The 288,358-nt window shown below is 41.8% G+C and overlaps 6 protein-coding genes across 7 annotated transcripts; 4 read left to right on the forward strand and 2 right to left on the reverse strand.

Annotated features, from left to right (window-relative positions):
* Positions 1-20,005: 20,005 nt before the first annotated feature.
* Positions 20,006-105,147, forward strand: TBC1D9 (TBC1 domain family member 9). The gene is made up of 21 exons (XM_079772830.1): positions 20,006-21,018; positions 56,775-56,885; positions 64,894-65,012; positions 72,257-72,485; positions 72,920-73,181; positions 74,857-75,064; positions 80,279-80,485; positions 81,390-81,560; positions 82,457-82,607; positions 85,501-85,715; positions 88,033-88,150; positions 88,411-88,696; positions 88,995-89,124; positions 90,692-90,790; positions 90,957-91,025; positions 94,901-95,141; positions 98,400-98,465; positions 99,007-99,093; positions 101,903-101,977; positions 102,069-102,172; positions 103,040-105,147. The coding sequence occupies exons 1-21, from the start codon at positions 20,889-20,891 to the stop codon at positions 103,748-103,750; spliced, it is 3,789 nt and encodes a 1,262-aa protein (XP_079628956.1). The 5' UTR covers positions 20,006-20,888; the 3' UTR covers positions 103,751-105,147.
* An 11,354-nt stretch (positions 105,148-116,501) lies between these two features.
* Positions 116,502-122,919, forward strand: UCP1 (uncoupling protein 1; the record flags this gene model as incomplete). The annotated part of the gene is made up of 6 exons (XM_079773308.1): positions 116,502-116,627; positions 117,525-117,723; positions 118,380-118,574; positions 118,679-118,780; positions 119,952-120,132; positions 122,333-122,919. 6 exons carry the CDS (start codon positions 116,502-116,504, stop codon positions 122,445-122,447), a joined length of 918 nt encoding a protein of 305 aa, XP_079629434.1. The 3' UTR covers positions 122,448-122,919.
* A 1,107-nt stretch (positions 122,920-124,026) lies between these two features.
* ELMOD2 (ELMO domain containing 2) lies at positions 124,027-142,205 on the reverse strand. The gene is made up of 9 exons (XM_079771648.1): positions 142,078-142,205; positions 140,847-140,995; positions 138,613-138,641; positions 137,613-137,710; positions 135,655-135,784; positions 133,152-133,285; positions 131,128-131,196; positions 129,884-130,017; positions 124,027-127,732 (listed from the first exon to the last, which is right to left on the reverse strand). Exons 2-9 carry the CDS (start codon positions 140,986-140,988, stop codon positions 127,587-127,589), a joined length of 882 nt encoding a protein of 293 aa, XP_079627774.1. The 5' UTR covers positions 140,989-140,995; positions 142,078-142,205; the 3' UTR covers positions 124,027-127,586.
* A 9,286-nt stretch (positions 142,206-151,491) lies between these two features.
* On the forward strand, positions 151,492-178,717 carry MGAT4D (MGAT4 family member D; the record flags this gene model as incomplete). The annotated part of the gene is given in 12 exon segments (XM_079770772.1): positions 151,492-151,585; positions 159,934-160,092; positions 162,595-162,735; positions 164,299-164,432; positions 167,231-167,277; positions 169,180-169,293; positions 169,628-169,703; positions 172,785-172,899; positions 174,654-174,784; positions 177,075-177,182; positions 178,648-178,691; positions 178,693-178,717. Coding segments are annotated over 12 exon segments (1,188 nt in total).
* Positions 178,718-188,455: 9,738 nt separating this feature from the next.
* Positions 188,456-236,823, forward strand: CLGN (calmegin). 2 transcript variants are annotated; one of them, XM_079770750.1, is made up of 15 exons: positions 188,456-188,551; positions 201,671-201,823; positions 204,363-204,436; positions 205,099-205,157; positions 209,882-210,023; positions 213,647-213,728; positions 215,176-215,368; positions 217,691-217,880; positions 222,331-222,444; positions 222,571-222,721; positions 228,959-229,174; positions 230,078-230,203; positions 230,664-230,823; positions 231,831-231,931; positions 233,821-236,823. In XM_079770750.1, exons 2-15 carry the CDS (start codon positions 201,680-201,682, stop codon positions 233,899-233,901), a joined length of 1,833 nt encoding a protein of 610 aa, XP_079626876.1. In that variant the 5' UTR covers positions 188,456-188,551; positions 201,671-201,679; the 3' UTR covers positions 233,902-236,823. The 2 variants fall into 2 exon arrangements, with proteins under 2 accessions (XP_079626876.1, XP_079626877.1); XM_079770751.1 differs by having other exon boundaries at positions 231,834-231,931.
* A 169-nt stretch (positions 236,824-236,992) lies between these two features.
* SCOC (short coiled-coil protein) lies at positions 236,993-242,593 on the reverse strand. The gene is made up of 4 exons (XM_079773059.1): positions 242,501-242,593; positions 240,733-240,804; positions 240,285-240,368; positions 236,993-238,901 (listed from the first exon to the last, which is right to left on the reverse strand). Exons 2-4 carry the CDS (start codon positions 240,752-240,754, stop codon positions 238,759-238,761), a joined length of 249 nt encoding a protein of 82 aa, XP_079629185.1. The 5' UTR covers positions 240,755-240,804; positions 242,501-242,593; the 3' UTR covers positions 236,993-238,758.
* Positions 242,594-288,358: the final 45,765 nt, after the last annotated feature.

The raw sequence follows: 288,358 nt of genomic DNA on the forward strand, positions 1-288,358 counted from the left end.
CTCAGCTGCAGAAGGGACAGCTGAGGCTCTGCGGGGTGCCAGGCGCTCTCTGCCCCAGCCGGCTTCTCTGGCTGGGTGCCAGAGGCAAAGGGCCCTGCAGGGGCAGCAGCAGGCCAGCAGAGGAGCCCCCCAGCTGGGTGTGGGGGAGCCAGGGACTCGGAGGCTCCCTCGACAGCTGTGTCTGGGAGAGGTGCCTTATGTCTCACCAGGAGGTTTGGCCATCTGTTCATCTTCCCGGGAAGATCGGCAGTCTGGCCCTGCATGGGGCCTCTCCCTTTGACCTTTCCCCATTTAAAGAACTCGCTTTATTTGTTTTCTGATCTCATTAGGAGCTATTTCTACGAGGCTTGTCCCCTAAAGCCTCTGTATTTGTTAGTCAACCCGGCAGGCGGTGCGGCTCCCCTGTTTGAAAGGGAATGTCTTACCTCTCCCCTCTTTCCCCACCGTGTGGTTAATTTTATGTGTTAACGCGGCCGTGCGGGTGTTTCTTTGGAGATTAAAATTGAAATCCGTGGACCCTGAGTTAGGTAGATTAACCTCCATTCTGTGGATGGGCCATCAGACCAGGTGAAGTCCTTTCGGACACAGACTGACCTCCCCTGAGCAAAAAGGAATCCTGCTAGCAGACTGTCTTTGAATTTGCACTGCAGCTCTCCCCTGAGTCTCCAACCTGTAGGTTTTGGCCTTACCAAGCCTCCAGAATCATGTGAGACAATTCCTAAAAATATATGTCTAGATCAGTGATGGCGAACCTATGACACGCGTGTCAGCACTGACACGCGTAGCCATTTCCGATGACGCGCAGCCGCTGAGGCGGCCGCATGCCGAGGATGAAACATTTGCTGCTCCTGAGGATGAAACATTTGCGAAATAATGTTTTTTTCCTCAAAGTGACACACTACCCGAGTTATGCTCAGTTTTTTGGCGAAGTTTGACACACCAAGCTCAAAAGGTTGCCCATCACTGGTCTAGATAGATAGATAGATAAGCATAGATATAGATACAGATACACACAGAATATATATACTGTGTATATATGTATATATGTATATATATGTATATATATATATATATATATATATATCCTGTTGGTTCTGTTTCTCTGTAAAAGCCTGACTAATACCCCCTGTTCCTCTGTTCTGACTATTGACTGTTCCCCTCTGGCTGTGAGGTTTAGAAAATCACACTCAGAGGCCTAACTGAAAGCATGAGAGACAAGGTTTGCTGAGCCAGGCAGGTCCTCGCCCTGAATGGCTCTGCACTGGCACTGAGGCATGATTTCCTGGTGCATGCCCGCCCCTCCCACTCCCACCCCCAAGACAACAAGCCATTTCTGAGAACCAGTTCTGGGCCCAGCCCTGGGCTAGACCTACCTGGAGCTCACAACCCACCACCCAAGTCTTCTCAAGGGCCAAGACGGCCCCCTTGAAATGCCTGAAGAGCACCGGAAGCAAGGACCCCTCTCCAGGTGTGGTATAGGATGGGTCTAAGCTGAGTTATGAGAGTGTTCATGTGCGACCGACCACAGGTCCTGCAGGGGTGGGGGCAGCAGAGGCTGCTTTCTCAGAAGGGCTGGCATCGGGCTGCGTCTGGACCGATGGGTCGGGCTAGAATGGCTGGAGAAGAGCCAGGAGAGGGCCTTTGCTTGGTCAGGGAGGAAGGAGGTGAGATGATGGCAAGAGATTTTTAAGTGCCGACTACCAACCAGACAGCCAAAGTGCTAGGTAAGCTTACTTTTAGATTTGATTTCAAAATTAATATCTATCCACATGAATTCCAGTATCTTATTCTGTGAATCGCATAAGAAGGAATTCCACCTGCAGTCTATAAACCTCAGAGAGAATGTTGATCTTAATACCAAAACGTGAATTTCCTAATGCATCAATACATGAAATTCTCACCAAGTGACTGAAGCAAAAATATCCACCCTCCTGAGATGGCTTTTCTCTTCACAGCCAATGTAGGCTTAAAAGGCGGGTTGAAACTACCACAGGGGAGACCTGCAGGCAGGTCCCTGTAGTGTCTCCCACCTGCCCTGTGAGTAACCTTAGGGCCTCTGTCCTTGACCCTCAGCCCACAGCTCAGGGGGGCCACAGGGCAGATCACAGCTCAGGTTCCCTGTATCCGTGACCTTCCGCACAAAGTTCCTCCATCTCTGGGCTTCATACTCTGTCTCCTAATATAAAATCTGCCCCGTGTTATTTCTGGTCTGCTGGCTTCACTGGTCACACTGCCCGGCAATATTTCCTTGACCAAACTTTTTAGGTTAAGGGCTAGTTTCCCCTTCTCTAAATGGTGATAATAATACCTGCCTCACAATGTTGCTGTAAAGGTAAATAGCACGTTGGATATGAAACACTGAGCCCAATATTTGGTGCATAAAAATGTTAACAAATGTTGATAATATTATTGGACATTATGTGCCCGAAGAAGAGAACTGAAACCTCGAGGAGGAACCCACAGAGCCAGGTTGCGATGCTCGGCTCTCTTCTGATGGAGCGTCCACAACCTTGTGAAATAAGTAGAGGAGCTGAGACATACCCTCCTCACCTATGCAAATGTTCCTTCACAAACATCATGTTACTCTAGGAAGCGAAGACATCTGCAAGTCAGAAAGGACTGGACACTTGAGCAGGAAACCAGACCCAGAAAAAAAAGGAAATATTTTTTTTCTTTTAAGTATATTTTTATTGATTTCAGAGAGCAAGGGAGAGGGAGAGAGAGATAGAAAAATCAATGATGAAAGAGAATCATTGATCGGCTGCCTCCTGCACGCCCCACACTGGAGATCAAGTCCGCAACCCAGGCATGTGCCCTGACCAGGAATCAAACTGTGGCCTCCTATCTCATAGGTCAATGCTCAACCACTGAGTCACATTGGCCAGGCAAGGAAACATGTCTGAAATTGCAAATAAACATAGGCCATAATGAAAAATGGTCTGGCCGGTGTGGCTCAGTGGTTGAGTGTTGATCTATGAACCAGGAGGTCAGGTTCAATTCCTGGTCAGGGCAGGTGCCTAGCTTGCAGGCTCAACTCCCAGTGTGGGGCATGCAGGAAGCAGTCGATCAATGAATATTTCTCATTGATGTTTCTCTCTCTCTCTCTCTCTCTCTCTCTCTCTCTCTCTCTCTCTCTTCCTCTCCCTTTCTCTCTGAAATGAATAAAAATATATTTTTTAATTTTTTCCTTTAAAAAAAATAATGCAAAATGACCTTATCACCATCTCAATGAAATAGGGGAGAAATCCTACAACTGTCTAGCAAGCAGGAGATGGTACATGGCGATGAATTGCCCGGTGCCCTTTAACTGAGAACGTGTTTAATGTCACCTATGGTCTATTAGTGTGCCCTCCATCATATGAGTTTAGAAAATGTGATAATATCTGTAGGTTCCCACAAGGTCAGTTTCTCTGGCCTATTTTCTCTGAAGGCCTTCAGTTACCCATTTATAGACTTTCTTACTATTTTTAGGCTAAGTTTCAGGAAAAAAAGTATGGAGGAGGGAATTCTGTTCTACTGTTGGCTACTATCTAAGTGATTGTTTATTCCCAGTGAGTTTAATTTAGCTGCCACCAGTCATACTTGAGAAACAGGGAACTCTGTTTTCTATTTCTAATCTCCCCTTTGGCTAATCTCAAACAAGGTCTGGCCTTTGGCTTTTGCCACTGTGATAACAGCTCTCAGCTCCACCTTTGGTCTTAAGCAAGCAGTAGCCACCACCAACACCCCCTCCCATTTCCACTTACCTGCTCTAATACCTGCAGATAGACGAATTTTCTACTATGCATCAAACACACCATGACTCAAACATAACTCACCAGTCTCTCTGCTAAGCAGACCACCTCCTCTGCCACCGAGGACCCCAGTTTCCAGGTGGGACACCAGGACGACCATCTATGATGGATGACTGGACGGGAGCACCTGGCAGAGGGGCCAATGGGAAGCTGAAGTCCAGCCTGTACCCAGAGAGGTGACTTTATCCAGGTCTCATAAAAGGCCCGCAAGACAATGGCAGATAACTTTATCTGTGCAGCTTCTTCTCTCAGTCACATCCATTGGCTGCCAAGTCCTGGAAATTATACCTCCTTATTAATTCCCACATCGGGAGTCTCTGAACAGCCCTGTTCAGGTGCTCAGTCCTTCCTGTTTCTAGACACAACATTCTAACCGAAGGGTATCAAAAGCATCCCTAAAGGGTAAGTCAGCAGACCGGGGATGGGCCTTGGATTCGCAACACTAGACAGAGCAAATAATATGCCCATTCTACAGATGAGGAATCCATTTTTACCCAAAGGACTAAAGAGATGTGCCATGCATGACCGAGCTAGCAAGGAGTGTGGCTGAAATCCTCAAGGAAGGCATGCCCCAACAATGCAAGCGTGGTCCTCTCAGCTGAGAATCTTTTCCAGAGAGGACAGCTCCTGTCCTCACAGTGAAGAGGAAGGAAGTAAAAGGGCATGAGGGGCACACGGGGGCAGGACTCGGATTTTCACTTCCACATTCTGAAGGCTGATGCAAATGAGAGGAAGCCAACAGAGCAGGCCTAAAACACAGCGGAAATGGTTAGCTAGCCAAAGAGCCAGGCTGCCCCTGGGCCCCGCCTCCATCCTCCACACCTCGCTTAAAGCTGAACTTGGTAGGGGCAGAAATAGAATATTGGGGACTAGCTAGTAGTTATAAGAAATGTTAATCATGCTCTGTTAACCGTGATTTTTTGTTGTTGTTCTGATTTAAAAAAGCACATTCTAGCCTGGCTAGGGTTTGTACATCTCCAGGAACTGGGAGTCAACCTTGGAATGCGGTTCCATTTAAAAAGTAAGATGAATAACCTTGGGGCCGAAACAAAGGAGTCCCACCCCAGCCAGCACTGCCTGTAACACCCATTTCCCATACCCATTCTTATTCCTTTTGCTATTTCCACATGTAATCCTTGTCCAACCGCCCTAAGCAGCTGGTGTATGGGGGAGGGCAGAGCAGATTTTCGTGGGTGACCTGCTGCTCTCCCCCACTGCCGGCGGTATTGGATGGAATAAACGCTCATACATGATTCAGCCCTGTCTCTGCTGAATTGGCTCAAGTAGTGACAGGCAGCCTCAGGAGGGCAGCGTTCCGGGAAGTTCCTACCCCAAAACCCCTTCGGTCTCCTAAAAGGAAAGGGGTAGTTAGACCCAGAAGGTTTGCTCTAGGTAAGCCGAGCCATGTTGGGGAAAATGCATTTCGTTACACACACCAAATCTAACTGAAGATCCCCAACGTAATATTCTGAGAGTGCCGTGATACAAAAAGGATAGGCAGGAAGACCAAAAAAGGTTGAGGGCGGGAGGAAGAAAAGGGCCCAGAGGAAGTGGCATTTTATTAAGCCTTACCCAACATTGGGGTCAGTCATTCAGAAAAAAAATCAGATAATATGCTAATAACTATCCCCTGGCCAAAGTGCCCCACCCCCCCTCTCTGCTGTGCCTCAGTGTGACCCCGGTTTGTCCTTCATCAGGAGAGTTCGGCAGTTGCACTTCCCATATTCAGTGAAAAAGACAGATGAAATCCTGGGGGCAATGAGAACACGTCAAGGGCATGTGGAGATCGGGAAAAGCTGAATGAAAGCAGCACTGACGGTCAAGGATAAACAAAGCTGGGCTCCAGCAACCGTGGTAAGGGTGGATTTCGCGCAGTAATAGCCACTGCAGTCGGGGAAAGTCCACGTGAACTGAACTCCTCTTGGCTGCCTCAGGCAGGAGGCCTTTCAGAGGTGGGGGTGTACCACGGAAAGGCACTGAGGGCTAGGAAGAGCGTGGGTCCGTGAGCCTAGGCGACCGCTGTTTATTCATTGGTGCTCATCCAGAGGGCAAACACCTCTCGGGTGCTTATGACAGGAAGCCCTGGCATAAATCACAGCAAGGTGCCCGGTGGAGCAGAGAGTGACACTGCCTCCTTGAATGTTTGCATCTCAGAGAGACAGCTCCCAGGTCCTTGGAAAGACAGTTCTGGGTAGTAGACGATGCATGTCTCAAAGGGCAGAGACCGGATCTGTAATTGCAAGCTTCCTGGAGTCACTGCCCTAGGAGGCGGTTCAGCAGCCTGTCTGTCAATTTCCAGTTTGGCCTGGAACACACTGTAAATGCTCCTGGCAGCACTGAGCTGTCTTGTGTGGGCCCTTTGAGGGGGGCTGGAGTCATCCTGGTGATATGGGATTTGGGGGGCAGGATGGTTCCCCGGGCTTTTTGTCCCTCGGAGTCGAAGAATGAATCCACGGACGGAAGATGGTATAGCAAAGGAGGAAATTTATTGAAGAACAAGTACAGACTCCCACGTGGGGAGGGAGAAAGAGTCCCACAGCACAGACTCCTACGTGGGGAGGGGAAAAGAGTCCCACAGAGTTCCTTCCCCGCCCCACCCCCATTTGTAAAGGCTGCAGTTCCTGGGCCTCTATAGCCCCTCTGAGTGGCCACTATTCCCCTTTGATTTGGTCACTATTTGATTTGGTCGCTATAGTAACTTCTGAGCTCAAAGGTCAAAACCTCACTTGGGACCTGTAGGGCCCTCCTTCGTTTTGTAAATATAGACCTTTAGCTACTCCCAGTTCCCTTATCTTATGGAAATGTAACTTCTGCCTTTTCTTGTCTTATGGAAATGTAACCTTTGTAGCTCTGTAGCCCTGTGTTTCTCCCATGGACGCCCTTAATCTTAAAATTCCCTAAACCTGCTTTTTTCACCCCTAAACATTCCTATTTCACTGGGGATGTGGCCTTGAGCTGTTAGAAACCATGCCAGTGTTTGCTCAAGTCTCTTAGTACCTGGGAAGGGGGGTTGAAGGTTTATAGGCCAAGTTTATCTCCTTACGGCTACAATTTTATTCAGTGGTTTTGTGAGGAAGACATGAAGCAGAGGAAGGGATTCATCTAACAGCAAAAATGAGAAGTGGGAAGAAGAGGGACCAGCAAGAGGGCCCTCCGATAACTGGCTGGCTCTGTGGTGAAGGTGAATTCAGTTCTGACTAAACTGAGGATCTGTGACTCCTCTTTGCAGACTTCCCAGGTCCGGGACTCCCTAGTAGTCTCAGGTAGAAAGTTATTTCCATCTTCTATTCTACGAGAGCACAGTGTGTAGTCCAGACTCATGGGGTGGCTCAGGGTCCTCAACCTGAGCCAAGTATTGACCCAAGGCCCTGGTGGGCCTACCTGGATGGCTGTTCGGTAGTGTAGCTCCTGGATGGCTTAGTTCCTCTGCTGCTTCTGTCTCCTCCCAGCTAAGAGAACTCAGTGAATATCAAATTCCCTCCAAGAGCTCAAAGATGATGGCAGCACTGCCCAGGCCAAGGCACCGGATACCCTCGGAGTGCATCCGTGGACTGGTGCTGGCCTGAGCAAAGATTACATGTAAGAAAGGAGTGAACGACAGCCTCATTCAAAGCAAACTCTGGGTTAAAAGAGCTAGGAAGAAGAAACAGACAACTGGGAAAATGGGGAAGATCCTGTGGAGCGATGGTGTTGGAGGAGACGACACCTGACAATAGAGCCGGGAGGCTGGGAAGGAAGCTTTCAAGGCACCTAGCAGGTCCTAAAGTCATCCCACAGAGCCATTAAAAGGCAAAGCAGAGTATTACCCAATAAACGTTCTGAGTAACACAACCTAGTGCTGAATAGATTTTTATTTTTTGGCTCTGGGTACAGATTCCAGTTTTCATCCTCATACTACTAGTAAAATATACACAGTGTCAGCTCAAGTCGAGGTGATGCTCCTCAGACCCCTCCCATCTGTTATAGAGGGTGAGTGGGGTGGCAGGGCAGGAACATCGAGGCAGAGAGAATAGCCAGTTCTAGACCCCTCTTTATGCCCCATCCCTAGTGCCCAATATAGAAACAAACTAGCCATCACTAGCAGTGTCCAGAGCCATTTAGCTTAAACTTTTGTTTATATTTTTTTCTGATCTTTAGGGAACAATCTCAACCTATTTTACATAATTTTATTTTATGACTAGGGGTCCAGTGCAAGAAATCGCACAAGGCCCAGGACCCAGAGTCCCATGGCCACCACTGCCACAGGAGGTGGGACCCAGAAACCAACCTGCACCTCCAGTCAAGTCCTCCAGAGTCAAGTCCCCACCCACCCATGCTTGCCTCACTGTGCACGCAGCTTCCTGTTGATCAGTCATTGTGGCGTGATGGCATGACAACCACAGGCTTTTTATATAATAGACTAGAGGCCCAGTGCACAGATTCGTGCACCAGTGGGGTCCCTTGGCCTGGCCTGCATGGATCAGGCCAAAACCGATCTCTGAGTCCGGGGTGCTGGTGAAGCATATTCGGGGCAATAGTGCCCCAGCAGCAACCTAACCCACAGCTGATTCCACGAGGAATTGGGCTCCCTCTTCTACTGGTCAGAGTGTCTGCCCCCTGGTAGTCATTGTGCATCATAGCTACCAAGAGAATGGTCAAACAGTTGGATGGTCACTTAGGCTTTTATATATATAGATACTTATAAGATTTTTTAAGCTAATTTTTTAATGTCAGTAAACATTATTAAGGTAATCTTAAGAATTATTTATGGTTTAACTTATTGGGTAATTGTCATTCTTTAGCTTTTGCATATATTATTTGATTTTCTTCGCCAGCTCATTTTAAGTCTTTATCTGTGTTCACCTTGGAAAATGTCTTTAGAAAGGAACAGATACCAGTCAACACTCCAAACCTGGGGATAGAGATGTCTTCTCTATACTAGGGATTTAAACAGGCACTTTCATACTCCTGAGCAGATTCCCAAGATGATCTCAAAAAAGACCTAACTATAGTCAGATAGGAAACGCTAAATGCTGCATTTTGAACCATCAGGTTGCTTGGGAGACACTCCATCCAACATCGCCAAAGGAAATTCATGGAAACTATTCAAATGATGGGGTCATTTTGTTCCCAGGAACATTCCATCTCCGTCTGGAGATTGTTCTAAGTACGTCAGGCCAAATCTCTATCATAATAGGCTGGAGGTCAGACCTGGAGAAGGATGTGGGCCAAGGAAAAGGGAAGTGGCAACACCAAAGCAGAAACAGGAAGTGCGCGCCTGATGATGGCTTATTTTGAACGGCTTATTTGCGTCTGGGGTTGCTGAGCCCAGGACCTCTCTCTTCAGATTGTCAGAGCGTAGACAAGGCGGCTGGTCCTGGAGGAGGTCTATGGCATCCTCAGCCATCATAGCTGACAGCACCTTCAAAAATTAAGGAGTGTTAGAGTAGCAATTCATAAAGGAGGAGCATTAGTGAATTTCTGTATGTTCTATTTTTAAAAAATAGATAACTGCCCTTATACTGGCTGTCTTCTCTTATGAGTCTTCAGTGGTTTGATAATTAAAGGTAATTTTTTTAACATCAAAGTACTAGTTTTGAAAATAAGCTAAGCACAAATCCAATTCATTACTCTATTGAGATCAATAAATAATTCTTGAATTTTTTATTGCAAGAGAGAGTTTAATCTTTTTAGACTAGTCTCTGTGCTATGTTCACAAATCTTGAGTCAAAGAAACTTCTAAGTATCGTAAAATAAAGTTCTGGAGCACAAATAAAATGTCCCCCTAACAGAGTTCTGAGTTAATGAGGTGTTTTCCTGTTGGGTGTGCTACACATCACAGACACAACCCTTGCAGGATGCTGAAGGCCTTTGACTTGGGCAAGCCACAGCACTCCACAGCACCCATTACTGCAGCCCCGATGTGCTCTTCACAGACATCACAGGGGCATGGCAACCCCCTCCCCACTCATCCTCACCTCACCTCAACTGCGGGGAACTGAGAGAGAAGCACAGACCCAATGGGCTGAAAACAGACCGGAGAGCATATGCACAGTTCTAAATCCCCACATACACGTGCCTGAGTGTGCCCTACAGTGACCGGCCTCATCACAAGATGTCCTAAACAGAAGATACCTGTTCCCTCTCTAGGTTACTCAAGACCAAGCAAATGTACCTCACAAAAGGGACACCTGCCATTTCACTGACTCACAATAACAGCTGGCATTTACTAAGCTTTTCCTATGTGCCAAGCACTGTTCTACATATGCTATACGTGTCTCAAAAGAGGAGGAATAATTTGCTAAACGGACACAGGTAAAGGTAGTCTAGCTGGGACTTGAACACCAGCAGTATTATTACTCCAGAACCAGATGCTTTTCATCTTTACATCATTCTCCCTCCCTTCTCTCTTCCTCAATGTCTTCCAGTAATAACAGTAGTACCTTCGTATAGGATGTTATGAGGATGAGAAAAAAAGGAAAACCCTTAGCATGCTGCCCAGTACAGAGTCAAAGCTCAGTGAGTGTTTGTTGCCAGATAACCTGCCCAAAGTCACAGGGACAAGTGGCTGAACCAGGACAGCAACCCGAGAGCCTGCTCCTGGAGGCCATTCCTAACCCCGCCAGTCCTGCTGCTGCGTCGCTGACGTCAGGTGAGGTGCCCTGCGCCCTCCCGGGAACAAAACCAGCACTCAGGAAATGTCAGTGGTGTCCTATTCCCACGTCTCCCTCCTCCTCTTCGCCGAGGGATGAACCAAATCACAGAAACACTGATTTAATAAGATAGCGAGCAACTTTGAAAAGTCTGATCCAAATTCCACGTCATACTTCCTTTCTCATGCTTACACACGAGACAAAAAGTCAAGTACGTGAAACAGAAGACACAATTTTTAAAAACATGCCATGATGTTAGCACCCTCTTCCTTCCCCATTATCATCTGGCCCCACTGTATGAAGACCAGCAGGATGGGATGCATCCCCTCTTAGTCATGCTATGTCATGCTATGTCATGCCAAAGAGGATGCCTGGGTTACTCACACACTCACAGTTCTGTGCTGGGCACTTTGCTCATAGGACAGCATCTGCCTTAAGCATGTGCATTCATTCAAGTTTCAGTTCTGAAGGAAGTTGGCAGTCACCTGATCTGTCTTTAATAATTTAATGGTGCACTTCTGGGTTTTTTCTCCTTAAGCAATCTCATAGTCTACACATTATGGGAGACAATCACCTGACTTTGTCCTCGGATTTTCTCACGAGGAGATCCCTCTGGCCATCTTGGCTTATCTAGATTGCAAATCAAACCTTAGATATATTCACAGAAGAAACTTACTGGCAGCAGCTGCGTCCTTCCAGGAGGAAACTAGCTCCTCTCTAGGAGCCAATATTTGCATGACTGGGTCTTGTTCAGAGTCTGGGCTTTGGGAGAAAACAGAGGATATGCTGCCTGGGTTGTGGGCTTCATCCCCAGTGCGGGGTCGGGGGGTGCAGGAGGCAGCTGATCAACGGTTCTCTCATCATTGATGTTTCTCTCTCCCGTTCCCTTCCTCTCTGAAATCAATAAAAATATATTTTAAGAAAAGAAAATAAAGATGAGTTGTTTTTTCAAATACCTACTGTGTATCAGACACTATGTAGCTGTTTAGGATACAAAAGTAAGTGAAAGAGAGAGAGGCCAGAAGTGAGGAGACACAAAAGAGTATGTAGCCTCTAGTCTGAATAAAGGTTCCCAGAGGTGATGACTCTTACACTGGATGCTGATGGAGTTATCAAAGCAAATACAAGGAGAAAGGAAATTTCAGGCTCGGGATACAGTAGAGTGGAGACAAAGCATCTAAAGTCAGTGTGAAGGGGGTGGACGTCAGCATCCAGAGCAGCTGTGTTGCCAGAGCACAGAGTAGGATGAGGGAGTCCTCAGGGTGAGGTCCTTGCAGACCAAGCTGAGACTTGATTTGTAAAGCTGTGGGGTACCAGTACAGGATTTCAAGTAGAGTGCGTGGTACCCCTCTGAGTTGCCACATGACCTCTAACTCCCCCGTTGACCTCTCATTTTCCTCATCCTTCACCTCTGGGTGTGCTTTCCAGGCATGTGCCCTGACAGGGAATCGAAACCTGACCTCCTGATTCTTTAATCAAAGAGTTCAAATTTAGTAAGTTCAGAGCGATGAGAATTTCTCCTAGTTAAATTGGAGCTTGGGGAAGACTAGACTTGGGCCTAGAGGTGGAATTCCTACATACGATATTATTACTCACAAGGAGTTCAGTGCACAGAGGTGCCTGCCGGCTTACCTATCTTGTTGCTTGCTTTCTGGAAGTCAAACTAGGGAAACACTTCTTCACAATGTGAGAAGTAAGAGAGCAGTTGCAAAGCCAAGTGCTCTTTACCCTGGAAGATGGGTAAACACTGGCACATTCATTCATTCATTGCAGCCTTATTTCAAGGCAGGCCCAGTACTACAGCCTCCCTCTGCTCTCCTGGAATTCACAATCTTGTTTGGATAACAGATGTGTAAACAGACCAAACCGATCCTTCTCCTCAAGCATTTAAAATGTACTATTTTGCCGAAACCGGTTTGGCTCAGTGGATAGAGCGTCGGCCTGCAGACTGAAAGGTCCCAGGTTCGATTCTGGTCAAGGGCACGTACCTTGGTTGCAGGCACATCCCCAGTGGGGGGTGTGCAGGAGGCAGCTGATCGATGTTTCTCTCTCATTGATGTTTCTAGCTCTCTATCCCTCTCCCTTCCTCTCTGTAAAAAAATCAATAAAATATATTTAAAAAAATTTTTTAAATGTACTGTTTTGACCTGAAGGCACATAATAAGTGGTGATTTGTCTTTCTGCTGATATCACAGTGTCAGAGAAAACTCTTAGCTAGTGAGCGAGCAGAAACAACAACCCAACACCTAAGTCTAAATTGGCTGTACTCTTATCATTCTCTCCTCAAAATTGAGATTGCTGTAGGTTGATATGTTCCTGAGGAGGGTAAATTAAAATGGTCACTATGCTGCATTTTAAAGGAAAATAAGTTTCATCACACTTTTTGAGCATTTGGGCATGCAGAGCAAATTTGGAACATCTCCTGTCATTACTATGCACTGTGAAAAGTACATGTTTAGTATCTTATGGCTGTTTCCCTAGGGAAGGGGTAGACGAATAGTGAGGTTTTTGTGAGGAAAATAAAGCAAAGATCCCATTTTCAGCATGAAAAGCATATCCTTTGTTTTCTCCCAAAGCCCAGACTCTGAACAAGACCCAGTCATGCAAATATTGGCTCCTAGAGAGGAGCTAATTTCCTCCTGGGAGGACGCAGCTGCTACCAGTAAGTTTCTTCTATGAATGTATCTAAGGTTTGATTTGCAATCAAAATAGCCAGAGGGACTGCCTCATGAGAAAATCCGAGGACAAAGTCAGGTGATTGTCTCCCATAATGTGTAGACTATGAGATTGCTTAAGGAGAAAAAACCCAGAAGTGCACCATTACATTATTAAAGGCAGATCAGGTGACTGCCAACTTCCTTCAGAACTGAAACTTGAATGCTCATGCTTAAGGCAGACGCTGTCCTTGCACAATTCAATGAGGGAAGTGCCCAGCACAGAACTGTGAGTGTGTGAGTAACCCAGGCATCCTCTTTGGCATGGGGCGCATGACATAGCGTGACTAAGAGGGGATGCACCCCATCCTGCTGGTCTTCATACAGTGGGGCCAGATGATAATGGGGAAGGAAGAGGGTGCCAAATCCACGATATGTTTTTAAAAAATTGTGTCTTCTGTTTCACAGCTTAGACAATCAAGCCTTCTCCCCCAGACACTTTGTAAATTAGCACATGGGACAAGATCACTTCTGGTGCATTATGGTTCACAGGCTAGAATGCTCTGATAAAACCAAGGACAATCACATGGAAGATGCACATCCAAACTTTGTGCTTAACAATGGATTTAATCCCACTAAGACCCAAGGTGGATAAGATGTTCATTCAAAACTTAACTATCATGTACAGCCATCCCCATTAAAGTACCAAGGTTGAGGGGAAAAAACTGTTAACATGTGGTTTTAAAAATTAAATATCTATCTCATGAACTTAAAAAAAGGTTCCATGAGACATCAGTTTTCAAAACATGTTAGATTCATGCAAACTCTGAAGCAGCTGTGCCTGTAGGGGACCCTCTGCTTCGTGAACCTGGGCCTGCCCTGATTGGAAACATTGTCTCGGCCTTGGCAGGAGCCCAGGGAAGTTTACCACGAGCTTTACATAGGAACCCTGCATGTCTCTTAAAGGGGAAATTAGAGTCCTTGGCATTGCCCCATTTGTTTCCCTTTCGCCTGTGAGCAAGATGCTGGGGAATCACTGACCTGTTTAAACACAGTGGCGATTCTTTCCAGTGCCTAGTCTACACATCTGGAAGAAAGGGGAACACAATCAGATCTCCCAGCACCCGGACCCGCCCTTGTACCCAGTGAGAGGTACAGCCTGCTCTCCGTGTGGGGAGGAAGCATCAAAGAAATCTTTGATCCAGAGGCAGCGTCACATTATCTCAAAATAGCACTTAGCCACGGGAATAAAGGAGGGGTCTTTGTCCACATGTGTTTATATGCACAGGCCGATGTTTGCAAAGATGTTCACCAAAAAGCCAGTTGTTATCTGTAAATGGTGAGATCTCTAATAATCTTGCTAGCAATCTCTAATGGGCCCTAGCCGGTTTGGCTTAGTGGATAGAGTGTTGGCCCGGGGACTGAAAGGTTCTGGGTTCGATTCCAATCAAGGGCACATGCTTGGATTGTGGGCTCGATCCCCAGTGAGGGGCATGCAGGAGGCAGCTGATCAGTGATTCTCATCATTGATGTTTCAATCTCTCTCTCCCTCTTCCTTCCTCTCTGAAATCAATAAAAAGATATTTTAAAAATATTTTAAAAAAAACAACCAATCTCTAATGGTTACCTCTAAATGGCATTTTGGGGAAATTTTACTTTCTCTCTTATGCTTTTCTATCAAGATCACTTTTATAATAAACATCTATTCTTTTTATAACCTGAAAAAGGGAACTATTTTCATATTGGAAAGAAAAGCATTATTGTGTCGGTTGAAAGCCCTAAAATGTCATGGAAATTGCAGTAAAATGCAGTCACATAACTATGTTCTACCCCAAATAAAAACCAGTGCAAGACACTTTCCTACAAACATGTTAGATGAGGTTGTGGAGAAATAGGCATTGCTCCATGCAGCTCCTGGAAAGGACTGGAAGAATTTCTAAAGAGTCACGGAAGCACCTCCTTGTTGGGCATGCTCAGAGGCCCTGTGCTAAGCCTGGGGATTTAACACCATCTTCTCACAGTCTTGCCTTCTGGGAACTCACAGTAGAGAACTTTGAAATAGGCAAGTGTCTCCCAACCTTCCCTTGTAGTCTAAGCTCTTTACCTTATCACTCTTTCCTACCCATTAATACTTGCCATGACTAAGAGTTAAGCAGCAAACGAATATCTGCTAATACCTTGCTTCATTTTTTTTTCCTTCTGAAGAGGTTGCTGTCTTCTTTCCTTCCTTCATTCTAGGAACTCAGATGCATTTGACACAGGTCACCTGGCCATAGTATCTCCAACATTCTCCAACATGGATAGAAATAAAGTTTTATTTCTTTTCAGTTTCCAGAGCATCTCAGGATTCAAAAGGTGGAGCGATCCACCGAATGAAGGCAAGGTCATACTATCACTGATCACCGCTATGTCGAAGGATCCTTTCCCTCCAACCACACTGTATGTAAGGAGGGTCCTGCCGACAGACCCGTGCAGCCACTTAAAATGGAAAGAACCAAACTATGGCTTCTGTATCATCAATTAGCTCTATTACTTGCAGAGCAGACATTTTAATGACTGGTTGATCTAGTTTTTCCTGCTGGATTAGCAAGCAACTCAGGTGCACGGTATAGGTCACTATGTCAGATATCAAAGCTACTGCAAAGTCTTGGATCTTGGAAACAATATTACTCTCGCCTGCCTGGACAGGCCACTCTGCTCCTTCTACCTCACGGGACACGAGACATTCCAAATACCCTACTGGAGCTACTGCCCCTCCAGGCTAGTCAGGGAAGATCTTTTGCTTTTTTTTTTTTTTTTTTTTTTTTAATGGTCCATGTTAACATGTTACCTTTAGCTAGAAGGCAAGGGGAGGTGTTGCCTTCTCCCAGGGAAGCATTAAGTGTTTTATTATTCTGCTGGGTGAATTCTCACTGTGGGAACTCGAACTGAATTTTCTACTGGCCTGACCACACCTGGAGTACTGGGCAATGGAATGCTTGGTACGACTAAAATTTTGCAGCTTTTAGCCCTACTTCTGGGCCATGGAGGAGGGCACAGCAGTGGGAGGTAAGGGTGTGGGCAGAAATCAAGTACGCTGAACTCCATGGTATTTCCAGGGGTGGGCAAGTCCCTAGGGGGCAAAGTAGAGGACTCACTGGGAGAAGGGTGAAGATGGAGTGGAAAATACATCACTGTGAAGGTGAAAAAGCAGAAAAGGTGGAAAAATGATACACATGCGGGTGAAAAGTTTACTACCGACATAGTATAGCTTTAGGTAGACCTGCCTATTAGGTAGAAAACATATTGATTGCTCCAGGGTGGGGCCATCAGATCTCTATCAGTGTTGATACTTTCCCTTTGGGGTAGGGGAGAGGGAGAGATCTCAGCAAGACACAAAGACTAAATCACTCACCCCTATCTTATCTAGGCATCTGCTCAGTGCTTTTCCTCTTTAATGGTTTAAGATAATCCTTGGACTTAATAACAATAAGAATAAATTGAAAGCTAAAAATACTCATTTCACTGAGAAGCTGGTTGGATTAGTTAAGTTCTCTTTGCATTATTTCTAGTTCAGGTATATTTATTTGATTTTAAAAAAAAACCACAAAGCCACATTTTAATAAAGGAGCAGTTAGCAGTATGGACCAGCAAGCTGCCATAACCTTTGTAATTTATTTTTTTAAAGATTTTTTTTATTGATTTCAGAGAGGAAGGAAGAGGAAGAGAGAGATAGAAACATCAATGATGACAATCATTGACCTGTTGCCTCCTGCATGACTCATATTGGAGATCGAGCCCGAAACCCGGGCATGTGTCCTGATTGAGAATCGAACCGTGACCTCCTGATTTATAGGTTGACACTCAACCACTGAGCCATGCCATCTGGGCACCTCCTTGTAATTTCTGTGAGTCTTTGCAACATCCTTCTACTACAGGTTATCACAATTCATTATTATAATGGAATCCCTGATTTTCTGAAGAAAATGCTCTCTGATTCTTTCAAGAAAGTAGAAAGCAGCTAACAATTAAAAATAATTTTTTTCTCTTTCCTCTTGGTGTCCAATCTTGTTTTCAAAGCAGGTCTTTGTAAAGTTGATTTGGATTTGATTATTAATTTTACATATAAATCTTCATGAAGGCAGAGATTTTGTAGGTTTTGTTCACTTGTTATTCCCAGGGCCTAGTGTATAGCAGACATTCAACAATTACATGTTGAATGAATGCATGAAAGAATTATGTAAGTAATCAGCATTTTGGCACCAATAGACAAAAATGTTAATCTAGCCCTGACCGGTTTGGCTCAGTGGATAGAGCGTCGGCCTACGGACTGAAGGGTCCCAGGTTCGATTCCGGTCAAGGGCTTGTACCTTGGTTGCAGGCACATCCCCAGTAGGCGGTGTGCAGGAGGCGGCTGATCAATGTTTCTCTCTCATCGATGTTTCTAACTCTCTATTCCTCTCTCTTCCTCTCTATAAAAAAATCAATAAAATATATATATTTTTAAAATGTTAATCTAATTTCACACTTTAGGGCTAGAGTAGAAATGTCAAGTAACAACATTGAGCAGAATAATAAGGACACTCCAAAAGATAGTAGTAGGGAGGCACTCAGTAGAGGTTATAAAAACATTAGTTACGCCCTAACCAGTTTGGCTGAGTGGATAGAGCATTGGCCTGCAGACTGAAGGGTCCCAGGTTCGATTCTGGTCAAGGACATGTACCTTGGTTGCAGGCATATTCCCAGGAGGGGGTGTGCAGGAGGCAACTGATTGATGTTTCTCTCTCATCGATGTTTCTAACTCTCTATCCCTCTCCCTTCCTCTGTGTAAAAAAATCAATAAAATATATATATTTTTAAAAAGCTAAAAACATTAGTTACATAAAATGAAAGAATATCTATGAAAGCACTTCAAAAATATTAAAAGTTATAAATTCTATCTAATAAAAGAATAATATACAAATTGACCGTCAATCCAAGTCACAAGATGGCTGCCCCCATGTGGTCAAAGATGGCTGCCCCATGTGGACACAAGATGGCCACCACAAGATGGCCTGCAGGGGAGGGCAGTTAGGGGTGACCAGGCCAGCAGAGGAGGGCAGTTGGGGGTGACCAGGCCAGCAAGGGAGGGCAGTTAGGGGGGACCCAGGCCTGCAGGGGAGGGCAGTTGGGGGGGACCAGGCCTGCAGGGAGGGCAGTTAGGGGTAACTGGGCCAGCAGAGGAGGGCAGTTAGGGGAGACCAGGCCAGCAGGGGAGGGCTGTTGGGAGGACCAGGCCTGCAGGGGAGGGCAGTTGGAGGGGATTAGGCCTGTAGGGAAGAGCAGTTGGAGGGGATCAGGCCTGTAGGGGAAGACAGTTTGGGGGGGGACAAGGATAGCAGGGGAGGGCAGTTGGGGGAGACCAGGCCTGCAGGGGAGGGCAGCTGGGGGGGACCAGCAGTCGGACATCCCTCAAGGGGTCCCAGATTGGAGAGGGTGCAGGCTGGGCTGAGGGACAACGCCCCCCCCATGCATGGATTTCGTGCACCGGGCCTCTAGTATATTATTAATAGAGTGCAAGTGTCCCACGTCCCTCGTGGTTCAGGGTTCAGGTTCCGGCTCTGGAGGAGGCCACACGCAAATGAAAGAAACAAGGCAAGAAATAATAATTTGGAAAATGGGGGCCAGGTGGAAGTCCAAGGAAGGACTCCGCTTTGCTTTGGCCTTGCCATCCTTTTTATTTTATACACCCATAGCCCTTAGGCAGGCAATTTCAGTAATAGGCAGACTATCTCATCAGTAAGGATTTACATGACTGTTTGGTAGGAAAGTTGCTTCAGCTACCATTGTCTCGACTAAACAGTGGGTGCATAGCTCTGACCTTTGCCAGAGTTCAAGGTATCCAGCCTTCCGGGTTCCTTGTCCACACCTCTCTGCTAGTGAAGACGATGGGCGTATCCAGCCTTCCGGGTTCCTTGTCCACACCTCTCTGCTAGTGAAGACTATATTCCCACAATATAGTTTTTACATATGTGTATTTTGCAATTGTATTGTGTATTGTTTTTTATGTGACTGTGTGACTGAAGCCCTGTACTGTGAATGAAGGTGCCGAATGGCATTTTTGAGTCTGTGTTATGTATGTGAAATTCCCATAAATGTCTGGAGGTCTGAAATGTTTTGTAAAGAGGCAGAAGAGCTGTCCATGCGGTAATGAAAAGGGAAACTTTCATTCCTTGAGAGCCCACTGGGTAGGACCCCACAGATGCAGAGGCAGCCTCATGGAAATGGCTGGGTGCGCTCACTGGGCCACTTGAAGGAGTTCAGCAATCCAACTGTGACAGCTGCCTAAATAAAAAATGTAAGTCCACCCAAGAAAGTGTCATTGAATGCTCTGCTCACTGGGGAAGGGAGAAGCCCCTAGGATTGTCCAGCTTCCACGCCAAAGCAGAGCTTGGTGAATTCTCATCACCTGGGAAGAGGCGTCCCTTTGTGCGGAGCTATCTGCTGCTCTCCTGGGTGTAAAAAGAGCTGAAAGGGTCATCAGATACCTAGGCAGATGAGCTGTGATCACAAGAGAATGGAAGTAGAGGGGAGAAAGCAAAACCGTCTAGGGATCAAGCTGGCCTGGTTTGTGTGTCTCTGATTTCAATTATTTAAAAAAAAAATCTAATTCACTTATTAAATGTGGATAAATCCCAGAATTCTGCCCTGCCTAGCCCCCGAAGCTCCAAATGCCTGAGATAGGAAGCTGTGGTGTGAGTTAGTTGGTCTAAGCTTTTGGGCTGCTTCCAACTTCGCTAATGCTCATGCCCTACAGGTCAAGGAAAGAAGTGATGTAATGCACTTAGCTGGGCCACTTTACAATGGAACGGAGAGGAGGAGGGCTCACAGGCGGCGACAAGTTTGGCGCATGACTTGCCCCAGGGATGCAGGAAACAAAAACATCGACAGCCATTGGCTGCGTCCCCTTCCGACCGGGTATCCAGCTCCCAGTCTGGAACCTTGAAACACTGATTTCCTGGGAAGAGGGGTGGCGCCAGCTTACGGAGCGTCAGCCGTAAACACACACCACCCGACGGAGCCTGGCAGCGTCCTCTCCGCTGGGATGGGCGTGGGGCCGAGGGTTTGCCACACGGTGCCCAGAAGGTTCCTCCAAAGCCAGCCGCAGAGGCAAGTCGCGGCGCCCAGAGCCCACGGAGGACCCGCGCGCGAGGAAACTGGGGCCACCTGGGCTCGCTCCGGGTGAACCGCGCTGCCGTCATTCATTCGCCGCGTCCGGAGCGTCCCGCCCGCGGGGAGCTGGGCTTCGCCGCGGGTGCGAGTGGTGCCGACGCGGAGTGTGAGCGCGCGGGGGGCCTCTAGGGCTCTGAGCGGCTCGAGACCGAGGCGGCCCGGAGTTTGGGTCGGCGCCGCGGGAGCAGCCGCACCCCAGTCCGGCTCGGCCCACCCCGCGGTGCCGAAGCAGCTCGTGTAGCCCGCAGCCTCGCCCACCGCCGAGCCGGATCCCGAGACTTAGCGACACCACTTCCTCCTCCTCCCGCCGCCCTGGGCCGCGGCCGAGCTGCGGGCGGCAGGCCTGGGCGTCTGCGGCCGCGGGCTCGCGGGAGGCGGCGGCGGCGGCGCGCGGGGAGGATGCTGCTCACGGTGCCCGCGTCCTCGCCGTCCTCCCCGGCCGCCCGCGGGGGCTTTGTTGTGGCCGGGGCGCCGCGGGCCGCCCGCTGCTGAAGTCGCTTTCCGCCTGGGCGCGGGCGGGCGGGCGAGCGTGTCCGGGAGTGCGCGCCCGTGCGCGCCGGTGTGTGCAGCAGCCGCCCCGCCGCCCCATTGTGCGTGCGCCCGCGGCGCCCGGGAATATGTGGGTGAACCCAGAGGAGGTGCTGCTGGCCAACGCGCTGTGGATCACCGAGAGGGCCAACCCCTACTTCATCCTGCAGCGGAGGAAGGGGCATGCGGGCGATGGAGGCGGCGGCGGCGGCCTGGCTGGTAAGAATCCGCGGCCGGTCCCTGCGGGAGGGTGGGGGCCCCCCGAGCGCTGCGGCGCGGGCCGCGGCCCTGGGCTGCGGGCCCCCGAAACACCGCCCGGTGCCCTGGGGCTGAGCCACCCGTCCCACTCTGACGCTGGGAACGCCTCGGGAGTCGTGATTTTCAAACTGTTGAAAGAGACGCTTCTTTTCTGACCCTGCCAGGCTATGGGCGCTTCGGGTACTGGGCGCCCCATAAGTGGGTGATGGGGATGGGAATGGAGACGAGCTAGTCTGGAGTGGGGGTAGTATCAGCTTTTAGGAACCGAATGCGGCACTGCTTTCCTCCCCCCACCCTTTAAAAAAGCAATCGCTTTACATGGGGGCACGAGAGGTGGAGGGCGATTCATCTCTACTTCATTCCCTTTCGTGGTAATGGCAGGATCAGGTATAAAATGCTCTTTTGTTTGCAGGGAAGCAATCAGTAAGGAGCTGGTGCGGTCATTTCCTATAGTAGTTACGACCGAAGGGAATGAATAAGGAAAAAGGAATTTTTTGCTGTTGCGCCGAATTAGACATAGCAAAACAAGTTAGGTGGTTGTAAAAGGAATTAGCAGTCTTAACTGCATTGTAACTATTTTAACTCAATCACTTCTCCCCGCACCCTCTCGCAAGGTATTATTAATATTATAACGATTACAAAAACCATGCCATATCACTCAGGATTGTAAAACCAGACCCATATCCCAAGTCGTGCCATATCAGAAAGGTCTTCCTTTATCAGCTAACAAGCTTGCTTGGTGACAGGTTTTAAGTAATCTTGAATTGCATACTAGAGAAAGTGGACCTTTGCTCTCCATGTTGGTCAGAATGAACAGAATTGGATACTTTTTTTCAATGAAAACGTCACCAGAAGAAACAGGCAAGGTTCAACCAGGAGAGAGACTGCAGCAAAGAGAGGACCCTTGACCAACCACTTGAGAAGGTTACCCTCCAGGAGCTTGTGTGCTAGGTAGATTTTTGCTTTTCAAAAGCCCTTAGAAGAAAACACTCTTGATATAATATGTATTCAGTTGTGATTGTAACTTATAAACTAGTTTTCTCAAGATTAAAATTCTAGCGTCATGTTGTATGGCATTTACTGGTTTGAAAGATCTTGGCTAGTGCATCAGATTGCCCCTAAGTAATCTGATTTTTCTGCACTTTTCTACCACAGAAGAGAAGGAATCTGCAGAACTGCAGACCCCGCTCTGTAAACTCTGACCAGGGTACTAGCATCAGAATTTCCCAGTTCATTTTGTAGAAGTTGTTGAACTACATACATGAATATGTAACTTGCATGTCTAATATTGGGATCATCCCAGATTGTCCTTGAAGTCTAAGACAGCAATGCGGAGTTGACAGTGTATTGTGTTAACAAAGAACATTTCCTGCCTGCGGTTAACCCTCCTACACCATGTTAACTACTAAGTATTTATTTTCCAGAGTCATTTGCAATAGGTTGTGAAATCTTCAGAGATGCAGAGCCTTCTTTTTCTAGGTAACATTTTTATTGTGTGCCTACTGACTCTTAGAGCTATAACTGACTGCAGCCCACTTGGAATCTCATCACTGATGGCATTTCAGATAAAGTTGAATCTTTTTAATTGAGAAATCATAGCTTTTACACATATTGCTGGAATAATTGAAATTATTGTCATTCCTGCCAACAAAGACTATTTTCAGCCCACAGGAAAAACTGTTTGCTCTGCTGGGTTGGCGCCACATCAAACATGGCAGGAGCATTTCAAAAGTCCTCATTCTGTACAGTATATTCTGATTCCAATGTGAATTCATTCATGCATTCATTAACTCACTAAATCACTTAACAAATATTTGTTGGCAACTTCTGAAGGGCCGGTGTCACGAAGCTCACAGCCTAGTAGCAGTAAAGAAATGTTGATAAAATAGTCATACAGATAAATTGATATGAACTTGCCACTGCACAGGGTCACAGCCTTGTGCAGAAACCAGAATCCAGCCTAGGTGAAGTGAAGGGATTTCTGTGGAAGGACAGCTCAGATAGGGTTACCAGAGCCAGTGAACAGCACAGCAGTGGGGCACGGTCACCTCCCTAGGTGGCAGGAATGATGATGCTGGAGAGTGTGAGCTGGAGCCAGGCAGGAGGGGCTTGGGCCTCTGAAAAGCAGCCACCCCTAGAAACTCCGACCACAGCAAAAAGGGAATGGGGAAAACACGTCACTGCCTCTCATCAGTGGAACCCAACAGGCCAGCTGGGCAGGGTGTCCTGGCCATCTAGTCCCTAGGGATCAGCCTCCGAGGAGAGATGTGGGGGGTGGGGCCTAATTGAGAATGACCAGCACTGTCTACGGCCATACCACCCTGAACGCGCCCGATCTCGTCTGATCTCGGAAGCTAAGCAGGGTCGGGCCTGGTTAGTACTTGGATGGGAGAATGACCAGCACTAAATCAGGAGAAGAACATGACGTTGCCCACCCCAGTCAGGAGTCGGGGTAGGAGTGGGGGCAAGGAAAGATTCCCTGAAGAAGTGACACTTGAGTTGACAGTTGAAGAAAGAAGAGCTTAATTAACCTGTGAGGAGTAAAGGGAAGAGCAAGTTTTGGGTATCAGTTGTTGGAGATTTTCTGGAAGCGCTCAGGAGCTTTCTATAATGTGCATGCATCGGGACCAGTACACATGGTCTACTCCTCAAATGAATGACAGATGGGTAGGAAACCTGCTCGGGGTGCATTGGCCAGGAGTGGTCAATGGTCCATGATACTTGGTAACATGTGAGTGCAAAAGGTGTAAAAAAATAGTGGGCCACAGTTTTAATTCAGTTATTCTCTTCCTGATTCCAGGCAATATATGAATATATGTAGGTATTGACACAATGATGTGTTTAAAACAACAACAACAACAACAAAAATACCTCTGCTCATCTTGACCAGCAGGCCTGCACCTTATCCACTGAGCCAAAACAGCTAGGGCCTTTAAGAGTTTCCTGGCATTCTTTGTCTTTTACATTTACACAACATTTTCAAGTCCATTTATTAAATTCCACCAAAACAAAAACAACAGCAGCAATAAAGACCTTTGAACTGTTGGGATTTTGATTAAGCGTAAAGTCTAGTATAAATAAATTTGGGCAAAATTGATACCTTTATAATATTGAGACTAATGGTCCATGAACATGGTATGTTCCTCGATTTATATAGATGGATCTTTTAAATTTTCTCTCAGTGATGTTTCGTAGTTTGCTGTTCTAGGGACACTGCATATACTTTCTGCTTTGCTGTCCTCGTGCACAGAGGACCCACTTTATGAAGAGATCAGGTTCGAATGGAGGGGTGGTTCCCAGGCCTGCACACAAAGCCTGTTGTGTCGTTGTGTACAAATCAGGAATTTGTCATTGAGACTAGGCAGGCTGTAATACTAACAGCTGTGGCAGATACCACCTTGAGGTCTGGGGCCCCCATGTGTGCTTCATGGCCAGTGGATACAGGCAGTGCCACAGGGGAATTAGAAAGCCACCGGGGCTGCTCTTCACACAGCTCTGTGTTCCCTGCTCCTCAAGGGCTCTGGTCTTTTCCAGTCCTTCCCTTAGTAAGCAGACAGCTGGAGTCAAGCCCCGGCCCGCCTGTTACCAAGAGATGTGATTTGGGAAGTTTCTTCCTTTCTTAGCTTGATTTTTTTATATATGTATAAGATGGTTTAATAACCTCTCAGCAGTCGATGTGAGGATTATGGGAGATGCGTGATGTCAAATACAGGAACTATAAAGAGCCATTCATAGTTGACATCCCATCATTTTCCTCCCCTTGCTGATGCTCTCAAGTAGGTGTTAGAAGGCAGCTGCTCTAAGCAGTTCACAGCCAAGTGTGAGCCATTCAAGAGTTCTGCAGTTTACAGAGACATGGCATTTTTAAAAGGGTGCTGTTAAAACAGATAGTATCTATCTGATACTTAGGTAACTTTAAAAAAGTTAAGTCAAATATTCAGGCTTTTTGTAAAGGGTAATTTTTGATCAGCAACTTTAAATTGTGTCTGCATACCTTCTTTCCTCCCCGCCCCCCTCCTTCCCTACCAGGACATGCGCATTTTGAAAGCTTGGCCAGTAAACACAGTACAGATGCTCCTTGACTTACCATGGGTTACACCCTGATAAAACCATCCTAGTTGAAAATATCCTACCTAGAAAATGCATTTAATACATTTAACCTACTGAACATTGTAGTGTAGCCAACATTAAATGTGCACAAGCACTTACCATTAACCTGCAGTTGAGTAAAATCATCTAACACAAAGCCTTTTTAATTAAAGTGTTGAATATCTCAGGTAATATCTTATGCATATCACGTTCTCAGCATTGTATAGTCAAAAAATCATAAGTTGAACCATCATAAGTCAGGGATCCTCTGTATTCTCTCTCCTTCCCTCCCTTCCTCTCTTCTTTCTCCTCTCTCTTCTCCCTCTCTCTCCTTGCACAAATGACTCTCTGACAGTGGCAAATGGGACTACCAGAGAGAGAACTGGGGTAGAAGACAGTTCCTCTCTGTATATATAGATACAGATTTTGATAGAGATATGCAGCTATAGATAGATGGTTAGTTCGTTAATTGGGAATTTGTAACTTAGAAATATTGGTTCTAGTACAGTAGTCACCCCTTATTTGCAGTTTTGCTTTCCACGGTTTTAGTTACCCCTTGTCAATCGCAGTAAAAAGTATTAAATGGACAATTCCAGAAATAATTCATAAGTTTTAAATTGTGCACCATTCTGAGTAGAGTGATGAAATCTTGAGTTATCTCCTGCTTGGAAGGTGAATCATCCCTTTGTCCCGCAAATCCATGCCGTCTGTCTGATATCACAGTGTTTGTGTTCAAGTAGCCCTTATTTTACTTAAAGACCCTAAAGACATTCATGTAACTTTTATCACAGTATATTGTTGTAATTGTTCTATTTTTTTAAATTGTTCTATTTTTTATTGTTAGCTATGGTTGTTAATCTACCATGCCTAATATATAAATTTACGGTAACTTTATCAGAGGTATGTATGTATAGGAAAAAGCAGATATAGGGTTTGGTACTACCCATAATTTTAGGTATTCCCTGGGCGGGGGTGTCTTGAACTATTCCCCATGGATAAGGGGGGACTGCTGTAGTTAAATCAGAGAGCCATGAAGAAGTCATTAACCCATTTCCCCCATTTCTTTGTGTGTTGTTGTTATTGCTTTCCTATTAGATGTGTGTTCTAGAAAGCTCAAAGGATAGGCCAGTTATTTTTTAAGGTGTTCTGAAATTGTCAAATGGCTTCTGGTTTGCTTCAAAGGGCATCTCACAGTTTTGATTTCCACATCCCTAGGAGCTGGTTTCCTATCGGTGGGATCCATTAAGGTTCTAACTCTCCATGGGAGATTTGGATTAGAAATTTTAATTGGGATGAATCAACTCTTCTACCTTCTGTTTGGTCCAAGTTGTACAAAGCTTGGTGAATAACAATCCAGTTCATGAGATGAGGTCTGTGATATGCACCCCTAACCTTTCAGCTCAGGTATTCTAAGACTTGCTGGGCAAGTATTTGCTGGAGGGAAGGTCAAGTAGAACATTGGGAACTTGAGCTCTGTTTACACTCTAAACTAAGGTGACCAGATTTTAACATTGGTAAAGCGGGACACCATTGACCGGGGTGGGGGTGGGGGGCGGTTCTTGATTAAAAATTTGGTCTATATGGAGCAACAAAAATTTTCATAGAACGCAAAAATAGTATTGTAATATATTTTTTTAAATTTCAACATAAGTACAATTTACAAATATAATAAATAAAAAATTATGTATAGTATTATTTTATTCTTTGGCATATTTCTCATTTAAGTGAATTTTTTTTAGTAGATTGCTGTCGTTGTTTAAAAGGTCATGAATTTGCCGTAACGTAAGTCGTGTCACTTTCAAGGCCGGCGCTAGACTTTTTGCTGCCACTATAAAATCTAAATAATACGAGTACTGTCTGCTAAATTCAAGAAAATTTATGTATTTATTAAATAAATAAATAAATTACTTACCTAAATTATCTGAATAGCTGATTTGTAATGACATCACTTGTTTAACTAGCTTACTAGCACGCAGTACGATGTGTATCGTCTGAGAGACAGTTACAAAATGTTTTCATCGTTGCCAATCCCAAAAAATGCTATTGTTCATTAAATCCAAACAATGGTGGTCGAATTCTAACAACTGATCAACAATGCGAACTTTGATAAGCAGTTCTCGATAATCAGTTCTCAACAATTATTTGTTATTATTAAAGTTTAACATTATAAAATTAACAAAAATGATATAAAACTCATATCCTGGCTAAATAGCCACATGGACGCCGAAAACCGTATATTCCCTTCCCGTTCTCCCGCCGTTCCCTAGCTTGTCATGCATTCTTTCCAAAAATCGGGACTTTTTTAAAACGCCGCGGGACGCGGGACAAATTGTTAAAAATCGGGACTGTCCCGCCAAAAGCGGGACGTCTGGTAACCTTATCCTAGGATGCTAATCCTGAGGATAAGAACCGCAAACCCCCCTTTCTTCCTGTCCTCTGTTTCACAATTGGATCACTTCTAATCTCTCAAATATGGCCCTGCCTGAGTGTAACCTGTGATCTTTAGGAAGAGCGTGCCATATGCCCTCTGACTAACCATTTATCTGCTGTCACCTGTTTACCTGAGCACACTGTCCCTGCCCCCTCCACCCCACTCCCTACCCCCCACCCCCACCCACACCCCCGTCTTTCCTCATAAAAACTCGTTTTCCCCTCTTCTGAAAACCCCCATCCGCATGGCAAATCCCATGGAGTCTTCATAAAGGCATCATGTAGTTTTGTTTTTTAAAAAGATTTATAAATTTATGGGCTTTTTTCCAGGGCTCTGTTCACCATGGCTATATACTAGTAATGAGGGTGTGTTTGACCAAGCAAGCTCTTGATGACTTTTTCACAACTTAAATAACTTAAGTTGTACCCTTGGTAGAAATATCTATGAGGATATAATAACTTCAGCTAGCAGAGGACACATCCTCCTCTTTTTGTGTGTTCATGTGTGTGTGTGTATGGCCATTTCAGTTTGTCTCAGGGACTGCCTATAATGGGATGGTATAGTTGTACTAAACTCTAGCATGTGTACTTTTAAAGGCCACTTAACAGATTTTTGCTGTGCCTATAACCCACTTTTTTAAGGTTTAGATGAGCACAAAGATTTTATAAAGTCCTAAATACCTTTTCCCCCCTTGTTGTAACTCATCATCTAGATCTTTGTCTTAAAGGATCCATAATGCTTACCAGTACACAGAATAGGAGAGAGCATTTTTGAAAAGCTTAGTAAATGGGGATAATCGTTTTTGAAAGGGCCTTGGAAATGTCCTTCCAATAAAGTGTAAATGTCAAAGAGAATATCTGTGTGCTTTAAGGTTGTTTATGGCAAGTATATTTATCTTTCATTGTAAATTGTATTTGCTGTGAAGGAGTTTAAACTTCTTTGGCGGTCGCTAAGCTAAAGGACTTTCTGGAATGGAAGGAGACGCAGCAATATCCTCTCCTAAATGTGTGACCATGGTGCTTACCTTCTTTGAGAGTGTTTTCCATCTGAAAATGGGGATGGTGCTCCCTCCCCATCTCACATGTTTTCTGTGGGGGTCTAATGAGATACTGAAAGTCCTTTGACAGCCAAAAGCATGTCAGGTATATTACAGTATGAGGATGCCGTGTTTCCAAATGAAGTCCTCTCTTAACAAAGTTTCATCCATCTACTCAGCAAATCTGGTTGACCGCATCGGCAGTATCAGAAATCTACTGAGCAGCCCTCAGTCCGGTGATCTGCGAGGACTAAGTCAAAATAATCTATAATAATAAAAGCATAATATGCTAATCAGACCGGACGTCCTTCCGGATGTCCTTCCGAACGACCTTCCTGACGAAACGGCGGCTGTGGGGTCCGTGGGGGCTGAGCCCCTTGCACTTTCGTGCATCGGGCCTCTAGTGTGTACATAAAACAGCCTCGCCCACAAGGAGCTGATAATCATTAAAAAGAAGGAAGGACAGAGGGGTGGGGGAAGGAAGAAGGAAGAAAAGGGAAAAGAAGAGAAAGGAAAAGAAAGGAAAGATGTTTGATATAGTAACTGGGATGGTAAATTCTCAGGCTACTTGTTTCTGAAATCCAGGTGAAATTATTGCTTATTTCTTTATAAGTGGAATAATGCATTATTTTAATATCACACACACAGTTAAACAGTCTCATGCACCGTGAGACTTTATGCACCTAGATTCTGTGTACTTTGCTTCTGGCACAAAGTAGGAAGCAGAGAGAAAGCCTGCTTAACTGTTATGGAATGGGGGGCAGGGCGGCAGCTTTTGTCCAGGTTGCCTAGGTATAATCTGGAAGAATCTGGGTTTATAGAACTGAGTGTGTAAATACATGTAATAAGCATTTAAATGTTGTTTAGTGTTAAGGTGCAGGATGGTTTGCTGGACTAAACAGGGAGAATGGAGATCCAGGCATTAAGAAGTATCAAACTTAGTCCCCCCCAAACCCTGAAGGATCTAGAAAAACATCTCTGAGAAAGAGAAATTTCTCTGGAAGGACTCTTGTGTTCCTGGGCAAGTCTGGTCCTGATACCAACTAAATAAAGGAGGGATTAGTACTTGGATATTTAATAACTCCTGGCATTTTAAACCCAATTAATTATTTTTTAAAATTTATCTTTATTGTGGAAAGTATTACAGATGTCCCCCTTTTCCCCGATAAACCCCCTCCACCATGGACCTGTTCTCCCCTCACCCCCCAGGCCTTCACCACACCATTGTCTGTGTCCATGGGTTATGCATATATGCATAAAGTTCTTTGGCTAATCTCTCCCCACCCACCCACCCCCACCTTCCCTCAGATTTATCAGTCTGTTCCATGCTTCTAGGTCTCTTGATCTATTTTTAAAAAAATATATTTTTATTGATTTCAGAGAGAAAGGGAGAGGGAGGGAGAGATAGAAACATCAATGATGAGAGAGAATCATTGATTAGCCAACCTTCTGCACACCCCCTACTGGGTATTGAGCCCACAACCCAGGCTTGTGCCCTGACTGGGAATTGAACTGTGACCTCCTGGTTCATAGGTCTACGCTCAACCACTGAGCTACACTGACCAGGTTGGGTCTATTTTGTTCATGAGTTTATTTTGTTCGTTAGATTACACATATGAGTGAGATCATGTGATACTTGTCTTTCTCTGACTGGCTTATTTCGCTTAGCATAATACTCTCCAAATCCCTCCATGCTGTGTCAAAGGGTATGAGATCCTTCTTTTTTACTACTGCATAGTATTCCATGGTGTAAATGTACCACAGCTTTTTTACCCACTCATCTACTGATGGACACTTGGGCTGTTTCCAGATCTTTGCTATTGTAAATTATGCTTCTATGAGCCTAGGAGTGCATACATTCTTTCTGATTGGTGGCTCATTTTTCTGCCTCTTCTATGAAAGTGGAGTCTTCACTTCCCTATGGGCCTCCATTGGGTTCTGTGCTGTTGTGATGGACAAGTTGAACTTAGGGAATGTGGTTGAATGCAATTCCATTTTCACATCACAGAATCTCCTAGCATTAGTAGAGTTTATTAAAACTATGGGGATTTGTTCAAATTACGCATATCTCGAACATCTTAAAAGAAACAAAATAACTGATGTACACCTGGACCATCATGACTTTTATGAGAGCTTCACATTCTCAAACCCGATGAGGTGTTTTCAGTGTGTTGGCCAATGATACCTGAAATGGGGAGGCGAGGAGGCGGGAGAGAGAGAAACCAGAAACCAGTTAATGGCAATTCTATATGAGGACTGTGTGATATAGGAAAAATCCAAAAAGGAGAAAGATTAAGAATTAAGGGTACTAAAAGGAACAAACAATACCAGCAGGATCTGGCATGGACCTCAGAATGGCACTAATGCTTCCATTTATTTGCATTGCATATGCCTTCATTTCATCAAAAGAAATAGATTTTCACCTTCTCTAAAATGGCTAACAAATTGAAAGCTCTGACAGAACTGTGACTTTCCTACCATTTAAAGTTTACGTATATATACACCCTCATGTAACTCAGAAGCTGCTTGAACTTGAGAAAATTGTTTCCTTTCCCCTTATATTGGAGAGAGGCCAACATTCCTGACTGTTATTGAACATGGTATCAAAAGAATGTGCCTGAAGTCTGTAGCCAGTGACCTTTATAATCACTGTACACTTTTGATGGGGAAGTATTTACCACAATACTTTCTTTAACTTAAGTGCAGTAGAATCTACTTGTTTTTAGCTTTAGCCTTGGCGACAGGCCAAATAGCACAATGATGTCCTGTACTGCTCCTACAAATATTTTAAAAATAAATACACATGAGAATCCTCGTGTGTGTGTGTGTGTGTGTGTGTGTGTGTGTGTGTTTATATACATACATATACACACTAGAGGCCCGATGCATGAAATTTGTGCACTGAGGGATGGCGGGGGAGCCCACGGGGAGCGGGCCTAAGTGGCAGTCGGACATCCTTAGCGCTGCTATGGAAGCAGAAGAGGCTCCCACCACCGCCGCAGCACTTGCCAGCCTTGAGCCCCGTTCCCCCTGTGGGAGCGCACTGACCACCAGGGAGCAGCTCCTGCGTTGAGCGTCTGCCCCCTGGTGGTCAGTGTGCGTCATAGCAACCGGTCGTTCCTCCGTTCAATCGATTTGCATATTACCCTTTTATTATATAGGATTTGGTAGACTCTGGTTTTTTAGAGAACATTATATGTGGAGAAAGAGTTTCATTAGAAAAAGGTAATATTGCTTCTGCAGGGCCATTGGGTAATGGAAGAGAGGTGTTGGAGGTGTAAAGAGAGGCCAGCTGATGTCTCAGGTGGAGTCTACAGCATGCAGTGGTTGGATGAGCTCTTTTTTATTTTGCCTTATCTCTATTTTTACTCTCTGCCTAATTCATCACTCACTAATTCATTTATTTATTCATCTGTTCACTCATTCACCCATGAAACAGATATTAGGTGTTTGCTACATTTTTTTTTTAAAACCAAAAATGCAGAAATATATGACATCATCCCTATGTTTGAGAAACTGGATTCAGCAAGAAACTGCACAGATGTTTTAGACTGAAATGAGTTTCTTGGGTTTTGTTGGGACTTAATGAGAGAGGCTGTGAAATGCAGATTGGATTGTGTGTGCCCTCTATGGAGAATTGTGACTTGTGCGGGATGGGGATATGTCATCGTGGATCGTCCACCCTCCCATCCTAGGTCATAGGTGGTTTGAGACTCTGCCCCAGGTTGGGGTCAGAGAGCCTGGCAGTGAGCACAGGAATGGGCCAGGCTGCTCCCCAGCTGTGGGCAGTGACACAAAGGGGGAGACCAAGGTGAAGCAAGACTCAGGGGTCGAAGAGTCTGACCCCCTCAGAGACTGGAAAATCAGGGTCAAGGCAGTCGTCATCGGGGGCAGTGAAAAGAGGCAGCTCCTCTCAAAGATATTAACTAGTTCCAGCTGCGTTCTGTGTACTAGGGTGTCTACCTGCTGGGGGTCTGGGTACATCCTCAGGCTGAGTTCTCCATAATTTTTAAACTTGATATTTCATTTTTATGTTAATAATAATATGAAAATAGCCAAGACCGGTTTGGCTCAGTGGATAGAGCATCAGCCTTCGGACTGAGGGGTCCCAGGTTCGATTCCGGTCAAGGGCATGTACCTTGGTTGCGGGCACATCCCAGTGGGGGGTGTGCAGGAGGCAGCTGATCGATGTTTCTCTCTCATCGATGTTTCTAACTCTCTATCCCTCTCCCTTCCTCTCTGTAAAAAGTCAATAAAAATAAATAAATAATATTAAAATAAAATACTCTTTTAAAAATATGTTTTTTATTGATTTCAGAGAGAGAGAGAGAGAGAGAAGATAGAAACATCAATGATGAGAGAGAATCATTGATCAGCTGCCTCCTACACACCCCCTACTGAGGATTGAACCTGAAACCCGGCCATGTGATCTGACTGGGAATTGAACCATCACCTCCTGGCTCATAGGTCCACACTCAACCACTGAGCTTGGACATAAAGTAATCTTAATACAAGTCATTTTGGGTTATTGGAATGACTACTGTGGGGCTAACACCTGGTGCTAGTGCTTCGGTTAGCACTTGCATTTATGACTGAGAGCAGCTTGAATAACAAAAAGATGCATTTGGCCAAAGGAAGGTCCGTTAATTGCACAACACACTACACAAGGTTTTCTGAATTTGAATAGAGGAAAAGGAGAGTCACCGCATTGCATAGCGAAAGGTAATGCATAAGCTGAATCCCAGGAACCTGTGCAGTGTTCCCTATGCAAGTGACAGTTTACTGTCAACAAAACAACCTCATTGTTCACTGTAATTAATGAGGTCTTTTCAGACTTTTGTTAGTTTTATAGTTTTGCTGCATTTAATTTGAAAATATATTTTGGTTTTCTAATTATGTTTGTATGTATTTAAATAACACCATTTGAAGTGGGGGGGAAAGGTAGTGTGAGGTGGGGTTGTGAGACGGTTTCTATCTTTAAGGTTTGTAGTTCACATTTGGGAAACTGAAAGAGAGAAGAGACCAGGAGAGATGATTCTTAGCTCCCCCCGAAGCCTCCCTAAATTCTTGAAGTTAATGATTAATGTTCTCAGCAAACAATGCCTTTGACACAGTCACGAAGACACTTTAGAAAATGTAAATGTTTTTAGTAACAATACGTTTATTTATATGGTTCAAAGATCCAATGATATTAAAAGGTAGACAGTGGAAAACTTCTCAGCCCTGTTACCCACTCACAGTGACCATGGTATTCACGCTTTGTGTATCGTCCCCAGATCCTTTTTGCATGTACAAGCGAATACCAGGTGTGGCTTTATCCCAGCCTTCCCCCAGCCCCTTGTACAGAAAGGTTTTTCTGCACTTTTCCGTGAGCAGTATGTCTTCTTATATCAGGACATAGATGTCGTCATTCTTTTTTTTTTTTTAGCTGCTATTATCCAGTTATGTGGCAATGCCATATATTTAACCACTTCCCTATTAATAGATACTTAGGTTATGTTCGTACATTTACTATAAAATTGGTGCTGCAGCCCTAACCGGATTGGCTCAGTGGATAGAGCATCCGCCTGCGGACTGAAGGGTCCCAGGTTCGATTCCAGTCAAGGCATGTACCTTGGTTGCGGGCACATCCCCAGTAGGGGGTGTGCAGGAGGCAGCTGATCGATGTTTCTCTCTCATTGATGTTTCTAACTCTGTATTCCTCTCCCTTCCTCTCTGTAAAAAAGTCAATAAAATATATTTAAAAAATTGATGCTACAATAAATAACCTTGTGCATGTCCTTTAGTCAAGTGAAACATGGCTAAAGGATAAACACCAAGAAGTAGAATTGCAGGGCCATTGGGTACATGCATTTGGAATTTTGATAGATATTGTTGCCAAATCACCATCCCGTGGGGTTTTAGCAAGTTACAGACTCACAGTGGTGTGTGCAGAGGGCCAGTTTCCCCAGTGCTGTTAAAGGGAATGTGTTATCAAACTTGGGGTTCTTGTCATTCTGATACGAGAAAAGGGCATCTTAGTTGATTTTTAATGTACATTTCTTTTATAAGTGATGTTGGACATTTTTCATATGTTTACCAGTCATTTCTGTTTCTTCTATAAACTGTCTGATATTGTTCTTTGCCCACTTTTTATGCGGTGGCTGCTCTTTTTCTTTCCAACATTTAGGAACTATTTATATATTAGGGACATGAGCCCTTGCCTGGGATTTGAACTGCATCTTTTTTTCCTAGTTTGTCTTTTTGTTGTTGTTGTTAATCCTCAACTGAGAATATTTTTCCATTGATTTTTAGAGAGAGTGGAAGGGAAGGGGAGAGACACAAAGAAAGAGAGAAACAATGATGTGAGAGAGATACATTGACTGGTTGCCTCCCACATGCACCCCGACCAGGACCGGGGATCAAGCCTGCAACCAAGGTACATCCCCTTGACCAGAATCAAACTTGGGATCCTTCAGGCCACAGGCTGATGCTCTATCCACTGAGCCAAACCAGCTAGGGCCCTAGCTTGTCTGTCGTGTTTTTGTCCTGTAAAAATATGGGGGTTTTGTGTAGAAGAATATACCCTTTTACATAAGTGGTTTCTTGATTGTGAATCATAGTTACAAAGCCTTTCCACTCTTAGATTCCAAGGGAATTTTGAAAAAGCCTTGCAAAAACAAGGCTGAATAGGTTGCTGTCCTGGGCTGAATCACAGCCACGTGGCATTGAACTCGCTGTGGCTCATCCTACATCATTCTTGTCTAGCATAGCTTCAGGGAGCTGAAGCTGGACAAGGACATTTCCAGTTGCCTGTTGAACCAGCAACAGACCCGCTCTGTTCTTAGTCGGCATCTTGTTTCCTTTTCTTGGCATATTTTGAGAGGGTGGAAAGAGAAAGGTAGAGCAGAAGAGACCAGCTGACCTTGGGAACTGTGCAGTGACTTTGCATTAATCAGGCCATTCATTACACAGTATCTTACCACTTGTGATTTTTATCACTTTTATTATCTTAAATTTATTCAGAAAGCAGTGCTACCTGTATAATTGAAAGGTACCACTTTGATCATCGAACTTGATGCTGTTATGGAGCCTATATATTTTTTATTTTTTTATTTTTTTGTTTAAAGTATTACAAATAGTAGTACATATGTCTCCTTTTTTTCCCCATTGACCTTCCCCCAGCCCCCCCTAGCCCCCGGCACATGCCCTCAACTCTCCCTCTCCTCCCCAGTGTCTTGCGTCCATTGGTTATGCTTATATGCATGCATACAAGTCCTTCCATTGATCTCTTACCTCCCCCACAACCCTCAAAAGCCTTCCCACTGTAATCTGACAGTCTGTTCAATGCTTCTCTGCCTCTGTATCTATCTTTTTGTTCATCAGGTTATAATGTTCTTTATTATCCATAAATGAGTGATATCATGTGGTATTTTTCTTTCACTGACTGGCTTATTTCACTTAGCATAATGCTCTCCAGTTCCATCCATGCTGCTGCAAATGTAATAATTTCTTTTTTTATAGCAGTGTAGTATTCCACTGTGTAGATGTACCATAGTTTTCTAATCCACTCATCTGCTGATGGGCACTTAGGCTGTTTCCAAATCTTAGCTATTGTAAATTGTGCTGCTAGGAACAAAAGGGTGCATATATCCTTTCTGATTGGTGTTTCTGTTTTCTTGGGATATATTCCTAGAAGTGGGATTACTGGGTCAAATGGCAGTAACATTTTTAAATTTTTGAGGAAACGCCATACTGTTTTCCACAGTGGCTGCACCAGTCTGCATTCCCACCAGCAGTGCAGGAGGGTTCCTTTTTCTCCACATCCTCTCCAGCACTTGTCAGTTGTTGATTTGTTGATGATAGCCATCTGACAGGTGTGAGGTGGTACCTCATTGTTGTTTTGATTTGCATCTCTTGGATGATTAGTGACTTTGAGCATGTTTTCATATGTCTCTTGGCTTTCTGAATGTCCTCTTTTGAAAAGTGTCTATTTAGGTCCTTTGCTCATTTCTTGATTGGATTGTTTATCTTCCTTTTGTTAAGTTGTAAGAGTTCCCTGTAAATGTTGGAGATTAAATCCTTATCGGAGATAACATTGGTAAATATGTTCTCCCATGCAGTGGGCTTTCTTGTTGTTTTGTTGATGGTTTCTTTTGCTGTGCAGAAGCTTTTTAATTTGATGTAGTCCCATTTGTTTATTTTCTCCTTAGTCTCTCTTGCCCTAGGATCTGTGTCTGTAAAGATATTGCTATGACATATGTCTGCAATTTTGCTGCCTATGGAGTCTTGTAGGATTTTTATGGTTCCCCATCTTACATTCAAGTCCTTTAGCCATTTTGAGTTTGTTTTTGTGTATGGTGTAAGTTGGTGATCTAGTTTCATTTTTTTGCATGTATCTGACCAAATTTCCCAGCACCATTTATTAAAGAGACTGTTTTGACTCCATTGTATGCTCTTGCCTCCTTTGTCAAATATTAATTGAGAATAATGGCTTGGGTCAATTTCTGGGTTCTCTATTCTGTTCCAATGGTCTGTATGTCTGTTCTTGTGCCAGTACCAGGCAGTTTTGAGAATCGTGGCTTGGTAATATAGTTTGATGTCTGGTATTGTGATTCCCTCCAACTTTGTTCTTCTTTCTCAGGATAGCTGTGGCTTTGCGGGGTCTTTTTTTTTTATCCCAGATGAATTTTTGGAGCGTTTGTTCTAGATCTTTGAAATATGCCATTGGTATTTTAATAGGTATTGCATTGAATCTATAGATTGCTTTAGGTAGTATGTACATTTTAATGATGTTGATTCTACCAATCCATGAACATGGTATGTTCTTCCATTTGTTTATTGTCTTCCTCTATCTCTTTTTTCAGTGTCCTGTAGTTTTCCGAGTACAGGTCTTTTACGTCTTTAGTTAAGTTTATCCCTAGGTATCTTAATTTTTTTGGTGCAATAGTAAATGGGATTGTTTTTTTCATTTCTCTTTCTGTGAGTTCATTATTGGTGTATAAAAAGGCCATAGATTTCTGGGCGTTAATTTTGTATCCTGCTACATTGCAAAATTCATTTATTAGGTCTAGTAGTTTTTTGATGGAGTCTTTGAGGTTTTCTACATATAGTATCATGTCATCTGCAAATAAGGGCAGTTTTACTTCTTTTCCAATTTGGATGCCTTTTATTTCTTCTTCTTGTCTGATCGCTATGGCTAGTACTTCTAGTACTATGTTGAACAGGAGTGGTGAAAGTGGGCATCCTTGTCCTGTTCCTGTTCTTAGGGGAAATGGGTTTAGTTTTTGCCCATTGAGTATGATGTTGGCTGTAGGTTTGTCACATAGGGCTTTTATTATGTTGAGGTATGATCCCTCTATTCCCACTTTGCTGAGAGTTTTTATCAAGAAAGGGTGTTGGATTTTTTCAAATGCTTTTTCTGCATCATTTGATATGATTATGTGATTTTTGTCTCTTGGTTTGTTGATGTGATGTATCACATTTATTGATTTGTGGATATTGTACCATCCTTGCATCCCTGGAATAAATCCCACTTGGTCATGATGTATGATCTTTCTAATGTATTGCTGAATACGATTTGCTAGAATTTTGTTGAGGATTTTAGCATCTATGTTCATCAAGGATATTGGCCTGTAGTTCTCTTTTTTTGTGGTGTCTTTATCTGGTTTTGGTATTAGGGTGATGCTGGCTTCATAGAATGAGCTTGGAAGTGTTCCTTCCTCTTGAATTTTTTGGAATAGTCTGAGGAGGATAGGTTTTAGTTCTTTGAATGCTTGGTAGAACTCCCCTGTAAAGCTGTCCGGACCAGAGCTTTTGTTTGCTGGAAGATTTTTTATTGCTGTTTCAATTTCTTCAGTAGTTATCGGCCTATTCAGGCTTTTTGATTCTTCTTGGTTGAGTTTTGGGAGGTTATATTTTTCTAAGAATATGTCCATTTCATCTAGGTTGTCTATTTTGTTGGATTAGAGTTGTTCAAAGTTTTTTTCATAATTGTTTGTATTTCTGTGGGATCGGTTGTTACTTCACCTCTTTCATTTCTGATTTTGTTTATTTGGGTCCTCTCTCTTTGCTTCTTGGTGAGCTTGGCTGAAGGTTCATCAATCTTGTTTATCCTTTCAAAGAACCAGCTCTTGGTTTTGTTGATCTTTTGCATTGTTTTTTTTTTTTTGTCTCTATGTCGTTTATCTCTGCTCTGCTCTTTATTATTTCCTTCCTTCTACTTATGCTGGGCTTTTCTTGTTGCTCTCTAAGTCTTTGAGTTGTAGGGTTAGATAATTTATTACCATTGTTTCTTGTTTTTTGAGGTAGCCTATAGAGCTATGAATTTCTCTCTCAAGACTGCTTTCTCTGTGTTCCATAGATTTTGGATTGTTGTGTTTTCATTGTCGTTTGTTGCCAATGAAAACAAAAATGATCAGTGGTCCATGGAACTTCTCAAATGACCAAACACCTTTTTTAGTCATGGCATCTATGGTGGTCATAGATGCTTTTTATTTCTTCTTTGATCTCTCTGGTAACACAGTCATTGATTAATAGCGTGCTGTTTAGTCTCCATGTGTTTGATTTCTTTGGATTGTTTGATTTTTTTTAACCCTTTGCACTCGCTTGCTTTTTTCTCGATTCCTTTATTCTACTCAGGATTTAATTTTTAAAATACCCCAGATTTTACAAAGTGCGGCAGTAGAATAAAAAACTGGAGTTTCTTTTCATACAAACTTATTTATTTGGATTTTTTTACATTTCAAATTATTGATACATTCAAAGAGTAATTTTAATCTCGACATCCGAGTGCAAAAGGTTAAATTGTTTTTTATTGTAGTTGATTTCTAGTTTTATGCCATTGTGTTGTGAGAAGATGCTTGATATGATTTCTATCTTCTTGAGTTTGAAGAGACTTTGCCTGTGACCCAACATATGGTCTATCTTTGAAAATGACCCATGTGCACTTGAGAAGAATGTATATTCTGTGGCTTTGGGGTGAAATGTTCTGAAGATGTCAATTCCATCTGATCTAGTAAGTCGTTTAGGATTGATGTTTCTTTGCTGATTTTTTGTTTATAGGATTTGTCCAGTGGTGTTAGTGGGGTATTAAAATCTCCTACTATGACTGTATTGCTGTCAATCTCTCCTTTGATATCCTCTAGAAGTTTTTTTATGTATTTGGGTGCTACTGTATTGGGTGCGTATATGTTTACCAGAGTTATATCTTCTTGTTGGATTGCTTATGGAGCCTATATTAATATTTTCTCACTTCGGTAATTCTAAGAGCTTGTCCAGATTGGAAGGAAGCTGTCCTAGACTGGGAAGTAATGATGTAAATCAGTTCGTTTGAAGCCAGGTCTGTTAGTGATGCCTCTCACATTAAACCCTTCAAGGAAGGCCTTAATGATGAAGTTGTGGTCTATGGACATCTTTCTTACTTAGTCACTCAGGGTCTTGAGAAGAGAAGCTGCGAGTGTATAGCATATGAGGGGTAATTACTAGGAGATATTAGAGTTTGTTACTCAAGATGCCATAATCACTCAGACACAGTACGGCCTTTCTCATTTGAAAGGACTCTAATGAGTAGGTACTGTGATTTCCATCATACAGTGTAATTTGATAGTCTTAAGAAAAAATGAAAGCTCACCCACCTCCGAAAGGAAGTTGAAAGAAATTAAGAAGAGGGAGGAAAGGGGGCAAGGGGCAAGAGAGGGAATGAGAGATGCTGAGAGAGAACCCCCAAGAGTAATTAGCCATAATTCAGTGACCAGGGAGGAGAGTTACAGGCAGAATCCAATGTTCGGAGAAGGAAAGAAGAGAGGAGGATGGGAGGCACACCCAGGAAGGGGCGAGTGACATTTCAGACAAGTGGTGCTGAGAGTCTTTTCAAACTAAAATGAAAATGAATAGCAGCAGGGAGGGGAAAATAATGGTTTGTTTTAATAATAGTTGAAGAATGAAAGGTTTAGAATGATATCATACTTTAAGAATTGTCATTAGGCCTGAATCATACTGTTATCTCTCAGATGTTATTTCCCAGACTAGTGATTCCCCACTAAACCAAAGGTTTCTTAAGACCAACGTAACATTTCATTGCTGGACACCAGATATATGGGAAATCACTGTGCAAATGTTTGCTGGATGGATGGATGAATGAATGATCTGTTTGGGGCATATTTAGACCTCTGGCATAAGTTCAGACTGAATAAAGATACTTAGGGTCTTGGCTTTATTGTAATAGTGACTCACCTCTCTGTTTGTAGAACGAGATGGAAAAGTTAACGAAAAGGATTTCAACAACCACACTTGGGCTCAGTATATACTGCCGCTGTACCTTCCATATTTCTGAGCCTTTTCTTTTTTTCTATTGATGGGGAATGAATGAATGAATTGAAAAATGATCGGTGGTCCATGGAACTTCTCAAATGACCAAACACCTTTTTTAGTCATGGCATCTATGGTGGTCACGCTGATAGAACAATAACTGGTTCATATGCCCAGATGATATTCTGTTCCTCTCCTTGCCTTCTGGCAGTTGGAACTATGCTGACTGTTGAAGGCTGGCCTGAGTAAATCTCTCATCCACCACAGGTCCCCCTGCTGCAATGGATTGGACACCAGTTATTACTTCCATTGATTGCAAAGCAGGCGTCAGGCCTGTGGGAATCCAGGATTGTAGAGTGTGTCAGTGCTGGGTTGATGATGGACAGGCCAGACCTGGGAGAGTGGAGCTAGGAACTTGGACCCACTGAGGCTAGGCATGGTGTCTGAGGAAGTATTGGCAGAAGGCAGTCAGGTAGGGCCTAGGCAGAGATGAGCGGGTGTTAGCAAGAAGGGAGATTGTGTGCTAAGGGAATTGGGATGTTGGGCAACATACCAAGACCGACAGTCAGCCACTGGAGAATGACTCCAGACATGGGGTCAAAATGATCCATTATTAACAAGACCAACAAGCAAGTTGGAGGTTCCTCAGGTACTCTGACACAAAGCGGAGCCTGTAGCCATGTGCCAGTATTTCGTGTTCCCCCCACTCTGGGACTTAGAAGGTGAAGAAAGAGAGAGGATGAAGGAGTTCGTTGGGACCACCACTGCAGGCTCACAGGCTGGGCGGCTGCATCAGGGTCAGAAGCAGGCTAACCGGACTTCCAAGGCAATGCCTGTTGTGAGTAATTCATTTCAAGGGGGAAGCATCTTTATTTATGAAAATTTCTTAGCAGTTAACACAAGTAAGGGTTAAAGAGCATATTGCCATCTTTATAGATTGTTGGTGAAATACAAGAAAGGAAATGGAAGGAGGCTGTATGCTGTGGGATCTAAAGTAGATAAGGACAGAAATAAGGTTGTATTTTCTAGAAGCTAAAGAAAGTCTTGATTATTACTCTTTGTATCTGTACTATTTCCCTCTGAGCATCCTCAACACCCTTAAAGACATTATTCTAGCCTGGCTGGCCTGGCTCAGTGGTTGAGCGTCAATCTATGAGCCAGGAGGTCAGGGTTCGATTCCCAGTCAGGGCAGATGCCTGGGTTGTGGGCTCGATCCCCAGTATGGGGCATGCAGGAGGCAACTGATCAATGATTCTCCCTCATTATTGATGTTTCTGTCTCTCCCTCTTCCTTCCTCTCTGAAATCAATACAAAATACGTATTTTTAAAAAAGGCATTGTTCTAGAAGCCGGTGTAATCAAAGTACCACAGCGTCGGCGTCCTGCTGCCCGAGGTCCAGTGCTGACACTTACGTAGCCATGTGCCCGTTGGGCCAGTTACTCCTCTTCTCTGAGCCCCAGTGTCCTCATCCATGCAACAGGGGGAACAGTTGTGTATATGTCAGAGGATGGTGTGAGGATTAAGGAAAAAATGCATACAAACTGGTTAGGAAAGCTGCTGGCATATGGTCACTGCTGTTCACCGTTATCGGTGAGATTGGCTGTTGTTTTAAGTGTCAGCTGGAATAGTATATGTATGGCTGGCATATATGGTGCATTGCTTTTCATTTCTCTAACCCCAGTGTGAACAAGGCTTCCAGTGGAACCGGTAGAAATGTGAGCTCTGTACCTGAGTTGGGTGTCTCAAGTCACACAGCTTCTCAGTGAGGAAGTGGGGACTTGAACCAACCGCCTCCGACGACTTTGCACAGCCCTGAGAGGGCCCTGCCGCATTAGGAACGTTCCTATTTTCCACCAGACGTTCCTAGACCAACGCCAACGTCTACAGGGTTGCCCTGCCTTGCTGGGTACTCGCCCGAATTTAAGTTAAAGGTTAGTTTTTCTAGGGGTTTCCCTGATGATTTTTTGGGGGAAATGATTTGAAATATGCATGCTGTTAATCCCCTAATCATTGGGCTCGCTCATTGTGAAAGTGTTTGGCCTTTGTGGTTGTTTATTCGTTGGACTCTCTGGGGAGGGTCAGTGGGCGTGAGGCCCTGAGTATAGTTTATATGGGTGGCCCCCACTTTTTCCCACTTTTCCTTGGGGTCCTTTCAGGGGAGTGAGGAATAAGCATCAGAGACCCTCAAACTTTTACAAAGAGGGGTTTTCCGATCCTAATGAAAATTTTCTGAGAACTAGCTCAGACAAGCAAAGGTCGGGCACATGTCACACGAGTCACCTCCCGATGCACATATTCAGTTGTATTGTTTTCTTATAAGAAAAAGAAAAAAAATCTATATTTCATGTACATAAAGTAAGACATGTATATGTCACCTGGGAAAACAACATACTGTCAACTGAACGATGTGAGTCTGCATTGAAGTGAAATGTATAGAAACTTGGTAATGTGCTACTATTTGAAAAGCATTTCGTGCTTAGTTTAGTCTAATGCAGAGCTTTCCACCCATGTTCACGTCAGCACACTTTGAAAATGGTAGCATTTGCAGGGCCCACAGGGTAAGGCCCCGCTCAGCTGCCCCCAGGGCTGAGGGGTCTGTATGCAGCCACACGGGGGGGGGGGGGGGGCTCTCCTGGGACGTGGTGGCCTAATAGATGCAGAGAAGAAGGGGCAGGCCCCTGGGAACCTCTGGAGCCCCGCTTTCTTGTCTCTCTCCTGGACTGCACCGTGTGGCACCCAGTGGGAACCCTGAGTGTCTGCAGCACGCACCCCTCAATCGCCCACCCTTCACGCCCTGCTGAGCGGCGGGAAGGATCTGTTTTCCTGATCTATGTTCTAGATTCCCCAGTTCCCTGGCTCTGGAGCCAGCAGGTGCCAGGTGAGGTGCCTGGCGCTGCCCAAGCCTGTTGGGAAGGGAGCGGCTGCCTCCGCCTCTGTGCCTAGCATCTTCCTTGCCAGCTGTGGGGACAGCTGACATGCTGTCGGGAAATTGATTTGATAGCCGTTAAGGAGACACTGTCACGACGGGAAAAGGGGAGTCCTGTGTAAGCCGATAAGGAGGGTGAATTAGCCGTGAAGGAAAAACCATTGTCTCTCTCGGGTCCTTTATGTCGTAGCTGTGGAACAGGATGGCCTGTGAGGTTTGAAGAGGCATCTTAAATACTGTTCATTTGTAACTGGAAAATTAAAAACAACTCGGGCTTTTTTCTTCACTCTTCCCCCAATCCTTAATACAATTTACAGAAAGGAAAGTTGGGGCAACTTGTCTGTTTTCTGGAGCTAGACAACATACATTGTTTGGGTGGCCTGGCAGAATCTGAGGGAGAGAGCGAAACTTTGATGTTTATTCAAAGGGAATATTGGTTGAGAAACATTGGCAGAAAGGGAATTCTTGCATGTGATTATCTTTTTTAAAAGTTTAAAGATATTTATTTTGGTATATTTGTTGTTGTTTCAGCCTTGTGTTCATTAAATTCAAAGAAAGAAACCATAACATGAGGTTTGTGTGTTTTTTTTTAGAGCCCCCACTACTGTACCCTCAGTGTAAATGAGCATGGTGTGTTGTTATATGCATCTATGCCTATGTGTGTATATACATGTACGTGTACATGTTATTCTCCTTAGAGATTAAGGAGTGAGGTATAGAAGATGTAATTCAAGGTGCAAGAATTATAATAAGACCTTCATTATTTTAATGGCTTCCATTTGTTAATAAAACAATAGCATAAGAATAATGTGCCCCATATTTCATCTTTGTTCATGAGTCTCTAATTGAGGGTCTGAATCAGTGACGTCACTGCTGTCAGAGTTGGTAGTCACCCTGCTCTGTGTCTTTGTGCACAGCGTCGTTCTTAGCATGAAAAAAAGAACAGTTTCTTGGAAATGATTTTGAAGTCTCTTTGCAAAGAAATGGCCCCTCGCCCAGTATACTGCTTTTGTTATTGCCAGTGACCCTTTTCCCACTCATCATTGATATTTTTCAGAATAGTTTACAAGCTATTTCTAGGACATCCCTGAACTATTTCTTTTTTTAAACAAATATATTTTATTGATTTCAGAGAGGAAGGGAGAGCTAGAAACATCAGTGACGAGAGAGTATCATTGATTGGCTGCCTCCTGCATGCCTCCTACTGAGGATCGAGCCCACAACTCAGGCATGAGCCCTGACCTAGAATCGAACCATGATCTCCTGGTTCATAGGTCAGTGCTTAACCACTGAGCCACACCAGCCGAGCTGAACTATTTCTTAGGAAATCTCAATGGATATAATGTATTCCATAAGGGACTCATCTACATTTGCAGGTTATTTACATATATTGAGAACCAAAATGGTATCATAGACAACTTGACAAAATAAGGGCATAAGGGCCTTACCTGCCACTGTGCACCTCATTTTGCAGTCAAACCATCTTTGGCTTCTTGTTTGGTGTCTCGCATTGGCTCCTGCCATGAGTTCTCTTTATTTTCAGGTCCTCCCAGCTTAGTTTTCTCTTCAAAGGCTTTATCTGGACCTTTGGTGATCTATTGCAAACTGAAATGTCTCTGTGAAATACCCCTTCATCTGATCCGGGTGACTTAGGACTGAGCTAAAACTGTAATTCTTCTGAAGAGAGAATTCAAGGGGACTTTCAAGCTCTCAAAGTAGTATAAGGTCAGACAAGACTCCTAGTAAGCCAGCCTGGCTGCCGCTGTATCTCTCCCCTGTAAATAGCCTGATTGTTTTAATTACAGTTCTGTAGTCACTATATCTATTCTGGAATATTCAGATGCAATAGAAAGCATATTATTAAATTGTTGTTAATGCCTTGATACTTTGTTATATAACACTTCTCCATGTCCTACAGAAGAGGGTGTTGACTCAGAGTCCCTCTTAGGTGCAGTGAAGGGGGTTAGTTAGGATGCTAACTGGGTGCTTTTGGTTGCAAGGAACGGAGACTCAAGTTACCTCATGTACCTGGTACTGTGTCCAAGATCCATAGGAATCAGAACTAGGCCTGCAAAGCAAGACAGCCCAGGGAAGTGGCTCCTCTCCTCCCCTCTCAGGTCCCGAGGATCATGTGGTCGCTTGTCCACCCTCCAGATTTCTGCCCACTTCTCTTCTTGCTCTTGACTGGCTTTCTCACCCTCTGCTTTATTCTTTGCCTTGGTGTTGCTGCTTCTGTATAATCTGGCTTGCTTGCTACATCCTTTTTCGAGGAATCCTTTCAGCGCCTGCTTCTCTAGCTTCTTGGCTTTTCTCTTAGCATTTCTCAGCTCCGATTCCCTTGGGAGGGTGCGGCCCTGCCTCATCCTTCACAGTGGCCACATGTGAGCCCTGTGTGTTTGCTCTGACTGTAGCCCCTGGTGAAAGGCAGCCTTGTTTTGCACAGTATGACATTCCTCCTCGCCACCCCCAAACACAGCATGCTAAGGGTGACCAGTTCTTAGGGTAGCCAGTGCCCATTACAGAATAATGAGAACTAGTTTGTTCTGTAGTTTCATCTTCTATAAAATCTTACATCAGGATCTTCATTGTGATATTCTGTTATTCATTTATTAGTTTTTTTATTGTTACTTTATAATACATGCCTGTTATAAATAATTATAAGAGCACAAAGTTTTATAAAATACAGTTCCAACAGCATAACAGTTACTTTTAAAAATATAGTTCTAATAGTCAAAAGAGTCTCTGATCTCTTCGCTAGGGGTGTCTCCCATATAGAGGTCCTTCCCCAGAGGTAACCATGAAGAACAACTAAATGTATGTCCTTGCAGACATTTCTTACATAGATGTAAGCACATAGAGCCTTGCATATACTAGTATATCCAACAGCAACACCTGGGGTGAAAGTAATGGATATTCACGATGAAAGTAGCAAACCTCGGTGATGGATGTAGTGAAACTAACTTCATTCATTTCAGATTTGTCGTGTTTATTTGGGGGCTATAAACTTCCTGACTCAAGATAAGCTAGTTGTTTAGCACCCTGTTCCTATACCTGGGTTAGACAGTATAGGACTGAGTATATGATATATATCAATTTGTAGCATTGATGCACTTCATATACCACAGGGGGAAAAATGAACTTAAAAAAAAAAATGTCTAAAAGGCAAAGGCCGGTCCCTCTCCATTGAGATGTGTTTTTGAGGATAACAGTTCTTTAGATACTGCCTCCTAGCAGGCATGTTGTGTCCTAGCAGAAGATTACTAACCTGTGGTCATCTGAAATGAAGTAGCAGCTTTATTGTAAACACAGTAGCCGTCTATTTACTGGATGGCATGATCTCTCTCTGAGTAAAGAAAGCCCAAAATAGAGGAGTGGAAGTAATTGAGAAAACAAGGAAAAAACATTTGTTTACATCATAAAGGTATTGAATGTTCATTTGAAAAAATTTTGAAAACACAGAAGAAAGTAAATATTTTGGATTTTGGGATACACTAGTCATGGTTATGTTAATTTTTTTAATCTTTAAAAATAATACATAGGTTATAATATAAATATATTATACTTATATTTTGACAGATTGGGATCACATAAAACAAAAATTATATATTTTTTTTTGCTTTCCCCCCCACATAACCTACTAGATGCATTTTGCCATGTCATTAAACAATTATTTGGGGGCATGATTTTAAATGTCTAAGTATCATTATAGAGATGTCTATAATTTACTTAAACTTTCCAGGTCTTTCCTAAATGTAATTTGGAGTTCTTAATTATTCTATTTCACAATATTATTTCATTGTGGAGAAGGTTCTGTGAATTAGAAGGGCTGGCAGTCAGCTGTGGGCAGTGAGCGGCTCCTACAAATTCCATCTGACAGAAGGGGCCCGAGGGCGTCCCGGTTCCCCTGTGGCATGTGGTGGGCTTCACTGCCCCACCAGCGCCGGAAGGGCTCCTCCATCCTTGCTGTCCAGGCTGACCTTGGCCCGCCCTGGCTGTCAGTTTCCGGCCGTACAGACAAGCTCTGAGCCATACACCTTCCTGTCGCATAAACAGCAGCAGCAGTGAATATAACAAAAATGCATTCCTCTTCCTGAGGAGGACTTGTTGGAGGAGTTGGATCACACAGGTGCTTGGAGTGTTTTTTTAATAAATGCATTCCATTGTCCTCATTGGTCTGTTTCAGAGCAGACTTGAATCCCCTGACAAAGGTCTGAGAACAACTAGCTTGTCTGTGGGGATGAAGTCCCCGTGGCACCACTGGGGTCAAGGTCAGCCTGCTGGCTATGCGGCCTGTCCTGTTACACAGGGACCTGCACCTAGAAGGCCTCGGGCTTAGTTTAATGTTCTGTGGCTCTCTTGAAATGCTTACGAATTTTTGAGCAGGAGACCTGCATTTTCATTTTGCACAGGGCCTTGCAAATGATGGAGCTGGTCCCAACGGGGCTCTAAAGTAAGGTGGAAAGAAAATATTTTAATGACTCCTTCTCAGACACCGCCCCGAAGGAAGGAAGAATCAATTCCAGCTGCCCTCCCTTTTTGCAGGAGGAGGTGCCTGTGACTTTAAGAGGCTGGCCGAGGGGTGAAATGGAGCAGCTCCTGGCCTGGCCTTCTGGGTGCCTGGGAGATTTGAGCAGCACATACTCACTAATCGGCTGATGACAAAGGCCTGGCAGACAACATGCTCTTCAGATTTCAGTCTTCTGTTTGCTTAGTGATAACCCAGCCTGTGCTTTATCTTTTGGGATAGAAAATAGGAATGCCGTGGCTGCTTTCTCTCCTTTTGAGCCCTGACTTTCTGGATTTTATAGAAGAAGCATGAATGTCAAAGACCCTGTGATCAAGTGGTTTGAAATGCTACAGAAGGAGAGCTCCGCCTCCCTGACTGTCATTCTGCCCCCCACCCCCTCCAGCGCCCTTGAACCTGCCCCCCTCTTGGTAACCCACTGCCCTCGTCCACATTCTCCACAATTTAAACCAGTGCCCCTTGGGATAGACAATGAAAACCTCATGCCTCCCCTGTTCATGTCTTCTTGCTTTCAAGTGAGAACTGATTTTGTTGAGTTTTATTTTAATTTGTACTGGGAAAATAATTTTTTTCACTTCCCAAATAAAAAGTCATATTATGGAATTTAGTGTTCTCTTAAAACTATACACGCGACCCTAATAAACACTGTCCCTAGGAAGTAAATATATATTTTTAAATCCTCACCCGAGCATATATTTTACTGATTTTTAGAGAGGGAGAAAGGGAGAGAGAGAGCAACACCAATCGGTTGCCTCGTGTATGTACCCTGACTGGGGATCCAACCCACAACCTTTTGATATGTGGGACAACACTCCAACCAACCAAGCCACCTGGCTAGGGCCTATAAATATGTTTGTGTGTGTGTCATATGCACCTTATTTTACAAAAGTATGTCTGCCACAGATTGGAAACTAAAAAACAAACAAACATAAACTGATTCTAGCCAGCAATTATTTTCTTTGCGATTAGACTTCTCATTCATTCAACTTTCCACAGAGAGATAAGTCCCTCTGTGTGTGTGTGTGTGTGTGTGTGTGTGTGTGTGTGTGTGTGAGAGAGAGAGAGAGAGAGAGAGAGAGAGAGAGAGAGACTTGTCCTATTTCAAGGCAGCCATGATCTACTTCTCCCTGGAGTGGTGTCGTGAAAGCATTCGAGTGGAGAGGAAGTGTTATGGATGATCTGTTCAAGCCAACAACAGTGGTTTGAATAACGGTTGAGATTTTTACAGAAATATGTTAGAGGGGATGGAGACTAGGCAATCCTTAGGAAAATAAAGAAACTCCCAGTCTATTCTGCACTGAAGGTGGAATCCCCCTGTGGGATTGGTCTCAGTGTAACCAGTAGTGCCCATACTGGAAAATCCCTGATACACTTTGATTGAGAAACTGAGGAAAACACTCTGCCCCCATCTCCAGTCCCAGCACCTCTCGCAACAAACCTCCCATGTCCTCACTCCTTACTCCTTACACAGAGAGCAGCCAGCACCTACAGCAGCCCGTGCGTACCTTCCCATTGTTCACCACCATTATTCATCATCAGAACTCAGGTGCATTCATAGGGACGGAGCTGACCCTCACCCGGCAGTGCCTGCGTGCCACTTCACGGCTGTGCACACAGGACAGTTTCCCTCGTCTCACCTGGGCCCTGGCCTGTATAGTGAGCAAACTAGTGTTTACTGATCTGTGTGTGGGATGAAAGAATTTAAATTGGTTCATTGCATCTTTTGGATTTTCTTGCTTATTGACAACTGCTAATTGCTGGACTGCTTCCAAAAAGTAGAATAGAAAGACTTGGGCTTTCCCTAAATATCTCTGTGTTTGATCCAACTTAATGTAAATCTCAATATTCATTAAAAAGTGACAAGTTACTTCAGAAACGAGAGAAGTTGATTTCCCATGGTGCAAAGTTTGAGATGTGAGTTTGGTCAGAGTCTCTAAGATGGGGTTTTCCAGCCTTTTTCTCTTATCTTGGTTGCTATTCATTGTAAGTTCGTAGACAATTTTAATTATTTAAGGCCAATTACCTAGAACTTAATATATTGGGTAATGTGGTATAAAGATGAATAAGTAAGCTCTGTGTAATAATTCTTGGTTTCTCCCAAAGTCAATCAAGTTGAAGGCTTTGTGGCTCATGTTGTAAATATTCAGCATAATGTGCTGGACCTGAGAGTAGGCTTCGGGAATTTCAAGGTAAATAAAAAAGCCCTGTCTGCCCTCAAGGAGCTCATAGGTGATCTTGACCTGGATATTGAGGGAAATAGACATTTGCCAGAGAGAAAAAAGAAAGGACATTTCCTTAAGACAATAGGAAAGACAACTCAGCACAGGACACTGGATCCGTTAGTAAACAGGAAATAGATACTCAAACTCATGGATAATCAGAGAAAGGCAAATCTAAACAGCAAATAGATAACATTTACCACCCTTAAGATTGGCAAAAATAAAGAAATTGGGTACTACTAAGTGTTGGAGACTCCAAGAAACAGCTGTTCCCTCACTCGCCTGGCAGCAATGTAAACTGGCAGTCACTTTGAAGAGCAGTTATGTCATATCTAATAAGGTTTAAAAATGCACCTACCCTCTGACCCACCCATTCCACTCTAAAGAAATGTGTTCACTCGCTTAAGGATCAGGTACAAAGAAAATAATTGGAGATAAACCCAGAAGCCCTTTATTAGAAAAAGGGATGTTATGGTACAGTGAAATATTACACAACATTTAAAATGAATAAATCAGATTTACAAGTACAGCCTGGGTAAATTTTGCAAACTTGTTATTGGGTAATAAAAATAGGTTGCAGAACCATATCTACTCTTTATCATCAATGTAAATTTTAAAATGCATCTCTATATAACCTATACTTATGAACATACACACAAGCCAATAGAAGGATAAGGACCCAGATGGGAAGGATACAAAACAACTTGAGAATGGTGAATAGAGAGAGGGAAATGGGATTGAGGAGGCACAAGGGGACCTTTGCTATGTATTGTTTTTTCCTCTTAAAAAGAAAAACAACAACCCCAAAAACAGATCTAAAGAGCATAAGGCCAAGTGTTAAAGTCACAGTGGTGGTAAATGTATTTTGTAATTTCCTCTTCTTTACTCTGGTTTTGTTTATTTCATTAAACAATCGTGCTTCACATACACCTGGCCGTCTCTGAGTGGGTACTATTATTGATTCCAGGCCAAGCCCACTCCCCGGACCACCCTGGCTTGGTCTTTGTAGATCTGGACTCATCTCCCACTGGTTACAAGGCTGAGGGAACAGAGGGAGGTCAAGAGGTCTTTAGGATTCTGTCCACTTTACGTTAAATTATTCCAGGATCATCAGTAGATGAATTGGTCTTTGTCCTGGCACATTCCTATGTGTCCAGCACTCTCTCTCCTGACAGATCCCTGCCTCCCCGGGGAAGTGCTGCCCAGGGGTGGAGACAGGACGACAGCCGGACTGTGCCACTTCTGCTGAGTGTTTTCTGAATCTTGAAAACAGCACTTCTATGTTGCAAAATGCCCTCGAACTAATGTAATAGGTGGATGCAGAGAAGAGTTCTTTTGGGGGCCATAAATTGAATTTGTCTATCTCCGACGATCCAAGACTGTTTAACACCCGAAACAGCTGACTAGAACAGCTGCTGAAACAACACTTTGTGTGGGAAATGACGAACGGTTCAGTATTTTGACAGCCGTTTCAGAGGTATGAGTAATATACTTCTAAGAAAATCCTGATTGCTGCTTTTTTTGGATTCTTTCAACCAGATTACCCATAGTCTGGTGTTGTGTACATACAGAGGACTTGGGGGAGTATTTTCTCTTTCCCAAAGTCTTGACTGCTTGTATGCATAAAGGTTAGCTAGCATGGCGATAACTTACTATTTTGGTTTTCAAAAAAATACCTAGCTTTTCCCTAGCTGGTTTGGCTCAGTGGATAGAGCATTGGCCTGCGGACTGTAGGGCCCCAGGTTCGATTCCGGTCAGGGGCACATGCTCGGGTTGTGGGCTTGATCCCCAGTAGGGGGCAGGAGGCAGCCGGTCAATGATTCGCTCTCATCATTGATGTTTCTGTCTCTCTCTCTCTCTCTCTCTCTCCCTCTCCCCTCCTCTCTGAAATATATTAAAAAACAAAACAAAAAACCTAACTTCTACAAATTGGTAGTTACAGAATATTCCCAGGGATGTTAAGTACAGCATAGGGAATAGTGTCAATAATATTGTAATAATGACATACAGTGCCAGGTGGGTACTGGACTTATCGGGGGGACTTTGTAAATTTTATGTCTAACCATCTAAACTAATAAAATAAATATTGACTTTCAACTATAATTGAAAAAAATAGCTAACTTCTCCATTCATCAAACATATGTTCAGAACTTACTGTGTTCCAAGCGAAGTGTGGGGCTTAGAATTCTGAAAGAATTAATTCAACTCTGCCATCAAGGAGCTCATAGTCTGGAGAAAGGAGAAGAATGGAAAAAGGCAAAATGTGCAAGTGATTTTAAAGAAATGCAATGGCTGCTACAGAAGCAGGACTTGGAGGGAGATCAGGTTAGAAAGAGGTGGCATTAGATAATTAGGTGTTTGTCATCCGAGGCCGTGGGAAGTGAGAGCTGATGGGCATGCACAACATTCCAAATGGAGGGGAAAGACTGGTCAGTGTCAAAGTGAAAGGGAACATCTGGGTTAATGTGGAAGAGTGTGTTTATTGATTTGACTGCTACCTCAGTTTGCAGTATTACTTTTGTAATAACTACCAAGTTGTAGAAGTTAGGTTGTTGTTGTTTTTATCCAGTTTTCAAATAATTTTTACAAAAATGTCCTACTTGTATGTGCATCTAATGCAATTAGCTGTCTAACTGCTTTTTTTTAAATGTTAAATTTTTAAAAAAGTATTTTTATTGATTTCAGAGAGGAAGCGGGGGGGGGGGGAGGGGGATAGGGAGAGAGAGAGAGAAAGAGAAACATCAATGATGAGAGAGAATCATGGATCAGCTACCTCCTGCACGCCCCCTACTAGGGATCAAGCCCACAACCTGGGCATGTGCCCTGACCCGGAATTGAACGGTGACCTCCTGGTTCATTGGTTGACACTCACCCACTAAGCTACGCTGGCCAGGCCCCTGTAATGTATTCTTCACTTCAGTGATTATATTCTTTATTTCAGACAGGTTCTTTTTCATGTTTTCTATTTCTATTTTTGTTTCCTATCTCTTTGTTGAAGTTCTCACTACGTTCATCTACTCTTCCCCTGAGTTCCTTGAGCATCCTTGTAATCGGTGTTTTGAACTCTGCCTCAGGTAGATTGCTTGTCTCCATTTTGTTTAGTTCTTTTTCTGGAGTTTTGTTCTATTCTTTCATTCGGGACATGTTTTTTTGTCTCCTCATTTTGGCTGCCTCCCTGTGTTTGTTTCTATGTATTAGGTAGAGTTGCTACATCTCCCAGGCTTGGTAGAGTGGCCTTATGTAGTAGGTGTCCTGTAGAGCCCAGTGGTGCAGCCTTCCTGGTCACACGAGCTGCTCCCCCTACCCCGTGGGTATACCCTCTTGTTGTAGTTGAGCCTTGATGGCTGTTGGCAGTCAATGGGAGGTATTTACCCCCAGGCCAATGTGAGGACTGGCCGTGACCACCACCATGGGGGATCTGCTGTGCAGGGATTGACCGCACAGAGCAGGACTTGTTTCAGCAGAGCTCTGGTGCCTGCTGAGTCCGCCCCTTGAGTGGGTCGCTTGTGGAGGAGGTTGGGTGGTGCTTTGATATGGCCTGAAGCTGTCCACTGGGTGCTCTGGCTCTGGGGCCTCCTGGGAGGTGCAGGCTAAGGTCAGTTACCTGTGTTCTGCCTGGGGCTACCTAGCATGAGCTATAAAGTGATCTGTAGATGGCTGCTACTTGTGCTGGGCTTAGCGGTGCCCAGGAGAGGCCAAGCTGTGAACCAAGGCCAGCTGCCGATAGTGCCAGGCTTGGGGTCTCTTAGTGAAAGGTAAGGGGTGGATACTCCTAGGCTAGATGCTACTTGTTTGAGAGATTTTAGAAAAGTCTGAAGGGTGAGCCAAGACAGGCTGTTTGTGAGGGAAAGCCACTGGAAACAGCTTGGGTGGGCTGGCAAGTTGGGTGTGGCAGGGTCTCAGGCAATCACCATGGCAGTTAGCCAGGTTAATGGAGACTCAGAAATGGCGGTCACCTGCCAGCTGTGTGAGGGGAGGGCTCAGCAAAGGAACAGTGGCCTCTGCCAACACTTGTATCGGGGAAAAAGCTGCCCCTCCAGGCCTCACCTTAATGCCAGACAATTCAGTTCTTCCTCATATGTCCCTGTTGCCCCACTGCTGGAGCTCAGAGTGAGTGTGTCTGAGTAAGTCCATGCACTGGCCCTTTAAGAGGAATTCCTGGGACTCTAGCAGCTCTCCATCTCACTCAGCCACAGTCCTTGCTGGTTTTTACAGCTAGACGTTATGGGGACTTCTCTTCCTGGCATGGAACTCTGGGCTGGTGGGCCTGATGTGGGGCCACAACCCCTTGCTTCCCAGGGGGGATCCTCCGCAACTGATATATCCCTCCAGATTTTTATCCACCACAAGTGGGTGTGGGACCAGTCTGTTCTGCGTCTCTGCTCCTCCTACCAGTCTTGATGTGGCTTCTTTGTTATATCCTTAGTTCATTATATCCTTAGTTATAGGACTTGTGTTCAGCTACATTTTTTGCGGTTCTCAATGATGGTTGATCTGCAGTTTGTTGTGGTTGTGGGAGGATGTGAGTACCTGTTTATCTACACCACCATCTTGGCCGGAAGCCTCTGGAGATGGATTTTAATTGGGGACATTTATTGTGATCAAAGATGTGTGGGTTGTTGGGACTTTTTCAGAGGTCTTCCTTCCTTGGCAGTACAGAGGTCTGGTGAGACATTAAGGCTGGAGAAACCGAGGCTTGGGGAAGCTGGGGTTGAAAGCCGGAAGTGGCAGAGTCAGGAGTGGAGAATTCCAGAATCAGGTCTGCCTCTGTCAGCGCTCTGCCCAGAGAGCTACACTTGCCCTCAGTTCATCTTTATCTCCCAGGACACTCTGTCAGAGGCTCATTGAATCATGTAAGCTGATCCTCGACTGCAACTCTCTGATGCCAGACTGAAGTTTGTGCTTCTTAGAACTGATATACGTGACACTCCCAGTATTGGGGAGATTTTATTTCTTCTTTTGATTGAGGAAGAGGGAAGGATTACAAATAGTTATCATGGGTGATGCACTTTTATTTCTTTTTCTTAATATATTTTTATTGATTTCAGAGAGGAAGGGAGAGGGAGAGATAGAAACATCAATGATGAGAGAGAATCATTGATTGGGTGCCTCCTGCATGCCCCACTCTGGGGATCAAGCCCGCAACCCCGGCATGGGCCCTTGGCCGGAATCGAACCCAGGACCCTCCAGTCCGCAGGCCGACACTCTACTCACTGAGCCAAACCGGGTAGGGCTATTTCTAATTGACATAGTAGAGAGTTCAGTTTAGCTGGCACTCATCTGCTTTTCCTATTAATATACTTTTCCACCTGCAGATAATTGAAAAGCAATTAGAGGTCTTTGCAGCAAATATGAGTCACTGTAGAGAAACAGACATGCACATATGTGTGGCATTATGTGGAAATCTTGGAAACTTCTGCAGGCTCTAAGGATTGTATTTTTAATGTACTTCGTACAGTCCAGAGCAAACCAACGAATTAGCTTCCACTTCAGGCAAAGTTTGTTTTTCCTGGTACGTTCAGGTCAGCTACTGGTCACTGTGGTTTGGAGTAAACCTAAATGGATTCCTGTCCTTGGACAAAGACCAAGGACAACTGTAGGACTTCCCCATGTTAACCTTCGTTAGGCTTCTTGATTAATCACCCTGGCTCAGGAAGGCCAAGTGCTATTGCGGTCACTTTACAACAGGCCGTCAAAGCAGCGAGACGCTAAATGGCCCGTCCACACCACAGAACGGGTTGTAATGGAGTCAGAGCCGGAACTGAGCTCTTCTGAACACTGACTCATCCAAGGCTCTTTCCATGGCCCCAGACCGCCAGGCAGAAGGAAGTGACTGGCAGTGGTATTATTGTCAGGGCGTCAATTCTATGGTCAGAACCAATCCTCAAGAGGACACTGGTGGTGACAATTTCAGAAAAACGTGTGGTTCAGATTCAGCAGAACTTTATGAAAAGCCTTCCCGGGGGCAGGTCCTGAGCTCGGTGCTCTCCACTGTGCTGTTTGTTTCCCACGCTGGCCAACCAGGGGAGGCGGGGCCTTCAGCCTTGCCCTGCCAGCCTCAAGCACCATCAGTTCCACCCCAAAGGCATCCTTGGTCATCATGCAACCTGCGTTAGCAGTCAAATTAACATTCCCACCGTGCCCCCGGAATTGGAACGCACCAAAGACACCCTTACACATTTCTCCCTCTTTCCTGCCCGTAGGCCTCCTGGTGGGTACCCTTGATGTCGTGTTGGACTCCAGTGCCCGGGTGGCTCCGTACCGAATCCTGTACCAGACCCCAGACTCTTTGGTCTATTGGACCATCGCCTGTGGTAAGTAGCAGTATTTGGAAATACGGAGAAACGTTATGATTAGCAATGTTCTGTCAGGAGGGTAGGAACTTTAATTTGTGGAATGCAGTCACTTGGTGTTTTAGGGTAGGTAACCGTAGCCATTTCAGCAGATGAGCCCCCAAATCTCAATGGCTTAACACCAGAAAGGTTTCCTTCTGACGCTGGTGAAGTCTTGTTTGGATCCTGTGGCTTCCACCACCTGTAGTGACACCCTCTGGGGGCACAAAGCCTCCAAGGTCAGCCTCCAAGGGGCAGGTAGGAGGTGGAGACACACCTGCGTTTAACTTCCTTGGTCCAGAAGTATCACCGCTTTGGCACTCCGTTGGCTAGAACCAGTCACATGGCCTCAGTCTAACTTCAGGAGAAGCTGGGAAATGAAAGAATATGGGAGGTGTCAGTTGAGTTAAAGGATAATAAAAGCCTAATATGCAAATCGACCGAACGGTGGAACAACTGGTCGCAATGATGCGCACTGACCACCAGGGGGCAGACACTCAACGCAGGAGCTGCCCCCTGGTGGTCAGTGCGCTCCCACAGGGGGAGTGCCGCTCAGCCAGAAACCGGGCTCATGGCTGGCGAGCACAGCAATGGCAGTAGCCTCTCCTGCCTCCGCAGCAGTGCTAAGGAGCAGCGAACCAAGTGGTAAGGAGAGAGGGCTCCCGGACTGTGAGAGGGCGCAGGCTAGGCTGAGGGACCCCCTCCCTAACCCCCAGTGCACAAATGTTGTGCACCAGGACTCTAGTGCTTATGTATCCTAGCACAGGACTTCCTACTGAGTAGAGATTCTTTGTTTCTCCTGATGATAATTTGCAATAATGTGCTGTGCCTAAAATGTCGATAAACAATTATGCTATTATTGGATATCTCACTAGAACATCCAATCCAAAGTGGCCAAGCCTGTTTTAGTTATTTGTTTGCATGTGGCTTTTCACGTAGCCATAGGAAAAGAAGGGCACTGAACACTCCTTTTCTTTTTTTTTTTTTTGTCTTCACTTCATTTTAAAAAATTATGAATGGATTTTATTTTAGAACAGTTTTAGATTTTAGAAAAGCCCAACAGATAGTTTGGGGAACCCCCATATACCTTCCACAGACATAGTTTCCCCTATTATTAACATCTGACTATGGAACATTTGTTCCAATTAATGAACCGATATCGATACACTATGACAAATAAAGCCCATAGTTCATTTATATTTCCTTAGTTTTTATCTAATATCCTTTTTTGTTCAGGAGCCCATCAAGTATACTATTTTATATTTAGTTGTCATATCTCTTTAGGCTCCCCTTGGCTATGGACGTTTTTTAGATTTTCCTTGTTTTTTATAATCCTGCCAGTTTTGAAGGATACTGTATATGGTAGAATGTTATTTCAATGGAATTTGATCTTTTTCTATGCTTATGCTGGGGTGACGGATTTTCGTGAGGACAATCACAGAGAAACAGTGATATTTTCATCACATTATACCAAGCAAGGGTACATACTATAGACTTGATTTATGACTGAAGTAGTGTTTTTTTAGGTTTCCCCACTTTCAGGTTAGTTTTTTCTTCCATTCTGCCCTCTTTGGAAGGAAGTCACTATGCAAAGCCCACACTTAAAGAGTGAGGAGTATTAATTTATTCAACTATCGTTATCAATATGGAATCATGGATATTCTGTTCTTTGGGGGATGCTAATACTACTTTATTTTGTTGCTCCAATCATTTCTGCTTTGGCCATTGGGAGCTCTTATAGTTGACTTTATTCCGTTTTTAAATTGATCTCTGCTTATGGGCACAGACAATAGGGTGGTGAAGGCCTGGGGTGGGGGTGGGAGTGGGCTAGAAGGGGTCAGTGGGGGAAAAGCAGGGGCATATGTAATACTTTAAAAATAAAGATTTAATTATAAATAAAAAAATAAATTGATCTCTGCTTGATAGGAAGTGCTATGCTGGGATAGCTATAATAATAAAAGCGTAATATGCTAATTAGACTGGATGTTCTTCCGGACATCCTTCCTGACAACCTTCCAGATGAAGCTGGGGCTGCGAGGGAAGCCTGGTTCCCGGGTGCCAGAGGGAAGCCGGTGCCAGCAGCCGGGGGAAGAAAGGCCTACTCTTGCACGAATTTCATGCATCGGGCCTCTAGTAAAGATATAAAGATAATTAGATCCAGTCTCTGCTCTTGAGAACAAGAGTAAGTACTCAGTTACAGCCCAGTGGGAACAAGTACCATTCGGTGCCATTTGATTATGGGGCTCCCAGCTAAATCCAGGAATCTTGGCTGGCCTTCTCCATAGGTAGGGGGAGTTATCTGGGTGTGGTGTCAGGCTGCTGGAGGGCTCCAGTGCCCTAGCAATGCTCCCTCAAGGATTTCACAGTACCTGAAATTACAGTTTTATCCCTTTAAAGTCACTCTGGTTAAGATGCAAACAACCCCCTGAGAACAATGGAATGTCAGTCATTGTGCATTCTGGTGAATGAAGGGATGGTATCAGGGTTCAGGGAATAGAGAAAACCATCTAGGAGTGAGGGATGGGGATTAGAGCGAGAGGGAAAGAATAAAGGGTACAGGCAGAGGGAAGCTGGGACCCCAAAGAAGACAGACCCTGTAGCCCAGGCAGAGGCGGTTCATTCAGTACAAAGTGAAACCCTCGGGAGCTACTGTAGAAGGGGAAGTATCACATTTACTTGGCAAACCATCTAGAATAGTGTTAACATAGACAGTGTGGCCAGCAAGTGAAGAAGTAAAAATAAAGGAAATTAAAAACCCGGCAGAGCCACGAAACCACTCAACTCATGGAGGGTGTGGAAAGGACACTTGGACACATTCTCACTCGCCTTCCACTTGTGCCCAGAGGCTTTGAGTTCCTCTGGAGCCTGGGTCTCCTCTGATCTCTGCTGGGTACTCTCAGCTCCTGGCCTTCCTAGATCATAGACATGGACTGCGACTCCTCTTCTCCTATCCCCTCAGCCCTAACCATTTTCCCTCTGACACCTGACATGACTACTCCTCGGTCTGTTTCTTTGATTTTGCCGTCCTACGAAGCCCATCCTCTGAATGCCCATGTGGGGGGAGAGCCAGAGTTACACAGCTGAGTTACTCCTGAAAGATTTGCCAAGCCGAGGCTAAGGAGCACTACCAGGCAGTAAATGCTGATGGCATAATTTATGCCACAGAGAGATGTACTTTCGTTTTTCCCAGTAAGTACTGTCTGTCACAACTGCATGAGCTCATAATAGAACAGGTTTAGCTTCTGTGTCTATTGATTGCCCATAGACACAGCTCCAGAATTTCCTGGGGGCAGACTCCACGGAAGTGACAACCATTGTGAAAGTCCCATTCACCCATTAGTTGTTCTTCCTTATCGATTTCTGTTTCCGTCCAAATTGCTGGCTCCCTTTCATGAGAAGATTTTAAGAGCAGAAGCTGTACCTTAAAGATTTCTTTGATATGCTGACCTTTCGGTTTGTAATTTTAATGTTGGTGCGACGGTCTCTTGGGAGCTTTATTTTCTTGAATTTCATGAATCATTGTTGTAAGAGAAGCTTCAGCAAAGAAGCGGGTGAGTCTAATCCACTGCCCTGTAGATGCAGAATACAGAGGATTCCAAACCTTGTTCTATGCCACGTCTTGTGACTCTTCCAGAGGTGTCAGTTGAGTTAAAGGAGCATCTAGAACCATTGTCTTCACCTAGAGCACTTTCTATGCGAGAGCGGTAGTCTAGTGGTAAATCCTAGTCAGGTGATTCTCCTTAGACCTGAGCCCATGGGTCCGGGCAGGAGGAGGACCTAGTCCAGTGATGGGCAACCTTTTGAGCTTGGTGTGTCAAACTTCGCCAAAAAACTGAGCATAACTCAGGTAGTGTGTCACTTTGAGGAAAAGACATTATTTCGCAAATGTTTCATCCTCAGGAGCAGCAAATGTTTCATCCTCGGCATGGGTACTCTCAGCTCCTGGCCTTCCTAGATCCATAGACATGGACTGCGCATGTCATCAGAAATGGCTACGCGTGTCAGTGCTGACACGCGTGTCATAGGTTCACCATCACTGAGTCTAACTTACTGCCAGTAGAATAAGGACTTGGCCCTTGGCAATGTGAACCACAGAGAAGGGGGGTGGCAGTGAGGGGCGCGTGCGCAAGTTATTTGGTGAGATGTTATTTTCCTGTGCTTCTTTTTATTATCTTCTAACAGTCTATATCTAGATCAGTTTGAAGAAATTGATTTTTTTTTAACATTTCCTTGGCATTGAGACCTTTAATTGGGAAGGGGAGCCCAAATCCTTTCTGTGTAATGACTCTTTCTTTTCACTACTACCCCAAACGGAGCCACATTGTCTTTGGTTGATAGGACAATGGGCATCAACTCTCGCCTACTGAATTGCTCAGTGGTTTGTGCAGTAAATGGTACTTTTCACCATAAAGAATGTAAAAGAAGCTGTACCATAGGAATTTTTTCAGCTTGCTTTGTTGAGCTGGTTATACTCTGACAATTCTGCCTCTCACTCCAGAGTCAGTGGACTGATGATTTTGCACCTGGGGTACTAGGCTCACCAGGGAGCCACACAGCTGCAGGTCTTGTCCCAGTAGCTGGTGCTTTGGAATTGATGCCTCAGAAGCAGGAGAGAGCCCAGTCCTTTGCCCTCCTTGGCCTTCAGTGGACCTAAGTAAAAGGCAACCCATTTGGCGGTCCCCATTAGAAGGACTAGAAGGTTCTAACAGTAAGATGTGTTATACAGCCTCAGTGGAAATGTGGACATGTAGAAATGCAGGTCATTCCAAGGACATTGTCTAAAGAGGTGCTCTGGGAAAGGTGGGGAAGAAAGTTCTAAACCAAAGGACAGAAGGAGCTGTTGACAATTCCCTCTGGGTACATCTGACCTTCCGACAGGCCTGATAAGGAAATGGGATGAGGGTGTTTGATGGACACCTCACTGATAACACAGCCCTGAACAGTGCCTTGACTTGGCTGCCTTTTAATTTAGTTTCCCTCTTATTTACCATCCCAGGACCTCCTCTGGGCCTAGATAGTCATTCATTTCAGAACGGTAAGACATTAGCCACCACCTTGTTCAACACTCATAATTTAATGGGATACAGAGCAAAGTGAATCGCCCAAGTTCATATTGCTAGTCATAGCCAGGTAGTGCAGAGCTTAGACTGAGTCCTCAGATTACCCCACTTCCAGCGAGTCCTTTTTAGGCAGCACCATGCTGGTTTTTAGGATTAAACATTCTTTTTTACTCAGCAGCTGGTCAGGCCCAGAGTTTAATTAAAGATTGCTAATTGGTTCTGCTTCTGCTATTCCTCTACAGTAGCTAGAGAAAATGTCAGGTAATTTAGTTGCCTTCCACATGAGACACATTCCATATCGGTCAGCATTAGATAATCCTTTCTTGGTTAGTGGAACTCAAGAACTGGTCTTGGATCCTTTAAAGAGCAGCCTAAGAAAAGGTTTTAGAAAATATAGATAAGCAAAAAGAATAAAAAATTAAGAAACAATAATACCACATCACAAATCACATTTCAGACTTTATCCTATATAATAAAAGCCCAATATGCTAAGTGTCTGGTCCATTCAACCATTCAAAGCATAATATGCTAATTGTGATGCTAAGGCTGCTCAACCACTTGCTATGATGTGCACTGACCACCAGGGGGCAGACGCTCCTACTGGTAGGTTAGCTTGCTGCTCGGGTCCAGAAGATCGGGACTGAGGGAGACGGGCTGGACATGCCCTGGAGCCCTCCCATGGTCCCGCCCCGGCTGGCCAATCTCCCGCGTCCCTCTCTGGCCCTGATCTACACCGGTGGGGTCCCTTGGCCTGGCCTGTGTCCTCTCGCAATCCGGGACCCCTCGGGGAATGTCGGAGAGCCGGTTTCAGCCTGATCCCGCAGGCCAGGCCAAGGGACTCCACTGGCACATGAATTCGTGCACCAGGCCTCTAGTATTATATAAAATGTGTCTGTACATCAGGGTGGGGCAAAAGTAGGTTTATAGTTGTGAGTACACAAAACAATTTATTATTGTATTATTACTTATCAATTCTATTATTTTCCATATAAACCACTGTAAGTCTACTTTTGCCCCACCCTGAATATATATATGGATATACGTGGATCCATATATGTGTATAGACTCTCCATGCCAATAATATATTTCTATAATGTCAATTTCAATAGGTATATAATATTTAATTGTGTATCTAACATAATTTAACTAAATGATATGCTATTGTTGGAAATGTAGGGGTTTTCCACTAATGTTAACTGCATTTTGAACAACTTTTTAAAAAAATATATTTTATTGATTTTTTTACAGAGAGGAAGGGAGAGGGAGAGAGAGTTAGAAACATCGATAAGAGAGAAACATCAATCAGCTGCCTCCTGCATACCCCCTACTGGGAATGTGCCCGCAACCAAGGTATATGCCCTTGACTGGAATCGAACCTGGGACCCTTGAGTCTGCAGACTGACACTCTATCCACTGAGCCAAACTGGTTAGGGCCATTTTGAACAACTTTAATGACCATCCTCTGAATAAAATCTTTCCCATTTCCTTAACTATCACCTTAGGATCCATTTATAGAAGAAGGTATACTGAGTCAAAGCATATGCATGCATATATATATATATATATATATATATATATATATATATATGGCTTTTAGTGTTTCTAGTCCGATTGCCGAGCAGAAAGAGAGCCATTTACATTCTCTCCTTTGGGGTAGGGGAGGACGTTGGCACTTAAGTAAAATAAGGACACCACCCACTGGTTCTTACTGCCACAGTTGGATGAGTTACCTGGGCCTTTCCTTTCTCAACGTGGCTGTAAAGCCACTTTGGTCTGGTCCTGCCAAGGCCTTAGGGGTGAGTTAATAACAGTATTATAAGCAAATTGTTATGACCCATCAGAGATTACAAGCAGAGTTATGTAAGAAGCTTGTAATAGTTACACAAGGAGTTGTTCTAGGCATGCCTTCCTCAGTTACATGTACACTTGCAATCCAGACACAGTGGTGCCAGGACCAGGGAGAGTCCTGCTGAATGTGTGTTAGTCGAGCAATGGTTAAACAGCTAGGACTTCGTTGTGTCCTGACATTTCAAGATGAGATCTTTGTGCTCCGTTACTTATGATGATGCCAGCAGTTGTGAGCAGAGAGCAGTGCTGGTGGCAAATGCTACAAGGCTAGGGTTGTTTCAGTCTGGGGGTTGCCAGGCGAGTTGACTTAATGTTTCTTATTGCTGGCCCAAGTGCAGTGACTTGGTCGGCAGCTGTGAGGATGACCTCATCCCATTACATTACAAGGCAACGGTGCACGTGAGCTCATGAGAGCCAGGCTGCTATTCCCTAGCGATAGTCCATTTTTACATCTCATTCAATATTGAAGTGAGTGAGGATCATTTTTTGCCCATTGTAGGAGGTGGTTACATCAGCTCTTCCCTGGCATACCAAAGCCCTCATACTGCTGCGACTTAACTATTGTAACCTCGTCTCCTAACAAGGTCAATGTTACCCTGTGAGGTGCAGGTTCTAGGAGGGAGAACAGAGTGAAGGGCTAAACTCCCCATCTGTAAAAGTGAATGTGGAGCGTGTTGCTGCCTTCCGATCTGAAGGTGGCCTGAAAGTTTCTGGGCTCACCCCGTCAGACTTGACCAGAGCACCATACAGCCGCTCCTTGAGTAATGTCATTATAACACTGATAGGAATTTGTAGGAACTCAGTTGTTTATATCAATTAGCCTATGATAAAACTGGCTTCATTGTATGCCATTTCACAAGTCACAGAACCTATTGCCAGCATTAAGTGAAGACTTACGGTCATTACTCGTGGGTTTCCACCTGCTTCTGTGTTTCTTTGGAGGAGAGAAATCATTTCAAGACAGAGTTGTTGGCACAATAGTCTCCTTCAGTGGCATCAAATATTGAAGACATGAGCCTGGCTTTTTAGGTATCTTTGAAATTCTGACATTTATTATTGTTACCATTTTTACATTCATACAGGTGGTTCTAGGAAGGAAATCACTGAACACTGGGAATGGCTAGAGCAGAATCTGCTGCAGACACTGTCCATCTTTGAAAATGAGAATGACATCACCACTTTTGTGAGAGGAAAAATACAGGTAGGGGGTGTTTTGTTTTGTTGTTAAACTTTTAAATTGGAAATTATGTAAAACAGAAAAGTTGTAAAAATAGGCAAGAATGTGTATTTTTCCTCTTTCTCTTTAATTCTCACACACAAGGCTCCATGGACATGTTCCTTTGCATTTCCCTTTTCCACTTAACTCCTGTGTAACATAGCAGTTGTCACATGTTGTTGTTTTTAATTTTAATAGTTCTCTTTTGTATTTTGAAATTATTTTTATTTTTTAATGTTTTTATTGATTTCAGAGAGAGGAAGGGAGAGGGAGCAAGAGATAGACACATCAATGATGAGAAAGAATCATTAATCAGCTGCCTCCTGCACACCCTGTACTGGGTGGGGATTGAGCCCGAAACCCAGGCATGTGTCCTCGCCGGTAATCAAACTATGGCCGGGTTCATAGGTTGACACTCAACCACTAAGCCACATCGGCCAGGCTGAAATTATTTTTAAACTTACAGAAGAGCTGCAAAGATAGAGCAGAGAATTCCCATAGACCCCTATGCTCAGCTTCCCCGAACGTTAACATTGTCTATAACCACGTACATTTACCAATACTGAAATTAACATCAACATGATGTTAACTGAACTACAGATTTTATTTGTGTTTTACAGTTTTTCCATTCATGTCCTTTTTTATTTTGCAGCCCAATCTAGGATCCCATGTTGCATTTAGTTCTTTGTTTTTTTGAAGATGCATATTTTGTGTGTGTGCACCATGGACAATTCTGCCAGTCTCCCATGCTTGGACATTTAAGCATTTTCTAATATTTTGCAATTATAAACAATGCTACACACCTATGTACATATATGTATTTTCATATTGTTGTGGCTGTATCTTTTAGATAAACTGGTAGAAGTGGGATTGCCAGGTCACATGGTGAATGTATGTGTCTTTTTGCCGAATGTTGCTAAATCCCCCTCCATCTTTCATTCCCACTGGTAACAATAGGAGCGTCTGTTTCCCTGCAGTTTCACCAAAAGGCTGGACTCTCAAACTGTTCAGTGTTTGCCAATCTGATGGGAAAGAAATATTTTAGTGTTGTTTTAATTTGTACTTATTTATGAGTGAAATTGAATATCTTCATATGTTTAAGGGCCATTTTTATATCACTGTTTGTAGACTGTCCGCTTTTTCTGTCTTTTGACCTATTTCTCTATGGGCCTTTCGGTCTTATTTTTCTTTAATTCTTAAAAGTCCTTTTTACATAAAGGATATTAGCCTTTAATTACAGTTTTTTTCTGTTGCAACATCTGGAGTTTTAATCACAATGAAAACCACTTTCTTTGCACCCAGGTTAAGGAGGAATTCTAGGAAGTGATCTGACAGTGTGCTTCTCATTAAATTTCCACAGAATGGTCTATTTTTATTTTATTTCTTCTTCTTTACACGAACACATAGTGATTTTATACTCAGAAAAAGAAGGATAAACATGCAAATGGTATCTCTTCTTTAGAATCTAATGTTTTGAAGAGAGAAGTAAATTTGAACTGCACCACAAAAAAAATTAGTGAGGACTGAGGAGAACAAAAGCATATATGATAATATCAACCTCTTCCTTGCTCTCACCCCCACCCCTCAAAGTGAAGATTTAATCACTGTTCGAGATTGATAATGTGTTTCTTCTCCATCCTTATTAAAGAGATTGGAAGAGTAGGGAAGAAAATAAAAGTGAGAGAAGGGGAGACATTGCAGATGGTCCGTGTGAAGCTAGGAGGAGTTGGCAGACTCCAGACTAGAAAAACAAGTTATTCTAGATTAATTGAGAGTTGTTTTATTGATTAAAAAACAATCAGATTGTCTTTTTTAAAAATATATTTCTATTGATTTCAGAGAGGAAGGGAGGGGGAGAGAGAGAGAGAAACATCGATCGGCTGCCTTCTGGATGCCTCCTACTGGGGATTGAGCCCGCAACCCAGGAATGTGCCCTTGACCGGAATCGAACTCAGGACCCTTCAGTCCGCAGACCAACGCTCTATCCACTGAGCCAAACCGTCTAGGCCAACAACCAGATTTTATAACATCTTCATTTTGTTTCTAAGTCATGTATCTGAATTTCTGGGAAGTAATGGAAGTGGAGAGAGTCTGAGGATCCCCGATTTGATCATGCAGGAGGGGCAGGGTGGAAGGGGCACCCTACTGATGTGGGAAACCCAGAGACAGGAGGCATCTTCTCTCCAGGAGCCACTGAGGTGCTCAGTTACCTTGTCATGTTATTGTCGTTGGGAAATAGGTACAGATGAAGAGCTGTAGCAAGACACAGGAGCTTAGAAGTGACAGTAGCCAGGAGAAACAAAACAAAAACAAAATAAAGACTAATTATGTCCAATAGCTATTCTTTTCACAATTTTTGTTACATCAAAAATGTAAGATTTAATATCCCTGAAACCAATTATGAGGAAGGAATTGCTATTAATGCAATTATGTGTGAAAGAGTGTCATTCATGTGTAATGAATGTTTAAGCTTTCACAGATTAATAAGAGAACCAACAAATTTATTTGTTTGAGATTTAATTAACTTTTATAAATTCTGAATGTAATAATTAACTATAGAGCCAAATATAAGTCAAACACCAAGAGAATATTTTGTGTTCCTAGATTTCTAATATGCATTTTATCATAATAGTAGTTTTACTATACATTTAATTTTGTATCATGTCTTTTTACTTTGACTAGTACTATAAACCACATATTATATAAATTTTAGTTGTTATTTTAATAACTAATATTCTTCCTTAATTAACTTTATCATCTCTCTCTCTTTAGGTGTCTCCTTGGCTTCTAGACTAGTGGGGGGCTGGCACAAGCAATAATACCCTGAATACTTTTGTTCAGATAATTTTTCCGATAGTTTTTGCTTTTTTCCTTTGGGATAAATTACAAAACGTTGGTTAATGGGGTAAGAGTTTAACATTTTTTAAATTTTTAAAATAAATCTTTATTGTTCAGATTATTACAGTTGTTCCTCTTTTTCCCCCATAGCACCCCTCCACCCGGTTCCCACCCCACCCCATGTCCTCTCTCCCTCTCTTCCCCCCCCCCCCCCCCCCCCCCGCTGTCCTCATCTATAGGTGTATGATCTTTGTCCAGTCTCTTCCCACACCCCCCACACCCCTTCCCCCCCGAGGACTGTCAGTCCTTTCCCTTTTTATGCCCCTGATTCTATTATATTCACCAGTTTATTCTGTTCATCAGATTTTTTATTCACTTGATTTTTAGATTCACGTGTTGATAGATATGTATTTGTTGTTCATAATTTTTATCTTTACCTTTTTCTTCTTCTTCCTCTTCTTAAAGAATACCTTTCAGCATTTCATATAATACTGGTTTAATGGTGATGAACTCCTTTAGCTTTTTCTTATCTGTGAAGCTCTTTATCTGACCTTCAATTCTGAATGATAGCTTTGCTGGGTAGAGTAATCTTGGTTGTAGGTTCTTGCTATTCATCACTTTAAATATTTCTTGCCACTCCCATCTGGCCTGCATAGTTTCTGTTGAGAAATCAGGTGACAGTCGTATGGGTGCTTCCTTGTAGGTAACTAACTGTTTTTCTCTTGCTGTTTTTAATATTCTCTCTTTGTCTTTTGCTCTTGGCATTTTAATTATGATGTGCCTTGTGTGGTCCTTTTTGGGTTCCTTTTGTTTGGGGTTCTCTGTGCTTCCTGGACTTTTAAGTCTATTTCTTTCACCAGGTGGGGGAAGTTTTCGGTCATTATTTCTTCAAATAGATTTTCAGTATCTTGCTCTCTCTCTTCTTCTGGCACCCCCATAATTAGGATGTTGGTATGCTTGAAGTTGTCCCAGAGGCTCCTTACACTATCTTCATATTTTTGGATTCTTTTTTCTTTTTGCTTTTCCGGTTGGGTGTTTTTTGCTTCTTTGTATTTCAAATCTTTGACTTGATTCTTGTGATCCTCTAGTCTGCTGTTGGATCTCTGTATATTTTTCTTTATTTCAGTCAGTGTCTGCTTAATTTCTAGTTGGTCCTTTTTCATATCCTCGAGGGTCTCACTAAATTTATCGGCAGTTTCTAGAAAATTCTTGAAAAACCTTATAACCGTGGTTTTGAACTCTATATCTAGTCGTTTGCTTTCTTCCATTTCTTTCATTTGTGACCTGTTTCTTTGTCCCCATATTTTGTCTGCTTCCCTCTGTTGATAGAGTGGCTTTGTGTGCTAGGTGTCCTATAGGGCCCAGTGGCTCAGCCTCCCCAGTTACCTGAGGTGGACACTCTTGGTGCACCCTTTTGTGGGCTGTGGACACAGTCTTGTTGTAGTTAAGCCTTGATTGTTGTTGGTATCACTGGGAGGAATTGACCTCCAGGCCAATTGGCTGTGAGGATCAGCTGTGTCTACACTGGGAGAACTTCTGTGCTAGAGACACTCTTATGAGGCAAGACTTGCTTCAGTGGGGCTTTGGTGCTCACTGAGTCTGCCCCTTGAGTGTGTCCCTTATGGATCTGAGGAGTTGTAATCTGGATGGTCCCACTCTGACCCCTGGGTACACTGGCTCTTGGATCTCCAAGGAGGTGCTAATTTAGCTTCTGCCTGAGGCCACCCAGCAGGAGCTACAGAGAGATCTGCAGATTCCTTTTCTTTGTTTGGGTTTTGGAGGTGCCCAGATGAGGCCCAACTGTGAAGCAATGCAAGCTGCTGTGGGGCCTTGGGCCTTCTTTTGGATGTTCTGGGTCTCACTGACTCAGCTGTAGTTTGTTAGGTAAGTTTAGATTTCAAAGGACCAGGCCATTCATATGCAAAAGCTTCTGCGCACAGCTTGGGTGGGGCAGGGTCTCAGGGTGGAGCAAACAGCAATGGCTTCCCATCAGCCCTGCTCTAAGAGGCCCCCAGGTTTCAGTGTCCCTCGGTAATCGCTGCAAGCACCTCTGAGAGAAAGCTGCCCTCGAGTTCCACCCAATGCCAGACAGTCCAGTTTCTCCCCGGATGAGTCTGGATCCCCAGAGTCTCATCTGAAACTGGAGTTCAGAGCAGTCAGGAACTTGTGTCTCCCTCCAGATTGAAAAAGACAGCTGCGTACTCAGTTGCCAGCCCTCTCCGCGTGCATACCTCCGTACCTCTGCCTTTACTTCCGCAGCTCCTCTGAGTCTCAGTGTGCTTTTCTCTTCCCTTCTAGTTGTAGAATTTCCACTCAGCCAGCCTTCCTGTGGTTCTGGATGATGTCTGTTTTGTCTTTTAGTTGTAGTTTTGAAGTGGTTGTGCGAGGCAGCAAGCTCAGGTGTTTACCTATGCCGCCATCTTGGTTTCTCTCCCAGTTTAACATTTTTAATGGACCTTAGTAGATATTGTCAGTATATTAGAATCCCTATATGATTACACCACTGCTTACTTTCAGCATTAAAATAGTTGTTTAAATTGTTTTTCAAACTGAACAGGTCAAAGTTGGTGTTTTACTGTTTTAATTTTCTATCTTTGATTGATTATGAGGTTGAACACTTTTTCATGTTTACTTAGTTAATTTTCTTTTTTGTGTGAATTACCCATCAATGTCCCTTGTTCATTTGGATTGTAGTAATTTTCCAAAGTTATAGGGAGCTGTTCCCTAGAACCAGGTGACCTATTTCATATTATGTAGAAACTGTAGAACATGCAGGAAAGAAATATTCTATCCTTTTGTTCCATCATCTGGTCAACCTGGCTGAAAAACTACAGCAAACCAAGAAGAGGTTCTGCATTCTAGATCCTCTCTGTTCCTAAAGGTGGAAAATTTGGGAATGTAGCTTCATGGAGACTATTATCCTCACTAGTTGAAACTAGTTGGCAAGGAATGGTCTGTTTTGTATGAGTGTATTAGATCCCAGAACGTTTCAGAGTGATGTTTCTCAGTGCTATAGCCGCATAAATCTTCTCATTTGAAAACATTTTCTTTTTTAAACTTTAAATGTGTATTCTAAATGTGGTATTTAGTAGATCTTTGGATAGCAGGATCTGAACTTAATGTTTTCCACTCAAAACCTATGGGTATCATTTGGTTTGTTATACCTCACTCGCTTCCTTATTCTCACTTTAGGTAAGAGCCCAATAGTGAATCGAAAATGTGAATGGTCTAGAATTTTGGATTTCAGACTGGTAGCAGTTGGGAACCACTCAGGATTTTTATACTAAGAATTCTGTAGTCAAAATAAGTATTAGGAAGATAAATCTGTAGGGATCATCCAGGCTGTACTGGAAGCGTAAGAGCCCAAAGGCAGGAATTCCATGTATGAGTCAGTTGCAATTTTCTGTTCTTGGAATATGGAGGGTTCATTCGCATCAAGGAGAATCCAAGAGGTTGCCCAACTTCACCCAGCGAGGTCGTGATATTGTTGGGATCTGAACCCAGAACTTTCATGCTTGAAAGCTCATGCTATCCAGTGGTACCCTGAGATCAGAGAAGATGAAGATGAGGTTAGAGGGATTTGATGTTACAAAGTGGAATTCGAGGGAGCATTATTATTATTTTTTTTTTACCAACAGATATATGTAGAAGCCAGTTTATAGGGAATTATGGAGGAATTGGATAACAATAAAATGGCCTCTCAAGCTACTCAAGTGATTAGATAGTAGAGTTAGCCAGTCACTTTCTGTGCAAATATTTCATTTTCTGTCCAGCTGACCTAATTTTTGCTCTTACATTCACCCTTTTTCTGTTTAAATGGGTGCTTGTTCCTTTTCTCTAAGTTCCCGAATACTATTCATGGCCCTGAGACAGCAGGTTTGTGGCCAAGTGTCAGTTAGTGGCATGCCTTCTGGTCTATCTTTCCTTCCTTGTCCAGTCATGATGAATTTTTGTTGATTTTTGAGAAAGGCAGAAATTGACCTTTGGCATAACTATCACGATAAGCTTGGAAAATCAGTAGAACTATCAAAATCTTTACATTTCCTCTTTTATAAAATAAAATTATGGGTTTTATTCTAAGTAAACTTATTAACAAAATGATTAAAACCAAAAATAGATACACCTAAAAGAAATTAAGAAAAAGGTGATTAGCAAAAATAAACAGATAATACAATCTATATTGTTATTTTGAAAATATTTTCGTACACAAATGCTGCTTGTTAATTGGCTTTGAATTTTGGGGTTGCCTTTGAAAAAAAATTTATCAGTTTAAAAAAATGTAGTCTTAGAAATTGTTGTTTTTTTTTCCTTTCCAGTATGTACAGTGTACAGAAAACAGCAGCTCTATTCATGGTAATACCTCTGTGTGCTTTTGTTTCATCCCTACTTAGGGCATCATTGCAGAGTATAACAAAATCAATGATGTGAAGGAAGACGATGACACTGAGAAGTTTAAAGAGGCCATTGTGAAATTCCACAGGCTATTTGGGATGCCCGAGGAAGAGAAACTCGTCAACTATTACTCTTGCAGCTACTGGAAGGGGAAGGTCCCCCGTCAGGGTTGGATGTACCTCAGTATTAACCACCTTTGCTTTTATTCTTTTCTTATGGGAAGGGAAGGTAAGTTGTCTAGGATTTCAGAGGGAAGCTTAGGAAATTCTACTGAGGTTTGCCCTGAACTCATAAACCACATACCAAAAAATAAATCTATAGTTATGACTGGGTCAGCATTGCCTTTTAACTATTTAACAAGTGAATCATTTTTCAGTTCAATATTTGTAAAAAAAAAATAAAAATGTGTCTATTAAGTAATAAAGATTCACCAAAGGCATGATTAATTTAGTAGACATGGACTTAAATTGACAATAATTATGAACTTGGAATTTATGTGGTTTGCATTTGTCTCTCATAACTAACAAACCAAACAATAATAGATGTGGACACGCAGAGGCAAAGGAATTCAGGGCACCTGGGAGTTGGGGTGTGCGGTCGCAGTATCTCAGAGGGGTTTTGAGGAGCCGGGAGCTGACCTGAGCCTTGCTCCCTGTGCTCAGCCAAGCTGGTGATCCGGTGGGTGGACATCACTCAACTGGAGAAGCGCGCCACGCTGTTTCTGCCCGACGTGATCAAAGTGAGCACACGGTCCAGTGAGCATTTCTTCTCCGTGTTTCTCAACATCAACGAGACCTTCAAGTTAATGGTGCAGCTCGCCAACATAGCCATGAGGCAGCTCTTAGACAACGAGGGATTCGAACAAGATCAGTCCCTGCCCAAACTGAAAAAGAAATCTCCTAAAAAAGTGTCTGCTCTCAAACGGTAGGTGCCAGAGACACGGAGTCTTACAGACTTTGGAAACAAGAAACCCATCCATTTGTTCAGGCAATGTGACGTTTTCTGAACAACTCAGGGTTCCGGACGCTTTCTGGGTAGAGATACCGAAGTGGAAAAGGCTGCCTGCGGCACACCCAGCTCAGGAAGTGAGGCCGAGGTGGCCAGCGCCAGCACAGCCTGGCGGGAGCTCTTCGGGCCCCGTGGGCACACACATGGGGAGATGGGCAGAGGGTAGGAAAGGCCCCTCAGTGGAGACTGCGAGGAGCTGGGGTCTCGGTGGTAGTGGAAGCTGCCCCTGCAGATTCAGCCGGGCGGCTGTTCCCAGCAGAGGGAAAAGCACAGAGAGAAGGAAGTCCATCCCACGTCTGGAAGGCGGCAGAGCACGGGGGCGGAGAGGCTGCTGAGAAGCCTGGAAGCCTGCATATGGGAGCAGAGCTAGAGAGAGAGAGTGAGGGAAACGTTGACGCTCTATAGTGTGTACGCATGGAACTGCCCTACACTGAGGTGGGGAATGAGCATGTCCAGGGGTGTGAGAGCTCAGTTCTGATCCTGTCCAGCAAGTTGCCTGCAGGACATCTAGTGGGGGATTGGACCAGTAACATATGGAATTGGAAGTCACTGGCTTACAGCTGGTAGTTGGAACCTGACATGTGTCACCACCACAATGAGTGTCTTTGGTTATTTGAGTCATGTTTCAACAGAGTGGTGGAGGATGAATGGGGTTACTGCAGTGGTTTAAATAGCAAATGAAAGGAAGGAAAGGGAACTAGGCAAGGATAGACTGCTTTTAAAAAAATTCTTTGGTAAAGGAGGGGCATTGCTCTCTTTAGAATGCAGAAGATTTGAATACAGGTTAAGGGAAGAGTGTTTGGATGAAGGTAGGTGCAGGTAGGGGTGTAGGAGGGTAGGTGCAGGGACAGGAGGAACAGAGATAAAAGTATAAGAAAACAATAACTTTAATATATGTGCCGAGACCTCTCCTTTTGTGACAGGGAAAGGAAGGAAGACTAGTGGGATGGAGGTAATTTTGGAGATGGAGGGAGGGAACTCCTACCTAGCTTCATGAGGCTAAGGTCGGGTAGAGGTTGAGGGGAGAGGTTTTAACAACCTATATGAAGAACAGGAAGAAAGTCAGGGGAAAAGATTGTAGTCAGAGGACCCAGCTGAGGCTGTGGAAACGAGTTGTCCATGAGGTGGGTTATTCCTGTATTTCAGGCCATTTTGTTGTCTATGGAGGGTGGCAGTGCGATCAGCAGACTCAAGAGGCTCGTTTGCATCCTTACTAGCTCTTTCTTAAAAGATACCCTCCCCCCAAGTGGCGCTGGATACGTGTCAATGTAACAGTCTCTTTAGAAATTACTGTATTCCTTTAGAAAAAGAATGCATTTCCTGTGCAGGCCTAGTTTCCTAAGACTCTTGAACATTTTCAGATATTGATTATAAAATGACTACAGAAGGTATCTAACTATATTAAGGTAATTTTATTATGCTTTTGGGTCATAGGTTGGCATTAGCGCCAATAGTAAGCCAAGAAGGTAGGGATAAATCCAGCAAGATTGAGGAGGGGTAAGGTGGGCTGGGGACCCTCCATGGCTGCATCATTTAGAAGGTATTGAAACATTCCTGTTGCATGATGTGAGTTATTATTATTGCTTTCCAGCGACCTTGACGCCAGGGCCAAGAGTGAGAGGTACCGTGCACTTTTCCGGCTGCCCAAAGATGAGAAATTAGATGGCCACACAGACTGCACCCTCTGGACCCCATTTAACAAAATGCACATTTTGGGGCAAATGTTTGTGTCCACAAATTACATCTGCTTCACCAGCAAGGAGGAAAACTTGTGTAGCCTCATTATCCCACTGCGGGAGGTAAGCCTCAGGTGAAATGGATTTTTAAGTTTCATTTGTGATACTTTTCTGTGTGAGCCAGGAATGTATTTACCAGAAGTTGGCTGGCTTTTAACCGTAAGTGAATGTTCGTAATTCTTTGGTGGCACCTGCCACCCTTTCATGTATTGCCATTGATCTGAATGGCGGTGGGACCTGAGAGAGTTCTTCCAATGGCAGCCTAGTGTTTTACATGGAAATCTCATTCTTACTCAGGTTTGGTGAGGCCCACGGATCAGGAGATGACTGCCATTGAACAATAGATTGTATCTTTGGAGTGGTGAACACACACTACAATATGCAGATGATGTATTATAGAAATGTATACCTGAAACCTGTATGATTTTATTAACCAGTGTTACCCCAATATTTTCAATAAAAGTGAATAAATAAATAAATGAAAATGCAAAAAAAAATTTAAAAAAAAAAGAAAGGTAGATTGTTAGACTCACAGATGCCACTGGGAGGGGCCACAGGGGCCACTTGGCTAAGCACCAGGCCGGCAAAGGGAGCAGGGGAAACTGTGTGAGAGTCTTATTGTGGTCTCCAAGGGAAGGAACAGGAGAGGCAGGAGTAAGCAGGCTGGTGTGAATAATTTCAGTGGATTCTGGGGTGTAGGCGCTGTTCCTAGTTATCTGGTGTCTGGCCCCGGGGCAATTAGGGCAGGTGAACCGTGAGCCTGAGTGCGAGCTGGATAGAGGAGCTGGTTGGGCTGTGGGCTCTGGATGGGTTGGCTTGCAGAGGAAAGGCCTGTTCCGGGTGAGTCTCTGGGAGTTGTCTAACTCTGGAAGGGTGGTCCTACCAGGGTCTGCAAGGCCCCAAGATATCAAAGCATCAAATACAGAAACTGGAAGATGTAGATGTTCCACCTGGCTCACAGCCTTGAGGGCAGCTTCGCCTGAAGGACGCGGCCTCGGTTGTGAATCCAGAAGCCAGGTGTTCAGATCTGGCCCTCCGATTCCCTGCACTGGGAGCACCAGGGCTGAGCCCAGCCCAGATCTGCCCAGTCTGAATCTCTGCAAGTTCTAGAATCTGCATTGTAATCAAGTCCCAGGCTGGCTCTCATGTACAGTCCAGACGAAGAAGCAGTCGTATTGTATGTGGGTGGAGGCGGGTTCTGTCGTGTCTGCCCAGGGTGCTCCTGTGGAAGCCTGGCTTGAGGTTTGGGCTTGAGAAGGAGCTCCAGGTTAGGGTGTCAAGGCTGGCAGACCTGCAGTTTCTAGCCTGGAAACTTGCAGCCTCCCCTAGCCCTTTCCTAGAAGTGAAGGTGGTTCGAAGCGTTGGTTGTTAAAATGGGCCCTTTGTTAAGATTCCCTGTAGTCAAGGATTCAGGTTTCCCTCTGCCTTCGTTTCTTTTTCAAAAATAATTTATGGTGGGAATGGCTTGGGGGGAGGAGGGGTCAAGTGGGGAAAAAGGAGACATGTAAAACTTTAGACAATAAATTTTAAAAAATAATAAAACAAAAAAAAATAATTTAAGCATTTTTTCTTCTTTTAAGAATAATGGCACCACCATTACAGAAAATATGTAGAAGTATAGACAAATAAGATAAAAACAAAATTCATCCCTCGTCCCACCATTCAAAGACAACCGCTGTGAACATTCTGCTGTACTGTTCTCCAGGTTTCTTCTCTACTTTGTTGTGTATATATCATTGATGTCATTCAGTTATAAAACAAAGAGAATTTTTATTTTTTGCTTATTTCCTTTAACAGCGAGTATATTTCTTAAACTTTTCCCTGTATCACTAAGTATTCTTTTGTGATATAATTTTTAATGACTGCATATTATTTCGTTCAATGGATATATAGTTTATATATTCAGTTACCTATGATTGGATCTTTGCATTATTTTTAGTTTTCTCCCAATCAGATGTAAAATTTTCCCTAAATTATAAAGTCCTGGAAGCTTAATTGGTGGACTAAAAAGAATGGAAAATGTCAGGCAATTGGCACATGTAGGTTTGTTTGTGTGTGTGTTTTTTTGTTTGTTTTTTGGGGTGTTTTTTTTTTTTGGCACATCTAGTTCTTATAGGATGAGCTAACTGGTATTACGACACCTTCTGAGGCCAAGATACTTTGTTGGTGGTGATTTCTGAGATGGGTAATTCAACAGTATTTACATTTGATTCTGAAATGGATTTTAAAGCTTTTCCAGCCAATTTACTTTCTTTGCCAATAAACTGTTCCTAACTTAATTTTCTTCATCAAGTCCGACCTGAGTGTAGGAAAGCAGAGCTACCTGAAGTGGCCAGGGAAACCCATCTTGGGATTAAGAATGTACTATGGAGGTGCCGTTTATGATTCTGTGCAAGGCACCATTCTCCGAACCAGAGGGAAGTGAGCAGAGAAGGGCGGAAGGCGCTGCTGGATCTTCTGCTCTCCTGTTCAGAATCTGCCAAGGTTTTGGGTCCAGCTAGCTCTGTGTACGTGTTAGTGCGATTACAATAATGAGAGCCAGGGCAGTTGGGAGAATGGAGACGGATATTCTCGGCCTGTCTTCCCCTCGCTAGTTTCCTAACAGGCAGGAGGGCAGAGATAGCTCCGTCGCATTTCAGGGTGAATCGGAGCCGGGACAGCAGTGGAGGCAGCATTTAGAAATAAAGCATGTTTGGGTTGGAGGAATGCAGCTCAGTGAAATGGCAGTGCCCTTCCCTTAACCTGGTGAAACGCGGAGAGAGATTAACAGTGGAGCCCTAACCCGCACTAATGGAAGAAGCAAAGGACTTAATGTAATTTTTATTACCTTTTGGTAACGATAATGACAAAGCTGAGGGGTGGGGCTCCCACCTCCCCACCCTCTTTCTGGAATCTGAGTAGAGAGTGGTCTCTCTGTGGACTGCGTACCTTTAGGAACTGAGTTAAGCTGACGGATTAGCAAGGGCCTCCATGGGAACGTTCAGTCCTGTTTGGAATGGACATTATTAGCATTAGCTAGACGAGGAATTGACTGGAGATTATTAACATATATTTCACATCTAGACTTAAGGTACACCTGCTCAACAGATGGTCAATGATTACACAGAATCAGTTGCTGTAGATTTTTTGTTGTTAATCCTCACCCAAGGATATTTTTTCCATTGAATTTCAGAATGGAAGGGAGGGAGAGACAGAGAGAGAGAAAAACATCAGTGTGAGAGAGACACATTGATTGGTTGCCTCCTGCATGCATGGGGCCAGGGATGGAGCCTGCAGCAAAGGTACGTGCCCTTGACCAGAATCGAACCCATGACACTTGAATTCATAGGCTGATGCTGTAACCACTGAGCAAACTGGTCAGGGCACGTTGCTGTAGATTTTGAAGAAACTTCTGAGGCAGCAAAGCCAGAGGATAAAGTGAGCTGATCAGATTCCTCATTAGATAGAGATTCCAGATGAAGCCCCCTACCTTTTTAGTCATAAATATCCTTGTGAATGTTCCATATTAAACTCGGAGATTTTATTAAGTTCCAGTCTACTTTATAACCCAAGGTAATGAAAATGTGTTTCATTAAATTGTAGAATACTCGAAGGTAGCTAGTACCTTTTCCTGGAGGCGCCAAGCTCACGGGATACAAACCTACTAGAATTCATTTGATGACAATATTTTGTAACCCACGTTGAGCGAGCATTCATAGGTTTTTATGTGGAGGTTGCTGGTGGTTTCTGTATTCAGGATCCAGCCAGATAAAGGACTTTCCTCTTGATCGAGATCAGAATGGCTCTTGAGCTTAAACCTTTAATTCCCTTGGCGTCTGTCACTTAATTCTGACACCTGGTGCCCAGAAATAAATTTTGTTGTGAGAAAATTTTTTTGTGAGCTTTTACAAGTCTTTTAAAAATAGGCATAGTTTAACTTTTTTCCTAAGTGCCCTGGGAGAATCCTATTCATGATAAGGAGGGTTTTTCCTGTTTCTCTAGCCTTTTTTTTTTTGCTTTCAGGAAAGAAAAGAACGTTTTTATGTGCAGCTCCAGGAATCGCAGAGGATTCCTTTAAAATATATATATATCTAACCGTGTGCATTTATAAAACCTGAGCGCAGAAGTCAGATCCTGCAGTTTGTCCCTTTATGGATCCCGGTCTGGTTATGGCCACTTTGCACTTGGGCTGTGAACTTCTTAGGCAACACCAGTAGGTTTTTTAGCCTTAAAAGGAAGAGAAAAGTTTTTCAAGTTCTGCTTTGAAGGAAATTGTATTTCACATGAAAATGCTGATGAAGAGGTTAAAGTTGGACCTGTCTAAACTGCTTGCAAGTAGAATGAAGAGGGGGAGGGGAGCTTTAATTATATAGTCAGAATCACTGCAATTAAGCCGTTTATCTAGGGCTTGCCTTGAGGTTATTTTTTTCCTAACGTGCTAAAGAAAAAAAAGTTCTAATGCGCTTATTCTAGTTTCCAGTTGGTGAAAATCCTATTATAAACCACCAAATGTATGTCTTCAGCTCAGAGCTGAAACAGATGTCTCCCTTCTGTACTTCTCTCCACACCCCCCACACACCACACCGTCCCCTAGTGCAGATGGGGTTGCAGTTAAGCCGCTTACATCATGTCTGTTCAGAATTGAGTGAAGCCTGCAAAGCCCTGGAGTCCGAGGGAGACGGCTGAAGGATTGCCTGTGTTCTGAAAACCACCCCAACATTGGGCTAGGTGAAAGGAACCAGCATCGGGACTGCGTTCTGTCTCACATGCATAAGGCAGCAGCTAGGGGTTCTCTCCTTGATGGCTCTATGAAATTTTAATGAAAATCAGAGAATTCCTTCACAGGGTTTCCCAGCCTTGGCACTGTGAGCGCCCTGAGCTGGACTGTGTTGGGGGGCAGGCTGTCCTGGGCACTGTAGCATGTCTGGCAGCATATATGCTAATCCGAGAGAAAAATGGCCTCCACCTACCAGATGCGAGCCGGACCCTCCACTGTGACAACCAAAAATGCCCCCAGAGGTTGCCCAGTGTCTCCTGGGGCCATAAAATCACTCTCCGCTTAGAAGAAACGGTTTAGAAAAAACAGCAAGATGATTCTAACTTCTGGTATGAGCTCCAGCTTGATTTGCTGTTTGATGTGGTTGGAACAGAGTCAACGAATCTGAATTTGCCTCAATAAAACAAGCATGGTTCCTGTAGGACATCAGAGTGCTGTGACCCTTCTTTGGTGCTGACCAGGGGCTGCTGCTGGGGACTCCCTGAGAAGTAATGCTCTTAATGTCTCCTGTTTCTTTTCAGGTGACAATTGTAGAAAAGGCGGACAGCTCCAGCGTCCTCCCCAGTCCTCTATCCATCAGCACCAGGAACAGGATGACCTTCCTGTTTGCCAACCTGAAAGACAGAGACTTTCTGGTGCAGAGGATCTCTGACTTCCTGCAGCAGACGACCTCCAGAATATACTCGGACAAGGAGTTTGCAGGGAGCTACAACAGTTCGGATGATGAGGTCTGTGGAAGACACCTGGGGTGTTTTGGTTTGTCCAGTTTGTCTGGGGTGTTCACCTGCTTGCCTGTTTGGATTGACCTTTGAGCTTGGCAGCTGTGCTAAGAAACACCACCTATCCTGACGCCCAGAGCAATATCTCATTTAAATCTCATGGCGTTTGTATTTGGGAACATAAAGCTGGGCAGAACCTTATAGATAACCTTATAGAAATCCTCTTATTTTACGGTTGAAGAATGATGAAGTCATTTATCCTGGTTACACAGCAGGTGACTCTGGTCCATATAGTGACATTGTTGGGAATGGTACAGAGGTCACTAAATGAAGGCTCAAACCTGAAATACAGCATCATTATGATGATTTTACTTTATTTTGATTGGATACATAATTGTGTCCCGCTTGAATTACACCTCCAGGGAATCTGGAGCCCATAAAAATATGCCACATGCTCAAGTAACAGTGCAAGTTACTGGCAGCTAAAACATATTGTAAAGGTGATGAGCTCACAGGTAACATCTCTGGCCCTGTCATCTGCCCCAAGCTTTTGTGGGAATTTTGGAGGCACCAGAAACGAGGGGGGGGGGGGGAGAAGAGGCCATCCTATAAGCAGTTGATTCAATTACAGCATGCTTTGCACATATGCTAATCCGAGAGATAAATGGCCAATCAGTTTGTTTCAAAAATACAGCTGAAATACAGGGAAAACCTATTTTGAGGATTGAAGCTCTAAAGCCTATAGCCCATGCACCTGTCTAATTCCCACTGAAATGCTGGCTTGCTGCCTTTCTTCTGTTTCTCTACAAAGCAACAAACTTCTTGAACCATGGCATGGCTTTTGTTATCTGTAGAGGACGCTGAAGGGTTGCTGCCCAAACCTTAAGTGTCTCATTCCTCTCTGCGACTGCAGGTGTACTCTCGGCCCAGCAGCCTCGTTTCCTCCAGCCCCCAGAAAAACTCAAGCTCGGACTCTGAGGGAGAGCGCCAGTTTAACCTAAATGGCAACAGTGTCCCCACGGCCACACAGACCCTGATGACCATGTATCGGCGGCGGTCTCCCGAGGAATTCAATCCGAAATTGGTGGGTCCCTCTTGCTCTTCCCCGAAACTTTCTATAATAGATAATTACCATTTAAAAATATCTATAATAATAAAAGCATAATATGCTAATTAGACTGGATGACCTTCCAGATGAAGCCGGGGCTGCGAGGGCCGAGGAAGAGGCAGCCGCTGTGGTGGCGGGGGCTGAGCCCCTTGCATGAATTTTGTGCATCGGGCCTCTAATCTATATATATAAAAGTCTAATGTGCAAAGTGTCCCCTCTGGAGTTCGATCGCTCACTATGATGTGCACTGACCACCAGGGGGCGGCATGGAACGAAGGGAGGCCCCGGCCGGCAGCTGGCAGCTGCTATGGACCCTACCCGTGCATGAATTTCGTGCACTGGCCTCTAGTTTTTTAAATAAAAGTGAACTCATATCTATGTAAATAGATATTTTCTTGTCTGTAATGCAGATCTTGTCTAAATGTGTCATTAGGTTTCAGAGTGGTTTTTCATGGATGGTGATTGAGTTCTAGAGGGTATAGGTGACATTTTTTTGGTCTTGATTTCTCTACCAAAAAAATCAACCATCATATAAGTTCTTAAGTCAACCATCATATAAGTTCTTAGTGCACATTTAAAAAATTTACTTGAACTTGGAGGCATGGACATAAAGCCATTACTATCATCTGCATTCTGCTGACCCGTCTCAGGGAAGAGGAATTCTGACTCGGGGCCAGAAGGCATCGTGACCGCAGGACATGATAGATGGGCCCAATTAGGGAAGGAGGCCAGAACGTCTGAGTCCTCCCTTCTCATGAGTTCTGTCCAGAACTTGGCTCTGTTCGCAAGGGGCAATGTTCACACTTTCCATGGGACCTCTCACCATCCTCAGAGTCCTTTGGGATGTCGTCATGTGTCATTATCCCTTTCAGGCCAAGGAGTTTTTGAAAGAGCAAGCCTGGAAGATTCACTTTGCCGAGTATGGGCAAGGGATCTGCATGTACCGCACAGAAAAAACTCGGGAGCTGGTGCTGAAGGGCATCCCGGAGAGCATGCGTGGCGAGCTCTGGCTGCTGCTCTCAGGTACGAGGGCTGGGCGGGACCCCGGGCCTCCCTGTCGCCCTCTGTCATGCATCAGAGTTCTTTCAAAGCTGCAAACCCCAATGCAGAGCTAAATCTTTCCTGGCCAGAGCATTGAAGTCCCTTAATAAAAATACAGGACACGTATTCAGCGACCCAACTGTCAAAGCCACCCCTTTTGAGTCCTGATAACCTCATCTATTGTTTACTGACATTATTTAGGGAAAAAAAGAACTCAAAGAACTAGAGTGTCATTCTCTGTGGTTTTGGGAGAACTTTTCCTTCCCCAGCTGTGTCATTGATTATGTTGAAGTGTGACAGTGTGGTCAGAGCAGTCATTGGTGTGGAGAGGGAGGGGATGGCAGGAGTAAGGAAGCCTTGTCCTTGATTTTGCCACGGGCTGAGTTCACTGGTTACCTCTGGAGACAGAGGAGAGACCAGAGTCTGCACAGATCACACTTCTCCTCCAAGCTGGAGATGTCAGGAAGGTCAGGGGACAGGTCATGCACCCGTAGGACCGATGTGTCCACCTTTCCTGATCCAAGCCATGCTCATGCCCAAACATAACCCGGCCAGGTCAAACCTGGGAGCCCTGAGCCCAGAGGTCCTCCCAGCCCCACCCTCCCAGCCTCGTCCCTCACAAACATCAGGGCCTTCCCTCGGGGGGTCACCAGTCTTGACTATATGGGTCAGGTGCTCTGTTCGGGTGGAGGCCTGAAATGTGCTCATTCTAAATAGGTGGGTGTGAATATTTTTATTTGAACCCAGGATGGTCCTGTTCTAGTGCTATTATGAAAACCTTTCATTTAAAAAATAACAAAATTAAAAGAGTTTCCAGACTTACAGAAAAGTCTTAAAAAACAACAACAGCAGCCTCAGAGCTCTTTCTAAAAGCAGATATAAATGGTGATTGCCCATAATGAGATGTAGTATTAGCATCTCAGAAGTAGGACAGATAGGATTTTGGAAAATAATTGGCTTTATCTGTTTTATGTACAAGTTGCTTGTCCTGCCCTAGCCAGTTTGACCCAGTGGATAGAGCGTCGGCCTGCGGACTGAAGGGTCCCGGGTTCGATTCTGGCCAAGGGCATATGCCTGGGTTGCAGGCTCAATCCCCAGTAAGGGGCGTGCAGGAGGCAGCCAATCAAAGATTCTCTCTCATCATTGATGTTTCTATCTCTCTCTCTCTCTCTCTCTCTTCCTTCCTCTCTGAAATCAATAAAGAATTTTTTTTTTTTTAAGTTGCTTGTCCTATCCTCATTTACAGGTCTTGTTTTTCTCGGCCTTAAGTAGACCAGCCATAGCTCCTCATTTAGAAACTCAAATTTGAGTCAACTTCTCTCTAATCACAAACCCAGCCCACAATGACCCTGACTGTCCAGTCTTCTGCCTTCCTGGGGTTTGGCGGACTAGTCTCCCTGACAACCTGATTCAAATCGCTGGCAGCGTAATAAAAAATTCCATTTCCATCTTCCTTATTCAGATTGGGAGTTATTTATAGCACGGTTCAGATGAAAATGAAACTCAAGAGGAGCACCAGGGAACAGTGTACGCAGCACTCTGTTGCGGAGACATTTAGGCACAGTATTTCCTCTAACTGGGATGAGCTCCAGGAGGCAGAGGGTGAGTGGCCTAAAGGCCACCTCGATTGGGAATAAAACAGCCCCCATTTTCAGCCTGTCCGCCGGGGGTGGGGTTCATGTGGAAGCCAGCTTGCCCATCTGGAGAGAGCCCAGCTCCTAGCAGGGGAGCCGCACCTGCTTCCCATGACCCTTAGGGACTCTGCACAAGGACCTGGCTCAGGGTCCCCACTGTGAAGGGAAGTGCAGGCCAAATGGCAAGTCAGCCTTGCAGATCACCCTTGAGAACAGAGCTAAAGCCAATGTTAAGTAGCTGTCTGACAGACTTTTCCAGGGCAAGTGTGAGGGTAAGGCTGGGCTCTCTGGGTGACCTTCAGGGACAAGGACTGGGTCAGCACAGGGCTCTAATTTCTCAATAGTAAAATGCAAATGAATATACATGCATATATATGTCTGTATTCATATATACATATATACACATTATATAATGTATATGTGTGTCGTTTGCATATATTTATATCATATATATTTTATACTTATATATAAATTATATTTATGTAACATATAGGAAAGTATAGTTTATACTTACATAAATTACATATAATTATGTTTAGGTTTAGATATTTGTATACAGGGTTTTTCTGTCTTCAAAAATTTTTAAATGGAAGTCTCTCAGCCCACCTCTGCACCCCCTGCCCAGCCTCTGAGGGCTCCCATCCATAGCCACCATTCCCCACTGCTGGGAATGCCCTCACCACCCCAGCAATTTAAAAAATCCCTCCACATATTTTATTACCTCCTCTCCATATGGCTTCTTACTCTTCAGTATGGCTATTTAAGCCCCTCAGAGCTGCCATTTCAGTAAAGTGTTCCACTTGTTTTGAGAGGCAAAAACCTGTTTTTTTTTCAAGTGCAATCTTCAGGAAACCCCCATCAAGTAAAAGCAGAGCTGCTGTGTTTGAAGGGAGGGCGGAGGCTCCAGCCTGGCTTACTCTAATTAACTCCCTCCTCTGCTCGTTAGCGACCCCGCAGGGCGGTCTGTGGAAGCCGCTCAGAACACAGTTTTTAGGCTTGTAGACCTCCCTCCACGTGATGGGGCTTGTACATAGCCAGCTTCCTGTGGAGCTTAGACAGGAGACCCCTCTGAATGTCCTCGGCTAGCCATGATGGCAGCACAACTACCTCGGGGACTTACTGTTATTTCACAGGTGCCCTTTGAATGGCTGGGGGAGGGAAGAGGTTCGGTGGGTGAGTTGAGGCTGCAGACCAAGGGCAGGGCTTCCACTTTTGACGTGGTGCCTGTTGGTATTTCCCAGGTGCCATCAATGAGAAGGCCACGCACCCTGGGTACTACGAAGACCTCGTGGAGAAGTCCATGGGGAAGTACAATCTCGCCACGGAGGAGATCGAGAGAGATCTGCACCGCTCCCTGCCAGAGCACCCAGCCTTCCAGAATGAGATGGGCATTGCGGCTCTGAGGAGAGTCTTAACGGCTTATGCTTTTCGAAACCCTAACATAGGGTACTGCCAGGTAAACGTCACAGATGGTTTGTACTAATGGTGTTACCAGCTAGTAAGTAAGAAGAAAAAGGACTTTATGGTCATCAGCGCTATCACTTCACTGCACCGGGGTTTCTTGACCTTGGCACTGTTGGCATGGTGGACTGGATACTTCTTCTTGTGGGACTGTCCTGTGCTTTGTAGGATGTTCCATAACACTCCTGTTTAATGGCATGTTTGACAGCATCTGGCTACTAAATGCCAGTAGAATCTGCCAGTCGCGGCAATCGAAATGTCTCTAGACTTTGCCAGATTTCCCCTGCAGAGCAGAATCTCCCTGGTTGAGGACCACTGCACAGAGCAGAGGAGCCAGGAGACAAGAATGCCCTGACTAGTCACCACCGTCTAGTGGGTGACCTCAGAAAGTCCCTGGGGCCACTCTGATCCACCCTCCTCCTGGGGTAGCAGAGAGCATGCCTGAGCACCAGGCCTCTACTCCTGCATTCTGGGTCCCACAGTGCTCCTACTTTTGCATCCTCCTAAGCAATCATGACCTTGAGAATATAACTTCTGTATGCTATGGTTATAATTACAGTACATATTATAATAAATGCTAAATTTGATTGAAAAAGTGTTGCTCCACATACCAGCTAAAAGGATCTCTTGTACTAGTACACAAACCACAATCGAGAAAGGTCCAAGATAATGTGACCTTTAAGTTTTAAAGGCCATATATTTAGAGAAGCCTTCTCTGGCCATCCACCTAAAAGCTAAAGGCTTAATTCCTACACACACACACACACACACACACACACACACACACACACACACACGCACGCACACTACAGGTCTCCTTGTACCGCATTTTATTTGATAGCACAATTTAAATATACCCCCAACATTGATTAATTAACCTTCACATCTTTATTCTGTCTCTCTGACACTAACACTTAAGTCCTGTGTAACTTGTTACCACTGTGTCCTCCCCGTCACCTCTCACCCTTCACCCCCCCAATACCTAGTCCAGAGGCGGCTACAAAGTAGACCCTTAAAAAAACTTACCTTGACTGATAACTGGCTAGGCCAGTCATGTCATGACCTAGAATTGTCTGGTTAATTCTCAAGTGGAATTTTAGTAATGATTTCACTTGGGAAAATATTGAGTAAGACTTCCTACAATAAAGAGCCTATTAGATCAGAATTCCTTTTTTGGCATTTATAGTATAGAAATCTGATGAACAATTACTGGTTTCTAGAAGATCAAAGAAGTACAGGAATTAGTTGGCTTCTGATAGAATGGAGTTCATATCTGTCTTTTGATCGTTCTCTTTTTAATTAAGAGGACTATTAAACTAGTTGAGATCGTCTCCTTAAGAGCTATCTGATAATATCTTTTAATAAAGCAGGTTACTCTAGAATGTAAGTCACTGGTACTCAGGACCTTCCTTATCCAGATGGAAATAATAGGCCAGTACTCTTAAGTTTAAATGGTTTCATTGTTCTCAGAGGAGAGCCTTAAGCCATGTGTACCTGGTTATGGAAACCATTAGGATAGATTCAGAAGCTTTGTCAAATAGCCTCCGGGCAGTTTTTGAATGAGGGTTTGCCTTTTCCTCTCAGTGAATATTGGTGTTCCTGAAGACCCTTAACCCTTTGCACTCGCTTTTTTCTCGATTCCTTTATTGTACTCGGGATTTAATTTTTTAAATACCCCAGATTTTACAAAGCGCGGCAGTAGAATAAAAAACTGGAGTTTCTTTTCATAGAAACTTATTTATTTGGATTTTTTAATATTTCAAATTATTGATACATTCAAAGAGTAATTTTAATCTCGATGCTAACAGTGTTGAGTCACACTCGACATCCAAGTGCAAAAGTTTAATACTTACAGGCCAAGGACTTAAGTGGTTTTACATATTTTAAAAAATGTAAATTTTTATTGATTTCAGAGAGGAAGAGAGAGTGTGTGTGTATGAGAGAGAGGGGGAGAGAGAAAAACATCAATGATAAGAGAGAATCATTGATCGGCTGCACGCCCTACACTGGGAATCAAGCAAGCAACCCAGGGCATGTGTCCTGACCTGGAATCCAACTGTGACCTCCTGGTTCGTAGGTCGACACTCAATGACTGAGCTACTCTGGCTGGGTGGTTTTACATTTTTAAAGGATTGTAGACATCATAAAACTCCAAAGAATATGTGTGTGTAGCTTGCAAAGCCTTTAAATATTTCATCTGGCTTTTTACAGAAGAAGTTTGCTGGCCCCTGTGAGACTAATTCAGTCATTGTTTAGGTTAGCAATTGCTTACTTGTTAAAATGTGTTTGATGACATCTCTCCGTGCTTGTAGGCCATGAATATCGTCACCTCAGTGCTGCTGCTTTATGCCAAAGAGGAGGAGGCTTTCTGGCTCCTGGTGGCTCTGTGTGAGCGCATGCTTCCCGACTACTACAACACCAGAGTGGTTGGTAGGTGGGGACGTAGTTACGTTTTCCTCCACATCTCATCAAGAAGGTGTTTGTTCCTACAGCCCTGATACCGGCTAGAACACAATTTCCAGCCACCCATTAGGCAAGGAAGTTTCAGACTACCCGTTTTCCACAATGAGCACGAGCGGGCTTAATTCGATATAGATTGTAGACAGTTAGACAGGGTCTGTCTCAGCACCCTTGTGAGCCATTTGCTTGGGTGCGTTAGTAAGAAGGTGCCCTCGTGTCCTCTGCTGCAGGTGCACTGGTGGACCAGGGCGTCTTCGAGGAGCTGGCGCGAGACTACGTCCCCCAGCTCTACGACTGCATGCAGGACCTGGGTGTGATTTCCACCATCTCCCTGTCTTGGTTCCTCACCCTGTTTCTCAGCGTGATGCCCTTTGAGAGTGCAGTGGTGGTTGTTGACTGTTTCTTCTACGAAGGAATCAAGGTGATATTCCAGCTGGCCCTGGCTGTGCTGGATGCAAATGTGGACAAACTGTTGAACTGTAAGGACGACGGGGAGGCCATGACCGTTTTGGGAAGGTAGTGTACCAAGGCTCCTGGAACACCCCGTCTGGATCTTCCCTGTACTTTTGTTTCCTCCCTGGTTTCCTGAGTCTTAATTGGCTGGGTGGTAATCATCCTGCCCACTTCTCTTGGTTGGCTGAGTATTCATTTTCATATGCTTGGGTTTTAGAAGTTAAGGGAATTTCACTTAATTAAGGAAATTGCAGTCTTTTGTTTCCAAGTGCAGAGTTTGCAGAAAATGTGTGAACTGTAATGGGAGAATTCCAGCTTAGCCTCCTACTGACTTAGCCTCCTGATTCGTTTCTTCTTCCAGGTACTTGGACAGTGTGACCAATAAAGACAGTACACTGCCTCCCATTCCTCACCTCCACTCCCTGCTGAGTGATGACGTAGAGCCTTACCCCGAGGTGGACATCTTCAGACTCATCCGAACCTCCTACGAGGTAAGACATGCTTCCTGGCTCAGTGTCACAGCGCTCTGAGAGTGTTACTTCCATTGCTGACCCCTGGGTGTACCTGCTCCCTTTTACCTGCTGAGAACTAGTTGCTGGAGCAAGTAGCTACCTTCCAGCTAACAGCTTTGAGCTGCAGAGAATGGGGTCCATGACTTCTCCTGGCTGTAATACCATGGAGCAGGTGGCATGACAGGTTCTCACCCTCCAGTTCTTATGCCCACCCTGAAACCTGGTTGAGTGGCCGCTCAGATTCAACTCTGGGTGGACTGAGATGGGGCTGTTGAGAGCAGGCCTGGGGAGGTTGACCTGCACACACCAGTTTGCTTCCTATTCTCAAGCCAAGTACTAGGTCTTCTCTGAAGTAGCTAAGCCAATCCTCTTCAGTCCAGGGCACATAGAATGCCCTGCACCATCCTAGAGAAAAACCACCCCTGTGAATCCTCTAGGATTGCTGGGCCTAGTTGGAAGCTGCCTTCTGGCCCACCGTGACCCCTCGATCTGGTCTTGAATCACAAAGGGAAGCTGCTCAGGGTGAAGGAACCAGAGTGCCATGTGTCTCATAGCATCTGGTGGTTTGTGAAGCTCCTAGGACTTAGTGCCCATAACTCTTCACGGTTTATCTTTTTTTCCCCTACTTAACCTTTGACTTGGTGGCTTTCAATCCTTTCAAGTCACTTAAAAATTTTTTTAAACCAATTTTAAAAAATACATAAATTCACAGGCTCCATTGCAGACCAATTCCATCTGAATCTCTGGCATGAGGCCAAGAATAAGCATTTTTTAGAAGTTCCCCAGCTGATTCCAGTGCCCGGGGAGGGCTGAGAGTCACTGCCCTAGTTGCAGAATGGGGCCACTCATCACAGAGCCGATGATAACCTGGTTTGGATGGACGCATGACACCAGAGTCTCGCCACACATTTATTTCTGTGCTTCGGGATAATCAGCCTGGAGAATAGAAAAGTAGGGGAGATACTGGAGCACATTCAGCTCTGAGACCTAGTCAAGCACCCTCCCCCCTTGTCAGGAGGTTGCTCTGATATGTTGATCTAATTTCTCATCAATTTCTGGTGAGGAGAGATGATAGCTTTATTCATAAATGCCTTGAGGGGGAGAATCTCACTCATGGTGTACCCTCCCCAGCCCCCACTGGGAGGGATTGTAGTGACAGTTGGACAAACAGTTTCCCTTTGGGTGGGAGCTATGGGTGATGCTCTGCAGTTCTGTAGAGTTATCCAGAAGGAAAAGACGAAGTCCCAGCCTCAGGTGGACTCAGATACCGAGGTGACCTTTCTGGAGGGCCCAGGACACAGTGAATCACTCCACAGCAATGAAAATGAACAATTTGGATAAACCTCGCAATCATAATACTGAGTGAAATGAACCAGAACCAAAAGAGAACATTCTGTACAATTTCATTTATATGACGTTGAAAAAAACAGAGCTTCCTAATGTTCCAGACGGCTCATATGTATCAGGATTGTGTCCCCAGTCCTGCAGACACCTCACTGGGTGCTTCAGCAGGTTTCTCAGAGATGCCAATCTTGCTCTCTTCCAGAAATTTGGAACGATCCGGGCAGACTTGATTGAGCAGATGAGATTCAAACAGAGACTGAAAGTGATCCAGACGCTGGAGGACACCACCAAGCGGAATGTGGTGAGTCCTCGGAGAAGCAGCCTGTGGCCTCTTCCCCCCACCTTCCTCACATCCTTCCGGCTCAGAAATCCCTGCTGACACACTGGCAATGGCTTAGAAGACAGTCAGGAACTTGCCCAACGTGACATTTTGGAGTTTATGGAACTCGTGTTTGTTCTTTTTATAGGTGCGAACCATTGTGACAGAAACGTCCTTTACCATCGATGAACTAGAAGAACTTTATGCTCTTTTCAAGGTGAGTTTCAAAGTAAATTTGTGTGCATTCAGGGGATAAAAAAATTCACTTTGATAATTAAATTCTAGATTTTTCTGTTACATTTTTAAGGGAAAGCGTGAGTTACAGTGTGCATAAATAGGAAGATAGAGCTGAGAGCATAAAAATGGAATATTAATATGAGAAATAAACATACTCTTCTAATGCATTTAAGTTGATGTGTTAGCTTTCTTCTACTCCATATAACATTTTATCAATTTCCTTGGACTTACTACTTTATAGGGGTGCACAAAAGTAGGTTTACAGCTGTGAGTACACAAAACAGTTTATTCTTGTGTTATTCTAATCATAACCTGCATGTCTTTTTCCATTCAAACCTACATTTTTGTGATTTCCATTTCATAATTCAGCCCAGACCAGAAAATATTGTTATTGAAGTAAAATAATGCAGATTTTTTTTTTTTGAAAAAAATAGTTTAGTCATAGCCATCATTATCAACATCTTAGGTGAAAATGTGCAATTGACAGGGGAAAAAAAATTTAAAAGATGCCTTTTTATGCAGGTACCAACTTTATCACGCTCTCTAACTGGGTAGCTTGTAACCGGTGTCTTTTACTGCCAGAAATAAACTTGGCTGTATTGAGGACTGTAAAGTTAGTACAGGAACAGCCCTGGCCAGTGTGATTCAGTGGTTGGAATGTCAGCCCACCCACCAAGGAGTTGCAGGTTCAATTCCCAGTCAAGGGCATGTACCTGGGTTGCAGGTTTGATTCCTGGCCCAAAGGTAGTATGAGAACAAACCATAAAGGCACAGACATAAAGGTCTGTGTTGAACACGACTAATTTAGAATCAGAATGTGATAGCTGTATTGGGATGTGCTATTTATTTTAGTTTCACTGATGTCTGACCCCGGTAGGTGCTCCAAACATGTATGTTGAGTACAGAAGTAAATTGTGATTAGTTATCAATCTGGTACACACTCTACATGCTTTGGATGTGGGCACAGAGAGATTGAGGCTTCATAGTTGGTTAGTGGTGTGCTCTGTCCACCCAGCCCTATGACCCTCAGAGTGGACAACAGCGCCCCCACCAGCCTCCATTCAGCACTTGAGAGTGAAGTCTCCAAAGTGTGCCATTTACCCATATCGCTAAAGCCCTGCAGCTAATCGCTTGGTATAAGTGGTTATCTGTAAGAAAAGTGTCCCTCTTTGATCTTAAAGGAAAAAGATAATGATCCAAGTTGAAGCAAAACGAAAAAGTATAACGATCCAATTGAGATCCGATTTTAAAGGGATTCTGAGGACCGGGAAGAGATCTACCTCACAGGGGAGTGGAAAGAGAGGGCCAGGATTTGGGGTAACTAAACAGAATTGGGAGTAGCAGCTGGAGGCAGCAAGACCATGGACAGATAATGGAAAGGGATAGGAATTAGAAAGAGGAGGCCGACACAGGGGGACACCCGGAAAAGGAGGGACAGGGCTGGCGGTGAGAAGTCCCAGCTCCAGAGATCCGTGGAGCCACGTCTTCTTACCCGAGCACCCTTCACTCCTGTCTGTGTGCCGGCAGGTACCAGGGTGTCATCTGTGCCCTTAGGTTGTATCTGAGGAAAGCCAGCGTTTCTTACGCTCCGTAACCCTGCCCTCAGGGTGTGTTGACAAACACGAGTTCCCCACCCTGAGAAAGAATCCGAGACCCTCATTGGTGGCAGGGATGGAAGGAAGTCTCTGGTACTGTGGAACCAAGATAAAAACTTCAGTTATGGACTCTGTCTTGAGTCTTGGAACACTAACTGGCGTTAATTTATTAAACACTTATGGAGACATGACTATGTGTCAGACACCCACCCTTCCAGACCTTTCAGCTCTTCTGGTCGGTGGGGCGGAGGGGGATCCCTACAGCTGCAAAGGTAAGATGCCGTCCTCTCCAAGCACGTACTGTTGGGCTTTGGGCTAAAACTTGCTAAAAAAGGTGAAAGGCTGCCACCCTGACACAGATTTGGTGGAAAATGTGGTCCAGAACCCCTTTGCCCTAGTTTCTTTTGAACACTTCAATTCATCACTTTGGTTCTTTTTCAATCTCTGCGCCCAGATGATGGGCTGTGGGATCTCAGCCCAGAGCAGGGCGATGATGATCTTCACGGCTTGTCTTTCCTGAGGGCTATGAGCGCCGTGAAAGTGTCTCTTCCACATTCAGGCTGGTTACAAAGTCCCTTGGGTGCCTTAGTTAGGAGGAAACCAGAGGCCTGGTGCTCGAATTCATGCACGGGTGGGGTCCGGCCGGCCTGCCCCCATTGGGGCCTATCGGGGGCAGGGCCTGCGGGGGGGAGGGGGCGGAGAGGGGATGTGGGAGGTTGGCTAGCCAACCCCACCCCCTGGTCGAACTCCCGGTGGAGGGGACAATTTACATATTAGCCTTTTATTATATAGGATGCCCTGGGTAACCTTTATCCACTGACATCATTCAGGTAAAGGGGACCCCTCCCAGGGATGTGTCACCAACACGTGCCACCGAGAGATGGGCATCACTGGTGATAGATCAGAGTACAGGGCAGCCCCTGGGACTTCAGCCTCCACCTCCTTCCCTCTGGCATCACCCCTGCCTCTGACCGTAGCCAGGAACGCGTCCCCACGCCCCGGTGAACTACCACAGCCTTCCAGTATTCTCCCAGGACCACATTGCAGGAAACCTGGCTTTGCCTCTTTTCTCCACCTCTTCTTCCTCCTCTCATCCCTACTCCTACTCCCCTCTTTTCTAGGTGTTAGCTGCAATTCCCAGTACACCACTGCGATAAAGACATTGCTCTGCTTTGCTCCTTTGTAAGTGAGAGCAAAATGGAATTGCTGCACACTCACAACAGACCCCCTCCCCACCTTTTCAGAACCTCTGGGCGGGGGGGAAGGAACTGTTCTGAAAGTGCTTTGTTCTGTGGTAATATTTATACATGCTTATAGCAAAATGGTAAAACAGGGAATTAAATAAAAATGCAGCCCTGTTTTCATGGCCATCTCCTCCCCCACCTACCACCCAGCACTAACACGTGTGTGTGTGTGTGTGTGTGTGTGTGTGTGTGTGTGTGGTGGGGGGGGTGAGGAGGGTGGATTCTTCTGGTCCTTTCTGTATGTTTTATCTTTGTGGTCTTCCTAGAACAGGCATCTATTTCTTCCACAATCAATATGACCTCAGGAGGAGAGAGGCTGCCTCTCTTCCAAGGACGGAAACAGGAAGCTCGCCTCTCCTCCCCACAGTGACTCCTCCCATACCTGCTCTAAGCTATTTCAGATGAGTGAGAGAGGAGGGCTATCCTTTCGCAGCTTGAATGCTGCGTGGCTAGGATGATATTTGTGTGATTTTGGTGACCAGGAGGCAGAGGGTTTATGGGACAGTAAATTATGAACTGGGACACAAAATGTCATTATGGTCGGCTTTGGCTAACGGGTTGGATGACCTGTGTGGGCCACTTGAGCCCTGGACTTTGTCATTCTCACCCAGAAAACAAAGTGGTCACGTGGCCTAAATGACGGATGCTTTTCAGGTTAACATTCTCTTTATTTCTTTTAAATAAAAATAGTGTTCATTAGAGGGTGTGTATAAGAGGAAGAAGATTGGGGTGGGGGTTTCTTTTCTTTCTTCACCTACCCCAGTAACTGAACCGGATCTTTCATGCCCGATGTTAACTGCAGAGATGGTTGCCATGGAGCTGGGGCGGTTGCGGGGGGTTCAGGTGGAGCTAGAACAGAAGGAGAAGACAGAGGTGCCCTGAGACCAGAGCAGTGCCCCAGGAGGTGCACACGGATTGGCCAGAACCCTGTTTCCAAACGTGAGGGCCGGCCTTTTCCTCCTGGAGCCTGCTCTGAGATGCAGTCCTCCGAACCGTCCTGTCCCTTGTGTTTCCAGGCAGAACATCTCACCAGCTGCTACTGGGGCGGGAGCAGCAACGCGCTGGACCGGCACGACCCCAGCCTGCCTTACCTCGAACAGTACCGCATTGACTTCGAGCAGTTCAAGGGGATGTTTGCTCTTCTCTTTCCCTGGGCCTGTGGAGCTCACTCCGAAGTGCTGGCCTCCCGCTTGTTCCAGTTACTGGACGAAAACGGAGACTCTCTGATTAACTTCCGAGAGTTTGTCTCTGGGCTAAGTAAGGATGTGATGTGGCTGCATGATCTGGGAGGGCATGATGGGTAGTAACGCCGGTGGTGCGCAGTGCTGGCTGGCCCCAGGGCCACAGCCCGCATTGCCTCAGAAGATTGGGGTTAGAGGGTGGAGAGGCACATTTTAGGGCTTGCAAACTGATTGTAAAATTCATTTTGAGCTCATAGATATACTATATTATTAAATCATTGTCATCGACATTAGATAGACCCCACTGCTAGTTAAAAAAAAATCAGAGAATTCGCAAGACAATAAAATCCCAACCTAAACACTGAAACCACAGACCATGATAACTTTACAGGAGAAAAAAATGTTTGGGCAGATTGCTTTTCTTTGACCAAAAAAATTATATTTTTATTATATATAAAACTAGAGGCCCAATGCATGACGATTCATGCAAGAATGGGCCTTCCTTCCCCTGGCTGCCGGCACCGCCTTCTCTCTGGCCGGAGCCGCCTTTCTGCCTTCCCATGCTGCCTAGAGACCCAGAGAGGCTGGGGTGGTGTGGAATGCCTGCGTCCCACCCTGCTCCTGGCCACTCAGTGCCTGCATATGCAAAATAACCCGCCATCTTTGTTGGGTTAATTTGCATACTCCTGATTGGCTGGTGGGCGTCATGAAGGTATGGTCAATTAGCATGTTACTCTTTTATTAGTGTAGATCAGGCGTCCTCAAACTACAGCCGGCGGGCCATATGTGGTGTTTTTGCTGTGTTTTTTTTTACTTCAAAATAAGATGTGCAGTGTGCATAGGAATTTGTTCATAGTTTTTTTTAAACTATAGTCCGGCCCTCCAACGGTCTGAGGGACAGTGAACTGGCCCCCTGTTTAAAAAGTTTGAGGACCCCTGGTGTAGATGTTTCATTAAATTTCATAGAAGCATTTCATGATGTTTTTAATAAAGGCCTGAGAAAACCACACAGCTCTGCAGTCTGCAGGGCAGCCTTTTCTCTCGTTAGCAGGGAGGAAGGACCATGGCTCAAGAGAACGCACATCCACCCCTCACCAGCAGCGTGTGGTTTCCGCCTGGCAGCCTCGCTGTCTGACCTGCTCACTGCCCTCTATCCTAGTGGACTCTCCTTCACTTGGCATTGAGGGGAAAGGCCACCTCGTAGTTGAGCTTGGCCGACAGATATGAGTTGTGGGTGTAGCAGGCATTGTCAGGCTGCCAGAATGAGATAAGAAGGAAAAATGTTTGTTTTTTTCTAATTGTGCCACTCAGTGACCTTGGGCCACATACTTTAAAAGGACATGCCCGAGAAGGATGAAGGTGGCAGGCACAGAGCCACTGATGGTTCCAAAAGTGCCCTGAACCTTTCAGAATAGTGACTGGAAGGCTAAAAGGCCAGAGAAAGCTGATGGTCTTTAAACAGGCAAAGAGGTGTAGATGAGGTCCTCTTAGGTAAGAAAAAATTACTTGTGTAAAGTACTCATAAATATGGGGACATGGAGGAACTAGCCTTGGTGAAGGGCAGGCACTGTTCTGATGCTGTGGACTTTGTCCTTAATCACTGCATCCAGACAACAGCCCTTTGAGGACATAGCAGTAACGATGTCTAACATTTACACAGCATTGACACAGCAAAGCCAGGCATTGCCCTCATGCTTTGTGTGCATTTCATGTGCCTAAAGGACACGGCAAAGCAGTAGTTCAAACCAAGGCCTCCTAGAGGCACAGTGTGTGCTGTTACTATTACTACCTACGTGCTTATTATTAGATTTCTCATTTTCAGTTAAAGAAATGGAAGCTCCAAAAAGTTAAGCAACTTGCTGGGACATTTATCTGTTATTGAACTGAACTGGACACACAGTTAGCACACGCTGGGCCCAGAGTTCGTATGAGTGCTGTCTCAGAAGCTCATTTTTTCCTAATTACTCCATGCCAAAGACAGCAAACACAGTGTTGTTTTGTTTTGTTTTTAGGGAAAAAGGAGGTATTATTTTTTAAGTACACATAGAATACAAGTGCATTCGTCTTTTTAAAAAAGTGAGACAATCCAGAGAAGGCTAAGGATCCCTTTGACCCTACCCTAACTTACTTTTTTATTGGTATCTGTGAAAAAGGGTTGTTCTTTTTAAAATTATCTTTGAACAAGAACAAGGAAGAGGAAAAAGAGAGGTTCTGCATATAGAACTTGATAAAAATAAAAATAAATATTTAATTTACTTAGTGCAGTCAACTCCAATAAGAAAAATACTTTCCAAAATCTTCAAGAAAGGAAAGAGAATCCAAAAGAGAGAAAACACAGAAAAAGAATACACACGCTTCTTAAAATGCAGGGAGTTCTTTAGCAGAGCAAGCCGCCGCCCAGATGACTGGGAGAATTCTGAGCTGCTGTTGGGTAATGGGTCAGGTACAGTGACGGAGACAGACAAGTTGGCCATAAAAGCAAAATTCTGTTCAAGTTTTTAAAAATTAAAACATGAATTTTGGTGAAGATGGATCTGTAACTTTAATATCAATCCCCAGAAAGATTCCTCTAGAAATCTGAACAAATAAATGGTCTATAATGGAATTAGAAATAAGGCATTGCTATCAGCAGCCTTGAATTAGCTGTATCTCCTTCTCCAGTTGTGTTGCCGAAAGGTAAGAGTATCTAAACACATCACAGATGCCATGATGCAGCTGGTCATTGGACAGATAACACATGGTGAATGGAGAAGGTGGAAGCATCTGGAAGTCGGTGATTGCGTGACTATCTGAACACTGGCCCCAACGTGCAATGTTTAATGCGTCAGTTCCAACTGAGAGTTCTCTAGTACCGTGGGCTTGGTATGAACCTCTGTGATTGTTTCCTAACTGACTCTCCCAGGGTCACAGACTAAGTACAGAGGATTTGAAACCAGGAATCCTGGTTCCAGAGCTCTTAACCCAAACATGCCCTGGCCAGACCTTCTGTCACCTAGAGTCTTGGTTTCAACTTGTAAAAGGTAGACCTCTCGCCCTAACCAGTTTGGCTCAGTGGATAGAGCATCGGCCTGCGGACTGAAAGGTCCCAGGTTTGATTCCGGTCAAGGGCATGTACCTTGGTTGCGGGCACATCCCCAGTAGGAGGTGTGCAGGAGGCAGCTGATCGATGTTTCTCTCTCATCGATGTTTCTAACTCTCTATCCCTCTCCCTTCCTCTCTGTAAAAAAATCAATAAAATATATATTTTTAAAAAGTAGATTTCTCTGGGGAATGCTAAGCCTGGAGGAGTTTCTAACACACGGTGCATTTCATGTTGGTGTTTTTGGAATTCTAGGTGCCGCCTGCCATGGGGACCTCACAGAGAAACTCAAACTCCTATACAAAATGCACGTCTTGCCTGGTAAGTGAGCCATACACAGCAGCACACGCACGTAACCATGACCTGCTTGCCTCTTTTCGAAATACAAAATCACTCCCTGGTCCCTAAGAATGAACTGAATAATGACGCTCTACCTAACTTCCTGGGTCGGCTCCTTGAGTCTGCAGTCACTTACCTGTCAGAGTAGGAGCTGTGTTGACAGCAAAGAGTACTCTCTGCAAGAGAAAGAATAACTAGCATTTAGCCCACGTGGACTTCCAGGCACTCTGCGATGTTGAGTCTCGGGGCAGTAGTTCTAGCCCTGACAGAAACAAGTAGGAAAGATGGATGAGACCGTAAGTTTTAACCAAGGTTGGCCTCCAGCTGGGATCTAGCTAACAAAATAATTAGAGCGAGAATTGGCATTAGGATAGAGGTAGGGCAAAACTTGAGGTCGTGACGCTCCCCCACCTGTGTACCTTCAGCGCCTCCTCCTGCCCTGGGTCACGTCTTTAACGAGTACAGCGCAGGGTCAGCAGCGTGGCCCTGCCTGTGTGAGAATGACCTTTCCTGCCCTCTCCAGAGCCGTCCTCTGATCAAGACGAGCCAGATTCTGCTTTTGAAGCAACTCAGTATTTCTTTGAAGATATCACCCCAGAATGCACACATGGTAAGTGGCTCTTTTCACCAGGGTGCTAGATTTCTCTTCCACAGAGCCCTCTGCCACTGGGAAAAGTGACCTCCAAAGCCAGTCAGTCAGAGAAGCACTAGCATATTGCTTGATAGGTTACTTTAAAATTTTTTAATTACTTTATATTAAATATTACTTTGTATTAGTTCTGGGAGTACAGCATAGTGGTTAGACAACCATATACTTTACAAAGTGTTCCCCTGATATTCCCAGTACCGTACAGAGCTATGACAATATTACTGACCATCTTCCCCATGCTGTACTTTGCACTCTGTAACTGCCAATCTGTACGTCTCAGTCCTTCACCCTTCTCACCCAGTCCTCCCACCCCTACCTCCATCGGGCACCTTCAGTCTGTTCTCTGTGTCTATGAGTCTGTTTCTGTTTTGTTTGTTCATTCACATTTTTCTTTCGATTCCACATAGGAGGGAAATCATGTGGTATTTGTCTTTCCATGATATGTTACTTTCTGTTCAAATTTTTTAATTTGGGCAACTATCGGGGGCAGGTACTGCAGCCCACTGAAGGGACCATGGGCCTTGTGTCCACTAGCTTAGAGAAGACACGTCCGCCGAGCTGGGCACTCTGCTCCCCTCTCCCTGCCGGTCAGGCTCAGCGAGAACGCCATGCTGATACTATGCTGCTATCCCCAATCCGGACAAGCATTTGTATCAGAAAGCGTTCTCTCAGATCCGCCTTTGCTCTGTGACAGGTGTCTGCAAACTCCAGCCCGTGGGGCCAAATCTCACTCAGAATGGTTCTGACATTTTTAAATGGTTTTAAGAAATCACAATCTTTCATGACCTGGGAAACTTACATCAAATTTAAACTTTAGTGCCTATAAATAAAGTTTTATTGGAACACTGCCGAGCTATTATTCATTTGTATGTTGTCCATGGCTGATTTCATGCTACAGGGGTGGACTTGGGAGCTGGGGCGGAGACACCCCGCCTGCAGGGCCTAAGATAGAGGGTGGGCAAAAGTAGGTTTATACTTCTGAGTACGCGAAACACAGAGTTTATCTTTGTGTTATTAGTTGTTAATTATTGTACTATTTTTCACACAACTACCTCACCCTGCATTTACTGTCTGGCCCTTTACAGAAAAAGTTTGCTGAGTGCTGCCTATGTGGTTATTAGGTCTACAGAGACATGATCCATCTCGTTGTGTATATCCCCAACTTATTGTATTAAGTCCCGTACTGCTTTGTCTTGCAGGATTAAGCAGCGTCTCTCAGCTTGCCACTGCAGTGTGTTATCTGCCTTCTAATTCATCTTGAGGGCAGCTTTATGGCTTGCCCAAGTCTGTAAACGTGGTTGCTCCTGAGTCCTTTTGCCTCTTAAATCTTGCCATCCCAGAATAAGCACAGCTTAGATCCGCTTTTAACTGTGAGCCCTCAGTCATTGAGCAGAGGAGTGAGCCAGACCCAGACTCACTATTATTGGCACAGAATTGGTGGACAGAATCTGTTAGCTCTTTGGACAGAATCTGTATACTATTACCTAGGTGACCTCAGGCATCCAACTCCAAAGAATACTATTGCTTTGTGTTGAAAATTTAAAAAATTGATATAACATATAAAATAAGCTAAAGATATCTTTAAATCTTGTAATACAAAGGTAACTAACAATATCTTGAAACATTTCTTTTCAGTCCTTTTTACTCATATATGTAATTATAGTCAATTAACTCTAATTTGGGATCAAATTGCCTATGCAGTTTTATATCCTGTTTTTGTTTTTTTTGTTTTTTCACTTCAAATCCAGTAAGCATGTTACCACATCATTAAACATTCTCTAAAAATGTGGTTTTAAATGGTTGTATACTATCCATTGCATGGGCTTACCATACATTAGTTTTGAATATCTGTACTTGTTTGCTAAATCATTTCAACTGGAAGAGGAGAGGACTTTCTCAATGACATATAGTACGTTGTCCTCACTCTGTCTTCAAAGCAACTGGGATTACTTTGACACTAAATGCAGCCAAGGTCATATGTCGGGCAGACAGGCGCCTTGTGGGTGGTTGAAGAAGCGCTGCAGGCCCTCCCACTGCTGACGCTGATGGGAAGCTGGGTGCAGTCCACCTCTCTTTCAAAGTGCTCGTGTGCTTTGTAATATTCCTGCTTTAAGAAGGAAAATAAAAAGTTAAAAGTGTTTTCCCTGAAAGTCATTTTTTTCAAAATGCCAGATTATAAATCTGAAGGAATTTTGGAACATATAACATTTGTTTTTGTTTTATCAATGTGGGTTTTCATTTCTTTTTAGAAAGTGAGTTTTTGGTCTTTTGTGGGGCCTGACAGAAAATCCATCCCCTGTATGCAAAGTTGGGGATGGCAGTGTAATGGGGGGAGGGAAATCAAGATTCACGGGGCAAGCGCCACCCCTTTTTCTGTACTGAAGACGACATGATGTCATCCCTTTATTTCCTGGTTGTACGTTAAACCCCAGTTGTGATAAAGAATCCTGAGGCGGGTATTTCTTCACCTAGAAATAGGGTTGTCAGATAAATTATGGGACAACCCGTAAAATTTGATTTCAAATAAGCAGTCAGCAGTTTGTTTAGCATGTGTGTCCCAGGCGCTATTTGGGACACACTTTACTAAAAAATGATTTGTTGTTGATCTTACGTTCAAATTTAACTCGGTGTGCTGGGCTTTTATTTTGTTTTGTTTTGTGCTAAGCCAGGCAACCCTACCTAGTGGTTTCTCTGTTTTCTACTACAAATGCTAAATGTATGGGTTTATTACATAACAGTCTACTTTTTTCTTCTGACTATTCCTTGGCAGTGGTTGGCTTGGATAGCAGAAGCAAGCACAGCGCAGACGATGGCTTCGTTACTGTGAGTCTGAAGCCAGACAGAGGTACAGGCTCTCTTCTATACGTTTACCTTGCTGCGGGTTGGACACTGTTTCTTGGCGTTTGAACACTTATTTCTCGATATCTGGGTTTTAGGGAAGAGGTCAAATTCTCAAGAAAATCGTATTTATCTGAGGCTCTGGACTACAGAAAATAAGTCAAAATCAAAGAATGCAAAGGATTTACCCAAATTGAATCAGGTAAGCTCTCGACAGTTCAGTCCATTCATAGTAAACCTGACAACTCTGTTTCCTGATCGTAGGTAAATATAGAATAAATACCCCTCAAAGGCAATGGTAGCTTGGGCACTTAGGTAGTATCTGTTTACACCTATTTTGTGCATCAAAAATATGCTCAGTTGTGAGAAAATGACCTCTCAGAGAAAATGTGAATCACGAAATATCCAATTTTGAGAGTCCACACCTCATCCCAGTCATTAGAAATACCCTCAGATACTCAAAGGACCAGGCTGAGCTATTTTCAGATCTCTGCTCATCTATGAAGACATCTGACATTTTTTTCTTCAAAAGCTGATGTGTAATGAGGGAGACGAAACAACACAGGTAATTAGAACACAGCATGAACGGGCTGACTTTCCTAACAGAAAACAGATAAGCCATCTGGGTGGGGCAGGAAGGCATTTCTCTGTCCAGGGCCCCCAGCAGAGGTATCCTGGGAGAGGGGACCTGAGCTAACCTTGGAAAAACTGACATGCCTACCCAAGGGTGTAGGTGTTAGATGAGATCTGGGACTTCCCTAAGATACTTCAACAAAGGATGAAAACGTTAACGAAGCAACTGCGTAACAGTCAGTCTTAACTCTAGGGGACAGGTATGTGAAGGTTCATTTCATTCTTCCCGCTGTCATCGATGTTGCAAGTTTTTTAAATTGTAAAAAATGGTACCCTCCGTAAGAGACTTTAGAGAGCGCACCCACCCCCCCTGCACAGGACTTTTCGGGGATCTTTCAGGAGTCCTAATGCCAGATGGCTTGGCAGGCTACTTCCGTCCTGTCCGTGCTCCCCAGGAGATGCTGACATCCTCTGTGCCTTCCCAAATCCCTCCCAGGGGCAGTTCATCGAGCTGTGTAAGACGATGTACAACATGTTCAGCGAGGACCCCAACGAGCAGGAGCTGTACCACGCCACGGCGGCGGTGACCAGCCTCCTGCTGGAGATCGGGGAGGTGGGCAAGCTCTTCATCGCCCAGCCGGCGAAGGAGGCCGGCAGCGGGCCCAGTGCCCAGGGCATCCTGGGCGTGCCCTTCTCCAGGAAAGGGCCCGGCCAGCCTTACGGGGTGGAGCCCGCGGAGCCCCACCCGGCCAGCTTGGCGGGCGACAGCGAGGAGCACTCCCTGGGTGGGCAGATGGAGGACATAAAGCTGGAGGACTCCTCGCCCCGGGACAACGGGGCCTCCTCCTCCATGCTCATCTCCGACGACGACACCAAGGACGACAGCTCCATGTCCTCGTACTCGGTGCTGAGTGCCGGCTCCCACGAGGAGGACAAGCTGCACTGCGAGGACATCGGGGAGGACACGGTGCTGGTGCGCAGCGGCCAGGGCACCGCGGCGCTGCCCGGCAGCACCTGCCTGGACCGCGACTGGGCCATCACCTTCGAGCAGTTCCTGGCCTCCCTCCTCACGGAGCCCGCCCTGGTGAAGTACTTTGACAAGCCCGTGTGCATGATGGCCAGAATCACCAGTGCCAAGAACATCAGGATGATGGGCAAGGCGCTCCCCTCGGCCAGTGACTACGAGATCTCGGCCTTGTCCGGCTGACCCGCCTTCCCTGGGAGGGGGCGGGGGAGGAGGGGCCAGAAAAGGGTCTTTTTTTTATGTTCTTCTGTCTTGAGGTTTCTTTCTTTCTTTTAAATTAAATATTTATTAGTACCCGGCTCGAAACCTCGTGTTTTCATAATATAATACAATGCAAACTGTTGGAGAAATATTTAACACCTTGCTGTAGGTATAGGACTCTCTCTTGGTGGGGGAAGGGGGATTTACCAGAATACAGTATATTCAGTGAATTCCAAAAAAAGATGAATCTGTCCGTGATATGTGTGTATTATAACTTCTTAGTCTTGCTGTTGAGCTGTATACATGGTTTTAAAAAAAAAAAATAGTGCTGCTTAATGCTAAATCAGGCGGCAGCCATTTGTGTAGTTGGGCTTTTTAAATAAAATCAGAGCTGTAAGGAAAAGGAAATGTTCTTAAATGGAATGGGCATTGTCAGCTGGGGTAAATCCTAGACCACTTTGGGGAGCATTAAAACTATTTTTTAAGATTTGAAATATATTTCATAAAAAGTCCTCTATTCAAAAATTATATTCCACAGATATTCCCCTCAAGGGGAAAACATTTGAAGTTCTAACCAGTGATGAAAGTGTGATTTTTTTTTTTATATGGTGCCAGATTAACGGTTCTATTTGGTCAATTCGGACAAATTTTGCATTTAAGAAACCAGCTATTGTTTGTGTCGGCTGCCAGAATTCAGAGAAAAGGAACAGCCTTTGGTTACAGAGAATCAAAGTGGCAACGAAGATGACCGAGGGTTCAGGATTTCTTTTTGCAACGGGAGGGGAAATAGAATAAAAGGACTGATGCTTCTGATCCTGGATTTTCAGCTTCTTGTTAACTCATTACAAATAAAGCAAAAAAATAAATAAATAAACTTTACCATTTCCATACTCTCCGTAGATTCCAGAAATTTATACCATGTATCACATACGATCATCTTTCCGGTTAAATCAATGTAGAGATCACGTAAACGGGGGGGAAAAACCCTGCAAGATAACGTAACTGAACGTTTTAAAGCGGAATTTGTCACTTTATATAAAGCATAGTATGCGCTGTCTATGTCCTGAATGGATGTGGAAATGAAGCTAGCACACCTGCACTTTGGAGTCGTGCTTCTTTTTTGTTCCTGTTCTCACTTCAGATGTCTGAGGTTCTTCCCTTCTTGTGGGCTTCATCACCATGGCCACATTTCCTTTGCTTCTTCAGGATGTTCCCTTCAACACATTCCTTTATGTTACTGTACATTATGTCCTTATTTCAGCTGTCGCCGTTTTTTTTTTCTTCAATTTTGTTTACAGAATGGTTTTTAAACTGTCAAATGAAGTAGTGTTAACCTCAAATAAGATAAATGTGAACAAATAAAATACATCAGATACTCAGATGTGGCTTCTATGGGTGTTTGAGTTCCTGCTTAAGGTAATAACATTCTTCTTTTAACAACATTGCAGGGGAAATTATATTAGGCAACCATTTTGACTAAGTAAACATTTTTATTAGCAAGTGTTTTGAGATAAGAAATACAGTGTGTAGTGATGTGCATATGAAGGCATTCATTTAAAATAAGGAAAGGCATTTTATTAGTTATCTGGTTACATAACTTAAACTGCAGAAGTGAGTAAAGGGTGAAAATTCATGTTCCATTCTTTTTTTTTCAGTGTTTTAAATCTTTATTGTTGAAAGTATTTCATATGTTGCCCTCCCCCACCTCCCGCCCCAGGCCTTCACCGCCCTTGTGTCATTATTAGTGCACTGTAATGCCACCCTTGTTTCGTTATCTCTAGCACACTGTAATACCATTTGTTACGCATTTAAGCGAATGACTAGCCATTTGTTTGACTTGACTCTAAGATCGTTACACATTCCTCCATCATGTGTTTCTATCTTTAAAGTCACTTGAAAGATACCTCAGGAAATAACTCTTTAAAATCCGATACTTTCAGGTTGAGGGTGGGGATAAGCATGTGTTTAAATGTGTAGCCCTGTCCTGGCTGGTGTTGCTGAATGGTCAGAGCCTCAGCCCACCCATGGAAGGATTCAGGTTCTACCCGGTCAAGGGCACGTACCTGGGTTGCAGGTTTGATCCCCGGCCCGATTGGGACACGAGTGGGAGGCAACCAATCCTTGTGTCTCTTCACATCATTTCTCTCTCCTCCCTCCCTCCCTCCCGCCCTTGCACTCTCTGAAAAACAATGGAAAAAAATATCCTCGGGTGAGGATTAACAGAAAACGAAATAAATGATAAATGGGTAGCCCTAGATGAAAGAGAGGAGCCGCAACTTCCCGTTGTCACGGAGAAAGGCACTCTAACCCTGAAAGCATGTGTCTCCTGATGCTGTGGTAACTGTCCTTTGTGCCAGCACAGCACGGTACTTCCAGCGCGGCAGCAGCTGTTAGTCTGTTTGCTTCTATAGGATGCGAATGGAGGAGCCCTGAGCCCCAGACGTGACTGTCCAGCTTGGTCTCTGAGACAAGTAGGCTTGTCAGCTCATTCCTAAGGCAGGCAGTGCATTTCAAAGAGCATTTTCTTAAAAAAAAAAAAAAGATTGACGTTCCTGTCTAGCTTTTAACGGTTGGGTTATGTCTTTTTAGCATCTCCGTGGGTTATTCTCTTCGATTTCAATGTCTTGTGATTTACCTTCTCTGAGTGGTCACTTCCATCTAGCTCTTAGGATTTGTTTCCCGTGCTCACGATCGCTCCACTCCCACGGCTGGTGGGCTCAATGTCTCCGTCCAGAGAGACTGGACCTGGCGTCCCAGTCAGCTCCCGCTGCAGAGCACTGGGCCTGGCCTCAGCGGAGCAGCTTTCAGAGAGGAAACCATGAAAGAGAACACGGGGGGGGGGGGGGGGGGCAGAGCAGGGAGGAAACCTGGTGCCAGAGTGCTGGGCAAGTGAGTGCAGGAGGAACAGTGAGTGCGGCAGGGACAGTTGAGTGTGCCGGAGAAACTGCAGATCCACCACACCCTCCCATCCAGCATGACTCTGGTCTGGTCTGGGCAGGAGGACCATACACCGCAGGACATGCCACAAGGCAGCCACGGGCAGTGAGAAGCCTTGTGTCCCAAGGATGCCTTCGCCCCACCTGTGTACACAGGCGGGGAACCTGGCAGCCGGCAGAGGGCAGCTCCCACAGTCCAAGCTCATCACAGCAAGTAGGGAGCAGGCTAGGTTTCTCCTCCCTTTGCTGTCCCCGGAGACTTAGCTAGCCTGTCTTGGGCTGGCCTGGGCCTAGTAGCTGACTACAGATTTGCCTAAACCTAGAGCCACTTGGTCTTTTTATTTCTTAAAATATTTTTTTATTGATTTCAGAGAGGGAGAGAAAGAGAGAAACATCGATGATGAAAGAGAATCATTGATGGGCTGCCTCCTGCACAGCCCCCACTGGGGATCGAGCCCGCAACCCAGGCATGTGCCCTGTGCCCTTGACCTCCTGGTTCATAGGTCGACACTCACCAATGAGCCACTCCAGTCGGGCAATCTGCCTTCTTCAGTCACATCTGGGCTGCTGGCCACACTCCCATCAACACCAGCGCTCTCTTCTCACACACCTTCCCTGACATGTGAAGTCAGCACTCTTAATCGTTACTAATCTGATCGATGAAAGACATTATTTGTTTTCCTTGGAACTTCTCTCATAGCAGGGAGGGCGAATGGTTTTTGAAGTGTTTCCTGGTCCTTTAGATTTCTTTTGGATTTGTCTTCTAACTTTTGATGTCTTGTGTTCTACAATAGTGTGCAATTTTCATGAGATCTTTTTAGGTAGATATGGCTTCTGTTCTTTGTTTGTTTTCCTACTTCTTCAGTGCCATTCACTATGGCAACAATGAGAGAATAAAATGAAAGAGGATGAGGAGGTTATAAAGCATAAGTTGCTCCACCCTCACTGAAGATTAGTGACTTTTCTAATGGAAGGTAAATGGTTAAGTGGTTCTTAATAGCCATTTGTAGTTGCCACAGAGCAGACCTGCTGCAAAGCCTCCAGTTAGACCTGTAAGTTGCATCTGAATTAATAGCTAATCTATTGTGTCCCACTAGGGGGTGATGTTGAGCTAAAGACCCTTCCCTGTGACGTTCAATAGATTCTGGGTAAAGTTTTGTTTCTTCATTCAAAGCTAAAAAGATCAATTCCTCCACAATGCTCCAGACAACTAGAGCAGCAAGGGGGGCAGAGCTTTGAATTCAAGGGTAACTGAAATGTAGAGCTTAACAGAACCTCTGCTCAGGCAGCACTCAGCAGAAACTGCACTTGATTCTATTGCAAACACCGGAAGCCACGGATCAAGAAAGAAAAGGTTAAGTGGAAGAGAGATGATGTCCTTCATGATGCAGACATTGCCTAACATTAAATACACTGAGTGGCCAGATTATTATGACCTCTGAACGCATAATAATCTGGCCACTCAGTGTATATCCTATATAATAAAAGCCTAATATGCAAATTGTCCCCTCGACCAGGAGTTTGACCAGCAGGCAGGCCAGCCAACCGCCCATGTCCCCTCCCCCTGGCCAGGCTGGCCAGACCCCACCCGGTGCACGAATTCATGCACCAGGCCTCTAAAATATATATATATATATATATATATATATATATATATATATATATATATATATATTGAGTGGCCAGATTATTGTCCGTTCAGAGATCATAATAATCTGGCCACTCAGTGTATTTCCCCAGGATTTCTTTATGCTTAAAATGTAATTTCCCCAGGGTTCATGACCTTAAGGTGGCAACATTTCCCTCCCCAGCCCTGCCAATAACACATTTCCACCAGCCAGTCTCATGGGGCACAGAGCGCCATCTTCCATGGCTAACACACATCTGGCACCTCCCACGGAGGCCAGTTTCCTCTGCTCCCTCTACAGGATGTCCAAAAGTATGACCTAAGTCAGGTCACCCTTCAACCTCAGAAAGATTGACCTCTCCAAGGACATTTTATCCTATGGCACACTTTTTCTTTTCTCTGCGATGGAGGCAACCTCAGTTGCTCTTTTAAAAGCTGCAATCGTGTCATTTTGCCTGTATGAGCCTCAGGCACTGGAGGAGTATTGGTGGACACCAATGAACTTCCTAATTCCAAGTTGACTGACTTCAGCCCAATTAGCTGAAGTGAGAGCGCTAAACTCTGGTTGTAACAGCAGCCAAATGTTCTACCCACACAGTATGGCAAAACCCATACTTACAGAGTAAGATTTTACTACAGAAAAGAATCGCAAAGATCTCAGTCCAAATGCCCCAATCTGGCAGAGGAGGAAACTGTGCCTCGGAATGTTGCACTCAGTTTGATGGAATAAAAGTGAATCTGGCAACTCTTCAGTTTCAAACGTATCTCAGAGCTTTGGATGCTGGAATTCCTCAAAACCTTTGTTAGGCACAAATATCAGCATTCAAGTTTTGTCTTTGAGAATTGCTAGCATTTCACAGTGCTTTTCTCCATTGCCCTGAGGGGAGCCTGGCCTCAGGCAGTCTTCCCTCGGGGTGTCTATGTCCCACTTGGTCTTAGTACGAGCTGGACGATGGGGGCTGGTGTCCCTTATACTCCCTCTCTGCCCACAGGCCACCTCACCCCAGGAAACATCAGAATCACGTTACCATGGAAATTTAAACTTCTCTGCTGCTTCTCACTATTTACAGTAAAAAGAATCCCCTTTGTCTTTAAGTGACAGTAAAAATTGCTCAGTTGGTACCAATGATGACTATAGTTTATAATACTGTATTGAATACAGGACATTTGCTAAGAGACTAGATTTTGGGTGCTCTAAATACAAAAAAAAAAAAATACAAAAAACTATGTGAAAAGATGAACATGTCAATTGGCTTGACTGTATTATAATCATTTCACTATGTATATGAATATCATATCATCATGTTATACACCTCAAATATGTTTAATTTTTATTGGATGAAAAAAAAATGAGATTAGGGTGGGCCCTAATCCAATGACTGGTGTCCTTATAAAAAGGGACACATGGACGCTCGCACGCGTGCGGACACACACACACACACACACACACTCACCCTGTGAAAAAAGGCAGAGATCATCAGGGTGATGCTCTAACTCCAATGATTACCCAAAACCACCAGAAACCAGGGGAGAGCCATGGAACAGATTCCCCCTCATTGCCCTCAAGATTTCCTTCCCAGAGCTGCACAAATCTATTTAAAACAGAATTATCTTTGTCACTTCCCTGTCCCCGTCCCTTGCCTGGGTAACTCCTACTCACTCTTCAAGACTTGGATCTGTGTGCACCTTTTCCAGGAAGCTCCCAAATGCCCACAGTCAGAGTGAGGTGGCCTTCTCCCCTGCTCCCCAATCACCTGGGTACATCTCTAACACTGCCTTTAGCATATTGTATCACAATCTCTTCATGTGTCCATCTCCTCAGACCTTCACACAGTGTATGCAGTGGGTGTTCAATAAAGGCATGTGGAACCAGGCATTCATTGAATCAACCATTACTCCAAGAATGTTAGAACAGCTCCACCACAAATTCCCCTTCATACCCTACCAAGCAATCCTGAACAAGAAAGTTTAGCCAAGGATCTAGCCAAAGAGGGTACACCTCACAAGGTCAAGGAAAGGCCCAGGAACCTGGAGCAGAGCACAGAGCCACAGGGCAGCTTGAAGCAAACCAGACTCCCAAGAGCTGCTTCATTGTGAAATTCAGCTGGGCAAACCCTCCGGGAGAGTGAGCAACAGGTCATCCTGCAGGTCATAGGAAAATAATGGAGAGAAAGCTTAATCTCTTGTGTGAGACTCAGGCATTTTAAAATCTGTCACGTATGTGTTTGCAGAAATCATATTAACCACACAAGTAAAATGTAAAAGAGGGAGCTTCTATGGAATTTTAAGCACACAGATAAATTTGCACATTATAAAGAGTGCATAGCCCTAGCTGGTTTGGCTCAGTGGATAGAGCATCAGCCTGCCGACTGAAGGGTCCCTGGGTTGCAGGCTCAATCCCCAGTAGGGGGCATGCAAGAAGCAGCCCATCAATGGTTCTCTCTCATCATTGGAATTTCTATCTTTCTCTCCCTTTCCCTTCCTCTTTGAAATCAATAAAAATATATACATATTTTTTTTAAAAGTGCACATAGCCCAGGTGTTTTTCTTCCCTCTCCTTTCCATTTTTATTGTCTTGTTTGTTCATTTGTTGCTTTCAGTTTAATACCCCACATAGGAGTGAATCCATCTTATTCTTAATGTCCGGGCTTCATCTTTCCCAGACCCAGGACCAACAGTTCGTCCCACGGGCTGCCACAGGGCTGCTCGCAGCCAGCGCACTCCGAGGCCTTCTGGTGCATCCAACTTCCACGTCCTGTTGGACATAGGCCAACAGTGTTTGCAGCAATGATCGCAGACAAGACCGCACCAAGGTGACCTCAGTTAGTCTTTGCTCCTTCCCCCGGTGTCTGGGTCACATTCACACTTACGCTGCAATCCTGGACCTTTAGCCAAAGCCTCTCTGCCAGGCACGACGCACGACTCTGAAATTTCCACTTGTCTGGGAGATTGGGAAGAGGAGGGATGATGGAAGGAGAGGGTCCTGGACTTGGGCTGTGACCTCTGACCCGGCAACTGTATCTTCATCCAACTCCCTTCATCTCAGCAGCGCCTGAGAACCAGGAGCCTTGAGGCGTTTTCTCAGCTGGAATGTCTCCATTTCACCCCTGTGCCCTCCTGGCTGCTCCAAAGAGAGAGACCTGGCATCCAGTCCTGCTTCTCCTCTGTGATAACTGTGTCCCAGGGTGGGCTACTAAGTCAGGGCCTCAGGATCTCAGAGTGTAAGGGACCCCGCACATCTTTCAGTGAAACCTTTATAAAGGTCAATGCTTTGGTTCCCTGCAACAACCTGCAGTGTGGTCATTCAAAGTTCATTAATAAAACATGCAATTGCAATAATCACTTCCTATGCCCTTTCTTTTTTAAAAAAATATATTTTATTGATTTTTTACAGAGAGGAAGGAAGAGGGATAGAGAGAAACATCGATGAGAGAGAAGCATCGATCAGCTGCCTCCTGCACACCCCCTACTGGGGACGTGCCCGCAACCAAGGTACATGCCCTCAACCGGAATCGAACCTGGGACCCTTCAGTCCACAGGCCGACGCTCAATCCACTGAGCCAAACCGGTTTTGGCTTCCTATGCCCTTTCTACATGCCATGCTGTAGTTATTGTGCTAAGATATTTACTATTGGTATTTACTTAGATCCTGACAACAGCACTATAATTCTGATTATGTCTCCATTTTAGAGACAGGAAAAAAATGTAAAGAGATTAAATACGTTGCCTTAGGTCACATAGGTGGCAAATGACACATTCAAACCCAGGTCCTTGTGACATTAAATCTGCTGCTCTGAATTAATATTACACCAAAATACCTGAAATGTAATACCTAAAGAGATAGAGAACTCATTACCCAAATAGCAGCACATTTCATCTCAGATCACAGTGACTAGAAGAACATGTCTTACCCTTATCTAAAATCTGTCAGCTTACACATTGCACCTCCCAGCACTAGTTTTTTCCTTAATTGTACAGAATGAATCTAGCCTGTGCACTGGCCCTGACTTCAAGTGTCTGAGGACAGGGATGTCCTGCTAAGCCATCTCTTCCTCTTCATTTGCTGGTCCCCATTGGGCCTTAATTCCTCTCAATCTCATTTCCCTAGATCTCCTGTATTACCTTCCTCACCTCTACCACCAGGTTCTACTGAGGATGAAATGAAATAAAGTACTTTTTAAAGTGAACATGTAGTAATGTTTAATCTTCTCTTTGTAAGTCCCCTAGTAATGTATATAAACCAAGTAAAGGATATACATTTCATGTGATTTTTTTGGATAACTTTTGATGTGACTTATAGAAAAAATATATGAGCATATTTAGCCATTGTACACCTTCAAAGCATTGGGAAGTATCATGTCATAAATCTCTGGGGAAGGAAGTTTGGGTGCCCTGTGGTGATTGAGAGTGTGGGGTCAGACAGGTCCTAAGAGCACCATTCAGTGGTTATGGGACCCAGAAGAAGTTACTTAACTCCTCTAGGCCTCAGAAGTTTCCTCATCCGTGACGTGAGATAACAGGAGTACAAACCTCAGGGGGCTGCAATCAGGAGGAAATGCATTAAATTTTGTCAAGTGCTTAGAGCAGAGTCTAGCACTTGTTAAACACGGGGTAAGTATTAAATACATGCAGTGGGTAAATTTTTCATAGGGTTATGAGGATTACATTCATCAGTGCTAAGCACAAGAGTGATCTATTATTAAGAATAACCTAAAGATGTAGAATATTCATTGGGAAAGTGAAGAATTTGAGGTTCAGAAAAGTTAATTTGTTCATACTCACACAGCTAGTACCCTAATCACTACACCAGTGGTCGGCAAACTCATTAGTCAACAGAGCCAAATATCAACAGTACAACGACTGAAATTTCTTTTGAGAGCCACATTTTTTAAACTTAAACTTCTTCTAACGCCACTTCTTCAGAATAGACTCGCCCAGGCCGTGGTATTTTGTGGAAGAGCCACAGTCAAGGGGCCAAAGAGCCGCATGTGGCTCGTGAGCCGCAGTTTGCCAGCCACGGCTACACTATATAGCTCCTTAATCAGAATGGAAACGAATGTTTTCTCCTTAACATAGAACTTGCTAATCTCTCTCTTTGGGCATCAGTCCTGTCTTATTCTATTGGCTGGGCCAGGCCAAGAAAACCCCATTCTGTCCTCTCCCCACTGTATCCCTGTTCCAGAGGGCAGCCTCCCTGCCCACTTACATAACAATTCATATATGTAGGCACCTGCGCACCACTCAGATGCACGGCTTTCAGACAAACCCATCTAGTTCCCATCTAGATCTCAACTGAGGTTGCCATTCTCACTAATTGCTGTTTTAAATATTAAGAATCATCCTATATATGACTTTTCCATATTCTGGCTAATTATTTTAGAGTAGATAGTCAGATATGGAATTATTGGATCAAAGGTTATGGACAATTTTCTTGGCTCAATGCCAAATTGTTTTCTAAAAGAATCACGTGAATGTAAAATGCCATTCTTAATACAGCATTAGTATTACAATTCTGTTTTAATATTCATAACCTATAATTCTAACAGTCATTATTTACTTATATTTATAGTATTTAATTTAAAATGTATATGCAAACATTTTAATAATTACAATTTTGGTAGGGACAAGGGATTGATTTATAGGGTAAAAGAAGCACATTTCTTTATTATTGATATGAAATATATCCCCCCTACTTGTAGAGTTTGTATTTCTTCTTTTATAAATTGTCTTTTCTGCCATTTGTACATTTATATATAATATTACAACTTGATATTTCCCTCTGCTGGCTGAGAGAATTATGGGAGCATATAGACCATGATTCAAATGTACAGCATTGTTATCTTTTTTATTTACTGTGAAGTCAAGTCATTTGTTCATCCTGATCGATCACAGTTGGAGCAAGGACAGTTGTAAATGTTCTCAATTTTAAAAGAGGAAAATAGGAATTTAGTGTGTTAGGAACTGGCTGCCCTTCCTTAGCTACGTGATGGAAGGCCCGCTACTCTTTCCCACACTGACCTATCTTTACCTCCTCCCGTCTTTGTGCCAGGAGAGCAGAAGCCTGACCCTTTGGGGACGCCACCCTCTCCCCTACTGTTCTCTCCAACCTGAGGCAAACTTTCGCCTACTTCCCAGCGCCTCTCGCAGAGCTGGCAGGCCCCTGAGAACCAGAGCCGTGTTCAGAATCTTAAATCCCGAGAACTCTCATGAGGCTTCTGACTTCTGCTTCTTCTTGGACCCCGAGAATGGGTCTTGTGCCCAGCCTCTCAGGTGCTCAGTCACCACCGACCTACACTGTCTCCTGGAGAAGTCTCGAACCGACCACACCTGTTAATAACCCAGCGGCTCTGGCTGTGTCTTCCTCACGGTCTCAAATATATCCGTCCCCTCTCCTAATTTGTCCTTACCTGCTTTGGACTACAACATTTCCTACTTTCTAGCAGAAATATTCCTCATATTCCCTCCCCTTCTAATAGCTTCCATTTCACCCTCTCCTCTAATTTGTCATACTCCGCCTTTTTAAAACATGCAAACATGTGCCTATGGAAACAAAACAACTTCTTAATATATATATATATATATATATATATATATATATATATATATATATATATTTCAGAGAGGAAGGGAGAGGGAGAGAGAATCATTGATCGGCTGTCTCCTGCACGCCCCACACTGGGACCGGGAATCACGTGCCTCTTGGTCCATAGGTTGATGCTCACCACTGAGCCATGCTGGCCCGGCAATAAAACAACTTTTAATTCACCCTGCTTCTCCTTCAAAACGTGCCGAGCCTTCTTTTTTGTAGTCCAAACCCAAATATTCCACTTGCTTGCCTCCAGGGCTCTTCATTTCAACAGGTGTTTGCGGAGGAGAAACTCCAGTCTCCTCCTCCTCAGTCCCTCCAGCCTGACCTCCGGTGGAAGCCCCTGAGGACTGGCTCCTCGCACAGGACACAACCTGCTCTTAGAGAGGACCCAGGGGGAGGGGGGTTACTCTCTGGGGCAGCATCTTATGCTCCTCCTGCTCCTGCTCCGGGACCAGAAGAATAAATGCACGCTCAAATAGATCCGTGCACAAGGACAGAAGTAGGTAAAGCTCCTCCCAGCATGACAACACAGTTACAATGTTTAACTCGTCACTCCAGGTGAGTCAGCAGCAGGACTTCTCACCTGAGGCGGCTCTGGAACCACATCCTGGGAGTGCAGGTGACTGTCTCGGGGTCGCAGGGGGTGACCAGGCAGCAGAGCTGCACCTGGAGCCAAGCGGCCTGCGTGCACCTTTCCACGCACCCCCCTAGAAATGAAAAGGAGCAAGTGACACCTCACTTCATGTAGCACTTTACCAGTTGCTTTCTATATGTCTATTATCTCATTGGACACCCTCCTACCAAAAAAAAAAAGCGCAAACAAAAATTTATTTGAAAAGTTCGGTGTTCTTGGTTTCTGCCTGGGATTTTTCCAGGTCTGGATTTGGTGGTTAGAGAGGAGAAAGGAGGATGCGTTCAAAGGGAAGCCTAGATGGTGCCTGCAAAGTTCCTGGGGACCCCCAATTGCCTCGGACAGCCCCAGATCCTCGAGACCTTGTACCAGATCACTGAGATTGCGCTTATTTCGGGGGTGGGGGGGGGGGGGGACAGCTGCTCCCCGCCCAGCCCCGGGGCGCAGTCAAAGGGGACAGAAGCCACGGAGGGTGCCAGCTAAGGGTGCGCCTTACTCAAGAGTCGCGCTCAGGTGCGCTTTGAGTGCTCTCCGGGTGCAGGGAGGCTCCCCAGACTCCGAGGGTGCCTGCGGGTGGGAGGGACTCAGCGCCCCAGGGCCCGCCCCGCAGGTCCCAAGCCCGGGTCTTTCGAGATGTGGCGTGGCTCAGCCCGGAGCTGCGGACTACATAAGTCCCCCACCGAGGGCAGGGCGCGCGGCGCTGCCAGCCGGTGTTCCTGGGGAGAGGGTGGGGAGGGAGGCACTGCCCGGCTCGGCCGCACTCCTGCGCTCCTCCTCCCCCCTGTGCCCGCCTCGGGCCACCAGGCTGCCAGCCGCCCAGCTCCCCAGGGTGAGAGAGCGGGTTGCTGCCCGAGCTGAGGGCAGTAAAGGGGCAGAGAGACTGCACTTCCACCTTCGGCGCCGCAGCGCTTCTCCTCGGCGCCAGCGCTCGCTCCGCAATCTGAGCGAGGATGGAGGGCGCAACAGCCGCGGAGGCGCATCCCACCATGGGGGTCAAGATCTTCTCAGCCGGCTTGGCGGCCTGTGTGGCGGATGTGATCACCTTCCCGCTGGACACGGCCAAAGTCCGGCAACAGGTAGGGAGCAGGATGGGGAGGGGGTGCATCTCAGAGAGATGCAGGGAGATCTGATCCCCGCGTTGATTTACCTGAGCAAAGGTAGGTAGGGCAGGTGGCCACCTTCAGCACCAGTTTGCCTCGGGACTGGGCGCATTAGGGTGTGAAACCGGAACTGTTCCAAGATGAACTGCAAAATCACAAGGGCCACGGAGAATGATTACTATCTAACCCCGAAGGTTAGGGGGGCACTACGTGTTCTCAGCCTTCTGGAGTAGACAAGCCAAGCTCTTTCTTCTTCCATCCTTTTATATATTTCAGAGAGGAAGGGAGAGGGAGAGAGAGAGAGACATCAGTGATGAGGGAGAATCATTGATCAGCTGCCTCCTGCACGCCCCACACTGGGGATCCAGCCCGCAAGCCCGGCAGGTGCCCTGACTAGGAATCCAACCGTGACCTCCTGGTTCATAGGTGGACGCTCAACACTGAGCCACACTGGCAGGGATCTTCTTCCATTTTTGATTCATCGGGGCATCTTCCCATCCTGCCTTCTGGAGAGTTCATGGGCGGGGTGTGTGTGTGTGTGTGTGTGTGTGTGTGTGTGTGTGTGTGTGTGTGTGTATGGGGGGGGCAGTGAATGTTCAAAAGTACATTGTAGCTGGTCATGCTCCATAGGTATGTAGTGATAGCTGTTAGATAGATGAACAGATAAATAGAAAGACAGATAGAAAAAGGGATAGACAGGGGAGATGTTGCTGGGAAGGGAAAAGGAATTGCAAATAGGAACACTGGAGAAAAATCTTGGCTTGAGGTCTCTCCACAGAGGACAACCTGATAACAGCCTTTGCCATTTTCTCACCAGAAAGGATCCCCTATTCAACTTCCCTTCTTTTTGACCTGTACCTTTCTCATTCCCAGATTCAAGGTGAATGCCCCAACTCCGGTGCCCCTAAGTATAAAGGCGTCCTGAGAACAGTCATCACTCTGGCAAAAACGGAAGGGCCACTGAAGCTCTATAACGGACTGCCTGCTGGCCTCCAGAGACAAATAAGTTCTGCCTCTCTCAGGATCGGGCTCTATGAGACCGCCCAGGAGTACTTCACCGAGGGCAGAGAAAGTAAGCGACCCGCATTCCTGGGCCCTCAGCCAGAGACATGCGCTGTGCCCAGCTCTGTTCAAAACTGTTTCCCACAGGGTAGGGGGCTTCAGAACAAATTGGCAAGCAAACCTCAGTATCTGAACCAGTGCCTCCCCCCAGTTAGGAAAGACTGGAAAAAAACCCAACACTAGCCGAAACCGGTTTGGCTCAGTGGGTAGAGCGTCGGCCTGCGGACTCAAAGGTCCCGGGTTCCCTTCCGGTCAAGGGCATGTACCTTGCTTGCGGGCACATCCCCAGTAGGGGGTGTGCAAGAGGCAGCTGATCGATGTTTCTAACTCTCTATCCCTCTCTCTTCCTCTCTGTAAAAAATCAATAAAATATATTTTAAAAAAAACAAACCAACACTAAATATAGGAAATAACTAAGCCACTGTTTAAATAGGCATTGTGTTTTCCTTGAGAATCCTCATTTTTTTTTTTAAATTTCTGCTTTGAAGTTTTCTTGCCCCACTATGATTTAGCATGATCCACACATGCATAGGTATTAGGGAAGTAGAAAAGATATAAAGATACAATAATACTAACCATAAAATTAAAAAGCATGTAGTTGCATTCTGGGTCTTGATGGTTTTTTCATTTTGCTTGATTTTTTTTTTTCCTTGTGGATTTCAACAGCTAGTTTAGGAGGCAGGATCTTAGCTGGGGTGACGACTGGAGGAATGTCTGTGTTCATTGGGCAACCCACAGAGGTCGCGAAGGTCAGACTTCAGGCGCAGAGCCATCTCTACGGTCCGAAACCTCGCTACACTGGGACTTACAACGCTTACAGAATTATAGTAACAACGGAAGGCTTCTCTGGACTTTGGAAAGGTAACTAATTCTGAGGTAGATTTTAAAATCATTAAAACACACATATCCAATGAGCACCTTATCCTATAAGGGAGCTATTAAACATTTTTTTTTTATCTCCTCAGGGACTACTCCTAATTTGGCAAGAAATGTCACCATCAATTGTACAGAGCTAGTAGCATACGACCTAATGAAGGACACCCTTGTGAAAAATGAAATCATGGCAGGTAACCTCCCATGTGACGTAACAAACAGGACTGCACATTTACAATTTCATCTTGGCGCTTCTCTTGCCACATTCTACTGAATCCCTTACTTGTAATAGTTTGAAGTACTTTTGAACATATAAATATAACTTTTGAGGAGAAAAAGACTAAAGTTTTTTCTCCTCAAAAGTTATAGAAGTTTCATTGCAACAAATTTTGCAAAGAAAACAAAATGCAACTACATTCTTATGTCAGCATTACTCTCATTTAATACAAATGGGGCGTTTGTTAGCATCTTATTCTTTATACCAGAGGTCCGGTGCACAAAATTCATGCGGGGGGGGGGGTTCCCCCTCAGCCCACCCTGCACCCTCTCCAATCCGGGACCCCCTACCTGCCACCCCCGCCAGCCTGGTTGCCCCCAACTGCCCCCCTGCTGGTCTGATCACTCCCAACAGCACCCCCCACCAGCCTGGTCACCCCTAACTGCTGCCCCCACTGGCCTGGTTGCCTCTTACTGCCCTTCCCCCCTCCTAGCCTGGTCACCCCCAACTGCCCCGCTCTGCCAGGTCACCCCCAACAGCACCCCCCTCCCCCCGCCGGCCTGGTTGCCCCTCACACCCCCCCCCCCCCCGCCGGCCTGGTCGCCCCTGCTAGTCAGTCGTTTGGTTATCCCTCACTAACCCCCCTGCCGGCCTGGTTGTAGGCAGCCATCTTGTGAGGGCGTGAGGGTTAATTTTCATATTACATCTTTATTATATAGGATAGCAGGACTTGGCCAGTGAGTTCATTCTGCACTGTATCCAAATGAGCTAGTTACATGAGTTCATCAGCAGTTTCATCCAAATGTAGAGCCATCAAATAGGTTCCTAAAGTTAATATTCTAATAGGTTCTCAAGACATTGAGATTCTCCTTGGACAATGACCTTAATAAACAAGTATCTGATGCCTGTGTACCAGGCATTATGCCAGACCCTAAAGGCACAGAGAAAACTGACAGGATATTTTCCTAAAACACAACCCACTATGCTACGCATGTACTATTTGCCACTGTTTTCCATTATAAGTATAATCTTTATTATATTTATTTATAAGGCATCCCATGTTGACTTCCAGGTTTACAGTGATATGATAAATACTAGTAGCCCCTCACTAAAGTCTGATGTTGACCTGTTCCATTGATCCATTTTAGATGAACTACCCTGCCACTTTGTGTCGGCTGTTATCGCTGGGTTTTGCGCAACGCTTATGTCTTCGCCAATGGATGTAGTGAAAACCAGATTTATAAATTCCACACCAGGACAATACAAGAGTGCGCACAATTGCGCAATGACAATGTTTGTTAAGGAAGGACCGTCAGCTTTTTTCAAAGGGTAGGCTATGATCTTCCGTATCTATAATGATGTGCTTAGACTATCTACACACTTCGGGACCCTGTCTCAGCTAAACAATTGATGTAGCTGAGCAGTCATAGTCTACTATGCAATATAATTAGTGTTTCCTTTTCCTTGCCATAGATTTCTCTCACCTATCAATTTCACTGTGCAGGAAAATGAAAATTAATTTTCTCAACCTTGATTGGAGGCTTATTCGACATAAGTAATTGGTTCCAATCTATTAGAAATGTAGACAGTATTTTGCCTTCTCTGGGAAGAACTACAAAGCAAAGGAAAAGCATAATAGAGGACTTTGAGAAAACAGAATTTGCTTTTTTAAATTTAATGGACTGTAGTTTAGATAAAGCAAAACTAGAGAAAAATCACTGTCATTGATCTAGAAAAGTGATACAGAAACACTCACATAGGGACGTATTGTACAGTGGATCACATTTCCATAAAGCAATATTATATTATATTGGAAATGACCTTCCTAAGAAAATATATTATCAACTAATTTATGGATATGTTCAACAAGGATTATACCAGTGGTAAAATAACAAAATTCTATAACCCTTAAATATTGTAAGGCAATGTCTCAAACCTAATAAGATAAACATAAATTCACTATACACACTATACAAAAGGTTTGACTTCACCATAATCTGTTTATGATACATTAATACAAATGAAATACATTATAAAATTAACTTTAAATGGATATGCCAGATATTCACATCAGCCATTAAGCAATAATTTTTTCAAATTTAAAACCTTTTGGGGGACTACATGTCACAACAAGGATGAACCCTGAAAATGTAATGCTAAATAAAATGAGTTAGATACAGAAAGACAAATATTATATGATTCTACTTATCTGATATACCTACAGTAGTCAAATTTATAGATACAGAAAGTGGAATATAGTTACCTGGAGTTGAGAGGAAGATATGGTGGGGAGCTATTTTTTTTTTGTCCTCACCCGAGAACAGTTTCCTCTCATATGCTCCCTGGCTGGGGGTTGAACTCACAGCCTAGGTATGTACCCTGGCCTGGAGTGGAACTTGCGAACCTTTAGTGCACAGGATGCTGCTACTGAGCCACACTGGCCAGGGCAATGAGCTACTTTTCAATGGGTACAGAATTTCTGTTTGGGATGATAAAAAGGTTGTAGAGATGGATAATGATGAAGGTTGCATACAAAGTGAATGCATTTAATGCTACTGAATTATACACTTAAAATGGTTAATATAGTAAATTAGTTAGGCATACTTTATACCTTCATTAAAACACATACTATACACACATCCAAGAGTCAGGAGAAATATGTTAAGAGACCCCTCCAAAAATCTTTGGGGATGATATCTGTATGCCAGATCACCTTTAAAAAAAATATTCTAGCTCTTTGTTTGGGTTAGTTTTGTTTGTTTTTATTGATTTCAGAGAGGAAGGGAGAGAAAAATCAATGAAGAGAGAGAATCATTGATTGGCTACCTCCTGCACATCCCCTACTTGGGATTGAAACCTGCAACCCGGGCATGTGCCCTGAGTAGGAATCGAACCCATGACCTTCTGGTTCATAGGTCAGTACTCAACCACTAAGCCACACCGGCCAGGCGGCCAGATCACTTTTTAAAAAATTTATTCAAGGCAGATTTAACTGATGACATCTTCCCTTGGAATATTTCATTGCTGCAAACAGGCATTCAAAATCAATGATTTGTTCTGCAGTTTGGCAGAATTCTTTAAAAAATAGCATCAACCAAAAAAGAAAAACAAACAAACAAAACACACACACCTAGACACGGGGCAGTCTCCCTAAGGACAAGATTTGCCAGAATTTACACAGCACTAATTTCTCGACTCTGGAAAATGGTCTTTGATTCCTCCTCTTACTTCATCTTTTAATCGTTTCCTAATAACAAAACAAAAATTTCCTCTCCCCTCCAAAAAGGAAAGGCTATGAAAAAGGAGGAGACAAGCTTTGGTTTGGTGGGAATGTATTTGTATAGCTGTTTTGAAGCAGTATAGGTGAAAAAATAGATGAAACTTTATTTTAGGTAGAAGATAAAGAACAGGTACTTTTAAGCATCTTTATTTGAGAAGAGTGGCAACATGAAAAGCAAAAGCTGCCTGTGTTTTAATAGCTTTGAGAATGTCAAGCAAACTAATATACCAGTGCCGTGCACTTTTCCAGGTTACTACCTTCCTTCTTGCGACTGGCATCCTGGAACGTCATTATGTTCGTGTGCTTTGAGCGGCTGAAACGAGAGTTGATGAAGTCAGGGCAGCCTGCAGAGAGCGCCACATGAGCATCTTCAGGAAAAGGCTGGGACATACCAGTGGGAGCCTTTGCCAACTGGATGATTAAAAAACAAACAAAAAACTATTCCCTTTATTTCAACCTAAAAAGATAAAGGAATTCTGGTAGAGTAGAAAATTACCAACTATTCCCCCCCTCCCCCAAAAGGAAAACTAATACCTTTTATTTCTTGTGACTTTTATTCTGTGTTTTAAGGAGGGGAAAGCAAGACATTCAGTACTCACTCGGGCAAATGTAATGTCTGGATAAGTTACTGCATTTGATTTACCATTGTGTGTGTGTGTGTGTGTGTGTGTGTGTGTGTGTGTGTGTGTGTGGAGAGGGGAGGTGGTTTATGATTGAATATGAGAAACTTGAACATCTTAATTATAACTCAAACTGATGAAAAAGGAACATTGAGTGAAGTGTCCTTTATGTTTATAAATACTTAAAAATGAGCAGTTATAAAAGAAAATATTACTGTTTTCTTTTTATATACTAACCCAGTTGTCAGTGAATATATTCAATAAAGTATTGCTAATACCTTTTAAAGTTTGTCTTTTTGGGTCTATAGTGAATGTAAGAGTTGAAGTTCACCTACAACATTTGTGTAGAGCAACATTCCGTACAAAGGTCTTTAGAATCAAGAGGCACAAACTTACCTTGTTATTAGTAGAGTTAAAATTCTGTCTATGTTTTATGACATCTATAACAAGTTCTATGCTAAGACATATCCATTTGGGCATTGTTGTATTAGAATCATGGCATCTTTCTTAGAATCACAGAATTTTAGATATGAGGTACCTTTGGTTAGACAGAGCAGCAGACTCAGGCAAAAATGAATCTTCAGGGCCTCTTTCCAGTAAAGCCAAATTTGTCATTAAAAACTGTAGTAACCTTTTTCATGCCTACTCACTGAGTGCAAAAGAAGTAGGGAAAGAATAAATGAGATTAAAAGAAGTATGAGAGCCAATTCCCTTAGCTTTTTCTTGTCTGGGAAGCTCTTTATCTGTCCTTTGATTCTAAATGATAGCTTTGCTAGACAGAATAACCTTGCTTTTCAACATTTTGAATATTTCTTGCCAATCCCTTCTGGCCTGCAAAATTTCTGTTGAGAAATCAGCTGACAGTCTTATGGAAGCTCCCATGGAGGTAACTAACCACTTTTCTCTCGCTGGTTTTAAGATTCTATCTGTCTTTAATCCTTGGGATTTTAATTATGATGAGTCTTGGCGTGGGCCTCTTTGGGTTCATCTTGTTTGGGAATCTGTGTGCTTCCTGGAATTGTATGTCTACTTTCTTCACCAAGTTAGGGAAGTTTTCTATCATTTTTTTCAAACAGGTTTTCAATTTCTTGATCTCTCTCTTCTCCTTCCGGCACCCCCATGATGTGAATGTTGATAAAACAAGGAATGGCAGAAAAGCCAGGAAGCCAAAATTGTTCTTATCCAATAACTTCTTAAACAGGTAATTAGCAGATGAGTTAAAGTCACAAAAAAGAATTCTGTGTATTCTGATTTACTCTACAGAAATATGGTTAAAGGATTAAATAACCATGTTTCATTTATGTTGCAGCAACACAAATGACTTCAATAAGAGATGGGAGGATGGGAAGAGAGCAAAAGTATTAACATCAAGGTTTACAATAGTTTCAACATGTTTTTTTATTTGCTCACAACATTCCAAACACAATGACATCATATTTCAACTATTGCTTTTACATAGAAATTAGTTGCTTTATCCAAAGTAAACAAAAATCTATTTCTTTAAGTTGGCAACTAGCTTTTTCCTTCAGGGAAAGCTACTGCTTAAGTATCTGTTGGATACTTTAACAGAATTATGGAATCGCCTTATCATAATATTGTAGTACTTGGGTCTTACCTGTACTACATTTTAAATTTCTCTTGTCAAAAGCTGAAGCCAGAAAAAAATAAGTTCACGCATGATTTTTTTCCTCCAAGATTTTTAACGACTCCATTAATTTTCATGAAAAAAAAAAGCAGATGTGGAGAGGTTCATAAATATGAAAATGGAAATTAAGCCTTCCCAGCCTTGTTCATAGAGAAGGTGGGTGGACCATTTATCCCGAGGAAATCGTTGCTTCACTAATTCAAAAAGGATAACAAGCATTATTGCTCTCCAAGCCAAACCTCTTCTCTTCTGTGCCATGAAAATATGTAATTTTTCCTGTTCTGGCCACGAGTGTTCACTTTTCACATTCATGTAATGGGCAAATCTTTGAGCAAGTTCTACCTCACTGAACACCAAGGAAAGAAATGTACATAAATCCCTGTGAACACTGGAGTAAGAATGAAGAATACATATGTTTTCACATAGAAAAACACATACAAATTCAAGTAGATCTTAAAATAGAAAAAATGAGGATGGACATTCTCAATAAAAGGATGGTTTTTAAAACTGTAAATGGTACCAGTAAGACACTAATTTTTCTATCTATCACATTTAATACAAAAAAAGGTTGGTCTTGGTTCACTGATATCTCCTGATTTCTCCCATTCTTTAAAGATTGTCTTTCAGAACATATCTGAACTACAACCACTTAATTATTTTTTAGACTATCTTGTCACTGGCACACTCTCTTCAATCTAGCACATACAACAGTTCATTTCAACATTGATTCACTTTACTCATGCTAAAACAATCATAATTTTCCTGCTACTTCAGTTCTATAACTACCTTGGTAGTTATGATTATAGAAATGGGAAAGGTTCTCAACATGGATTTTAAGACTACATAAAATTCTAACATAACATATGTGGACAGCAAGGAAAAGGAGGAAGGCAGACACAATTATCCCATTTCTCTTTTCATCTATGTCGCTCTTACCTAAAAGCCAGAAGGCACATGTCACACTCTTAATTTACAACCAATGACACTCAGCTTGGCTTCCAGACTGTCAAAGCTAAGAATCTGTGGGTGGCTTAGACCAGCTCAATATAGAGCTATCTGAAATGGTTACTGATTAGTTTAAGCAAAAAAAAAAAAAAAAGAACAATATCTATGCTATACAAATAGAGGTGGATTTAAAGAACATAATATTAATGAAACTTGCTAATGACATTTAAAAAAATATTATGAAAAATATTTCTTTCTCCCTAGAAAGGAAAAACTTAAATTACTTAAAAAGTTTCTCCTTTCATTCTTGAGTCATTCTTTTATTAAGATACCGACAAAGATTTAAATCAGTTCAAGGTCTCAGCTGTTGAAAGATTAAAATATAAAGGTTAAGTATTTTCAACATGAAATTCAAAGACTAACAGAATTGCTTTCCATGTAATAGTAAACCCTGTGATAAAAGGAACTTGAATGGTTAACACTTGATCCTCATCAGGATTTTGCTACAACTAGAACTCTAGTTGGATGATAAAGCATTAAAAACATTTAAAAAATCAAGTTAAGATACTCACAAGAAACCAATTTTTAAACTCCTGTAATACTGAATAGCTAAACTGCCATGATTGTATTAAAATGATTGCAATTTTAAAATGCTTTATCATAATTTTAATGCATGTACTTTTAATGTGCTATACCATCGCCAACCTTTTGGACCTCACAGACCACCAGTGGTCCACGGACCACCGGTTGGCAACCACTACTCCAAAAGTTTCCTTAAACCAGAGGTCGCCAACCTTTCGGACCTCATGGACCACCAGTGGTCCGCGGACCACCGGTCGGTGACCACTGCTCCAAAGGTTTCCTTACAACACCACATCTGTTATTTTCCAATCAAATATTTTACCACTCTTCTCTTTGGCAAGTTTGAAGAGAGGGTTGTTAATAAGCATGAACAATACTTAAAAGTCTCAGGTCTTGATAAATCACCTAAGAGCTAGTCCTCCAACACTTAATACAGACCATATTAAAGGATGTACCAACTGTTGTCGTGCTTTAGATTAAATTATGTCTTTAACAGGCAGGTTTCTGTAGGACTTAAGGAGAACTTATCATCATATGAACCCATCTTCAAACTCTTTTGGTTCTGCTAAAACATATGCAGAACAAACTACTCCCATTAGAATCTCATCACTATGTAATCCTTAACACACTTGCTACTTTAGGAGGATAAAGCTGTACAAAATGCACAATCATCATCCTCAGGCTACTTTAGAATCCCACGAATTGTTAACTCAGATAATATCCATATAGTTCATACATCATCATCTGGAAACACTATGAAGTAAAGCAGAGAAGCAAGAATTAACAGTTATCAAAATAAACCAATGACGTTTAACTGAGATTTTTATAAAGCTTTAAGTTTTCTTTTTGTTTAAGTTCAAAGACAGCTTTATTGAAACAGCAACTGTCCTTTGAATACAATCAAGATATTCTGAGCAAATACATCTCTTTTCATAAACACAGACAGGTAGAGAAACCCCATAAAAGGTTCTCATACCAAGCATTAACTAAGGTTCTTTTCTACAACTGACAAAAAGCAAAGACTGAATATGAGAAAATGTCTTTAAGCTTTAAAATAACATTGCAATATTTCAAAGTGTGGTGTTTAAAAACAAAAAAGCTAGTCACCAATACTGCTGTTCTCTTATCTATTATGCTAAATAGTCAGGCAAACCAAAAAGGTTCTTCCTCCTCTCTGACATGTTGCTACTAATGAAGCAACACTGACATGTGACTGAGAGTCAACTGAAAAAAACACGAAGAACTACTCTCCCCCCTAATTAACCTACAAATAAAATAAGAGAAAGGAAATAAAGAACAATTATTTCCAAATTCAAAAACAAAACATGTTAAGAGCTTTGCAAAGATACCAACTTGAGAACTACAACACATAAAAGTGAAAACTGATATTTATACATTTTAATCAACCAATTTAATACAAATACCTGATTTGTACTTTTATACTAAACGGGTTAAGTCCCAAGTTCCAAACTGTAGTTCCTATGACTCCACAAAGGGGATCTTTGGAAGGATAAGGTACCTTTGGAGGACAGTGTATAAACAACTGTAAACATACACTGATTGTCCACTAGCTTTCTTAAATAGAACTTCTGAAATATTTCTGTAGGAAATTATATATACGTAGTGTAATTGATCAGATAATTTCTATTACAACATATAAATTCTGTTGTGTGTGCAAAATGTGGTAGAAATAGAAGATACTAAGAATGATTCATATTTTTAAAGTAAGTGATACATTATAATCCAGTAAGAGTCCTTTAATCTTTTCATGAAACTTCTCTCTATATATGTTGAAATACATAATGCTTTCTGGCTTTTCTTCAAACCAAAACTTGTCAAATTCATATACAAGATAACCTGTAGTTAAAAAACAAAAACAAAAACAAAACACATAGTGCTCAATAGTGTCATCCAAACCATCTCATTTTAAAAGTATATAAACATCCATTGAATTCCACATTCTATAATAATCATAAATCATCGGAAACTACTAGAAACTTGAGGCATTTTAAAAGAATGGTCAAAATAAGCAGCAATTTCAACAAAATCTCTCACTTAAAAGATATAATACTGTCAAAAGATATCCTGAGAATAGGAAAAAATATTATTCCCAGAGACCCCTGAAACACAAAAATGGAAATAACAAGAAAATGTTGGACAAGGATAAATTACAAGAAAGCTGTTTTCTATTTGATTTCTAAAATTCAGAGATATTTCCACTTTTTCTAATGAATTATCAGCAAATCCTCTTTTTAAAAAGAATACATAAAGTATATGCCCACCCAGCATGGCTCAGTGATTTAGCTTCCATCTATGAGCCAGGAGGTCACAGTTTGATTCTCGGTCAAGGCACATGCCTGGGGTTGCAGGCTCGATCCCCAGGGTGGGGCGTGCAGGAGGCGGCCAATCAACGATTCTCTCATCATTGATGTTTCTATCTCTCTCCCTCTCCCTTCCTCTCTGAAATCAATAAAAATATATTAAAAACAAAATAATACATAAGCTCTAAATATGCTTAATATTTTTATTTTATGTCCTCATTATAGTAGCTAATTTAACCCTGAACATGTTTAAAGTATTTAATGCAAATAAATATTAAAATAGATATATTTATAACAAAAAGCATGAATTTAAAATCACTCATAAACCCTATTTAAATTGAACCTATAATGACTTTTTTACTCCAGATACTACTTTGATGCTCATCCTAGACCAGAGCCAAACAAGATGCTGGTGTTGAGGGCACTGGGGTCCACAGTAGCCAAAGATGCTCCAGTTACCCCTGTTCATGGGAAGATGAATAACGGAGAAAGAAATGGTAACTGAAGGAACAGAGTCTCTGGTAAGACTTCCCACAGAAGGTCACATCTAAACTGACATTGACGAGATGCCTATGAGAAACGTGGGAAGAATGGAGGGAGCAGGAACTGTTCCAGGCTGGGTGAAAGGTCCAGAGTCATGAGAGAGCATGACATATTTGTGCAAATAACAGAGGACGTGTGCTTAAACTTTAGTCTGCGGGGAGTTGGTGTGTGGCAGAAGATGAGTCCCGAGAGGTGATCAGGCATGGATTATGCAGGGTCTTGTCATGGGTCCTTTTGAAATTTTGGGCAGTGGAGTAGAATGACTAGATTTCCATTTTAAGTAACTGCACCCTTAATGTGGAGAAGAACCAGAGGTCATCACAGAAAGACTGGTGAAAAGGTGACTTCAGGGACTTAGTAACAAAGGCCTGAGGTCACGCAGTTACAATCCTGGAATTAAGGATTAAATAAAGATGGGGAGATTGTGGGAAAAAGAGACCTGGATGAAACCTTCAAGCATGGAGTTGAAATTATAATTTGGCCGTTTATACTGAAGTAGTTTTCTGCCAACATGTAAGTGACATTCTAAAGACATAAAAAGATAAAAAAAAAGTAGAGCATAAAAACTAAGCTGGATCTGAATTCTTTGCTTCTCAGAAATATCTTCTGAAGATGGAGTTCATGCAATTAAATCATCAATGTTCAAATGTCATCAGAATAAAAGCTAATGGAATAGTGGTAATATGACTGCTTGAGGAAAATCTATTAAGTAGCCCCAACAAAACAAGACAACCTGGACTTGAAATAAGTGTGTGTGTGTGTGTGTGTGTGTGTGTGTGTGTGTGTGTGTGTATGTTTTTAAATTGAATTTCCTTACAAGAGTAACAAAATAATCTGCAAATAGTCAATAGCATTCATTAAACAGTATTAAAGAGGGAAAGTTCATTTTATAGTTGATTAAAAGATGGATACCTACAGAAAACTGCATAAACACTACATTTGCATACATGTGAAAACACTGCCTCACTGAATATTTTTAATCAGCAAATAAAGAAACTGAAATACAAAATACTTCAGGGAACTCATCTTCCATTATTTTCCATTTTTCCAAAAATCCTAAATAACAAAATGATAGAGGAATTATACATTATGTCTTCCTAAAGATTTAAAAATGTCCTTAGAATTAACTCCTTTTAATACTCACAATAAAACTGATGAAAGTGTTCCATTGTTGGTACACCAGGAACAAAATTGTAGAGATGAAATTTCAAAGCTTCACTCTTCAGTAAGCTATAAGCCATCTCTGTCAGATTGATTCCAACTATTGCATAAGAATACCTATGTCAGAAACATTATTAGTTACACTAGCTAGCCAAATAGCTCACAAAATAAATGTGAAATTATGCAAGGAATTAGTTGCTTTGATTCATTTCTAACACAGTACTGACTTTACAATAATCTCTACATATTAAGAAAAATAACCAGAATAGATTTAAAAAATTTGTTCTTTAGAGGCTGTTGCTGTTCTGGATATACATGAAGAAATAAAAATAAAGCTCTGGTCATATGAATGTCTAAAACCAAAATTCTTTAGAAACTAAAAGGAGTACTATATATATACACTGAGTGGCCAGATTATTATGATTTCTGAATGCATAATAATCTGGCCACTCAGTGTATATCCTATATAATAAAAGGCTAATATGCAAATTGTCCCCTCAACCAGGAGTTCGACCAGCAGGCAGGCCGGCCAACCGCCCATGTCCCCTCCCCATGGCCAGGCTGGCCAGACCCCACCAATGCACGAATTCATGCACTGGGCCTCAAAAAAAAAAAAATACACACACACACACACACACACACACACACACACACACACACACACACACTGAGTGGCCAGATTATTGTGCCTTCAGAGATCATAATAATCTGGCCACTCAGTGTATATTCTCATTGATTTCTAAAATACACTGGGTAATCTGACTTTTCTCTTTTATTATCAGGATATTTATTTTTATGATGTAATATTGTTATAATGTTTTTTCAAAAATAGGTATCACTGGAATATAAAAATTAAATAACATTATATGATATAGCTAATATGACCTCAATTTGCATTTCATGGCACAAATTTCAAAGCTATTTCTCATATTCCTATTTCAAAACTATTTCCTATTTCTATTTTCAAATCTATTTCTCAAAAAATCTTTATAAAGGTCCTTTATCCTCATTTATAAACTAAATCTTGTGATGAAAAATATTTAAACACATACAAAATTGGTATATGATCATATGCAGCCTTAAAAATAATGTATCATGAAATATCCTTTAAAGTTCTTATCGATTAAAATAATCTTTTTTAAAAAATAACTCAAAATACTTTCAAATCAGATGATCTAACCAACTTAAATTCAAGAACTTACAGTTTCTTTAATACATCTGGCTTACCCTAATTTTGGATGGTTTGATCGGGAAAGAATCTGATGAGCTTCCCTGGTATAATTTTCACTGAAATACCTAAAAAAGTTTTAAGAAACATAATGAAATTAACAGAAGTAATTCAAACAGGAGCTGTCCAGAAGCAATTTTTAAAAGTTACTGTCGAAATGATGGTCCTAGTAGTGCCACAATCATCCCAATCAATCTCCATCCAAAATTATTTCAGTGACTCAGAATGCTTTTGAATCAATCAAAATTTAATTCTGAACTATCAGGTCTCTCTAGCACAGGCCACAGACCCTTGACAAAGCTTTAATATTTTTTTTTAACAAATAAGTGAACTAACAAAAGACTTTATACTTACCTTTAAAAAAGTCTAGAGTTCTTTTTATTTGTTTGTTCTAAATTTTCTATAAAATAGTCAATGCGTACCTGTTAGGACATTCGTCCTTTCACATGGGCTTATTCCTTCTATGGCAACTTAAGTCTGTATTGGTTAATACTACTTCCAGTGCAATTAGAAGAATGTCAATAAACTCCATTTTGCACTCAAAAATCCACCCTTGATCTGTGGTATAACTAAAATTCTGGCCATAAAACAGAAATATTAGGAGAAACAGATAAAGCTACTTCTTTGTAGGCTCATCCATCCTGTTGACTTGAACTCATGCAACCTCTGAGTTCTTAAAGGTAGAGACCAAATCTGTTCAACTTTTTTAAAAAATATATTTTTATTGGTTTCAGAGAGGAAGACAGAGAGATAGGAAAATCAATGATGAGAGAAAATCATCGATCGGCTGCCTCCTGCATGCCCCCTACTGGGGATCAAGCCCACAACCTGGGCATGTGCCCTTGACCGGAATCAAACCCGGGACCCTTCAGTCCGCAGGCCAATGCTCTATCCACTGAGCCAAACCAGCCAGAGCCTGTGAAACTTTTAAATCACCTCACAGTACACTGGGAGTCATACACATGGACATATATGATGACTGACTGGATGTTGATGAAGATTTACATATTTTATTTAAATTTTAGAGCACAATCACTGAAATTTTCATAAAGCATACAAATTTCTAACCAGATTTTCCCTTCTCTACTTTTTCTCAATTGTAACACAATGTAGCTCAATTTCAGGACTAATTTCTTTATAGTAACTATATGAACCTTGTTAATCATTAGGGTTTCCATTCCAGGTATTTTGCAGTCTATAAATCACAATTCAAGGATAGACCCACACACCAGAATCTCTTCATTTGCATACCTTATAGGAGAAAAGTAATATTCCAGTCTATTGGCTACCAATTGTGATTTTAGTTACATATTTTGCAATTTCATACATAATGTGCCCAAGCATAAGTATTAAAGAAGAAAAGGAGAGAGATTCCATACAGACTCTGAAAGCCTGGGATTTAGATCACCTGCCACATATGGTAAGAATAAGCATGAAGAGACTTCATTATCATTTTATCTGGTTACATTTCCCAAAATGGAATCAGACAGCCAAAACGAGAGAGGCGAGAGGGTAAAAAAATAATAAAAACCCAATCAGTGTGGCTCAGTTGTTGAGCGTTAGTCCTTGAACCAGGTCATTGTTTGATTCCTGGTCAGGGCACATGCTCGGGGTTGCAGGCTCGATCCCCAGTGTGGGGCTTCCCGGAGGCAGCCAATCAATGTTGCTCTCCCATCCATGTTTCTATCTCTCTATCCATCTCCCTTCCTCTCTCTAAAATCAATATATATATATATATATGTATGTATACATATATATTTTAAAAGTAATAAAAGAGTGTAAATAATTCCGTAGGAGGTATCAGAAGGGAGGCCAGGAAGAGAAAAGAAGAAGAAAGGTATTGGTAAGTAAAGAAATCACACACACATACACAAATACATTTCCAATGTCTTCCTATTGTTGTCAACACATTAGTAAATACTTTTAGCACTGCAGCTATTAAAGTTTAGAGGTAGTAGGAAACTAAATTGGAGATTACATGTAATTTCATTTAGAGAAGAAAAGAAAGTTTATTTTCACTTACACAAGGTTGATTAATCCAAGTATGCCCATGCCTCTGAAGTCCGTTTTGGGATCATCACCCTGGAAACCAATGTCAGCCCATTGCTTGGAGATTCTAGCCTTCAATTTTTTCGTGGGCATTAAAAGATTCCAAAGCTGTACAAACATGCTTCCGTATTACAAATAATAGTGATATTCTTAAGTTACCAAGATTTTTTTCCTTCTCATAGATGATATAACTAGTATGTTAAATGCTTTCAATTAAACAACTTTTGTAGACAAATTATAGGTTTGACAAAGACTGTGTTTAGAGAACTTTTCAATTATCATAAAAAATGTAGTATATTTATTCCAACTTAAAAGACATAAAAATTTTGGAACACATACACAGAAATCTAAAACAATGAGATATCTTTATTTACTAAGTAATCTACATATATAAAAGCCTAAGTGACTGGATGACCAGACCTGACTGGCCGGTAGCTATGATGTGCACTGACCACCAGGGGGCAGACACTCAACGGGTCAGTGTGCTCTCACAGTGGGAGCGCTGCTCAGCTGACCAACAGGCGCCAGACGCCTGGCTCATGGCTGGCGAGCACAGCTGTGGTGTCAAGAGCCTCTCCCAGGGCTCCCAGGGACACTCCCCCTGAGCGCCCACGTGTGTGCCAGGCACAGCGGGGCCAAGATGAGCAGAAGCAGTGCCCAACCCGGGCTCAAGCTCCTCCCTGTCCACCTGTTGCTTCGCATACTACTTCGTGCTGTGAGGGATCGAAGTGGACAGCAGGCTGGAGCCTGACGAGCTGGCGGGTAAGGCAGGGCTGTGGCAGCGCGGTGGTCCACTGATCCCCTGATCCCTGCAGGCCAGGCCAAGGGACCCCACTGGTGCATGAGTCTGTACACCGGGCCTCTAGTACATATATATTATATAACAGAATTGGTAAACTACTTCCATGAGAATAGTGTTATGTACTTGGCCCTTTCCTCTGATACTATATATTTAAGTAGGCTCTATTCTAACAGTGGGATTATGAAGAAATAATACAGAGTATCCAACCCATATGATTACTATTTTAAAATTGTTCATAGCTTTAATTTTTTGTGGGACCTCTTCATTCTTCTAAAGATTGCTAATAATTTTCTTTAGCATTTTTAGTGCCAGATCTGTACTCTCATGTTTTTTACTTTAAGATCTTTATCTAGGCAATCATAATTGTTAACTGTTTAATTTATTCTATCTTCCCTTTGGCCTTTCTTGGTTCAGTTAAATGGAATTGTCTATGGTCTTTCCTCTAACCCTATTTCTTAATGGCCAGTATCTTAATTTTATTCTCTCAATAATCTCACTGAAGGTTTTCCTAGTTAAGGAATAGAAACTTGAATACTCTAGGACTTTTCCAGTAGAACTACTTGACTTGAATATCTGAACCATTTAAACAAAAAACAAAGGTGCAGTATTTAATATCAATATACTTTTGGTTAGTTTATATGATTTGTTTAATTAATGAGATTAGGAACTACTTAATCAACTACTCTGCTCCCAAAATGGGGAGCAGTTTACTAGTTAGTTGCATGTGAACTACTGTGTTTCCCTGCCTTGGTTTTTCTTTTTACTTTTTAAATTGAATTTATTGGGGTGACATTGGTTAATAAAATTATAATGGTTTCAGGTGTACAATTCCATAATACATCATCTGTCTATTGTGCTGTGTGTTCACCATCCCAACTCAAGTGTCCTTCCATCTCCATTGATCTCCCCTAAACCCTCTTCTATCCCCTGCATGCCCCTTTACCCTCTGGTAATCACCATACTGTTGTCTGTGTCTATGAGGGTTTTTTGCTTTAAAAAAAGAAAATAATATGACTTGGTTTTAACTGAATATATTCCTTAAGACTGAGATAAAATATCAGGCAGCTATTATGACATAACATAAGACAGCTTTCAAGTGTTAGATAGCAACATAAAGTATAAAATACTTAATCATTTTCTAAATTTGACACCACACATCATCAAACAAAACAGACTCAAAAAGTTGATAAGTTTATGAAAATCGGAAGAACAGAAATACGTGGGTTTTTTTTTGTTTCACTACCACTTCAGGCATTGTTGAATAAAGGGCTCCTAATAAAAGTATCCTGCTACCCAAAATAAAGTGCAAAGACCTGTGACCCTGCTTTAAAACAGGGCAAGACTTTGCTGGCTCTGAAGCTAAATCAGTGATTAGATTGGGTTTTATCTGGTCCTTCTTTAAATTACTAACAGATTTCCTTTTATATATTTATAATCTGTTTCAGAATTAAAAGCATTTAAAATAACATTTATTTGAATATATTTTAATGATGCTTATCAGAAAATTACAAAAAGAGTTAACTAAAAATCTTTCACTGACAGAACAAAATTCTCTAAGGGCAATAACACTGGATGGCTGTACAAGCCTCAAGAACTTGCACACAGACCTTACTAGCTCAAGCCTGATTTATTTTTGCAGTGTTCACTAACTCCAAATGCAGAAAACAAAACTTACCTTGAGAAGCAGCTTTTCATGTTGCAGGTTATCAGAATCATATGGTTTTTTCCTCACACTTTCTACATCCAAATAGAGCTGTCTGTAACCAGATATCTGCAGTAAGCATGCCTTCATGCAGACTTTAAAACTGAAAATAACAAAATTATTATTAAAAAAATCATTCCTTCATAATAAAGTATTCCATAGCTTGTGGATCATAAGTCTATTTAGAAACCATTTTCTAGCTTTCAGTTTAATACAATAGGCATCAGTAGTCTCCTTAAACACAAAACTTTATATAAAGTATCAGGAAGCATATAATAAATCATTATCTAGAAAGAGGACAAGACATGGTAAGAAGGGCAAGCTTGGCAACTGTGTCTTCTTTTCATGCTTTTCCTGGGCAATCTCATACATTCCCAAATCTTTACAGCCAATTATCACCAACAGACCAAATTTTCCAAGAATCCTATCTAATAAAGATGGAGTATGCAAATTGACCATCACTTCACAACAAATATGGCGGCACCCACAGCCAATAAGGAGGGAATATGCAAATTACTGTGGAAAAGATGGCGATGGCCGACTCGTGGCGAAGGCGGGAGGCTGTGGCCAGAGCGAAGGCCCGGGTCCTGGGTGCCAGAGGGAAACCGGTGCCGGCAGCCAGGGTAAGGAAGGCCTATTTTTGCACGAATCTTCATGTATTGGGCCTCTAGTACGTTTATAACAAACAAGTCCAGGACAGGTGATCTCAGTTCTCCCAAATACAACAGCTTGTCCTCCCGGAGGAAACATGCTTTTTCTTAACAAGTCGCTAACCTTATTAATGACCTCACTAATCATTAGTTCACCAAGCTAGAACCCTCCGAGCTCTGACTTTCCTCTCTGCACCAATACATCGAAAGATCCCCAACCCTCATCCTTTCTGTCTCTGAAATGTCCCTCACAGCAATCATCATCTATTCATTTATGCTGATGTAGTTATAGCTTTGTCATCTCTTACCTGAAGGACTCAAGTTTCCTAACTGTTCTCTCTTATCCCTTCTGCCAGCCTCCCACATCCCCAAATTTTCTAGTCTATTTTCTTCAAAATACGTATCTGATAATATGACTTGTTAGCTTAAAAAAAGAAAAAAGAAACCCAGAGAACAACATCTGTCCCTCAGTGTGAGATGTAGTCCAGCACTCCATTCCTCCAACCACCACTCTGCACGAGTTCAATGCCCCAGCTACAAAGACTCCCGATCATTCCCAGATACTGCAGCACTTGTGCCCAGTTGGCATTCTTCCTCTGCATGGCATGTCCTCCCTACCCATTCAACAAGGTCCAGCTCAAATGTCACTTCTTCTGTGACACTATCCTCACAGTTCTTTCCTGTACCCTTCCCTGGTCCAGCCAAAATAAATTGCTCCTTCCTCTATATTTACACAGAAAATGCTGACTAAAGAACAAATTGCTGAATACTTACAAGTCAAGTACTGGTCCTGAGAACTCAAAAATGGAGTAAGTCAAGTCCGTCTCTTATGGAACTTAAAATTTATTTGGGAAGAACAAGAGTAAATCAATGATTACAGTGCAATGGGTTATGCTATGATGGAGAGCTCCGTGACAGGACAGAGCAGGGGCCCTAACACAGACTGGAGGGGCCAGGGAGGGCCTTCCTGGAGAAGGACAGAGCAACTGGATTTTGAAGGACAAGAAGGACATAAAGTAGCTGCAGTTATTTAACTTTGGGAAAGCAATGGTAAGTTACCTTAAAGAAGGCAGATGGTAAAAAAGCAACAGTACTGGGCAGGGAACCAAAAGATACTGACTTTAGATCTGTTTCTGTCACTCTCCTCTCTGGACCCCCTGAAACCATGGAATCAGGTGCTCTCCACAACCCCTTCAGCTCTAACGCTTTCCAACTGTGTGTGATCACCACAACTCACAGGATGTGGGCGCAAAATAAAAAAGAACCTGTCACACAGCATACCTGACATCCTTCTCAGGGTTGATATTCTTTTCTCTCATTATATCTTCTATGCACTTGTCCACTTCACTCTCAACAACAAGTGTTGCTTTCTGTAAAACCTATAGATGTGATAAACAGCTGATTGAGAAAAATCCCCAACTGAAAAAGAACAGTAAATTTTGAGGTATTTAGTCAACTCTACAATGCAGATTTTAAATGCAAGCCGAAACCAAATTTGTTTCAAATTTTCAGTAGGGCTTAAATCACTCAAGCAATTAATTAATTGAAAGAGAAGTAACATGTTTCAGATGAAGACTTCCTTAACTGAAAAGGAACAGGTTCTCTTATCGAATGAGCAACCACCATAGTGTGCTTATGAAGTAGACACTTTTTATAAAATTCAAAATTACATAAAAATATATGCACAAAAATTTTCAAGGCAGAAGTCAGAAAATTTTTAAATGCAGAACACAAAATAGAAAACGCAAATAATCTTGTAATCTTACCACCAGTGATAGCCACCTGTAACAGATTAGCATATATGCCTCTGGTCTTTGTTCTATGCATACAAAACAGATTTCTTAAATAATACAACCTATAAATGTCCATTGGATCCTTCCTTCCATGAAACAAGCAAGTGCATAAGAACCTATCCTAAGGACACAGTCTAAAAGAATGTTTTCCCCCAAGACCTGCTTCCCCCAAAATGATCGAGTCTTGAGACAAAATAAACAAGCAAAACTTAAGAACAGGACAAATTATTCAAATACCTTCTTTGTGCATGAATAGCACACACACATACACACACACACACACACACACACATACGCACACACACAGAGGAAATATTTTAAAAATTAAAAATTACTTCTAAAGTGGGAAAATTTTACTCAATACGTTATATAGCAAAGACTCTTCTGGTAGGACATTAAGAATTAATTCTAAAATTGAAGCATCCTCTTAAAGGAAAAGTTATCTTGCAGTTAAATTTTCTGGAATTATCACCTTGATATGATCCTACCTTATTCTTGGAGTACATCAAGGAATTTTCTGAAATGAAAAAAAAAGGACATTATCACTTAAATACTGTTTGTAAATTACTCCATAGTCAAAGAGTATAAATATCAAGCCAATAATACATTACTTTCATAGTTCTAGAAGATATTACTTTTACTTGAATAACATAGCAAACATTTAAAAATTTCATCCTTACAGTATCCTTATAGACAACTAAATGATTCCAAAATGCTCAACCCAACACAACATACCAAAGCCAAAGAGGTGAGGTCAAACTAATTTCCCCATCATCTGTTTCTGTGCAGACCTCCAAGTGTACTAACCACTGCAAATTCACACATGGCTACCTCGGAATAGCTCGTGTCCCAGAAACTCGTGGTAAGACTAAAGTAAGAGTGCTCTCTACTACATTTTCTTCACTTGTTAGCCTTAAGGAGTAAGCATTTCAATTTCAGGAGCTAGCAACTGAATCAAACAACACAGTGGCAAAAATGAAAAGACTTTAGATTATTTACCCATCCTCAAACGAGACAAATAGCAAAACAGCTTCTTCATTCTTGTTTTCTATTTCAATAAGAATGAGTAACATTTTTATTGGTTTATTAAACAATTTTTTCTGGCATATTTGCTTAAAGTTTTTTTCTTAGCAATTTGAAAAATTCCAGAAAAATGCTTTTGCCACAAAGTAAAGCATTAATGTATGTTCCCCCCTACACACACACACACACACACACACACACACACTATAAAACACCAATGCTGCCAAGATTTCTTATCAAGAGGTACTTTGTTCTTCTCAGAACAGTTAAAAGGGCAAATCAAAAGAGCAGGCAATAATTTTTAAGTCAGCCACAAAGTTGTGAGAAAAGTCAGGAAGTAAACAAACTTCAATCATCCAGCTGCCCTGAGGCTTATTACTCTCTTTATGTCTGTCATCCTTTCATGTTGCCTTGGATACCAACACCCACTCCCCAGATCTTACAGGGGTGGATTTCTTAGTTCAGTGGTCGGCAAACTGCGGCTCGCGAGCCACATGCGGCTCTTTGGCCCCTTGAGTGTGGCTCTTCCACAAAATACCACGTACGGGTGCGCACGTACAGTGCGATTAAAACTTCGTGGCCCATGCGCAGAAGTCGGTTTTCGGCTCTCAAAAGTAATTTCAATCGTTGTACTGTTGATATTTGGCTCTGTTGACTAATGAGTTTGCCGACCACTGTCTTAGTTGAAGCACCCTTGTTCAATTCAAAGAAAGCCTGGTTAAGTCATGGTTTTCCATTCAACAGAGTGAGCATCAACTGTGGTTGATCCCTGGCCTTCTTTAGCCTGGCCAAAGAGAAATGACCTTCACCATATTTCTCACTCATCTGTGTCCTAATTTAAAGTAATATTTTCAATTATGCATTGAAAGCTGATGAACTTCAAAAGGTACTACAGCAGTATTGTTCAATAGAAATATAATGCAAGCCAAAATGTGAGCCACACGTGTACTTTAAAATCTTCTCGAGTAGCCACATTAGAGTAAAAGAAACAGATAAAATAAATTTTACTATTTTAAACCAACAAAATATATTAAACCAATATACCCAAAGTATTTCCACATATAATGAATATGAACAATTACTGAGATATTTTTACAACCTTTGTATATGAATTCTTTCAAACACAATGCCTAGTTTATACGTCCGCTCAAATCACATTTCAGGTGCCCAATCGACGCCTGTGGCTACTGGCTAGCTAGAGTACTAAGCAGTGCATATTTTGAGTCTAATAATGATTCCTAGGGATCACTGTATACCTAGTACTGTCCTTTCATGAATTACATAAGAGATTAAACGATTGATGAAGGATGCTGAGTATAAAAATGGATCTAGATAGAGATATTCACTCTTTCTCATCACTTGGATGAAAATTTCAAAGGGCTTATAAAAGTCTAGAGATTTTTCTCTAGAATATAGGTTATAACTATAATCTAAGGCACAACTAATGGATTTCAGAAGCCAGAGAAAATAATTATTTGCACAGATGGGAAATTAAATAGTAATCCTTTTCTTTTTCTACAAGGCCATACAGTTTTAGAGCTGAAAGGATTCAATGCTAGATTCCAACGATTATAAAACTGAGTTTAGGTGACTTGATCAAGACACACAATGAGTACATCTGTCACTGAATATTGAGAAAAAAATATTCATTCAGAGTAAATTTCATTAGTTTTAATTATTCTTTTTCAAATAACATTACCTATCCTGTGTGTCCTTTGTGCACCTACATAGGTATCAAAAATTCGCTGCAATTCACACTTTCCAGTCATCTGTCGTAAGAGCCATTTCATCCAAAATCGAAAAAAGTGCCCATAGAAGAAGTCCCACAAAGAAATAAACATTTTTTTCCTGGAGAAAGAAATATATGACAGATTTAATTACCTTAAACTGGATCTTAAAATGGAAAAAATTAGTTTATCCAACTTACCAAATCTCAAATTATAATATCTACTATGGTATTCCACTGTAGAAGTGTTTTAGAAATCTAAGGAAACAATGATGGCTGGTCAAATGGCCAATTTATCACTTTTTAAAAAATTAACTGTCAAATCAAAACTACTTACTTCAAGCTCTCAGTTCCCTATTTTAATTTTTCATTCTTTGAGAATTGGGGCTCAACAGTTCACGAACAAAAAAAAAAAAAAAACACCCAACTAAACAACAATTAAATAAAATACCCCATGTATCAGAACTGTTATTATAAGGAATAAGCTTTTCTTAATCCCTTGTGGATGAGTCCAGTTGCATCTATTCCTGTCAGGTGATGCCAGCAAATAAAAACACTACACATGGCTTCCAAATTTAAGTACACAAGTCGAACACTGAGTAGATCAAATCCTGGCTAAGTCTTGATTTTCCTTCCAACAGGTGCAGGACCGAATACTAGAGAGGGAAATGAACTACACCCTCAATAAAACGGAATCTTTGTCATAAGAAAAACCTTCGGCTCCTAAATGAAGCGCGATGGGGGCAATGCAAGTGAGTTATTACTTAAAAATAAACAGAAATGCTCATCTCCTCCCTGTCTTAGACATTCCCACTTAAACATCATCTCTAGAGCAGGGCCTGTGAGACTGTCAATTTCGAAATCCCCGCAGGTCAGAGCAGAAACGGAGCTCAACGGGAGATGGGCTGAACTGTAACGTGAACGTGAACCCATCCAGTCCGCGCTCGTCGAGACAAAAGAACTGCCGAGCGGAGGGAGAGCAAGCCTCGCGGCACCCGAGCTCCCCAGACCTGGGGAGTTGCTGAGCCGAGTGCCCGTTTCGGAGCCCGGAGGAGCCCGGCTCCATTGCTGCCCGCGAGTGGGAGGGAACGGCTCGCACAAAGCCCCGCCGGCCCGGCGCCCCGCGGATCTGCTGCGGGACACCGCGGGGCTCGCGCCCCCGCACGGAAGCAGCAAGGGGCGAGAGAAAAGAAAGAGCAGCCACCTCACAGGAGCGGAAGAACTAGGGGAAGCTGGAGTCTGCCTCGGTTTCCCCAACTGCAAACAGCCGGCAACGGAAACGACGCTACTCGCTCTGCGTTCCCCACTAGCACGGTGACCCGGAAGTCGGGGAGCGAGGCAACGGGAACGCCTTTCCCGAGACACTGCCCGCCCCGCCCTCCGGCCCCCTCTGATTGGTCCCTGCTCCACCAATTGCCAACGCAGCAAGGAGGTCGAGCAGAGTCGCTTGGGCGCGCGCGTGCAAGTATTGAAGGGACGCTAGACGGTTTCCCTAGCAACGGCTACCTGGAGGCACGCCCCGCCCCGCCCCAAAGGTTGGTCTCACCTGGGGCTGCTCTGGACCCTGCTCTCGCGGTCTTTGGAGCAAGTTGACGCCGGGTGCGGCTTCTACACTCCAGGCGCGGAGGAAGCGGGGTGCTTTTGATAGCTGTCATTGCGCTTTCGCCTACATTTAATCTTAATTCCGTGTATTTCCCACCTGCCGTTCACAAATACGGAGGGCCGACTTAAATTCTACGTGGATTTTCTACTGTATGTTGGACCCCAACCCCACGTTCAAAGGTCAGCGGTAATTATTAATGGTCCCACTTTACGGATGAGGAAACAGAACGTTTAGTAACTTGTTCGTGGCTAATCAGTGGCCGATAAGGAGAGTCCTATATGTTGAGGAAAGAAGTTTGGACTTAGTACTATAATAATAAACATCTTAACAGATAATTCATCAAACATTTATTCCTTAACTGGTTGTTTTTCTTAACAAAGAAATGTATGTACTGCTTTTCAAAAGTCTCATCTCTTAATTTAAGCATTTGTTGTTTGCCTGGTATGTACCAGTCAGGGTTCCAAAAGGTAGTCTTACAGTAAATAAACACAAATATGTATTGCCAGGTGGTCCTAAAATAAGCCGTATGGGGAAGGGAGTTTTTACATACAGGTAGTCAAGGGAGTCTCTGTGTTAAGGTGACATTTGAGCAGTGTCCAGATGAAGTAAGGCAGTGAACTTTATGAGTGCGTGGAAAAAGAGTATTCTAGGCACTAGAACGGCAAGTTCAAGGGCCTTGAACCAGGAACATACTTCGTAAATTGGAGGAATAGCAAGAAGGCCGGCCAGTGTGGCTGGAGGAGAAAGAACAAGGGAAACGCAGAATGTAAGTACAAAGGACAATTTATATTGAAAAATAACTCCCCACCTACACACACACACACCCAAGACTCCTGGTCCTTGAGCCCCCTTGCTTGAAAACAACCAGTATTAGTTTCTGGTTTGAACCTCCAGGAATATTCTATGTAAGTGTGTATATGTATATCCCCTTCATCCCCTTGTTAACACTAATTGAAGCAGCAAAACACACTTTTCCACACCTCAACCAACATTTTTTAAAAGGTACTAATTATAAAACACTAGACATGTGGAGCTTGCATAAGGCATTTATCCCCACCCCATAGAAGCAACTGATGGTCAACTTGGTAATGAAATCTGGACATATAATAATACAATCATAGAATCTTAGGTCTTGAAAGGAGCTTGAAGATCACCTCATTGAATATTTTTATTGCACATAAGAAGATTCAGAAAGGCAAAGTATACAGCCAATTTGGCAAACTAAGAAGTAGAAACAAACTTCTGTTTCAGGGGTCTCTGCATTTGTTCACAAGACCTTTGTGAAATAGAAAGTGAGATAATCCTGTCGTAAAGTGATGGAATCCTTTTGCCTTTTCAATGTGCTGTACTGAAGGTAGGGAGGAGTACAGAGAGCTCTTCTTGTCTTCATGCTGCCTGATGGCCCACTTCAATCATGTTTTTCTCCAAGAGAAGAGAATGCTAGCCTGTTTGGTCAGAACCCGAGAAGTGAATTGAACTGCACTTATTGGAAGCAGGGCCCCTGTACATTAAATTGTCACGTGCATGTGACTGCCTAATTTGCATGTAACTGGCAAATATATTAGACCAGATCTGTCCCTCTGGGAAGATTGACTTTCTCTCCTTTTCTCAGATTTCCTTCTCCTATGTAGCTTGGCTTAATGGTGGTTAAGTCCTAAGCTTAGAATTCTGGCGTCAAGAAAAAGGTGGGACCTACTTAGGTCTCTAACTAAGCTGTGTGCTATTACCCGGTCTTATCATGAAAAACAAAGGCTGCAGCATACTGGAGCTTGGTAATATTTTTGAGTAGTACTGAAGAGTCCCTGCTTTCTTGGATTAGCAAACAAACTAAGACACTGTTGATTTTAGAAGCTGCTTAATAGAAAGGGTTATTAGTATGGCTGTTAATCAACAACTTCTTGCAGTGTTCAGCACTTGATCCACAGAGAACCCAAGTTAAATATTAATGCCCCCCTTTGGAGTTTGTAAAGTCTGGAGTGCAGTGAATTTATACTGAGAAATGGGTTTAATCTGTGGAAGCATTAAAAATATTAAGGACAGTGGCAGCCCTGATTAATTTATGCTGATTTGCGTTGCATTTCCCTGAAACTATGTTAGGCACTGATTAGGGGGAACTCCTCATGTTTAGGTGTGATTCTTTCAATGGGAGAACGGTGAAATATACAGAATGCCAAGGCAGACTTGTTCTCACAGCCACTGGTAATGGGCTTTACAAATGAAAAGTTTAAGCTATTCAGAATTAAGTAATGGGTTGGGGTGGAAATGGTAACCAGAACAAAGAAAATAAACATTGAATCAGGTAGAACTATTTATATGATTGGTGGTGTTGTTTCTTTTAAGTCAGAGGATAAAGGGGAATAGAGAAGCAGGAAAATTAACAGGACCCCTACAAAGAGTTGGTGGCACATTAATTATAGCTGAGATGAGGGAAGCCCACTCTAGCTTCTTGCATCCACCTCACCTAAGTTTACCTATCAGATCTGCTCCAGTTATCCCAGCCTGCATGAGTTTAAAGCCAGTGATGTTGAAGGGAAATAGGTATGTTTAACTCAGGGTAGTGATTTTAATTCAACTATTAGTGTTGTGGGAGAAAAGGGCAATCAACTTGAGGGTCAAGAAATCTTTATTTGACCCCAGGTAAGAGGTATAAGATTGTATGATATAGTCCGTGTTGAGTGGCAGAGGCACCACATTTTGAAGGACTATTTGGCAAGCTATAAAATATATATAATGGCCCACATATGCTTCTGAGACCCTACCATTTGAACACATTCACGCATAATTTTAGAAGTTTCTGACACCAGAATACCCACAAATGGGAGGCTTTGAACAAAACATAACACTGCCACCTTGTGGCCACCACTGGGATGTGTAGACGCAAAAAGTTCCTGATGATGGTGCTAGAGAGCTAGTTTGCCAGCATAAAAACATTTCTCATAACTTAAGAATTGCAAAGTATATTAAGATCTGGACTACCTATGATACGATATGGAAAATATCAGAAAGAGATCGTTATAAAGAGGAAGCTGCACAACAAAACTCTCAAATAAAATGGAATTTGTTTCTTGAGCAGTATCTCTGAAGTGTTATAAACACACACATGAGCAGATAGCATCTCTGCTTTAGAGCTAATTCGCAGTTGACTTCTGTTGCTGAACAGTCTAAGCCTCATGACTCTCTACTAAAATAAAACACATTTCTTGGTTTATCCATGAGAGCTGGTGTACAGTAGAATCTCCATTAAAAAGCCACCTACTCTTTGTTCGGTGGGCAGTAAATAAGTCAATGCAATGGGCCAAGTTGAGAGCAATCAATATACATGGCAGTGAAAGAATAACTTAGTTCTGTGCCTCGGGGCAAGGTTTCAACATTTAAAGAGTCACAGGCAGTAACCAATATGAGAATATTGGTGAGTAAGCATTAAGAATGGCCCCAGTGTAGGGGATGCAATTGTGGGAAGCCTTAAGGAACTTCCAAGGGAGGGTTATAGTGGGTCACAGAGATGCCCACATCAAGGATTGAGTTGGTTCAAGAAGGGCAGTGAAATGTCAAGCTGATGGCCTGCCATTCCCTAGAAGTAACCACTTCAGTAATTTTAGTGAAGACAGTGGTGCCAAAGTCATGTGGTAGTGGTGGAATAATGATGTATATCACTTGTTTCTTAAGTCACCAATGTGGTAAGAGACTGTTGAATGCTAATAACAACACCAAAAAAGTAGCCATTTAAAGATGACATTTGGAATAGTCTCCTGGGCACAGGGATCCAAGCCTATAAACCAGTGAACTATATAGGATTAGAGGCCCGATGCACAAAATTCGTGCACGGGGGTGGGGGAGTGGGGAGGTGGGGGGGGGGTGGTGTCCCTCAGCCCAGCCTGCACCCTCTCCAATCTGGGACCCCTCGAGGGATGTCTGACTGCCCATTTAGGCCAGATAGGATCCTAATAGCCCCTAACCACTTCTGCCTGCCAGCCTGATAACCCCCTAACCACTCCCCTGCCATCCTGATTGATGCCTAACTGCTCCCCTGCCAGCCTGTTTGCCCCTAACTGCCCTCCCCTGCAGGCCTGGTCCCCCCCAACTGCTCTCCCCTGCAGGCCTGGTCCCCCCCAACTGCTCTCCCCTGCAGGCTTGGGTCCCCCCAAACTGCCCTTCCCTGCAGACCCAGTCGCCCCCAACTTCCCTCCTCTGCCAGCCTGGTCACCCCTAACTGCCCTACCCTGCAGGCTTGATTGCCCCCAACTGCCCTCCCTTGCAGGCCTGGTCCCTCCCATCTTCCCTCCGCTGCTGGCCATCTTGTGGTGGCCATCTTGTGTTCACATAGGGGCAGGATCTTTGACCACATAGGGGCAGCCATCTTGTGTGTTGGAGTGACAGTCAATTCACATATTACTATTTTATTAGATAGGATAGAGGCCTGGTGCATGGGTGGGGGCCGGCTGGTTTGCCCTGAAGGGTGTCCCGAATCAGGGTGGGGGATCCCTTGGGGCATGAGATGGCCTGGGCGAGGGGCCTTTGATGGTTTGCAGGCCGGCCATACCCCCCAGTGACCCAACCGGAGGCCCTGGTATCTGGGATTTATTTATCTTTTATAATTGGAACTTTGTAGCCTTGAGTGGAGGCCTGGGACCCCCAGGGTGTGTGGAAAGCTTGGCTTCCTCCATTGCCGTGGAAACCCAAGCCTCCAGCTCGCTCCATGGCTGCAGCCATCCTGGTTGGGGTTAATTTGCATACTCGCTCCTGATTGGCTGGTGGGTGTGGCTTGTGGATATAGCAGAGTGATGGTTAATTTGCATATTACTCTTTTATTAGATAGGATTACTGTTTTTAGTCCCTAGAGGAGTCAGATGGGTTTGACATTTATTCTATCTTGGGCTAAAGTCCAAACCCTGCCAAGGCTCTCTGGTTCCTAGTCATATACATATCTCTGGACCAAAGAATGCTTTCCACACTCCAGTGTGCAGAAATAGGCTCCCCAAATCCCAACGTGACATGAACATAGTGTATTCCATACTATCTATAAAGTAGTTATTAACTTGATACTAAAACTGGTAACTGAAACATTATTGAAAATACAGTGTGAAGATATGGAGGGCTGACTGGATCACTTAGGTGAAAGTGTTTTGTTCAAATATGAGAGGAACTAAAGGGGGAATGGTTTTAAAAAAGGACATGAACCAATCATTCCCAATTTTGTGGCTTAAAACAGTAACTTATTTCTTGTGATTCTGTGGGTTGTCTGGCTTCAGCTAGGGAGTACTGCTAGTTTTATGTGGGGTCCCCACATAGCTGTGTTCATTTGGAGCTCTGCTAGTGCTGGAATGTCCAAGATGGCCTCTCATCCTTGTGTCCCTCTCCATGGAGTCTCTAAGCATTTGGTAATTTAGATTGGACTTCCTGACAGCATGGCAGTTGGACTTCAAAGAGGAAAAGGTAAAAGATGCCAGTCCTCTGAAAACCTGGCTATAGAGTCCCAGAACATTCCTCTGCTACTTTCTATTGATCACGAGTGATAAGGTGGGTGATAGGCTCCACTCTACTCATGAGAAGCAGCATGCACAGATGAAAGAATTGTTGAAGTACCACAGTGTCCCTAAGGAAAATTTAAGTGCTGTTACCATGGGAAGGACAATTAAAAAAAAAATACCATTCAGCCCTTGTTGATCCATGTTCAACTACTTGTCTGAACCACATTCCTGTGTCTGTTCATCTAGTTGTTGGGTTGCAAGCTCTGCTTGCTGGAAGGGACATCCTCAATTTGTCTTCTCTAGGCCTTTTCATGTAGGGGAAAATCCTAGATGCTTGTTAGCTCTTTCCACTAATCAGGCTAGTCTTGGTACATTCATGAATATAAGAGACAACTTTTTTCATTGATTTTTTAATTTTACTTAGAGGGTATAGGGGGGATAAATGGTGATGGAAAAAATAAGAGACAAATTTTGTACCTGTTGTTAATCTCTGAAATATAAAGGCCAAGGGGACATAATAGATTCCCCTACACTGGTGGTGGAAGATGTGGTGTCTTTATTAAATAAGTATCTTGGAATGGTTTGGGCATTTTTCTAAGTATAACCTATGCTTCTATGGAGTGCTATCATGCAGTGATTCTCAAATGTAGTTCCCGGGGTGGGAGCAGGGTGGAAGGAATCAATGAGAGAAAAAAGGAGACATCTGTAATACTTTAAACAATAAAGATAAACTAAAAACAAACAAACAAAAACAAAGTGTAGTTCCTTTGGCCCGCAGCATCAGTATCATTTGGGGATTGTCAGAAATGCAAAATTTGGGGTCTCAGCCTTAATCTTCCGAATCAGAAACTCTGAGGATGGGCCCAGTCATCTGTGTTTAACAAGGTTTCCAGATGATTGTGCATACTAAAGTTTAGTGACAGCAGTTGTAGATGGTCCATAAAAATCCCTTTAGATACTGTCATTTTCCTGAATTGTGCTTAACAAATGGCACTCACTTGGTACAGATGGCTTATTTCTAAGTAATTTGAAACAGAAATAGGGGCCAAGACAACCGACATTTTATCGACAGTCATTATCTTTCAGATTGTTTTCTCCTTCAGGATCCTGCCTACATAGGAGACTAGAAAAATCTGTCCTCATTGCTTACTTTTCTGAGCTACTAACAGTTAGGAGACCAGTGTTTAGATCCGGGTTAACTAAAGAAGGCTTAAGGGCTGTGATGCCGGTAGTATCCCCAGAGGCCACTCTTCCCATTTCTATTATTTGAGCAAATATTTATCTTTAGCCTGGTAATTCTCTACTTCCCCTGGTCTGAATGTGACACTAAAGAGCAAATCACAAAAGGGAAGTCTGAGGGTCTTTGAGAATGCTACTGTTGTCTAGCTTCTGGATTGCCTGGAGTGATATTATTGGCTTCAGTGGCACTGGGCAGTGAGTACAGTGATTGGTTGTGACTATAGCTCAGTTGTACCACAGGCTTATGTTTCAGTCAGTACCTTTGATCTGTAACATGCCCTGAAATGTGTAGTGGGGAATCCTATATAATAAAAGCCTAATAAGCGAATTGTCCCGTGGACTGGGAGTTCGAACAGGGGACAGGGCTGTCCAGCCAACTGTGGGAAGGGAGACACTGGCCAGCGGCCCACAGCCACTAGGGACCCTACCCATGCATGAATTTCGTGCACTGGGCCTCTAGTGTGATATAAAAACGTATCATATAAGAAGTGTCTTTCTCATCTAGGGGTTTATCACATGGCAGAGGAAATAAAATATGTGCATAACAATTAAATATGATGCAGATTGAGAGCCCTGAGAGAGGATTTGAGTGTTACAAGAGTTCAAAGAAGATAGTGATCCCTTGGTGGATGGAGACCAATGAAGGCTTCGTGGAGGAAGTGGCATTTCAGCTGAATCTTTGGTAGGTAGGAATATGAGCGTGTGGGGAGTGCATTTCATGTCTAAGCATGAGGAAGAAGCTGGAGTCAAGAACCAGCAGGTGACTATTTGTATCTCTAGCACCTATTCAGTGACTGACACTCAGTAGGTGCTCAATGAATATCATGTGTTCTGTCTGACTCATAGACAGACCATTGGCTGACTAGAAGGTTTTGTTTTTTCCTTTCTTTGGAAAAAGACAAAAGAAGAAGATATAATAATTTTACAAAATGTAAAAATCAACTCGAATATATACTGATTTCAGATACATTAAGGTGTGAGAGCAAAGTGCTTTTTTGAATCTTAAAGGCAGCTGAAAATGTGAACCTGGAGTTCAAGTTAGAGAACAATACATTATTGATTTTGGAGATATCTTTGTGCTGAATAGCTTCCTTCCCCCATCTCACTCTAGCCCCCAACTTTCTCTCCTCTGCTCCATAGCCCAGGAGGCAGGCTTCTATGCTCTAGTCTAGGACATCAAGCTGGACTTCCTTGTTTTCTGGCTTCCCAGAGAGCTTAGCCAAAGTGAAGACTGGCAAGAGTCTGACGGGATGCAGGAGGATAAAGTGGATGTATTTATTTCTCCCATTTCCCTATTTGGGGAGCTGGCTGGGTCATTGCTTAACTGAAGGCCACACTTCTGGCCACTAGCTCACGAGAAAATGGCTTATAATGACAGGCTGGCCTGTGTTCGAATCTTTGTTCCTCAAAGGGCCAGAAACCAGCCCAGTGGTGCAAGGCTAGTTTGAAGTAGAGTCCGTTTTACCAGGCACTGCCAGTGAGTCCCACACAGGAGTAGAGTGATCAGAGTGGAGAACCCAAATTAAAAAAACACGTTTAAGGAGACTAGAGAGAGTCTCACCCTTCTGAAGCTCATCTAGTGTTTCCCAGCCTTGGTTGAGGGTCTGAGGAACTCCTACCTTGAACTTGGGAAAGCTCAGCAAATCTCCCTAGGGCTGCTGCTCATCGTATACATAACTTTTTCTTTCATAAAAGTTGACTCCCTGCTCCTTTCCTGGGGTGGGGGTACCAACAGACAAAAAATAAAGGTAAGGGGATTAAACTAAAGGTCTGGGGTTGATCACATCCCACATGAACATTTAAGCCATTGAAGTCATTTGGACATGTGATGGTTACCATTTAAGGCTAAATCATCTGACAGTAAAGATACATATTTTCTGTAGGAATTTTTGAAATCCATGTATAAGATTTGAGGAACCATTTGCAGTTGTGTAACCTGAGATCCTATATGGAAACTGTTTAGCCCGGAGTCTGGCACAAAAGTCACTCACTACCACAGGAAGATAAAGTAGTTCCTGAGCCCTCACCATGTGTCAGTCCCATAGTTTAAGTCATTTAACTAACCGCAGCCCTACAACCTTCCGATTCTAAGCGCTGAGCCCTACTCGGGAGGCGAAGGGTGCAGAGTTCTCTTAGGGAAGGGCGCTCCCAAGGGGCGGGTGTGCCGGGGTCCCACGGACACCGTGGGGAGGGTGCGCAGGGGCGCGCGTCCAGGGGCGCAGGCGCTCGCGTGCTTCTTCCTCGGTGGTGTGGGCCCTGCTCCCCGCCTCCTCCGCTGTGCTGTCCGCTGCCGGACCCGGCCAGCCCCATGAGGGCCAAGCAAGTGAACTTGCTGATGGCGCTCATCGCGGTCATGCTCTTCAGCTTCTCCTGTTTCTGCATCTCCAGGATGACTCAGACCAGTAAGCGGAGGGTGGCGTCTCCCGCCAACTGTCTTCCTTCGGGGCTGCTGGATTGCTGGGTCAGAGAGAAGGGGGTGGGGTGACATAGGGACCTGGCGGGGCCACCTGCTCTCCTAATAGGGGCTTCACAGATGTAGCCCCCACGCCCTGGTCCTGCCAGCGGTTGAGCTGTAACGGACACCCGGGTCTATCCGCGTGGCTTCGGCCGCCGCTGGGCACGCGCGCTAACGCACTGGCCGGCAGGGCCTCGGGCTCTGGCCTCTGCGTGTGCCTTCTCCCACGTAGGTTCAAGGACCCGATCTGTGTCCGCCTGCCCCCACCCCCACCCCATTATTTCCAGAAACGTGGATGTCTGACTCCAAGAACTCCTCTCACACAGCCAGCATCTTTCCTCTTTTTGTTCCACGTTTTTGAGCCACACTTCAGGGCTCCCTCAGTATATTCTGGGAAGCTGAGACGGGGTGAGATGGTAGAGACATCACCAACAATTTAGAGTACTGGTTTGGAATCTGACCAATCTGGCTCACATTACCACGTTGAAACACGCCAAGGTTTTAATTTATTGTTGTCCATGGAGTTCCCAATGTAGCAAATAAAAATGGAGGTTGCCCAGTTAACTTTGAATTTCAGATAAACAGTGAGTAACTTGTTAATATAAAAATTGCATGGAATACATTGATACTAAAAAATTGTTTATCTGCAGTTCAAATTTAACTCTGGTTTCCTGTATTTTATCTTTTAACTCTAGGCCATAGTGTAACATTTTCACATTTATACAGTTAAAGTTTGAACTGAAGACTTAGGGATTCTGCAAACATATTAACCCAGCCTTCCAAGACTGTCCTTGGGTTGTTTTAGGTTAAAATTTCATTCTTTTTATACTCATTTATGACTCAGGGTGCACACTAAGTAATCTTGGTGGTAGAGTCAAGGATAAAGTTGGGAAGTGGCTTTAGTCCTCTAGTTAATGTTTATGTCCTCTAATTAATGTTAAAATTATGTTTTAGTCCCTTAATTAATACTAAATTTAGTCACATACCCACAATACCAACATTGTATGCCATTTGTGTAAAGATTAAAAATGTATATTAATTTATATGATTTATACTACTAATCTTTAATCATTTTATACTCTTTCCCTCTTTATTTTCTATAAAGACCATTATCCAAATGTGTCTTTTATTTATTTTGGAACAATACACAATGAGTTCTTTTATTAACCAAAAAAAATAAGTAATTACTCATAATTAGAAAGCAAAATGTAAACTTCTTTTGATAGTAATTTTGGAAGAGATTGGCAACCTCATAGGACACTTCAATACAATTAACATTCTTTTACTGAAAATGTAGACTTTTTGAGATATGTAGTGTTTTTGAAAATACAACCATTTTGGTGTGTTTTCTAGTTATGACCAGGAAAAACAAATTTGGTTTCTCAAAGTGTTTATATTCCCATCATTCATATGTCCAACTTCAGAAAATGAGATCTTGAGAACACACTTTTTTTTTTTAAACCTCACCTGAGGATTTGTTTATTAATTTTAGAGAGAGGAAGAGAAAGAGAGAGTGAGGTGAGAGAGAGAGAAACATCAATGTAACAAGAGAAACATTGATCAGTTGCCTCCTCCCCATCTACGTGGGGGACCATATATAATCACCAAGGTATCTGACCTTGTGGGAATGTACCTATGTGCCTACAACATACCCTGCAGCAGGACTGGTGAGGTGAGAGCTCCCTGGTGTGGTCAGCAGAGTCCAGGATCCAAGGGCTAGTGGGCTCTTCACTATTCCTTCCTCCGTTGGCCTGTGCACCTCGAGGATAATTCCATTTTGACAATTCCATTATACTTAGTTGTTCAAATATATGCTTCTTTCCCAATGATATGTTCCTTGCAAGCCCGATTGTTAGTTAATTTAGAGTAGGAACCTGACTTTATCCATGTTTTGTTTACCTATCACAGCACAGTGAGTGGCACATGATACCTATTCAATGGGAGGAAGAATGAATAGCTCAGCATGCTTCTCCTTACTGGAGGTATTTAGTGAATGAAATAAGGTGGAAAAGTTAGGTCATAGCCACATTGTATAGAACCTTGTATACTAAGGCAAATTCATTTGGATTTTATTCGGCTAGCATTTAGGGAACCTTTTAAAGTCTTTGGGCAGGGTTTCCAGAAGATTAACTGTGGATTGGAGGTGAGAGACCAATTAAAAGGCAATTATAATAATTGTGCAGGGAGAGGCAATAAAGACCTGAACTCTATAGTAAAGTCAATGATGAGAAAGATGAAACTATTAAAGGTCTATTAACAGTACTTCTTAAATTTTAGCACAAATCTCAGTCTCCTGTGAATCATTAAAATGCAGCTTCAGGAGGTCCTGGGTGAGGCCTGAGATACATGTCTAACAGGCTCACAGCTGGTATCACCGATCTGTGCTGTGCAGTCTGGTAGCTCCTCTTTATTTCTTCTGGCCCCTTGCTGTGAGACGCGAAGGTCAGTGGTTCTCAGGACCTCACCTAGTTTATGGGTGGAAGTCACATCGGCCCATTGCACATGTGGGCTGATGTTTCTTTTCACAATTTTACCACAATTGACTCAAAACATCAAATTATCATTTATTTCAAACTTTGCAAGAAAGGTAGTTTTATAACAGTCCATCCTCACAAAGTACCTCAGTGAATATGCAAGTACTATAAATATTTTAAATAGAATACTGATGAGTTGAATTATCAGGTCAGAATGAACGAGAAGCAGATCCAAGCCTAGAGATTGTGTCCTTTAACATCTCTGTATGTTTCTGCAAATACTACTCCTCCAGAGAAAACGCTTTCTTTTCATGTTTACTAAATTGATCCCTCAGGGACTGACTCACCTTGGCCCAGATATGTTGCATCACCTGTGTTATATCAACTCCAAACACATGATCCCTTTTACAAAGAGAATATTACCTGGGAGCCCCAGTAACAGGGTTATACTGGTTACACTATGTCCCTGTTTAAACTTGTGAGCATCCCCAAGTAGTATCCACTATATGGATATGCAAGATTTATTGGGGTAGTTGCAGTTCTTTTGATGAAGCATGGTTCTGTTTTAGAACCTCTTAAATCAATTTCAATGTCGGCAAGTTCATCCTATCTAATAAAAGAGTAATATGCAAATCGACCGTACCTCCACTACACCCACAAACCATGTCCTCAAGCCACGCCCACAAGCCAATCAGGAGTGAATATGCAAACTAACCCAACCAAGATGGCTGCGGCCACAGAGAGCAGGATTGAGGCTTGGGTTTCCCTGGCAATGGAGGAAGCCAAGCTTTCCACATGCCCTTGCCCGCCTAGGCCTCCACTCAATGCTACAAAGTTTCAATGATAGAAGATAAATATATCCCAACAAAAATGGTGGCAGCCACCGAGCTGGAGAGAGCAGGAGGCTAGGGTTGCCCCCAGCGATGGAGGAAGCCAAGCTTCTGCAGCCCTGGCTGACCTAGGCCTCCACTCCAGGCTACAAAGTTTCAATTATAGAAGATAAATAAATCCCAACAAAAATGGCTGCCGCCAAGGAGCGAGCAGAAGGCTTGGCTCCGCTCCAGGCTACAAAGTTTCAATTGTAGAAGATAAATAAATCCCAGATAGCAGGGCCTCTGCTTGGGTCGCTGGGGGGCATGGCCAGCCTGAAAAGCATCACAGGCCCCTAGCCCAGGCAGCCCCATGCCCCAAAGGAATCCCCACCCTGATCCGGGACACCCTTCAGGGCAAACCAGCTGGTCCCCACCCATGCACCAGGCCTCTATCCTATCTAATAAAAGAGTAATATGCAGATTGACCATCACTCCAACTCACAAGATGGCTGCCCCCATGTGGTCAAAGATCCTGCTCCCATGTGGACACAAGATGGCCACCCCAAGATGGCCAGGAGGGGATGGCAGTTGGGAGGGACCCGGCCTGCAAGGGAGGGCAGTTGTGGGTGATCAGGCCAGCAGGGGAGGGCAGTTAGGGGTGACCAGGCTGGCAGAGGAGGGAAGTTGGGGCTGACTGGGCCTGCAGGGAAGGGCAGTTTGGGGGGACCCAGGCCTGCAGGGGAGAGCAGTTGGGGAGGACCAGGACTGCAGGGGAGGGCAGTTAGGGGTGACCAGGCCTGCAGGGGAGGGAAGTTAGGGGCAAACAGGCTGGCAGGGGAGTGGTTAGAGGGTTATCAGGCTGACAAGCAGAAGTGGTTAGGGGCAATCAGGAAGGCAGGCAGGCGAGCAGTTGGGAGCCAGCAGTCCTGGATTGTGAGAGGGATGTCCAACTGCTTGTTTAGGCCCAATCCCACTGGGCCCAGATTGGAGAGGGTGCAGGCTGGGTTGAGGGACACCTCCCCCGTCCCCCCCCCGGCCCCCCCGCTGTGCATGAATTTTGTGTACCAGGCCTCTAGTTCTTTAGATAATGCTCCCTGCTGGATTTCAAAGACTGAATTCTCTGCCCAAGGCTAAGGCTAGTGTGAGCCAAGGCAGGGATGAAATAAGACTGGCCGTGTTCTTTTTTTTTTTTTTTTTTTAACTTTTCACTCAGAGCACATTTTTATTTTATTTTTTCTTAATCTTTATTGTTCAGATTATTACAATTGTTCCTCTTTTCCACCCCCATAGTTCCCCTCCACCCAGTTTCCACCCCCACCCTTTGCCCTTATCCCCCCCACCCCACTGTCCTCATCCATAGGTGTACGATTTTTGTCCAGTCTCTTCCTGCACCCCCACATCACTTTCCCCCGAGAATTGTCAGTCCACTCTCTTTCTATGCCCCTGATTCTATTATATTCACCAGTTTATTCTGTTCATCAGATTTTTTATTCACTTGGTTTTTAGATTCACTTGTTGATAGATATGTATTTGTGGTTCATAATTTTTATCTTTACCTTTTTCTTCTTCTTCCTTTTCTTAAAGAATACCTTTCAGCATTTCATATAATACTGGTTGGGCGGTGATGAACTCCTTTAGCTTTTTCTTATCTGTGAAGCTCTTTATCTGACGTTCAATTCTGAATGATAGCTTTGCTGGGTAGAGTAATCTTGGTTGTAGGTTCTTGCTATTCTTCACTTTGAATATTTCTTGCCACTCCTGTCTGGCATAGTTTTTGTTGAGAAATCAGCTGACAGTCGTATGGGTGTTCCCGTGTAGGTAACTAACTGTTTTTCTCTTGCTGCTTTTAATATTCTCTCTTTGTCTTTTGCTCTTGGCATTTTATTTATGACTAGAGGCCCAGTACACAAAATTTGTGCATGGGGATGTGTGTCCCTCAGCCCAGGCTGCACCCTCTCCAATCTGGGACCCCTCGAGGGATGTCCGACTGCCCGTTTAGGCCCGATCCCGGGAGGATCGGGCCTAAACGGGCAGTCAGACATCCCTCTAACAATCCAGGATTGCTGGCTCCCAACTGCTCGCGTGCCTGCCTTTCTGATTGCCCCTAACCACTTTTGCCTGCCAGCCTGATCACCCCCTAACCACTCCCCTGCCAGCCTGATTGATGCCTAACTGCTCCCCTGCCAGCCTGATTGCCCCTAACTGCCCTCCCCTGCAGGCCTGGTCACCCCTAACTGCCCTCCCCTGCAGGCCTGGTCACCCCTAACTGCCCTCCCCTGCAGGCTTGATCGCCCACAACTGCCCTTCCCTGCTGGCCTGATCCCTCCCAACTGCCCTCCCCTGTTGGCCATCTTGTGGTGGCCATCTTGTGTCCACATGGGGGCAGCCATCTTAAGTGTTGGAGTGATGGTCAATTTGCATATTACTCTTTTATTAGATAGGATATGTCTTGGTGTGGTCCTCTTTGGATTCCTTTTGTTTGGGGTTCTGTGCGCTTCCTGGACTTGTAAGTCTATTTCTTTCACCAGGTGGGGGAAGTTTTCTGTCATTATTTCTTCAAATAGGTTTTCAGTATCTTGCTCTCTCTCTTCTTCTGGCACCCCCATAATTTGTATGTTGGTACACTTAAAGTTGTCCCAGAGGCTCCTTACACTATCTTTAACTTTTTGATTTCTTTTTTCTTTTTGCTTTTCCAGTTGGGTGTTTTTTGCTTCTTCGTATTTCAAATCTTTGACTTCATTCTTGTGATCCTCTAGTCTGCTGTTGGATCTCTGTATATTATTTCTTATTTCAGTCAGTGTATGCTTAATTTCTAGTTGGTCCTTTTTCATATCCTTGAGGGTCTCACTAAATTTATCGGTGGTTTATATAGAAAATTCTTGAAAAACCTTATAACCGTGGTTTTAAACTCTATATCCAGTCATTTGCTTTCCTCCATTTCTTTCATTTGTGATCTGTTTCTTTTTCTCTGCATTTTGGCTGCCTCCCTGAGTTGATAGAGTGGCTTTGTGTGCTAGGTGTCCTATAGGGCCCAGTGGCTCAGCCTCCCAAGTTACCTGAGGTGGACACTCTTGGTGCACCCCTTTGTGGGCTGTATGCATTGTCTTGTTGTAGTTAAGCCTTGATTGTTGTTGGTATCACTGGGAGGAATTGACCTCCAGGCCAATTGGCTGTGAGGATCAGTTGTGTCTATGATGGGAGAACTTCTGTGCTAGAGACACCCTTATGAGGCAAGACTTGCTTCAATGGGGCTTTGGTGCTCACTGAGTCTGCCCCCTGAGTTTGTCGCTTATGGATATCTGGATGGCCCTACTCTGACCCCTGGGTACACTGGCTCTTGGATCTCCAAGGACGTGCTAATTTAGCCTCTGCCTGAGGCTATCCAGTAGGAGCTACAGAGAGATCTACAAAGATTCCTCTTCTTTGTTTGGGTTTTGGAGGTGCCCAGATGAGGCCCAGCTGTGAAGCAATGCAAGCTGCTGTGGGGCCTTGGGCCTTCTTTTGGATGTTCTGGGTTTCTCTGAATCAGCAGTTTGTTAGGTAAATTTAGATTTCAAAGGACCAGGCCATTCATATGCAAAAACCTCTGCTCACAGCTTGAATGGGGCAGAGTCTCAGGGCGGAGCAAACAGCAATGGCTTCCCATCAGCCTGGCCCTAAGAGGCCCCCATGTCTCAGTGTCCCTTGGTAATTGCTGCAAGCACCTCTGAGAGAAAGCCGCCCTAGAGTTCTGCCCGCTGCCAGACAATCCAGTTCTCCCCACTCCCCCCGCATGAGTCTGGGTCCCCAGAGTCTCACCCGGAACTGGAGTTCAGGGCAGTCGGAAGCTTGTGTCTCCCTCCGGATTGAAAAAGCCAGCTGTGTACTCAGTTGCCAGCCCTCTCTGTGCGCGCGCCTCCGTACCTCTGCTCTTTACTTCTGCAGCTCCTCTGAGTCTCAGTGTGCTTTTCTCTTCCCTTCTAGTTGTAGAATTTCCACTTAGCCAGCCTTCCTGTGGTTCTGGATGATGTTCGTTTTGTCTTTTAGTTGTAGTTTTGAAGTTGTTGTGCAAGGCAGCAATTTCAGGTGTTTACCTATGCCGCCATCTTGGTTTCTCCTGGGCTGTATTCTTTCACTATATTGTCTTGCTCAGTTTTATAAGTGCCTCAAGATTTTTGCTCTCAAACCTATAATACCAGCCTTAATCTTTCCCTTGAACATCAAAATCATACAGCCAAATGTTTGCCTTGTGTTCGGAAGCCTCATAAGCATCACAATGGCTTTAATGACATTAAATATTCTTTTTCATAGCTGCATGGTATTCAATTGATAAATGAATAAAGAATAGTCCACCAAAAATGATTATTAGACATTTGTCAAAGCATTTTTTTAATGTGCTTTGCCACGTGGTCTGCATGCATTATTGAATTTCATTTTCACAACAACTGTGAGGCAGGGATTCTGATATATCCATTTACACGTGAAGAACAGAGGCTAGCAAAAAGTAAACAGCTTGCTCAAGCCACACAAATATTAAGTGGCAAAACTGAGATTCAATCATATGTGATTTAAGAGCCATCAGACTATTAAAAGGATATTTGGTAATTTATTTAGCATATTTCCATTGTTAGGTACTTAGGTTGTTTCTGATTTTTTTACAATGATAAATAATGCTGCCCATGTTGAACATCCTTAGAGCCAAATCTGTACATTATTCCTGGTCATTTTCTTTAGATAAATTCATAGAAGTGAATTTTCTGGCTCAATTGTTTTTTTCCCCCTCTTAATTACAATCTGATACAGGCACCTTCCAGATAGTGCTGTGTTTAATATTTCATTCTCTTTTTCTGTCTTTTATGTACATATATATACCATATGTATATAGCACTATATATACACATATACACACATTTAGTGCTAGATATATAGCTATAGAGAAGCATATATTTTATATTTTTGTTATATATTATGAAAATTATATGATACCATTGCTACATATATAAACATATACATATGTGTTTTCTATGCAGGTAATCAATTAATAAATTGTAGAAACCATATTTTGGAGTTTAAGGAAAATTTTCTACGTTTACAAAACAAAACTGAAAGCAATCGCCAAGAACTGATAGAAACCTTGAGTAAAATGAAGTATGACAACAGACAGAGTGGAGATGTATCCGTAAACTTAGGTTTGTGTTGCTTTTGTTTTTGTGCATGGTGGTTTGTTTGTTTTATGTTTTGTGTTTGGAAATTTACATTTTATGCTTCCTGATTTTAGGACATTTCTCCCCAGTAAATATAATTAAATCAGTTCTTGCTCTTTTATTGTCAGACATGGGAAATCACGTAAGAGACACCACTGCCTCTCATCTCTTTCTGGAAGGTGGTCTTTCTGTGTTTCCCATCTCTGTGAATTGCACCAGCATCCATGATGCATCCAGTAGACGCAGCCAGAAACCTGAGCATCATCTCTGACTGCTGCCTCTCCCTCCTGCATACTTACTTTCCTGTCAGTCAGTGAGCAACCCCATTGATTCATAATCCCATATACCTCACAAATCTGTCCATATCTTTCCATCACCGTCTTTACTATCCTAGTCAGGCCACCTTCGTGCTTCATCTAAATGTCTGCTAACATACTCTTATTTTTTCTCTCTCTCTCTAGTCTTGTCCCCATCTACCTATCCTCACTGCAGCCAAAGTGAAGACTGCACTGTCTTGTATATCACCCTTCAGTGGTTCCCCTTTTCTTCAGGATATAAAGTCCTGCCACATGCCTCCCTCTTTGTAGTCAAATACTCCCTCCCCACACCCCCCACCATGCCCCACTCTTAACGCCTGGAAACCACTGATTGGTTCTCTGTTCCTGTAGTTTTCCATTTTCCCCGAATGCCATGCAAATGGAATCACACAGATAACCCTCTGAGACTGGTTATTACTTAGTGTAGATTCATCCAAGTGTTCTGTGACCAGTTGTTTGCTGCTTTGTTATTGCTGAGTAGCATTCCATTGTATGGAAGCACAATGGATAGTTTGTTTCACCAGCTGAGGGGCATTTGGGTTGGTTTCAGGTTTTGGGGTGATTACAAATACCTATTGCTATAAGCACTCATGTACAGGTGTTTTGTTTGAATTTTCATTTCTTTAGGATAAATATCTAGACTTCGTGGGCATATGGTAAGTACATGAGTAACTTTGTAAGAAACTGCCAAACTGTTTTAAAAGTGGCTGTACCATTTTGCATTCCCTGCAGCAATTATATGAGAGTTCCAGTTCCTCCCATTTATTATGGCCATTCTAATATCATGGCATCTCATAGTTTTAAGTTGCATTTCTGTCTAGTGTGATGATGTTGAACATTTTTATGTGCTTATTTTTCTTCCATCTTCTTTGTAATATGTCTGATCAAATCTTTTGCACATTAAAAAAATGGGTGGTTTGTTTTCTTGTTGAGTTTTGAGAGTTTTTTTTTAAATATATATTTATTGATTTCATAGAGGAAGGGAGAGGGAGAGAAAGAGATAGAAATATCAATGATGAGAGAGAATCATTGATTGATTGCCTCCTGCACACCCCCAACTGGGGATCGAGCCCGCAACCTGGGAATGTGCCCTTGACCAGAATCGAACCTGGGACCCTTCAGTCCACAGTCTGACACACTCTATCCATTGAGCCAAACCAGCTAGAGCTGAAAGGTATTTTTTGTTGTTGTTTTGTTTTGTTTTTTTAAAAAAATACATTTTATTGATTTTTTTTACAGAGAGGAAGGGAGAGGCATAGAGAGTCAGAAACATCGATGAGAGAAAAACATCAATCAGCTGCCTCTTGCATACTCCCCACTGGGGACGTGCCCGCAACCAAGGTACATGCCCTTGACCAGAATCGAACCTGGGACCCTTAGTCCGCAGGCCGACGCTCTGTCCACTGAGCCAAACCAGTTAGGCAAGAGGTATTTTTAATATATCCTGGATACATATCAAATGAATATGTGATTAAGAAATATTTTTTCCCAGTCTGTGGCTTGTCTTTTCATTCTCCTAATGTGTCCTTCAGAAAGCAACCATTTTCAATTTAGATGAAATTCAGTTTATCAATTTTTTATGTATTATGCATTTATGTATCTAAGAACTCTTTAAGAGTCATGGGAATTTTATTTTATGTGTGTTTTTTTATTTTATAGTTTCAGATTTTACATTTTAGGTCTATAAAACCTTAGAGTTTATTTTTATAAATGGTGTGAAGAATAGGTTAAGGTTCAGTCTTTTTTCTGTGGATGTCCAAGTGTCCTGGCACCATTTGTCAAAAGGTGTCCATTCTGCACTGAACTACCTTCATATCTTTAAAAAAAGCCAATCTACCATATTTGTGTGGGTCTCTTTCTGTATCTCTATAGATACAATAGAGAATTTGTATTGGTCTGTGTATCTATTTTTTTTCTGTAATACCACAATGCCTTAATTAACATATATATTATGAATTAAAATTAGGTAGTGTGAGTCCTCCATCTTTGTTCTTCTTTTTCAGAATTGTAGAGGCAAATTCAAATGAATGGTCATTGTAGCTCATAGTGATAGATTTAACTTAAATACAGGAAGCCCTTACTTAACATCATCTATAGGTTCTGCAGCTGCAAGGTAGATGATATCTAAGGAAACCATGAACTCAGAAGCCCTATTTTTTCTCTATTTTAGGTGAGAAGGGAGTGAATACATTGGATAAGAATAAAACAGTGTCTAATAATACATTTGAAGTCTTAAAGTTCTTTCTCCCTCATCTGAGGAAAGTAGACAGAATTTATCCTGATGTAATCATCAGCAAAAAGAAAGAAGGCGGTAAGAAAATTAGAATGGGAAAATCAAATACAGATATTCTGATCTTTGGGAACATGCCTTTAAGTTTTAAAATGTAATCCATTGAAATGATGCTCAGTTTGATACTTAGATCACCAGCCTATCTGGCATTAATTTGGATAACCAGAAATCAGTATATTGTCTGGCAGAAAAAAAAAGTTTTAATAAATATTTGGAGACTTGAATTTAAAGCCAGGTTTAATACAGATGCTTTGAATATAACTCAAGTATATGTTAATTATCTGCTCAGCACTTGATAACTCTTTTTCTCCCTTGGTTTGATAAATCTATTCCCATCTGATTATCTCCACATTTCCCCATCTTTATGGGGACCGAGGTCTGAAAGGCTTTACAGCAGTGACCCTTGAGCTAAACCTTGAAGATTGAGTTCAAGCTCACCAGATAACAGAAGTGGAGAAAAGGGACGTTAGACCAACACTCAGAAACTTGCCTTTCTCACACACCTCATTCATTCCAATGAGTGCGTCCCTCTGTGCCAGGGGTCAGCAAACCACAGCCCCAAGGTTGACCCTACCCATTTTAAGAGTGGTTTTGTGGGACCATAGGCATGTTCATCGCTTACTTGCTGTCTGTAGCTGCTTTGAGCATAGAATCTTGGTATCTATTTAGGATGGCATGGGTCTGTTCTGCCAGTGCTTTGGCCATTATTGGGCAATAAAAGTCACGTAGAGACATGGATTTATCCCATCAAATCAGTTGGAAATTACCTCATGTACTGTTTTCACAGATGACATTATTTAGAGTATTTTTGCTATGTGGGGTTCTAGTGTCTCCTTAGGAAGAAGAGTAGAGAACCAGCCAATGCCTTTCATACCCAGTTAGAGGACACGATAATAAATGGGGAGTGAACAGCTTTCTTTTCCACTGTACTGAAATTATCTTGGTGTCTCTTTAATGCATTTCCTAACCATCCACTGCAAATTGGAATTTCCTTAAGCAGAAAATGAAATCCTATATAATAAAAGCCTAATATGCTAAGTGTCCAGTTGTCTGTTCAACCAAAGTGTAATAGGCTAATGATATGCTAAAGCTGCTCAACCGCTTGCTATGACGTGCACTGACCACCAGGGGGTAGGCGCTCTAATTGGTAGGTTAGCTTGCTGCTGGGGTCCAGCCAATTGGGACTGAGCGAGATGGGCCAGGCACGCCCTGGAGCCCTCCCACGGCCCCTGCCAGGCTGGCCAACCTCCTGCATCCCTCCCTGGCCCTGATTATGCACCAGTGGGGTCCCTCGGCCTGGCCTGCACCCTCTTGCAATCCGGGACCCCTCAGGGGATGTCGGTTTTGGCCGATCCTGCTGGCCAGGCCGAGGGACCCCACTGGTGCACGAATTTGTGCACCGGGCCTCTAGTATATTATAAAAACTAACAGCTTTTGGTTGGGATTACTTCTGTAATAAAATTTCAAGCACTATTTTTATGACAACACAATTAACCCAAACATAGAAGTAAGCATAGACATTAATGCTAAATTATATTTTTCTCTGTGGTTTGAAATGGTGATGCTATGCTCGGGTGTCTGCAGTGTCTTTTGCACTTGGCATTTCCACTGTTAAGAGACGAAATCATAGTTACCTGAAGCAAACGCTGACCTCGCTTGTTTCCAGGATGACGCTTTCGGAGGAGAAGGACTCTGTAGTGATCGTCTCTATTGCAGATGTACGTATGAAGGCCAACCAGCTCCTTGCTCCCAGCCAGCAGTCTCCATGCTAATCACTGTATCATTTCAAAATTTCCCCTCAAATTTCAAAAAGCAATTCACAGATGCCTTTTTTACATAGCAGACAATGTATTTAATACTTTTTTGACACCACCAAGAAAGAATTAAATATGTCAATCTAAAAAGTTTATTTAAATATTACATTTCCATGTGGAGAAATAAGATTACATTATTAAATATGTAACTAGGCCCGGCCGGCATGGCTCAGTGATTGAGCATCGACCTATGAACGAGGAAGTCATGGTTTGATTTCCAGTCAGGGCACATGCCTAGGATGTGGGCTTGATCCCCAGTGTGGAGTGTGTAGGAGACAGCAGATTGATGACTCTCTCTCATTGTTGATATTTCATCTCTCTTTCCCTCCCTCCTCTCCCTTCCTCCCTGAAATCAATAAAAATACATTTTAAAAAATGTAACTAGGGGCCTTACATACTATATGGTACAGAGTTATATTTACAAACAGAACATTAAAAGTGATGTTATAGTAATAAAACCTGCCCAGTAAAAGGTTAGTATAGGAATCAAGAGATAATTTATATTAAATAATAACTACCACTAATTGGGGGACTCCTTTCTATATCTGAAGGATTGTAGACAATTTTTATATACATTATTTATAACCTGCATTACATCTCTGTAAAGGAGGTAGTACTATCCTGATTGTACAGATGAAGAAAGAAGTTTATGAAAGTAATTTGCCTATTTATTAATAGAGCAGATTCATCTCTCTAATGGCCCCAAAGTTTTCTATCTTGTAGTGCTATATAAGTACTGTATAAATGTTAACACTATATATAAGGCCTTTGGGAGGGGAATTTGGCAACATGTATCAGATTTAAAATGTGTATATCTTTTGTCTCAGAAATCTCAATTCTGGGAAGTTATCTTAAGGAGATAGCCAGGCAAGAATTTCAAAATGATAAAATATGACACACTAGTACCGTAGCTGAGAGAACACAGACTCTGGATCTAAATTGCCAGCTTCAAATGCCAGCTTCTCCGTTTCCTGGCTGGTGAACTTGAACCAATTACTTCTCTGTGCTTCACTTTTCTTATCTGTAAAATAGTGATGATAATGTTACTTTAATCACACATAATTGTTTTGGCAATTAAATTAGCTAAAATATTTAAAGTATTTCAAATGCTGTGTGGCATGTAGTAAGTGTTCAATAAGTAATTATTTCAAGGATTTTTAGTGCTAAACACCAAAATATTATAAACAATCAAAATGTCAATAAGAGACTGGTTGAATATTCATGTCTACACTGCAGTGATCTGTAACCATTGAAAGAATGAATATCATATTCCCTGACATAAAACCATGTCTAAATCATATTGTTGAGTAAAAAAAGTTGTAAAGCATCCTGTTTAACATACCCTCTGTGCAAAATGTGATAGAAAGAAGGAAGATAATACAGATTGATGAAATGTATAAAGAGAAAAAGAATGAGCAAATCTTAGAATGATATAAATAATGGTTTACATTTAAAAATTAGTAGTCATATACAAAAACTATATATAAATATCAGCTTATATTTACATATAAGTATCAAATATAATAATGGTTATCTCTGGATGGTGGGAGTTGTTGTCCTTTATTCTTTTCTCTATTATTTGCATTTCCTATAATAAATGTGTCTTTGAAGGCAGAAAAACTCTAAACAAAACAAGCAACAGAAGCACTATTGGGGAAATATAAATAAAAGATTAAACAATCTTTCTCTCCAAATTTAATTTCTTAATATTGGAAGCATATACTTAATCTCTGAAGTGTTTTGTCACTTTTTTTGTGTTACATATTACAAGCTTTGTTCATTTGCTGCTGACACAATGTACATCTGCCTAAAATATATTGACCAATAAAATACGGGGGACAAATTTTAAAATGGAATATATAATGCTTAAGAATTACAACTTTAGCACTATGTTTAAAGTAGAATATGTTTCAGTGTGTAACAATAACTAGAGATGCAATTTATGGCTGTCTTAAGAACCTTAAGTACTATAATAGAGTTATTTGCATCATGACATATATTTTTAACAAACAACCTAACTATATACATTCAGAATTGCCTTTCAGAAAATTCAGATTTGACAATGGAATGGTCATTATTCATAATATTTTCAGAATTTTATATTGGGAATGCTTGTAGACCCTGCGGCTACATCTTGTAAATGCCATTTATTATGTAAAAAAAAATCATTTGGGGGAATAAACCACCAAAAGCTATTTACAAATAAGTCTGTCATCTAATCTAAGCATGATACTCAATAAAGAGTAGGTACACAAAGTTTGTCAATAGAAGAAAATTTGAGAGTTTAGCTGATTAATACTGTCTGGAAAAAAGTGAAATAATTTCCAAGTAAGCTTATTGTCATATAATATTTATAAAATGAAGATATCTTCAAAAAAGAGCAATTCTTTGAAATAAGCCATCTGATATTTACGGCAAAACTGGCTTAGATGCATAGCTTTTGTATACCACAAATTTTTAAGTGTAAATAACAGTAGTGATATTTCATATTGTGACAAAAGGAGAATGACATATTTTCATATTCAAGTCAGATCTTTTAGTCACATGTATATTTTAAATTCTTTTATAGAAAGTGAAAACACTAGAGATGATTAGGAAACAATGGCATTCCACACATAAACTAGGTTTATATGTAGCAAACATGTATTAATAGAAGTATGGGGCATGCTTAGTTTCATTAAAATATTTTTTCTCATTTTTAGAGTAATGAAGAGTATTCAAAATCTGTTGTTGACATGATTACAAAAAAGTAAGTACTGTTGGATACATTTTTAACTGGCTGTTCTTTCATTTTTCTATCCTGTTTTTTTCTGTCCAATCATTTTACTAGTGACTAGAGGCCCAGTGCATGAAATTCGTGCATGGTGGGGGGGAGGTCCCCTCAGCCCAGCCTGCGCCCTCTCCAATCTGGGACCCCTCAGGGAATGTCCAACTGCAGGTTAAGGCCTGATCCCGAAGACATCCCTCTCACAATCGGGGACTGCTGGTTCTTAACTGCTCACTTGCCTGCCTGCCTGATTGCCCCTAAATTCCCCCTGTCAGCCTGGTTGCCCCCCAACTGCCCCCCCACTGGCCTGGTTGCCCCTTACTGCCTCCCCCCCCCTCAGCCTGATCACCCCCAACTTCCCTCCTGCCACCTGGTCACCCCCAACTGCCCCCCCCCCCCACACACACACACACACTAGCTTGGTCATCCCCAACTGCCCCATGCAGCCTGCTGTTCATTCATTTGGTCGTCCCTCACTAACCCCCCTGCCGGCCTGGTCACCCCTCGCAGCCTGCTGTTCGGTTGTTTGGTCGTCCCTCACTAACCCCCCTGCCAGCCTTGTTGCCCCATGCAGCCTGCTGTTTGGTCATCCGTCTGGTTGTTTTGTTTGTGATGGCACCTGGCTTTTTATATATTAGGATCATATTCGTTTTAATGTGTATCTGTGCTCTATAGTTCTATCTCAGCTGTGATGAAGTATCCTATATAATAAAAGCTTAATATGCTAAGTGTCTGGTTGTCCAGTTGGCCATTCAACCAATGAAAGCGTAATATGCTAATGATATGCTAAGGCCGCTCAATCGCTCGCTATGACGTGCACTGACTACCAGGGGGCAGACGCTACGACCAGTAGGTTAGCTTGCTGCTGGGGCCCGGCCGATTGGGACTCGCCGACCATCACCAGGGCAGGACATGCTCTGGAGTCCTCCCACGGTCCCTCCCTGACTGGCCAACCTCCCACGTCCTTCCTCGGCCCCAATTCTGCACTGGTGGGGGGGTCCCTCGGCCTGGCCTGCGCCCTCTTGCAATCCAGGCTGAGGGACCCCCCCCAGTGCATGAATTTCGTGCACCAGGCCTCTAGTAGCTTATAATTTTCCTCCATTGTGTAGGTTATCTACCTATTAAATTCCATATTTTTCATGTTATTATTGTTATAATATCTATTCTCCATGAAATCCATTGTCTCTGTGAGAAGCCTACTGGCTTATCTTTAAAGAACATTCTCATGTTTTTTACTGTATGAAGCTACTTGCTTCTGCTTACCGTCTCCTGCTGTATGCAGCCCAGGAGATGAAAACACTGATGAACCAATATGAAACTATCAAGCAAGATGCTGTAGAATGGACCCAGCCTTCCAAATCTCTATGTTCCAGTGGGTGATGAAACGCAAAAACCAAATCACAAGAGGCTACTATTATTATGGTGTTTGGGGAGGGCAATATGAAAATATATAGAGTAGAGAGTATTTTACATTATCCGAAAATATCAAGAACCACTTTCTTGAGAAGGTAACAATTGGGCTAAGTCTAAGGGTGTAAGTAGATATTCTTCAAGCAGACAAAAGGAGGAAGGGAATGCCTGGCAGATAGAATTGCCTGGGAGGCAGAAAGGCCAAAAGGGGAGCATGTAGATTTTTGGAAATATAAATACATCCTGGAACGTGCATTTTGTGTATTTTAATTTTTTTGATATGCCTCTCTCTGATTTATAAAAGAAATACTTTGGCTAAAGAGTATTAGTTTTATGATATTGATATGTATCAACCTGTGAAATAATTCAAATAAAAATATTATGTGGACATGTATAAGAAAATTCCTCTTAAGTATTTGTTATTTTGATATATCAAATATTCAATTACAAACCTCCATTTACTTCTATTGATAGATTCAAAAGGCAAGTGAAGTCTGGATCCTTAGAGGTCATTTCAATACCTGCCTTTTTTTATCCAGATGTGTTACATGCCATGCAATCAACTGAGGATTTACAAACACTAGAGAGGTATGAAATTTAGAAAATTGTAGCCTTAAGTAACTAACTTCATTTGATGAAATGTTGGAATCAGCATCTAATAGATCCTATTTCAAACGCAGCCAGCTCCTATTGACTTTCAAGAGCTATGTGGATCACTTCCCAACTCTGTATTCAGTGACATCAGTTGGTAACATGAAATCAGGAGCATTTACACCACAGAAATGGGCAAAAGCTACAAATCAGGGCTGACCCCCTGTCCCACATAGAGAGACAGTTGTTTTATGTTTTTAATTTCCAAAGTGTGTCTATAAGCAAAATTAAATAATGACAAATATTAACAGATTTTATTACTTATTTTTAGTTGGCGAATGAAACAAGTTTTGGATTTTTGTTTTTTGATGCTGTATGCCCAACCCAAGGCCATGTATTATCTACAGGTATGACCTTGATATAAATATAAAGTGGAAGCTCTCTCTCTCTCTTTTGATTCCTTCCTTCTTCATTGTATTCCTCCACCTTCCTTTATACTCATAAAATAGAAAATACTCATATTAAAATACCACAAGGAAGCTTAAAATTGATTATATATTAGTCTTCTTTCTGGGTTCACTATTAACAGAAGAAAATATAGTTACCTGAAGCAAAATGAAAATAGTTTATCTAGAAAAAAAGAAAAGAAATTGTACTGCCTACATTTGTCTGCCTATAAATTTATTGGTTTAAATAAACATAATTTGAGTACTTGTTATATGTTGGACAGTGTATATGCTTATCCCTGCTATCCTACATAGCTTCAGATTTTATGGGTAATACTAGTGGCCCAGTGCATGAAATTTGTGCACATTAAAAGGGGATTAATTAAAGGAAATATTTTATTTATTTTTATTTTTAAATATATTTTATTGATTTTTTACAGAGAGGAAGGGAGAGGGATAGAAAGCTAGAAACATCGATCAGCTGCCTCCTGCACACCCCCTACTGGGGATGTGCCCGCAACCAAGGCACATGCCCTTGACCGGAATCAAACCTGGGACCCTTCAGTCTGTAGGCCGATGCTCTATCCACTGAGCCAAACCGGTTTTGGAGAGGAAATATTTTAATATTGCTATTTGCCCTTTCTCTATAACAGAAGTGTCAGAGATGAAAGAAAATTAGTAAAATGTATATGAAAATCGTCCTCCTGTCAGAGTCTGGAGCACGCCATGGGACCCAGAGTCAAGTTCTCACCCACCCATGTGCGCCTCAAAATCACATGAGACCCAGACCCAGCCAGGCCCCCACCATTGGGCTAGATCCAGACCTGGCTGGTCCCACCCTTGTCAAGCCCCGCCGGTTGTGGGGGGGTGCAACCTCAGGTCCCCTGGCAGGCGGGGCGGGGGGCGCGGCCTGAGGTCCCCCAGCCTGGGCCGGGGTGGGGGGCACGCCTTGAGGTCCCCCGTCAAACCCCACCGGACGGGGGACGCAGCCTCAGGTTCCCTGGCCCGGTGCCAGGAGGGGAGTGCAGCCTCAGGTCCTCTGTCAAGCCCCACCAGGAGGAGGGCACACCCTCAAGTCCCCTGTCAAGTCCTGCTGGGCGGGGGGCATGGCCTGAGGTCCCCCATCAAGCCCTGTCAGGTGGGTGGCACAGCCTGAGGTCCCCTGTCAAGCCCTATGGGGGCGGGGTTGGGGCGCAGCCTCAGGTCCCTGCTGATTGCTCGTTAAAGCTCTTTACGGAAACTCGGCCTCTGCTGTGGGTGCAGTCATCTTGTGTTACGGAAAGCCTCACCTTCATGTGGGCGCCGCCATCTTTGTGGCAGTGACAGTCAATTTACATATTCCCTCTTTATTATATAAGACTAGAGGCCCAGTGCATGATCGAATCATGCACGTTTAGGGGGGGAGCTGGGTGCCTATCCACTGGTGCACCAGGCCTTTCAGAAGCCTCCGGCGTGGTGGAGGCTTCTGAAAGGCCTGGTGCCTGAGGGGACAGGCACCCAGCTCCCCCGCTTTTGATGGTCCGCGGTGGGATGTGAGCTCGCTGCCCCAGAGGCCCCTTCTGTGCCGCAGCACAGCCATGGCACAGACGCTGAGCTCGAGCCGCTGTTGGCGACGCGAGCTCAGCAACCCGCCGGCCCAATCGGCCCCCCCGGCCCCCCCGAGTCCCGCCCCCCCGTGCCTCCTGGCCAATCGCGGGCATAGCGAAGGTACGGTCAATTTGCATATTTGTCTATTATTAGGTAGGACTAGAGGCCCAGTGCATGGATTCATGCACAGGTGGGGTCCCTCGGCCTGGCCTGTGGGGATCGGGCCCAATCTGCTCTCTAACATCCCCCAAGGGGTCCTGGATTGCGAGAGGGTGCAGGCCAGGCCAAGGGACCCCACTGGTGCACGATCCAGGCTGGGGAGGGACCATGAAGGGCTCTAGGGCATTTCCTGCCTATCTTGCCCAGTCCCGATCGGCCAGACCCCAGCAGCAAGCTAACCTACTGGTTGGAGTGTCTGCCCCCTGGTGGTCAGTGCACTGGTCAGTGATTGGTAGAATGGTCAAACGGTCAGAAACTTAGCATATTAGGCTTTTATTATATAGGATAGTTATATAGTGCCTATGCTGTATTTATGAAGTAAATCAATTACCTATAGTTTGTACCCCCTGCGTTCCTGCATATTGTTAAATAGTAATGTTATGTTTCCCTCCAGTAAGTGTATCCTCACTACATGAGACACTGTGCAGTTGTGAGAAGAGTTTGAAGAATGTCATTAAAGAACAGAGTTAGAAAAAGGCCTGAAGAAAGGTCTTCTCTTTTATTGGAAGAAAATAAAAAATCCTTTTTGATTCCTAGTTAGTAACAATGGAATTGAAACATGACATCCAGCCAGTGTACCCTTAGAAACAACACAACTCTATTTTGTGCTCTGGTAATGTGCCTGAGGACTTCCACATTCTTCTGCTAAGTCATTTAGGAGACCCTCTGAGTCTGGAGATTATGCATAATATGTATTAAATTTAAAAAGAGCCAGGCTGGTATGACTCGGTGGTTGACCGTCAACTTATGAACTAGGAGGTTATGGTTCGATTTCGGTCAGGGCACATGCCCAGGTTTTGGCTCAATCTCCAGTAGGAGGTGTGCAGGAGGCAGCTGATCAAGGATTCTCATCATTGATATTTCTATTTCTCTATCTCTTCCTCTTTGAAATCAATAAAAATATATTAAATTTAAAAAGAAAAATCTAGTTTCTATCCTCCCCATTGAGAACTATTTTGAGGTTTACTGTCAATCCTCCAAAGAAAATTTAGAGTGAATGAATGTTACATGTTAGCATTCAGGAAAGAAAGAGATAATCCCTGGTCTTAGAATCAGAAAATGAAAATTGACTAACAGTAAATATCCTCAGTGAACTGAACTATAAATAAAATTATTACCTCATAAAAACATTTTTCAGTGTAGTCTATTGAAAGTATTTTCAATTTTCAAGCTAATATAAATTATTCAATGGAAGCACCAAAGGTACTAATGCCTTTTTGTGTTTTGTTTTCCCAGCTAGAAGATGACATCATAGCTAAAAAGATGTACTTTACAAAAATCACAGATTTTGTACATAGTATCACTTCAAATAATTGGTTTTATATTGAGTTTTCAGTTCTTGGATTCATAGGTAAGCAATGAGTCGATTTTGTGGGCTCCAGCTTTTTAGCATGATAACCTTAATAGTTCTTAAGAACTTATCAAAAAGTTTGTTACTAAATGAAAAGGAATAGCATGATTTCTACAAAAATACAATTACTTGACTAGTAAAATCAGATTCAAGGATCTGAATTTCAGAAAATGTATTTTTAAAACAATTTTTTTTTCTGGATGGGAAATGTAAATAAGCTGATTGACATACATGCATATGTCAAAAACATCATACAAAAACGTTAAGATAGCACCCCTTGTTAAATGCTTGCTGTGTGTCTGCCACTCAGGTTAGCTCAGTGACTAAGATGAACTTCTCTCAATTTTACATAGAAAAAGACATGCAAAAAGCAGTTGCAGAGAAAAGAATTTTAACTTAGGACTATTGTACTGTGAAGTTCCTGTAATTCCCGTATTCCAAAAGTGACATACTATAAAAAAAGAAGTATATGCGTTATATTCACCAAGAAAAGTTCCTAAAATTGTGCTCATGATGAGATTTTTTAATTTTACAATTTTCTGTGGACTTTTCCTTTCCTTCCTCCCTTCCATTCTTTTTTTAAATTTGGCTCTGACGGCAGCAGGTTGAAGTACCACGCTCTCTTTGTGGTGCGTGTTTTCATTGCTCAGGCAGGGGCCCTCTCTTATTTTATTCTTTTGTTTTATGCCCGATTCCTACTCCCACTTCCTCCCACCCCTCCAATAGATTTTCACTCTAATATGTGCAAAATATCATATAGGCACACATATACCCATGTAAAATATTTGGTGTTGATCATGTTTGTACCTGTTTAAAACTGACATAAGTGGCCAAGTGATAAACCTCTCCCTGTTCCTTACATTTTTGTCCTCAAAACCAGATGTTAAAACTGTCAGCATGTTGCTTTACGTTCGTTTAGTTCATTGCTTCTTACTGCTGGATAAGTGCTACCTAACACTCCATTTGGCTCATCCATTCCCGGAGTGGTGGACCTTGATGGTCTGCAACTCTGCCACCACAAAGAAATGAAGTGACATATATGTCCCCTGGAGTGGGATCACTGAGGGCAAATTAGCTGGGTCTCTACGTACCACCAGGTTGCCTCGCATATTGGCTGAACAGTGTATATGCCCATAAGCCGTGAGGTGAGCGCCTGCTTCCCCATATGCTTGATAGCATTTGATTTTCCCCAGCAAAAAAAAATTTTTTTGATGTTGGGCAGAGTATAAAGCATTTCTCGGGTTGCTAGTAAAATCCATCTGTTCTTCATATACTTACTTGACCACTTACTTTCTTTCCCAAAGTTTCTATAGAGTGGTATGGAATCCAATCTTAAGGCCCTGAAGGTTTTTGCTCAGCTTTGGTTAAAATAAGAAGAAAATTAGGTATCAGTAATACCTGATGAGAAGCTTGCAGAGAAAATAATTTTGTTGACATATTATTCTGAGAATTTTAAATTCTTTTTATCTTTCTCAGCAAAGTCAGGTATGAGAATGATAGAGAATATTCACTTTCTGTTCACCACAAGGGAACATTGAACAAGGAGCATGCTGTATGTGATGCTGAAGTCTTCTTTAAGATTAACTTTACAAAGTCTTTTTAAAGTCATAACAATTCTTTAGCTGATATTTACCAAAAATATGAGCTTGCTAAATAGGATTTTACAATATACTAACAAAGATAGGGAAAACATAAATATTAAATCAACTATTTCCATCAGTAAATCACTTGCTTTGGTTACTTTTTCTCCATAGGAAAGCTATTTAAATCTGAGAACTTAACTGACTTCATACAGTTTTTTTTAATGTTCTACAAAGATAAACCTATAGACTGGCTTTTGGGGGACATTTTTAAGGTGAAGATGTGTAACCCAGGAGAAACTTTTGTGAGTATGTTTTTATTTTGTAAATACCAAGTATTTTAGAATAATACTATCTGTCTAATACAATTACCTAAAATTTGTTTACCAAACCAAAGCTGATGAGTGCATCAGTTTTTTAACTTCCAATATTCTAAATTTTTATTGACACTTCTACCTACTAAATGAAGTACTGAGAGGTCAAAGTGCAGTGAGAAGTGCAAACAATGGGACACAAAAAGTGAAGAAACAGAAAAAAGGCAATAAAATGGTAAGCCTAAATCCAGCCATGTCAGTATTTACTCCAAATATAAACAGCCAAGGTGTACCAACTAAGAGACAGTTTATCAGAATGGATTAAAAAATCGTATGCAATTAATTGCTGTCTGTACTCAATTTAGATAGGTTAAAAGTAAAAGATGAAAAAAGAGCCCTAGCCAGTTTGGCTCAGTGGATAGAGCGTCGGCCTGCGGACTTAAGGGTCCTGGGTTCGATTCACTTCAAGGACACATGCCTGGGTTGCAGGCTTGATCCCCAGTAGAGGGCGTGCAGGAGGCAGCTGATCAATGATTCTTTCTCATCATTGATGTTTTTATCTCTCTCTCCCTGGATCTCTGAAATCAATAAAGATATATTTTTTAAAAAGATGGGAAAGATGTTCTATGTAGACACTAATAAAAGGAAATCTGTAGTAGCTATATTAATATCAAAGTAGATTTCAAAGCAAAAGAAAAATTGCCCAGGGATCAAGAAAGATACTATATATTGATAAAAGAGTCAAGATGATATAGCAATCCTAAAAGTGTATGCATCTTACAAAAGAGCCTCAAAATATATGAAGCAAAAGATGACAGAACTGGAAGGAGAGATTAGACCAAATGTCAGTATTGAGTAGAAATGCATTTCAGTAAGCCTGCAATATTAAAAATTACTATGTATTTAAACTGGAGATGTATTTTAATGAATTTTCTATAAATACAGTATACAAAATAATTTTCAGGAAGCGATCAGAATAATTTCAAATGTTTGTTTTTAATAGGAGTGATGCCACGGTAATCTTATTTTTATTTTTAAGGAGACTATCCAAATCTCTTTTCATTAACCAAAATATTGGCTCTGTTTTAATCCTACACTTTCTACTATTTAAAAAAAAATGAGATGGTATAATTTAGTGTAGGAATTAATGAATATGGGAAGAGAAAGAATAATGTAGTCTGAGGGAAATAGGAAGGTAGGAAAACACCAAAAACTTCATTTATGTTTTGAATAAAGAGAAAGGGCAAGGAAAATTATACAGTATCTCCCCCTTATTTGTGGTTTTAATTTTCACGGTTTTAGTTATCCAAGGTCAACCACAGTCTAAAAATATTAAATGGAAAATTCCAAAAATAACCAATTCATAAGTTTTAAATTGCACACCGTTCTGAGTAGTGTGATGAAATCTTGCGCTGTCCAGATTCGTCCCACCCAGGATGGCACCAGCCCTTTGTCCAGCATCTCCACCTTGTATATACTTCCTTCCCATTAGTCACTTAGGAGTCAGCTCAGTTATCAGACCCACTTTCATAGTATTGTGTTCAGTTAATCCTTATTTTACTTAATAATGCTACATTCGCATAACTTTTATTCCAGTATGTTTTTATAATTGTTCTATTTTATTAGTTATTGTTGTTCATCCCTTACTGTGCCTAATTTAGAAATTAAACTTTATCAGAGGTATGCATGTATAAGAATAAACATAGTATATATAGGGTTTAGTACTATTTGTGGTTTCAGGCATCCACTGGAAGTCATGCAGATAGGGCGGGGGGTGGGGGGGAGGGAGATACTGTACTTGGTACAACAATAGCCTGGTTTTCTAAGATAGAGTTCATGAAAATACTTGCTTTAATTAAAGCCCTTTTGTATTTCAACTCTTTTGTTCTATCATTCCTGTGAAGAAAAAGCTAAGAATTAAATGTTCTGTTAAAATTTTAAAATTTTAATATAGGCTGATGGCTAAAGCATAATAAAGATATTTCTATCAGTAAATGCAATAAAAAGGAGTATTTGAGGCCCAGCTGATGTGGGTCAGTGGTTGAGCATCGACCTATGAACCAGGAGGTCATGGTTCCATTCCTGATTAGGGCGCAGGCTCGGGTTGTGGGCTGGATCCCCAGTAGGGGGTGTGCAGGAGGCAGCTGATCAATGAATCTCTCTCATCATTGATGTTTCTCTCTCTCCCTCTCCCTTCCTCTTTCTGAAATCAATAAAATCATATTTTTAAAAAAGAGTATGTGAGTTTTAAGCAAAGATTATTGTTTCACTTTTTCCCCAGGAGAAATGTGTAGAACGAAATAAGCAAATTCGTATTCGATATAAACCTTCCCTTTTCCAGCATGTGGGAATACAGTCATCATATCGTGGAACTGAACAATATTTGAAAGTAAGATTTTGAAATGGTAATTGAAAAAGAAATATTTTTTCATGAACTTATAAACTATTATTTAGAAAAGAAGAGATCAGAACATGAGCGAGACTGTAAAATATGGTTATTTAGATACAATTCATCTTATGCCAGACTGTATATTGTGAAGACCAATCATCTTTTCAAGACCCAAGTTATCTATCATGGTTGGAAAATTCAGCCTATGTAAACGTCTTTGCCTCACTGTTTCCAGCTGTGCAATTTAAAGAGTAAGACTAAAAAAGTGTTTTGAAAATCATAAAGTTAACTATTTTATTATCTTTAATTAAATAATATTAAAAATTATATAAGAATATTTCAAAATAAAATGCTCCTGCTATTAAATTCAAAATGTATTTTCATTCTTATTTCAGGCCACTATTTACCAGATAAACAAAAATTCAGCAGTTTGGTTTTTAGTCATTTTTAAATTTTCCTTCATTTTTGGAAACAATTTGTAATTGACTTCAGCATCTTGGTGGGGTAGAAGAAGCAAAGACTTCAGAGTCAAAACACTGCGTTTTTAGTTATGGTGCCTACATACACGGTATTGAGCAAGGCCTACCGCTCCTGTGAGCTCTCTTCACGTATAAACAAGGAGTTTAAATGAGATGATCCTTCAGATTTCTTCTGTCTTTGAAATACTATTGACATGTCTGCACACAACAAAGCGAATGGTGGCTTTAATCCTTAGTTGAATTGAAAGAAAGGCACATCTGTATCCTCCCATCATTTCACCAATTATTTATGACCTTCTTTCCACCTTCTCTTTCTTTGTGTATTTATTATATGGTGCCTGGGACAGTGCCTGGAGCACAGTGTAAACTCAGTAAATGTTAGCTATTAGCTATCAGGCAAGGTGGAATTCAAGATACAAAGTGTTGGTTAAACAAGACAACAAGTGTCTGGAATAATGAAAATTTAACTGTTATAAATCTTTATGTAAAAAGCAATACCATCAAAATACATGAAACATAGCCATAGATGATGCAGAAAGAAATTAGTCTATGCCATTCTATTTGTTGGTGCTATTATAATGGGATATTTTTCTTCCATTATATATATATTAGAGGCCCGATCCACGAAATTCATGTAAGGGGCTCGGCCCTCACAGCCCCGCCTGCCTGGGCCGGCCCTCGCAGCCCTGGCTTCGTCCTGAAGCTCATCCAGATGGTGGTTCTGCTCTTCGGTCTAATTAGCATATTAGCTCTTTATTATATAGGATTTTTCTTGCTGAGTAAGATATTTTAATCTTACCTTTGTAAATTCACAACAGATTCAGTAGAATGTACATCTAATCACTAATTTTTTGATGTTATAATCTTAGTTTTTTCTTTTTTTATCTTCCATACCACATAAATAGGAATATGTAACAGCTTAATGCTATGTCAAAGTGATTATATTTAAATTATTTTTTAATTTCTAACAGGATATCTACTATTAGGAGTTACATAATTCTAACACCTTTTATAATGATCAGAATTCTTTGGAAAAAATGGCATAACAAGGATTAGACTATTTCCCAACCTTCTTCATAGTGGATAAGCGACTATGTCATATTTTTAAAAAGTTAAACCTTCAATTATAAACTAGTAAGTATAAAAATGATACACTGTATAAATATATAGAATATTATAAGATATTAATCATATTTTATATTCTTCTGTGTATTAAAGTTTTGTACATATAACTTTTTTTAAATATATATTTTACTGATTTTTTACAGAGAGGAAGGGAGAGAGATAGAGAGTTAGAAACATCAATGAGAGAGAAACATTGATCAGCTGCCTCCTGCACGCCCCCCACTGGGGATGTGCCCGCAACCAAGGTACATGCCCTTGACCGGAATCGAACCTGGGACCTCTCAGTCCTTAGGCCAACGCTCTATCCACTGAGCCAAACTGGTTAGGGCTGTACATATAACTTTAAAAAAATATTTTTAAATTTATGTCAGAGAGGAAGGGAGAGAGAGAGAGAGAGAGAGAGAGAGAGAGAGAGAGAGAAGAGAGAAACATCAATGATGAGAGAAAATCATCCATCAACTGCCTCCTGCATGCCTCCCTACCCCCACTGGGGATTGAGCCTGCAACTTGGGCATGGGCCCTGACCAGGAATCAAACCACATGTGGCCGGGCTGTGCATATAATTTTCTGATACACTCACAATATTCTATTTGAGAAGAATCAATCAGTATTTCCTTTCTCTTTTTTATCATGTACTATAGATGTAGATGTACAGTGATTTTGGAGACAATAGATCTGAGTTTAAGGCCTTATTTGTATCAATGGATAAAACAATATGGATGAATCTCTGACACATTATGCTAAGTGAAAAAAGCCAGTTGCAAGAGACTTTCAAGTGTATGATTCTATTTGTATAAAATTCTAGGTAAAGCAGGTCCTGGTGTCTCATTATGATTATAATTTGCATTTCTTTAATGACCAGTGATGTTGAACAATATGTGTGTATATGTAAATATAATAATGAAATATATATTTTAATGAAATATATATTTGTGAAATGTCTATTCAGATATTTGCCCATTTTAAAAATTGGGTTATTTGCCTTTTTAATTTTGAATTGTAATATTCTTATATTGGTATAGTCTGATCACATCTCTCAGCTATGGCTTGCCCTTTCATTTTCTTAAGTGTTTGCTTGTTTATTTTTATCTTTCTGTGTCACATGCTTTCTCAAATATTTAGTGATTCATGGTTGTCTGTTGAATTTTAATGAGCTTATAGAAAACTAGAGGCCCAGTGCACAAAATTCATGCATGGAGTGGGGGTGGTCCCTCAGCCCAGCCTGCACCCTCTCGCAATCCAGGACTGCTGGTTCCTAACTGCTCGCCTGCCTGCCTGCCTGCCTGATTACCCCTAACCCCTCTGCCTGCCTGATCGCCCCTAACAGCCTCTGCCTGCCTGCCTGATTGCCCCTAACCACTCGTCTGCCTGTCTGATTGCCCCTAACCACTCACCTGCCTGCCTGATTGCCCCTAACCACCTCTGCCTCAGCCCCCACCACCACGGCTTCGTCAGGAAGGATGTCTGGAATGATGTCCGGAAGGTCGTTCGGCTGTCCTGTCTAATTAACATATTATGCTTTTATTATTATAGATGTTAATATTGGTCAATTTTGAGTGGTGGCAATATGGGTAAATTTTCTCTTCTTCCCTGTCCCCCACACTACACTTATCCTCATATTTATTTATAAAAATGTAAGAATGAAGGAGGCTTCCCCGGAAGTTTTGGCATATAGGTAGGATTTGTTGGTTTGCAGACTGTATTAGTGTATTTGAGTGGCTAGGTTTCTATTGTTTTGTGATGTGTGTGTGTGTGTGTGTTTGCCTAGTGGTTTGAGAGAAGGAACACCAGCGTGCCAGGATACAGGGTGCTTTGTTCTGGGCAAAGATGCCTGCTCTGGTTATATCAGGTGGCTCATTCCACTTTGGTTATTGAAGACTGGGTGTGTGTGCGTTGCCTGAGCCATAAAGTCCTGGCTGCTCTGGTTTGGGCGGTCAATGCTCCTGACACAGACTCTCATTTCATTCACATGGTTTACCCCAGTTTAGCTCCCATCTTCCACCAAATCTGCCATCTCTACTGTAGCCCCCATCCATGTGTCTAGGCACAGATTCCTCATCCCCTCTTTGCCAGTTCGTACTCTCCCATTACATTTATATATCTCATCAATTTGATGAAAGGTCTCCTAGGCTAAGAGTCCCCCTGCATCCTTGACCCTTTGGAGTTTCACCTTTTTTATGCATTCACTGTCATTTCATTGAGGTCTAGCCATCCACCATCTTGAACCAAGTGTTTGGATATTTCATTTCAGTTTTAAACTTTTCTTTTTCTAATCCTCACCTGAAGATATGCTCATTGATTTTAGAGAGAGAGAGAGAAGAAGGGGTAGAGAGAGATAAACATTGGTGTGAGAGAGAAACATTGATCAGTTGCCTCCTGTACATGCCCCAACCAGGGTGGGGAGATCAAACCCACAACCTAGGTATGTGCCCTGACCAGAAATCAAACCTGAAACCTTTTGGTACACAGGACAATGCTTCAACCAACTGAGCTACCTGGCCAGGACAGCTTTTCAAAAATACAATTTTATTAAGTAAAGTAAGATTTACTTATGGCCCCGTAGAGATTGTCTTCCTCTTTTCTTTATCCAGGACCAACATTTTTCTTATGTTTTCCTTAATATTCATTCCATAATTCAGTCTTCTTTTTTTAAACACACCTTTATGTAAAATTTTTTCCATAGCCAGTTAAATTACATATTACACTTCTCAAAAAAAAAATCCTTTTTAAATGTAAGCTATAGTTTAATAAGCAGAAAAAATAGTTTATCTCTATTTATGTATCTTGGAGTTCAAAAATAATTTAATGAAACAAAATTTATCTTAGTGTTAATTTTTTTTAGCTTCTGAAATGTAAAAATCTTGCCCGTTTTCAATTTAAAGGTTCGTTATCATTTTATGTTCTACATCTATAACAAACTTTCAAAATTTCTTTTAGAAACAACTAAAATATTTCAGTATCAATACTTTCTGAAAGCAGTGGAATTTATAGAATTTGATAAGCTTCCTCCTACGTGAGAAGTCATTTTCCTTTTACTGCAGTGGAAGCAGTTGAATTAGTATAATTTGCTTTTGCTTCCTCCTACATGAAAAGTAATTTGCCTTTTACTGCATTGCTCTGGGCATAAGGCAAAGTATTTCGATCTGTTGGAGATATACTGTAAAGGACTTAGTTACTTTGAATTTCAGTTAAGTAATGGCTTTTTTTGTGTGTGCGTGATACATTTGTTTTGTTATTGTTGCTAAATTTAAGCATAGTTGGAGGTGATGGAGGGAGCCGTAAGTTTATGCCCTTGACTTGTATTAACCAATGACATATGGAATGTTTGCATTTTCTTCAAAACTGTTGAAGTGTTCTGTCTCTCTTATGTAAAGTCACATGTGACAATTTTCTCTTAGAATTTGGAATTAGAAAACAGAAATTCTTTGCCAGAGAATTGTCAGGGTCCCTTTGGTTCATTGTGAGTTTTTTTCACCCCTTTGGTGAACAAAAAATCCAAAACTAATTTTATGGAAACATAATACTTATTTTATATTCACAGCATAATTTCTCCACTCCTCATTTTACATTTATTCTCTAGTTTTCTTCCCTATATTTCTGTAAAAAGATTATTGTGTTTTCATGTTGTTTCCCTAAATATTTTCTTTATTGATACTTTAAATTATAAAAATAAAATAAAATGGAGGTTTAAAATATTTGTACCTTATCTACAGCAGTTTGTTGGCTGTAATAACAATCCAACAATACAGGTTTCCCAGTGGTGGAAATCTACTTTTAATCATTTTAACACCACAACAATATTAAAACTGACATTGTCTCATATATCTTAAGAGTTATATCTTCTGCCAATGTAAAGTTATCTTCTCTATTTAATAGGTGTCAAAAGGACAGAAAAATGAAAGAATATAGTCAAGTATTTGTCATGAAAATAATTACATCCTCATGAATTAATATTTCTAGATGTTACAGTTTTATAATTTTTTATTTTTTCAATTATGGTTTTCATTCAATATTATTTTGTATTAGTTTCAGGTGTTCTGCATAGTGGTTAGATGATCATATAGTTTACAACGTGTTCCCCCCGATATTTCCAGTACCCACCTGGCACCGTACATAGTTATTATGATATTACTGACTGTATTCCCTATGCTGAACTTTACATCCCTGTGACTATTCTGTAACTACCAATCTGTAATTCTCAATCCTTTCACCTTTTTCACCCAGTCCCCCAATACCCCTCCCGCCTGGCAACCATCAGTCTGTTCTCTGTATCTATGAGTCTGTTTCTGTTTTGTTCATTTATATTGTTCTTTAGTTCCCACAAGTACTGTAAGTGAAATCATATGGTATTTGTCTTTCTCTGACTGACCTCTTTCACTTTCTAGGTACACCCATGCTGTTACAAATGGTAAAATTTCTTTTTTATGGCCAAGTAAACTCCATTGTATATAGGACCACAGCTTTTTTTTTATCCACTTTCTATTGATGGGCATTTAGATTCTTCCATTTGAAAGAATATATCCACCCCTATGTTCATTACAGCATTATTTACAGATTTTTTATTTGTATTTCAGGAAATACGAAGCTAATAATCATAACAAGAAGAAACTCTGTAATACCTTGGGACCTCAGAAACTGTGCTTTCTAAATGGCATCTTTCAGACATTGTAATAATGAAAGTATATAATTATATAGAAAAGGAGAAAACAGTGAGCAAACTAGTGGACTTGAAAGCATAAAACTATCTCTTATGTTAAGAAAAATTAGAACATTTATTTATGATGTTTGTATTCTTACAATTTAATATTAAAATAGTAAAGGCAGGGAAGCTTTTAAAAATTGAGAAATGTATTTTGTTGACTTAGATAGTGATGCTAGTACATAATCTCAATAAATAGCTAAAAGTTCAGAAACTTGACATTGTCATGGACAGGTTCAGTATGAATTGGTGTATGTCCTAATACATTTTATTAAGACATCTAAAGAAACAGAAAGCAAAAGTTGAAGCAAGCCAAGGTCTGAGAGTGCCATAATATCTTCTTGTCTTTTAAATAATGTATTTAAAATGATAAACTTATGCCTAAATGCCATTTGATCTGATTACCAAACATCTTGATATGTATATATTCTGATAGTCATTCAGTTCTAAAAAAAAGAAAGATTTCATACTTTCTCTTATTATTACCTTTTTAACTCATTGGTTATTTGGGAATGTGCATGGGTTTTTAAAAGTATATATTGATTTGCCATATTTTATTGTTGATTGCTTATTTAATTACATTGTTAGAGAACTTTATGTAATAAAATTTGAGAACTGTTATGAATTCTTATGTTTCATACAAATTTGAGAAGAATGTATAGTCTCTATATGCATTTTAAAATATGTTGCATTAATTTGTTTTTATAAATGTATTATGCTTTTAAAATGTATTCTTAAAATATTCCTATTTATTGGTACAGGGCTCCCTTATGTCAGCCTTTTAAAGTTACTTGTTCAAGTCTTTTGAGTCCTTACTAATTTTTGTCTGCCTGGTCCATCAATTTCTTATAGGAGTCCATTAAGATCTACTATTCTTCTTGTTATTCTATTGGGTTTTAGTTTATTTATTTTGAGAAATAATGAGATATTTCCTCCTTTTTATCCTTCGTCAAGTATGAAAATCTTAATTCATACTGCTGTTTTATCATTGAGTGCCAAAAATGCACATTTAACCTCAGTATGAAGTGTATTACATACCAATGTATAAAGAGAATATGCAAGATGAACTTTCATGTTTTATTCTCGCCTTTTAGAGGAAAAGAAGTTATATCTCAAAGCTGGTGAGGGGGAGCGAAAAAGACATTATATGTATGTTAAAAAAATTTAAATTTGACTTAAATTATGAATTTTTAAAGCATATTTCAAGCTAATATGAAAAATTAAAGCTAAGTCCAGGTACAGCATTTTTTGAAAAGGTGGTAACATTCCTTGAAAAGGTGCCTTCTTGGACTTCATAGTCTACCATCCAAGACTCAAACAAAACTCCTGAAGGGGTGGGACCATAAAGTGGGACAGTATTAAAGGATGCTGTCTGACATATCACTGACTGTGACTGAAAAGCTGAGGTGATTCCAAAGGAATGCTGCTTTGGTGCTCATTCTGACCAAAATACCCTGAGAGTGGCAGATGCTAGAAGGAAAAAAAGAAGTTAAAAGACAGCCTTAAAGATTTAACCCCATAGCTGCTGTCCTTAATAGACTGATTCAGAATAAGAGTTTTGGTGGTCAGCACAAAGCATTTCTAGAAAATGTTCCTAATGTGACCAGGAGAGATGTCCCCACTTCCATCCCCATCCCCACTGCTCCCAAATGCTGGGTGTTTGGAGGATCTCACTCACCCGCACGGCCTCTGGTCTGAGGTCAGAGGGAGGGGAGATTTAGAGAGGCTTGGACACTCATCTAGGTAAATAGTGCTCATTGGTTGGTTTGGGCATTTGGTTTATAGCATCCATACTGATTTTGCTTCTTAAAAATCACTTTTTCTTCAAACCTACACATGAAGGCAAATTATGTGTTTAAGCCTCTGACTCAATATAGCAGATACGTTTGTAAAAACCACAATCAGACCAGATTTAGTGAAATCTTTTTTTAAAAAAAACACCTTTTTTCAAGTGAAAAGAAGTTCTGCAAACATTGAGACACTAGAGGCCTGTTGCACGAAGATTCGTGCAATAGGCCTTCCTTCCCCTGGTTGCCAGGACCAGTTTTCCTCCAGCACCCAGGACCAGGGCCGCAGCAGAGCCAAGCCTTCAGCCTTCAGTGGAGCCAAATCTTCGGCCTTCAGGCTTGGCTCCAACCACAGCGGAGCCTTCAGCCTCAATTGAGTCTTCAGTCCTCAATCTTCGGTCTTCACTCCGTGCCTGCGTATGCAAATTAACCTGCCATCTTTGTTGGGTCAATTTGCATACTCACTCTTGATTGGCTGGCAGGCATCGTGATTTGCAGTCAATTTGCATCTTTCTCTTTTATTAGTGTAGATAATTGAAATTCTGTTGCCAAATGTCTCTCAGGTATTGAGATAAGCCAACAACACCTGTACTATTTACTATTGAAGTAAATAGTCATATGGTAATAATGCTAATAGTAGTAGCAATTGTAAATGTGGTCACACCCATGAGTAAAAGGAAAGAGAGACCCTCTACTCACTTGGGTGTGTAAAACTATCTTGTTGTGTACTCTTACCTGGACCTTCCACCCTCTGGCAGAATTGCAACAATTATGAACGAGCTAGAGACCTGGTGCACAAATTCATGCACGGGTGGGGTCTGGCCGGCCCACCCCCATGGGGGCCCATCCAGCTGGGCCCTTGCAGGGGGAGGGGTCAGCACGGTTGGTGGCTGGCCCTGCCCCTGATCGGGGTGTTGGGGGCTGACCGGGGGCCGGGTCAGCTTGGGGGGAGTGCAGTTGGGGCCTGGATCAGGCTGGTTGGCTGCCACAGTGCGTGTCATAGCCACTGGTCATTCTGGTTGTTCTGCCTTTCTGGTCGCTGGGCTTTTATATATATAGATAATGGGAACTAAATCTGGGCAGGCTTTTCCCATTGAAACCATCTTACCTTTTTTTCCCCTTAATTACCTTGACATCTATTTTTAGATAGTGTGTTGATATTAACAGCCAACCAAAGGCAATTAATTATATGAGAAAGTTTATATGAGCCAATAGGTTTTTGTTTTGCTGGTATTAGTTTTCTTTTTTTTAAATAAAAAGTGATAAAATTAGTGATTTCTTAGAAAAATGCAGTTTACCCAAATTGATGCAAGTGGAGAGAGAAAGCTTAAACCAATCAATATTCATAGAAGAAGAAAAGCTTTTGAGAAATAACAAGAAAAGCACAAAGAGGTACCAGACATAGATTGTTTCACAGGGAGATTCAAGTACACTTTTAGAAACCAGGTAGTCCCAATATTTTAAATTTCAGAATATAGCAAATAAAGAAAAATTTACAAATTATTTTAATGAGTAGGTATTTAATGAATACCTAATCCTGATGGAAGCACAAAAAGAAAGCCAAAGACCTATATCATTTATGACAATTGATATAAAAATCTCAAATGCAATATTAGAAGTAGATTTCCAAACCAGTAGGAAAATAATACATCATAACCTGGTGTTTTCTTTTGTGTGTTTTTTTTAAAACCAGTAATGCAAGAATCAGATTAGGATTCTGTTAGGAAACTTGTTAATAGAGCATACCATACGAATGGGTCTGAGGAGAAAAATATGATTACCTTCACAGATGCTAAAAAAGCCTTTTAAAAATTCAACAGCTACTTCCTATAAAATTAAATAAAATTGCAATGAATAGATACTTCCTTAACATGATAAAATTAAAATTGCCAGATAAATTACACATATGGAAATATATGTACTAAAATTATTTGTCGATATAAAATTAGAACCTTGGGTATCCTGTATTTTAATTTGCTAAACGGGCAATCATAGACAAAATGTACAAGCCTCGTCCTAAAGAAGGTTCTTACTTAATGGAGAAATAGTAGAGTCATTTGCACTGAGATCAGAAATACGGCAAGAATTTTTAGTTTTCAGCTTCTTCATTGCAAACTTTGAATCTATCCTTTAGAAATTATTTCCAGCAAGTAGAATTGTCTTGGTTATGGGCCACAGAATTATGTTGAATAATAAAAGTTGGAAAGACTGAAGAAATATTACCATAAAGTACCTCAAGTTAAAAAATAATAAACACTATACAAACACACTCCAAAAGGTGACAGCATCAAAAGTCTAGAGTTGGTAGCCTTATTACTGATGCAATGTGAAAAATGTCCCCTGATGCTGACACCTAGCCAACAGTTACAGATTGTGCATGGATCGCCATCAAGCTCAGTCTGAGACTCTTTAATAGGGGCATCACAAGTCAATAAATATTTTATTCTTCCAATAAAATGGAATCGTGATTATAGCAAGGTCAAAGTCCAGATTTCCTAGGAAATGTAAGTAGTAAAAGCTACATTATCCAACACCTAGGGGGCAAAAAAGAAAAAAAATTCCGTAGTACATTTATGCTATATTTTTACATTTAGTGTGCTGGTTGAAACTACAGGTTCTGAAAGAGACGGGCCTGTATTTCAACCCTGATATTTCCATATTTACTCTGGCAAGTAAATTATCTTCCGTTTCTTTACCTGGATGGTTGTGAAGGTTACTAGTAAAGAAGATCTTGTAAAACCCTTAAGAGTACAGCAAGTACAAGACATGTTAGCAATTCATGAATGTTTTAGAAAAAAACACACGACAATGCATTTACTACGTTAACATCTAACATATCTATATTCACACCTGCTGACCCCAGGCACCTCTCCTGACCTAAAGAACTGCAGGAAAAGCCTGGATGCTGTTCAGGAGCCTGATGTACATGGACTTCGGGACCCTAAGATGCGCACCAGGAGGCAGAACCCCACTGTCTGCAGAAAGGGCAGGCGCTGGGCGGGAGGGAAAGGCTGTGGAGCTAAATCACGAAGAATCCCTCCCCTGCGGACCCGGGAGCCGAGCCCGCGCAGCCCGCTCGGGTCAGACCGTTGAGCCCGCGGAGCAGGTGCGCGCGGCCCGCCCTCCGCCGCCGCCTCCCGCGCCGGGCCGCACGCGCAGGCGCAGTTAGCAGTCGCTGCTGGGCAGCCGCGGGCGGGACGGGTCTGGGAGACGCGGGGACCAAGTGGCAGCGACTCGGACATATGAGCTGCCACTGCCGAAAACGGGCCCGCAAGACAGGTGCGTGGGCACAGGCCACCTCCCCGCGGCCCCTTGCGCTCCGGGGGGATGAGGGATCGAAATCGTTGCTTTTTGCCCCAGGGCGGGGGAGGGGGGTAGGGGCGGGGACGCACCCCTTCCTTGGGCGACCCGCCTGGCTGAACCGGTGGGGCCGGTGAGGGAGCGGCGTGGGGATCGGGGTGGGGGTGCCGCGGTGAGCTCCTGGGCGGCTCTCCCGGCCGTGGGAGGAGGGAGGTCAGCCCGGCGGCGGGATTGGGTGCCGCCAGGGTCCGTTGGGTCCCGCGGAACCGCCGTGTCCACCTGCTGCGCTGGGCTCCGGAGGACGCGGGGTGCCAGGCGCCCCCAGCCCGGGCTGTCCCCGAGGCTGAGGCCCCCGGAGCCGAGGCCGTTACCCAGCGGTTACCATTCCAGCCCGTTCCACGCTCGAGCCCGGCTGCCGAGAGATGTAGAGGGGAGGTGGGGGGTGGGGGTCGCGGGGGGCGCTGCTGGTCCCACCCGCTACTTCTCCCCAAAGTGTGAATTGGCTCAGCCTTCGCCACCCCCGCCCCGGTGAAGGCGAAAGGACCCGGCCCTGGCGGCGGCGGCGCCTGGGACTCCGGGCCACTCCCTGGATGCGCTGCCTGGAGCCGGCGGCGCCGCTGGGGACCAGCCGTGGAGTTGGGTGACATCCAAAGAAGCCCTAATGACTAGAGACTCATTATCTCCTAAAGCCTGTTTATGATCAATCAGTCGCTTTGGCCGATTTTATTTATAACATTTCCCCAAGTAACAAGGAGGGGGCATTTGCTTGGGATTTAAAAAGCAAAGGACAGCCGAGCTCAGGACGGAGAGAGAGAAAGGAACTCGAATGGCCACAGGGGGCGGGGTGGGGTGGAGAGTGGGGGGGATGAAGAAGTCTCAATTTAGGAAAGTGTTCATTTATATTGAAACGTTTTGATGCATAAGAGCCATTAAAACCCCCGTCTAGCCTTAAGATTTTGCTGGCTTTAACATTTTACAACTTATAGGTCACTTAATCACTCTGGGTAAGCCCTCCTTTTGGTGATTGTAAGTTTGATTTCTTTTCAGCTTACACAGTTTTGCCTTCAGATCGAATTGGTTCAATCTTCCAGTCACATTTACACCTTATCCCTAAATCCTTAGAACAAAGTATTCTATATTCTTGATGAAGTTAATTATTATGTGTGTAAATGGTGTATATTGATGGCTCTGAACAAATTGAATAGTGCAATAAATTAGCTTTATTTCTTATTTTCAGTACCTAATAAATTTTAGTGATCTTAAATAGAAAGCTAGAATTGTTAACCTTAATGGACCATTAGGTCATCTAATTTAACCCTTTTACGTGACCAATGATAAAACAGGCCCAGAGCAGTTTTAACCCAGTGCCTTTTTATTTAACCCATAGCCTTTTTATTTTTTAAAAATATTTTTTTATTGATTTCAGAGAGGAGGGGAGAGGGAGAGAGACAGAAACATCAATGATGAGAGAGAATCATTGAATAGTTGCCTCCTGCACACCCCCAACTGGGGATGGAGCCAGCAACCCAGGCACCTCCTGCACACCCCCAGCCAGGGATCAAGCCAGCAACCCAGGCATGTGCCCTTGACCAGAATCGAATCTGGGACCTTTCAGTCTGCAGGCCGACACTCTATCCACTGAGCCAAACTGGGTAGGGCTAACCCATTGCCTTTTTAAAAATAGGACTAGAAACCTTGCCATGGTGTGGGTTCAGTGTGTTTTCTATCATCTCATTCTGTAGATGAGTTCCCAAAGCTGCACGACAACTAAAACTTTAAATAATAGTGATTTTCAAATACTGTTTTTGAGGCACACTAGTATTGGATGAGTCCCCAGCTGGCCATTAAACCTGAATAGCAACAAGGCATATAAGAATAGCACATAGGAAAGCACGAATATGTTAAATAGGCGAGTGTTGAAGAGAATGACAAAAATGAATCTTAAATGGGCAGAATTTATGCTGAGGACTACAGAGAACTATTGAACATTTTTATAAACAGCAAAATAAGAGTTGCTTTTTAAAAGAAAATTCATGCTAGAAGGTGGAGGATGGATTTGAAGATTGGCAAGACTGGAATTGAAGAGGCATAGTGGGAGTTCTCCTTTTCAGAAAGCACGGGTTCTTTTCCCATCCTTAAGGCTGTGGCATGGGGACAGAGAGAAACATTTAAGAAATACGCAAATGTATTTAGTTACCAATGACTAGTTTTAAGATAATGGTTGACTGGAGGTGCAGTTACTGGGAGAAGGGAATTAAGGAGCTAGAGAAGCAGGCTTGGGAGGAAAAACCAAGTTCAAATTAATGGAAGCTTTGGGACATCCTTGAAGATGGATAATGATTTGAAACTAAAGAGGAAGTGACCTCTGAACTGTGAATAAGATTTGAGAGTTTTAGCTGGCTTTTATAGCTAGAAGCCAAGTATGTTTTGCTAATTACTGTAAGTTTAGTGTCTGATACATGCCTGGCACATAATTGATGATCACAAATATGTGTGAATGATGAATTTTATTACCTACTGGCTAGACTCCCCTGAATTTCTAGAAACATTAGCTATCACTAAACGAATACATTCTGTAGTGTGCTACTTCCTTCTCTGAGAAAACAGCTGCATTTTAAGTCGTCTTGCAGCTTCTTTGGAAGAGGCTGCCTGCCAACAGCGTCACTGTTACCTGCCTCTCCACCTCATTTGTGACCCTTCGAAGTGAATTTTTATTTGTCCACTTTTATTTTTGTGATGTAGTAACACAAAACTTTTTTTCTGTTTATTATCTTTTCTAGAAAAGCAAATTATGAATTGAGTTGTTCAAATGCAGCATGTCCATAGCAAGATTGTGAAATAACTCATAATCAGAGACGGTTTTTCATAAATGTAGAGTAGAATTTTAAAATATGATTAATTCTCCATATTAAACCAGAGCATAAAACAGCAAACTTCCTAGACCATTATATTTCTACTCTATAGAAATGCCTTCATTGTGTTAAGTTTTAACAATGTTCTAATAAACTTTAGAGGACCAATATCAGAAGCATTTCCATAACTATTTATCTGTCATAAAACCATTAAAACATCTATTATGTAAGAATTCAGTTCATAAAATTTTCTAGGAGTTAAATTCCAGAAAGATTTTTACCTCCAAGGAGCTTGTAGACTTTTATAGTGAATACTCCCTCATTTTATTTCTGTTTTCCCCCAATTGCTTAGAAACCCTTACACTAAATTTATTGCTGCCGTGCTGCTAAGAGAAAATCCTCCTCGTTGGTTGCTTAGAAACATCTATTTCCTTCCTTCCTGGAACCTTCTCCCTCCTCCCCTCCCCCCATCATTTATACATTCATTCATTTATTTCATAAACATGTGTATGTTCCTATTTATCATGTTCCAGCACTCTTTGGGACACTATGAATACAGAAATGATAGAGAATTCCAGTGCTGGGTGAGCTTATTTATATATGTCTGTTTGTCTGTTTTGTTTTTTTGCAAGCTGTCCCAAGCTGTTGTTTTAGAACTATGTAGAAATAGTATAATCTAAATAAATAAGAAAATGTATCATTATAATGTTTACGTAAAAAATTAGCAAATGATGCTATTTAGTCAATTTTAACTTTAGTGTGTAGCTATGGTTTTAAAACCCAGTGCAGATTTATTCACATATTCAGGATTTCAGTTCTCATCATTTCACTAATCCCAGGCTTTCAGTAGTTTCTCACTTTTATAACATTAGATCCAGACTCCTTGGGTATTTTGTAGCACTTTGTTGCCTAAACCTCCAGAAAGTTGTATTTCCAGTGATTATTTCTGCTATTATGGTTCTTTCCCACTTTTTGCTGTATTTCTTAAGGAATTTTTATTGTTTCTAGGTTCTTCTGATTTAGGAAAATATACCCAGTTTTCATTAACAAATGTATTAATAAATGTAATTCTAAGAAATTAAAAATTTAAAAAAGCCACCTCAGAGGCCTCACATGGTTTCTGGTGTTCCTGAGGAGTGGATGGCTGTGATGGTTAATTGTATTTGTCAACTGAACCACAGTGTGCCCAGATATTTGATCAAACACTGTTCTGGGTGTGTCTGTGAGGGAGATTTTGAATGAGATTACATTTGAATGTTAGAATGAGTAAAGCAGATTGCCCTTCCCAATGTTGGTGGGCCTCATCTAATCAGTTGAAGGCCTGAATAGAACAACAACAAAAACAGAACCCCTCCTGCCTGTATTTAGCTGGGACTTCAGTCTTTTCCTGTCTTTGGACTCAAACTGAAACGTTGGCTCCTCTTGGGTCTTGAGCCTGCTGGCTTTCAGACTGGAATTTATACTATTGGTTCTTCTGGCTCTCAGGCTTTCAGATCCAAGAGTAGAAATGCAAAACAAGCTTTCCCGGGTCTCCCTCTTAACTCCACTTCACACCTAACTCCAAAGAAAATATAATCTAGTATTGTCTCCTGGAAAAAGAAAAAAACAACTTGGTGATCAGCTAGCAATCTCTCTCACACTTTACAACAAATATTGGGGATCCTGTGATTGTCTTATTTTTAGTAGTCTAGTTACCTCTGCTGTGGAATTGAGCTTTACTTCAATACTAATAAATGAATTGCACTTTATAGTTTGTGATTTGGAGTTCTCAGTGGAAATTTATTAAGGCTTTTAGGTGATGTTGGTGAAGTTCTTTGAAGTATATTAGTCTGCTTGGTCTTGGTTTCAAAAAATTAGGGAGAATGGTATTTCAATGGACAAAGTTACTTATACTTTAATTTGTTATTGATTAGCCCAGAATCAATGCAGAGAACTTACATGAGATCAGTAATACATGAAAATGAAGGCACAAATGTTATTTGGTGATTTTAGCAACTTGTATGGTGAGAAATACACAAGAGGCATAGAACCTTGGGCTTACTATCTTTTATATGTTTATAAGGAGGTAAGATGATAGCATCACTAAATGTTTTATCTTATACCATATAAACAAATGCTTGCTGCACTAAAACTGCATAGCTCAGAACAGCCGTATAGATCAATACAGAAATAGAGGACTTGAACAATACCAGGTGTACCGGTTAATAATGCGGATTTTTTTCAATAGATGGAGTTACACATATGTTGATATATATGCGATTTGATATGTATGCTATTTTGTTGTATTGACAGCAAGCTTCAAAACTTCATATGTCAAATTTGCTGAAGGTGTTAACATCATAGATATTTTTATGCTTAAAAAATGTCGAATTTCGTGCCAAAAATAAGAGCATTTGGGGGAACTTTTAATTCATTACTTTATTTTGAAGACAAGTGCTGCTGAATACTTTGGGAAGCTTATGGTGAACATGCTCCATCTCAAGATACTTGTGAACGCTGGTTTAAATGCTTTAAAAGTGATGATTTTGATGTGAAAGACAAAGAACATCCAGGTCAACCGAAAAAGTTTCAAGACCAACAATTATAAGCATTATTGGATGAAGATGCATGTCAAACTAAAAAACAACTTGCAGAAAGATTAAATGTTGCTCAGCAAACAATTTCCGATCATTTACAAGCAATAGGAAATATTTACAAGCAATAGGAAAGGAAGGAAAATGGGTGCCACATCAACTGAACGAAAGACAAATGGAAAACTGAAAAGTCATCAGTAAAATGTTGCTTCAATGGCATGAAAGAAAGTCTTTTTTTGCATTGAATTGTGACTGGTGATGAAAAGTGGATTTATTTTGAGAATCCCAAATGCACAAAATCATGGGTTGATCCAGGTCAACCATCAACATCGACTGCAAGGCCAAATCCCTTCGGAAAGAAGACAATGCTCTGCGTTTGGTGGGATCAGGAAGGTGTGGTGTATTATGAGCTTCTAAAACCAGGTGAAACCATTAATACTGATCGCTACTGACAACACATAATCAATTTGAACCATGCTTTGATCGTGAAACAACCAGAATGTGCCAGAAGACATGGCAAGGTAATTTTGCTTCATGATGATGCACCATCACACACTTCAAAACCAGTTAAAGACACGTTAAAAGATCTTGCCTGGGAAGTATTGACCCACCCGCTGTATTCACCAGACCTTGCTCCTTCAGATTACCACTTGTTCCGATCGATGACACACGCACTTTCTGAGCAGCACTTCAAAACATACGAAAAGTGGAAAATTGGGTCTCTGAATGGTTTGCCTCAAAACAAGAAAAGTTTTATTGGGACGGTATCCACAAATTACCTGAAAGATGGGGGAAATGTGTAGATAGCGATGGACATTACTTTGAATAAAGCACCTTTGATGTTACACTTGAAATTATCATGTTTTCTTTGATTACAAAATCCACATTATTATCCGATACACCTGGTACTATAAACTATTTGGACATATTAGGACACATAAAGAACACTCCACCTAATAACAGCAGAAAGAAAAATGGATACCAATTTATTGAAAGAAATAATAATACCAATATTCCTCTAACTCTTTTAAAATATTTAAGAGGAGGGAATAATTCTAGACTCATTTGATGAGGCAGCATTACCCTGATATCAAAACCAGACAGAGACTCTGTAAGAAAACCTCAGACCAATACCCTCTATGAATATTGATGCAAATACATGTTTTTCTTAAGTGCACATGGAATATTCTCTAAGATAGACCATATGTTAGGCCATAAAACATGTCAGTAACTTTTTAAAAATCAAAATCATACAAAGCATCTTTTTCAATTACAATATAATGAAACCAAAATCAGTAGCAGAAGGAAAACAGGAAAATCCACAAATGTGTGGAAATTAAACACCACACTCTTAAACAACCAAAAAGTCAAAGAGAAAAATCACAAGAAAATAATAAAATATCCTACATAATAAAAAGGTAATATGCAAATTGCATCACTCCGCTACACCCACGATTGGGCCGGCTGGAGGCGCGGGGGGCGGGACTCAGGGTGGCTGATTGGCTGGCGGTAGGAGCGGGGGCGGGGACTCACAAGTCCCCGACCCCCGCTCCTCCCGCCGGCCTAAATGGCTGGCGCTGCAGAAGGACCCATGGGGCCGGCGGAAGATGCTGGTGGCGGAACTCGGGGTGGCCGATTGCGTGGCTGCTGGCACCAGTTTTCCCCCAGCAGCAGTTTTCCTCTGGCCACCTACCGATCGGAGCACCTCCCGATCTGAGTTCCTATCGGGGTGGCCGATGGTGCTGGCTGGAGGCGCTCTGATCGGCGGGTGGCCAGAGGAAAACTGCTGCTGGCGGATAACTGGTGCCGGCAGCCAGGTGAAGGAAAAGTATTGCACGAAACTTCATGCAACAGGCTCCTAGTCTTGATATAAATGAAAACAAAATAAAACAAAAAACAAGCCAAAAACCCCACATGATTATCAATTCATCCAGAAAAAGGATTTAACAAGATTCAGCACCCTTTTATAAAAAACTAGGGGCCCAGTGCACGAATTTGTGCACCTTGAAAGGAACTGTGGGCTGCAAGGCTGCAGTGGGCACAGGGGCAGGTCTCGGCCCATCCTCCGTGCCTCCACCCAGTCCCTCCCACCATGGCCCCTGGTCCCCTGTCTGCCAGCAGCCCTGCTCCCACTGCCGCTGCTCCCACACACTGATGGCGCTAGCCCCGCTCACACCTGCTGACAGTGCCCGGAGTGAGTGCACGGAGGACCATGGCGTGCGGGAGCAAAGAATTTTCAGTAACCACCAGAGGCTCGCCCCCATGACAGCGACCGGTGCCCCGCCTTGGTCTGGTGCCCCTGCTCACCTGCTCCACCATACTACCACAGCCGATGCCCGCCATGTTCTGCGCGCATCCCCTGGTGGTCAGTGCACGTCATAGCGACTGGTTGTTTGGTTGTTCTGCCGTTTGGTCTATTTGCGTATTAGAGTTTTAGATATATAGATACTTAACAAACTATGAACAAAAAAACCACACACTATCTCACAATAATAAAGGCCATGTATGAAAAGCTAACATCATACTCAATGGTAAAGACTGAGAACTTTTCCTCTAAGATATGGAACAAAATAAGGATGCTGGCTTTTGTCACTTCTATTCAACATAGTATATGTTTCCCCCACTATCTGAAAGTAGATTTTTTCCTATGAAAACTTTCACAAGTCAAACTGGTGTAAAGCAAAAGGCACCCCCTACTTTTTGAAAACGGGATACCTATACTGGAAGTCCTAGCCAGACGAAGCAGGCAAGAAATAATAAGACCTCCAAATCGAAAAGGAAGAAGTAAAATTATCTCTATTAACAGGTAACATGATCTTATATGTAGAAAAACCTAAAGATTCCATACACACACACACACCAAAATACTTGTTAGAACTAATAAAGGAATTGTAGTTGCCAGGGACTTAGGAAATGGGGGAATGTAGAAGTTCTTTGATGCATATGGTTTTAGTTTTACAAGATGGAAAGAGTTCAGCAGATTAGTTGTATAACAGTGTGAATATACTTAACACTACTGAACTGAACAGTTAAAATTGGTTTAAATTATAACTTGTATGTTATGTGTATTCTACCACAATTAAAAAAAAATTAAGGGAGGAGGAACCAAGATGGCGGCAAAGTTAAACAACTAAACTGCCGCCTCGCACAACAATTTCAAAAATACAACTAAAAGACAAAACGTCTACCACCCAGAACCACGGGAAAGCTGGCTGAGTGGTAGATTTACAACTAAGGAGAGAAAGGAGCACAAATGCTGAAAAGCTGAGGTACGGAGGCGCGCGAATCGGGCTGGTGGCGGGCGACTGGACGCGCGGCTTTTCTTCAACCCAAAGGGAGACAAGCTCTCAATCACTCTGAAATCCAGTTTCTGGGGACACGCGGGGGACCCAGACGCCTACGGGGAGAAGCTGGACTCTCTGCCTTCAGGGCGGAAAGTGAGAGTGACTTTTTGCAGAGGTGTGCCCAGCAATCAGTGTTTACTGCGCTGGAGCGCGGGATGCAGGGACTTGGAAACGCGGAAAGGCAGAGATGGCTGACGGCAGCCATCGCCGTTTGCCATGCCCTAGCCTAGTGATGCCCTGAGACCCCGCCCCACCCTGAGACCCCACCCCGCACATTTTACAAACCCACCCAGGCTCCACACAGTGGCTTTTGCATATAAATGGCCTGTTCTGTGGCAGCTTAACCAAATTAACTGAAGCTCCAGTCAGACTGCTCCAAAACCGCCCAAGCAAAGAGGAGAAAACTAGTTCTTGCTGTAGCTCCTGCTGGGGGGCCTCAGAGTGTAGCTGACTTGCACCCCATTGGAGATCCAGAAACTAGGGTATCTAGTGGTCGGTGTAGACGACACCAAAATTCAACCACTCTCATAAGGGACACATTCAAGAGGCAGACTCAGTGAGCACCAAAGCCCTACTGGAACAAGTCCTGCCCCATAAACGTGTCTCCTGCACAGCAATTCTCCCATTATAGATACAGCGGGTCCTCACAGCCAATTGGCCTGGAGGTCAATTCCTCCCAGTGACACCAACAACAATCAAGACTTAACTACAACAAGGCTATACACACAGTACACAAAGGGGTACACCAAGAGTGTCCACCTCAGGTAACTGGGAGGCTGACCCATTGAATCAATAAGACACCTAGTACACAAAGCTACCCAACCAACTCAGGGAAGCAGCGAAAATGAGGAGGCAAGGAAACAGATCCCAAACAAAAGAAATGGAGGAGAACAAACGAATGGACATAGAGTTCAAAACCACCGTTATAAGGTTTTTCAAGAATTTCATGGAAAAGGCCGATAAATTTAATGAGACCCTCGAGGATATGAAAAAGGACCAACTAGAAATTAAACATACACTGACTGAAATAAAAAATATTATATAGAGACCCAACAGCAGACTAGAAGAATGCAAGAATCAACTCAAAGATTTGGAATACAAAGAGGCAAAGGACACTCCTCCAGAGAAGCAAGAAGAGAGGAGAATTCAGAAAGTTGAAGATAGTGTAAGAAGCCTCTGGGACAACTTCAAGCGTACCAACATCAGAATTATGGGGATACCAGAAGAAGAGAGAGAGCAAGATGCTGAAAACCTATTTGAAGAAATAATGACAGAAAACTTCCCCCACGTGATGAAAGAAATAGACTTACAAGTCCAGGAAGCACACAGAACCCCAAACAAAAGGAATCCAAAGAAGACCACACCAAGACACATCATAATTAAAATGCCAAGGGCAAAAGACAAAGAGAATCTTACAAGCAGCAAGAGAAAAACAGTTAGTTACCTACAAGGGAGCACCCATACGATTATCAGCTGATTTCTCAACAGAAACTATGCAGGCCAGACAGGAGTGGCAAGAAATATTCAAAGTGATGAATAGCAAGAACCTACAACCAAGACTACTCTACCCAGCAAAGTTATCATTCAGAATTGAAGGGCAGATAAAGAGCTTCACAGATAATAAAAAGCTAAAGGAGTTCATCACCAGCAAACCAGTATTATATGAAATGCTGAAAGGTATTCTTTAAAAAGAGGAAAAAGAAGAAAAAAGTAAAGATAAAAATTATGAACAACAAATACATATCTATCAACAAGTGAATCTAAAAGTCAAGTGAATTAAAAATATGAGGAACAGAATAAACTGGTGAATATAATAGAATTAGAGGCATAGAATGGGAGTGGATTGATAATTCTCAGGGGGAAAAGGGTGTCTGTGTGGGGGGTACAGGAAGAGACTGGACAAAAATCATACACCTATGGATAAGGATAGCGAGCGGGGGAGGTAAGGGCAGAGGGGGGGTGGGAACTGGGTGGTGGGGAGATATGGTGGGAAAAAAGGAGAAACAATTGTAATCTGAACAATAAAGATTTATTAAATTAAAAAATAATAATAAAAAAAATAATAAAAATATCAGGTAAAAAAAAATTAAACTGCACAGATTAGTTACTTCAAGGCTCCAAGCCCAGCAATATCTTTTTCTTTTAAAAACCAATGTGTGACAAACCTCACAGTTTTGTTTGGAGCTTGATGGCATGTTCACACCATAGTGTAATAGATTTTAAAGTAATACACTGAACTTCATGATGTAATTCTCAATTGTCAGCTGGTGTATCACTGAATAATGATAGAACACTGAAGAATTAAGCAGAAACCATTAGGTCTATATTTCTACTTCTTTATAAAAAAGAGTAAATAGCAACAACAACCTTGGAATATATCATTTTCTTAATGGAGACTATTACAGAACTGCATTGTCTACAGAACAGTTTGGGATCACTTGCAGTTTATTCTTAAGTATTTCACTTGTATAGTAAGGTAGATATGGCTATTTCTGGGTAAATATCTTCATAGCTTAATACTACTAGTAATCTAAATTTTGGAAATTTCTAGGAGGTTTGAAAATGCATGCTGTTAACATTTTTGTGATTTCTTTCCATTGCTTTATCAGTAAACATATAATAACACAGTGGGTAAAATTAAAATAAGAGGTAGCATGGCACGTTGATGTAATGTTTCTGGATGGTTTCTAATCATGTGACTTTGACCAGTTTTTAAAATCTTTCTGATTCCAGTTTGTGGAGTAGAGGTGCTAATGTCCACCCTGTTTATTTTCTGGGCTTCCCATTAATTCTTCCATGGCGGGCCAGTACACCAGAGCTCATTCAAAGCACTTAGAACATTTTTATCCCCAACAAATTAATTATTAAGAACCTAAAGTATGTGTTCATTTTGAAGAAGATAGGGTCTAAAATGATTTTAATGTTCATTATTACTGCTATTATTAATTTACGCATTTCTGTTTTACTCAAATGTTATTGATAGTCAAGCAAAACACCTTTAAAATGTATAAATCATGAGAGGTTCTTAAATTTTTAGAACAATGAAGCTTTTAGAGTTATTAACAATTAATAAGCAATTTGCAAATATACTCATTTCTGTGCCAGTAAGTGAAAATTTTAAGAAATAAAATTTCTTGTTATTGAGTCACACTGCCCTCCTTCATTTACTTCCTATCCAAGTTACACTTCCTTCTTATGATCCAGAGAGCTCAAACTCTTCTAACAAATGACAGCATACATCACTTTTTATTGTCTTTGAACATAAAGATGGTGTCATTAACATACCTTTTAATAGAGAATGTTCATATTATGGTAGATCTGTGTTGATTTAAAAAAACATGTGTTAAAAAAAAAATAAAAAAACATGTGTTTTCATGGTTTTCAACTTTAGAGTTAGAGCCAATGATCTTTAGAAGAAACCAAGGTAAATTAGCCCACACATCCATGTCACATTTTGATCTCAATAGAAAGGGTTTTAATCAGTTAACTATATGGAGAAAAAACTTTGTCTAGCCTAATGATTCTTTTTTAGAAACAGCTTTATTGATACATTATTTGCACCTTCAGTTTAATGTGTGAAAGTCAGTGGATTTTAAAATACTTAGAGTTATGCAATTATTACCATATTCCAGTTTTAGAACATTTCCAGCACCCTTCCTTCTCGTCCAAATCTTTCTATCCAATAACCCTTTCTTTCCACTCTTTTCCCTAGGTAATCACTAATCTATTTTCCATTTCTCTGGATTTGCCTGTCTTTTTAATGGGAACATATAATCTGTGGTCTTTTATTACTGGCTTCTTTTACTCAGCTGAATGTTTTTGTAATAGAAGTGTCCCATATTTGTTTGGTTTTTAAGCTGTGATTTGATTTCAGCCAAAGACTATCACATTAAATTGTGATAAAAGTCTTTTTCTTTAATTTTTGGTGTTTATCATGGGGCTTTATAATGATAAGATTTCCAATTGTATGTTTTTATACACTTGTACAATGTTATAATAAATAAAGCAACTTAAACATTTAGGAAAAAAACGGGGTGCACTTATTATTTGAGTTTGGTGATCACTGTTATCTGTATCTTGAGATTTGTGTCACTGGCTCTTTGTTTTTAGAGGCAGGCCTATAGCTCTAGAATCTGTGTCCTGTGAGATTGAAAGTTGGTATTTTCCACATGGTCAAAACATAATTTAAGTAATTTTCTTAATGATTTGTTTTAAAAGCCATCCTGAAATAAAGGAAGTATTAAGGAGAAATGATTTCTTTGTAAGTATACTTACACATATTTTTTCAGAACTTTGTTTTATTTTCACTAATAACTTTTAATTTCACAGATAATCAGTATGCATTTCCAAGGCTTTTGGCTATGTTTGGGCATTTTATGCATCTCAGTTAATGCAGAATTCATGGATGATAATGTTGAGATGACAGACTTTGATGAAAATCCAGAAGAGACTGATGTTAATGAAAATGAACTCTCCTCAGAGGTAAGGTTATTGAGAAATCAGTTGTAAATTATTTCTTTACATGATATATAGGAGTGACTAATCTCTTAAGATTTATTTCTGTCAAAATAGTCTTCATTTTCTAAGTAGAAAAACATGCTTTCCCCCAACTATTTGTTGCTTTGTGTTTTAGAGTGCCTGTGAACTACAGAAATTTGTGCATAGTACTTAGCATGGTTTTATTACCAAATAAATATGGGGAAAGTTTTTACTACGAAAATAGGAGGAGTTCATCACTGGCTAAAGAGGACTAAGTGCTTCTAGCTAAGAGAAAGGTTTTCAGTCTTATTTCTGACACTGCCAGCTCTCCTTAGGTAAAAGAAAATGTAGTATTATTTGCAGTTCTCCTAGAAGTAAAGTAAAGTAGCTTTTTTTGTGCATGTCTTGAAGGAAAAGAAGTACTAAATAGGAGGATGAGTTAGAAAGAGAAGTGATGATGAGGTCGGCAGTTAGCAAGCTCAACTGTGTTTCTGTCTTAGCATCGATAAGATGTGCTGTGAGGTGGTAACTAACAGGAGTCTGAAAAACTTGGCAGAGTTTTTTTATGTCTTGACAATCCGTAAGAGCTTTCACATTGAGGACTATTCATCTGTAATAATAAAAGCGTAATATACTAATTAGACCAGACAGCCAAACGACCTTCCGGACATCCTTCCAGACGACCTTCTGGATGAAGCCAGGGCTGCGAGGGCCAAGGCAAGCCGCCGTGGCTGCGAGGGCCCAGCCCCTTGCACGAATTTCGTGCATCGGCCTCTAGTATATAATATAAGGACAATCAGACATTTTTCAGAAATATTTTTGATGGTGAGAGAGCATCAATTGTATTGTGCCAGCTGTGCTTAAAGGGTGAGAGTAATATGCAGTTGTTATAGACTCATTGTAGAGGTTTCTATTTGCAAATGCAAGTGTTATTCAGCTGTTTAATGTAAATATCCACTCTCCAGTTAAATTGTAAGCCCTACAAGCACATTCTTTTAAAACTTAGTTTTATGAACCACAGAAAGTAAGTACTAGTAATCAAAGTGCTAATGACTGAGTTAGATACAGCTACTACAGGGTCTTTGGAGGTAAACACTCCAAACCAATTGGCAGATACCTACCCCTCTTAACTATAGTTGGTGATAATTTGAAAAGGTGGTAAAAAGCGGGAAAGAACAGTTTTGATTTTTGACCCTTCTAATTGTACGGCATGAGTAATCAAGATACAATAAAGTATAAATAAAGGGCAAAATACACTGCTGGTGATGTAAAGCGTGGTCTAACAGAAGAACGAGGCCTCTGTGACTCCATTGCGCAATGTTCCGTTGTGCCAAAAACAGAGAGAGCAGGTAACTTCATAGTCGGTTGACTATTTTGATAGCAGAATCTTGACCCTGTTGGTAATTATGTGGAATCTTGTTTAACCATTTGTATGCCATAGGCGTCTATAGACGCTAGTGGCGGACCTTTTTAAATTAAATTCAAAATATCGTGGCAGTTAACTGGTTAATTACTGATTTTTCTTCCTTTAATAGACAAGAAATGTTATACTATTAGGATAGGACAGGGACTGTGAAAATAGAAAAAGTACTTCTCATCCTTTTCTCTAAAGGCTAAGAGAAGACATCTCATAACTAATCATACAAATAAAATCATGAAGGCTGATTCAGAAAGGACCCAGATCTATTATGTTTGGCAAAATTTAATAATTCATCATCAATTCAAATTATCTCTTGATAATTTGTCAGTAAATTATCTTTAATCTTGTAAGTTCTTTTGTTGGTATGTTCTATATAGTGTAGCGGTTAAGTGTACAAGCTTTGGAGTAGGACAGCCTGGACTCGTATCTAACTGGAAGACAGTGGGCAAGTTACTTTGTCTCTCTCCTATAGTTTCATCATACATGAAATGGGCACAACAATAGTACTTTTCTCGTTGAAGTATGGTGAGGATTAAAAGGCCACCGTATCTCTATCACCACCACCTCATCCCTCATGATCATCAGAGCAGCTCTACAGATAATTTGCTTTGCAGTGCTTTCTCTAGTGAATAGTTTTGTTTTATAGGTTCCTAATTTTTCAACAGTGTCATCATTCTCTAGTCACATATCAGTGAAATTTAAGAGTCAATTTTAAACTAGCCTACATGCTTACTAAGTTCTTTATCTATGTATTTTTATTGTGCTATTTATTTTGCTTCTAATGATTTATATCCCCAAATATTATAACCTGTTAGAATTCTTTTAAGGCCATGTCAACTGTGTCATGAGGCCTTCTCTATTACTTCCTTCTGTGTTAGAGGAATCGGTGTATCCTCTGTATATCCTTGCACATATAGTATTTCTTTCCCCGTCATCATATCTCTCATATTTTCTTGTATCTTTTTATCACCAGGATACAAAGTTTTGAGGTTAGAGACCATGTTACCTTATATCTGTATTACCTATATGTCTATTACATAATAATTTCTTAACTAGTGAGATTATGTAACTAAAACATTTGTATAGATAAATAACTTTAGATTTTTAAAAATTATTTTCTAGATTAAATATAAGACACCTCAACCTATAGGAGGAGTATATTTTACAGAAACTTTTGATAGTGGAAGGTTGGCTGGGTGAGTATTCATTCAAAGGAATGATTTCCTTGAGTTGATTTGTTTTTTTTGAAATTATTGGTTATTGGCTTATGAAAATTGCCCCTACTATGGAACTATAAAAAAATTTTCAAGTGCTTTATTTGACAGTGTAAACCAGTATCTTAACACATTTTTGTATGGTTAGAAATGTTTAACTTGAATGGTTATTTATTTATATAAAGAAAATAAAAACAAATGAATTATGAATATAAAGTAAAAATTTATAACTTTCTTCCCCCTTTAGGACAGATATTAATAATAATATTTTACATTACAAATTTAATTTACTCTTCTATTCTAAATAATGGTAAAATAATAAGATTTATTACTTATTGATTATTATATGCCAGACACTGTCCTAAATAGGTAGGTAAATACTACCTTTATCTCATTTTATAGGTGAGAAAAGGGAGGCTTAATGTATCTTACCCATGATCATACAGCTGATTACAAATAGCAAATCTGATTTAACTCTAGCCTTGTAGGATGATGTATAGGTGTCCAATTTAGCCTCTAAATATTTATTTTTGAATGAGAAGTAACTGTTAGATATTCTTTTATTGTGTTTCTAATACGCATTGTATCTATAAATTGCGGTTTTATTTTTAATGCTATACATTTGCTTTTACCTTTACTTATAGGTGGGTTTTATCAAAAGCAAAGAAAGATGATACAGACATGGAGACTTCCATATATAATGGTAAAATGTTTATTTAAATATTACTAGTATGACCCATAGTTCACTAACTTTTGAGATTATATTTATATGAAATAAGTATATGGGGCCTCAGTCTTCACAATAGAACACTCAGTATTTTGTCTCTTTTCCAGTATTTCTTGGAGTCCCTGGGTAATCCATACTTAAGCCACCAATATCAGATTTCCTTGCAGGACTATTTAGTGTTCACAGTAGTTAATGATAGCGTCTCTCACTCTTTTTTTAAATATGTTTTTATTTTATCAATTTCAGAGATGAAGGGAGAGGGAGAGAGATATAGAAACATCAGTGATGAGAGGGAATTACCAATTTGCTGCTTCTTGCACATCCCACATCGGGGATTGAGTCCGCAAACTGGGCATGTGCCCTGACCTGGACTGTGACCTCCTGGTTCATAGGTCGATGCTCAACCACTGAGCCACACAGGCCGGGCAATGATAGCGTCTCTTAAGTGCCACTTGAGTAAGTTTCATTTTCACATTTTTAAGAGTAGGCAAATGGGCATAAAACATTAAGTGCTGCGATATAGGGTTTGCACTGGGAATAGATCTATTTAAATTTTTCAGATTGAGTTAATAAAAATACAATAGATGTTTAATAAATACCAATCCCTTTAAGTGACCAGCTTTCAGAATATCTTATGAAACCATATAAATTCTTTTATGAAGTTTTATTTATATCAGATTTTATATTATCTGGTATTATCTACATGGTACTAAATGGTACCATGTAGTACTAGTGCTAGGTGGTAACTTTTTGATAGCTGATAAGTGTCTGTGCGTAATTGCAAAGAAAAAGCAACATAGTTTTAAAAATCTTTTATTAAAAACTAGATACGAGATCAACCGAAGGACTTGAATGCATGCATCCTACCTAATAATAGACAAATATGCAAATTGACCATACCTCCGACACACCCACAAGCCACGCCCACCACCCAATCAGAGCGAGTATGCAAATTAACCCAACCAAGATGGCTACAGCCACAGAGAGCAAGGTTTCCTAGGTAACAGAGGAAGCCAAGCTTTCTGCCTGCCCTTGCCAGGCCTAAGCCTCCACTCAAGCTACAAAGTTTCAATTATAGAAGGTAAACAAATTCAAACAGAAATGGCGGCAGAATGGAGCTTGAGAGAGCAGGCCAGGGTTGTCCCCAGCAACAGGGGAAGCAAAGCTTTCTGCACACCCTGGCCGGGCTGACCCACTTAAGGCTACAAAGTTTCAATTATAACCCCAACAGAAATGGCTGCCGGCCACGGAGGGAGCCCCAGGCTTGGCTTCACTCCAGGCTACAAAGTTTCAATTGTAGAAGGAAAATAAATTCCAGATACCAGGGCCTCCGCTTGGGTTGCCAGGGGGCATGGCCGGCCTGCAAACCACCACAGGCCCCTCGCTCAGACCGCCCCACGCCCCAAGGGAACCCCACCCTGATCAGGGACACCCTTCAGGGCAAACCAGCTGGCCCCCACCCCTGTACCAGGCCTCTATCCTATCTAATAAAAGAGTAATATGCAGGTTGATCATCACTGCAACACACAATATAGCTGCCACCATGTGGTCAAAGATCCTGCCCCCATGTGGACACAAGATGGCCACCACAAGATGGCCAGCAGGAGAGGGCAGTTGGGAGGCACCCAGCCTGCAAGGGAGGGCAGTTGAGAAGGACCAGGCCTGCAAGGGAGGGCAGTTGAGAGGGACCAGGCCTGCAAGGGAGGGCAGTTGGAGGTGATCCACCCTGCAGGAGAGGGCAGTTAGGGGTGACCAGGCCAGCAGAGGAGGGAAGTTGGGGGCAAACAGGCTGGCAGCGGAGTGGTTAGGGGGTGATCAGGCTGGCAGGCAGAAGTGGATAGGGGCAATCAGGAAGGCAGGCAGGCAAGCAGTTGGGAGCCAGCAGTCCTGGATTGTGAGAGGGATGTCCGACTGCCTAAACGGGCAGTCGGACATCCCTCGAGGGGTCCCAGATTGGAGAGGGTACAGGCTGGGCTGAGGGACAACCCCCCTCCGTGCACGAATTTTGTGCACCGGGCCTCTAGTATTAGAATAACCAACGGATGCAAAACATTGGGGGATGAGGGCATGTATGGGAGTGGGGTGGGGGGGCAATGGTAAGATATGTACACATATAATACCTTAATAAAAGAAAAAAAAACTATAAAACAAAACAAAACAAAACAAAAACTAGATCCCTAGCCTGGCCTGCGGGGATTGGGCTGAAACCAGCTCTCTGACATCCCCCGAGGGGTCCTGGATTGTGAGAGAGAGGGTGGTTCTCGGGTGACGCACCCCAGAATTGGGCTCCCTCCTCTCTGGTTCTGGGTGCATTACCCAAGAACCGCAGCTGCCAAGTCACTGCAGCTCAGGGGCTCCTGCATTGAGCATCTGCCCCCTGGTGGTCAGTGTGTGTCATAGCTACCGGTCGGAGCTTCTGACCCCTGGTGGTCATAGCACGGTCTGCTCATTGCTTAGGCTCTTATATATATACTAGAGGCCCGGTGCATGAAATTCGTGCACGGGGGGAGGGGGTCCCCTCAGCCCAGCCTGCACCCTCTCCAATCTGGGACCTGTCGGTTTTGGACTGATCCCAGGGATCGGGCCTAAACCGGCAGTCAGACATCCTTCTCACAATCCAGGACCACTGGCTCCTAACTGCTCGCCTGCCTGCCTGATCGCCCCTAACTGCCCCCCCTACCAGCCTGATCACCCCTAACTGCCTCTGCCTGCCAGCCTGATCGCCCCTAACTGCCCACCCCCCCGCCAGCCAGGTCGCCCCCAACTGCTCTCCCCCCGCCTTCCCGCTGCCGGCCTGGTCATCCCAACTGCCCCCCCTGCCGGCCTGGTCGCCCTTTGGTGCCCCCGCTGCCAGCCTGGTTGCCCCCAGCTGCCCCCCTCTGCTGGCCTGGTCGTCCCCAACTGCCCCCCCCTGCTGGCCTGGTTGCCCCTTACTGCCCCCCTCTGCCGGCCTGGTTGCCCCTCACTGCCCCCCCCCCTGCCAGCCTGGTCACCCCCAACTGCCCCTCTGCTGCTGGCCTGGTCACCCCAACTGCCCCCCCCCCCCCCGCCGGCCTGGTCGCCCTTTGGTGCCCCTGCTGCCGGCCTGGTTGCCCCCAACTGCTCCCCCCTGCTGGCCTGGTCACCCCCAACTGCCCCCCCCCCCCCGCCAGCCTGGTTGCCCCTCACTGCCATCCCCCTGCTGGCCTGGTCGCCCCACGCAGCCTGCTGTTCAGTCGTTTGGTCATCCCTCACTAACTCCCCTGCTGGCCTGGTCACCTCACACAGCCTGCTGGTCAGTCATTTGGTCGTCCCTCACTAACCCCCCTGCCAGCCTTGTCGCCCCATGCAGCCTGCTGTTCAGTTGTTACTGTGAGGGCATCGTGACCAATTTGCATATTACCCTTTTATTAGTATATATGTGTGTGTATATATATATATATATATATGTATGTATATATATACACACACACACATATATATCCTTAAAATCCTAAAGATAAAGGTGTTTCTTCTTAAAAGAAGACCTTTGGTTTTGGACAAAACAGGTTAGAAGTGATAATACAAGTTATCAGTGTGAGAGAAGTAACATCAAGTAAATTAATCTTTTTTAGAAAAATATAGTATAACCAAGTTAGAGGGGGAAAGGAAGAGAAACCTGAAATCTTTAAAAAATGCATTTTTAAAAGCCCAATAAAGTCTACAGAATGATAGACCAAAAACACCTTTCTCAGATTCATAAGCCTGGTTCAGGTAGTTGCTCTGTGGGTTTTTTCAGAAAGAAAAAAATTAATATAGAAAGCATTAGTGATTAAAAAATGCTTGTTAATGTTTCAAGTTGGCACAGTGCTGGAAAATAGCCAATTTTTGTTAAATTGAGTTTTTTTGGAATAGGCAATCCTACAATTTTCAAAACTAGAACAAATTAATATAAGTTGGTTATTTTCCTTTCTAAAAAGAGGACAGGAGAACATTCCAATACACAACATTTGGGCTACAGGTATTGTATGCAGCCCATAATCTAATTTCAGGAGCTTCCTGACCTTAAACCTGGGAAATTCCGGCCAGAGAGGGCCTAACGAGGCTTTGCAGTGGTACAGCTTGTGCTTATCCAATGCTTATCCAGTGCCTATCCAGTGCTTGCTGCTCTTTTGTCCAAAAGGCCTGAGAGCTGATTGGCTTAGCCTGGGAAGGGTGAATACAATTTGTGTTCATTGTACATACGATTTTCAAAATAAAATTTAAATCCCCACAATAACTTCTGCAAAGTAAGAAAAGTAGCTATTGAATACCATGTGTTTCAAAATGAGGCGAACTGCACATTTTGTATTAAAGATGTTCTCTGTCTCGTCTGTAATTTTAAAATATGTCAGTTAAAAAAATACAATGTTGAGACAGCATATTTTGTAATTTCATTGATAAAAAAATTTTCAGAGAAATCCAAAAATGAAGCCAGCTTTAAAAGGGCTTTAATCAGATACTGAAGTGTTTGTTATTTATTAGTTTCCACAATTTTAGCTAAGAAAATGAAACCATTCTCTGGTAAGAGAAAAAGAAGTAGGCATACATACAGTTGCAGATATTATTTTCTGATATTAAAATTTGCTTTGTTTTTCCCAAATCAGCCTTCATGGAACAGTCCTAACGGTCATCACTGCTGATAAATAATTTTTAAGTCAGTGTTTTGGTTGTAGTTTAATTTGCTCTGCTTTATATTTTAGGAAGATGGGAAATAGAAGAACTGAAAGAAAACCGAGTGCCTGGTGACAGAGGTCTGGTGTTGAAATCCAGAGCAAAGCATCATGCAATATCTGCAACATTAGCAAAACCCTTCGTTTTTGCCGATAACCCTTTGATAGTTCAGTAAGTTTTATGTTTTTAAAGATTTTCTTAAATTTATATTAATTTTATATAATTTGATTTGTGAGTATAACTATAATGGTTATAATATGGGATAAAAAATCCAGATTTTCCTTTTCAGTTTTACTTACTTAAACACACAAACACCCTGGGGTTTTGAGTGAAAAGAAGGTTAATTTAAAAATAATAGACAGTGATTGAGTCTAGACATAATAGGATAATTAAGCTATATTTACATTTATAGATATAATTTACAAATTGCTCTTTCTTGTTCTTAGCTTTTCATAGAGCTCTTTGTTCCTCAAGTCACATATAATAAAGCTATATCTCTTTTTATGTTATTTTACCTAAAATAGTGAATGTGTATACTTAAGTCACATTGTGCACCATTTATTTTACTTTATAGTCTTCAAAGACCTGAATTTCTTTGACAGCTACTGCCTAAAATAAAACTATGGAGAAAGCTTTGAGGAAAACAAACCGTCCTTTATTTAAAAAATGAAAAAGGACAAAACAAAACCTTTCTTCTGATCATAAGAGAAGCTAACTTTTTTTGCATTTTTTGACGTATTAACTGATGCCTACTTTAATAATATAGAAAAAGAATATAGTTAAATGAAAATTACATTGCCCACATATTCAAATGTTATTTATCAATTAAAAATTTTAATATCAATTCAAGATCTTAAAGTTAACCATGGTACAAAAACTATAGGATTGATTTCACATATAACATTAAAAATCTTACTGGCATAACACTTTTAAAAGTCATCTATTATTACAACTTCATTTAAACATTTTTATAATATTATAATTTTATAAATTTTCATAATTTATGAAAGCAATGGTAGTTTTGACTCATAAAACCAATATAGGAAATTTAGAAAATTTTAGTCATGAGAAAATAAACTCCCTTGCACAATTGTACTTACATTGTTTCTTTTTTTTTTTTAAGAAGTCAAGTAAATTTAGTTTTTATTTCTCCTTGATTTTTATTTATCTTTATTGTTGGAAGTATTACAGATGTGTCCCCCCTTTTTTCCCCTTTGACACCTTCCTCCCACTCCCGCCCCCTCCCCAGACCTCTACCTCACTATAGTCTAATGTCCATGGGTTAATCATGTATGCATGTAAGTTCTTTGGTTTATCTCTTCCCAAGCACCCCCCCGCCACACACACACACTTTCCCTCTGAGAATCCTCAGTCTGCTGCAAGCTTCCATGTCTCTGGATCTATTTTGTTTGTCAGTTTATTTTGTTCATTAGATTCCACATATAAGTGAGATCATGTGATATTTGTCTTTCTCTGACTGGCTTATTTCACTTAGCATAATATTCTCTAGGTCCTTCCATGTTGTCTCAAAGGGTAAGAGGTCCTTCTTTTTTATAGCTGCGTAGTATTCCATTGAATAAATGTATCACAGTTGTTGTTTTTTATCCACTCATCTACTGATGGGCACTTGGGCTGTTTCCAGCATCAAAGTGAAAAGGGAACCCACTGTATGGAAGAATATATTTGCCAATGATACATCTTATAAGGGGTTAATTTCCAAAATATAGAAAGTATTCATATAACTCAATAAAAGGAAAACAAACAATCCAGTTTAAAAAATGGGCAGAGGACCTAAACAGACACTTCTCTAAAGAGGACACACAAATGGCCAAGAGACATATGAAAAAATGCTCAATGTCACTAATAATCAGATGCAAATTAAAATGATAATGAGGTACTACCCCCTACCTGTCAGAATGGCTACTGTCAATAAATCAACAAATTGCTGGAAAGGATGTGGAGAAAAGGGTCCTAGTGCACTGCTGGTGGGAATGCAAACTGGTGCAGCCAGTACGGAAAACAGTGTGGCGTTTCCTCAAAAAATTAAAAATGGAACTCCCATTTGATCCAGTGATCCCACTTCCAGGAATATATCCTAAGAAACCTGAAACACCAATCAGAAAGGATATATGCTATGCTTATAGCAGTGTTATTTACAATAGCTAAGAGAAGCTAACGCTTTGAACATTTATTTACCCATTGCTGTGACAGGGTAATCATCATGACAGTCCTTTGAGGTGCAGGTATGGGCAAGTGTGTCCATGTGATAGATGAGCAACTAGAGACTTAGAGCTTAAATAATTTACTTTTACCCTAAGAGTCACTAGAGTAAGTAGCAGAATCAAGAATAAATCTCAGGTCTTTTTTACTCCAAAGTATACACTTGTCACCATATTGTAGAGATCTTGAGAACCAAAGCAGAGTAAAAATAGGAGGGGAAATAACCTTGATCTGGCATCTCAGATAATCACTCAAAATGTTACTGTATTTCTTGTTCTTTTCAATACAAAATGTATACACTAACTGTGTTCAGACTATTAAAGTTTTGTATTCTATTTTTTTACTCTATTATCACTAAAGTTTCTTTTAGAAAGATTTTAAACAATAGTCCATTAAAATTACCACTAGTTTCTGTTGTTTAGTTTTCCTCTTTCTTTTTTTATATATATCTTATATCTATAGATATATGCATTTTTTAAATTGATTTCAGAGAGAAAGGGAGAGGGAGAGAGAGATAGAAACATCAATGATGAGAGAGAATCATTGAACGGCTGCCTCCTGCACACCCCCTACTGGGGATCAAGCCCGCAACCTGAGCATATGCCCTTGACTGAAATCAAACCTGGGACCCTTCAGTCCGCAGGCCGACGCTCTGTCCACTGAGCCAAACCGGCTGGGGTTAGTTTTTATCTTTCTTTTTCTTAAATTCATTAAACCAATCATAACTTTTTGGTTTTCACTGATAGACATTTCCTCATTGATTTATATAATTTGTAATTAATCACTTACCCAAATTCTCTTCTAAATACTGTATAATAAGTCTGTGTCTCATTGCCTAACTAGTTCCTTAAGGTGTTTGTTTGTGTTTGTGTGTGTGTGTGTGTGTGTGTGTGTGTGTGTGTGTGTGTGTGTGTGTGTGTGTTGGGGGGGGGGTTGCTGAGAAGTACTCAGTGTTGTAAATCCATGAAACGACACGCATGTCAGTTCTCTCCTTCAGCTGTTATACTATATTCCCCATCTCTCCTGGCTGTTAAAATCTGAAATACTCCAAGTTATTGATTGAGATTATGAAATCTCTTTGCTGGAAGGCATTTAATGGGATATATGATTCTTTGACATGGTTAGGTATACTTGAACTAAAACACAAATTAGTAGTGCACTAGATATCTATGATCATTAGCAATTTTTTAGAGTTCTGTTGCTGTGGCTATGGTCCTCATAGTCTTTGTTTTTTAGTCTATTAAGAAATATGTGTAGTGTATACCTTATCTGAATTTGAAATTTCCTATTATTGTTTTAGTCAAAGTATTTTATTCTTAATTCTGCAGTTTTGATGGAAAAATTATTTCAAAAGTTAGTTGGCTTTTTAATACTTGATAATCATTCTACTTTTAACATTTTAAGGATGTGCATAGAAAAAGCATTTCCTCTAGGCTATGGATGTGCTTATTATGGGCTTTCTGGCAATATAAAATATTTATGTTTAAAGGAATGGAGAGTGATGTAGTAGATTTTTTTAAGAGCAATTAATAATTTTTACTTATCAGCAGTGTGATTTTTCCCCCTTTATTTAGATATGAAGTAAATTTTCAAGATGGTATTGATTGTGGAGGTGCATACATTAAACTCCTAGCAGACACTGATGATTTGAATCTGGTATGATATTTTAATGTTAATAAGTATTAAAGTTAATAAGTACTTTAAGGAATAATTGATAAAATTAAACATTTTTAATTTTCAGCTGAAATTGAAAACAACTTTGAAAATCTTTATCTAACATGAGTTTTCATGGCTTTTACAGTGTGCCTTCAAGTTTGATGTACAGCCGTATTACTTGATGGCATCGATTTTTGTAATTTTTAGCAACATAAAAAAATTTGCCATGTCTATAAATAAGAAACAACATGGTGCTTATAAATGTCAGTGAAAGATCAACTTGGAGTTATTTTCTTTACCAAATAAGAATCATAAATTTGTTCAGAGAAATAAGATAACAGAGCAAAGTAGTGAAACAGAATGATCAAAGAACTAAATAAAAAAGGTGGGCTAGTTCAGAAATTGGCAGCCCACAAAAAATAACTAAAAACGTTTCATAAAGAAGCAGCGTGTATTAAGCCCATTTGAAGGCTGGAAATGCTGCATTCTTACAGCGTCCTCCTGCAGGAGGCTGTTCGCCTTCAGGGTTCCTGCATACAGCAGGAATAAGATGTGGGAGGGAGTGAGATACCTGTCAGAACACATGGCTCTGTACAGGCTGTGGAACATGGAGTAAAGGAGTCAGGCGCCACTATTTGGACCTGGTAAAGGGGAGGTTATATAGTAAATGTGCAAGCTCTTGTTTTAGGTATTACCAGGTGACAATCACCTGAGGGTGTAACGACAATAATAAAACCTAGTGCCAAGTATTTCTTTAAGCACTTTACCTGATTAATTCAGTTGATTCTCAGAGAAACCTTTTAACATAGGTACTATTATTATCTCCATACTTCAGAGGTGATGAAACAAATCTACAGAGAGGTTAAGGAATTTGCCCGGGCCACATGCAGCTAATATAAGTGGCAGCGGTAGGACTTGAACCCCAGCAGCTTACTCTAGATCCCATGCTCTTAACCAGTAGGCCATGTCAAATGAGAAATTACTAGTAGTAAAACAGTAGAAAAAACAGTCTCTGTGTCTGTTTTTGTTTCTGAATTTCTCTTCACTCTGCTCAGGAGGGTAATTTTCTAGTGTATTCCTGAATAATAGTGATGGATAATTGTTGTCTTAAGGTCATAAGTATGTTTTTCTCTATACTTAATTTTCTTAATAAAATATTAGTAATGCAGATTTGCATAAAGTAACTAAGCTTATTATGATGTTGCTAGGGTGGTTTCAGCTTCCCTCCTACATCTTTATGAAGGAAGAAGTGTGTGCTTTAAAAAAACCTATTTTGAATAATATTTGTCATTTTCACACATCCTTTTTTTTGTCATGTGTGCCAAATAATTCTTTGGTGAATTAGCATTTAATACATTTTTGTAAAGTCGGCCCATTTGGATAGACTAGAGAAATTCATTAAATACTCTAATTCTGGATTAATCCCATCACTCATCTCTCTTTGAAGGAAAACTTTCATGATAAAACATCCTATACCATTATGTTTGGACCAGATAAATGTGGAGAAGATTATAAGCTTCATTTTATCTTCAGACATAAACACCCAAAAACTGGAGTTTTTGAAGAGAAACATGCCAAACCTCCAGAAGTAGACCTGAAAACGTTCTTTACAGACAGGAAGACTCATCTATATACCCTTGGTATATCCTTTTCATTCATTCACTCAAAAATATTTTCTGACTGCTGATATTTTCATGGCAAGTGCTTTGGGAGAAACAAACATGGATCCTATCTTTTCAGGAAAATAAAACAGGCATAATTCTAATATAGGTGGAAAGTAAAATACCATTTGAGAGGTACAGATGAGGTAGTCAAGAGTTCAAAGTCAATATCACTTCCAGTTTGGTGACTCTGAGAAAACCTAGTAAAGGAGATTGTTTCTGAACTAGTCTTGAAATGTAGATAGAATATGGAAGGTAGGAGGTGAAAAGGATATTTTAGGCACTATGACATTAGTAGTGCTATAAGAATAGAAAACTGGAAATAAGATCAAAGAGGAAGAAGTCTGTAAGGCCATGCTGAAAAGCTTAGACTTTATTCTACAGGCAGTTGTGATGACTGATAGGTCCTACCTCAGGGTGGTTGTGTCCATATCTAAACTTGGAAAGGGAAAGCATTGAGCAACCATGTATTAACATGCTTAGCTTTCCTTTATGAAAATAGGAGTTTGCATAGATGTTCAGGGGGCAGAACTTTATAGGGATCATTCCTCCTCTTCCCAAGTACATATGGTTGTAGAGCTATGGTCTGCCTTGGATTCTGTAAAATCACAGCATGAGATCCAACAGGACAACTCCATCCAAGACTGAGGCATTTCAGCTTTCTTCCCAAAGACTGCAATTGTAGAAATAGTCACCTGGTCTGCACAGGCAATGACCAGTTTCATTTTTAATGGAAACATTGACATCAAAGACTGTATATGAAATTGGAAAATAGTACTGGATGTTTTGGGAACACATATTGTAGAAATCATGTGAAATTATAACTAAGAACAAATTAATTTAATCAGACTTTATTGTACAAACCTGGTCAGAAACAATTTGGTAGTATACAGTATATTAAAGACCATAAGAGGTTTATGTCTTTTGAAAACACAGTTCCACTTTCAAGAATTTATTCAAATGACCTCTGTGTGAAAATATACTATAAATTTGAAGCAACCTGTGTTACAGTAGGGGTTTTCTATACAATGCAAAATGATAACTATGAAATGTTTAGCAACAGGAAAGCAATGCTTATAATATTAAAATGGGGAAAGAAAAGATTCAAATTGGAGGCACATCATAGTGGCCACTAGGCAAAATATGCAAGCACATAGAAAAAGACTAGAAAAAAAACAACAACTAAAATTGTCATTAATCATCTCATATGTACCATGCTCTATGCTAGGCAGTTTGTTTAGAATCATCATGTGAGGGGAGCAGTTTCTCTCTATTTTGCCTTAATTTAGCTTAAGTAACTTGCTCTAAGAAGCGATAGTAACTGATAGAACTGGAATTGAAATTCAGGTCTGACTCTTAAGCATTTGCTTTTCTATATATAAGATTTTACTATATATAAAATCTTTGTTGACTTTTTTCTATTTTTTTTTTAAAGCCCCTCTGTAATACTGTGGTATTTTATAACATTGTTCTGTAATTGTTCTAAGAACCTTACAGCGTACCTTCTGTAAACATGGAAGGGGGTCACTAGGTAAAATTTATCTTTGGAAAGAATGATAGATGAAAATAGCTGCCTAACATTTGTTTTCAATAAGCTAAGGAAGTACAAGCTGCCAACAAATGTCAGGATCATGCCGACTCACCTAGTTAAATGGGCTACGGCTTCCTGAAGAAACGGCTCTGAAATACAGCCAGTCTCCAGAGGGTTCAGTCACAACAATGCCAAATTATATCAAACTCAAGTACTGCAATTCAGACACAAACTCAAATAATTCAAACACACACTCAATATTTTATCTTCTTTTCTCCACTATTTCCTCTTCTACTAACAGCTGAGATTACTACAACAAAGGAAAAAAGTCAAGCTAAGAGGAAGACCTTAAATGCAAAACAGTACTAGCTAGATCCTTCCTAATTCAAGAAAAAGGTGTTTCTCAAGAAAAATCTTGTAAAGAATGTTTTCTGAATAAATTTCACAATTGAAATTGATTTTTTTAAATTAGAGTTTAAAAAGTACACAGCAAATAAGTGTTATGTAAAAAAACATCTTTGGACAAAAAAAATCCATTGAGAAGTAATGGTGCATTTTATTAAATTATGTTGTTACTTAAAATTTTATCTTTGATTTTAGAAATCACTAAATCTAGTGATTTCAGCATATTTTAACTTAATATATTGGGAACTCCTCTATTTCTGGTTGAGAGAAAATTTTACCCATGAAGTTTAGGGTAGTTTTATTATTTAAAAGATTATTTTTAAAATGTCTATCATTATGATAACTATATTTAAATTGGTCTTTAGTGATGAATCCAGATAACACATTTGAAGTGTTAATTGATCAAATAGTTGTAAACAAAGGCAGCCTACTAGAGGATGTGGTTCCTTCTATTAATCCTCCCAAAGAAATTGAAGATGCCAGTGATAAAAAACCTGACGACTGGGATGAAAGAGCAAAAATTCCCGATCCTTCTGCCATCAAACCAGACGACTGGTAAGCCAAGTTTTCGGTAGTAAAGCTTTATTTGGTATAATTAAATAATGGCACAAAACCTCTAAGTGAAGTTTACTACTAATGAAATGTATTCTTTTAAACATCAGAACTACTTACTTTGATTATTTGGGATGAAGTACTTTTCTAAAATGGATTTGGCATGTCCCTGCTTTTTAATTATTTAATTTTCATTTTAATTTAATTAACATTTTAACTTGGTTGCTTTTTTTTCCCCCAATGTATTTTTATTTTTATGTTCCCAGTGCTATGGAGAGAAAGTTCCATGACTCTAACACATTAGCACTTTATTTTATTTTCTAGTTTAATCTTTATCATGTGTATGCATATTTTACAGAGTTGTAGTCTTTTCCTTTACTTAGACTTAAAATAGGCATGTCTTCAACATCTTAGAAAACTATATAGAAGTCAGTCATGCCAGTTTGCTTAACCATAATTTTTTGCTAGCTGAGTATTTGTGTCATTTTCATTCTACAGGATTACGCATATTTTCCCTAAAAGAAATGTATTCCATTCCTGAGTTCCCATAGCTTGAGTCCAGATGATGAGAAATACCTGTATGTCTCTCTATTTCCTCTCTTCCCAAGAACCTTATTATTTTTTTCTGCTGATTGGGTAACAATTCTGGTTTCGCTAAGTAGATGATCTGTCTGTCTGTATTTAACCCACTATATTAGTTATCTATTGCTATGTAACAAATTATCTAAAAACTTAGCAGCTGAAGACAAGAGACATAGCACACCCAGTTCCTGAGTTGGGAATCTGGAAGTGGCTATCTGTGTGGTGTGAATGCTAAGTATGAGTTTATAAAGTTCTGTTCTTATTTTACTAAGAGGTGGTTTTTTTTTCATGATTAAGTGTTGGATTTTATAAAATGCTTTTGTGCATCTACTGAAATTATCATATAGATTTCCTCCTTCATTTTCTTAGTATGGTAAATTATATTGATTGATTTTCTAATGTTGGACTAATCTTACAACACACTTGGTCAGCAAGTATTGTTCTTTGTACATTTGCTAGATTCTAATTGCATTTTCTCTGTCAGCTGTATTATAGTATAATTTCCTACAGTTAAATTCATATATATATATATATATATATATATATATATATATATATATTTCTCTTAGTTGTGATGAACATATACAATGATGTAACTACCACCACAATCATGACAGAATATATTTACATCATCCAAAAAGGTCTATATCCTTTTGTAATCAATTTCTCCCTCCCACCCTTAACCCCAGAGGACAACCACTGATTTGATTTATGTCCCTTATAGTTTTGTCTTTTTTAGACTATCATATAAAATGAAATCATACAGTGGATAGCTTTTGTTTCTGGCTTCTTTCACTTAGAGTAAGCTTTTTGAGATTATTGTAATTATTGATGTGGTTGGATGTATGTAGACCTATCAACTCACTATTGTTTTCTGTTTGTCCCATATATTCTGTGGTTCTTTATAAAATGATTTTCTGACTTCTTTTGTATTAAGCTATTTTATTTTATTTTATTTATTTTTTTAAAAGATATTTTATTGATTTTTTACAGAGAGGAAGGGAGAGGGATAGAGAGTTAGAAACATCCGTGAGAGAGAAACATTGATCAGCTGCCTCCTGCACACCTCCTACTGGGGATGTGCCCGCAACCAAGGTACATGCCCTTGACCGGAATCGAACCTGGGACCTTTCAGTCCTCAGGCCGACGCTCTATCCACTGAGCCAAACTGGTTAGGGCCAAATTAAGCTATTTTATTTTATTATTCTACTTTTTTCTTTTCTGTTAGCTTATTAGCTTCATTTTGGTTTATTTTACTGGTTGCTCTAGGGTTTACAATATGTATCTTTAACTTATTTCAGTCTACTTTCAAGTAGTATTAAACCACTTTATGTCTAAGTGAACATTTCCTCCCTTTCATCCTTTATGCTTTCATCATACATTTACTTCCATGTATGTGTGAAGGCCACACATATTTATTCTTTAGTCAGTGTCTTTTAATCAGACAATTAAGGGGGAAAGTCCTTTTAATTACACACATATTGACCATTTCTAGTAACTCGTTCTTTTTTTTTTTTTAAATCTTCACCCAAGGATATTCATATTGGTTTTAGAGAGAGGGGAAAGGGGGAAAAGGGGGAGAGAAAGAGAGAGGGAGAGAGAGAGAAATATTGACGTGAGAATGATTGATTGCCTCCCTTACATGCCCCGACCAGGGATTGAACCAGCAACCTATGTATGTAACCTGATTGGGAATCGAACCCACAACCTTTTGGTGTATGGGACAACGCTTCAACCAACTGAGACATACCAGCCAGGGCTCTTGTACTCTTATTCTTTAGTGTAGATACACGTTTCCATCTGTTACTGTTTTCCTTTTGCCTGATGAACTTCTCTTAACACATTGTAGTGTGTGTCTGCTATCATTGAATTGTCTCAACTTTGATTTGTCTGAAAACTTCTTTATTTCGCCTTCCCTTTTGAAGGATATTTTCACTATTGGATTAAGGTTGATAGTTATTTTGCAACAGTCATGTCTTTTCTTGGAGCTTGCATTGCTTCTGAGGAGAAGTCAGTTGTTCCCATCTTAGTTCTTCTTTACCTAATATGTCATTTTTTTTTTCCTTTTGGGTTTTAAGATTTATTATTACCAGGTTTAAACAGTTTGATTTTCTTGTCCCTTGATGTAGATTTTTTTTGTGTGTTTTTCTTGCTTTGGGTTTTTTGAGTTTTTTGGAATGTGGGTTTATAGTTTGAATCAAATTCAGGTAATATTTGGCCATTATTTCTTTAAATATTTATATGTACCTCCTCATCTCTTTTTGGAGGGCACCACTTAATATATATTAGATAGATTGCTTTATATTACCCCACAGGTCACTGAGGATCTGTTTTGTTTTTTTTAACCAATTTTTCTCTTTATGCTTCATTTTGGAAAGTGTCTATTTCAGTTTCTTTAAGTTCTTGATTGTCTGTGAACATTGAGGGGACTACCTTTTCAGAACATAGTGTTGCTCCTGGAACCAAAAGTGTTAACTGGTTAGCTCTCTTGTAGATAAAGAGGGATACTGATTAGTAATGAAAATGTCTTTGCTTTCAGGCAAATAGTATAATAAGGAAGTAACTTGTTCAAGGAGGGAAGAATACTACAGTTCTTTAAAAAATAAAAAATCACTTAGTAGTATATCACTTTATGAATTTATACTATCAGAATAGGTAGGACTTCATCCTCCTTGTAGGTTTTCTAACATTGCTTCATATTTGTTTTCCCATAAAGTGTAACGCTGACACTGGGAAATAAGTTTGCCCTTAAATGAGAGAAACTGCATATAGAAATCTCATTCTGATTGGTGATATGTATTAGAAGTTGTCATATATATAAGTGTACAAGAAACACTCCTTTAAATTTTAAACTGAGGTTATTCTGAGCCCTCAGAGACTCAGGATAACACTGGTATCAGGCAAGTACTAGTCTTTACACAGAGAGTTGATTGTTTCAGTTTATTTGCTTATTTTGTCTTGTTTGGAAAATCATAACATAGTCTCGTTTGAAATTTCTACTTTTCTATAAAAATTGTATTAATAGTTCTATTCAGTACATATTAAAATTGTGGTTATATATTTTAGAATCTATGAAGTTCTATTTTTAAATTAAAATATAAAATTAAAATTACTAAAATTAAATATTTAAAAATATTAGGGTAGGAAAGACCTTTCCAGATATGATATAAAATTGAAAAATTATAAAAGAAAATATTAACAAATTTTAACTACATTAAAATAAATGATTTGTACATGGCAAAAAATCACCATAAACTATAATAAAAAACATATGAGAAACTGGAAAAATATTTTTAATTCATATAGCTGACTATACTAGTAGAGGGCTAGTTTTTTATTTTGTTTTTTTTTTTTTTTTTTTTTTACTAATTTCTAACAAATTCCAGGGTATTCATTACAGCATTATTTGTAATAGTACATTTTGGGGAACACTAAATGCCCCTCAGTTGTAGATAGGTTAAATAAATAATGCTATATCCTCCAAAGAGAAGACTGTGGAACTGTTAGGAAGAATGAAGCAGATGTATGTGTATATAAAATAGGGCTCCTCGGGAAGTCTTCACATGTCAACATCCAATATGTATTTGTTGATGAATGACTGAGTTTTAAATGACAAAAGCAACTTTTAACAGGCTTTATTTAGAATGCTCTTTGTATAAAAAAGAATATATACATATGTGCATGTATGCATAGAGTGCAACAGGGGCAATGTACAAAAAACTGGCAAGAAGATTTAGGTGGATGAGAAATGGGGACATAGTAGGCACAAAGACAGAAGGGCAGGAAATACTTTTAGTACCTTCTGAATTTTGTGCCATGCATTTGTAACCTTTGCATAATTAATAACTAACGTAAACTACTGGACTTACAGGGATGAAAGTGAACCTGCCCAGATAGAAGATTTAAGTGCTGTTAAACCCGATGGCTGGCTTGACGATGAACCGAAATTTATTCCAGATCCCAATGCTGAGAAGCCTGATGACTGGTAAGCATCTTTCATCTCCAGAGGTCCATCCATTGCATGTTTCTTAGTTGCTCTTTTGTTGCTAGTGTATATGACTGACAGTAGAGAATTGAGGTTATTATATTTGCTTTGTTCTAATGTCCTAAGGAATGAAGACATGGATGGAGAATGGGAGGCACCTCATATTTCTAATCCAGCCTGTCAGATTGGGTGTGGTGAGTGGAAGCCTCCCATGATAGATAACCCAAAATACAAGGGAGTATGGAGACCTCCAATGATAGATAATCCTAATTACCAGGTAAAGACCACTTGTTCCAATCACATTGTAGAGTCTAAATGTTATGCTAGTTCTATTATACTAGTACCCCGGTGTACAGATTCATGCACATTGAAAGCAAATTATTTAGAAGGTGGCCATCGGGGCGAGACTGGGTGAGATGAGGCGGCGCTGTGGCTCTAAGGGTGTCTGCGGAGTGAGCAGGGTCCCTCCAGCAGGTGGGGTCCCTCAGCCTGGCCTTTAGGGATCGGGCCAAAACTGGCTCTCCAACATCCCCAGAGGAGTCCTGGATTGTGAGAGGGTGGTTTTCGGGTAACGCACCCTGGAATCGGGCTCCCTCCTCTCTGATTTGGGGTGCATCACCCGAGAACCACTGCTGCCAAGTCACCGCAGCTTGGCAGCTCCTGTATTGAGCGTCTGCCCCCTGGTGGTCAGTGCGTGTCATAGCTACTGGTCAGATGGTCGGATGGTCACTTAGCCTTTTATATATATAGATATCTAGTTATTGATAATGTTACATTAATGATAGAAAATTTATTTGTAATAGTGTGCCTTTGGCTATTTTTAAGAATTCAAAGAAGATAGACTCCAACTAATCTATAATAATAAAAGTGTAATATGCTAATTAGACCGGACGTCCTTTCGGATGAAGCTGGAGCTGCAAGGGACAGGTCCTGGTTGCCTGCCGGTGGCCAGAGGGAAGCCTTCTGGCAGTCCTGGGCGCCTTCTGGCAGTCGGAGGAAAACCTGGGCCCTGGGTGCCAGAGGGAAGCCAGTGCCGGCAGCTAGGGGAAGGAAGGCCTACTCTTACATGAATTTCGTGCATTGGGCCTCTAGTTTATATTTTAAAAGTAAAGCATTCTTTAATTTTCTGGAGAAATAAAGAACTGGAGATCAGTCACTTCATATTGTATTTTCCTAATAATCATTGTAGAATTAAGTTCTATTTTATTTTATTTTTTTTTTTATTTTTTTTTTTTTTAATTTCTTTATTGATTAAGGTGTCACATATTTGTCCTCATCCCCCCATTCCCATCCCACACCCCTCCCCTTGGATGCCCCAACCCTCTGTTGAACTTAAGCATTGGTTAGGCTCATATGCATGCACACAAGACCTTTGGTTGATCTCTCCCCCCTCCCCCCACCCTCCCCTATCCTCCCTCTGAGGCCCGATAGTCCGATCGATGCCTCCTTGTTTCTGGTTCTGTTCTTGTTCATCAGTCTATGTTGTTCATCATTTCCCCTAGATGAGCGAAATCATGTGTCACTATAGATATACTTATAAGAATTGAATGTGCGACGAGCAATAATAGTTATGCTGACAGGCAAATGAATCAGTCTGTAGTGAGTTTCTTTCTGGACCAACAGTTCTTTTGAGACCCAATATCAATGTCCACCGGTTCCCTATGAGTACATGTCGGCACTGACCCCTCAGCTCTGGATGGTGGACAAATGGTGGTAATGCAGGTCCGACTCCCTCTGGTTTGGTCTCGGCTGGACCCAGGGGCACTGCTTCACCCGGATCCAGGGGCCCGCGGCCTCGCCCGGACCCGGGGCCAGGCTCACCCGGCTCCAGGGGCCCGCGGCCTCGCCCCGACCCGGGGCCCAGGGCTCACCCGGCTCCAGGGGCCCGCGGCCTCGCCCCGACCCGGGGCCCAGGGCTCACCCGGCTCCAGGGGCCCGCGGCCTCGCCCCGACCCGGGGCCCAGGGCTCACCCGGCTCCAGGGGCCCGCGGCCTCGCCCCGACCCGGGGCCCAGGGCTCACCCGGCTCCAGGGGCCCGCGGCCTCGCCCCGACCCGGGGCCCAGGGCTCACCCGGCTCCAGGGGCCCGCGGCCTCGCCCCGACCCGGGGCCCAGGGCTCACCCGGCTCCAGGGGCCCGCGGCCTCGCCCCGACCCGGGGCCCAGGGCTCACCCGGCTCCAGGGGCCCGCGGCCTCGCCCCGACCCGGGGCCCAGGGCTCACCCGGCTCCAGGGGCCCGCGGCCTCGCCCCGACCCGGGGCCCAGGGCTCACCCGGCTCCAGGGGCCCGCGGCCTCGCCCCGACCCGGGGCCCAGGGCTCACCCGGCTCCAGGGGCCCGCGGCCTCGCCCCGACCCGGGGCCCAGGGCTCACCCGGCTCCAGGGGCCCGCGGCCTCGCCCCGACCCGGGGCCCAGGGCTCACCCGGCTCCAGGGGCCCGCGGCCTCGCCCCGACCCGGGGCCCAGGGCTCACCCGGCTCCAGGGGCCCGCGGCCTCGCCCCGACCCGGGGCCCAGGGCTCACCCGGCTCCAGGGGCCCGCGGCCTCGCCCCGACCCGGGGCCCAGGGCTCACCCGGCTCCAGGGGCCCGCGGCCTCGCCCCGACCCGGGGCCCAGGGCTCACCCGGCTCCAGGGGCCCGCGGCCACGCCCCGACCCGGGGCCCAGGGCTCACCCGGCTCCAGGGGCCCGCGGCCACGCCCCGACCCGGGGCCCAGGGCTCACCCGGCTCCAGGGGCCCGCGGCCTCGCCCCGACCCGGGGCCCAGGGCTCACCCGGCTCCAGGGGCCCGCGGCCTCGCCCCGACCCGGGGCCCAGGGCTCACCCGGCTCCAGGGGCCCGCGGCCTCGCCCCGACCCGGGGCCCAGGGCTCACCCGGCTCCAGGGGCCCGCGGCCTCGCCCCGACCCGGGGCCCAGGGCTCACCCGGCTCCAGGGGCCCGCGGCCTCGCCCGGACCCGGGGCCCAGGGCTCACCCGGCTACAGGGGCCCGCGACCTCGCCCGGACCCGGGGCCCAGGGCTCACCCGGCTCCAGGGGCCCGCGACCTCGCCCAGACCCAGGATTCAGCCTCACCCGGATCCAGGGGCGCACGGCCTCGCCCGGACCCAGGATTCAGCTTCACCCGGACCCAGGGGCACGTGGCCTCACCCGGACCCGGGGCCCAGCCTCACCCTGACCCAGTTCCCAGCCTCACCCATACCCAGGGGCACGCGGCTTCACCCGGATCCGGGACCCAGCGGGGTTTCGTCTTCTTGATCCCAATTCCTGTTGGTCAATTCCCTCTCAGCAATTCCTTCGGCCATTTTCTCAGAGTTCCAGGGCAGCCACCGCAGAACTCGTTGGGCGGCGGGCTCGGCGAAGCTCCGGTGTGCCCGGTGCGCGGCGGCGGGCTGGTCCGGGGTGGCTGCGTCGGCCCTTGGGTCTGCAGCGGTGGCCGGTCGCCGAGCGTGCGCACCTGGCCGCTTCCGGGGTGTTGAGATTCTTGAAGGACTCGGAGGTCAGCAAGCGCGTAGTCTCCCGCCCCATGTCTCCCAGGGGCTCGTCTGTCCGTGTTCGGCAGCGAGTGAAGCCTTCCCCTCAGCCGGAGACCGCTGGGGGAACTGCACCGAGCACGTTCCAGGCCGCCATTGTGTCGCCTGAGCCGTAGTTTTTAAAGTGTGGTCTTTGGGTCACCGGCATCAGCTTCATCCCGCGTACCCCTCTCTTTTATTCTAGTTGTATAGCTTCCGCTCAGTTAGCCCTCCGGTGGTTCTGGATGGTGTCTGCTCTGCTCTCCCGTTGTAGTCTCAAAACCGTTGTGGTAGGGAGCAATCAGGCTTCTGCCCTATGCCTCCATCTTGGTCCTTGTTTGTATAGTTAAGTCTTGATTGTTGTTGGTGTCACTGGGAGGAATTGTCCTCCAGGCCTATTGGCCGTGCGGACCCTCTGTGTCTATAAAGGAAGAGTTGCTGTGCGGAAGACACGCCTATGTGCCGGGTCTTGGTGCAGCAAGGCTTCGGCGCTCACTGCGTCTGCCTCTTGAATGTGTCCCTTATGGGAGTGGTCGAAGTCTGGTGTCATCTCACACCGACCACTAGATGCCCTCATTTCTGGGTCTCCAATGTAGTGTAGGTCAGCTACTGCCTGTGGCCCCTCAGCAGGAATTACAGCATCCCTTATATTCGTGACCTGTTTCGGTGCCTTCCCCTTTTGGCTGCCTCCCTATCGCTCAGCTTCCCCAATCTCCCTAGGTGGTCGCTCTTGATATCCCCCTTTGTGGGCTGAGTGCAAAGTCTTGGTGTTGTTAAGCCTTGATTGCTGTTGGTACACTGGGAGGATGTGACCTCCGGCCCAACTGGCTGTGAGGATCAGCTGTGTCTATGCCGGGAGACAGCCCCATTCAACTAGACTTGCAAAATTGTAAAAGCCTCTGTGTTCAGCTTGGATGGGGCGGAGTTACAGGGCGGAGCCTACTGCCTTGGCTTCCTGTCAGCCCCGCCCTATGAGGTTCCTGTGTCCCTCCGTACTCCCAGCAAACACCTCTGAGAGAAAAGTGCCCTGGAGTTTCGCGCGCTGCCAAACAGTCTAGTCTCTCCCCCAATGAATCTGGATTCCCAGATTCTCTCCCGGAACTGGGTTTCCGTGTAGTCAGAATTGGGGCTCACCTCAGTCTGGCGCTTTTGTCTCCTTCCCTCCAGGGCGACTCAGCGGCACAGTCAACAGCCCATCCTCCGCGCACAATCCCCTGCGCGCCTCCGGTGCTCTGCTCTTCGCCGCCTCTCTGCACCTCTGTCCCACAGCTCAGCTTTCCCCAGTATGAGCCTGGCTTCCCCGGGTCTTTCCCGGAACTGGGGTTCAGTGCAGTTGGAACTAGGGATTCAGCACAGTCCGGAGCTTTTGTCTCCTTCCCGCTAGGGCAATCCAGCGGCACAGACAACAGACCCTCCTCTGCGCGCATTCCCGTGCGCGGCTCCGGCGCAGCTCCTCTGTGTCTCCGTCCCACAGCTCAGACTCCCCCAGCATGAGCCCGGCTTCCCAGGGTTTCGCCGGGAAATGGGGTTCAGTGCAGTCGGAGCTGGGGTTCAGCACAATCTGGCGCTTTTATCTCCTTCCCGCCAGAGAACGCCAGCCAGGCCGTCAGCCGCCCCTTCCTCTCCGGCTCCGGCTTCCCCGCACGCTCGCAGGCTCGTGTCTCCGCCTGTGTCTCCATACCTCAAGCTTTTACGGCTTCTCTGATTTTCCTTGTGGTTTTCTTTTTCCTTCTAATTGTGGGCATTTCAGTCAGCCAGCTTTCCTGTGGTTCTGGATGATGTCCGTTTTGACTTTTAGTTGTGTTTTTGATATTGTTGTGCCCGGCTGTAGGTTAGGTGTTTAACCTATGCCGCCATCTTGGTTTCCAAGTTCTATTTTAGAATGAAATATAAGAAATGACTTCTGATCAAAAGGACTGCCTGTGCTTAACTAATGTGCTGCTCACTTTCTGGTGTTATTAAAATTTGGATTTTTTTTCTAAAATTAGTCAGATACCTTTTGAGTGTACCTACTTTTTTTTTGTAGTAGAAGTCCATTATGTTATCCATTTAATCTTGTATTTTTATCTAATTATTCATTGACATTTTCTAACATGTATTTTACATATGCAGTTACATATTCTAATTGCTCACTTTAGTTTTTATTCATAGCATTTATCACCAAATATTTATTTTAGAAACTTTTTTTCTATAATGTCTGTCTCCCTCATCAGACTTGACCCTCCATAATACAAGAACTATGTCCATCACTGTACCCCTAGCTCTGGCATAGTGCCTGGCACGGAATAGATACACATGATGCCAGAGTGAGTCAGTGAGTGATCATACTGTCAAACTGATTTAATTGGATTGCGTTTAATCGTTTCAGACCTAATGGAACTTTTTTGTTGGATAATTGTTCTGAGGTTCAACCATGATTAATGCCTGTCATGGGTATATATTAAAAGGAGTGGCTCCATTTTTTCCAAACAGTGATCTCTATGATTTGGGCAATTTTAATAACTACTTGCCTTAAATACTTTACTAAATATAAAAAACTTGTCTACCTGGCCAGGTAGCTCAGTTGGTTGGAGTGTCATCCGTACACTGAAAGGTTCAATTCCAGGTCAGGGCACATGCCTGGGGTGCGTATGGGAGGCAACCAATTGATGTCTCTCCCTCTCTCTCAAAATCATTGAAAAACATATCCTCAGGTGAGGATTGAAAAAAAAAACTTGTCTAAAATAGTACCTTTTACTTGTGAAATTTAATTGCTCAAGTTTCTTTGTGTGTTGGATTTTCACTCTGCCTTTTTTTCTGTAGAGTTTAAAGTCAGTATTATTTACAGGAACATTATGTACAGAATAAGCACAAGATTTCATTTTCATTGATTTATTAATGAATTAATATCAAAGTTTTCTTTTTCTCTAGTTAGTATAGATGATTTCACTCAACAACTACTTCTTAAGTAGCATTTATAATGAAATTATTTTATTTGAAAATGTCTTCCAATTATTTTTTCTTCCAGGGAATTTGGAGTCCTCGAAAAATTCCTAATCCGGATTATTTTGAGGATGATCATCCATTTCTTCTGACTTCTTTCTCTGCTCTTGGTTTAGAGCTTTGGTCTATGACCTCTGATATCTACTTTGATAATTTTATTATCTGTTCGGAAAAGGAAGTAGCAGATCGCTGGGCTGCAGATGGTTGGGGAGTGAAAAGAATGATAGCAAATGCTAACGAGGTACGGTACTGACCATATAGTAATAATGGGACTTGGTCCTTGTTATAGTCATGCAAATTATACTTTAAAAGGTAAATAAATATTTAATAATTATTGAGTACCAAATAAATGCACTTAAATTTATATAGATAGAATATTTAGCTTTACTATATTATGATACAACTTAATTATAAACTATATAATGAACTATATATGTCTTAATTTAATTCATTAAATTATGATAGCTATAATGAGGTTATTTGCTGTTTATAGAAATGATACTACTTATTTCTATTTGTAGTCTTTGTCTATAAGTCTTTATCACCTTGTCAATTCTAGGCCTAAATGGTAGCAATAATTCCCAGGTTGATTTTATTAATAAACCCTTTAAAAGTATAGAATAAGTTATCAGAGCTGTATACTTCTAAATGAACCAGATAACACAGGTTGGGGCAAAAGTAGATTTATAGTTATTCAAATGGAAAATAATACAATCAATAAATAAGAATTTAAGAATAAACTGTTTTGTATACTCACAACTATAAACCTACTTTTGCCCCACCCTGTGTATATCTATTAAAAACTAATTGTATCCTGCAATTTAAAGTTACCAAAAAAGAAAATTGTCATTATTTTTGTTGGTAGATAGAAAGACATAGCAATTTCTAATTGCTAATTTCATAGCAGTTTCCACCTATGTAGTAACATATCTTCTACTACAAAGTCTCCAACAGCAATGGATGCTAATAATTAATAGGTTTAAACTTACAAAGTATAAGATAAGAATATGAAGTATATTTTAGTTTAACAAGTTCACACTCCTTAATATAAAACGCCTAGGTAAAATAAGTTTTGGAGGTAGGCTGTATTTCCTGATGAAGGTCTGTAATTTGAGTTATATTTTCATACTTATTTCCTCTGCAGCCTGGTGTATTTACACAGCTAATGGCAGCTGCTCAAGAGCATCCCTGGCTTTGGCTCATTTATCTTGTGACAGCGGGGCTTCCAATAGTATTAATTATTTCATTTTGTTGGCCAAGGAAAGTAAAGGTAAATAAAATGAATTTCCTTCAACTTAAAAAAAAAATACCTCTTAGTGTTTAAGAGTTCTATGAATTGAGGAAGTGGTTCTTCAACTAAATTTTGTATAGATTTTTTATTGTGTATGATGTCAGTTACTGCAGTTTTTAAAAATATAGTGCTTTGTGATCCTGGCTGGGTAGCTCAGCTGGTTAGAGTCTTATCCTGATACACCAAAGTTGTGGGTTTCATCCCTGGTCAGGGTACATACAAAAATCAATGAATAAATGCATAAATAAGTAGAACAACAAATGTCCCTCCCTCCCTCCCTCCCTCCCTCCCTCCCTCCCTCCCTCCCTCCCTCCCTCCCTCCCTCCCTCCCTCCTCCTCTCCCTCCCTCCCTCGCTCCCTCCCTCCTTCTCTCCCTCTCTCAATAAATAAAAACAGTGCTTTGCTTTTAGTAAAAATAGCTTATGTTAAACTACCACAGAAAAAATATGAAGATACAGAGTATAAAAAACCTGACATATGTAAACCACAAACCAAGGGAGCGCTAGAGCAAAAAGTGAAGGAAGAGAAGGCAGCCCTGGAGAAACCAGTCGACTTGGAAGAGGAAAAAAAGCAAAGTGATGGTGAAATTCTTGAAAAGGGTAAGACAGTGATAGTGATTTATAATGAGGACCTTGGGCAAAGCTCATAAAAACAGTAGATTATCTGGGAAACACTAGCTCTTGTACTACTTGTGCATTGTCAGAATTATACCATCTGAATCCCCAAGAATGCATGGCTATGGCAAAGAGGAGTAATCATCCCTGCCTGGGTGTTGTACCCTGAGCAGCCATCACCTTGTTCAGTTTTTTGTCTTCTAGGAAGAAAGATATTTAAATATTGTCCAGTTGCTTATGAGCCTACGAACTATGAATTCCACATGCCCCAGTTTTTTGCAAGGAATTTTCTTGACTCCAACAATGCAGATGAGATGGGCTGTGTAGCCCATGGCCTCTGTACAAGAGAATAGGTGTAAGGCAGGTGACTGCTAAAAAAATCAACACTTCCAATGGCTGTTGTTTATCAGATAGCTTATCAGATCAAATAAATAATTTAATCTCCTGAAAGGGTTGCTGAATCATATGTCCCCTTCCTACCCTATACTAAACTCTTAAAGATTAACATCAGTTAAAGAACTGAGGCTTTTTGGTGGCTCTCCATTGAGGCCTCCTCACGAAAATCTAGGTAGGTGTAAAACTATTGATATTTGCCTGTTGTCTCAAGCCAAGATCCAGGTTGAGCCCTTTATGACTTAAATTATGTCTTAAGCACTATTTTTAACTTATGAAATAGTTGATTTAAAAACACACACACATACATATATTTATAAATGTATATGTACATATATAAACACACACAGAGATTCTTTGGTTTTCATATTACATACGGACTGACTGCTTAATAATTCTTTAAACCTGTCCCTTCAAATATAATTATTTATAAAATGTAGTATAATAATTAGTATTTTTAGTTATTTAAAAAATTTCTAGTAGAAGAGATTGTTTTTAAACATTGGAATTTAAATAAACTCCCTTATTGTATTAATTGCTTTTCAGTAGCAAAATTCTAATTCATCAAGCCTTTGCCTTTAATAAAATCTGTATTCCAGAAGAAGAAGGTGAACCTGAGGAAAAGAGTGAAGGGGAAATTGAAATAATAGAAGGACGAGAAGAAGGTAGTAAGTCAAATAAGTCTGGATCCGAGGATGAGGTGAGCAGCTCTAACAGAAAATAAACCAGTTTCTAAGATCATTAGCCAAATGTTTATGTCAAAAAAAGCAGAAATCTGTTTTGTAAAGGATTTTTTTTTGCCTTTTTCTCTCAGCTTTCATAAGAGCCTCCATAATGTTTTTTAAATATACTCATTAAGCAAGAAAATACTATAATTTATATCATTTTAATGCCTAATGAAATAGTATTAAGCCAGCCCATGGTTTATAAAATATATAGAGAAGACTGCATCTATAAAATATTACAACTTTATCATTAAAGTATTCTGTTGAAAGGTATAATAAACAGACCACTTGAATATTTAAAAGATAATTGTATTTATTACAAACAATTTTCTTAACAGTCATTGTATACACATTCTCATTGATTCAGTAATTTACATCCCACATTCTGAAATATTTCGCTCATTGATTGGATAGTTGAGCACTATCTGCCTGACATGGTGCTTTTCTCAAACCTTTAGTAAACTAGTTTCCCCATTAACTTGATGGGTTGTACCCCTTTTTATATCCTGATATGAAATAGAACTTTCCACAGTACCTTTTTAAAGTCAGTTGTTATGGAATCAGAACCATCCAGGTATAATCAGAACCAGAGCTTTTTTTTTTCTATCTAGCATATACCAAAGGCCATTTTCTATACTTCTCCAGCCCTTGAAGAGCTGCACAATCTTGCCCCAGAGTCACAACTCTTACTACTTAGCGTTAGATAGGGTGACAGTATGTGATGAAATAAACTTCCAATTTTGTCCATTTGAAGAAATCTCCTAAATAAACTTGCTTTATTGTTATTGTTTTCTAAAGCTTATTTAGTACATATACCTGGTTACTGGTCTTAACTGCTTTGTGAGGTTTTAAAGGGGTTTGGAGATCATTATCTAGGATGAATATCCTAGTTGGGTGGAGATAATTTCTTCCAGAACAGAGTTTTAAACAGTCATTGTTTCAGCTGTCATTCTCTAAATAATAATACTTGCAATCATTCACGTGCATATATATTTGTTACATTTTTTATTGTTGACACAATTACAGATGTCCCCCATTTTCTCCCCTTCTCCCCCCTCCACCCCACCCCAGGCCTTTATCACACTATTGTCTGTGTCCATGAGCTATGCATATATGCATATCTGTTCTTTGGTTAATCTTTTTCTTTGCCCCCTCTAGTTACATTTTGCTTCACATAATGTTTTGTGTACCTTTACAATATCTTAGTCTTCTCATATACATTTGTTAGTGAGCTAAAATAAGCCACTTTTTGTATATTATAACCTTCAAAAATAATTTTAACTCTTTTGTATAATATATAATAACTCCATTATTTTATATTATTACACAAGTTTAATTTATGTGTAAATGCTTATTCTAGAAGGATAAGAATTAAAGGAAAGAAAAAAACCAAACCATAAATTTGGTGTTTACCTTTCCCCTCTCCTTTGTCTCTAAGTACTATATGCCAGAAATTCTGTAAAACCACTCCAGCAATTCATTACTTACAGAAATACTGTGATGAAGTTAGTGCTTAATATCTGCCAATAAAAATATCATATAACCTTTAATTAATTATGACATTAAGTTCTAAATCATAATATAAAATTGTGAATTGAGTTGTTAGCAGTATTCCTTGTCAGATGCATATTTGATAAGCAGAATTATTCTAAAAATGTAATCGTGCCAAAAGGTGAAAAAATTAAAACATCAATTTATATACACATTTTTGGTCACCTGCATGAAGTAAAGGAACATATACTAGTATAAGATAGTATTTTATTTTTATAATGTCTTTTAGAGAATAAGAAATATATTATTTACTACCACCTACTAGTTTACACATAGTATAAAAATAAACATTTTCATAATTCCTTTTTTCTAGATGAAGGAAGCAGATGAGAGCACAGGATCTGGAGATGGGCCAGTGAAGTCAGTACGCAAAAGAAGAGTACGGAAGGAGTAAACTCTATTCAAGTATTTTTAATTCCTAAGAGAAATGTGGCATTCTAAAATCAGTGTGCCAGAACTGAACTTGAATCAGTCTGCACATCCTGTTTTTAATATCTAGTAATGTTAATCATAATTTCAGACATCCATTATAGTCTTTTCAGGAAAAAAACAGAAACTTTGAAGTTACCTGGTCTTTGAATTCAGAATAAAAGAAAAGTGGCAAGTTACATATCTGATTTAAGAGATTAATATCATTAGAAGTTACACAGTTTTAATAGTTTGGAGAAAGTTTTGGTTTGTACAGAGCAAAATAATATGCAGCAGCTTTCATGCTTTTGGAAAAATTAGTTATTGGAATTTCCTCTTGAATAGCTATACTACAATATAACTGGTAGTTCTCCAATAAAAATGAGAGTGTTCTGTTGTACAGAGCTAAATGCAATAAAGTTTCTATATGGTTGTTTAATTCTATCAACATTTGAAAGTGTTGTGTGTGACCCACATTTACCTAGTTTGTGTCAAATTAGTTGTGGTCCGTTCACTTACTAGTAAATTACAGATTTCTTTAAAGAGGTGCTTTGATGGCTGACAGGTCAACAAAACAGAAATGTCTAAACTAAGTGTCATTCACAGACTCACTGGTCAGTAGTGCAGCATAATTTACATTTGAATACAAAGATAATCAATTAATCAAAACAATCGATTTTTTCCATGCTTTTATAGTTGTTTTATGCCAGAATGCCGTACCCTGTTCATAATATTGCTTATGTGTACACTGCTCTCAAAATAGAATTTAAATATTTTTCTTCTTTAACTTATATCCTTTTTAATAGGTGAGCTATTATTGGGAGGCTTTAAATTAATTTTCTGTTCATTAAGAAATTCTAATGGCTAATAAATATGCTTTATATTTTTGTCTTGCTTTTTTCCTGACAAATTTAAATCAACTTTGTCTAGTCTCTCATCTAGCTTCAAAGCTACCTCTAAGGTAGATAGAAGCAACTAATACTACTTCTCTTCTTTTTAAACTACAGTAGTTACCAGAAGTCATAGAATCCTATCTAATAAAGAAGGAATATGCTAATTGACCCTCACACCATCACAAAGATGGTGGTGCCCACAGCCAATGAGGGAATATGCTAATTGCTGCCCCGCCCTCAAAGATGGCGGTGCCCACAGCCAATAAGGGAATGTGCTAATTGACTGCCCTGTCCTTAAAGATGGCAGTGCCCACAGCCAATAAGGAGGGAATAGGCTAATTGACTGCCATGTCCTCAAAGATCGTGGTGCTCAGTCCCCTCAGCCCCACTGGGGCAGCAGGCGCAGCAAGTGGCCTCAGGGCAGGCCTGGCCACTCCGCGCACCTGCCTCCGGAATCTCCTAGTCCCCTCAGCCCCCCAGCCACCCAGGGCCGTCTCGAGGCACAGGCAAGCCTTGGATGGTGGCTGCCCAGCCGCCCAGGGCTGGCCCGAGGCAAGGCAAGCTTCAGATGGCTGCTGCCCAGCTGCCCAGGGCTGCCCGAAGCTCAGGTAACCAGGGCCGGCCGAGGCTTGCACTGCTAGCAGTGGCAGCAGCAGAGGTGTGATGGGGCATTGCCTTCCCCTGATCGCCATTTTGCCTCCTGCCCCTGAGAGCTCCCGGACTGTGAGAGGGGACAGGCCGGGCTGAGGTACCCCCCGCACCAGTGCATGAATTTTCATGCACCGGGCCTCTAGTGATATTATAATGGAGCTGTGTTGTTCCACTTAAAATATTTTAAGAACTTTTTATGTTTGGGTAACAGGTTCCACCCTTTGGAAGGTGATCTAAATCTTTGAGACCACAAAACTACTTTAATACTATCTAAAGAACTTTATACTAATTGGGTACTATTTTGGATTCCTTCATGGATATATACACCCCATCTTTGGACAAGCACCAACTAAGTTCCCATGTACCCTCCTCACCAGTAGTACATTTAGAGTGCATGCATAGGAAAATGAGTCTTTAGCTTCTTTTACTAAAGGAAGCTAAACATAGTCTTCTTATTTTAGGGAGTGAACTGAAAATGAAAATACCTTCTTTATTCCATTGGTGTGTTCTGAACTTGCATAAATTGGTGCTGGCAATCTTAATACACAGTTAACCATACTTGGTATTTACTTAATAATAAATGAACACATCTTGCAAGGACCCCTTTTCTTGCTTTGTATTTGGAATGTCCAAATGAACTGGACATATTGAATGATTCTAGATGAGAATGTTTCTGAAACTACTTCAGGAGATAAATCCTTTATTATGGAAACCTTCTTGTCTCTGATAGGTATCTTATATGTAAACATTTTTTTCTAAAGATTAATTATTAAAGGTTTTTTTTACTTCCTTGGTTGCAGATTTGTTTTAACTTTAACATTTTGTTAAACTCCAAGAGCTTCCAGTGGTAAAATATGAGCAACCAGTTTTGCCAACTCATTGCTACTTCCATGGATGTGCCCTCTGTGAATGTACCATAGCTGACAGGTTTAACCAAAACTTACTCTCATCAATGTGTACTAGATCCATGCAGTAGACAGACATAGTCTTCCTTAATCCCAAAATGGCTTTTTCCTTTTTCCACCCCAATCTGACTTTAAGATGACTTACATTTTGTCCTTTTCTCTAACAAAGAGATTTTCGCTTTTATTTTAGTTAGCCTTTTAAGAGACTTTTTAACTTGACCAGGCTAACGTAGCTTCCTTTTTCTTGAATTTTTTAAAGATAGCCTTGCCACCATTGATTATGTCTCTAGGAAGACATGTTAGCAGAATAGTAGCCTTTCTCAAAACTTTGCAACTGTGCCCCATGCACTTTTTCTGCAAATTAGAATGGTGATGCCAGAGCCATCTTCAGTTTCTGCCAGCTTGCAGCACTCACCTCAGAACCATTAGTTGGGAGAGAAATTTCTTTATTATTTTATATTATTTATCACTCTATCACATCTTTTTGTGGGAGATTAGCCTAACTTAAAAAATACAACCCTGGAAATCTTGGATCCTTCTTCAAATTCCTTGCTTTTATTTAAAAAATTAATGTATAATATCCTATAATGTTTGTTTAATAAAATTATTCCTCTACACATCAGGAACTACTACTTAAGGAAGATATGCTACTTACCCTGTGGCTTTGAACAACCCTGGATATACCACTACACCACCCAGTTACTTAGGCAACCAAATCAAAACACACACAATCTCTCCACAAACAAACAAAAAACTAACACACACAATCTCTGAAACAGCCTTTTATTAAACAGCAAAGCAAAACTGCAACACAATTTTAAACATTTGTAAATTAGGTAACAAAAGGGATGCAAAATGTTTTGCAGTATGATTATACCAGTATAATCATATAGCTAACGTCATTCATTGAATCTTACACCAATACAAACATAAGATTATTCCATGATTAAAAGTAGCCCAAATCTAGTAACTATAATTTATATTAATGAATCTCTTTTCCTATATTTTAATATTATTTGATATTAATTTTCTTAGCAAATGGAATCTACAAACTAAATTTAAAAAAACTGTTAAGGAATGATTAAAACTCTGCATACTAAGTAGCTGGGCTTACAGAAAACTCTGGGAGAAGTAGTGAGATAAAATACTGAGAACATTATCAATTAGTTTACATGAAAACTCCCATTTTATTCATGATTCTGATACTAATACACTCAAAAGATTTTGCAAAAATTGATCTGCTAGATACTATAAATATACTTTGAGACCAAACTCTTTGTAACTATTGTAGTGCAGTTTACATAGGTGAGTCAAACTTAATCCACTTTCATATATATATTCCCCAAAAGATCTAATCTGTGCCAGAGATAACACAAATCTGGAGTAAAAACATCTGGAGTTGGTTACTACTATTTACCAAGTACTTTTTCCATCCTATTTCTATTTTTCCTCAAAATTTTTGTATTTCAAACATCCGTACAACCAGAGCTCATCTTTTCAGATTCCAAGTTATTTTGTGTAAAAGGAAGTTTTCAATCACAAAATTTTCCAACTTGCCAATTCAGCTTCAAGGAAAAAAACCCCACTTCGTTTTTATAGCTTCTGTTTTCAAATGATTAAAGAAAACCAACAATCCTACCTAAATCCCGGTATTAAATACAGTCATGCACTGCTTAATGACAGGGATACGTTCTGAGAAAAGCATCACTGGGGAATTTTGTTGTGCAAACGTCACAGGGTGCACTTACACAAACCTAGATGATAGAGCCCACTACACACACCTAGGCTACATGGTATTCTACCTGTTGTATCTTCAGTCTGTCATGGACTGAAACGCCATTATGTGGGCGGGTGGCTGTATAATAAATTACAAGCCCTAACTTTTGGTTAAGTTTCAACAATACTGTTCAGGTTACTCTCATAAATGATTAACTACTAAAATTGCTCTTACAAATGTGAAACCAGTTTTTCTTTCAGGATAAGGGAAATGGGAAGGAAGAAGCAAATGAAGAAGAGGCACAAGATGGTAGACAGGGTACATAAAGCTGTGCATTCAGTACATGATTTTGGTCACTTTTCACAACATGGTTAATTTCTTGTATCTCCTACTATATAATAAAAGACAGTGCTGAACCTAAATTTGATAAGACATCAAGTTTCATAAATATATGCATTTCTAATTATAAAGTCTCTACATTTTCATGTTTTCATAGACTAACATAATACACAAACTCATGGAAGTCTGTTATGCTCTTAATTTTGCCTAGATCTGACATTATCTTCATAAATATTCAATGAAGCCACAAACAAAAGTACTATAACTTCTGGAATCTATCCAAGTTTTTTAAAAAAAAGATCAGCAGCAATCCATAACAGAGAAAGGATATTGATCTCTTACTTTCTTTTGCTTTTTGTGTCAGTTGTTTGAAAAACACTAGAAGCTGACATGAGGTTTTCTATATATTGTCCAAGAACTTGGTTTTCTGATTTTAGCTTCAGATTTTCTTCCTTCACTGCATCTACCCTTGCAGAGAGGTCTATATTAAAAATAAAAAAGCCCATTATCGATAAATGTTGGCAATGTTTCCGTTGTATAAAATGCTTGATTCATTCTTGAGAGAACACAGTCCTTCAATTTTCTATTTTAAAATTGAGATTACTTTAGAAGTTAAAGTAAACAGAGTGCAAATAGCCAAAATTCCTAAAATGAGATTTCACAGTAGACTAAATGTTATTCTTTGTAAACAGCATTTATGTTGACTAATACCTAAAATAGTTTTTAAAATGTGGTAGGTGAACACAACTGAATTTATATATTGGATACTGAAAGCTGGTTTCCAAGCAATTGAACATTTTGTATTTTTACATTAGCAAAAAATTCAAAAGATGTAGTTCTTGACAATCAAATAAAACATCACTAACATTCATTCCTTTAACAACTAAGTACTGGGTGCCCGCTAAAGCCTGGCACTCACTGTTCCAGAGGCAACAGTAACAAAAAAGAAAGGTCTTTGCTCTCACAGAGCTTACATTTTAATGTGCATTTAGGGGGCCCCAAGTGGGGGTCAGGAGAAAAAGCAAGAAGAGTAAGGGTCACCGAAAGCAAAAGGGAAGTAGCCCTTTTATACAGTATAGTCAGGGACAGCAATTTTGATCAAGGAAATTTGACCACAAACCTAAAGTGAGAGAATGAGCCTAAATAACTATGGGAAAAAGCAGAGGGGAACAGCAACTGCTAAGACCCTGAGTGGAAGCATACAGAAAGAACAGTGGGGGCTGTGAGGGGCAGAGTACCTGGGGTAGAATGTAAGAGGCCTTGTGTGTGACATGGCTCTGAAAGGTGGAAGGGAAGTAACAGACTTCCAGAGAATAACTTGGCTTTTATTAACCGTGACATGGGAAGCCACTGGAGTGACATGATCTGCTCACTCAGGTGTCAAAAACAAACACACACACACACACACACAAAACCACAAAGAACCCCAAAACTCAACCTCTTAATTTAATTAAAAACCAAAAGATGTTTCAGTGTATTAATTTTATGTAAGACATTTAGAAAATGAAAAACTCACATCAATTCCCTTTTAATCTCTGGGGTTAAAACCGCTTTTGGTACAAGTAAGACTTAGTAACACAATGTTACCTTATTAAAAGGAGCTCTCATGTACTAAGTAGCATTATGTTAGACTTTAAGAGGGAAGCTTAAGGACACTATTTGACTTCCTTATTGAAGCATATCTGTTCTTTGAAATCACCAGTCAAAGCTACAGGCCCCAGGGAGAAGGGGACAGGGAAGACTATTGAAATGGGCTTGAAATTTATACTTTTTAAAACTGCGCACTAACAAAATTTAACAACGCAAAGGCTTACAATTCCAATTAATTTATATTACTCAAGAAAATTACAAAATGCAAGCTAACCTTCAAGTGTGTGTTGGAGTTCCAACACTTGATTAATAAGTCGTGTTTTTTCCTCCAGTTCCACCTGATTTTCAGCATCAACTGCTGTAATAAAAAGGTTCAAATTTACCATTAACATTAGGTACCATTGTGTAGGGTAGCACTTAAAGATCTGCAAAATGTTTTATATTTATTATCTAACTTGACTTATGCAAGAGACCTGTGAAGCAAAAAGTTCTATTCCCACACTACAGATAAGGACACCAAGGTAAAGATAAAGTGTTTTGCCAATATCTCACAGTTAAGGAACAGAAGCTGCCTTAAATCCTTCCCTGAACTAGAAGGAGTATAAAAAAGTAAATTAGCCAAATCCAAAACTTTAAATATTCTTCTCTGTTCTTTTCATTACTTAATAAAGCAAAAGCACCCACAAAACCAGGATTATACAAAAGGAAAATAAAGAACATACCATCCATGTCAGCATTCATCATCTTGGGTAACAAACTTTTGGACCTCGGATACAAAATCCTTGGTGACTGGTCTGCAACCAGAAAAAGAAACATAAACACAGAGAAATGAAATTTAAGCTTGTTTCTCAAAAGAAAATTATATGACCCAGTGGGATCCTTTCACATGCTTTACTGTTTCTAAGAATAAACACCCAATGGCTAAGTAAGCAAAGGATATGTACAAATAGTTTACAAAGAGAAGTAGGAGAAAGTGCTGAGTTTCTTGGTTATCAGAGAAATACATAATAAAATACAACTGTACATCTATTATTTTTTAAAAAGATGATCAGCCCTGGCCAGTGTTGCTTCATGGTTAGAGTGTTGTCCCATGTACTGAAGGGTCACAGGTTCAATTCCCAATCTGTTTGATCCCTGGTCTGGGTGCTTACAGGAGGAAAACAATTGATGTTTCTCACATCAATGTTTCTCCCTCCCTCCCTCCCTCCTTCCTCTCTCTCTCTCAGTGGGGGGGGGGGGGGGGGGGGAGGAGAGATAATGATCAATGCTAGCAGTTATGGAAAAACTATTAAAATAATGTCATTGTGCATTAATATAGTAAATGCTTCACATATTTTAATGCATCAAATCAATAGAAGAACATTGGAATTTACAGATGTGGACACTACATCTCAGAAAGTCTATGCATCTTGCCTTAGATTTCTGAGCCAACGTCTGTACCAACTATTTGAACCCAGGTCTAACTATAAAGCCCCCTTTTCCATTATGCAATGGAAGAAACGTTAATATGACTTTAATCCAAGTTTGCCAAACATTTTGCAACTCTTGATGTCAAATTCCTTTGATATTTCTACTAACTAAGCAACTGGAGATAAATTACATTCCCTTCAAGCTGCATCAACTGTGAACATGGTTTGTTTGCTCGGGTCCGTTCAAGTTCTGACTTGTTCTGGTTACATAAATCCACAAATTAAGGAATTGTTTGGCCAAACAAGGATCTGAACGGGAGGCAGATCCCGAGGAAACGGCTAGGTATATTGTATATACAATGCTACATATTGTGTGTACAGCACAGAATATAGAGAGCTGTGGATCTCGGGTGCAGAAACGGGGTTGGAACCATGGCACAGCACGTCCTTAACACCGTTACGTCACAGTGCTGGCATCAATGCACTGTGCAACAAAAGCCCTGCTCTTCGGGAATGTATCCTCTTTCTCGGTTCTAACAGAGACCCCCAAAACAGGTCACCCAAGAAGGTGCTAACCCGGGAGCTACTTTCAACGCCTGCAAAGATGTCGCCAGCCCTCACCGTACCGCTCACTGGCTCCCCTTCCCCGCCTCGGCCTCTTCTCCCCCCACCTGCGGGGCTGGGCAGAGCAGCCGCGGCCAAGTGCAGGCGCGCCAGGCCCCCTGGCGCCCACACGCCCTCCCGCGGCCCCATCCGAGGGCGGGGATGCTGGACAGCGGCCTGGGCTCACGGGCGGCGGGGAGGCGGCGGCAGGATGTTCCGTCAGGGGCCGCGGGCGCCCCCACGCCCGGAGGAACCTCTGGGCCCAGTGTGGAGAAGATGAGAAAAAAGAGGCTGCGCGGCCGTTCTGCAGGGAGCCAGGTCCCAGCCGCCCACCAGACGCCCAGGCCCCAGGCCGCTCCTCCCGGGCCCCGGTGCACCGGGCCCAGTCCAGCCCGCCCCGGCCGCTGGGTCCTCGGCGGGACCGAGACCACAACTCCAGTCGCCTGGGCCAGGCCCTCTGCTGCCCACGAGCCCTCACCTGCCGTCCGAGGCGCCGGGAGGGGTAGGTACCTGGAGGATGCTACAGGCCCCGACACTGGGAGCAATTGGCACCGGCAGCTCCTCCCCCCTCCGCCCACAGAGCTTGCGCCGAGCCGGGAGTCCCGCCCCGTCCCGCCAATCCCCACCCCAGAAGGCACGCATGCGTATTAGCTGCCCAGCGCCCCAATCGTCTTCCCTCCGAGCTCCAGGCTCCACCTTTTGCCTTAACAACAACAAAAAAAAGGACATTGGCATCCAATCAGCATTTAGGTCATTGGGGGCGGGTCCTGAAACAGCAACAGCCAATGACAGCACAGAAGGAAAGTTAAGCGTGAGAAAGCCGACGCCAGCGGGGCGTTCCTTAGGTCTCCGCGGGAGCCTGAAAATTGAGGTCACAGATCCAGTATGAAAACTCTGACAGCTGTCAGGAAAGAGGTTGGTAAAAAGAAACGCCGGGCAAGAGAGAAATTCAAATGTAAGAAAGGAGCATTCGTGGACATAACAGATAAAGAAGACCAATGCAATTCCGTGGTTCCTCAATTCTAAAAGCAGACTCTTCCATATATTTTTTTTCACTTCCCAAGTCGCAAAGCTCCTAAATGCACCTCTAGTAGATTGTTCCTCTCCGCAACCCTTCCAAATACCATTTAATCATATTTTAGAGTTGACAAAATAGCTTAATTGCACTTTGGTATATAGCGCTTTCTCTCACCTTATTCCATATTCATCCTCGCAACAACCCACAGAAAGAAACTTACGCTTAATAGTAAACAAATGTCTTGCTCAAGGTCATACACGCAGTGTGTCAGGCTTTGGAGTGTAATGTAATCTGGCTTGATTTCATTCATAAATAGATGGCCCTTGGCATAAAGCAGATCCTGTTGGTTTTCAATATATGTTGAGTACATGGTAGTAGCGTTCTCCTGAGTTATAGGGGTGACATTTTGACTACCTGTTTCTTGGCTTTTTACTTTGGGTGCAGTTTGCTGATATAGAAGAACCTGAATTATATTATGCTGAGTGAAAATAGCCAGGCAGAAAATGTACAGTCTGTATGATTTTATTAATATAAAGTTCTAGAGCAAACAAAGCATATCTAGTGTGATAGAAGTCAGAACAGTGGTTGCCTGGGGTGGAAGGTGAATGGAGGGTTGACCTCATGAGTATGGGGGAACTTTCTGGTGTAATGGAAATGTTCTATAATATCTTGATTGACGTGGTAGTTACACGGTGTATCCTATAACTTAAAACGTGTGTATCTGATTATGTATTATATTTCTGTAATAAAACCAATGAAGATTTCTTTAGGGTTTGAAATATTCTAGGCATGTTTCTTGTGTTATTTTACTCAGTCCTCAAACAATCAAATGATCTAGGTGTTATCAATACCATTTTACAGATGAGAAAATCAAGATTCAATACCATATAGCTAATGATAGGCTGAATCGAAACCTACCTTTTATCTGTTAAAAGAGGATCATAATACCTACTTTGTTGAATTTTTATTAGAATTGTCAAAATTAAGTAAAAATAAAGCACTACAAACACTTTTCAAATTGAAATGCTTTGAAATCACAGCCCAAAGAAGGTGGGTTGGAACTTGCAGCCCAACCTAACCAACTCAAGTTTCTACTAAGGCAAAAATATCAACATTCTTCATAGGACTGGATCAAGACCCAGGGGGTCATAGTGTAACAGTCAAAATACCCAGGATCCAAGCCACAGTTATTCAATGTATGAAGAAGCATAAAAATCTCAACTCACATGAAGGTAATCAATAGATGGCACACATGTTGAAATTATGTGGAAAAGATTTTAAGCAGCTATTAAAAAATACTTGAACAAGTGATCACTAAAAATCTTGAAACAGAAGTTATAATCGAAAGTATAAGCAACATAATAGAAGCTATAAATAAGAACCAAATGGAAACTTTATATCTGGAAAATAAAATAAGTGAAATAGAAAACTGTCTGCAAAGACTCAATGACAGGATGGAGATGAAAGTGGAAAGAGCGATTGGAGGCTGTCTCAGTAGAACTCATCCAATCTGAGCAACAAAGAGAAAAATCAACAGAGAGAAAACACCCCATAACCTCAGGAATAAAAGACCACAAAAAAGATCTAGCATGTATGTCATCAGAGTTCCAGAAAAAAAGGAGAGAGAGTATGGTACTGAAATACAGGGGTGGTAAAAGTAGGTTTACAGTTGTGAGTACATGAAACATTTTATTCTTTTGAGTTAATAAAACTATTATAATAATCATATCCTGCATGTATTTTTCCACATGATCAACTGTAAATGTACTATTGCCCACCACTGTATATTTAAAGAAATTATGGCTCTCCAAGTTTGGGAAAAGACAATTTCATAAGGGGAAGGGGATGATTAGGAAAATAATGTCTAAAAGGATCTGGGGATGGGGTAAAATGAAGACGACTTTTGAGAAACACTGTTCTACACTGAGCACCAATATCCCTAACATCACAAAAAGGACCCCCCAGATAGCGATTACTTTCTGATGGAAGAAGGATACACCACCATCTGTGAATAGTCTTGTCAGGAAAAAAAGTAAAGAAATTGCAACCTGACCTGATCAAGCACCCCAAAATATCAATTTTACACAAAATACAGAATATATATATATATATATATATATATATATGTATATATATATATATATATATATATATTCATATTCTACCTCCTGGATAGAATTAGCAAAATCTGGCTATGGAACAAAACAACAAGACAAAAACAATAAAAAATAATGCTCCTTTCTTTAAAAAAAAGAAAGTAATTTGCATCAGAGGAAAAAAATGGAAAGAAAACTTGTAGGTAAAAAGATAGTTAAAATACATACTTCTTTTAAACAAACAAAAATCCTATGGTTTATGTTGGATGTATCCTTGGATGATGAAAACCATTTAAAGGATGCAAGAAAATGATTGCTAGTCAGTAGAATATGGTTATTTTAGAGCATTCACCTTTTTAAAAAAATTCTGGAACCCAACATATATCTTGGTAGATAATTTAAACTTTAAAGGAAGTCTAAGACAAACTAAAAAAATAACATACAAAAAGATAATCATAAGGTTAGAGAGCAATAGAGCATTCACAAAATATTGCAAATTGGATAAAACAGTGTTGCTGATACTTAAGTTCTGCCCTTGAAATAACAAAAATGTGAAGAAAAAAAGGCACACACAAGTGAATATAAAAAAGGGAGTTGAAATTTTGGCAAAGTAATCATGAAGTGAACATCCATTAAACTATATATTTATTTTATACAATGTTCCATACTTGCATTATATTTTTTCCAATAAAACTGGTTTAAAAATAAGCACTAAAGTTTGCTTCTTTTGAATAGGGGAAACATACAAGTACAAATAGAAATCATTGAAATTGCATAGAAATATTTGATTATGATGAATATTCATGTGATCTGGAATATGCATATATTAATGTCAAACTATCTAAATAAAAGCAGAAAATTAAAATATTTTCATAGAGAATGGGGAACTCCAAACTGAAAACTGTTGTTACAAGGCACTTAGTTATATGAGGAAGAAATGATAAATAACAAAATAGGAAACTTACAGATGATTTTGATCTTCCAGTCTGACATACTCTCATCATGCACAGAAAAACTTCTAACTTGTCTTAAGTAATTAGAGGGTTCTAAACATACTGTGGATATTTTAAAGTGAAATATGCTAAATGGAAGCATTTTGATAACTTTCAAGTGTAACCAGGTGTGTTCCCTGATATTTTAAGCTCATTGATTTGCAAAATGTGTTTCATTTCATTTCTAAATAAGAACTCACATTTTCCTTTTTTTCCCCTTGAAAGGTTATTGAATTCATTGGAGAATGAGTGCTGTCCCAAACTTGGTGAGTAAGGAATATATTCTATTAGCTGAAACTTGATTTTAAAACCAGACTTAATAGTATATCATATTGCTATTTGGCAAATTAGGTTGTTTGTGTGTACTTTTCTCAGGATTATAATTTTTTGGTAATAACCAATAGTTGGCTAATTTGATCAGAATCATTTTCATTCATTTGTTAAATAGATAAAAAGAAATTACCAGTGTATTTTTAGAGTTTCTCAGATGAGAATCAGAAGGACATTAGGGTCTCCATGGAATCAAGCTTTGAACTTGGCAACAAAATTTAAAATAATTAGGAATGATTATCCAGTCTTGATGCTTATTTTTCTCTTGACATAGTCTTGTCTAATCAGTGCTTCCCAAACTGCATACCTCTGGTTGTACAAGATGAGTTTTTAAAAATAGTTATAATAGCTGCATATTTTTAAAAATATGTTTTTATTGATTTCAGAGAGGAAGGGAGAGGGAGAGAGAGGTAGAAACATCAATGATGAGAGAAATCATTGATCGGCTGCCTCCTGCACTCCCCCTACTGAGGATGGAGCCTGCAACCCAGGCATGTGCATTGACCGGGAATTGAACTGTGACCTCCTGGTTCATAGGTTGATGCTCAACCACTGAGACATGCCGGCCTGGCTACTACATGTTTTATTGAAATAAAAAATATGAAACAACCACTCTCAATTTGCAGATGCTTGGCCTAGAACAAAGCCAAGTTCAAAAATGATATTACTTAAATGGTTAATTTAATGTGGCAAAAACTATGACGTTTGTATGCAAATGACTGGTTTGAAAAAATCCTGATCTATCAAAAAAGCAATAAGCATTGGTTTGAAAATGAGGAAATCTGGGTTCCAATTCTGGCTCAATCTATATTTGTTCATTCAATTCTTCGTATATATTTGCTGGTTAGAAAATTTATTTTAGTGTTTATTATGAGCTAGATAGTGTAGTGTATCCAAATATTTGGAATTGACCACACGCCTGTGGGGGATGAGTCACTTTACTATAGCCCCCTGTTTCCTCAGATGAGGGGTTGGAATAGAGTTCATTCTGCTTCTCTAATATTGTATAAAATAACATTGAGGAATTTATCAGATAACAATACCCATGAGTTGTAGTCGATGGTTCCCCATATTTAAGAGTGAACCCTTGATGGTTTGGTTGTTTTTTTTACCATTGTGCTCTTGGCACCATGCCTGCCCCAGGTTCTGAAGGCTCTCCTGAGTGAGTTACCTTTGCTCCATTCCAGCTTCTATAGTTTGGGGTTTCTCTGATTCTCTATATATGAATCTACCATTATCAATCATTTCAGCTGGGTACATCTTCCACTAAATTATTCTAAAGTAATCTGCTTTAAAATCAAGACTAATCTTTGGGCTCTTGGAGCATAAAAGGAGTTCTGTTTTAAAAAGACAAAGTGATTACTTGAAGGGCATTAGGAGTCAGTTACAGTGATAACTAATATTCTATGAAAGAATGCCCATGATTTGCTAGCAAGGCTCTAAAAAGCTGCGCTGCTCATGGATTATCTTACTTTCAATACACAAGCATAATCTTCATAGCTTTCTGTTTCCCTGGTAACCACTTATACTTAAAATAATCAACTTGGGAGAGTTCTGTCAGGATGTGTCAGGATCTGAGATTTTGCACTACTTACTAGCTAACAAGTTAGCCCGCTAGGATTTCATGAATGCCTGATTCCTTAAGTTCCTTGGGGGCACCAACTGATCTTCATTAATGTGGCCTCATTGCCAACTACAGGTATGCACCGAAATACTGGTTGAACGAATGAATGTTCTGTTCTGGGTCCTTACTTTTTCTGTCTTATAAGAGGCAGTGTCTGAGCTATGTTAGAGGATGACACTGGATTTCCACAGTGTCTTTCCTCCTCAGAGCTCTCACTACTTTCTATCAAATTATCGTACGGCCCCTCATCACATCCCAGTGAGAAGCAGTTTTCTTCTTGGTTACAGTCGTGGCTCTTCACCCTTCCACAACATGAGGCGCACGTGGAACATCACCTAGAGTGACAACTGATGTCACCTCATAGCATAGGTCTGACAACTGTCAGGAGGTATTAAGAATAAACACAAAGACACCATGAATGCCATTTAAGGGCACAGATAGGGAACGGCTAATGACTTCATTACATTTATATATTCTCTTTGAGGTGGAACACTGCTGACCTCTAGTGGCAAAATTGATTCAAAATAAGTATTCTAATACTGTGGAAGTAAGATGTGCTGATTTTGAGAGGCATGTAAAAAATAACAGTGCTAAGATTAGGGACATGTATCAAAACTTCACCACTGCCTTTTGCAGCTTTAGTGATGCATGCACAATGTGGTCTTAGAAAAATAAGGTGCAGAAGGTGGCAAATTTAGTTATAGGGCACACAAGGCACAGAGGGAGGGCAGCAGGGGAGACAGGACATGCACTGTAAATGCCACCTTTCAGCACAGGCACAGCTTATTTAATTTTTATTTGGAAACAATCTCAACTACTGAAAATTTGCAAATACTGTACACCAAGAAGGGTTCTTTTTTTATATTCCTGAATAATTGAGAGTTAGTTGCCAAACCAATACCCTGTCACCCCTGGATGCTTTAGTGCACATTTCCTACAAACAAGGATTTTTCTCTTTCACAATCACAATACATCTGACAAAATCAGGAAAATGACATTCATACATCACTATTCTCTAATCTTCAAAGCACACTGAAGTTTCACCGGTTGCCTAGACCACTGGTCAGCAAACCGCAGCTCGTGAGCCACATGCGGCTCTTTGGCCCCTTGAGTGTGGCTCTTCCACAAAATATCACGGCCTGGGTGAGTCTATTTTGAAGAAGTGGCGTTAGAAGAAGTTTAAGTTTAAAAAATTTGGCTCTCAAAAGAAATTTCAATCGTTGTACTGTTGATATTTGGCTCTGTTGACTAATGAGTTTGCTGACCACTGGCCTAGACAATATTCACTAGAGCAAAAGCACCTGGTTCAGAACCATATATTGCATTTACTTGTCATGTGGCCTTAGCCTCCTTCAACTTGGGTCAATTCCTCAATCTTTACTTGCCTTCCATGACCTTGATGCTTTAAAAGATCATAGGATAGTTATTTTATAAAATATTTCTCAATACTTTGGCAAGAATATCACAGAAGTGATGCTATGTTCTTCTCCTTACATCGTGTTAGTGGTACATAATCTCTGTGTATAGTGAGGTTAACTTTGATGTCTCGATTATGGTGGTGTCTTACTCTTTTTCTTTTAATAATTAGCAAGTATTTGGGGGGGAGATATTTTGAGTCTATGTAAATATTCCATTTTACTGCTACTTAAGGAAAAAGCATACTTTGTAAATGAATAACAAAGGAAATACTAGCCTTAGAAGTAATATTTGTGTGAACAGTTAATAAGACTTAGTAGCAATGATTTTAACTGCCCAGTAATATGCAAATTGTAAATGCTTATACCTAAATTTATCTGAGCTAAAGACTTCCTTTTCATGCATGTAAAATGAAAACGAAAACATTTTCAAAAAGTTATTCAACTCAGATTAACGAGGTATTGCTTTATCTCCAAGCCCTTAAACCAACAGTACAATAGGAGCAAAAAGTGCAAAGGTCAGGCCATGAGATCAGAATGGAGAGAAATGAAAGAGGAGAACCTAAGACAACATAGATGTGAGAGAGAAGGCAGGAGGGAGGGAAGACAGTGAGGAATGAGAGGGCAAACAGGCCACAGAGGGCAATGGAGAGAGAATAAACAACAAGGTGATAAGAAAGAACACAGTGGATGAAGAAGATTCGTGGAGGGAATGAGTGAAAAGGGAGAAGAGAAGGCATGCGGCACAATGAATTAAAGATGCTGCTATCAATCTACCTCTATTAGAATGCTGAAAATGAAGCCACACGGGATGGTGTTTTTCTTAAAACAAACGTCGGAGGAAGGGTTATGAGAAATAGGGCAGGGAAATGACAAGGACAGCTCTGCGGTGTCTCACCATTTTGTCAAGGTGGCATATTTGACATGTGGAAGTTAAGATCATGATCCGAACTCGAGTCCTGAATTTGAGATCCATATGAAAATACCAATGTTTGGTTTGTCAACATCCAGTCTTCTGAGAGAAATTACAGTGAGCAGCACTGGGGAGGCCAGCCACGTGGTAACAGGAGCACGTGCTGCCTCACTCCTCCTCCCACCCAGGGGCCACCCACCGCCGGAAGAGTCCAGATTGCGCCTTGAAGCAGACACCCTGAAGTTACAGCCTGAACTGAGTGCCTACTACATGCTAGGCTCTCATGAAATACTTGTTAAATGTTTGAATGAATAGTTCTTCCTTGTTGGTCATCCTTCCCTACATCTCTTTTGGAGACTAATTTACAGGACAAGAAGAAATGAAGGCAGTATGAGAAGTTTAATAATTCAAGGCAGTAGGCATAGAATCTTTATACACGTGATGAAAATACTACACAGAAAAGATTTCAAGATACTATGTAGCTCTTCGTCTTGTTCTCTAAAGATATCCTGCGGATTATAACCCACTAACTGAATCAGGAACCGTGTCTATTCTGAAATAAATAAATAAATAAATAAATAAATAAATAAATAGTTGATGTGAAATGGAATATTTACATAGTCTCAAAATATCACCCCCCAAATACTTGCTAATTATTAAAAGAAATAGGAGTAAGACACCACCATAATTGAGGCATCAAAGTTAACCTCACTAGTGAAGAGATACACAGAGATTATGTACCACTAACACGATGTAAGGAGAAGAACATAGCATCACTTCTGTGATATTCTTGCCAAAGTATTGAGAAATATTTTATAAAATAACTATCCTATGATCTTTAAAAGCATCAAGGTCATGGAAGGCAAGTAAGGATTGAGGCATTGACCCAAGTTGAAGGAGGCTAAGGCCACATGACAAGTAAACGCAATGTGTGGTTCTGAACCAGGTGCTTTTGCTCTAGTGGACATTGCCAAGGCAACCGGTGAAACTTCAGTGTGGTTTGAAGATTAGAGGATAGTGATGTGTGAATGTCATTTTCCTGATTTTGTCGGATGTATTGTGATGGTGAAGGAGAAAAATCCTTGTTTGTAGGAAATGTGCACTAAAGCATCCAGGGGTGACAGGGTATTGGTTTGGCAACTAACTCTCAATTATTCAGGAATATAAAAAAGAACCCTTCTTGGTGTACAGTATTTGCAAATTTTCAGTAGTTGAGATTGTATCCAAATAAAAATTAAATTAGAATAAGCTGTGCCTGTGCTGAAAGGTGGCATTTACAGTGCATGTCCTGTCTCCCCTGCTGCCCTCCCTCTGTGCCCTGTGTGTCCTATAACTACATTTGCCACCTTCTGCACCTTATTTTTCTAAGACCACATTGTGCATGCATCACTAAAGCTGCAAAGGCAGTGGTGAAGTTTTGATACATGCCCCTCATCTTAGCACTGGTATTTTTTACATGCCTCTCAAAATCAGCACTCGTGTTAGGATTCATCTCTTACTTCCACATACTAGAAAAACTAATGTTAATCTTATTTTTAAGAAAAAAAATTATCGTATAAATATAACATGAAAATGTGATAACCTATTATTTCTTCACACAAATAAATACAGTTTTCTAAGTTCTCTTCCCATCCTAGTTATGGACTACATGTACATAAATTATTTTCACATGGTTGTAATCACATCATAGGTACAATTTTACATTCTACTTTCCTTGTTTGAACATATTCCAATATTATCAGAGAGCCTCTGGGGTTCTTCTTGCCCTCTAATTCTATGATTACATTTTTGAAACACTGACCCCATAATATAACTAGGAGACCATATTTCATTATTCAATACCTGCAATGCAGGCACCTTATTGCTTCTACACAGTCAGTATAATACAGTTATGTTATATATCTAGAAGTTTCTATCCTGACGCATTGTCATTTGACAACAGCTTTGAAGTCACTCAGACCAGGGCTGGAATTCCAGCTTTGCTTTGGACAAGTCACTAAATCTTTCTGAGTTCTAGGTTTCAATCTGAAAAAATAGGGATAATATTTATCACATGGTATTTGTGAAGATTAAATGAGAAAATGAATGTAAAGTTCTTAGCACTGTGCTGGGTATGTAATACATTCTGAATAAATGTTTGTTATTATTATTATTATTCATCTAAGAGATGCATGACTAATTAGTAAAATTGGACTTACTCCAAAGATTTAATTTTGTGACTCAGTTTTATTTGTGATGAGTAATGGGTTACTTTTTAGGTGGTATCAAGTTTCCAAAGAGTTAAGTAGGAATTCTAAAGAAATGAACTTATTTTCTAATTATCATCAGAATTGAGAACATATAGGAAAACTAGAGTGACAGCCGTTTAGTCATCTTTCTCCCAACACCTGCTTTAGGTTTTCTGCCTTCCAAAAAAGAAAAAAAAAAAGTTTAAAAAGCAACAACCCAAGCTCTTAAAGATGTAGTCACTGGAACATAAAAGAAATATTACACATGCAGTTTGCTTTTTTAAAATGGTCCGTTCGCTATGAATTTGCTTTCAAAAAGTGGTCAGTTGGCTCTGAGTTTGCCGAATTTCTTGCACAGTCCAGTGATTACACATTTTGGAAAAAGGAGTGTCCCAGCTTATAAACTGGACCCAAAAAGAAGTTACTGTTCATATTAGTAAAAAAAAAAAATCTACAAAAATGGTTTTTTAAGAAATTCCTTGAAATAGAGGCTCTCCTTGCTTGGGCAATCAGTAAATATTTCACAGAAAGGCACTGGCTGAGAAATTTAGTGTGTAGGGACCAACAGTCACTGCAAGTGTGACAGAGTCTCAAATTACACATCAATTACATCTTATTGACAGAAATTCTGTATTTACACTAAAGCAGGAGGGACAGGAATCCACTATGTAAGTTGAAAAACATTTAATATCATGAAGCTCAAGCCATTTCAAATTCTAAAATAAAAAAAGAATAAGAAACGTAATTTAAAAATATCTTCAAATATTTTTATAAAAGAAGCTTTCCAATAGTTATTGTGACCTTAGAAAAACCCACCAACCTTGCTACCAAGAATGAAAACGAAAGCAAAATATCATGGGTGAACAGATGATAATAGTCTTTTGTCTGCTGGAGAAAGGTACCGAAGATTCCGAGGCATAGGAAAGGAAGAATGTGTTTTAAAATGCAGACTTTTCCAAACAGCTTTGACTAATGTCATGCTACCGGCAATGAGAGAACCATGCGTGTGCACAGCCAAGTACTCTGAGCCAAAGTCATTAAGCTGACACCAAAAGGAAAAGAAACCTGTGAAGGAAGAGAAACAAGGGAACAATGACTGAATGAGGAAGAAGGCCATAAGGGCTGAAAAGAAGCGCTGTTGGCTGCTTGCATCCCAGGAAGGCTTGGGGAGGGAAGACCTAGGTGGCTCGCTCTAACAGAAAGGAAGCAAGGGGACACTAGGCTGCGGAACCATTCATGTGGGCTGCCACTGAGTCCCTTCCGTGTCCAATGTTGAGGATTGAAAGTGAACGCTCAAGAATCTGTGAAAGCAAAACTTGTCTTCCTGGAACAGCTGTGACAGTAACTCTGGTTCTGTGATCGGAGCACATGTTCTTTCTAGCAGGGTCACTCATAGCTTTGGGGCCATTTGAAATTTTTTATTCGTAGAGTTGAGGCACAGCTGAAGCTGGTTCATGCATTTTGCCCTGCTCTTTTATTTATTTATTTTTAATATTTTTGTTGATTTCAGAGAGGAAGGGAGAGGGAGAGACAGAAACATCAATGATTAGAGAGAATCATCAATCGGCTGCCTCCTGCACGCCCCACACTGGGGATTGAGCCTGCAACCCAGACACGTGCCCTGAATGGGAATCGGACTCTGACCTCCTGGTTCATAGGTCGACACTCAACCACTGAGCCACACCAGCTGGGCTGTCCTGCTCTTTTAGATTTCTCCTTCTTCTCTGACACTCCAGTTTCTCTTTGAAGGCTCAGAGAACATTTAAGGGTTCCCCAAGGGAGCCCCAGGGTATTTAAGGAAACAAGGCTCTCACCCTCAAATTTTGAACAAGTCAGGTGGACAGAAGGCCTGTGAAGGGTGGTGCATCCAAAGCTGATCGAATCCAACTGGGGAAAAGAGCCGCTGGCCCATTCTGAGCAGGGAGCCAACCTGGGAAAGGTCAGCCTCTCCTTAGCTCAGGAGCTTGGGTCAATAAAATTCACCCCTGATTTTGGGGGGTCTCCTCTGGATTTTTCTCTAGAAAAATAAACTAGCACATTTATGAAGATTTCATATACATTTAGCATAAAACATTCTGACTCCCTTTTCCCCCCCAATAAAACATCTTTCTTTATTGATTAAGGTATTACATATGTGTCTGACTCCCTTTATTCTTTTGGGCAAATGAAGAAAAAAACCACATTGCTGGTACAAGGCATCTATCTGATGGATGGTTTGTCTTTTAAAGGGAAAGTCAAAATATTAATGCTTACCCTTCAATGAGAAAATTAGAGGATACTCTTAATTACTGAAAACATTTAGAGACCGCCCAAACACTCCATTTGTTAAGCTTGTATATTAAAACCAGGTTTTGCATCATGCTAGATCATTTATTTCATTGAAGTGGATTTCCTCTGATTGAAGATATTTTCACAGAAGGAGCATTTACAATTTCTAGCAAATCATTTGTGACCCCAGAGCCATCCCACTCTCAGAAGCTACTGAGAAGCAGAGTTAATCTTCCTTTTTTCTTATTGAGTCTCTTATACTAAATCTGCAAGGCATTTTGCTGGGCCAGGGGAGGTATTCCTGATGCCACTGTAATATTAGCTTCAGCTTACAGGAGCAGGTATTCCACCGGGCCAGTGCCATTATCTCAACTTATGTGGATCCCAAATGCCAACTAAGAAATGCTGAAACTTCCTGCCTTTGCTGGTGCAATGAATGCACTTTGTTCATTTGCACTAAAAAAAATAAAAAAGGCTATCCTACTTGAGATGATCTTTTTTGACATCCCTAAGGATGTTTGAATAACCTTTTACACTAATATTCATGGCCAGCTTCATTGGAGGGTGTAAATTGAGGACTTGGGAGCGCCTCACTGCTCCTGACCAGCACACGGCGGACACTAGCCTCATCCTTGTGTACTTAGTTAAGGACGCCTCCACTCTGGAACTCTCATCTGCATAGGATCCTCCCAAGCGGTCCCGTGTAACCTGGCAAAGCCACAGCGCAGCAGACACCAGGGAGCTGGGAGCTGGTTGCAAACACTGGCTCCATTTACTGCCAGGAAAGAAAGGCCTGCTCCCTTTTCAGGGACAAGACTCCTGCTAGGGCTCAGTGTGTCTCCCAACTGGGTAGCCACAGCCTGTTTCCTGCTTTAGCCCGTAGATAATGGAGGGTGAGATGAAAAGGAATACAGACCCTCGATACCTTTTACGTGGAGTGCTAACTAATGCAGGGCCTCGTGTGTGATCTTCTGCTCGGCTGAGGGGATGGCAGATGGCCCTCTGAAAGCTCTTCAAACCCGGGCTGCTTGCAGCAGGGCTTGAGGGGGTATTGTTACATTTCCCGTATAGTGGTAGGAAGCAGCACCAAATAAAAGCACACAATTGTGCGTCTTCTCTGGGAAGCTTATTACCACCTTACAATGAGGGCTAATTGGCTGAGGCCAAAAGCAGATGCAGAAGCAGCTTTGAATATCACTCAGGAGAGGTTTTAGAGAGCAGGGGCCGGGAGGAGGCTGAGGCACAGAGGAGAACAGCCATGGGAGGAACATAGGGAAGAGACGAGGCCGGGATGAAGAGGGAAAAGAGAAGCTGTGTTATTTTAATCAGAAAAGATCCATGCTCTTGTTTCAAGAATTTCTTCATACCCACCTCCCACTTCTTCCCCAAGCCTCCTCCTCAGGAAGACGTCAACAGGCAGGCCTGGCTTACAGAGCAGCGACCACAGGACACTGCTGTTACCATGACAACTGTAGTGAACAAGTCTTGGAGCCTTTAAAGGAACTTTTGTGCGAGCTCCTTGAAGTGGACAGAGGAGGAATGAAAACGTACTGTATGAACACTTGCTGTACACCAGGCTAGTTCAAGAAGCTTCCTTTATTATTTCACTTAACCTCCCAAACAATACTGAGACACATTCTTACTAGGAGATCATTTTGCAACTGAGGAAACTCAGGCTTAGGGATGTTAAATAACTTGCTCAAAGTCCGACGGAGTCAAATTCAGGCATTTCTGACTCCAAAGTTCAAATCCTTCCTGCCACACTATCCTGAGTCAATTCTTCCAATAGCCAGGTCCTGGCATGTGATAGTATGTGCTCAATAAATGTTTTCTGAAAGCACAACTAAACCGAACCCGAAGTGGAGATAGGGAAGAAACTCTAAAAAGTAGAAATAATATGGGAGAGCTGACACTAGTAGTAAATTCTCAGCTAGGGCATGGCCAGCCTAACTGGCCCTCACACCAATATACACACAAATTCAAGCACAATTGTTTGCAAAAAAAAAAAAAAAAAAAGTATTGTCTATTATGTGCTGAAAGTGTAGATATTTTAAAACCTAGGCTCTGTCCTATATTAGCTCACAGTCTGTTGGGTAGGAAACATATACATCAAGGACAAAATGCTGTGAAAAAATATAGGCAGTAGTAAGATTGGAATTTTCAGGAAGGAGAAAGGAAACTGGAAGGTCAGGAAAGGCTTCCTGGAGGAGGTAGTGCCTGAGTGAGTTCTTACAGGATGAGCAGGAATTAGCCAGGCAAGAGAAGGGTGAGTGGTGGTATTCCAGGCAAAGAGAGCACCATGAACAGTCAGAGGCATGAAATAGCCAGCATGTGGATAGAACATTCAGTGTTTCCTACTGAGCCCAAGCTGTGTGGCAGGAAATGACACTGAAGAGATAGGTCGAGCCAGGAAGAAGGAGACTTTAAATAAACGCCATGCTAAGTGTCTTGGACTTCGTCCATCAGAGGATGAGAGGCATTGATTGTTCTCTGCAAGGAGAGGGAGTGATACGGTCAGTGTGGAGGAGAGATTTGAAAGGATAATAATTGAAATAGGAAGAACAGTTGGGAGGTTGATGCTGTGATTTATGTGGGAGATAATGAAGGCCTTAATCAGGGAAGGGGTGGTAGGGTTAGAGAAGGCCAGGTGTATTGGAGAAATATTTTCAAGGTCAAGTCAACAGATGATTGGATGGTGAGAGATGTGACTGGGACAATGACATATGAATTTCTAGCTTAAGGAACTGGCTGGATGATGGGACCATTCATTAAAGTTATGAATCAGGAGTAGGAGCAGATTTGGGGTAGGGGTGGGGAAGATGAGTTCATTTGACACCTGGGATATATCTTAGGTGTCTAGTAGTTAAAGAATCAGAAACTCAGAAGAGAGATAAAGACAAGTGATAAAGGTTCAAAAGCAGAAGTCTGAAAATAGTTTCTTCTGCAATCATATCTATACTGAAGGTGTGTTTTGTTTAGAACTTTGTGATAATATTTTAAAATTAGAACATGGAAAAATCAAGAAAGTGCACCAAAATTTTTCTGCATTTCTAGGATCTCTTGAAAATTCTGCTTATTTGCATTTCCATTCTTCCCTGGCAACAGTCAGCTGGAAATAGGAAGCAACTGTGCTCTCTGAGCAGGGCTCATGCTCTCCTGGGAGCCATAGTCCTCACCTGGCTGGACCCCTGGCCCTGAGTGAGGCTCAGCATTGGTTGCCATTTTATCACAACAATTGCTCTTTTGCCTTTCTTATAGTAGAGTTAAGAGGAAAGTAACCCTTTCTTGTTCGCTTATCTCAATCAAAAGTAGAAAATGAAATCTAGTTCAAGATAACTGTGTGTTTCAAGGAAAATGGTCATGAGAAATGAAAAAAGTTGCCATATATTTGATATGCAAACAAAGCATATTCTGTTGAAAGAATTAAACTTGAGACACCATTGTGAAATAAACTACATTAGAAGCAGTTGCTGCTAAATTTAAAAGATGCATGGTAACTTTCTATTTGTTTGTATCATCTTTAATTTCTTTCATCAGTATTTTCTACTTTTCATTTTATAAGTCTTTAATATTATTAAAATGTCCATAGTACCCAAAGCAATCTACAGACTTAATGCAGTCACTATCAAAATCCCAATGGCATATTTTACATAAAAATAAAAAAACTGTAAAATTGATATAAAACCACAAAAGAATCCAAATAGTCCAAACATTTTTTTAGGGGGAAAAAAAGAACAAAGCTAGAAACATACTTCCTAATTTCAGTGTAATAAAAATATATTATAAGCAATGGTAATTAAAAAGTGTGGTACTGGCATAAAGACAGATATATACACCAATTAAACAAAATAGAGAGCCCAGAAATAAATTCATGCATATATGGCCAACTGATCTCCATCAAAGGTGCCAAGAACACACAGTGGGGAAAGGATAGTTTCTTCAATAAATGGTATTGGGAAAACTGAATATCCACATGCAAATAGAATTGGACTCTTATCTTATACATACACAAAAAAACAACTCAAAATAGATTCAAGACTTAAAATGAAAGAACAGAAGCTATAAAACTCCTAGAAGAAAATATAGAGGAAAAGCTTCATGACATTGGTGTTGGCAATAATTTCATGGATACGACATCAAAAGTTCAGCCAACAAAAGCAAAAATGGACAATTGAGACCACATCAAACTAAAAGGCTTCTGTGCAGTAAAGGAATCAACCAATAGACTATAGAGGCAACTCACAGAATGGGAGAAAGTATTTATAAATCATATATCTGATAAAGGGTGATTTCTAAAACATATAAGGAACTCCTACAACTCAATAACAAAAGCATTAAAAGCCCAATTGAAAATGTGGAACTTGAATAAACATTTCATCAAGGAAAACATACAAATATCCAACAGATATATGAAAAGATGCTCAATGTCACTAGTCATTAGGGACGTGCAAATCAAAACCATGATGAGATATTACCTAACACCTGTTAGGCTGGCCATCAAAAAAACAAAGACCACAAGTGCTGGTGAGGATGTGGAGGAATTGGAGCCCTTTTACACTACTGGTGGCAATGTAAAATGACACAGCTGCTATGGAAAACAGTATGGAGGTTCCTCAAAAATTTTAAAATAGAACTACTGTATCATCCAGCAATCCTACTGCTGGTTATTTATCCAAAAGAATTGAAATCAAGGATCACCACTCATAATAGCTAAGATGTGGAGCAACCTAACTGTCCATCAACATATGAATGGATAAGCAAAAATGTGGTATATACACACAATGGAATATTAAGACTTAAAAAAGAAAGACAATATGCCACAGCATGAACCTCATTTTACTAAGTGAAATGAGCCAGTCACAGAAGAACAAATAGTATATGATTCCACTTATATTATACTAGAAGCCCGGTGCACGAAATTCGTGCACGGCAGGGGGTTGTCCCTCAGCCCAGCCTGTACCCTCTCCAATCTGGGACTCCTGGAGAGATGTCCGACTGCCCGTTTAGGCCCGATCCCACCAGGATCGGGCCTAAATGGGCAGTCGGACATCCCTCTCACAATCCAGGACTGCTGGCTCCCAACTGCTTGCCTGCCTGCCTTCCTGATTGCCCCTAACCGCTTCTGCCTGCCAGCCTGATCACCCCCTAACCACTCCACTGCCAGCCTGGTTGATGCTTAACTGCTCCCCTGCCAGCCTGTTTGCCCCCAACTTCCCTCCTCTGCCAGCCTGGTCACCCCTAACTGCCCTCTCCTGCAGGATTGATCACCTCCAACTGCCCTCCCTTGCAAACCTGGTCCCTCTCAACTGCCCTCCCTTGCAGGCCTGGTCCCTCACAACTGCCCTCCCTTGCAGGCCGGGTGCCTCCCAACTGCCCTCCCCTGCTGGCCATCTTGTGGTGGCCATCTTGTGTCCACATGGGGGCAGGATCTTTGACCACATGGAGGCAGCTATATTGTGTGTTGCAGTGATGATCAATCTGTATATTACTCTTTTATTAGATAGGATAGAGGCCTGGTACAGGGGTGGGGGCCAGCTGGTTTGCCCTGAAGGGCATCCCGGATCAGGGTGGGGTTCCCTTGGGGCGTGGGGCGGCCTGAGCGAGGGGCCTGTGGTGGTTTGCAGGCCAGCCACGCACCCTGGCGACCCAAGAGGAGGCCCTGGTATCTGGAATTTATTTTCCTTCTACAATTGAAACTTTGTAGCCTGGGGCGGAGCCAAGCCTGCTGTTCCCTACGGGGTGGTAGCCATTTCTGTGGCAGTTAATTCACCTTCTACAATTGAAACTTTGTTGCCTTAAGCAGGTGGGCCCAGCCAGGGTGTGCGGAAAGCTTTGCTTCCCCTGTTGCCGCCGGCAACCCTGGCCTGCTCTCTCAAGCTCCATTCTGCCGCCATTTGTTTGAATTTGTTTACCTTCTATAATTGAAACTTTGTAGCTTGAGTGGAGGCTTAGGCCTGCAACGGCTGGCAGAAAGCTTGGCTTCCTCTGTTACCTAGGAAACCTTGCTCTCTGTGGCTGTAGCCATCTTGGATTGGGGTTAATTTGCATACTCGCTCTGATTGGCTGGTAGGCGTGGCTTGGCTGGTGGGCGTGGCTTATGTAGTGGAGTGATGGTTAATTTGCATATTACCATTTTATTAGAGAGGATGAGGTCTGAAGTATCTAAAATAGACTCATGGAAGCAAAGAATAGAATGATGGTTGCAGATGCTAGGGGGCGGGAAAAGGACAGTGGTATAACATTTCAGGTGTGTAAAATGAGTAAGTTCTTGAGATCTGATATATAACATTGTGACTATAGCTAACAGTACTGTATTGTACAGTTAAAAAAATCTGTTAAGAGGGTAAATTTTATGTTGTGTTCTTACCCCATTAAAATTAAATAAAAATTTTAACTTAAAAAAAAGATGCATGTTGAAAAACCCAATGAAGTGAAAAAAAAATGAAATTTCAATAGTTTCTTTTGGAAGTTGAATGAAATAAATTATGATATACCATTGCCTCTGTCCCACGAACACATTGCCTGACCCTACGTGTGTTTGAATTTGCAACCCCTGTCTTAGAGTCACTGGTATATAGCATCATGGACAGTGAGAATGGAATTTGGAGGAGTGGATGAGATCATCCAGAGAGTATGTCTAGAGAGAGAAGAAAAGTAGGCCAAGGGCAGAATCTTAGGGAAATACTTGAAGGTAGGGGTCCCCAAAAGAGTCTGAGAAAGATGAGAGAGAGGTTAAAGGAGAACCTGAGCAGTGTGGTAGCATCAAAGCCAGGGGAGCAGAAGCACGGAGGAAGGAGAGATCAATACTATCAAATGTTTTCTCTATACTGTACCATATGCCTCCCACACAGAAAGGAGGCCAGTCCAGCTACTGCATAGCTTAGACCAGAGATCCCCACACCACCTTGGTTCACAGTGCCTTTAAGTCTAAGTCATTTTTAACAATGCTCCAAAGTCCAGAGGAATACCCAACAGTTTCATGAAATAAGTATTTAGTCCAAACATCTTTTTTTAAAAATATATTTTTGTTGATTTTTTACAGAGAGGAAGGGAGAGAGAGAGAGAGTTAGAAACATTGATGAGAGAGAAACATCGATCAGCTGCCTCCTGCACGCCCCCCACTGGGGATGTGCCCGCAACCAAGGTACATGCCCTTGACCAGAATCAAACCTGGGACCTTTCAGTCTGCAGGCTGACTCTCCATCCACCGAGCCAAACCAGTTTCGGCTAGTCCAAACATCTTAATACAAATATTTATGTCCTTCAAACTTAGTAACCATTTGAAAAAATACTATACCTAAACTGAAAGAAATTTCAATTTTTTAATTTCATACTTTAAAAGCTACAGTTATTTACTTATGGGACATATGAGCCTCTTGAGCATTTCACAAATTCTCCCATCTTCTCCTACTGACATCCTCATTACCTGTTCTACATTGATTTTTATACAGAACTTGCTTTTATCACAGCAACCACAGAAAACCCAGCATTGAAAGAGATGTCACTGAACGAAATGTAGCTCATCTAATGTGAAATTGTGAACCGCTCCTAGCCATTGATTCCCACAGTGTCTGACAGAGGTGGAGGCACCCCACCGGAACCCCTGTGGGTTTGCTGTACTTCCCTGGGGCACCTTGGCACACACTTTGGGAACTGTGGCGTTAAAGCTGATTTAGAATCCTAGCATTTATATACTTGTTTCTATGGAGATACCTGGTCTGCAGTCCATACAACTAACCTATAAATGAATTTATGGAGCACAGCTGGTTTGTGATTTGAGTAACTGCTGTCACTGCCAGTTCTCATGCCCGCAGTCTAACAGGAAGTAGGGTCACCTAAATAAATACAAAGATAAACAAAGTTTAATGCCTTCAGTCCTCTTCCCAAACAAACCTTTTCTCTGAGTTAGCAAATATTTTCTTTTCCTTTCTCTTGCTATCCTCTGAATAAGAAAAAAATCAGTGTTATGATGGGGGGTTGCGGGGGGATGGAGACAGTGAGTGGGTCTGAAGCACCCACACTGGCAACCAGCATCCGAGTACTTGAAGCCTCCGTATACTCAGAAGTAAAACGGAACTTCCCTTGTAGGATAGCCTCCATATCTAGCAGTTTCAAATGCAACACATAGCTTGGCAGTGTGTACCTTGGGCAAGTCACTTAACCTCTCTGGGCCTCCGTTTCATATATGTATGTATATGTATGTGTATTTATATATATGATATATATATATATGACATAAAATATACGTTATATAATAATATACACTGAGTGGCCAGATTATTATGATCTCTGAACGCATAATTGGCCACTCAGTGTATATCCTATATAATAAAAGGCTAATATGCAAATAGTCTCCTCGACCAGGAGTTCTACCAACAGGCAGGCCGGCCAACCGCCCATGTCCCCTCCCCCTGGCCAGGCTGGCCGGACCCCACCCATGCATGAATTCATGCACCGGGCCTCTTAATCCTCTCTAATAAAATGGTAATATGCAAATTAACCATCACTCTGCTACATAAGCCACGCCCACCAGCCAAGCCACGCCCACCAGCCAATCAGGGCGAGTATGCATATTAACCCCAATCCAAGATGGCTACAGCCACAGAGAGCAAGGTTTCCCAGGTAACAGAGTAAGCCAAGCTTTCCATAGCCGTTGCAGGCCTAAGCCTCCACTTAAGCTACAAAGTTTCAATTATAGAAGGTAAACAAATTCAAACAAATGGCGGCAGAATGGAGCTTGAGAGAGCAGGCCAGGGTTGCCGCCAGCAACAGGGGAAGCAAAGCTTTCCGCACACCCTGGCCGGGCTCACCTGCTTAAGGCTACAAAGTTTCAATTGTAGAAGGTGAATTAACTGCCACAGAAATGGCTGCCGGAGCCCCAGGCTTGGCTCCGCTCCAGGCTACAAAGTTTCAATTGTAGAAGGAAAATAAATTCCAGATACCAGGGCCTCTGCTTGGGTTGCCAGGGGGCGTGGCCAGCCTGCAAACTACCACAGGCCCCTCACTCAGGCGGCCCCACGCCCCAAGGGAACCCCATCCTGATCCGGGACACCCTTCAGGGCAAACCAGCTGGCCCCCACCCGTGCACCAGGCCTCTATCCTATCTAATAAAAGAGTAATATACAGATTGATCATCACTGCAACACACAATATAGCTGCCCCCATGTGGTCAAAGATTCTGCCCCCATGTGGATACAAGACGGCCACTACAAGATGGCCAGCAGGAGAGGGCAGTTGGGAGGCACCCGGCCTGCAAGGGAGGGCAGTTGTGAGGGACCAGGCCTGCAAGGGAGGGCAGTTGAGAGGGACCAGGCTTGCAAGGGAGGGCAGTTGGAGGTGATCAACCCTGCAGGAGAGGGCAGTTAGGGGTGACCAGGCTGGCAGAGGAGGGAAGTTGGGGGCAAACAGGCTGGCAGGGGAGCAGTTAAGCATCAACCAGGCTGGCAGCGGAGTGGTTAGGGGGTGATCAGGCTGGCAGGCAGAAGCGGTTAGGGGCAATCAGGAAGGCAGGCAGGCAAGCAGTTGGGAGCCAGCAGTCCTGGATTGTGAGAGGGATGTCCGACTGCCCTTTTAGGCCTGATCCCACCAGGATCGGGCCTAAACGGGCAGTCGGACATCCCTCCAGGAGTCCCAGATTGGAGAGGGTACAGGCTGGGCTGAGGGACAACCCCCCCGCCGTGCACGAATTTTGTGCACCGGGCTTCTAGTATATATATATTCTGAGTGGCCAGATTATTATGCGTTCAGAGATCATAATAATCTGGTCACTCAGTGTATAATAGAGAACAAAAAGAAAAGTAAGAAATTGGGCTAAACTTTTCAATATTATAAGCCATACCTTTTTCATGCTTTACTCTTGCAAAGACGCCATGATGTCTATTAAACAAGCTGCAGTTATTTCCCTATAATTTGTTTTCCTATTTTTATCTATCAAACATCAAGAGCCTCTTATTAATAACAGTGAACCAGTGCTACCACATCAAATTGATACAATTATCTTCCAAAGCCAAAACACATGATGTCTCAGTTCATTGTCATGACAAGTAAATGAATAATTTCTGTTTAACATCTTGGAATACTGAAACAGCACGTACACTTCGCACTAGTCCCCCAGCCCACCGCTGGTTACTCTGCTGGGCCATCTCTTAAGGCTTTTGCCCTCAGAGTCTGTGACTTCTCTAACCGAGCACGGGAGGTGGCGAGTGGGAGCAGGAGACCCCACCACTCTCTCTGCCAACCCAGGAGGACCGCTTCCCCCATCCCGGCTTATTCAGCCTTTCTGCCCACGGACTCAGCAAGCAACTCCAACAGATGCCAACAGTGGACTGGACACCTGACTTCAAGTCACTGTCCTCCCCTGTTCTTGTCTGCGCTGGAAGTGTGAGGGAGGCAGAGGCGACGACATGAGAGCAAGGTTTTGGCGGCCCCCAAGGCTGGAGGAGTGTTCAGAATGGCTTTTTTCCCAGCCACACACAGGTCTCCTGTTCAGGCCTAGCCCACGTTACTATCATGAAAGAATCCTGGGCTGGGGCGAATTGGAGCGAGCAGGTACTCCATAGGAGCTACACCCGCCCACAGCATACATAGGGCTCCCCACGCGCACTCATCGTTCATCTCTCACGTGCCTTCCAGAAGCTAAGACACAGGTTTCCCTTGATCTTCCTTCCTTTCCTTCCCTCGCTGCCTTCTGCAACTCTTGTCATTTTCTAAAACGCCCTGGTGCGAGCACGTTAAGGCCGAGGGTATCCAATTGCTCCAACAGCCCCAGAACCTTGTGTCTTTCCTCTCCTCATAAAAGCTGAAAATGCTCCTCTTTGATTTCCAAAGCCCCCAGCATGCTTATGCGGTGCCAGGAGGGGAAGCTTAGCTTGGCTGGGTGGCAGTTGTGCTAAGTCTGGCCACAATTTAGAAAGAAGCTTTTTGAATCTGAGCATTTAGGTAGAAAGTGGAAAAGTGTGGCTGTATGAAAGAGCAATGGATGTTAAATATTCATGTTCTGTTCTCTGTTAATCAGAATCAGTAACCCCCATTGTTTAGCTCTGGCTTCTTACTAGGGTTGTGCTGAAGGAACTGGATACAAAACAACGCCAACCACACACACACACACACACACACACACACACACACACACACCCTCACTCCCACCCCCCCTCCCCCCCACAGCCAGACGTGAGTACTTATATGTTTGAAGTGTTTCCAGTTAACATTGTGCAATTCAGCATTATTAATTTCTCTGGGATAGTTATCCTTCCATCAGCATTTTAAAACTATTACTATCTCTCCCCCAACCCCCACCTTTTCCTTCTCTCATGTTGAATTCAGCAATTTTGTCCTTACTTAAAACCCATATAAAATAGTATTTTATATGATCAGCATGTCTTAAACAATTCTGAAAGTGAATTGCAATATATTCTAGTTCATTTTTCAGAAATAAAATTATTTTACAAAATAGAGAAGAAATAGACTATAATTGAATAAAATATGGTAATATCATAGGTTGCTTTAGTAACAACTTTGAAGTCATGTTTCCTGAGCTTTTAGGAAATAAACATTTTATATTTTTATGTGTTGATTTATTTTTTCGAAATACATGTAATTCAACCACAGGAACTTAAAAAATAGTCATTTAATTTAAAAGGAAAAAGAAAAACAGCATTTAAATAAAAGCTTTTTCCCCCCTTATTTTTGTAGCTATATATTTTTTCAAGTTTTCTACAAAGAGTATGTTTTACCATTATAATAAAATTGATATTTTTAAAAAATGGCTGAGCAGTTGCTGAATTCCATGTTTCAGAATCCACCAGGTTCTCCCTTACCTATGTCGTCTGCAAGAGAAATGTTGGTGAAGGTACTGTCCTCCTCTTCCTCTTTGCTGGGCCCGTCCATCTTGTACGCTTTTCAGGTCTGTTAGTGAGGAAAATGAGGGCCGGGAAAAACGGCAGTCTCCCCATGTGATCGCCCTTGTTAAATCATTAATAAATGAGCGTCCAAGAAGGTGCTATCTGATCCTTGCACTAGCCACCCTCTTCCTGCTTGCTACCTGAGAAGGTCCTACCTGAGTGTTATGTTCTTAACTGGAAATGGTTAGAGACTCAGGTGAAAAAGCCACAATCTTGACCTGCAGCTGTTGAGCTGGTACTGGTACTGTTCTCTGGCTAGATGCCAAACCTGGCCTTCAGTCCCATGGCAATTTCCTTGGGCCGAATGGCCCAGGAACATTGCCAAAAAAGCACCAGGATGGGGTTGGGGGAAGAAATGGAACTTTATATGATTAGCATATCTTTTAGGCACGTACAAGAAACAAGGATTTTGGTCAGTGACCTAGCAGCATGACTTGCTCACAGAGCCTCAATTTCCTGTCCTATATACCAGGAGAGGTCTGTGGTAAAGATTAAAAGTGAATAACAGGCACCTGGTAAATGTCAGCCACAATATGAACCACAGATGATCAGACATATGTGAGGAAAAAATATTCTCTCTGCATTGAGCCCATCAGTGCCCTCTCCTATTACTGTATATATACCTTACCCTGTGAAAGGTCATTAAAATGACAGGGCCTCCCTTTCCTGTTTCTGGAGGAGCCCAAGGGGCGGAATGTTGGCCTTGCCAGCCTTTAGGGTGAAATGTGCCTTTGTTAGAGGAGGTAGCATTCTTTTACAACTGTTCCCTGGTCCCCATTCATAAACACAGACAAACCCAAAACTATTTGAGAATTTCATGTAATTCCTCTTTGCAGGAAAAAAACACAAAACAGCCAAATTTGATGATGAAATTTAAGCAAAAATTAAAATTGAATTACTACATTCTGCCCTAAGTGCTTTGATACATAGGATATTTTTATTCACTCAAATTCACTGTTGTTACATCAAGCCAAATGGATGTGAGCTATTGGAAATTCTGAATATTACAAATTAAATTCACTAGAATAGAATTCCTCCTAAGTTTCCAATTACATTCTACAAATATTGAGTGTTTGTTCTATACAAGCTGGAGACTTTGGAGGGTTCGAAGTAAGGATAGCTATTGCTGTTAATAAGCTTATACCAAAGCTCAAAGGTAAGAGTCCTGGAGGTTTACAGGAGGGAAAGAGTATACCTGGCTGGCAGGTCTTGAAAGGCTGAGAGGTGGCACATGAGATGCATAATCAATGTCAAATGGGATCCAACAGGCATACATGGTCAGGTGGTGAGTGCTGTCTCAGTGAAGGGGCATGGGCAAAGGCTCAGAACTGGAAAAGCATTAGCACGGCTGGGAGCCAAGGTGAAATATAGGTTAAGGCCATATGTAAGAGAGCTAAAGCAGTATCTAAGAGAGCTTTGAATGCCAGACTGTGTTAGTCCAAGTCCTCTAAGAATCAGACACTAAGATGTGATTAAAAGCACGAGAAGAAATAGGGAGGAAGTCAGGAAAGGCTAGGAAAGCCTCAGACCATGATGCAAGACTGACCCAGAGCAAAGACACAACGGGGTGGAAGGTCTAGCTTGTCCTTCAGACTAACGAAGTTCTGACAAGGTTGTCAAAGAGTACTCGAGCCAAAGTTGGCCATAGGGGAGTCCTGTGCCTCCCAGGAATGGCCTTCCTTAGCATTCTTGCAACACTTAGTCCCTAGCTAGGAGCAGCTGGTGGGAAGGGATGCCTCTGTGCAAACATGGATTTCAGGTCACAGCAGCTGGGGCCCCTCTTCAATTACACTCTCTGTAGTTGGAGGTTAACAAGGCATGTGATCATGGCCATCATATGAGGTTTTTTTAAAGTAACTGTATACACTGAGTGGCCAGATTATTATGATCTCTGAACGCATAATAATCTGGCCACTCAATGTATATCCTATATAATAAAAGGCTAATATGCAAATTGTCCCCTCGACCAGGAGTTCGACCAGCAGGCAGGCCGGCCAACCGCCCATGTCCCCTCCCCCTGGCCAGTCTGGCCGGACCCCACCCGGTGCACGAAGAGATTCGTGCAATAGGCCTTCCTTTCCTTGGCTTCCAGCACCAGTTTTCCTCTGGCACCCAGGACCCAGGCCTTCGCTCCAGCCAGAGTCTGCCTTCTTCATCTTTGCTGCAGATTCAGGCAGGAGTCTGCCATCTTCACCTTCGCTGCAGACTTCATCTGGAGTCTGCCATTTTTGTCTTCGCTGCAGCACTCCGCTGCTGTAGATCCCTTCGCCCCCCGCCCTCCCTCTCATAGCAGGCGTCCTGCCCCGCCTGGCCACTCTGCACCTGGAGCAGCTGGGTGGCCACCATCTTTGGCCTTCTAATTTGCATACTCACTCTGATTGGTTGTGGGTGTAGCGGAGGTATGGTCAATTTACATGTTTGTATATTTTTAGGTAAGATATACTGAGTGGCCAGATTTTTATGAATTCAGAGATCATAATAATCTGGCCACTCAGTGTATATAATCATGGACCAGTACTTTAGGAAGCATAGAAATATCTCTCTTGCCTAATATATCACCTGTCAGTCCTAGAAATAATAGCACACACTTAAGAAGTGCTTACTGTGTGCTAGAAAAAAAACTCCATGAGGTAGGCACTAATATTCTCACTTAAAATATGAGGGAGCTGAGGCATAGAGAGAGATGAAACAAAAGACAAGCAGCTAAGTAAGTGGTTGAGCTGGGATTGGAATCCAGGCTCTCTGGATCCAGGGTCTGTGCTCTTAACCACTATATTAACTACTCTTAATAAAATTATGGGGTAATAAGGGGGATGGAAGAGAAGAATTAACCTGGGAAAAGAATTTAGGAACTGAAATGTGCCTTTGGTTTAAAATGTGTATTTGGGTTTTATTTTTTATTACTCATGTCCAATTAGCCTAGGATTAGCGTAGGCACTTGCTTTTTTGTCTTCTTTCTGATTATCTTTAAGGACTTTTATCATGAAGTATCTATCCCAATGGATAGGAGAATGAAAAGAGATAAATCTCAAGTCAGTCATCATTGCTACCATTCCCATAGTCTTTGGGCAAAAGTTATGATGTTTACTTTTTACTAGAGTGGGAATTACCTGTGAATTTAAATTATTCATGGTGAATATTTACCCCTATGTTTTCTTCTAATAGTTTTATTGTTTTAGCTTTTATATTTAGATTGTTGATTCATTTTGAGTTAATTTTTGTATATGGAGTGAGGTAGGGGTATTATAGCTCCATTCTTTTGCATTTGGTTACTCAGTTGTTCCAACACCATTTGTTACAGAGAAAATTGAATGGTCTTGGCATCCTTGTCAAAAAAAAATTGGACATAAATGTTTGTGTTTATTTCTGGAACCTCAGTTCTATTTCATTGGTCTATATGTCTGTCTTTATGTCAGTATGACACTGTTTTGATTACTATAGCTTTGTGATAAGTTTTGAAATCGGAAAATGTGAGTACTCCAACTTTGTTTTTCTTTTTAAAATAATGTTTGACTATTTGGGGTTCCTTGCAGTTGTATATGTATTTGAGGATTGGCATAAATTTGGCAATGGATTCTTAGATTTGACATAAAAAGCATAAGTAACAAAGGAAAAATAGATAAATTGAACTTCATAAAAATTAAAAGCATTTGTGCCCCAAAGGGCATTATCAAGGGCAACATACAGAATGGGAGAAAGTATATGAAAGGGTTTAATATCCAGAATATATAAAGAATTCTTACAACTCAACAACAAAAAGACAAACAACCCAATATTTAAAATGGACAAAGAACATGACCAGACATTTCTCCAGAGAAGATATACAAATGGCCAATAAACACATGAAAAGATGTTCAAAATTATTGGTCATTAAGAAACTGCAAATTGCCCAGCCAGTGTGGTTCAGTGGTTGAGCATTGACCCATGAACCAGGAGGTCACGATTTGATTCCCTGTCCAGGTTGTGGGCTCAGTCCCCAGTGTGGGTCATGCAGAAGGCAGTCAATCAATGATTCTCTCTCATCATTGATATTTCTATCTCCCTCTCCCTCTCCCTTCCTCTCTGAAATCAATAAAAACATTTTTTTAAAAAAAATAAAATGCAAATCAAAAACTACAGTGGGATACCACTTCATACTCACTAGCATTGCTTTAATAAAAACAATAAAATGAAAAGTGTTGGCTAGGATAGGGAGAAATAAGAACCTTTATACATGGCTGGTGGGGATGTACAGTGATGCAACTACTATGAAAACCATTTTGGCAGTTCCTCAAAAAGTTAAACATAAACTTACTGTATGACCCAGCATTTCCATGCCTACAGATTTACCCAAGAGAAATGAAAACATAGGTCCACACAGAAACTTGTATATGAATGTTTATAGCAGCATTATGCATAGAAGCCAAAAGGTGGAAACAACCCAAATGCCCATCAATGGGTGAATGGATAAACAAATTGTGATATATGAACCCAATGGGATATTGTTCGACAATAAACAAGAATAAAGTACAGGAACATGCTGCAACTTAGATGAACCTCAAAAACATTGTTAAGTGAAAGAAGTTAGAGACAAAAAGTCACATTTTATATTATCCTTTTTAATATGATAAATTCAGAATAGGCAGGTCCACAGAGGCAAAAAGCTGGGGGTAGAGGGAATGTAGAGTATGATTACTAAATGTGTATGGGCGTTTTTCTGGGATTATGAAATGTTTTAAACTAGGGAGAGGTGGCTGTTTAACCATATTGGGAGTACATTAAATGTCACTAAGTCGTATACTTTATAATGATTAACTGCAAGTTTATGAATTTCACTTTACTTTTTAAAAAGGTTAAGAAAATCAAGACAGGCCCTGGCTGGGTAGCTCAATTGGTTTGAGCATCGTCCTGATATGCCAAGGGTGTGGGTTCAATCCCTGGTTAGGACACATACAAAAATCAACCAATGAAGGCATAAATAATAAGCAAAACAACATCAATGTCTTTCTCTCTCAAATCAATAAATTAAAACAAGAAAAACGCAACCAGGAAAAAAATGATCAATGGTTTCCTGTCTCCCCATAATATGAATGAATGAATTGAATTAAGAACCCTAAATCATAACATGCTCTACAATTGCAAACTAACATAAGACTAGTCTACCATGTATCATAGAATTAATAAGGCTAGAATGGACCTTGTATAATATCTACTGTGTCTTCTAGAATTAATAAGGCTAGAAAGAAGGTTACGGTAAGGATACAAATCTTCATTGTGATATAATCTTCCCTAAAACAGATGCAAATGAATAAACACGAAGGTTAATATGGTTATGTAAGAAATCATCTGTCATTTTTAAATGGGTATGTGAGTTATAAATGTGTGTGTGCATGTGTGCATTTGAATGGGTGTTGGGGGTAACAGAGTCAAAGAAAGTACAAAATGAGGAGAATTAGTAAACTAACCAGGATTCTCATAATCCCTTTGGCATGATCTCAAAATACCAACGCAATAATGAAGCACATTGGAAGCCAGTGCTTGCTGTGGGCTTTCAGAGCGTTTTCTAAGCAATAACCCAGGAAACATCTCTAAGGGCTCTGCGTACCAATTATGACATCTGAAATGTGTGTAATCAGTAGATTCCTGGAGAGAAACTGGCATCTCTAAAGGAGGGGCTAAGCATTCCTCTGCTGGATAAAAGGTTCTCTTTCTTTAGGAGCAATTTCACATGGAACTATTTGGATATTTTTGACAAATTTGTGCAAATTGGATTACTTCAACCCATTAGCTACGAAGGGGGATGTAATGGCAGAATTTTACTTTTATTATATGTAGCTAATAATAATAGCTAGCATTTATTGAATGATTATTCTATGCTCAGCACTATTCTAAGTATTTTACTTATAATGATCTCATTATTCCTCCTAATAATCCTATAAGGAAACAGAAACACATGGACAAAATAGTTTGTCCAACACCCACAGTCAGGAAGAGCCAGAGCTGGACTCATACCCAAGCAGTCCAGGTCCAAAGTCCACATCCCAACCACCCTGGTAGGGGATAGTGGGGCCTCAAATCCACCCCATACTGTGCAGGCCAACCCACGCCCCAGACCTACCTTTTTCTAATTTGCATATATGCTAGTGGTGGCCCTATATCAATGCAATGGGAACTATTATTTTTTTGTTGTTAATCTCCAGTGGGCACAAAATGTGTTTAGAAATTTAATTCTTGCATTAAGGAGAAAAATTGCCAGCACGCACTTCTATATTTGATGATTCCTCCTTATCTGTAACATGTGTTTCAAAGGAGAGCTTATCCTTATTTTTGTGTCCATAACCTTACTAGGCATTTATTATTGTTAACACCTCCAAAGTCAATTGCCTCTTATTATTAAAACATGTCTACTGTTGAGGAGAAAAATAAAGCCTTGAATAAAATCTGACTTCAGTAAATTTTCACATGTCCTCCTAGGAACCAAGAAATTGGTACCTGCTTGTGCGGAAACTCAGCAGAACCAGTCTGAAAAGCTTCAAGGCTTGCTTACTAAGGTCAGTCTGTTCCTGTTATTCTGTCTGTGTTGGCGCCCTCTGGTGGTTCAATTATGTGAACTTTAATTTTAAATGCTTTTAACAAAGTGTTTTGAAGCCTTGACTTGGCCTACTCAAAGTGAGTGACAGATTTCCCCTGGCTATATGCTATGATACCAAGGAAAGGACTTACTGTTCAGGTGGCAGTGGTGATTTTGTAAACAGACATCAGCTTGAATGCTATTGATGGGCAAAGGGGCTTTTCAAAATTTTGGTTTGAGGTATAACATTAAATAGTAAAGTGTGCAAATTATAAGATTATAGATATACTAAAGGCCCGGTGCACGGATTCGTGCACATTGAAAGGAAATTAATTAGAAGGTGGCCAGCAGGGTGGAAGTGGGCGAGACGGGCCAGACTTGCCCGGGAGCCAATCTCCTGCGTTCCCACCCCGACCAGCCACACCTGGGGCAGTACTGGGGCTCAAAGGGCATCTGCAGAGTGAGCGGGATCCCTCCAGCAGGTGGGGTCCTTCTGCCTGGCCTGCGGTGATCGGGCTCCCTCCTCTCTGGTTCCAGGGTGCGTCACCCGAGAACCGCTGCTGCAAAGTCACTGCAGCTCCTGCGTTGAGCATCTGCTCCCTGTTGGTCAGTGCACGTCATACCTAGTGGCCGGTTGGACGGTTGCTTTGCCTTTTATATGTTTAGATATATGATGTATATCCAACACCCAGATCAAAAACATTTCCACACATAGGTAAGGCTTTTTAAATATTGGTTTGCTTATTAGCATTCAGGTCTATTTTGCAGCAGAGAAAACCACCTGTAGTCACAGAATCACCACCATTGTCCACCCCAAAGTACCTGTGGGGAATGGTTCGTTAAGTGGCAACTGAGGTGACAATACGTTGTGTTCAGAGGCTGACTCTAAGGCGGCACAAAGATATGAACTGTCCTCCACTCCAAAGTGAAAAGGACTCATCTTTGTGCCTTTGCTTGGCTGCAATCTCTTTGCTCTCTCTAGAACAGTTTTCCAATTCCATTCCTTCTCTTCTGTTCAAAACACCTTGAGTGCTGTGTGCCCAGGACTCTGAGTCCAGAGGGGAGGAAGTGGTGTTCCCTGCCCTCCAAGAATTCAGGGACCAGTTGAGTTTAAAGCAGAAAGAGGAGGCGGGTGATTCCAAACCAGTGTGTTAAGTGTGACAGTAATAAAAGCTGACATTTATAGAGTATGTTGTCCTAGTGTTTCTGTCAGGACTTTCCCTTCATGTTCTCATTTGACCCTCGTCGCTATTACCTTACTTTACTGGTGCGAAAAGGAAGGCACAGAGGGACTGGTGATTTGCTCTGAGGACAAAATAGCTGGTCAGCGTGGTGGCCAGGATGTGGCTGCACCACCCACATATGTATCAGTTTCTCAAGCATGGCATTGGAGGTACATGCAGGGTATGGAGGAGAGCAGGGAGATCTTTGACTATCCTGTCTGTTGAGCTGCCCAACGAGGAGCCATTATCAGCACTCCAGAAAAATATGCCAGAAGGCCTCTTTTTTTCTGATGCAGCTCTAGTTCAGCCCCCAACTTGCTATCTTACAGACTTGAGCAAAAACTGGCCACACCATTGAAATATAGCAAAAATTACTTCAGAATTAACACTTGACTATTCATTGCTATGGCACAAATTTCTCCAAATCACAGGTAATCAACAGAATCAGGTCTCAAACGATGCTTTAAAAATTTCTATTTAAACTGATGATGTGAGTGCTGCTCACCTATCAGTGATTTTTTTTTTTTCCCCCAGTGTTGAAAGCACAGTGGAAGGCATCACTGTAACCTTAGGGAGCTCCAAATAGTTCAAAACAGATCAGTGTAGTGGAGCGAGATTTTGAAATCCCACCTGAGGTGGTGTTTGCACTTCCTCTTGTCAGATTCTCTAAAGCAGGCAGAGACTGGGGACAAGGACAGCAGAGGCTTCTCTCAAAATCGTCAGTAGACTCTCTTCCCCTCAAACATAGACGAATTGTGTCATCGTCACTATGATGTCCTCACCCTTAGGCTCCTCAGAGGACCAGGACCAAGTCTGACTTCAACTTTATTTACTGCAGGCCAGGTGCTGATGGGAATGGGAAAATTATAACGGGGTACAGTGGTAGTTAGGATGGTGTTAATGTGGGACGTGATTCCCGACCCCTTCACGCCAACTTATATGACGCCAAGGTGTAATGAGGTTTGTGCAGTTGTTTGAAGAGAAAATAGGGCAGGAGCATTGAGTAGTCCCAACAGCAGTCAGATCTGCCCGCCTCAAAAGACCCAGCCACATTGTGAGCAGTGATTTGTTTTCATCAGTTTAATGTTTAAGCTTTGTTGGGGTTGCAGTTTTACTTCCAAGTTTTAATTTTGTTATGGTTTCATAGCTGTAAAGAATTATCAGCATAAAAACATATATATATTTTTATACCTAGTCTTAAAACAAAATGATTACAGACATCAACATAATGGGTTGAAAACCCAGAAAAGGTTTTCCTCCTTGAGTTAAAAGGGGTCAGTCTATTACTCACTAGTTTGAGAAGCACTGTGCTATGTAACCCTTGGGCCTACAGAGGGAGACAAACACAGGCCTGGCTTTTCAGAAGCTTGAATCAACAGCATTCATCCATTCCAGTGGACAAAACTGAAGAAGTTATACACCAACATTTTTGAAGTGATGACACTACATTTATTGCTGATTTTTTTCTCTACTATTGGTACTCCTTAAAAGTTGCTACTTAGCAAATAGTTATATTCTGCATTTCCTGTTGGAATCTCCCTGGCATCCTCGTAAATATTTTTAAAATGTGCATACAGTAAAGTTCATTCTTTGTAGTGTATAGTTATATGGAGTTTGACAAATGCGTAGAGACATGTATCCACCACCCTAGTAATTTATCTTGAGTAAGTTTTAGTGGTTTGGACTTTTTGGGGAAATGGTTCAGTCTATCTAAGTTGGTGAATTTATGAACACAGAGGTGTTTGTAGTATTTCCTTATTGTGCTTTAATGCGTTGCAATCAGTCATGAGGTCCCATCTTTCATTCCAGATATTGGTAAGTTGTGTCTTTCTCTTCTTCTTGGTCCACCTGACCAGAGGCTTATCAATGTTATGACTTAGTAAAAAAAAATCATCTTTTGGGTTAATTTTATGTACTTTTTTGTTTTTCATTACATTGATTTCTGTTCTATATTATTTCCTTCATCTGCTCACTTTATACTTAATTCACTGCCCTTTAATTTCTTAAGGTGAAGGAATAGGTCACTAATATAGGTCTTTCTATAGCTCTTTTCTCATATAAGCATCTAATGCTATAAATTTCCATCCAAAGATGCTTTGGCTGCATTCTACAAATTTTTGATATATTGTATTTTTGTTTTCATTTAGTTCCAAATATATTTGCATTTCCCTGACAGCTTACTCTTTGACCCATGGATTATTTGTATATGTATTACTTAATTCTCAAATATTTGGGATTTACCAGATAGATATCTTTCTGTTACTAATTTCTAGTTTAATTCCATGTGATTTGAGAATATACTCTGTGTATTTTCTATTCTTTTAAGTTGTTAAGGGTTTTTATGTCTGAGAATACTCCCTATGCACCCGAGAAAAATGTGTGTTTTGCTGTGGTTGGATTCAGTGCTCTATATACTATGTCACATGGACAAGTTGGTTGATGGTGTTGCTCTGGTCATCTATATCCTTACTGATTTTTCTGCCTACTCATTCTATCATTTTCTGAGAGAGGAGTGTTGAAGTCTTCATCTAAAGTTGTAGGTTTGTCTATTTCTCTTGCAAGGTCTACCAGTATTTGTCTTGTGTATTTTGAAGTTATTGTTGGGAGCGTACACATTTAAGATGGTTATATTTTCTTGAAGAATTGACTGCTTTTTCATAATATATTCTCTTTATATCAGATAATATTTGCTATTATGCAGTCTACTTTGTCTAAAATTAATGTAAATTCTTTGTTAGTGTTTTCACGATAAATCTTCCTCCATCCTTTTATTTTTAACCTAAATAGGCCTTTGTATTTAAAATGGGTTCCTCATAGATAGCATATTCTTGAATCTTGGTTGGTTGTTTTTTGTTTTTTTGGTGGTTTTTTTTTTTTTTTTAGTTAATTCTGATCACATCTGTCTTTTAACTGGTATGTTTAGACCATTCACATTAAAGATGAATATGATGGGATTAAAATCTACCATCTTACTGTTTTTTATTTGTTTCACTTGTTTTTATTTCTTTTTACCTCTTTTTCTGCTTTGTCTGGGTTTAATTCAACATTTAAAAACTTTTTTAATGATTGCCCTAGGGTTTACCATATACATTTTAAAAAAAATCTGAGTCTATTTTCAAATATATTATAATATTATACATGTAGTTCAAGAACCCTATAACAGTATATTTCCAATTTTTCTCTCCCTTTAATGTGCAATTGTTCTCATGCATTTCATTTTTATATATGCTATAAACACACAATATATTGTTAATATTGTTGCTTTAAAGAGTCGGTTATTTTTAGAGCAATTAAAACAAGACAAAAATAATTTTATAAGACCTTCATTTATTATATTTCTGACACTCTTCATTTCTTGGTGCAGATCTAGTTTTCTGGCATATATCATATTCTACCTTTAAGAACTTCCTTTAATATTTCTTATAAGGTAGGTTATCTGTTTGTAGGTAAGTCCCTACATTTTTGTTTGTCTGAGAAAGTCTTATTGTTTTTATATGTTAGAAGGACATTTTTCTGGATGTAGAATTCAGGATTGATGTTTCTCCCCCTTTAGCCCATTGAAGATATCATTCTATTTTACAGTTTCTCACAAGTAATCTGCTGTAATTGTTCCTTTGTAGGTAATGTGTTTTCACTGCTGGCTTCCTTTAAGATGTTGTCTTGGTAATTGTTATGTCTTGGTGTTTTACTTTTAGTTTTGTCTTGTTATTTGCTTTGTTTTGTTTTGTTTCTAATTCTTCTTGGTGTTCTTTGAGCTTCTTGGATCTGTGATTGGGTGTTAGCTACTAATTTAGAAAATTTTCAGACATTGTTTCTTGAATATTTTTTTTGTTTATTTTTTTTCTCCTTCTGAGATTCTAAATTACACGTAAGTTAGACTGTTTGATATTGTGCCACACTTTGTTATATTTTTTTCTCACTCTTTTTTCTCCTTGTTTTTTAGTTTGGGTAAATATTATTGACTTATATTCAACTGTCTTGGTTGCTTCTTTGACTACATCAAGTTTACTGATGAGCCTGTCAAAGATGTTCTTCATAGCTGTTACTAAGTTTTTTATTTCTAGCATTATCATTTGATTCTCTTACTGTTTCTATTTCTGTACTGAAATTATCTGAGTTTGCATATTGTTTACTTTTTCCATTTGGTCCTTTAACATATTAATTATAGTAATTTTAAATTCCCTGGCTGAGAAATCCAACATATGTCCAAGTCTACTTTTGAGGATTGCTTTGTCTTTCCAGACTATTTTTCTTCTTGCCTTTTGTATGCCATGTGGTTTTTTCTGTTGAAAGGAGAGCATATTGTATAGGAAAATAGATACTAAGTAAATATTTTTTATGCCAAGATATGAGCATGCCTTTCCTTCTGCCAGGCCTTTAATGTGACAGTTTATGCTAATCTAGCCAGAAATTGGACTGGAAGTTTATTGTTGCTATGGTTACCTTCAGTGCTCCAGAGGCTTCATATTCCTCTAGTGACACCTTGATTTCATTTCCCCTCTTGGTTTTGGGTCTTCACTTGGGCTAACCTCATGACAGAGTCTGAATCTTGTTCTCTCAGCAATATTCCACTGCAACTCTTGTTAGCATGGTGGTAGGAGATGGGTGAGGGTTGGCCTCTCACAGTCTCATGAAGCCTCAGCCTTAGACACTGGAAACCTGAGTCTGAAGTGTTCCTGCCCCTTCTCCAGCATAGGGCTGGACCTAGCAAGTATTCTTGTTCCTCCCGCAGTGGGCGAACTTCCCCTTTCCCCATTCTTCTCTCCTAGCTGCAGCCGGTTTCCACCAGTGCCCTGAGGGTACAGTTTTGGTTTCCTTCCCTCTGCAGATTAAGGCTTTGTTGGGTAGGGGACATTAAGGTGATGTCTCAGGGTGACTTGGGCAGTGGCTGCTGTTCTTCCCCAGTTAGCACCTTACAGGTCATTTTCTTGGGATTCTTCCTGGTCTTCCCTGTGAGCACCTGGAGTTCTCAGAGGGAAAACCTGCAAGCGGGTGTGAACCCTCCTATGTTTGAAGCCCCCTGGGACTTCATGCTTTCGTGCTAGCCCACAGTTGGCCTTTAACAATTCTTTAAAGGTTTTTAGTTTAATCTTCTTATTAGCTTTTAATGGGATTCAGCCACGTCTGTCCCAGGTAAGCAAATGCTTGAATCTTGTTTCTCCCTGCAGGCCTTTGTCTTTCTCTTGGTTTTAAGGTAGGTGTTTGTCTGCAATACAGGGTTGGGCAAAAGTAGGTTTACAGTTGTGACTACACAAAACATAGAGTTTATTCTTGTATTGATATTTATTAGTTATTGTATTATTTTCCATACAAACAACCTACTTTTGCCCCACTCTGTATTAGTTCTCTGATAGGTTTGAGAAAAGTTGTTAATTTGAAGTTTATCCAGCTTTTTGCTTATTGTAAGGGTGGAAACAATGCTTTTCTTCAGCTCTTAATTCTCTGACCTTTCATCACAACCATTATTTATGTTTCAAAATTTAAATTTCATCAGCATTAACCCAATTTTTAAAGTTTTGGAGGACTTTTGCCACAATCCAAAAAAACATCTTTCTAAGTATATTTGGAAACTAGAACTGGGAATCACCAATGAAGAGGGTATAAAAATGGGATGGCATAATATTTTGGGTCACTATTTTATATATATATTTTTCTTTTCTGTATGTTTCTCTTACTCAAATGTGGAGCTGATTCTGTGTTTCATTGCCTCAAGCGGGGAGGTGTAGTAGGACAGAAAGAAAAGGTAACTTCCAAGAATTTCTTGGTTTTATCTCCAGAAGCCTGAGTCCATAGAACTTAGAAGGTTTGCAGAGAAGGAAGGGCATAAGGGTTTATAAGAAGCAAAGAGGATAACAGGAGGGAAAAGAGCCTTTCCCAGACGAGAAAAAAGTTTCCTGCACCAGGACTGGGTATGAAGGAAGGCCCTGGACCACAGCAGCAAGGATACCACAGAACCCACGATCCAGGCAGACAGGACCCCTAAGCCACCCTACAAGAGAGTCCCATCTTAGGCGTGACTTGGAAGCATAAAGTACCACCAGTTCTGAAAAGCCCATAGGACCAAAGACAATGGGAGTCTAGTAGAAACCCGTGACAAACAGCAGAGTTCTCCACCTCCACAGATAACCTTCACACTGCAGAATATTCTGGACACCTGAGGTGACCTTGAGGGTGGAGGGGCAGCTCCAAGAATGCCAGAGATCCTATTTTCTCAGGAGCATGGAGAGATTGGAGCACCAAGTCCAATATAGTAGATTTCTAGAAAATAAAGATTTAATATTGTTGCACACCTTAATTTGTAGACTAAGAATCATACCTGCTACTACAGGATTCCGTTCCCAATGACCTGGCTATCGTTCTGTTTTGTTTAAAATGTTTTGGATTCTAGTGACTCAAGATTTTTTTCCACTCCGATGCATCCAAGAGGTTCAATGTGTTCTCAATTGTAATGATTCCTCCTGGGGTGGGATACGTGGGGTGATAGAGACTGTAGGGGTAAGGCAGTTCGAATGAATCTTCCAGGTAATTCTGAAACTATACCTCCCCTCACTGGCTCCTTTTGCTCCCACTTGCCTGAGAATCCCTGTTCTCCCTTCTTGGTCTACATGCTTGTTTTTTAGGGCACAGCTTAACTCTTAAGAAGGAGTTGTCATCTTACAAAGACACGTGGAAAAGCAAACACATATCTGTGAAAACATATAGTGTTACTTACATTACAAACAACTAAAGAATAAGTGTATTTGTGAATCTGTAGCTAGAAGAGAAAAAAAAAAATTCCTGGATTTCCTCCTTGTGAAGTGGTTGTTGACTTGGAAAGCTGTCCTTCTTCTGACCCCGCCTCACACAGAAAGCATCTGAATGAAAATGCCCCCAAAAGTGAACAATTGAGAGAATTACCACATTTTTCCAGTTCAGTTCTGTTGACTGAGGACTGGTGGTGGTGTGCTGAGAGCAGAGATGTGTGATTTTCCTAGTGTTTCTGCCAATGAGACAGCAGCTGACAGGAATAAATGTTGGGGGAATAATGCCTTTAGCACGAGTTTTCCAGAGCATCTGTCCGATGCCATTGTGGAGAAACACAGTTCGAGACGTGGTGTGGAACTCATACTCTTATTTTTGTAAATGTCTCACCACCACATAAGGTCATAGCAACTTCATACCTTAAAGCTGCTGCGCACATTGTGCCCATTTCTCTGATCTAATAAAATGATATCATGGCATTTCTTTTCTCTTCTGGGGGAAATTGAAGCACAGAGCAAGAACCAGGTAGAGATCTCTAAAAAGCTAGGTTAAAATGTTCAACAGGTGATTTATTGGAGCCCAGAAAACACCACCATCCCACCAGACAGTGTGGGTGTTACCAGCGACTCACTGAGAGGGTCTAGTTGCTGCCCAAAGAGGCTACATGTGGGTTGTTACTTGGACTTACTAATGGAAGACACTTATGGGAACAGAAAATGTCCTGTCTCTTAAATGTTTTTAAAAGTTGCTCCTATTACAGCACACTGGTGAGGAGCCTAAGCTCTGGAGTTAAAACTGAGCTTGAATCCCACTTACTGCTGTGTGACTTCTGGTTAGTCACTGAAGTATAAAGGGGGATAAGACCACACCTGTCTCAAAGGGCTGTTGTGAGGATTAGGTTAGGGAATGTAGTGCACAGCCCGTGGGGCTTCACAGTCAGCGCTAGGCAGTGTCAGCTACACTCTTCCATTTTCAGTATTGAAGCCACAGGCTACCACTTTGTACCATTACCCAAAGGTTGCTTCCTCCTAGAAAAGGAATGTCTGTTAATATCCAGGAGAAGAATAGAGATTTACATTTTTATTATTTCGCTTGCTGAGTAGAAAGAATTTTATATTCTTTTCAGGAGATTTGTTAGGGTCAAGCAACTAGGTTCTTTATGTAAGAGTCCCAACATATTACAGGGACAGTGAATTGCCACCTAGCCTTCAGATACTTGATAGAAAGTCTAGTCTAGTGTTTGATTCTCTTGGGTTCAAGGGACTCAGACCCATTTGGTGGTAAGAGGGTTATTGTAAGAATAGACAGAAAGATAAAAACGGCAGGGAATCATTTCAGCAGCCACAGAGCCATGCCTCCTGCAGGATTGGAGGGGCATTCACAGTTATGCAGAATCTCGGGCCCAGGGACCCCTTTGGCCATGGTCATCTCATTGCCCTCTGAGACCAGCTCCTCAGTGCACTTGACACCAGTGTCTCCACCTAATATCTGGCCAGCTTCTCTGTCAACATCTACATCTGCTGCTTTTGCTTTCCTGCCTCCTTGAGATTCATACCCAAGAGAGAACTGTGTGGAATATTTTGTTCTTTAGTGTTTAGGGCTCCTGTTGTGGTGCTGAGTTTTCATTCACAGAAAGCACCGGAATCACAAAAAGACAGAAAGAATGGGACCCAATTATTTCATGAAATGATGACTTATTGCCTTTATCCTTGGCTTTACTTTGCAAATTAGTAAGAGAGTCTTAAATTTAATGGCTGCTTCCCCAGGATCCTAGCTCAGGTCCTTGGATCTAAGACTCCTATCCTAGCTCTTAGGTGCAGGTGGCAGATTGGTAATCAGAGAGATGATTTTTCTGTTCTTATTACTCTTCACAGTAGCTCATATGCTAGGTTTGAAAGCCACATTTCTAATTTGATCACTTTTTGCTTGCAGGATAAACTTCAGGTTAGTGACTGTTACTTAATTTGTTCAAATAGAAATGCAACAATTTATGACAAATCAACTGACATGAGGATCCCTGGCATGAAAAGATGGAGGACTGACTTAGCGAGAGGTCTTCTAGGAAGCCCTGCACCTGGACATCACAACTGGAGGAGAGGAATAGAACCTAAATGATTATCATTTATTATGTCACCTTACTTAGTTAACATATAAAATGTCATTTCAATTTTATAGAAAATTATGTGAAGACTAATGTGACCTTCAAATGAATTTCTTTCTTGGTAGTTCTTCCTATAGGTTGCAAAATTCCTGGACGGTATAATGATCATTATCTTGAATTTTTAAAAAAATCAGCAAAGAAGCATTCTGCTCTTTGTAATAACAACAGCGAGTTTATGAGATGAGACAACGAAAATCCCTAGATTTCAGAATAATTTTGCTCCAAACTACTAATTAAATATATAAGTATGTAATCACATATGTAAATCTGGGTTTTCCTTTGCTTGCAGTGCCCCTAGCTCAAACTCAAAGGGTATTTTTAGTTTCTGTTTTTCCTTTCTACCAAGCTTGATCAGTGAACGAGGAAGTCTTTTCAATCATCTACGTGTTGGAAAGTGTGTAGCTTTTGAATCACAGGGCTCATCTCAAAATTAGAAATGCCCCCTCTTCAGGGCTCACGCCAAGACTTGCAAGAGGCATTTGTCACTAGTTTTAGGTCTGACATGTCTTTGGGCAAAAGCCACAAGAAACGTTCCTTGAGATGGTGTAGGTGGGGAAAGCAATAAAAAAATGGCATTTTTATTCTTTAACAAGTAAATTCCAGTTCATATTTGCTAGAAAGCTAAAGAGCTGTTTCTCACTTACAGTGTTTTTCCTAAAATGTTTGCCAAACAAAAAATTTTTTACAGCAAAGCACATTTTCTCATTGAAACATTCTAAAGATACATCTTCATGGGGTATTTGAGGTGACAGAAAAAAAAATTTATTACTACTGATAATGATCACTAACATTTACTGATGGCTTACTACCTACCAGGCATTGTTCTAAGATCTTTACCCCATCCTCTCATCCCCACAATGATAAGAGATACTGTCCCAATTTTCCAGATAAGGAAACAAAGGAATAATGAGTTTAACCAGCCCACAATCTCACGGTTGAGGTGGAGAAAGAATGAACTCAGACACTGACCCTGAGCCACCCCCTTAACCTCACCACAGTGCTGCCACCAACAGATGTCCAGGTTCATCGGGAGGAGGGGGAGCATTTCATAGTCTGTCCAACATGGAGATAAAATCCACTGTACGGTAAATTGGGTCGTGGAGTTTAAGGTCTCCATCCTCACCCTTGATATCATCCTACGAGCTTATCTAGGATGTTTCTCTTGGCTTTAGACTCTCCCGTGGTGGATGGTTGGGAAATGCTAATTGTATGATATAGCTTCACTCATTATATGGGACTGAGTCAACTAGTTCCCTCCCTCCCTCGGGTATTTATAGAATAGGTAGTTGAATATTACCAATTCAGTTTAACTGAGTTCAATGCAGATGTTGTAGTTTCACAAGTGCTACTGAGAAATGGTTGCAGAAATAAGACAAATGAAGATTTTATAATTATGTTTTATTAATGATAAAGCTGGATTGTGGCAACAGTCAGACTCTCTTATGCTTTTCCCCACATCTAAAACTTTGTACACCACACCTAAAGGAAGGTTGGTGCTGCAGACATACATACGTGTACATAGATATGTATGCTGTACATACATAGCAAAACAGCCACATCAGCTCTATCTACTGTGTTCCTCCATTGGAACAAAGTGAGAGCTAGGCCTCTAGACCTGGCCCTCACAGCAGGTGGGCTCTGACCCCCCCCCCCTCATGATTGACACACAAGAGGCAGGAGGTGAGTGCAACACACCCATCCTTAGACGAAGAGATCCAAAAAGAAAGAGGGAGCAAGGACTGAGTCTCATGCTTAGTCCTTTCAACTTCACCAAGCAGATAGGTACAACTTGGCCCTCAGGGAGAGTAAACAGGGTGAGAGAGGGGCGGGCTGCAGTTACTTTCCAATGGTTTTAAATGAGTGAAAGTTTCTATCATATGGTCCAAGGCCAGAACTCTATGAGGGAGGGAGAGGGAAGATTCCCTCCAATGCTAGAAACCGTGCTGAATGCTCTGAGCCTGCTGGTTGCTGCCTTGGCAATGAGTTCTTACTCATGTAAAACAGGGACACAGATCTATTGTACCTGGAGTGAAGGCTCCTGAGGGTTTGTTGTTGTTGTTGTTGTTGTTGTTGTTGTTGTTGTTGTGTGTGTGTGTGTGTGTGTGATTCATTTAAGACTTGGACATAACCTTGTGAGGTAAGAGATATAAAGCTAGTTGACAGCAATTAGGTGGCTGGGAATGCACTCACCACAGCCTCCTGGGAACATTTCAGTCAAGGGGAGAGGCTAGATATTTTCTGTGTCTGAGAGGCAGGAGCATCCTATTTGAAATAAGGAAGCATCAGATTTAGGGAGCTTCGTTTAATTAATACTGTATTACTTCCAGCACTTTAGGAATTCCATAATGGAGCAACCCAACCAAGTACAACTAACTGAAGATCAATTTGACTTGACTTTTCATGTGGTAAGGCTGAAAAAGTATTAATGTATACAAATTCACAACCGTCTCATTTTAAAGATAATTGTTGTCTTACTAGCTCAGTTCCTATGCCTTTGGTGTTCTGGTCAGGAAAATGGGTAGAAAGGAGAATTGGGAGAAGTGAAGAGACGCAACTTGATTACATAGGAAAAGGCATAGAGCCACCTAAGGAAGCAAAGAAAACACCCATCATTCCAGAAGGAGAGCAAGAGAGAGGGAGGGATAGTGACAGGAGAGGCAGCCTGGGCTGGAGACTTTGGAAGAGAGGAAGAGAGAAATTTGAGTAGCTGCCATGAGCTGTGGGATTTGGGGAAGAGAGGAATGGAGAGGATTTGTAACAAGTTTCTAACAGGCACTTCTGAGTAACTCTGTCTTACCAACATCAAAAGAAAACTTTAAGCCCGGCAGGCGTGGCTCAGTGGTTGAGCTTCGACTTATGAATCAGGAGGCCATGGTTCAATTCCTAGTCAGGGCACATGCCCGGGTTGCAGGCTCGATCCCCAGTGGGGGGGCATGCAGAAGCAGAAGGCAGCTGATCAATGATTCTCTCTCATCATTGATGTTTCTATCTCTCTCTCCTTCTCCCTTCCTCTCTGAAACATATGTGTGTGTGTGTGTATGTGTGTGTGTATACTAGTATATATAGTAGTATATACATATATAAACATACTTATGTATATATATTTTTTTAAACAAAAAGAAAGCTTTAACAAAGATCTTCATCACTCTTCAAGATTTGGGAATTGGATTTCTTGGGTAAATTATCATGAGGGGACAGACTTTAAGTAATGGCAAAGAAGCCCATATATATTTGTATCTGTCAATTTGGCTCTTTCTGGGTTGGGTATCCAGTGGCACTGGCAGGGGGTGATTGTAAAAAGATGAGCCAGGCGGTGGCTGGAGTGCACAGCAGGATGTGATAGTGGCTCCAGGACAGTAGTGACAGGGACATGTTATACAGGGGTCCTTGGCAGAAGCCAGAGATCTGTGGTACTATCTTCTTTCTAGTCACTCTTGGCCAACACACTTCCTGTCTCCTATCAATGGGCTTCCCTGGCTGAGACTTGTGAACAGTCTCTGGCAAGCTGCCTCTGGGCCTTCCATCCTGAGGATGTTTGCTGGAGAGAAAGGCCTGCTGGTGAGGCAAGGTCCCTGCTGGTGGGTACAGTGTTATAAACGTCACTGTGCTGGGCTTCAGGGTCAGCACTGGTGCTGGATGACTCTTCACTTGCTTGGCCTCAGTTTCCTCATCTGTAAAACAGTCTTGGCAAGTGGATATCAATGATTCCTTTTGGTTATAACATCCCATGATACCTTTCCAGGTACTCATTTCATACTGCAGTGATTGGTGCCATTATGTCCTGTGCCTGAGGCCTGGCCAGCTCCCCTTCCCCTCCCAGATATTCATCCCTTTCACTTCATGCCCTTCCCAATCAGACCTGACTAGGAGTGAGCAAGGCCACTGGAGCCATGGCGAGAGCAGGAAAGCTGCCTGCTCTTTAACCTTAATGCGGACGGATCCTGGGAATTCTCATGTTTTCTGTTCTAAGGCTGTGGCCAATCACAAGAATTCTTTAAAAATATATTAGCTTGTAAGAACATGTAATAAATAACTTCAAAATTCAATGGGTATTTAATTTTAAAGCGTGCCTTTAACATTTATGTAAAATGTTTTTTGTACTCATTCAATAGAAACTTATTTGGCCACTGGGCAAAGCTAGCAATAAACCTACTGGTCTGCAATGTGTTAAGCTCTAAGCTAACTGGGGGAGGGAGCAGGTGTCTCCTCAGTGACCCAGGCACTTTGGGAACTACAGCCCCTACACGTGTACACATGTAGATTGAGATAGTAGAGATTGTCTCTGGAGGTCAGACAGCTTGCATAGCAGGAGGAGGCAGCTTTGTTTTTCTACAGACACTTCTCAGAGCCACTGAAACAGCAACTGGATAAATATAGAAGGATGACGCATGAACTCTGAGTGGATGTGTGCGCATGAGCATGCATGCACAAACAAGCCTGTGAGCCGGAGACTGCCACGTGGCCCACAACCTCCAGGAATCAACACCAAGGCTCCCAGAATGTGGTGTCATCAAAGAAGCCTGGCAGGAGGGTGAGATGAGGCTGCGAGCACAGTCATGCCCTCGGCTCCTTGGAGCTCTCTCAGAGGTTGCCCGCCGGTCGGCCCAGGCTATATATAACCCTGCTTGCTGCAGTGCACATGCGATCTTTCTGAATGAAATACCAGAAATCCTTCCAGGCTCTGTGAGAGCATCAGCTAAGTGGCATTTGAAAGCTCTAGAAAATGAGTGGGAAACTGAGCAGGTGTTTTGCTCATTGTGAAAGGCGAACACTGATTTGGAAGGTTTCAAGGTAGCGAACATGGGGCCAAACTCAGTACTGCCAATTTTTAATTACCAGCACAATTAGCAGCCTGGCTTAACAAAGCCTATTTTGTC

This window comes from Cnephaeus nilssonii (assembly GCF_951640355.1).
Source record: "Cnephaeus nilssonii genome assembly, chromosome: 5".
NCBI classification, from domain to species: Eukaryota; Metazoa; Chordata; class Mammalia; order Chiroptera; family Vespertilionidae; genus Cnephaeus; species Cnephaeus nilssonii.

Bases quoted from the DNA above. Each gene is read 5' to 3' on its own strand.
- TBC1D9 (XM_079772830.1), top strand. From the start codon at position 20,889: ATGTGGGTGAACCCAGAGGAGGTGCTGCTGGCCAACGCGCTGTGGATC. The intron at 21,019-56,774 runs GTAAGAATCCGC...TCCTGCCCGTAG, and splicing joins CGGCGGCGGCGGCCTGGCTG to GCCTCCTGGTGGGTACCCTT. The intron at 82,608-85,500 runs GTACGAGGGCTG...GGTATTTCCCAG, and splicing joins GCTCTGGCTGCTGCTCTCAG to GTGCCATCAATGAGAAGGCC.
- ELMOD2 (XM_079771648.1), bottom strand. From the start codon at position 140,988: ATGTTTATTTCTTTGTGGGACTTCTTCTATGGGCACTTTTTTCGATTT. The intron at 135,785-137,612 runs GTATGCTGTGTG...TGTTATTTTCAG, and splicing joins AACCCTGAGAAGGATGTCAG to TTTTAAAGTCTGCATGAAGG. The intron at 127,733-129,883 runs GTGAGTATTAAA...TTTTAACTACAG, and splicing joins ACACTTTCATCAGTTTTATT to GTTATCTTGTATATGAATTT.
- CLGN (XM_079770750.1), top strand. From the start codon at position 201,680: ATGCATTTCCAAGGCTTTTGGCTATGTTTGGGCATTTTATGCATCTCA. The intron at 204,437-205,098 runs GTGAGTATTCAT...CTTTACTTATAG, and splicing joins GATAGTGGAAGGTTGGCTGG to GTGGGTTTTATCAAAAGCAA. The intron at 217,881-222,330 runs GTAAGCCAAGTT...CTGGACTTACAG, and splicing joins GCCATCAAACCAGACGACTG to GGATGAAAGTGAACCTGCCC.
- SCOC (XM_079773059.1), bottom strand. From the start codon at position 240,754: ATGATGAATGCTGACATGGATG. The intron at 240,369-240,732 runs GTATGTTCTTTA...TTTTTATTACAG, and splicing joins GATGAATGCTGACATGGATG to CAGTTGATGCTGAAAATCAG. The intron at 238,902-240,284 runs GTTAGCTTGCAT...TTTTTAATATAG, and splicing joins ACTCCAACACACACTTGAAG to ACCTCTCTGCAAGGGTAGAT.